The 288,358-nt window shown below is 27.3% G+C and overlaps 13 protein-coding genes and 3 long non-coding RNA genes across 19 annotated transcripts; 7 read left to right on the forward strand and 9 right to left on the reverse strand.

Moving 5' to 3' along the window:
* Window positions 1-7,555: 7,555 nt before the first annotated feature.
* Window positions 7,556-8,329, reverse strand: LOC135928620 (uncharacterized). The gene has a single exon (XM_065465076.1). It carries the CDS (start codon window positions 8,327-8,329, stop codon window positions 7,556-7,558), a length of 774 nt encoding a protein of 257 aa, XP_065321148.1.
* A 5,796-nt stretch (window positions 8,330-14,125) lies between these two features.
* LOC135928621 (leucine-rich repeat-containing G-protein coupled receptor 5-like) lies at window positions 14,126-15,382 on the forward strand (the record flags this gene model as incomplete). The annotated part of the gene is made up of 1 exon (XM_065465077.1): window positions 14,126-15,382. A coding segment is annotated over exon 1 (1,257 nt), but the record flags the coding sequence as incomplete, so codon positions are not given.
* Window positions 15,383-20,063: 4,681 nt separating this feature from the next.
* Window positions 20,064-24,804, reverse strand: LOC135927807 (uncharacterized). The gene is made up of 3 exons (XR_010572185.1): window positions 24,689-24,804; window positions 24,198-24,435; window positions 20,064-20,157 (listed from the first exon to the last, which is right to left on the reverse strand). It is a non-coding gene; the product is annotated as an uncharacterized LOC135927807 (long non-coding RNA).
* A 15-nt stretch (window positions 24,805-24,819) lies between these two features.
* Window positions 24,820-44,420, reverse strand: LOC135928622 (pre-mRNA splicing regulator USH1G-like). The gene is made up of 4 exons (XM_065465078.1): window positions 44,322-44,420; window positions 25,863-26,046; window positions 24,915-25,770; window positions 24,820-24,831 (listed from the first exon to the last, which is right to left on the reverse strand). Exons 2-4 carry the CDS (start codon window positions 26,033-26,035, stop codon window positions 24,820-24,822), a joined length of 1,041 nt encoding a protein of 346 aa, XP_065321150.1. The 5' UTR covers window positions 26,036-26,046; window positions 44,322-44,420.
* Window positions 44,421-54,400: 9,980 nt separating this feature from the next.
* On the reverse strand, window positions 54,401-109,703 carry LOC135928623 (uncharacterized). Its single transcript, XM_065465079.1, has 30 exons — window positions 108,752-109,703; window positions 107,115-107,210; window positions 104,720-105,848; window positions 103,556-104,559; window positions 86,462-86,569; window positions 86,281-86,418; window positions 86,134-86,242; window positions 81,996-82,170; window positions 81,588-81,696; window positions 81,196-81,300; window positions 74,619-74,764; window positions 74,052-74,124; window positions 73,895-73,994; window positions 73,356-73,495; window positions 72,500-72,707; window positions 71,932-72,072; window positions 71,520-71,575; window positions 71,235-71,293; window positions 70,929-71,189; window positions 70,304-70,726; window positions 67,715-67,811; window positions 60,562-60,695; window positions 60,022-60,160; window positions 59,351-59,821; window positions 57,007-57,185; window positions 56,663-56,857; window positions 56,172-56,288; window positions 55,625-55,891; window positions 54,965-55,123; window positions 54,401-54,644 (listed from the first exon to the last, which is right to left on the reverse strand). The coding sequence occupies exons 1-30, from the start codon at window positions 109,701-109,703 to the stop codon at window positions 54,501-54,503; spliced, it is 7,434 nt and encodes a 2,477-aa protein (XP_065321151.1). The 3' UTR covers window positions 54,401-54,500.
* Window positions 109,704-111,336: 1,633 nt separating this feature from the next.
* On the forward strand, window positions 111,337-113,043 carry LOC135928624 (piggyBac transposable element-derived protein 3-like). The gene has a single exon (XM_065465080.1). The coding sequence runs from the start codon at window positions 111,337-111,339 to the stop codon at window positions 113,041-113,043; it is 1,707 nt and encodes a 568-aa protein (XP_065321152.1).
* Window positions 113,044-116,613: 3,570 nt separating this feature from the next.
* On the reverse strand, window positions 116,614-135,914 carry LOC135927890 (nuclear migration protein nudC-like). The gene is made up of 4 exons (XM_065464134.1): window positions 135,584-135,914; window positions 135,394-135,541; window positions 117,479-117,744; window positions 116,614-117,323 (listed from the first exon to the last, which is right to left on the reverse strand). The coding sequence occupies exons 1-4, from the start codon at window positions 135,896-135,898 to the stop codon at window positions 117,051-117,053; spliced, it is 1,002 nt and encodes a 333-aa protein (XP_065320206.1). The 5' UTR covers window positions 135,899-135,914; the 3' UTR covers window positions 116,614-117,050.
* A 546-nt stretch (window positions 135,915-136,460) lies between these two features.
* Window positions 136,461-163,001, forward strand: LOC135928979 (autophagy-related protein 2 homolog B-like). 3 transcript variants are annotated; one of them, XM_065465449.1, is made up of 41 exons: window positions 136,461-136,643; window positions 136,683-136,848; window positions 136,897-137,043; window positions 137,089-137,194; window positions 137,238-137,409; window positions 137,448-137,588; window positions 137,637-137,736; window positions 137,876-137,938; window positions 138,317-138,370; window positions 139,688-140,051; window positions 140,383-140,881; window positions 145,197-145,324; window positions 145,891-146,123; window positions 148,925-149,024; window positions 149,114-149,265; window positions 149,883-150,076; window positions 150,455-150,597; window positions 150,840-151,084; window positions 151,268-151,458; window positions 151,701-151,872; window positions 151,984-152,209; window positions 152,470-152,758; window positions 152,856-153,043; window positions 153,185-153,277; window positions 153,468-153,538; window positions 153,724-153,857; window positions 154,091-154,333; window positions 154,455-154,626; window positions 154,967-155,520; window positions 155,788-156,043; window positions 156,327-156,481; window positions 156,968-157,135; window positions 157,252-157,356; window positions 157,812-157,887; window positions 158,074-158,251; window positions 158,435-158,504; window positions 158,553-158,635; window positions 158,700-158,821; window positions 159,134-159,288; window positions 161,524-161,718; window positions 161,836-163,001. In XM_065465449.1, exons 1-41 carry the CDS (start codon window positions 136,476-136,478, stop codon window positions 162,076-162,078), a joined length of 7,314 nt encoding a protein of 2,437 aa, XP_065321521.1. In that variant the 5' UTR covers window positions 136,461-136,475; the 3' UTR covers window positions 162,079-163,001. The 3 variants fall into 3 exon arrangements, with proteins under 3 accessions (XP_065321521.1, XP_065321522.1, XP_065321523.1); XM_065465450.1 differs by having other exon boundaries at window positions 137,460-137,588; XM_065465451.1 differs by lacking the exon at window positions 137,089-137,194 and having other exon boundaries at window positions 137,225-137,409.
* Window positions 163,002-166,252: 3,251 nt separating this feature from the next.
* On the forward strand, window positions 166,253-168,226 carry LOC135928625 (homeobox protein 2-like). The gene is made up of 4 exons (XM_065465081.1): window positions 166,253-166,652; window positions 166,715-166,959; window positions 167,024-167,108; window positions 167,157-168,226. The coding sequence occupies exons 1-4, from the start codon at window positions 166,253-166,255 to the stop codon at window positions 168,224-168,226; spliced, it is 1,800 nt and encodes a 599-aa protein (XP_065321153.1).
* Window positions 168,227-186,208: 17,982 nt separating this feature from the next.
* LOC135928009 (serrate RNA effector molecule homolog A-like) lies at window positions 186,209-209,944 on the reverse strand. 2 transcript variants are annotated; one of them, XM_065464321.1, is made up of 21 exons: window positions 209,795-209,944; window positions 209,620-209,754; window positions 209,437-209,577; window positions 209,226-209,393; window positions 205,630-205,799; window positions 204,215-204,503; window positions 202,848-202,881; window positions 202,742-202,789; window positions 199,929-200,070; window positions 190,359-190,457; window positions 190,035-190,138; window positions 189,589-189,732; window positions 189,233-189,430; window positions 188,785-189,019; window positions 188,425-188,672; window positions 187,918-188,071; window positions 187,545-187,653; window positions 187,283-187,436; window positions 186,903-187,101; window positions 186,706-186,799; window positions 186,211-186,583 (listed from the first exon to the last, which is right to left on the reverse strand). In XM_065464321.1, exons 1-21 carry the CDS (start codon window positions 209,908-209,910, stop codon window positions 186,508-186,510), a joined length of 3,057 nt encoding a protein of 1,018 aa, XP_065320393.1. In that variant the 5' UTR covers window positions 209,911-209,944; the 3' UTR covers window positions 186,211-186,507. The 2 variants fall into 2 exon arrangements, with proteins under 2 accessions (XP_065320394.1, XP_065320393.1); XM_065464322.1 differs by lacking the exons at window positions 209,226-209,393; window positions 209,437-209,577; window positions 209,620-209,754; window positions 209,795-209,944 and adding an exon at window positions 208,973-209,107 and having other exon boundaries at window positions 186,209-186,583.
* Window positions 209,945-234,728: 24,784 nt separating this feature from the next.
* Window positions 234,729-235,295, reverse strand: LOC135928626 (uncharacterized). Its single transcript, XM_065465082.1, has one exon. The coding sequence runs from the start codon at window positions 235,293-235,295 to the stop codon at window positions 234,729-234,731; it is 567 nt and encodes a 188-aa protein (XP_065321154.1).
* Window positions 235,296-237,854: 2,559 nt separating this feature from the next.
* Window positions 237,855-238,130, forward strand: LOC135928627 (DNA-binding protein HEXBP-like). The gene has a single exon (XM_065465083.1). The coding sequence runs from the start codon at window positions 237,855-237,857 to the stop codon at window positions 238,128-238,130; it is 276 nt and encodes a 91-aa protein (XP_065321155.1).
* Window positions 238,131-240,062: 1,932 nt separating this feature from the next.
* On the reverse strand, window positions 240,063-240,418 carry LOC135929029 (uncharacterized). Its single transcript, XR_010572453.1, has 3 exons — window positions 240,277-240,418; window positions 240,187-240,241; window positions 240,063-240,145 (listed from the first exon to the last, which is right to left on the reverse strand). It is a non-coding gene; the product is annotated as an uncharacterized LOC135929029 (long non-coding RNA).
* A 14,925-nt stretch (window positions 240,419-255,343) lies between these two features.
* LOC135928127 (uncharacterized) lies at window positions 255,344-255,619 on the forward strand. Its single transcript, XR_010572244.1, has 3 exons — window positions 255,344-255,411; window positions 255,455-255,487; window positions 255,551-255,619. It is a non-coding gene; the product is annotated as an uncharacterized LOC135928127 (long non-coding RNA).
* An 8,427-nt stretch (window positions 255,620-264,046) lies between these two features.
* LOC135928119 (AP-2 complex subunit sigma) lies at window positions 264,047-264,893 on the forward strand. Its single transcript, XM_065464477.1, has 4 exons — window positions 264,047-264,168; window positions 264,214-264,363; window positions 264,407-264,580; window positions 264,620-264,893. Exons 1-4 carry the CDS (start codon window positions 264,166-264,168, stop codon window positions 264,719-264,721), a joined length of 429 nt encoding a protein of 142 aa, XP_065320549.1. The 5' UTR covers window positions 264,047-264,165; the 3' UTR covers window positions 264,722-264,893.
* Window positions 264,894-274,579: 9,686 nt separating this feature from the next.
* Window positions 274,580-286,227, reverse strand: LOC135927816 (polypeptide N-acetylgalactosaminyltransferase 1-like). The gene is made up of 12 exons (XM_065464013.1): window positions 286,068-286,227; window positions 285,016-285,124; window positions 284,439-284,619; window positions 283,605-283,771; window positions 282,389-282,596; window positions 281,712-281,867; window positions 277,065-277,182; window positions 276,807-276,987; window positions 276,458-276,600; window positions 276,281-276,388; window positions 275,773-275,937; window positions 274,580-274,794 (listed from the first exon to the last, which is right to left on the reverse strand). The coding sequence occupies exons 1-12, from the start codon at window positions 286,185-286,187 to the stop codon at window positions 274,642-274,644; spliced, it is 1,809 nt and encodes a 602-aa protein (XP_065320085.1). The 5' UTR covers window positions 286,188-286,227; the 3' UTR covers window positions 274,580-274,641.
* Window positions 286,228-288,358: the final 2,131 nt, after the last annotated feature.

A 288,358-nucleotide genomic window follows, 5' to 3' on the forward strand; every position in this document is an offset into this window, starting at 1 on the left:
AGCCTTGATAATGCGTCGGCGATTACATTTTTATTACCAGGTCTATATTCTATTGTAAAATCATAAGAAGCCATCTTCCAGGCCCAACGTGTCAAACGATTATTAGAAATTTTAGGTAAATCGCGTTTCTCCCCAAATAATCGCTCTAATGGTTTATGATCAGTTCGAAGTAAAAATTTTTTACCATAAATAAATGAATGAAATTTTTCAATACCAAATAAAAGTGCTCGAGCTTCTTTATCAATCGGAGCGTAGTGTTTCTCTGATTCTAATAAAGTACGTGACGCGAACGAAATAGGTTTTGTCCTTCCGTCTACTAATTGATGTAACAACACAGCCCCTAATCCTGAATCAGATGCGTCGCATTCCAAAATTATAGGCAACTGCGCGTTATAAGGAATTAACGTTTCCTCGGATGACAATAATTTTTTAACCTCATCGAAGGAATTTTGTTCATCTTTCGACCACTGCCAAGGTACTTTCACGCTCGTTAATCTATGTAATACGCTTTAGAATGTAGATTGCGAATAAAACGTTCATGATAATTAACTAGTCCTAGAAAAGATCTAAGTTGTTGTATATTTTTAGGTTTTGGTGCATTTCGGATAGCTTTCACCTTTTTAGGGTTAGGATGTATACCGAATTTATCAATTATCACCCCTAAAAATGAAACCGATTTTTGTAAAAATCTCACTTTTGTTAATTTCGCCTTAAGACCTGCTGCATGTAATCTGTCTAATACTATTTGCAAATTATTTAAGTGCTCCTCATCATTTCGACCAGAAATAATTACGTCATCTAAATAGACACCAGTCATTTGGCAATCTTTTAGTAACTCATCCATATATCTTTGAAATATAGTTGGTGCACTTGCCAATTCAAAGGGCAATCGTCGGTAACGGAAATAGCCCTTATGAGTCACTATCGTTAGTAGTTCCTGGGATTCCGATTCTACTTCTATCTGTAAATACGCATCTTTCAGATCTATCACGGTAAATTTATCACCACCTTGGATTTTCTCTAACAAATCGTCTAAGGTAGGAATAACACGATGGTCATATAATAAACACGGATTGAGTGTAACTTTGAAATCAGCACAAATTCGAATATCGCCATTACTTTTGCGTACATTTACGGTTGTCGTTAACCACTGTACCCTGGTTATAGTCGAATCAATCTTTTCGATAATTCCTGCAGCTACTAATCGGTCTAATTCCATTTCAATTGCTTTGCGAAGTGGAAATGGTACCCTACGGGCTGGAAACGATCTTGGTACAGCGGTACCTTTAAATGTATTTGCACTGCAAAATCACGTATATGTCCCATCTTATCATCAAAAATTTCTTGATATTTATCAATCAAATCTCGAATTCTAGAATCTAGTGTTATGCAACATTTTTCTTTTTCAATATTGTTGACCAAATTGCGTACTTGTTTAATCATAACCTGACGAGGCATTTCTAAATTGAATGCTATAATCCATGGTAATCCGAAGAGAGGCACCCCAGTTGTATTCATTATTACCACTGGTAAGGTCCTTATCTGTTATCCAATCCTAACATTGACTTGGGTCTCGCCCTTAACGTCTAACGGATGAACACCATATGCAGTCAATGGACTGGTTGGCTTAATTTTTGGTCGCCCAATACTTGTCCATATATCAATTCCTATCAATGACGCTTGTGCACCAGTGTCAAAATCAAATTCAACATCTAACCCATTTATCTCTGCAGTTAGTTTTGCTCGATTCTCTCGATTGAATCTTCCAAATTGTAGTATTTCTCTCCCTTATTAACACTTTTTAATAAAAAAAAACGATCAACTCTTTCAACACAATTTTCTTATTTCAAACTATTTGTTTCAACTCCTTAAAATTTAATTAATTTCCACACTTAACTTTTGATAATAATTTTCTTATTTAAAAAAAAACTTACGTCAACTCCTCTTTTTTTTTAACAACTCCCTTTTTTTTATCTTTTATTAATTTTATTTTTCAAAAATTTAATCAAAAAAATATAATGAATTTAAAACAAAAATTTTCTCTTTTCAACAACAATAATAATAATAATAATAATTTCAATATTATAATTTTTTTTAAAATAAAATCAATAAAATGTAATTAATTTACGATAATTATAATACGCAATCAATAAAATGTAAAATGTAATTTAAGATAATTATAATAAGCAATCAATAAAATGTAAAATGTAATTTAAGATAATTATAATAAGCAATCAATAAAATGTAAAATGTAATTTAAGATAATTATAATACGCCGCCGCCAACAGAAGACCATCTCTTCATTCCCCCCTCAGGAAGGCGTCCAATTCTAAATCTGTCATCTCTAAATCCACTATATCGGGTGCTTCCACCAGTCCATTGCTTGTAGTCTCAACTGCTTCCGCTACCGTAGGTGCCACCCTTGACACAGGTACCTCCTGTATTACTGGTCCCGTCTGGATATCCCGGGTTGGCTGTCTTTCTAGTTGTCGTCTCGGTCTCTGCGGACACCGATCTTGTAGGTGGTCTCGGGATTGGCAGAGATAACAAGTCTGTGGAGGATTCCGTCCTCTTCGTATCGGGCTGGATTGAACCGCCGGCGTAGGGAATTCGGATAATCGCTCCTCAGTATTTTGCGTAAACACGCTTATTCTGATGATCATCCCGGGTAAATATATAAACTTATGTACTCGCATTTTTAAATTTTAAAAATTCTTCTTTAAAAAAAAATGTTAATTTTCAAAAAAAAATATTTTAATTATAAAGAAAATAATTTTCAAAAATACTTTAATTATATAAAAAAAATTATGATATAAACGCCAATTTCTTTTATTCAAAACATCGTGACACCCCATAATTATTCTGCCAACACTTGCCACGCTCGTAAATTTTAACATCTCTTGTAATTTTTTCTCCACAAACATCCCAAATTTTACATTTTTTTCCTTGTGTTCAATTATAAACAACCCCCTTTTTTTTACAACGACCTTGTTCACAACTCTTTTTACTCCACAAATTGATTAATTAATTATAAAAATTAATTTCAAAAAAAAATTTTAAATAAATTAAACAACCCGTAATAAGAAAACATCCCATAATTAAATAAATTAGACAACTCGTAATAAGAAACATCCCTTAATAAGATATAAATACTGTTATTGACCACAGCGATATATCTTAATTAACTCCTTCTGTATTTAATCCAAATGATATATTTAAATCAACTCCGGTAATTAGACAACCCGTAATAATATATAAATACTGTTGTCAACCAACGCAATATATTTTGGTCAACTCCCTTAATTACACATCCCTTAAGAAGAAAACCCTACGCATTAAGATATATATATCTATATCGAATAAGATTATCTAACTCTTTGTCCTTGGACATTAACAATTTCCCAAGAGATAACTCTTGTTTTACCTCCCCCTTTTTTCTTTAAATATATTACCACCTTTTAGTCAGGCTTGCAACTCCTTGTCCTTAGATATTACAAATTCACAAAGATAGAACTCTTGTTTCACCCCCTCTTTTTATATATTACAACTCTTTAGTCCCGATATTTCACTTGGTCAATCAGGGTTTGCATCTCCTTGTCCTTATATATTATAAATTCACCAAGACATAACTCTTGGTTTCACCCCTTTTCTTTTATACATTACACTCTTTATTCCAGATATTTCACTTCTCTCTCAACACTTTACCTCCCAATCTCAACCGTACAACTCTTTATTCCTGATATTTCACTTCCCGATATTTCACTTGGTCAATCAGGTTTTGCATCTCCTTGTCCTTATATATTACAAATTCACCAAGACATAACTCTTGGTTTCACCCCCTTTCTTTTATACATTACACTCTTTATTCCAGATATTTCACTTCTCTCTCAACACTTTACCTCCCGATCTCAACCGTACAACTCTTTATTCCTGATATTTCACTTCTCCCTCAACACTTCACCTCCCGATCTCAACCGCCCCGGTTCAATTCCCCTCCGTATTTGATCGGAATGTCTTATACCATCTCTTCCATCCCCAAACCTGACTTTATATAATCTGCTCCCCAATTTCTCCATTATTATTCCCAACTCCCATTTCCTTGAACCTCCATAATTTCTGATCCACACATTTTGACCTATCACAAATCCGCAGGTCTTATTCACCACTTGCTCATCATTGACCGTTGTCATTTGCAACTCATCAGGCGCGGGCTTCAATAAATCCAATAGCATACGAGTCCGACGCCCCAAATATTTCTCCGCTGGAGACCTTTCCTCCCCTTTTTTGCTATTGTTGTAATACGCTACCGCTATCCAAATCTCGCCCCCTCCATATTTAGATTTTCTTAACCAACTCTTTACTACCGCCACCATTCGTTCCGCCTGACCATTGGAACTCGGATGATAAGGTGGAGCTAATATATGTTTTGCACCCGTTTCAGCACAGAAGGTTTCAAAATTCCTACTTACAAACGCTGGCCCACCATCCGAAACAATTATTTTTGCAACCCCAAACCTGGCCCACAGATTTTTTAATGTTTTTATCACCATTTGCGTCGTTAAACCTCTCACCTCCTCATATTCTACCCACTTTGAATAAGCATCCACCACAAGTATATAGATCTTGTTCTCAAAATCAAAAAAGTCGATGTGAACCCTGTCCCACGCCTGAGTAGCTTTCGGCCAAACACTTTCTTTATCTCTACGAGGCATACTGGCCCAAGAGTTACACATCACGCAACCCCGGCTTATATTTATAATCTCCTCATTCATTCCGGGCCACCACACATATTCTCTTCCCCATTGTTTCATTCGTTCAACCCCTTGATGCCCAGCATGAATCATGTTCAACACGGCTTCCCTTAATTTCCTCGGAACTACTCCACGATTTCCTCGCACCACACATTCATCCATTATTGTCAACTCTTTTTCTACATTTTTGAACCTCTTGTCCTCAATTCTCCATGGTTTTCTACCCGCTATACACGCCTTAATTCGTGTCAACTCTCGATCCTTCAATGTAGCACTTTTCAGCCCTTCCCATGTTACGGGTCCTCCTCTAGATATTGCCGCTACCGTTCGAATCAACCCTTGCTCATTCTCTTCCTCATCCCCTTTTCTTTCATCACAAATTTCTCCTGCTCCACATCTGGATAAAATATCCGGTAAATAATTCTCTCTCCCACGCCGATATTTGACTTGAACATCAAAACTACCCACCAATAATAACCATCTCTGTAATCTTGGCGATAACATCAACTCTTTATTATCCTTCTTAAAAAGATGCACTAAAGGTTTGTGATCTGTATATATAAAAAACTTCCGCCCAATTAAATATTCCCTACACTTGGTCAACCCAAATATTACCGCCAACGCCTCTTTTTCAATAACCGAGTACCTCGTCTCCGGTGACTTAAAGATCCGGGAGAAAAATACAACCGGTCTTTCCAACCCATCTATATAATGTAATAAGGCTCCACCAACCCCTTTATTGGATGCATCCACTGCCAACACAACCTCCAAATCATTGTTATAACACACAAGCACTGGTTCCTTTCCAATCTTACATTTCAACGCTTTAAACGCCTCCTCCTGCTCGTTCTTCCACTCAAAACGTGCTCCTTTTTTCAACAATTCATATAATGGTGCCGCTATTTGCGCAAAATCCTCCACAAATCGATGATAATAGTTGACCATCCCTAAAAATGATTGTATCTCCACTTTATTACTTGGCCTACACATATTTGTTATTTCAAACATATTTTTATCTATGGGTCTCACCTCCTTTCCTGTAATTCTGTGTCCCAAATACACAACTTCTGTGACCCCCAACACACTTTTTTCAGCACTTGTTCGCAAACCCTTTTCCTGAATTCTCCTAAACACCTCTCCCAACCTCTGTTCATGTTGTTCAGGCGTTACTCCCGTCACCAGCACATCATCCATATAATAGTAAACCCCCTTCAACCCCTGAAAAATAGCCGCCATGGTCCGCTGAAAAATTGGAGCCGATACGCTAAGTCCAAACGGCAATCTACAAAATGCATACAACCCTTGCGGAGTAGTAATTGTTAACAAATTTCTCACCTCTGGCCTCACTCGCAGTTGTAAATACGCATTGGAAAAATCCACTTGGGAAAATATAAACTCCCCTTTAAATTGGCCAATATCTCCTCAATCCGTGGCAACGGATATTTTACTTCTACAACCCACGGGTTTAAAGTTACCCGGAAATCTGCGCACAATCGAAGCTTCCCATTTGCTTTCTTCACAGGCACTAAGGGCGTTGCCCACTCACTATATTCCACTGGACATACTATGACCCTTCTCACCCATTGATTCAACTCTATTTCCACCTCCTTTCGCCATTCAAACGGTATTCTTCGCAACGCACAAAATTTTGGTACACTATTTTCCTTTAATTTAATATCTACTTCGTAATCCCTTAAGCATCCCAACCCTTCGTCAAAAATCTCCTTATATTTGTTAATTAATTTCTCAACTCCTTCCCGCACTCGCGCCATTCCTAACTCCATATCTTTTTCACTTCTCAATTTTTCCGTCTCCAGCTCTTCTCCTCGCAACTCAATTTCTCTTTTTTGCAACCCATTGCATGACATTTCGCGATCCTCCCCCAAGTCCCCCTTTTAAAATTCTCCCCTATTTCCCCCTTAAAAGTCTCCCCTATTTCCTCCCTAAAATTTTCCCTTATTTCCCCCCTAAAATTATCACCTATTTCCCCCTTAAAAGTCTCCCTTATTTCCCCCTTAAAATTTTCTCTTTTTCCCCCCTAAAATTATCACCTATTTCCCCCCTAAAATTATCACCTATTTCCCCCCTAAAAGTCTCCCTTATTTCCCCCTTAAAATTTTCTCTTATTTCCCCCCTAAAATTCTCACCTATTTCCCCCTTAAAATTTTCCCTTATTTCAAACCTTCCCTCCCCTTCTCCTATCTCCTTTTTATTAAATGTAGTCTCAACCCCTGGCAACCTTTGATTACCCGAATATATCATACTTTAATTTTCATCATCACCTACAATGGGCAAAAATATACCACACCATGCAAATACACCCTAAAAACTATACCATGGACCAATGCGTACAATCCATTCCCATCCCAAAACCGTTTCAACTCTTTTATCAATGATCCAAAAATCCAACACTACTATTCTGCTCTCTATCATCAACTCAATCTCGACTCTTCCCATTGCCATCTCTGATCCATCGAATTGTCGAACCTTTATTTCTTCTCTTTTTATTCTTCCATCTGGCCAAACACTTTGATATGTATCATATCCCATCACTGTAATCGCCGCCCCTGTATCAAATAACATTGGCACAAAATTTCCATTAAAATTTAACAACACTCTGGGACAAATATCATACGCCCTCCCTTCTTGTAACATTTTTATATCTTTTTTTCTTCTATTTTACTATTGTAATACAAATTTTTCAACCCTTTTTCTTTCCTTTTTCCAATTACATCCTTGGATTTTATATTTTTCAACTCTTTTTCCTGCCCTCTTTTAATTATATTATCCACACTATCATATAGTCAACAATTTAAACAATCTCTAGCCACATGCCCTTCCTTCCGACATTTAAAACACATCGCATTCAACGCCTTTCTTTCCTCAGTATGTTTCGACACAATTATTCCTTCGCTCCTCTTATTTTCTATAGTTCGTACCATGGGAGTATTTTGTTGATCCATTCCCGGGAAACCACCCCTTGTATTATATCTATCTAAATTACAATCCTCTTTATTATGACCAAATCTCCCGCACCCGGCGCCTCTCAATCTTTCTTGTTTCTGCGGACAAAAGGGTGCTATATGACCACGTTTGCCGCATCCAAAACACTTTGTTTCTTGACAATCCCTAACTATATGTCCTTGTCCACCACAATTATAACAAGTTATGTCTCCTCTCCCTCGAGAATTAAATCTCGGTCTCATCTCCGTTCTATTTTTCACCAGATTTTCTCTGTCTCCATATGGCCTCAACACTTGACTTTTATACCCATATTTTCCAAATACATCACCTTCAGCACGTCTATTTATTAAATTATTTTCTGACAAACCTAATACCTCACTATCAGTCCAACCCTTTATTAATTCCTGCACTGGCAACCATGTTACTTTTCCCATCACATCCTCCTCTCCATTATTTCCTTCTATCGTTAAAGTCTGCCCTTTGATTCTAAAACTTCGATTGCGCCTAGTCCTCCTTCCTAGGATTAAACTACACATCCATATATCCAACACCAGCAACGCTCCAATAATATTATATTGAACTTCCCAGTATTTTATAAATTTAAAACTTTTCATCTCACAAAAAATTGACAATCATCTTTAGAATAAATATTTTAATAATTTGTAGTGTTAATAAATAAGACAGTATTAATAACGTAAATACTCCAAATATACACTTATACATATATTCAACTCAAACTTTTTCTTCGTTAAATTCGTTTCGAACTTCTCCTGTAATTTTATTTAATACCAATTTAACAACAATTTCTATTAAATCAAATCCGTTAATACAATTACAATATAATTTTTCAACCCACTTGTATATTCTGTTTAACTTCAACTCTTTAAAATTTATTCAATAATTTACAACACTTGTATATTTTGTTCAAATACAACTCTTTAAAATTTATTCAACAATTCACAACACTTGGATTTTGGTCACGGCACCAATGTAGTATTTCTCTCCCTTATTAACACTTTTTAATAAAAAAAACGATCAACTCTTTCAACACAATTTTCTTATTTCAAACTATTTGTTTCAACTCCTTAAAATTTAATTAATTTCCACACTTAACTTTTGATAATAATTTTCTTATTTAAAAAAAAACTTACGTCAACTCCTCTTTTTTTTTAACAACTCCCTTTTTTTTATCTTTTATTAATTTTATTTTTCAAAAATTTAATCAAAAAAATATAATGAATTTAAAACAAAAATTTTCTCTTTTCAACAACAATAATAATAATAATAATAATAATTTCAATATTATAATTTTTTTTAAAATAAAATCAATAAAATGTAATTAATTTACGATAATTATAATACGCAATCAATAAAATGTAAAATGTAATTTAAGATAATTATAATACGCAATCAATAAAATGTAAAATGCAATTTAAGATAATTATAATACAATTATTATGAATAGAATCACTTGATGACACTTTTATATAATTTAAATTCTTTGATTTACAGCAAAATCATTGAGCTGGACATCTCACTTCTCGGTTATGAATAAAACCACATTTATAACATTAAAGTTTATTATAATCTTTATCATAATTATATTTGTATTTATTATCAAATGTAGTCGTCGTTTTAATTAGATGTTTATAATTATTATCATTATCATTTCTTTTTTTATTATCATTTATCTTATTAATAACAGGCATATTTTTATTTGCCATTTCTTTATCTGCTCGCTCAGAAGCTAATGCCAGATCATGAATAAATTGAAAAGTCAGTACATTATTATCTCTATCAAGACCGTCGGGATATAGAGCTCTAAGATCTCTTTCCAATCACGGTATTTCCATGCCAGCCATAAACTAATCACGTAAACGCTCGTCAATATCATTAAGATAATGACAACGCTTGCCAATTGTTCTAATTTTATCTGCAAATTCAGTTATGGTTTCAGTTGTTCTCCGTAATCTAACGAAATCAAATCTAGAAGCAAAAGCTGTTGACGTCGGTTTAAATAGTTTGAAACATATTGACTTAATTTCCTTAAAAGATAAAGTTTCGATCGAATCAGGATAACAAAAACGGTCCACCAACTTAATATTCTTATTGCCAAAAAATGTTAAAAATATATCTTTATATTGACATTCAGATGGGCTTACGTTTTTTAACCGAAAACTGGCTTCTCATTGAGAAAAATATCTATGGATTGAAGTGTCCAACTCAAATTTATCAATTATCCGCTATTTTTTTTGAATCTCCATTTAAGGAATTATTTTCTCCATTTAAGGAATTATTATCTCCATTTAAGGAATTATTTTCTCCATTTATCGTCGCCATTTGTAGTAATACCGACTACTAATTATAAACAATACGACTACTAATTTATATTTCAATTTATTTCTATCATCAAATTTTTATTAATTAATTTTCGAATATTCTATTCTATTTTTATATATAATATCTATAAATAATATTTTACTAATTTATTACAGTTATCTTAATCAAATTTTTTAAATATTCTTTTCGAAATTAATATTTATTCTTTTCAATATACGTCATACGTCATAATAAGCGCAATCGCCCTTTATCGCTATATGAAACAGCAGAGCTACGCTTGGAATATCTCTTCCCATCTAATTGGGTTAAGAAATTTGGGGGTAGCATATGAGATGAGCCCATCCACAATTCTTGGGCAGGCTGCAGTTGAGGCGAAACCACTTGATTAAACGCCTACGGGAGATAAGAAGAGAGAGAAAAGCCCGATAAATAGTATTACAAAGAATAAATGCTTCATTAATTTTGAAAGTGTCTTTTAAATTAGGGCTTCAATTAAAATTTTAAAAATTTGTTAAAAATTTAGTTGGCGCATTAAAGCTCTAGCTTAATATTGTCCTGCTAAAAAAAATATATAAATCCTATTTTTCAAAAAGAATTCGATTTTGGCTAGATTGGGTTGGGCCAAATATTTTTAAAAAAAATTGGGTTTGACAGGTAACTTAAATTTGGAAATATAGTATTTTAATTTTGTGAAAAAATATACAATTATTTGATTTAGATAAATTTGAACAGAAAATATTTAATATTTTAACCATCAACATTAAATAGGAAACTGATGTATTTAAATCGAATTAAATTGACTGCTATTCATTGTCTAAGGTAGAAACCTTCTTCATTTGAGTTTTTGGTTTTTAATATAATGCGAACCGAAAGAATATAGCGTTGTAACAATTATTAGTATGAATAGGAGGTAAAAGAGAAGAATATTTTGCAGATTCACTTTGTTCTGCGTCGACAATAGCATCATGGTTTGAGTTTGAGGACTAGAGTGGGTCTACACAAGAAAAATCCGAACCTACCACTCTTCGATGGAAGCTTGGGTAAAACATCAGGTAATAGCGTCCTGTGGGTGAGGGCATGTAGGGACTCGAGCCCCCTAAAAAATTTAAAAATCCCCTTTTCTTTTATACCAAATGTAATTTTGATAATGTTAGCTTAAAAAATAAGGTATGTTAGTTAAAAAAAAAAGAAAAAGGCAATATCGGATAATGTTAGCCAAAAAAAGTAATTTTAGATAATGTTAGATAAAAAAAGGGTAATTTTGCATAATATTAGTTTTAAGAAAATTTAATTTGAAAATAGTTTTTAAAAATTTTTTTGGGCCCCCTGAGATCATAAAGGCTAGTGTCCCTGCCATCAGGATGTTTACCATCAGTGGCGTTGCTAGGAGGGGGTGGCAAGGGGCTCGAGCCCCCTGAAAAATTTGAATAGCCCCTGAAGCAAAAAATTTTTTTTTAAAATTAAATAATTTTTTATAATTGCTCCTTAATATCCACTTGAACTAAAAATAAATTTTTTTAATTGCCCCTTCAACGATTTTTTTTATAATTCTATTGAGTAATATATAGATTTAATTTTATTATTTAAAAATTAATAAAACTATCTAAATTTTTATTAAAAGAATACTATTTTAATTATTAGATTAGATTATACATATAAATTATATGTTCACTCTGTCAGCTTGCAATCAAATTATGTTTTAAAAATATATCAATATCACTCACTAAATATTAATTTAGCATTAACAGTCGACTTTTATTATTTATATTATTATATAACCTTAATTAAATAAATATAATCATTTTTTAATTGATAATTACAAATTTAATATTGTAATTAGCCGAGTTCAAAATCACTAATCAACTACATTTTGATTTTTAAATTATCATGTCTCTTCCTACAATTATTTTCAAGGTCCAAATCCAAATGAGTATAAGATATTTATTTATAAAAAGTAAGTAAATAAATAGTTTATAATCCTTTATAATATATAATTATTTATAAAATATTAGGTAAAATGCCACTTTTACATATATATTTGACATTTATATAATATATTACAGTTAATAATTTTAAAATTTTAATAATAATGCTTTTGATAATAAATATAAGTATCAATTTGCATTCAATTATTTAGCGCCATCTATTTATTAAATATATTATTAAAATTAAACTTATTATTCATCCCACAATGGATGTAATAAATTTTATATCTTTTCTTCTCTTTTTTACGTGTTTTTAGGAAAGCTATTTTTCTTCTTCTTTGAAAAACAGTTTTGAATTAAATTTTTAATACGAATATATTTTTGATATTATTACAATATATTATTGTTTTAAGATATAATAAACCAACTAGAGGTGGTGCGACAATAATATCATAGCACTCTGGTTTTTATTTTATAGTTAAAAATTTCTAATACAGCATCCTTGGGGTGTAAATAACTCAAAACTTCAATATATTTGTATAATTTCTTCTAAAGATTTTTACTGTTTTGCTTTATCAGTTTATCTAACATAATAAATTCTGATATGGGTTACCATCGTGAGTGTCATGACCTTTTGTCAATGTAACTTGCTAGAATTATATAGCCTTATGTGGTTTTTATTATCAATTGAGGGGCATATGTATGAATTAATTAACCTTTTTTAACACTTGTACTTATTTACGCAAAATTTTTTTATGTCAGCAATCGAAAATATTTTATACTGTAATAAATAGATTTTATATTAAAAAATATTATTTTTAGAAATTTATTGTATTATTTTAATTATTTATATGCTAGTTTATTTTGTATGCAAAATATTATAAATGACAAAATAATTCAGAATAATTGTCTAGAGTTAGCATATTTTAAAAATGTATAATATATTAATATAAACCCGGCCGAATGCAGGGCAAAAGCGGGCCAATACCCGCAAATTAGGGATTATGAAGGGCGAAGCCCTCCATAATTTTTTTTTAGCGACGCCCCTGTTTACCATTAACGTTAGAAAGTCTAATCGGCTCAAGGGTTGAAGGAATTGTAGCACATTTAAAGGCCGAGATATAATATAGTGCCATTAATTTTGTATGTCTTCGAAATTTACTACTACATTGTTTGAAATGTAGGGAATGGCGACCTTTCGATCAATAAGAGTCTGAAAAAGTGAACATGAGTATGTTATTGATATATTGTTAACTCTGTACGATGGCATGCCTTAGCTCATCGATTGGGAGAATCAATTATATTATTTAATAATTAAAAAAAGAATATTATGTATACAATTTTTTTTTAAATTAAAACATAAAGAACGGATCCTAATTTTTTTTTCCTATCAAATCAAAACATATTTCATTATATATATATATATATATATACTATATTCTAATCATAAACTATAACATAGTAAAAATAAAAATAAAAAGACGCTCATTCAATAAAAAATTGAAACTATAAGTTCCCAAATCACAAATAATGAAATAAAAATAGAAAGAAAAAAAAAGAAATACAGATAGTAAGAAAGAAAATAATTTAAATTATTTTTTTTAATGATAAAAATAATTGAGTTCTGATGTAAGGGTTTTTATTTTACCGCCTATACTTCAAAGAAAATTTAAGTTCCGCTTGACATATGTCCAAGGCAAGAGATAACGATTGGTATAAACATAATTTGTTTATTTAGAATATTATAGAAAGTAACTTAAGGGATATTTTCACCAGTATCATTGATCGGGTGAGATAGTAAATTTGAAAATGGGTTATAATAGCATTAGTGTATTTATCTTCTTTTCTAAATTGAGGCAAGAACGTGATGCTCTTCGGTAAATGTAAGGAGTGTATTTCTATAAAATTATTGGATATATTGGCAATATGCTTTATTTATAAAGTTATACCTTTATTTTAAATAATTTAAATTTCTAATATTAATTTACTAAATAATTTTTAATTTAAATTAGCGGCAATATTTTAATGAGGAAATACATATGAAGGAGCAATATCAAGGATAAACGTTTAAAAATGCAATAGTTAAGCATTCCAGTTATTTCAAAACTTATTTTCCATTTAATCAAACAGTTTACAATTCCACAAATGGGAAAATATATTATAATAATATTCTTTATAACATTAGACATATTTTTTGCAGATGAATTATGTCCAAATAATTCTGTTAAAACATTATGTAAATGCATTCCCGAGAAAAATACTACGAAAGTCATTTGTTATAACAAGAAATATATACAATTATACGACGATCTCAGATTATTTGAATATTTTAACATATCCAATTTATATTTAAAACTAAATTATTTGCCAATCGTTAAAAATGATATGTTTAAAGGTCTAAAAATTAAAAAATTAATTTTTGTCAAAAATCATATCGAAGATTTCGAGCCATATGCATTTCGTGGTTTAGACATTGACACCCTCAAAATATCCGAGGAGTTATTTGAAACAGACAATAAAACTTTGGCTAATATTCCTGTTGAGGCATTGAAACATTTGACAAATTTGAAAGATCTTCTAATCCTTGGATCTAATGTAAAAGAGATACCCGAGTTTGCATTTCAAAATTCAACAAATTTGAAAGAATTATACTTTCTTACATTTTACCTTAACAAAATTTATACGAATTCATTTGCAGGTTTAAATAATTTGAAAAAATTGTATATAGCATCGTTAAAACTGGAAGAAATTTCGTCAGCCATATTTGCACCATTAGAAAATTTGCAATATTTGTTTTTATCCCTGAAGTCTATGAAAACCCTTAAAAGAGAACAATTTAGCACCCTCAAAAATTTGACCAGTCTTAACCTAGATCATTCGGATGTAGAAAATATTGAATTTCAATGTTTTGAAAATTTTAATCATTCTCTTATCCTGTTATCAATGATAGGCAACCGACTGCACGACATAGGGGCAGTATTTAATTATTTGTCGGCGTTGAAAGATCTAATTCTCTCCTTTAATAAAATTATCAAGATTAATAGTGACAGCCTTCAAAATTTGACAATGTTAGAAAGCTTAGATTTGAGTTACAATAAAATAAAATTTATTGGGGACAATGTTTTGACAAGGAGTAAAAACTTGAATGATATCGACATTAGATCTAACCATTTAGTAGATATACCTACAAATATGCTCGGGCAATTTATGGAATTAAAAAAATTTGATATATCGAAAAATTTTATCTTTCGAGTAGAAGATTATTCTTTCTACAATAATTACAAACTAAAAAACCTCGATATGTCTGACAATATAATAACTTCTTTGTATGCCGATTCTTTCGCGTCATTATATAACTTAGAATACCTTGATTTATCAGACAATTACTTGACGGATATTCCCTTCAAATCTTTCGAAATTTTTCAAAATTTAAAATATTTAAATATGAGTAAAAATAACTTATCAACATTTGACATCGATTCTATATCTAAAACTGATAGTACTTTAAAGTTTATAGGATTGGCGGGTAAATTTTTATTTTTTAAATGACCAATATATTATATATATATATATAAAGAAAATCCCTGGAATTGCAATTGTCAAATGAAGAAGTTGCTTCGATGGTATAACCTATGGTCTTACGAATTATCCCTCAATGAAAGATACTCACAAGAAGAAAACTTAAAATTAGCCAAATGTCAGTATCCTTATTTCTTAAAGGGGATGCCTATATTAGAAGTTTCGATAAACCATATAAATTGTTCCTATATTGATGCGACTTCTAACGAATGGAATAAATGGAATCGTTCCTATGTAAACTCTTTAAGTATCGATAAAAATCATTTGCCTTCCAAATATATGAAGAGTAATTTTGATGAATTGGCCCACACCCATCACATAGAAACCTTTATGAACAATCGTAAAGAAAATAAATTTTCTATTGCCGCTTTAATAATATCGTGTATGACTTTCTTATTTGTTTTGTTTCTGATTTTTAAAAGAGATGATACTAAACCAAATTGTGGAAGGTTTTCGAAGTATTTGACACCATCAATATTTGTAATGTCATCCAAAGGATTAAGCAAAGTGCTCAAAACTACAAAAGTTGAAGATAAACAAAGGATTACTCAGAATGAATACATCACAGATGGGCATACATCAATCAATCATGATTTTTAGGGAGGAATTAATTTAATTAAAACTCATATAATATTATAATTTCAATAATCGGTGGATTCGTTGTAATAAAATTCTCTGAAGCAAATTATAAGGTGCTAAAGTTCTTATGAATTAAAGTTATAAAATTTTATTGGAATATTTAGAATTAGAAAATGTGTATTCACAATAAATCACTGACAAAGCGTCAAATTACTATTAGATAAGCAATTAATTTTTATTAGCCAAAATAATAGGATTTATAAATAAGCTGAAATTCTACAATAACAGTTATTGTTAGATTTTAATTTTTTGGCAGGGAGTGGATACTATTTTAATTTTTTGGCAGGGAGTGGGTAATTTCAGTAAAAAATGATATATTTTTTATATCATAAAAGAGCATTTTTCCATCTTTTTCTTAAGATGAATCTAGGTTTGAACATAAGGTTTAATTTAATGCATTAAGATGGAATCTCCATTTTAATATTGAAACACATCTTTTAGTTGATATATGAACATTGATAAATTTATTATGGCCGATCATTCTCAAAAAATTGAAATCCTATCAGAATTCGATGTATGCCGCCAGATAAAATATCAATGAACAATATCCTGATACTTGCTAAATTTGAATTTGGTGAATTATTTTTCTTTCTATATTTTTTTTAAAAATAATAAATAATAGAAAGCTTGATTTGGATATATAATAAAGGTGAATTTTAGATTTTAAAACCTTAATAAAACCTCAAGTGGTAAACCTATTCTAGATGTATCCTAATCATTAATTGACGTAATCCTTATTTTTATTATATATAAATATAAAGACAGTTAGTTCTAAACTTAATTATAGTATTAAATGCTTTCAATGATTCCCGGGGCCTTTAAGAATTATTTATAATTTAGCGAGTAGGATGAGGAGGATTGGCTTTCTTAGCCTCGCTTCAATACATCGTTGATCTTCCAGGGGAAGTAATTCTTAAAATTCCTTGTTATGCTAGATAAGAGTAATGTCAATGCAGAATCTTATTTAGCCTTTTACTTTACTATTTACACCACATCAACCCCTTGACATACATTTTCTGACTTCACATCTTTGATAAGTCTTATATAGGCATTCGCTTTAAATTATTATATCTTAGTATCTATTAAAATAGTTTACGGGGAACTTCACCGATGACATTTTCCAAGTTTATAAAGCAAATTATATTTCGTTTTTCCCAATAATTTTCTATAGATTTCCTTATCGCATGTAAATTCCCCATATTATAAATGTGTGACTTATCTCTACAATGCTCTAGTCATTCAATTTCAACATCCCTATAAAAAACATTTGCTCCATGTGAATTTTAGTCTTGAATCTTTTCTATTCTAATTTTACCTGGACCAAACATTTACCTATCTTCCTCTTTCACACGGTAACTTTATATTAAATATTTATACATTCATTTAAACCCCCAGCAATTGATAGCACTCTTTATTTCATATAACTTTCTTGCAAACTCTTTTATTCACATCATCTTTCTAATGGGTTTTATGTTAATACCTTTATTTGACTTTTGACTTCTCCTGACAATATCTCATATTGCTTTTGTCACTCTCCTCCTAACTTTTTTCATAGCCTTGACATAAGCATATTTACTTGACTTGTCTCGCTTTATACAATCCTTTTTTTCTCTTTCACATAGATATGAACATTTTTTTATTTCATTACAATGTTTTATTTTCATGTGTTTAAAGAGTTTATACTTAGAGCTTTTTATAGTTTCTTAAATTCATTTATCAAATTTACTTTATATTTAGAGTTATTTACCAAATTTGGAAAGGTCGAATATTACCTTTCTTAATTTCCAGGCGTATAGCTAGGAAATTTCTACGTGTGGGGTAGTTTTTTTATATTAAGATAATTTTTTTAGAATATTAAAAATTTATTAGAATCATTATATAAAATTTATTAGAACCAATCATATTTACTATATAATTTCGAACATAAATAATAAAATATTGGAAAATACAAATTATTTAAGAGCGAATATAATATGTTTAAAAAAATATAGCTTATAACCTGGTATGTAATTCACAATAAAATATAGAATTAAACATTTATATGATGATTTATAAAGTTAATCAAAATATAAACTGGAATAATCTTCTTTGCGATTGCGCTAATTTTTTAATAATTTATTTTGTAATTAAGAATTAAATCTCTATTTATATTAAGTAAAGTTAGTTCATTCAACCAATTTCCGGATGTCGTACTTCTGAGATAGGTTTTTATGCTCTGTAATGAAGGAAAGGTGTCTTTTCATTTATTGTTTGTTGCCAAAATAACAGTAATTTGTATACAATGCTTCCCTGGCGTTTCTTGGAAGATTATTTATTATAATAAATCTTTCTTACCAAGATTTAAATTCTGAAATTAACTAGCCATCAAATACATTATATTCTCTGAATAAAATTGAGCGAAATGCTTAATTATTTAATTGCAATATCAAGATTTAATATATCCCAAGACGGATTTCTAGGTAATAGTAATTTTAAATTGGATAGAGCCATTTGACGAATCACAAATCGGAAATTAATTTGAGTCAGAAATGTATCCAAAAGGGGAATACAAACGGCTATCCTATAGTATTTCTCAATTGAGTCCACGATAATATCGGAATGATTGTTTCCTAGGTGCAAGTCGAGGCTTGCGAATTAAAAATCTTATAATTTCGCTTTCAACATTCACATATAGATCTCACGAAGTTATTGGTAGATGTTATTTCTTAATTTTATAAGTTGTAATATAATAATATTCGCGTAACCATATCCAAATATATTTTTTGAAAAAATTGCATAAAATTGTTGTGTTAATAAATAATATATTAATACATTCTATTGCGAAGAAAAAATCGACTATCCTATGAATCAAATAATGCATCAGAGTCAAAAATATCTGATTCAAGCCATTCTGATATTTCTCCAAAGACCATCAAAATAGGCTCTTCTAAATCCAAAAATGCTGTATAATTATTCTTCTCAGCTAATTTTATATTTCATGTATCTGGAGTTCCAACTCTTGCCTCTTTCTAAATATCCATCCTACTTGTAGGGCTTAGACACAGACAACTATCAAGAGATTATTTTTCCACAATGACCTATTTGTCATTATTTTGTCATAATCCTCAGAATAACATTATAACACAATCAACATTTCTAAATTTTCATTAAATTATAATACAATATGTAGTCATTTCTTTTTTTAAGTTGAAGTAACGTCAGTAGCATCTCATATTTATCCTATCATATGTGTAATAAAAAATGAGGTGAAAGGGGCCTTACTAATCGGTTAAAGTATATCAATATTAAAATCCAAATTGCATTCCAGAAAACACTATTGCATATTTAGCAATTTGAGCTGATACTATCTAAATTACTGTTTTGGTTCATCAACATTAAATACTGTCGAAGGGATTAATGGATGAATTATAACACCGTATTTAGGCTTATTATCACTGAAGACGCAATTTTAAATAGAAATTTATAAATTCTATCAAAAAACGGTTATTGACGTTTAAAAAAATTGGTTTTGAACCGAATACCCCAGTGGTAAGTAAAACATAGTGAGGATAAATCAGCGGGATTGAATAACGTAATCGGCTGTATAAAAATAGAAAATCTAATTTTGAGACATATCATTGGATCAAATATATAATTTTTAAATTCAATTCATTTTAAATTTAACCAATAAAACGTGTGTTAATATTTAATGATAGATAAATATATAATATAAGTGTGGCCAAAAATATAGTTTTTTACAAATCTTTAAATGAATATTATTTTTCGCTATACAAAGCTAATAATATAATACAATTTTTATAAGTAGATGAGAGCATAACAATTCCTAAATAATATCTTTCATTCCCCTTGAATAATCGGCTTATAACTTTGTACAAAATAAATATGAGTTAGTCATGTTAATAGGCTTTGATGAATTAAAGTTAACTGATGAGTAAGATGGAGAATTTTGTTTCTGATACCTAAAATAATAAATAAATAATTTTATCTATTAATTGTATTTTTTGGTTGATTAGAAAGGTTGTTTTCACATAAGTAGAAGCACTTTTTCATGTACAAAGCAGGGCCTCAAATAAACAGATTCAAAAACTTAACTTGAATAAACGGATTGAACAAGAAAGCGACAGGCAATACTTGTGGAATATTTCAAAATATTAAAGAAAAGGTTAGAAAAAGGTTCGAAACGATATAAAAAATTTTATGAAACCCAAGTCATATTTTTCTTTTATTTCCATTCAACCAAGTCAACAAGCATGGATGATTTATTAAGCGTATTAAATTTATAATAAATCCGACTCTAAGTATTAATATATTATCTAAATTAAAATGTGTATATTTTTAATAATTGTAAATAGGAGTATATTAGTGATGAGGCGTGAAATTTATTATTAGGAATTTATTTGTAATACCATTGAAAATATTAAGATTTAAAAATGACTGAATTTATCTTGGTTTTTTTTGAGTAAAATGCTCAAGTACCAAATTGTAAAACTAAAGCTATTGTTTTGTTAAGAGACATTTCCAATTCAAATGATAGTCTGGATAATCAATTATTATTTATTACCCATCCTGTGTCTACAATAAGTTTTTAATCTTCTTAAAGGTGAAAATCTTCGGTCAACATTTATGGTTGTTGTCAAAGTTTGAAATAGTTTTAATTTTTTTAATCAATTAATTAGTGTTGTTGGTATTACTTTTACTATAATGATTTCTTTCTTACAAAAATTTATTGAGCTAAAGGTATTCTTAAATATATTTTTAACAACACAATTTATTTAAAATTAATTATTGCTTTTTCCTTAAAAATTTGTTTTCAAAAATGATTACAATATTAGCGCTTATTTTTTATTCTTAGTTTATTTTTTAAAAGAACAATTTTATATTTGGTTCTTCAGTATTTTCTTAAGATAATATAAAAATTATATCAACATATGTATTGTATTGGCATTAGTGTTACATAATCGATTAAAAATCTCGCTTAAGCCTTATTGGGCTTAGTTTAAGAATCGGCTAAAACTAATTAATCAAGAATTAGGCATCGGCTAAAGAGCTCGGCTAATCTTTCGTCAGCGTTACGTAAGATAAGCTTAGTCTTAATTATTATTTATTCATATTTATTAAAATGATTTATTTGCTATTATTTTATTTGTATTTATTAGGTAACACTGAAGGACGAATGCCCCATCTCCTTGGCCGATGCCTAAATTTTAACAAATTAGTTTTCTCCGATTTTTTCACATAAAAACTAGGTTAGGCCCTTTTGGAGCCGGCTAAAATTAGTTGATTATGCAACTAATTAGCATGATTTTTCTTATATTTTTTTTTTAAAAAGAAGTAATTTTCAATTTCAGCAGAATGTATATATTTTTTAACGTAGTATAAAAATAGAATTAATTATTTTAACGTAGTAAAAATAGTATTGATTAGTCAAATATTAATAATTTATAATATTCATTTAATTCTTTAATAAAAATGGAAAAACAATGCTTCCCTTGTCAAAAACAATGCTATAATTTATATATTACTATAACGAACAAATATAAACAACAATCTTTTAGAAATTATATAAATATTTTGATAATGTGATAAAACCAATTTTAGATCGGAATAGGAACGTCAGAATAGAAAGTTAAAAATTACCATGTAAATCCTATAATAATATAATATATTTTAATTTAAATAATAATATAATGAATGTAAGGAGAGTGCTTGCATCATTTTGGCTTTAATTATAAAGTCTCTCCCACAATCCTACTTCTGTTTCTCTTTTTGACAAGTGATAGCGTATCCGCAAGGATAATATTAATTAAAAAAATTCCTTATAATTTTTGATATATAAGGATCATCGTTTTCTCCAAATGGAGGTTTGTGTCAGGAAGAACATAATGGTATATATTTGATTCAAATTATAAACACCTTTTATAAATACAAACATATAGAGATGGGGTACAGTTTAAAAACCTTAGGATTTTATTTATTTATTTGCGACACTTATAGAAAGCCTGCAGACTATGAAACAAAGAAGATAATTGTTAATCCGGAACGGTCAAATAATAATGTATACGGATTGTAACATTAAATAAGAGTAGCATGATGAGAGAGAAAGCGGTGGGAAGAAAGAGAGTGGTTGTATGCTGCATGCAAAAAAACTAGATGAGATGCAATTATGACCACGCTGGTGATAGTGTAATTTGTTGCCTAGTAATGGGTCAACTATTGGATTCAAAAAGATTCGACAAGCATTGTAATTATTATCAATATGGTAATTGATAACCGAATATAAGGTAATTTTGACGAGTGTCTTACAGGTTGACAGAAATGATGATAAGAAAGATATACTTTGATAGATGAGGTCGTGTTAGAAATTACGAAGAGCAGCGACTTGAATATTACATGCCGTAATTTATATTTAAAGTTCTGAGGGAGTCCTTGCGATCTTTAACTTTGACATAAGAATAATAAGTAGAGATATACTTCAATTTTGGGTTGTAGTGAAAATATTTATTTATATGTAACACGTTTTTAAGTAAGATAAAAAGAATTTGGTGATATATTAATTTTGAGGTGCAGGGAGTTCGGTATTGTCTTTTTAGTGAGGTGACGAAGTATAGTAAAATATTAAAAAATATTGGGAAAAGTGTTTCTCGAAATTTCCAATTATAGGAGATCTCGTGGTCATAGGTATGAGAAAAATCTAAGGAAACATGTGCTATTGCTCAGGGTCTAAGATCTAAATAGTGTGGGAGGAGAGTGTTTATTAAGGTTCTAATTTAATGGGGCTGATAATAGCTAGGCATTGGATGTTAATGCTAAGTGGGAGGCAATATGATTTCTTAGTTGATAACCACGATAGAAGTATGAAGTTGAACAAAAAAGATTACAATACAAACACAAGAAGACCTAGGGGTCTAATGCTTATGCCACGGCAGAAGAAATAATCTTATAATATTGAAGTTTTAAATCCATTGTAGACCTTTGGTTATTTTATATTTTTTAAAAATTTGGTTTTTTACTTTTGGAAACTTTGAATTATAGTGGTATTTTATAAAATATTTACTTATTTTTCTTTCAAATGATTGTTTATGGTGATATATTAGATGAACTGTGGGGAGAGGGGTATTGGTTTGAACTGATATTTACGAAAACAGACAAATTTCCGATGGGAGGGGGATTTTCTCACTTTCCCACCCCTATTTACGCGTATATTATAAGGAATTGGAAAAACAAAGAGCCAAGACATCAATATTTTATAAAGAAAGAGAGCGAATTGTAGGAAAATAGTGGCGAAGACGCAAAAGGGCTTGTTTTTAAATTTATTGAAGAGCAGGGAAGTGAAAATAAATATGATGAAAAAGAGAAAATATGAATTAGTTGGTTAATTTTTAAAAAAATCGTAAAGGAATAAAGGATACTCAAAAGAGGTATAAAGAAATGTTGTCAAATGATTCGAATAAATTGGATAAGAATATTTACTGTCAATAGGCCTTGTTAATCTGGAAAATAAGAACTTAAGAAAGGGTAAATAAGAATTTTAAAAAAGGGAAGTAGCAAACCAGAAGGTAAATATATAAGGTTCATGAAGATAAATTGAATGTCTCATTGACCTATGCAATTAGATTCTTCGTGAAAAGACAATACCGAAGTATTGGAGAAGAAATGTGGTCATCCCTGTTAACAAGACAAAAACTGAGATCTACTCTTCTCTCTTATGTTGAATGATTAACTTTTTGAATCTGGAATTGAATTTTCCAAAATGCTTTTGTCTAACAATATTTAAAAGTCTAAATTTTATTATAAAAATGATCACCTTTTTTCCCCCCTTTAATACATAGATTAAATTAATAAAATTTGATATAAGCAAGGAATTATTAAAAAATATAATAATTTTTCAAATTTAGTCTTATTTCATTTCACTAGAACTGATTTCTTCAAATTTTTAATATAATCAATTTATTATCATTCCATAGATTTTGATAGCTATACTCATCTAAAATATTTTTACCTATTGAGATGATTTTGCGAAAAAGATTTTTTGACCGAAAGGGATTCGAACATTTGGTCGATTTCGTTATTATTGTCAAAAAAATTGTCTTCCTCGAAGTTTCTAACAGTCGCTTTATTTATTTTAGTATCATATATGCCATCTATATTTAGCATTGATAGTCTAGTGGCCTTAGTATTTAGCGTGCTATATAAAAATGGTGTAGTACCTTTACTCCTCCGACCTATAGTGAAGATATCTTAAAAGAGATCATAAAAAATTAAATTATATTAAATCTTTTTTATATCATAGCCTATAAAAATAGTATACTATAGATATTTAATTTTATTATGTAATTTTTATTTAACAATACGAGAAGTAAGAAAATAGAGATGCTAAGCTTATACCACTAAAATTCTAAAATTTACTTAAAAATGCAACTTATTAATATAATAATTCCAATTACCAGTCCTTACACTCATCATGAACAGAAAAAATATTATTATACTAACTAAATAAGGAAGGTTTAAAAGCTGGGTTAAATTTATGATTGCTCGTTAAATGGTTGTATTGATTGAAAACTGATATGTCACCATCGTTGGGATTAATATATTGGTTTAAATTCGAGAATATATCATCGATTTCAACATCTTGACTGTAAATAGAAGTTGATAAAGGAGATCCACATAAATCAGAAGAATATAGATTATTAGCATTTTTTATTTTGTTACGGGTAACGTTTTGAATATCCGATTTTCTCGAGGTAAAAGGTTCTGTATCGTCATTTACCGAGAATTTATTTGTAAATATCTTTTTGATAGATCTTGGAGTTAATGTCTGTTCGATATTATTGGATCCACCATTAAAACCTTTTTCATCCGAATTATTAAAATTTGGAAAATATCTGGTAAATGGATTGTGGATCTTTGGTGAAGTTTGACGATAATTATCCCTGTGACCCATAATTTTATCTTGACTTTTAGAAACAAATGTATCAAATTGATCCCCATTGATGAAACTTGAAAAATGCTTATGTGGTGTATTGGATGAGGCATAATTATCCTCTTTAACAGATTTATTCAATGTCGATTTAATTGTGCTTAATGAATTCATATTTAATTTCTTAAATAGTTTTTCGATTAAAGGATTTTGTGCTGACACTGTACGAGAATCTAACGATGACTTATTACCATTAAAGTTAGGGACTGAGTAAGTATCACTTTTAAGAGTGTAATTAATATTGTCAAAATTTGGTTGATAATTTCTGACAAACGAAGTATTTATGCTTTTATTACTATGCAAGTATTTGCTTGATTTTATTCGTTTTGATGCCTCTTTTAAACTCTTGGCTTTTAATCTGGTGACCTTTGAACCATCTATGCCAATTCTTTGCGATATTTTTGTGTCCAAATATTTGACGATTATGTAGTGATCTCTTAGGGCTGCTAAATCCAGAGCTGTTTTATATTCATTGTTTAACGCCCATAAGTTTGCACTGAAAGATACTAAAAATGATACGCAATTTAAATGCCCATTCATTGAGGCATAATGCATAGCCGTGTTTCCGATTTTGTCCGGTTTTTCTATATCACCGCTATAAAAAAAAAGATGTTTAGTTTATTTAAATATTATTAAACATAGTATATAAAATTGAGAAATTCATCTTATCTTGTAGATAATTTTGACCTTTTTCCGGCTATAATTCTTAAGGAATCAATGTTTCCATAAAATGCTGCCCAGTGGGTGGGCGTCATCCCGTTATGATCAGGTGAATTGAGATCTTTTGTGTTCGATCTTTTTAATAAATCCAGACAATCTTCCTTTGCAGCTCTATGATATAATGTGTCAACGAATTTCATAGCTTAATGAACTTATAGAAATTTATATTGGTTTACTGAATGGTAAGAAAATATTAATATTAAATTATTAATAAATAGTCCACAAGTTATTAAAATTCAAATGGCATAGAAATATATAACTGATTATCTGTTTTACACTATTCTTAAAATAATTTTTAAAAATTTTGGTTCAAATAATATTTCAAAAATTATATAATAGTTGCAGGGGATGTTTGTGTAGAATGATGGTATTTTGTTTATTTATCACAAAATCTTTAAATAGAAGCAAATCACAGCAAACTGTAGATTAATGTGTAGTTCACTCTAGAGGTCTGCATTAGGCGCGTATTTAGTCCGCCCGGGTGGGAGGTTGAGCGGATTAAAAAAGAACGGGCGGGCCGGTGGACAGGTTTCGAAAAATATTTAAGCAATGGGTGGGCGATGGGTTAAAAAATTTAGAACTTTTATTTGTTATTTAAAATCATTTAAGTAACCATTAAAATAATATGCTCCCTGAAATTTCAACATTTGTAGTACCAAAGGACCGATAACTGAATATTCTTTCGTCTGAAGAAATTAATTAGGTAAAACAAAATTTATAAAATATGTTGGATTTGATTTATATGGAAGAATATACATCGATGTTGATGAAAATCTGATTTTACCCGTTTCCCCAAAGGCAAAATGCCATATTTGAAATAGATAACATCCATATCAAAATTAACAGATGGGAAGATGTAGTTGTAACAGAGGAGAGCATTACCTAATGACATAACAAAATATTTAAATCTTAAAGTAACAAGTTTTTGTATAATTTAGTAAGATTTTAAGCTACTTAGTTTAAATTTACATTACTCCTCTATTTATTTATTATTAATAGTTTTACTTTTTATTTAAATATCTCACTTGAGTAGGAGTCTATTTTGATGGAAACGACAAGAAAAGCTAATTAGCTAGAAAAATATTGGCAATTCCAGCAACCAGTGAATGAGAAATTAGTATTGCTGTAAGTTTTATCAATAATCATTTTATATTACTAAATAAATATTTAATTAGATCGAATCAGAGTTGTTAAACGCTACTTTTAAAAGTAGCACGCTACCGCTATCGCTATTTGTCAATAAAAGTAGCGCGCTACCGCTATCGCTATTTGTCAAAAAAAGTAGCTTTATAAAAAAAATTTACAAACAAATTTTTTATTTTTTGCTTATAATGTTATTTATTGTATAGTAAATATATAAAAATCAACACTTATAAATATTAAAATATAGTTAGTTTTGATTATAAAAAAATTTATGTAATAAAAATAAATATTTATGGTAATTTGTTGCATTTTAATTATAAAAACATTTCAATTTTATCATCCCCAAGTCTAGAGTGACGATCAGAAAGTATAAGTTTTACCTTACTAAATAATCTCTCGACACTAGCACTTGAGGGTAAGGGCGTATTTAATCTTATATACATATTTTTAATATAAGATAGATTATCAATAATTTTATTTGAAAGTACATCGTATGTCTGGCATCCTATTATCATTTTGAGGATTAATGCCACAGATCTTCTTTTTAAAGTCCTAGGGTCTAGCCAATGGCCTGTGATACCCAAATAAGCTCAAAAATATTTATTCAGATCAATTTATAAATATAAATAAGTTTTTACCGTCTGTTATGTGTCCAACTATCTGCCGTGATACATATATATGATATCTCTGATAACTCTACTATTAGAGCATCTTTCATTATTTTAAAGTTATCTGCTATTTTTGCATTAGTATCTGGCGGCATAAAATTGTTGTACTAGGGGATAAAGTTTAATCATCATGGTAAATGATGGATTATCAACCAAGGGCATTGGCTGAACTGTATAAATTATAAAATCAACAATAACTTTATCAGCCAATTTCTGAGAAATATTGTCATTTGCATTATTAATCAATTTGGTTTGAATTGAATTAGTCTTTTTGGATGTAAGTCGCCTATACCAAAATTATTTAGATGTTTCTCCATTTCCTTAAAACTCATGAATAGTCTTATAAAATAAATATTATAAGAATGTAAAAATGACAATTTACCTTAGGTGATACTTGAGGTTATAGCTACTGGATTAATTTGAGGAAATATTTTTTTTTACATTTTAAATAAATAAATTTGAAGCCAGTTTTGGATTATATATTTATTTTAAAAAATTTTTATATCTAGGGAATGAGAAATTTGTATTATAGCTATTAAGAACATTTCCTTCCCTGGTATCTTCCATTTCATTAATATATTGTCTGAATCACTTTCAACGATTTAAATATCCATAGGCGATGACATTTTAAATTATTAACACGTGATTTAGGTTTATTATACAAGTGAAAATATAAATTACTAATTGAAAATATATTTCAATTTCAAAATTAAATAATAAATCATAAAAATTATAATTAATTATGATATTATATTTAAATTTTCATGTTTATACTTACCTTCATTATATTTTTTAAAAGACTTTCAAAAAAAGTAGCGCGCTAAAAAATTAAAAAAATACAAAAAAGTAGCCGCTATTAGCTATAGCTACGAAAAAAGTTAGCGCGCTACTTTAACAACTCTGGATCGAATGAATTCCTTATTCATAATTTAAATTGAATATTTATTTATTCTAAATATAGCAATTTCCTATATTATAGAACTTTTGTAGGGGTGCAGCGCTGAAACTGAATCATTGCTTAAATAAATATAATGAATGAGCCTATTTAAATTTTATATGGGCGGCGTGAGTTAAAAATTTTTTATAAATAATGGGCAGAAGAATAAAAAAAATTTAAACTAATGGACAGACGGATAAAGAGTTATCCACTAAATAGCAGGCGAGCGGGTATATTTTTTAAAAACTATGGGCGAGTTAAATTTTTTAAATATTTGACGGGCGGGCTTCTGGTCTACAAACTCGTCCTTGCAGACCTCTTCTTCAATCCCTAACCTATAAAATCAAAAGAGTGTAGCTCTCTACTTATTAAAATGTAAGAGCTATAATTATTTATATAATCTTATATTTTCGTCATTTTACCCCTTATCTAGGGTAAGCTAAGAACCACAATGAAATATTTTAAAATAAATATGAATACAACTCTATTGTTCTATTGAACAAAATATAAGCCATTTTGGCATTCATTTATTACTCTTAATTATTAATAATAAATACAATAAGGTAATATAAGAAAATCTTATTAGCATATTTTAAGTAGTATTTTTTAAAAAGTTTATTCCATATAACACTTAAGCTATTAGTTAATATTTTTTTTGCTCAAAAATTTAGCAAAATATAAACAGAAACATTTGCCAAATTACTAAGAAACTATATATAAAAAACATACATCTTCATACCAAATTTGAGATCTTTATGTTTAAGGTTTGAAAAGTTATTTATAGCAAATTTAGCCCCGTATCGGTCAATTCAGCAAAACTTTTATCGCGAAACACTTTTTCGCGAAACTTTTATCGCGAATGTCGTTTATCGCGAAGAAATTTTATAGCGAAGGTAATATCGCGAAACCAATTCCGCGATTTTTTTTCCGCGAAACATTTATAGCGAAGACAATATCGCGAACTTATTATCGCGAATTTATTTCCGCGAAACCTTAACCGCGAATACTTTATAGCGAATACATTCTAGCGAAACTTTGATCGCGAACTCGTTATAGCGAATTTATTTCAGCGAAACTTTAACCGCGAATACTTTATAGCGAATACATTTTGGCGAAACTTTGATCGCGAACTCATTATAGCGAATTTATTTCCGCGAAACCTAAACCGCGAATACTTTAGAGCGAATATATTTTAGCGAAACTTCGATCGCGAACTCGTTATAGCGAAACTTTAATCGCGAACCATTTCTAGCGAATTTTCTACCGCGAATGTATTTGCGGGAAATTATTATAGCTAGCGCATGACCGCTAAAATTGCGAATTCATTTTAAGTGAAATTGATATATTCAATATCAATTTACCAACCGAAGTTTCTTAAATCGTAAACGCGAATGTTTTAAGAATATTTTATTACGTATTGTTTTTAATAAGCATGTAAACCCTATCTGATGTGATGTGATAGAAAATATATTAGTCTTTCTTGTCTCACTCACTCATGGTTGTAAGTATGGAGGGGACATTTTGGGTTAAATTTTTACGAGAATATTTTAACCCCCCCCCCTCCACATAAAATTTTAAAGTGTGCTTTATGTCATTTAAATGAAATACTTATTTTCCAATCTAGATAAAAAAATATACTGAAAGCTAAGAATTTTTTATTGATTTTCTCAGATTATTTTTAAAAATTATAGAAGATTTTACTGATAATTAATGCCTCCTAATTACAATTTTTAGATAATGCACATCTATATAAATTTCTGATATAATAGTAACTAATTCATTTGAATATTTTGATTCCTTTTTCTTCTTTTCGCATTTTAATAAATAGAAATAACTGCAAAGTTATGATTAATCAAAAGAAAATTTCAAAATATTCTATTGGATTACATAAATTTGTAATATTTATGAAGAATAAATTATGGATATAAATCATTAGATCTTCAGTTATTTTAGTTTTTATTTTTGCTGATTTCACAAGTCTAACTAAACAATATAAAAATTAAAAAACGTAAAATAGTTTTCATCATTTTTTAAAATAATACCAGTTCAATTTAAATCACAGCGTTTTTATGAAAACACCGCTAAACGCTTCTACTCAATTTGTAAGCCCTTTTACTTATTATTTTTTCTAATAAAATGGAATTAAAAAAAATCAGGATTTTTTGAAAATAAATAGAAAATGTTCCAAATCAAGAAAATAAAGACATTCCAATATCGGGAAACCAGGGCAAAATGGAGTGTTTATTTATTTACTCTTACATATTTTACCACGACAAGGATGAAGGGGGAGGGGTGGTTTGTTAGAAACATTTTCTAAATTTTGAAAAAAATATATAAATGAATGATAATAAAAAATAAATGTGGCTATATTTTAATTGATTAAATAGGTGTCTGTCTGTGTCTTATTCAATTTTCTCATTTTATAGATTGCAAATTTTTTTAGTGAGCTATTGTTTAATAAAAAAAATTACATTATTTTTAATGACGTAAAAAAAATAAAAATAATTTTTAAAAAAATATAACCAAAAAAAAATGATGTATTTTAATTTTATTTTTATTATTCATGACATGACATGAAGCCACCCAAGCTCAATTACATTGTTATCAAATCAAATGAGAATATAGTATATTTTAAAAAAGTTAACCAAATGCCAATATTTAAATAATTAATAACCTTAAGAAATTTTAGAGCTATAATATAACAAAATTAATTCAACCAATTTTTTTCCAAATTTTTATAGCAAGGTCAATATCGTAACTTGAACTGCGAACTCATTGGAGGAGCATCATGGAAATTAGAGGGGGGATAGTTAGTTATGAAATAATTATCATTATTTGAATAAAATTGGAAAGGGATGAATGGTATTTTCTTTTTTTAATTATTTATATTTAGTAGGAAATTAAAAGTTTTGAGAGGATTGATATCATTTATAGATGGGTATACAAGCCACTGTTAAAGTGAATACATTATATTCTCCACAGTCCTTTCCTTAAGTTAAAATAGGAAATGGTATAGCAAGTATTATCTTATTTTAATAGATCCCTTTAGGTCATATTTTTTTATATCTAATTTACATAGAATAGATATCCTTACAAAATAAATTTCATTATAAAAGCTTTTTTAAAAAATGATTTTTTTATTTATTGAATATGTGAAGGAAAAAGTAGAGCATTGCCATATGATATCGTCTAAACCAATAGTTCGTTTGTTAAATATATATAACTGAAATGTAAAATTTTAAAAGAATCAAACAAAGACTGGTTAAAAATAACCATGGAAAAAAAATCTGACAAAAACACCCCGATATAAATTTATATGCTTTAATAAATAAAAGGAAAATGTAATCCTCGTTTTAAACTTTGCCCTTTGGTGTAATACTTGAGTATTATTTTATAATAATATTTTACTAATAATGTTGCTCATCAAAAGTGATCATACTTATAAGGGAACAACTATATGACTCAAGGGCTAGGAATATAAATTTTAAAATAATTTTATAATGCATGACGAAAGGTAGTTATTTCTAAAATATTAATCGTGGGATTGATGTGGTAGAGAAAGAATGCGTCACATAAAGAATTTGTAAATACCCTCATAAAATCTGTATCTTCAAACCCAACATATATTGGCACCACCATATCATCCTAGTTCTAATGGACAAGCTGAAAGGATGGTGGCTATTGTTAAGGGTTGGTTAAAGAAAGCCAAATATGAAAGGGGTGAAGTGTGGATTGCACAATTATATTATAATAATTCCAAAAACAGTGGAGGTTTTACTCCAACTGAAAGATTTTTGGGAAGAAGGACGAAAGTATTATTAGATCTTATAAAACCAAAATGTGATATAGATGTTTTATCAAATAAGACCAATGGTACATTATATCCTATGGGTCAAATAGTATGGGCTAGATGCTATAACAATAAGGATAAATTAAGGGAAAGAGGGATAGTAATGGAAAATTTAGGAAAAAAAATTGAATCGTATAAAATTTGAAAATGGGACGGAGGGTATTCGTCACCATGATCAAACGAAAATTAGAATAGAATAATTTATATATATATAGAGCTGGGAGGGGGAAGGTATATATATTTATTTTTGCATTTTTGAAAGATTTGATGGCAAAGGTTACATACTTGCATTTTAAGACACACATCATGAAGAATGTGATATTACCCATGAATTATTATCCGTTATCGATGAAGTGGGAGGATAGATGGAGACATCAAATGAAAGGAAACACGAGGATAACGTGGGAGAAATTGCTGGAAGATGAAAGAGAAGAAGAATGTATGTTGTCGAACAGATGTGATATAAGACGGACTCGTCAATGTTTTCGTTGTAGAAGGTGGGGACATGTAAAGATTCAGTGTCAAGGAAAGAGATTCAGGAATAGAAAGAAAAGAATACAAGGATGTAAAATAGATTCTAGAAAGTTTCAATTTGAAAAGTATCCTTTAGGTGTCAAGGATATATGTACAGAAATTGTCAATAGAGTGAATATAAGATCAGAGAAAGGAACATTAGCGAGTATGACTAAAGATAAAGATATACGGATACAGAAGGAAGAAGAGGAATTATTGGGTGGAATGAGAGGTGAATGGGAGATGGGGTATGTCATGAGTCATTTAGAAGAAATGACATTGTTGGAAGAAGAAGATGAAGATTATATACACTAAGCCTTAATAGGGTGGACGTGTTGTAATATTAAATGATTATTTATAATTGTATTAAAAGTGTTGTAATATTAAATGATTATTTATAATTGTATTAAAAAGATTAAATTAATTATTATAATATATATATATTATGAACCTGTTGTTAGCCATGTATTTTGTTGATTTTTGTGAAAAGAAATACAGTGGCAACAAAGGAAAAGGATTTTTATTCATTAATTGGTTTTTGTAAGAAAAAAATTTTTACGATTGGAAAAATTATTGAAGATACGGAAAAAATATTTAATCAATAAAGAGACCAAGAAATTATATAATTAATGGAAATTCTTAAATTATAAAATAGATTAAGAAAATATTTAGTTAACAAAGAATATACCAAGAAAACATTTAATTAATAAAGGTAAGAAGATTTTCAATTTAATTTATTTTCAATTTAATTTATTTTCAATTTAATTTTAATTTTGATATTAAATAACTTTTTATTAATTAATTTATTTTCAATTTAATTCTAATTTTCATATTAATTACCTATCATTTAATTTTCATATTAATTAACTATCATTTAATTTTAATATTAATTAACTTTCTTATTAATGGTGCCGTGTAATTTTCATTTGACATAGGGGTTTAGTGGACACAAGCATATTTTTTTTAGGGGGAACATAGGATTTTATTCAGAATTAATTTTAGATTTTAAAAGTAATAAATTAAATAAAGGGGTTAAAGTTAAAAACGTTAAAGATTTTAAAGGAAGGATTAAGTTTATCTTAAAAGGAAATAAGGTTTAGAATTTATTTTGTTAAAATAGCATATGATCTTATTCAATTAGAATAAATTTTTAGATTTTAAAGGTAATATATTAAATAAGGTAATTAAGGTGAAAGACGTTTAGAATTTATGACGGAAATTATAAGTTTATTTTAAATTAAATAAGGTTTAAAATTTAAATTATATAAATGAAAATATGTTATTGTTTTATAATAATAATTATAAGCATTCTTATATTAATAGCATGTCGGATGTTAAGAGTATACTTTTTGAAATATTTAATAAATTTATTAATAGGTATGATTTAATTAATAATTTTATATTTATTGTTTTGATAATTTTGATAATAATATATTTTATTATATTAATAATTAAGGAGATTAATAAAAAGGGAATTAAAGGACATTTTTCAGAAGTAAAAACAGAGAAGGAAAAATCAGATAAAATAAATAATTCTTTAAGTATTAAGACACAAAATGAAAATAATCTTTTACATTTAGTATTACAAGAGATACAAAATAAAAATAGAAATAATATAGTTGAGGAAAATGATAAAATAATTAATCCGATAATAGCAGAAAATAATTTAACATTTAAGGAAGTAGAAATATCGGGTCAGAATATTTTACATTCAATTCTTAAGGAATTGCAAAATGATAAATTACATATGGGACAATCATTTTCGGACAATGGAAAATGTAATCATATAGATAAATCTTTAGACAAGAAGATAAGGTCAGGGGAGATTATAGATCGAGACAACACAACAAATATTTTACAATTAATTTTAAGTGAATTACGTGATAATAAGACAATGACGCAGGAGAAAAGTATAAGGGAGGTAGATAATAAGGTACTCGATACAGGAGATAGCATACAGGATATTAAATTTACATCAAATACTTTAAATATAATTGTAAAAGAATTAAAGACACAAAGGGACTTAATAAAGGATATGTCACGTGATTTAAATAAGTTAGTAAATAATTGCAGAATATGTGATCGTAGGGGTCATAAGGAACAAGATTTTTTTTATAATAGAATAAGGTATTGGAGGGTATGAGATGTAATAAGTGTGGTTATAAGGGACATACCGAGGATAAATGTAATGTTAATGAAAAAAATTTTTGTGAGGGTTTTCCAATTAGAAATTCTAAAAATTTTAAATCTGCAATTTGTAATATAAGGGAAATAGACAATACATTAAATGAGAATTTAAACAAGATTAATGTTAAGGAACGTCGTTGTTTTAAGTGCAAGGAAAATGGACATTTAGCCATTAATTGCCTTAATTGACTATATGAATCTAAGAAGTATAAGGAGGTCGAGAGACCAAATAATCATGTTAATAATAATAAATTATATCATAGTTTTAATAATAAATTTTATAATATGTTTTATAATAAATTGAATATTTATAATAGTAGAGGGTATTATGTTTATGATAAATGTAAAGTAGTTAGGGAATATGGGAAGGATCAAGCGATATACACGAGGGTAAATTACAAACACAATACGTACAAGTATAACGGAGGTATCAAGATGGTAAATTCAAACAGAATTAAATTAAATAAAGATTTGATTAAAAATATAAATAGAAAGGAAGATTTTTTTAAATGGGAAAAATATAAAAGACCTAACAATAATAATAATATGTTAATAATGAGGGGCAATAAAGAACAATTTTCATGTCCTCGGGTTAACATTAAAATATATAATAAGGACATTGAGATGTTTTTCGATACGGGAGCTGTAATTTCCATTATGTCTTATAAGACATATCGCGAAATCTGGCCTCAAAGAATCCTCGAAAAGGGGAATATATACGTCAAACAATTTGATGGAACTGAGATCAAGGTTTTGGGTAAATCCAGGGTTAGAGTAATAGTGGGTAACAGAAAAATATGTCTTAATTTATGGGTGGTTGAGAAGGAGGTTGAGACCATAATGGGTTGGGACTGGATCAATAAGATAGGTTCACAATACAATTATTGGAATATTTTTACAGAAAGGGATAACATTTGTACTATAAAAGATAATGAAGTACATAATGATTTCAATACAAATAATATAAGGAATAAGGTAAGAGAATTAGAGGAGTCCAAATTAAGTAATAAGGATTCGAAATTTTTTAATAATCAAGACTTTTAGGTTGAGATAAAATCAAAGAATAATGTTTCAGGGCGGAATAGTCCTGAAATTGATATACAAAATAATAAAAATATATTACATGATAATGATATAGGAGATAAGAGTAATATACAAGATAATATTAAGACAACATTTGTTCAAATATCAATAATTGAGCCAGAAGATTATGAATTAAATAAGGTTCATGAAGCTATAGATTTATTAATTAAAAAATATAAAATAATATTTGAAGACACTTTAGGATGTCTTAAGGACTACAAAGTGGACGTTAAACTCAAGGAAGGTGTTACGCCTATTTTTTTAGGATGCCGCCGAGTACCTTTTGAATGGGGAAAGGAGGTTGAAATCGAATTAGACCGGTGGTTAAAGGATGGTATAATTGTTCCCATTGATTATAGTGAGTGGGCCACGCCTTTGGTTCCAATCAGAAAATCAAATCGAAAGTTAAGGCTTTGCGCCGACTTTCGGGTCACTCTCAATCCGTGGGTAGTGGAGGTTAAGTATCCATTACCTCGAATTGAAGAAATTTTAGCTAATTTAAAGGGAAGTAAATATTTCTCTAAAATTGATTTTTCCACAGCATATTTACAATTACCTCTTAGGGAAGATATACGTAAATTATTTACAATTACCACATCTAAGGGTTCATTTGCGTTTTGTCGATTGCCTTTTGGTCTCAGCGTATCTGCTCCAATATTTCAACGCACAATGGCATCCGTTTTTCAAGGTTTAGAAGGGGTTTTCTATTATATGGATGATGTATTGATTACGGGGGTAACACCAGAACAACATAATCAGAGGTTAGAAGAGGTTTTTAAGAGAATATTTGAGAAGGGTTTAAAGGCCAGTAGAGAGAAAAGTGTCTTAGGAGTAAAGGAAGTAGTTTATTTGGGGCATACCATAAAGGGGTTGGAAGTAAGACCTCTAGATAAAAATTTAAAGAATATAGCTAATTTACAACAACCCAAAAATAAGTCCGAAGTTCAATCATTCCTGGGTATGGTAAATTATTACCATAGGTTTATAGGAGAATTTGCTAGTATAGCTGCTCCATTGTATTATTTATTAAAGAAGGGTATTCATTTTGAATGGAAGGAATCTCAACAAATGGCCTTTGAATTATTGAAACAAAAGATTAGTGAAGAGCCAATTTTAAGTTGTTTTAATAATGATTTACCCATAATATTGGCGGTGGATGCATCTAATAAGGGTGTGGGGGGGGGTGCTTTATTACATGTAATAAATGATATGGAGAGACCTATTCTTTTTTTTCAAGAGTTTTTCATGATGCAGAAACCAGATATTCAGTGATTGAGCAAGAGGCATTAGCGGTAATTTTTGGTTTAATTAAGTGTAGGGAATATTTAATTGGCAAAAGATTTACAGTATATACCAACCATAAGCCGTTAATTCATTTGTTCAAGAAAAATAACAAAGAATTAATGCTATCACCTAGGCTTCAAAGGTGGTTATTATTGGTTGGTAGTTTCAATTTGGAGCTTAAATATCGAAGAGGTAGGGAAAATCATCTACCTGATATTTTATCCAGATTGGGATCGAACACTGAAATTTTTAAAATAAATAATATAGAATCTTCACAAGAAGATGAAACAATAATCCGTAATTTATCTCACATATTAAAAGGGGGTCCTACTACGTGGGATGAACTCAGGAAACATAGTATAAGGGATAAGGAATTAAGACAGGTTAGATTATGTTTAATAGGGATCATAAAGTGGAAGAATAATCTTAATAATTATAAAAGGATACAAGCAGAATTATCTATAGTGGATGATTGTGTTATTAGAATAAATCGAGCAGTAATTCCTAAAAAATTAAGAAATAAGTTGTTAATAATTTCAAGGCATTGAAAGAATGAAACAATGGGCTAGGGAATATATATGGTGGCCGGGTATGAATGAGGAAATTGAATATATTACAAAAAGATGTGTGCCTTGTAATACTTTTGCCAACATGTCACATAGGGAAGTAGGTAATATTTGGCCAAAAACAAGTCGACCGTGGGAACGAATACACGTCGATTTTTTTGATTTAAATAAAAAATCATATTTTTTAGTAGTAGACTCATATTCAAAATGGATTAATTATGAGGAGGTACATGGTTTAACTACTAATATTGTAATTAAAAAATTAAAAAATTTATGGGCAAAATTCGGGATTCCCTAAGTCATTGTTTCTGATGGCGGTCCAGCTTTCATTAGCGAAAGTTTTAAACAATTTTGTGCTAACACACAAACCCAACATATTTTGGCACCACCATATCATCCTAGTTCTAATGAACAAGCTGAAAGGATGGTGGCTATTGTTAAGGGTTGGTTAAAGAAAGCCAAATATGAAAGGGGTGAAGTGTGGATTGCACAATTATATTACAATAATTCTAAAAACAGTGGAGGTTTTACTCCAACTGAAAAAAACAAATAAAATTTGTATTATTGTAGATAAGAATTTTAAAAAATTAAACATTCAATGTTATATTAATAGCGATTCCTTTAAGATAATCTAATCTTGATCGATTTTCGAAGTCAGAAACAATTGTTACTATTCTCGCATGTAGATTTCGATATTTTTTTCTCGTGGTAGAGGGTGTTTCACCAGAATTATATTGAACAATTTTTAACTCTGTCAACCCTTGTTGTTTTTTAAGCCTAGAATATAAATTATATAGTTTATTAGTATATCTTTATACTTTTTAAATCATTTTAAAATAATAGATATATAGATAACTAAATTTCCACATGTTTGGATGGTAACTTGTTAGGAGGGAACTAAAGCATATATGCCACCCTTCAACCGCGTTGTTGGTTTTCGCTTCCCCATTCAGAGTTGATTGTTAACAATTCCATAGTTCAATATTAAACAAAGCAGGTAGTCTGCCTCTTCCAAACGTTTTACCAACGTAAGCTTTTTCAAAAGTTTCAATTAGAGGCTGAAGTAACAATTGATTATTAGAATAAAATTCTGAGTTTATTAGTAATTCAAATGTTTCAACTACATTTAAGGGTGGCACAAATGCCAAGCAAACCATCATTCTAAGTTGTATATTAAATTCCACATCTGTTTTATATTTCTGGATATTTTTGAATGTTTCGCCAAAAGGATTGGCCAAAATGGTAATGGCAACATTTGTGTTGCGAACTGGGAAACACTTCATTGAAAGCTTTTACACTGGCCATTTCAAAATCCGTCCAATTTTTTTTGGAGTTGATATTAAGTTGTCACCTATAACAGTAAATATTCTTTTATATGTTTCATAATCCTTTCTATTGGTCAATATATATATATATATATATGAGAGGTAAAACATTTTTATTTTTAATCCCATGAATTGTATAAATTTGCGTAAATAAAGGTGGCAACGATTTAAATGTACCATCAGAAAACCAATGTTCGCATGAAGCTAAGAAGTTATGAAATCCTCATACTTATCTGTAATTGAATATTCATGCGGAATTACCAGCTTAATAAGGCTGCTAGGATTCGGAGGTGCAAAACTGTTTGAACTCCGCGTTCGGTGAATTACACGTTTCATAAGATTCGGTGATGGTAGTGCCATTGATAAGGAATCACTTAATTGAGATACGTGTTTCGCCACAATAAAGTTGGAGTTTCCACAGTATTATTCAAAGCTTCATTCTTAATTGAATTGATTATTTTCTTGGTTTCCATTTCGATTGGATTTTCTGGATGATTGTGTATTTCTTTATTATCTTTTATCTTACCATTTTTTTTTGTAAGTCGTACGAGACATTTAAATATATCTATCTATAATAATTAGTATCTGAGACTACTTTATCCAGGCGGAACAAAATTTTTTAAGTTTAAGATCTCCTGCTTGATAACATATTTTATATCGCTATTATGGATTCGCGATAAAAGTTTCTCTATAAAATCCATTCGCGATAAACGACATTCGCGATAAAAGTTTCGCTGAATTGACATGGAACCTTTAGCCTGTGGGTGCTTTAACCAGTATAGTAACCAGCAAGAAATAATATATTAGTAACAAAATTTTGGCCAAACTTGTGATTAAAAAGCCAATGAAAGCATTTATAAGTTTTATCAATGTTTATTCTTTTGCATATTATTTAAATTAGTATGGTAGATAGTATAAATAAGAAAAAAGGTTATTAGCAAAATAAGAAAAAAATGCCATCATTGTTATCATACCAGAATGGAAAATATAGAAGAAATAAATATCTAGTTTGCTCTAATATTTAAAGCCTGATTAGTATTTATTAATTCCTCAATTTTCCCAACCATAAAAAGGAAATCAAATTATAAAAATGAAAACTATTTAAGTGTGAAAGAAGTCAATCGTCTAGAAACATAAATTTTGAAGTTTACACTAACCCATTAAGTAGTATTGTTTTAATCTGTTCAGTAGCATAGTCAAAATTTCCGGGAGTGGGGGTTAAATTGGGGGATGGCACCCCCCCCCCCACCCCCATTTTTTGAACACTCAATTCTGCTATCTTAGGCTATGTTAAAATATTTTAAATATTTCATGTAACAAAATTTTAGAAAGTATTTCATTATAGATTTTATTTATTATATAAAAATACTTTAGCATAAATAACATTCTTTTATTCAATCTTTATTTTTAAATTAAAATAAATTTGTAGATATTTTATACAGATTATAATATTAAAAATTTTATTGTATAAAACTTTATTTAAAAAATTCTTATGCAAATAATGGTATTTGAAAAATATGAAGATATTATCAAATATGAATAATACACAAACTTTGATTAAAAATAGTATTAATTGCATTATTTTTAAGAGTTAATGCAAAAATTACCCCCCCCCCCCCTCCATCTGCTACGTACGCGCCTAAATATAAACAAAATATTGTTTTTATTATATATTAAAACTAATATAATCATATTGCAATTTTTTGATTTGAATGTATAAAGAGTGGTCTATTTTTCTCTGAGAATTTGTTAGGTCTAATCCATTTAAACGTTTTTGGTGGTATTTCTTAAATAGGTTTTTAACCTTTTTAAAGTTGAAAAATTGGCAAGGTAGCTAAAATAATTAATAATGTTTTGATATTAGGTAGGAAATATAAAGTACAGAGCATTTTTTGGTTTAGAATCTCTATTCTGTCAAGATTTTTATACCAAAATACGATATCGCAAAGTAACTTATCATATGAGCCTACTAAATCGGCGTAAAACTCTGAGATTTTCTTAATATCCTCTCGTGTTTCAAGTGTAATCAACAGTTAAGACTCAGCCGGCAAAAGAAAATAAAGGCTTTTTAAAATTATTGTTTTTTCATATTGACAAATATATATTTTTATAAAATGGAATATGACAAACTAGACAAGTTATATGCAATGGAAAATAATTTAAAATTTATTTTAAAAAATAATCAAATACTGTATCAATTATTATTTATAATAAATTAAAAACATAAAAATAGTTGTTTTTTAAATTTCAAGCATTTATTATCAATTTAGTAAATTAAAATAAAAAAATTTAAAAAAAAATAAATAATAATTGAATATAGAAATTCGAAATATCTACTTTGCATTAATATTTATGACCGCATTTATTTATTCTATAATCATTTTTGCCATTCCACAAAAAAGTAACCGAATTATAAGCCAAATAGAAACTGTGAAATCAAAACTTTTATTATGAAATCCGCAAAACTTCTGGAAACAAATTCTAAAACATGTATTCATAATTAGTATTTTAATGCTTCAATTCATTTGGTAGATGGAAGAAAAATGCATTTTTGATAAAATAAGGAACATACTAGACGAAAATTATAAATTGAAAATCTGGGCTGAGCCAAATTTATGCCTGATTAGTACTTTATTTACTAATAAATCAATCAGTTTTCATTCAATATATTAAAATACTTTTTAATTTTATGTTTTTACGATCTTTTTTTATCAAATAGGTTATATAGATTCCAATTATGTTGGATTATAGCCGGATGCTCACATTTTTTCAAAATTTTTTCTTAATCATAAATTATAATAAAGTATTTAGTATAAAAAAAATTTGATTATTAAAAAATGCCTTTTATTAACACTCAAAAAACTCCAAGTATAATTTTGTAAATTAAAAATGTTATCAAAAAAATACATGCTGATATAATTATCCTACTGAAAGAGATTGAAATTCACCTAGTGTGAATTCTGAATTCCCTGCGAAAAGATGGATTATTCACGCAAGTCTGCGCGATTTAAAACGACTTCGAAATAGGATTTATATTCCAAAAACAAGACCCATGTTAGAGACATTAGTTTTTTAGAAGTGGCTACGATCTTTTAAGATAAATTCTCGTACTATGGTTTTTAAGTTTGCATGAAAATGCAAGTTCACGTGTGATCGTGGAAGATAAGAATGTTATATGGTATACTAGATAAAGAAGGATCGATTCATATTTTGTTAATAATTTTTATGTATTTTGAACTATATGATTGTTTTTTGCATTATAAAGTATGATTGGATAAATATTATGAAATAAATGATAGCCTGGCTATAGTACAGCACAGTAGGAATCTGTCTAACTCTTTTGTGAAAAAAAAAGGAATTGAAGTTATTTTTTGTTAAATTTTAGTATTTATTTCATTTCAATCTTCTAAAACACCACTCATCCAAATTCTAAATAATTTTGAGGATATTGAATGATATTTTCTTCTTGCCTATGGTGAGATTAAGCTAGTAGGACTTTAAATAATATAAAAATTTATAAAAACGAATGATGCTTTTTATGGTTATAAAGATTTCAAAATCAGGTTTTTTTAGCCATCCGGTAGAAGTTATATAGTTAAAATCTCATTATATTTTTAAAGATTTGATATTAATCTGAATCTCATATTGAGGCACACATCAGCCCTAGGCCTAAGTTTGGCAAACTTTTGAAAGAACTTAGACTGATACTTAATTAAACATTTTAGTTTAATGAAAAATATTTTTAGTAAAATTTGCATCAAATAGAAAAAATTAACCCTTTATCTATTTAAAATATAGGACTGTCTTGGCTGTAGCTCTGATGCTTTTAATTATTTTAACGTTATCATAAAAAGGCAGTCCAATAGACTTGTGGATTTAAAAAATCAAAAGATGTTGGTTACGGTTAAATTGAAACCAATTACAATAGATCACTTTTTTACCTTCAAACAGTAGGGTTTAACCACAGTGTAAAATAATGTTAAATGACTTTTACAGTTAGGAAAAGAAAAGGTAGAACTTCGGATCCATACTAATCATAGCGTTTTTGGGTAAAGTTATCCGTTTTCAATTTTTTTAAATAATTTATAACAAAAAATATTTATTAAGGAAAATTTTATTAAAAAATTAAATATGCGTACCATCGTTTGAGAAATAAGTTAGGATTTTTTTCTCCCCACCTTTTTAAGTAAAAAAAAGAAAATTCTAAGAGGATTTTATAAAAATATACAAAGAAAAATAAAAAGGAGATTTTATTAATTTGATAGAAATAAAAGCAAATTTTTGTCTAGATATCAATATAAAAGTATTATAAAAAAAACTATTTCCCATCATATTCCATGGGGGAGGAGGGGATCTCATCCCCCAAATCCTCCTTGTCTGAGCCAGTGTGTGATGTCTAATAATATTTTAAATTAAAGCACATTGGCTTAATAGAATTTAAATATCATTATTTACATTACACTTTTGAATTTAAAAAATTAGATTTACCTCTAATTGCGCTAAGATATTTGATTAAAAACTTTCAACTTTCTATTAAAAATTATTTAAGAATAAAGATCAGGCATACCCAACCTGTACCAATTTTAATATTTTTATGCAGATTGTTCCCGATCCGTTAGAAATTTTGTATTAGTTTCCCAGTTCGTAAAAATTTCTGAGGAATGGTCTAGACTGGGCAGATCTTTAGTAAGGATAGAATTATTAGTAATATAAAAGTGTTAATTTAAAATTATATTATTAATAACAGTGAAATTTTTTTATAGTATATGTTTATAGTATAACTTGAATTTATTAACATTCTACATATTATATACCTTGTCCTTTGAGAAAATTTATATGGGTTACAGTGTATTAAGTAATGTTTATTTACCTTATCCAAGAATAGAAGTTAGATATCATTCTATAAGTATAAACTTAGATTAGTATAAAAAGGATATATACAATTTTTTTATTATAAAATAAAATCGATAAATTAATAGCTACGAGATTGCATTGGATAAAGCTTTCCTTTTTTTTCTACCTGAGTTTGAGTTAATTTTTATTTATTTTTATCCATCGATTTATAATAAAAAATATTTAAAAAAATAATAATGGTATTTTATATTATATACAATTGTATTCCGGAGTGGTGGCGTGAATCGCCGGTATTATATAATACACTAAATTATTACTATAATTTAATATTCCATAAATAAAAAAGTGTTACATAAATCACGCAACAGGCCGCATTTAATTATTTTATTTTAAATGGTATAATTTAAGCTAGGTTTAATATAATGTTGAACTATTATTATTTTATATAAATATCTTATAATGAATTTCTATTATGTCAAACTTATTATAAATATCACAATAAAATGCACACTTAAGAAAATTTAAAACTAGACATCTTATAAATTATTACTACCTCACCCCAAACCAAACCTTTCCATATATAATTTCGGTAAAACTATTTAGTGTTCAATTTAGAACAAGTATATTTTTAGGTTATAATATATTTCGTTTAACTGTAACCTTTTATCAAATCCAAATTTGAAAGAACATATGATATAGCCAAAAAATAATAATTAAATATGAAAATTCCCTAGTAATATATAAATTAAACGCTTATCCCTTCACGGTTCTTTACCATTATATTATTTGTATTTTTTTAAATTTTATTTATATTTTTAATCTTTACGATTTTATAGACTTTTAATCATTTTTAAAATTTTTGTTATATAATTTACATATTTCTATTTTTTTATACATGCTCTTTTTTTGGTAATTATAATTTTATAATGTTTTGACTCTTTGAATGAATAAAATATAATATACTAAAAGATAAATAAATAATTTAAAAATATTAATAGTCATCCTCCTCATGTGAATATTTTGTTTGATAGAAAAAACCCTCGAAAAATCTTGTTTTAACTTTTAATGCTCTTTTGGCTAATAAGTTTGATTAGGGATTTCTCCTTTTCCTATTGAGCAAATTATTGAAACCACAATGGGTAAAGTAATGTGTTATGTACTAATATTTTTAGGATTTTCCTTTCTAAGCAATTTCTTGTGCATAATTGCTATTGAAGGAGGCAAAAATGTCTATTCATATTACAATTATTTATATGGATAGACATTCAATACATTGCATAATTTCCAGGTAGTTAAAGTATGTCCATCTGGCTACGAATTATTTATAACTGAAGTGTTTTATGGTTCTAGATGTGAATGAACATTGTCTTTAAATAATAAATTTTTGATGATTATTGTTAATTTTTTATACTTGATATATTTTTTCTGTTAATAAGACAATAAAGTATTAGTTCTAGAATCCAACCTTACCCTGAATCTTTTAAGAGCCTAATAGATATAGTATATTCGATTAAATTCTTTGTTTGCAAGAAGATATTTATTTACAAAGTTTCTACCCATTCAAAGCCTGATTTATTCATAATAAATAAATGAAGGTTGGTACATTGCTGGATAGCAGTGACTAAGTGGAAAATCAACATAGCATGCGAGTATACAAGGGAAAAATGATCTTTTATATTGCGGGTTTTACAGAGCTATTAAACTCTTGGAACATGCAATGAAAGTATTTAAGAGAGTGTTAGAGAAGCGGATAAGGAAACAAACTAAAATTGATGAAATGCAGTTTTACATAGTGGAAAGGCACGACAGATGCAATTTTTATGGTAAGACAAATACAAAAGACGTATCTTGCGAAGAAAATTGAAAATCAGATGTGGAAGAATGGTTGGTTATGGCAGTATATGTTGGAGCACAAACAGCTGTACGGACGGATGATGGAGATAGTGAAAGTTTTGAAGTGAAGGTAGGGTCTCATCAAGGATCCGTGCTGAGTTCATTATTATTTATCTTAGTAATGGATGTGGTGGCTAGAGAAATGCTTGGAAGACTTTCATAGGAGCTATTATATGCAGATGACCTTGTATTAATGGCAAACAGTTAGGAGGAATTGAGGGATAAAATTAGAAGATGGAAGATGGCTATGAAAGCTAAGGGCTTGAAAATGAATGCAGCTAAGACAAAGGTGATGACTGGTGGATAATCTAAAGATGGAGGAATCCGGCAACTGGCCTTGTGATGTAGAAAAAGAGTTGCTAGAAATTCAATCCAATGTACCAAATGCCAGAAATGGGTGCATAATAGATAAACGGGAAAAAGGAAGTCTGATATTAGCAAGAATGACCTTTATTTGTAGAAGATGCATAAAAGGGGTACATAATACTGATAAAGTAGAAAATAGTGGTTTAGATATTGGCAATGGGTTAACCCTGGAAAAAGTGGATAAGTTTTGTTAGTTAGGTGATATTTTAAACGAGATGGTGGAGCAGATTTTGCTGTTAAAGGATCAGAGAAGCATGGAAGAAGTTTAGAAAGATGTCGTCTATTCTAACAAATAAAAAAAATCTCCCCGAAGTTAAAGAGGAAAGTTTACATAAGCTATGTGAGGAGTTGTTTAGTTTATGGCGGCGAAACATGGGAGCGACCCACGAAACAAATTAGAAAAAACAGAGATGAGTATGATTAGATGGAAATGTAAGGTATATCTGAGAGATAGAAAAACTAGCAAGGAATTGCTAGCAAGATTAAGTATAGAAATGATTAGAATGGTAATACGAAGAAATAGGCTAAGATGTTTTGGGCATGTGGAACGTAAGACAAACGGACTGGGTAAAGAGATGTACTTTAATGGAAGTAGGAGGATCAAGACTTAGAGGATGGACCAAGATCGTGAATAAATACGGCGGATATGAGAAAAATGAACAAATATTGATGCTCAAGACCGTCAAAAATGCAAAAGAAAAATCAGAGGGAAAACTATCCAACCTAAAATTCTGGAAATAGCCATTAAACGGAGAAAAAGAAGAAGAAAATGCGACATGATAGAACTACTCCAATCCTTTTATAAACTGGAAAGCAGATAAATTGTACGGCCTGATGTGCTATCAGTCCATAGTCAGAGCAAATTTATTATTAAAAGTACCCATTCAAATTTTATTAAATTAAGTCAATTTTTAGTGTTATTAATAAACCTGATTTGGGTCCATTTTCAAAACGACCCAATTAAGATTTTAGCCAAAATAATATTTTGTAAGTCTTGAGATTTTCCTCATAGTTGGGAGAAAGATTATTTGAAATATCTCGAGGATTGCAAGATATTATTTTGGCTAAAATCTTAATCGAGCCGTTTTTTGAATAGGGACTTTTAACAGCTTTACCAATTTTTGATCATTAAATTTCAGAATCATATGTTCTGTATTATTTCAAATGTATACATTTAAGTTTATCAATGATGGTATTGTATCCCAAAAGTATGTTTTATTTCCACCCAATTTGGTGCTCAGGCCTGCTCTGAGCACACTCGGAGCACACCCGGGGTTCAGACCCATGGTTTAAATTCTGGTTTCAGATGAACAATGTTATTCCAAATAGTTCAAATAAAAATAATTTACCAAAAGTATAGAAACAGTAAAAGCAATGGCATTTTCTGGGGTTAGATAGTAAAGCCCGGCAGGCAACTCAGTATAGGGTTAAAAAAATTAAACGGAACCACCTAGGCTTAGAAATACCAAAAAATTAGGATTAAAATGAGTTATTATGTTGGTTAGCCGAGCCATTATTTCCAGCTATACCTTCCTAGTTCAGAATTAGATACGAACTTTCTGGCCGGTTTTTTTTGATTTCATACCTATTTTTAAATATTGATTTTTTTCTAATTTTAGAATTGTATCTTAGACAAGTACATTTGATAACACTAGTTCTTAAATTCGGCAAGATTGAGCTTGAATGGGATATTTAGAATACTTTTGAATCGTTTTTATTTATGGGAGTGAGGGGGGGATTATAAACAAACGAATTTTTGTCCTGCCTATTCTGAAGTCTAAATATATAAAATCTTCATTTTACACTTTTTATATAGTTATTGTTATTGCTATAATTGGGTAATGAAATACAGGCTAACTCAACTCTTCAGAAGCTTGCCGAAGAAATTCCGTTAACAATAAGGCGTTTTAATTTATATTAATTTCTCCCAAATTTGAGTCTCTATCTTTTTAAGAATAACCCCGAAAAGCTAGAGTGATAGTTTTTGATTTAAAAACTTGGACTAGCCGATTTTTTAGCCGACTAAAAGTGTATTTTGCTAGAATAAGTTTAAAATTAAAATTGTCATAAAATTAAAAAATAATTATAAGAAGTATTAATTTAAGTTAAATTTTTTAAAAAAATAATAATGTTATTCTCAACATTTTCTTTTAAGTATTTAAAGGTAAATTTGTTATTTTAATTATTTTTGTAAACATAATATTTTTATCTGAATGGGTTTTATTTTTAATTTAATATTCAATATGTTTCATTAAATCATCACTACACTGAAAAATAATAATTAATAAACTTAAAAAATATAAAAAAAACGGAAATTTTATTTTTAATAATTCATTTTAAAAATTATAGAGAAAGTTTAATTTAATAAATATTTATTTTTTAAAAAAAAATTTCTATATTAATAGTTTTTGAAGCGTTCGTGAGCGAAGTTCTTTTTTGAAAAAAATGGTGAACGGCGTTCCTTTTATTTTTGACAAACTTTGAGCGTGAACGCGTTCCTTTTTTATGACGAACGCGTTCGAATTTAACGTTCGTTCAATTTTAAAAACACCTTTTATTTTTATTTATTTGAAAAATTTAATATTAATCCAAATTTTTAAGAAAAATGTCTTATATTTTATAATCAACTGTTTTTCCTTTTCACATTTCAATTTTTTTTAACACACCATTATTATAGTTAATTAATTTGAATATTATTGTTTATTTTAAATTTAATAGATTTGCGCATGGAATTATAATTTCATCATCATTATCTGATTCTGAAAATTCAAAATCAAATGAATTATCATTACCATGGCCCAAATATGATAAATATTTTACAGTAACATCCTATATTGAAGCAACTAATTCAATACTAACCAAATGTAAAATGTGCCCAAAAAGTATTATATACTTTCAAAATCTTCAAGTTCCAATTTAAAACGATATTTATTGTAATATTAATTATTTTATTTTATATAATATAAGTAAATCATTAAATTTGAAATAAAAATGTATTTAGGTTATTTGACCCCAACAATAACGATAGTTATTTTAAAATTAAAAAAAATTTGTGGTCTAAATTATGGTCAACTATTGATAGACGCATTATTAAATGGGATTAATATAAATATTAAACCTATTACTATCAAATTAATTAGATAAATTTTATTTTTTTTAAAGATTTGAGCATATATATGAAGATCAATATGTTTTTTTGCAATTATACATTTAATATTTAAGCTTCAATGGCTATAGATAAAACTTCCTCAGAACGAACCTATAAAAAATAAACTTTTAGCGATATTGGTGAAAAAATGCATTGAAAACCATAGAAATGAGAATGCACGAACTGTTAATTTCGAGATATACTTTTTTGACGAGTAAGGAAAAGATGGATTGGAGGATAACTTATCTCAATTTTTTGAAGCAAGGACAAAACAATAAATGTTTTTAATAAATTCCCTATGTTAAAAGAGTTGTTTATTAAGTATTATACTGTAATCTCCTCATCTGCCCCTGGAGCACGTTTTTAGTATATTTGAAAGTGAATGCGAACGTGAATACGTTCGATTTTTGTCTATGAACGTTGAAAGCGAACGCTTTTGATTTTTTAGAAATGTTTATAGCACTATATATATAAATAACTAAAAAATAATAATTAATAATCAACTTCAAAAATATTAAAAAAACATGATGATTGTTGAGGATTATTATGGCAAAGTTAAAAAATAATGTGTTCAAAAGATAATTGTCGATATTATAACTAAGAAATTTTGTATGTAGTAGATATCCTATTAATCCAAAAAAAAACTAATAATTATATAAATTTAACGTAGTCTGGAAGAGAAAAAATGGCTAAGTCAATAACTCCAATCAAAAGCACCCCTTTAAACAAATATTTAAATGGTTAGAAAATGAGATTAATGTAGAATAAAATAATAAACAAAGCTTTAATTTATAATTAGAATGTATAATAAGATTTAAGATTAGTAAATGAGATTTATTTTTTCTTGGTTTTCGTTTATCTGAACTCTAGATCTAAACCCCGGGTCTGTGCTCTGGGTTCGTGATCAGAGCTGGTTTAGTCGATTTTTATACCCAAACCCCGGGTCTGGGTTTTACACAACCAACCAATTAATTTTAGTGAATAAATCTTATGTCTTCTCTCCAAATTTTCATTACTTCTTGATATTCAAATAGTAGGTAAATTAGACTATTCGAAAAATAAATATTTCCTTTAAAACAGGGATCAATTTATCATATCAAAAGACGAGTTTTGTTTATAATGTTTGGTTAAACTAATTAATTAATTGGCAAAATTTTTAACTGTGAAGTTAAGACGAGGTATAAATAAATAAAATTTTATATTGTTTTTTGAAAGAATTTTTTTTTAATATCCCATATCTAGTTTAGATAAAATCAGTTTGTCCTATCCAATCCTAGAATTATTTTTAAAAGATCCGAGTACGATCAGGAATTTTATTTTAGAAATAGGTCCATCCGATCCGATTTTTTAAAAAAATGCTGAATGGTTGAAAAGTACGATATTTCAACTAAATAAATATAAGCTTGGAAGTAAAATGTAATATTTCTGTCATATTTTTGAAAAAGAATATTTATAAAAACAATATCAACATAAAATAATTTAAAATTGTGTCGAGATCCGGTCTGGGCATAATTAAAATAAATGTCCACCGAATGCGAGAAAATAATTTTTTGTCCGAACGACTTCAACCATAGTTCGGTTTTTAATTTTCAAATTGGTCTAATTCATCTAAACTAAAATTGGGGTAATAGAATTGACTCACTTAATAGGGCCTGGTAATTTTTGTTAAATAAGCCCCCCCCATCCGACCCCACCCATTTTAAAATAGTAAAGATTAATTATATGCGGACCTAGCCTAAAATATACCCGATATAGAACGAGCGGTAAAATTAAAATAGTATTTTTTTTAAAAAATCTGAATCGGAAAAAATATAATAAATTGAAAACCTGGTCCAAGTTTAATTTCATTTTACAAAACCTGGTTTTAATGATTATGCATATTTTTAATAGAAAAAAATCATATCACTGATCAGGTTTCGATCAGTTTTTAAATCGCGCTACATTGCTCTTATACTATTTATTCTTCATTTATATTTATTAAAACTTATACAGTATTTTTTTTAAATTTATATTTTTCAATACTTTTATCAATATAAAAACTAGAATCTAAAAGGTGCTTATAAAAATGAAATATAATATTTTCCGTCAAAAATCAAAATTGTTAAATATATTTTTATTTAATTAAATTGAATTTCAATCTAATATTTATTACCTTAATAGAAGAAGAAAATCTAAACATTGAATATGATACTATTAAATTGTTATTTTTTGAAATTCTCCAAAATAAATTTTCGCATTTACTTTATTATCATAAAATTACCTGGAGGATAATTATTATTTATGAAGAAAAAAATATTTAAAAAAAAGAAAAAAATAATTATTTTGATTACATATTTTCATTCCCATATTTGTTGTTTGTTTTTACGAACTATCAAAAATTGCTTTAAAAAACTTAAATTATCTTCCGGAAGAATAAATCTAAAAATTTTAAAGACGTTTCTAAGATTATGAAGTTTATTCTAGTTTGTTTGATTTTTTTTAAATAAATGTATATACTCTATTATCATATATATATCATATCTAGTACTTCATTATGAAGCACATAAAATATCAAATAAATGATGGTTTCTATAAGATCTTAAAACAATATGTTTATTTTTCATAAAATAACATTTATCAGCTTATTAAAATTGTAAACATTTAGAGATTCGAGAATTTTTTTAAATATATTTGGTCTGAAAAATAAATAATTCTTTTCTTTGTCAATTATTTGGATTAAAATAGATGAGATATGAAATAATCGTTAAAATAAAATCCTCACCATCTGTTAATTTTAAAATAATGATTCCTTAGTTTGAAAGTAATTATATTAAATAAATAGTTAATAGAATAAAACATCAAAAAATATTTCAATATTCCAGAATAATTTTTTTTTAGAATCTGGCAATATAAAAAAGTTTTAATCCCGTTGCTATCCCCACTTTAAATTTCAAAAAACTTATAGGGATAAAATCTCAAACTAAAAATAATTAATTCATTATCTATATTAAAGTTATGCAATAAATTTAAATATTCAGCATTCACTGATAATTTAATGTTTATTATATTTATTACAAAATATGATGTGAAAATAAATAGTAAATATTTCATACCACCATAGGCTTTTCTTATTTTGAAAATTAATTTAATATTTCTGATAATCAATCACAAAAATGGATATAACAATAATATTTTACCGACCATGGGTCGAGCCTATATTTTATTGATGATGCTACCGCTGGCCCGATCTTACAAGACAAGACTAAAATGGGGGAGGCAGAACTAGAGGACTCTGATGTTAGATAGAAATTGAGGGAGGATATTGGTGAAATAGCGAGATTTGATGATTGAGACTAGAACCAGATGCTTAAAGGGAAATGAATAGAAAAGAATGAATTTAGGTGACAATTTTTTTTTTGACAATTCTGAGAATTTAAAAAAAAATAATGGATATAACCAATTCTCATAAGATGATCTCATATTGGATTTGATTTGGAGGATCTTATATTTAATCTTTTTTCCACATTTGACTGGTATTTTTTTTACATATTTATTTGTTGTTGTATTTTATTTATTTTCTATAAAAATTCCTGATTTGTATTATGTTTTCGATGTTTAGGAAAAATCAGAACCGAGAAGTGTCGTTATTCAAAGAGAACAATCAAATTATTCGCAAAATCAGAAATTAAAATATTAATCACATCTATAATTAAATTAGTCATGTACGGTTTATCTAATTACATTCACCCTATAACTCTCATGTGAGACCCTTTAATATATTTTGTCAACATTTTAATTTTGTTCGCTTTCAAAGGAAATGAATTGGGTTTATAGTTTTGGTCTGGGTAAATGAAAAGGGTAACATAAGATATGTAAAGAATGGGAGTAAATTGCAAAATAAAGAGAATATGTAAAAATTACTTTATATCTAGGTAAATGAATCGAAGGATAAATTAAAAATAAAACCTTTTTCTTTTATTGTTAGCTCGTCTCATTATAGGTTATAGCTTATCTATATGAGTTTTAAAAAAATACTTAATCATTTTTTACAATTTGAAATGAAAAATCGGTAGATTTTTCTCTTTTTTAAAATTGAATTTAATTCGTTAAAGATTTCAAGAATTACTTCTTCTTCGAATGATGTAAAAGGGACACTGAATTTTATTCCTGATACAAATATTTTTTTTATAGTCAGTCAAAAACAAAGAGATGTTTTCTATCTTAAACATAGGCACAAATTATAAAAGATAGTTTTTGAAATTACTATTAATGTTTAAAAATGACATGTAACTTTCGGTCAGATATTTTTTCAGGAACTAGGTTGTGTTCTTATTCTATGGTTATTCGAGGTTTCTGTTATCAAACTAATTTAGTATAAAATAAATTGGCTTAAAAAATTATATTTTAACTTCCATCTTATTTTTTTTATAAATAAATTTTTATAGATTTATATTTTTCGGAAAATTATATTTACCTAAATTAAATTGCTATGGATTAACTAACATTATATACCAGTTATTTAAAAAAAATATATATTAATGATATGATAATTATAATAATATAGAATAGAATAGATTGATTAAAATAAAATATCCTAACATTATAACTTTAAATTATTGGAAAGATTTTAAATAAATCGTTCTTGACAATGTAAACAAGTAGAATGATATACTTTAGATAAAAGTATAACTTTCTTTAAGTAAAATGAATTATTGAATTTGGTATATTAAAACAAAAAAATATATACATTTTTTAAAATAAATATATCATATGGTCCCATAAATATTTATATGAAAAAAAACAAAATATTTAAAAGATTTGAATTAATCTAGAGGCCATTTGACTAGAGCTATGTCCTTCTGGTAATATTTCAATTATCTTTCGCAACATAACTATTATATCTTGCAATGTTGATGGATTAAAATCTTCAATATCTTCGTAAGTTGGATCAAGCTTTCAAAAAATAAATTTAAAATAATTATTATATTAATATGGTGTGATAAAATAAAAATAACTACATTCAGCATTAAGCTTTTATTTGAATTCATATTCCTCGTCTTAAAAGTATATATATTACACATTTTCTTTTTGTAATAAACGTGGGGTTAACACTAAAAAGCGGAAATAATGTCAAAAATACTATCGGGCTCGAGAGACGTTTGCCTCTTGCCATGATTCTTTTAATAAATTAGTACAATTTCTTAAATTTCAGTTTCGTTTTTTTAAATTCACAATCATAATTCTCTATTAAATATATAATAATAAAACAATACCGATTCAAGCCACATTTGAATTTGTAAACTAAATTTATTAGTCAAAGCGTTATAAGTAGCGTCATCGATATCTTCTAAATAATTTATTACGCGAATTCCTACTATGTTCATCATGTGACACGTAATGAGTTGATCGTTTGCCGAAAATATTTTCAAAATCTTTATAATTAAAAAAAAAATTACATAAAAAATTTGATTTATAGTGGCGACACTTGAGAAAATGTTAGCATCACGCCCAAGTAATTTTGAGTATTCCTAAAATATATATTTCATAGTTGGAAAACGTTCGAATAAATAAAGAAGGATTTATTTTTTAGCATGTCTAATAAGATCTAGCAATGTTACCAAATAAATATTTCGCTAATGAACTATGAAATAGGTAATAACCATTGGATTATTAAAGATTAATTAAGAGAATAATAACCAACTGGAGACACGCTGCACAGTGTACCGATTAATGGTCATCCTATTAAAGCAAATGAGATGGTCAGAATTAAAATATAGAAGCAAGTTTTTTAATTAGTTTTAAATAGTCTGGAAAAATGAATAATCAGTTTAGTGACATAATATTACAATTACTTTATAGCTTTATTGTGATTACTTTAGAGATCAACTTCATATAAAAAATAAAAACCATTTTAATAAATATATATTTAATACTTGATCTATTACAAAATCCTGGTTTTTAGCGTAAACATAGGACACCAAATAAAGGATCATTTTCTGGGAATTTATGAAGGGAGACCAATCTTGGCACCATACATTGTTAAAGACTAGGAGCCAGTGATGGAAAGACCATTCGAAATCTTTCAGGAATAATTCAACCAATGATGTACTTCTAGTTAAGTAATCGTATTCCTCATTGTGAGTAGAGGAAGGTGGTTTTATTAGTGGTATCAAATGTTTTATGAACTGTCTTATGAACTGCTTGCATAATAAGAGAGAAAAAATTGAAAAGTTAATATTTTAATCATAAAAATATATTTGTTATAATTATTCTAGCTAAATCTTTACCATGTAAAAGATTTTTCGGAATTTAAGGCATAAATATAATCTTTTAAATTTAATAAAGATCTTTTCGGAGGGAGGGGGGTATTTTTTATCTTGATTCTGCTGTTATTTATATAATATATTACTAGAACTAAGTAATTATTTTTTGCTAACTAAAAATAGTATATAAAATAATGCAGTTTTGAATGTATACTACTTTATTAATGTTAGATGCTAAATCATCGTTATCTTGAGTCAAAGGCAGATCATCTGTATATATTGTTTTCTTCCCGTCAGAAAAATCGATCTTTTTCATGTTTAAAAGTTGATACATCTTAAAATAATTTAGTTTCAAATAAAAATTATAAACAAAATAATGTCATAATTTAAAATAATTTATTCACGGAAAATTTTTTTTCGTATTAATCGACATTCGAGAAAAATTTTTGTGATAATGACATGTAAAGAACTCCATAAAGAAAGAAAGAAAGAATAACGGATGATTCTGAAATATGGTGACTAATTTTAAATTATCTTGAACATATATATATTCCCAATTAATTTTAATTATTTATCTTCAAATAAATTAGAACCCGGGAAAATAAATAATTTGCCTATTAACTTTGGATTGAATCAAAATCCTTTTTTAATTAGGGCAGGGCTAGAAAATCAGACCCCTGGATACTATAAATATAAAACACGCATTACTTTAGAAGGAAATAAATATTTTGGTTGAATAAGCTCCATATCAAAATAAGACAAGGCTTGTATAACGAAACTTAGATTCCTGTAAAACTTGATTCGTACAGAATCGATATCCATTTCGATTTTAAGACCAATGGCAGTTAATATTGATACCGTTTCTACTTGTTTATCATTAATTTCTATATGGTCTTCACATGACTGTCAGTCAATGAATAAATATTTTTTTCAAAAATAATATAATGAGTAATTCATAAACATCATTTTTTAAATATAAATGATTAAAAAAAATGACAGAAAATTTTGAGTATAAATAAATTTATCAAAATAAATAATGAAAATGACACAACTTGGCATATGGTATGTAACATTATTCCTATTATTCCAAAGATAGTAGACGATTCTTTCCTATTAAACCCGACAGAATTAAGACAAAATTTGTCGTCTAATATATTAACATTGTCAAGAGATGTGATAAATGTAAAATGTAATCGAGACAAATGAGATTTCCATAATTCTGTTAATATATCTGTTTTAATATTTTTTTTTAAAATATTTTTCAACATTATTTATATTCAGTTTTTGGCGTGTGGTTGATAGGTGTGTATTCTGATTATAAAATATGGTCATTAGTCGTAAAATCAATAAACCACATCAGTTCCTTTGATTGGTTTAATTTTTGCCACTAAATTGATATCTATTTTTATTATTTACAGTAAATGTCGAACTCGCTTGATTCCAAAACTAAGTTTTAGAAATTTATCTGTACAAAACCATGACCCAGCTATATTAACCTAAAAAAATATTCTTGAATTATGCATGTAATTCATAAAAATACATTTGAAAAGGGCGATCTGATAAAGACAACTTTAAAAAAATGTTCATTCAATGTTTGTCTAAGTTTGCGTAAATTGGTAAGAAGAGAAAAAGAAGGGAGGGTGGGAAGAAATCTCTCAAGCGAAATATTGGATATTTTGAGCATTTATCAATTATTTATATTTTTGTATTTATTACCTAATTTATATTTTATTGTAGTTGATTACCTAACCTAAAAACCCATTTATAACATAAAAATTTAGCAATTAGTTATAACTTATATACAAAATATAAAAAAATGAGCAATCTTGTTAATCGATCCCGATCAAAATCTTTTTTAAAAAAGGGGATTGAAATCCAGGATCGACCTTTTTTTAAAAAAAGGATCGCTATCACGATCCTTTTCTTATTTTATAAATTTCTGAAGAAAATTTATGCTCTATGCAAAATTAACTAATATAAAAATAAATTTAATATAGTGTAAATATATTTATTTATAATCAAAATTAGCCTTTAAGTAATAAGAAAAATTCGAAATCATTATCATTCAAATATCTATGTTTTTCATTAAGAACATACTTAGCCTTCCACAGGTGCGCTTGATTGTAAAGGTGTTATATATTTTTTTTATATCAGTATAAATATTAATTGAATCATCATTTGAATAAAAGTAAAATTATTAAAAGAAAGCGCATTTTGCGAAGAAAGAAAGTATCTGTTTTATCTATACAATCATTTGAATAAGCATCTGCATGTGGTTAATCCTGCAGATTTTCCAAATGGATACTTGACTTTTTACCAACAGATTTTGCGGCAGATTGATATACGGCCAATTAAGCTTAAATTTTGGGTGAATTATTGAAATATGCTATTGTCCTTACACAGTGAGAGAAATCTCTATCTTAAGAAATTAACATTATACGGTACGGAGCCAGGGGAAAAGGTTCTTATTTATACCTATCACTTCAATAACTGTATGTGCATTTTCTTCTATATCTATAATAGACATTAAATACCTAAAATATTTTATTTTTAATTCAATAAATAAAACGTGTAGGTTGTAATTTCGTAAATGTATTTACAATAAAATTTATGAAAAAATATAAACTTTTTAAGTAAAAAATAAATTTTAAAAGGATTGAAGGATCTAATATTTAAGAAAATAATCTTGATCACGATCCTCAATTTAATAGAAAATTATAAATCTGGTAAAATGCGTTTTATTTGAAAACAAAAAATAATAATTAATACAAAATCAAAAAGCGAATTTATTTAAATCATAATCTTGATTTTTATCAAAATAAATCATCAATTAAATCGATTTGGCTTAATCATGCCTAGGCCTACCCCAATTTATATTTATCATCTGCTATAATCATTTTAAGTAAACCCCTTTGAACGCTTTTTAAACTTTTAACACTGCATAGATGCAATATTAGCTTATAATTAAATTGCCTATTCGGATTGCCTTTTATCTAACTTATAGGATTTGACGAAATTAATGTTTTTTTAAAATTTACACACTTTTCTATATACTTTATTGAATAAAGCTTACTTTTTTAATCAACCGGGTTCAATATTATATGTAGGTTGCGTCCAAAACTTTAAAAAAAAATATTTACAAATTTTATGTGAGATATTGTAAGCTTTCAGATAATCTTTGAAAAAAATGTTTTGGACATGTTTTTATTTTTCGATAGAAAACGTTTTAAACATTTATTTTTATAAAAATTAGCTCTTTTTTAAAAAAAATAGAACATAGCCTTTAATAAAAATGATTTTCAATTTGGTAACAAAAATTGGCCAATCAGAGAAGCATGGTCTAGTATAGTTTAACCATATTACACTTTCATATATAAAAAATGAGATTAAATTTACTTATGCACAGAATTGGATATTCAACTATGGACATGTGGCATACCAAACATCTTATTAAATAAGAAAGTTTAGTATCGTGCTTCTCATCAAAATCGAAGGACAGGTTTAGTGGAATGGGCAAGTTTTCCGATTCTCCGTCATTTAACCACATCAAAAAATAATTTCTGCCAATATAATATAACATAATTTCCCTTATTATACAAGCTAGGAATTCGTTGTCTTTATGGCTGTAGAATGGTAACGTCGATTTACAAGCATAAACCAATAGATTGGAATAGACAAGAACTGGATCCGGACGTTTAACTTTTTTGACAGACAAAGTTTTGAGCGGCAAAAATAAACGGTTCGCTGAGCCAAAATCAAAGGGTAACCCTAAAGATAGGTTAACGAGTTTTGAGGGGTGTATATGATAAATTGCTAGCCATCGCGACAGTTTGGTCACAACAAACGCTAAAGAGTTTCTGCAACTTTCTAAAAAAATTAAAACTAAATTCAAGGATAGATTTTAATTTTACAAATATAAATTATTTTCAATGGACCAGAAATTTAAAACGTTAAAAAAACTAAAAAGTAATGTATAAATTATAAGATATCTGGAATAACCCACAATAAAAGCTAAAAAGTGATTGGCAAGCAAATATTTTTTTTAAAAAAACAATATTTTTCTTTACCTAAATTTTTTATAGTTAATTTGGAATCGATTTCTTCGATTTTGTTACTTTGATCGTCGCCTTTGTTGTTGGTGAAGATATAGATTTGTAGGTATTGTAAATATATTAACAATAAATATTTTTCTACTAAACGTTTGACCTAAAAAAATTCATTATAATATTTAATTATTATAATTGTATTGTATAGTTGTTAAATGGCTCCCAATATATTAGCCAAAAAATATTACGCTAGTCTGGACATTTTGGCAGAAAGGTATTGAACATCTATTAACGAAATCTCAAGGCTTGAGTAATATTATTTTGGCTAAAATCTTAATTTAAAATCGACTGAATAGAGCCGTTTAACAATAACAACATAAATAATATATTATAAATAATATCATCAATGACGTGTTTTAGAGAAGAGCAAATGCATATCTAAATGTTATTTTTAAAGTTATGGACAAGAGCTAGTATCTTACTGCTATCGTAATCATATATGCAAAAATATATTTATAAGAGCGAAAATGTAATTAAAAAATAAATTGCTTTTTTATAAACTTCGTTGACATTAATCTTAGAATTGTATTTGTCAAAATCCTCGATTAACAAAATAGCAAATATGAATCCGTTCATCAAGAGAGAGGTTTTTCGCAATTGACTGAATAAATATTTATATTCGATTTCAGTTATTTCTAAAATAAAATAAAAATATTATAATAAAATTTCTGATATTCTTTTCATTTAATAAAATAATATAGTAAAAGTGCATCTTGTCTTATAGAAAAAAATTTGAATTTCGCGGAAGAAGCCTTTAAATTTATTCTGAGCAGAAACAATATAGTGAAAATAGTATAAATGCGCTGAAGAACTCGGACATAAAATAATCTTTGGATACTATTCAGTACCCTCTTAATTGAAGGGGGAGTATGATGCAATAACTTTATTGGAATCGTATGGGGGTGGGGTCTTATGCTTATGATTCTATAGTATCATTACCATCTTTTATTTATGAAAATAATAAAATTTAATGAATTAAAAGGTTATTATATTCCCCCCTGTTATATTATTTTCAATTTCCCTTATTAATAGTTATGATAATGTGATGCCGACAAGCAAATTCATGTCAGATAAGCGAATATCTGAGCAAAATTCTTCGCAGATAAATAGATTAAAACAAATCGTCGGCTGAGTAATAGTGCTCTATATGTAACTTTGGAAAATGAGCTTTTTGATAAATCAATTCTTCAGTACCATAATATTCCCACCATATCAACAATAAAAATATTAAATATAATTTTTTATTTGATTCTCCTAAAAAAATTTAAAAAATTAATATAGAACACTATAAAACTCAGCCGATCATATATTAAATACATGTATGAAGCTATAGCTGTTAAAAACCGAGAAGAGTCATAGGCTAAGGTTAGATCTGCAATATGTCCCGCTCAGTAATCTATTGCTTAAAAAAATTTCAAGGGGTTACATTTTTTTTAAAAATATTATCAAAAAATATGAGATATATAAAATTGGATCTTTTATTACTAATATGATAAATTCTTTATTTATATTTTTAAATATAGTCTTAATACCACCTATATCTATACAAATTAAAATATATATTAATATTAATTGTAAAAAAATCCATAAATCTTTCATATCTGTTCCTTTGGTATGTATTCTTTTTGAAAAGATTTCATTAGCCCCGCTATATGATTCCTTTCCATATTTTGGTCTATGGATCTGGAATCCACTTCGGTATCGAAGGTTCATTAATACTTATGTTATGAATGTTAAATTTCTCAAATTATTAACTCCTTAATTTGCACGATTATCTACCATGAACGAATTCATACGATAAAAGCTTCTTTCATACTCGGTAGTACAGCATGATAAATTATCAACACAGAATAAATTTTTCATTAGGAATATCTTCATCAATATATTATCAAAGACCAGCAATCGTTTCATATTCGTTTTATTTGAATCTTTAGCAGATTGTTTTTTATTTGCTTCTCAACAAATCGCGCATTTAATTCTTAGGAAACTTTCTAATTAGATTTTTTCAATGATATATTTTCAAATAAAAGCTTAATTTCTGAATCGAGAGACACCTCTAAATATTAACCTACAAGATATTAAAGTATTACCTGTCAAGTTCATGATTCAATTTTTCTTAAATATCAGTTTATCAATAAAAAAATGGTTCATTCATTGGCAAAAGAACATAGAAGAACCTGGAAAAAAAATATTCCAAATTATTATTAATTTCAAAGTAGATTGATGAATCCTAACAACCAACAACCTACCTATTTAAAAATTTCAAATTACTATTTAAAAATTTTAAAGATTTTGTTAAAACTGGATTATTTCCTGCCAGTTTATTAAATAGGCTCAATCCTAACAGACAAAAAAAACTAACTAAACCTTGAGGCAAAATCTTTTACGTTTAAATCTCAATTGAGGCTAAGATGATAGTTTTCGCTTAAAAATTCGTTTTAGCCTTTTTAGAATCGGCTCTAAAACCCACTAAAAATGGAGTGATCGATCACCACTTGATGGTATTGAATCTCATTCTATATTTTAAATAAATCAGAAAAACTTGTAAAAATTCCGAGGGTTATAAAAAAATTTGATGTTAAAAATTGGGTGAATATTAAATAAAAAATAATATGGAATTTAAATTTAACACTTTTGAAAAAATATGAATAATTTTTAAACAAGGGGCTCAGTTTCTCTTCAAAATTTGGAAAGGGGGCTAAAAATAGCAAATGGCTTAGCCTCCGTAGTCAACTCGCAATACACCACTAGTCCTCTTTAGGTTTCACCGGGAATATTTGTACCACGGGAAATAAACGTGACTTAATTTCTAAACAATATCTTGCCAAATGATTAAAATCCTTAACCCTGCAAAAAAAATTATAAATTATAAAATGTTTTAAATTTTATTTTTATACATTATAAAAAATAAGAAAGTTGCAAATATCGTTTATATTTAAACTAATTTCTGTTATTTCGTTTTGCACTATTTTATAAAAGCAAAAGAATTAACATTGATTATGAAGCTTCAAAACATATTGAAAATATTCTAATCAAATTTTTGACCAAAGTTAAACATAGTCATATGAATATTGTGGCTTATTGTTGTATTGTGCAGATAATGCCAAGTGTTAATTTTGGTAAAAATCAAGGTATAATAACGAAATTTCATCAAATTAATTTGACAGCTGTATAATGCAGGTTAAAAAAGGGGGCAAAATATTTCATTGTGTTAAATATAGAATCATAAAACTATAAAGTGCCACAAATAAATTCAACAGATTAATAATTAAAGTAAAGGAGCTTTAAAAATTAGATATTATGACATTGAATGGACAGACATTGTAAAGAGCGTACCCTTATTTATTTACTTTTGTTAAACCCAGAGTTTGAAAGAGCTCCGTTTCTGAATATTTTTATAAAAAAAGGGTTCGGATTTTAAACTCTGTAAAACATCCACAAAACATTCATTAAGGATGATTTAGAAGAGCATATCTTGGCTTGATCTTAATTCTATATGGCCGTTTAAATTATATGAATAAAAAAAAGCTTGAATCAATGATAATTTGCTTATTATCAGTAACGGATAGATATAGTGAACATAATAAAGCCTCAATATGAATATATAAATTTATGGTAAATAGTAAAAATGAAAAATAAGTGGTCTGATCTGACATTGTTAAAATTAAAGCATATGTATAAAAAAAATAGCAGAATATTTTCTCCAAACTATTATATATAATATATATTGAATAATTGTACAACTTTGATGACAATAGGTATGCATTATCTAAACTATTATAAAAAAGGAATATGTTTAATTAGAATAAATATAAATGACTCAAGTCAAAAATAACGATTTCATTTCATATAAAAAATAGATAATTTTTTGAATTAAAATATGACCTGTGCGCCGACAGCCTTATCGGCGGCGGCGTTTGTTTTTTAACGATCGGCTATCGGTGATAAATCTTAGACGCCACCACAAAAATCGGCGGGGGCGTCAAATATTTTTCTAACTTAAATTTTTTTAAATTAAAATTAATTGGAAGCACTTTTAAAATAAAATTATGCTTTATTATGTTTATAACTATAATTTAATGATTTTATTAAGTTATAATTATCATGTATAAATATTTTTTATTTAAATTTATAAGACATAATGATGATCCTTTGAAGTTCAGAGTGAACCCAGCTATGAAAAATACACGCTCGTTGGGTGTGCAAGTAGCTGGAACACATAGGACCTTTCTATCCAATATTGAAAGTTTAGAAAAATCTAATGCTTTGTTCATTTAAAAATCTAAGACATCCTTTTCTTGTTGTTCCAGATTATGAATTGATGAATGTTTGTTAGCTAATGTCTTAAGATAATCGAAATCTGAAGCAACTTCTGTGGTTTCACATTTGGTTAATTCGTCCGTGTAAGGTAACAGAGAGGTAGCGTGTTGACATAAATATTACACCAGAGTAATATTTCTTTCCCTTTAAATATTCATTTACTGTGTTTATAGATTGAAAGAGAGAATCCAAAAGTGCTCCTAATACCTAATTAAAGAAATAAAACAAAGAGAAATAATATTAAAAAAACAAATTTTTGTATTTTATAATACTACCTGAAGATCGGTTAATGGAAATCTATGATCAAATTTAGTAAGTAAATTTGTTTAAGGGATTCTATGGGCGGACTCATATTCTTATACAATTGATTTATAATTTCAGTATGAAATAATAATGAAAATTTATATTACAAGTCCTAATGTTAGTTAAATAATTTGAGATCCGGTTTCTCCATTCTATTTAATAGAATATTTATAGAATTTTTCTTATTGCCACAGTATTATTAAAATACTATAGTGTAGGCACATTAAATTTCAAGATTTTATATTTTTTCTCATATGATTTTTGATTTGCACTATCATTATCAAACCCAAAACTATCTAAAATATCATTATCACCTAAATCTAAAATATCTTATATAAAATGATATAGATTCAAAACATTTCCTATTTCTCCAATATAACTTATAACTTTATACAGAACATAGACTATAATAACCTTTTTAAAACTTATCTTAAATAAATCTTTTGAGGAATAATGAAGAGATACGATCAATTAAAATAATAAAATTTTTAATATTATTTTAATACCTTTCTGTAAATTATTAGCCTAATAATAACATATCATCTTGTTATAAATCAAATGTTTTTATAGCAAATAATATTTATTGATTTAAAAAATAAAATCACATTTATTAATAATTTAAAATATATTTAATATTATTTTTTAATTATAATTCATAAATAATATAAAAAATAAATATTATTTTTAATAATAAAAATATGTACCACGCCGCATGCCGTCAAATTTTTACATCGACGGCGGCGTGAGCGTCGACATTTTTTTGGCGGGACATATTTGATCGGCGCTCAGGTCTAAATATTCCCAAACCTTAAACTAAAAAAATATGAATATTTCATTCATGATGCCTGAACTTATTTTTAAATTAAAGAATAATATTTTAAATGATTATAAAGTTTATTTATTTTTATGATGGAATTGCAATCATTTCCTCAGTTATTTTAATGGACAAAAGAATAAATTATCAATGTTGATGATATATTGTATGATAGTGATAATGCTTTTATGTATTTTTTATAGATGCTCAAGCTGTACAAAATATTTAACATTTGGCTATTTAGGGTGGGGGGGGGCATTTGCATGATAGGGTACCCCCTTCTCCTTTTCTATCAGGGTCTCTGCACAATTGTCTGATGGGGGATAGGGAACATTCATACTATTTATCACCAACTACCTAATGGTAAGCGCGTACGTAGGAAATTGCTGTGGGGGGGGGAATAATTAAATAATATTTTTAAGATAAAATTATTGTTATTTAAAAATATTAAGCTTAAATTTATTAGGACTAATAACTATTTCTAATATACAATTTTAAATTAATGTGAATTATAAAATATTAAATATATAAACCAAGTATAAAAAATTTAATGGAAATATAAATTAATACACAAGTTTCTTGGGAATAATTGTATTTTATATGTAATAACTTATAAAGTATTCATGAAAAATAATATATAATACATTAAAAAATAAATGTGCACAAATAATATTATTAAGAAGCCTATTATATTTATAATGTATAATCCAATCTTCGTTGGGATTAAGCTAATTTTTCAATTTTCTCATCAATTGGCGTCAAATGCCTATGAATATTCAAAAAGGCCAAACCATTCAATCTACTTTCAAAAGTTGTACTTTTTAGGTATGTTTTTATTCTTCTTAAAGAAGAAAATGTTCTCTCATCAGTTGCGTACTAATGGGAAGAGTTGCTAATATATATAATAATTTTAATACATTGGGAAAATAATCCAAAAGATATTGAAATGATGCAAAGCATCCATAGCATTTTTGGGACTATATCAACCATAGTTAATCTTTTATACAATAGTTGGCAATCAGCTAATAAGACTCTTTCAGGCCATTGTGATATTTCAGAAAGAGCATTAATGATCGGCTCTTCTAACTCCATAAAAGCTGTTATTGTTTGATGGCGAAGACTCCATATCGTTGGACAAGCTTTTTGCAATTTCTTTCTACTTGTTGGACAAGAATCAGAAATAATTCTGTTTAAAATATTTTGTCGTTTGGCGTATTCCATTAATGCAGAATCCCCTAAAGCTTTAAATTTTACAAGACCACGAAAATTACCTTTAATATCATTATTATTCAAACTTCCTGGATCCAATTGGCCACGTAATGCTAGGCCCTGCAATCCACAATATAGAATGGCCTCTACAGTTAGTTTGATCTTACATTTATTCTCTTTTGCTATTTTAATTCTATTTTTGTCAATATGCGATGAAATGGGAATCATATCCCCACTTTGAATTAATTTCAAGAAATCATCAGTTCACAGCTTTCGTGATAATTTGTTTTTTGATGATTGTCAAAGATTTCTCCAGCATCTTTGTATTTGTTGAATGGAGTCTTAACAAGTCAGTTAAGCCTAACTAAATTCTTCTATCACATATCTTGGGCCAAACAAGATACATATCTTGCAATAAGCTCCAATGTCTCGGATAAGTATGTTAGCTATAACCATCTAGTAAAATATCTGTTTTGAAATTTTACCTTTCGACTCATAAAGTTTGTGTATATTGAAAATTAAGGGATGGAATATAAATCTATTATTAAATAAAATATTTATCATAGGTATCTAATATCTTTTTTAGAAGGATATGCCTTTCTTCTAAACTAATTATAAAATGTTATAAAATCATTTGTACTTTTTTGCTTTTTTGTAAGATGACTAGGATTTTCATCATCATCAATATGTTTAAAAAAATTCTTATGTCCATAATTATTATTTGACTAGAAATTTGAAAATGATAAATAAATATTACCCGAAATTTGAAAACAATAGATAAATATTATGCCAAGGAAAATTTGAAATCGAAATGTGATTAATTAAATATATATTCAAAAAGAAAGAGATAGGAATAAATATTATAAAATATAAATTTATATAAACAATAATATTTTTGAAAAATATATCCGGCATCTAAATTTTTTTGGCTTTTAGGGGGGGGGGTATGCCCCCAGCCCCTCCCCCTCTGCGTACGCATTAGTTTCATACACTCATAAATGAATATACCTTGAAGTGAAAAGTAATTTTTAATCCATGATGATAACACATCCATTGAGTCCATAGGTTGATTAACACAATAAATCCAATACAATATTACGACTCTCTGTTATCAAAAAAATCAAATATCATCTTAATTTTAGGAATTATATATTTTTTAAAATGAAGTCAAATACACTTTTAATCCCTCATTGGTATCACGGGATTTATAAAACCCCAATTATTTTGTATAAATAATCATTTTAATGCCTTTTATTCACTAGTTTATTTGGCAAAATTTTGAAAAAACACTACCTTCTGAGATCTATACTCTTTGGGTTTCTGCAACCCCACGATACAAAATAATAAAACATTTTTGTAAAATAAAAAAATTGACTTGATTTGATAAAATGCATAATAAATAATCTTGCGATAATAAAATTTTTAAAAAAGGTTGTAACAACTTTAAAAAAAAAATTTTCAGCAAAATTTTTGATTTCATGATTTTTAAACCATTAATCCATATACTAGCATATTTATTATAAATAACTTTCTGTCACCAAGGTGGTGTTGATCTTGTGAATCGACGCATCAATAATTCTAATGTTAATGATTATAATGTACTGTTCTTTGAAATATATCAGATCCAATATCCTAGTCTACGAGCCGTAACCATGGATTGATGCATTTGTCCCTCCCCCTTCCGTGAAAATCCCTTTTGCTGATTTCGCGTTTTCGACTTTTTTATACACTTATAGTTAATGCTAATATGCATAAATAATGCTTAATATTACATAATTATTGTTAATAAATACCTAAATTAGTGATTTACTTATTATTTATATTTTGCTATGATACATTACATATTTTTGTTTGCCATCTAATTCATATTATACTTATTCGTCAAAAAATGAAAGTAATAAAAAATATGCAAAAATCCCAGTTGAATCAGATCGATGCGCATATGCTACATAATTTGGCTCAAATTTTCTACCGACCTTGTCAGCCTAATAAGCAAAATAATAAATAAAGTTATGTTTACATTTAAACCTAGAGCAATTGATAATATAATCCTTTTCCAAATAATTGATAAAATCAGCAACATAGACACAGCACATGATTGTGCATACTTAATACTTTTGAACTTTCACTTTCACAATGTAATCAACGTTTATAATATTATCCTAAATTTTTAAACATCTTTTATACTGTGATCAAAATGAAAACCACAAATGGCTTTTTATAAAACTAAAGTTATTGCAAAAATTGTAATCTTATACGAATGCGTAGATTTACCCATATTTATACAATTTATTCAGATTGTGTTAATTAAATTTTAATTGTTTTATATTTATTTTTAAAAAACTCCCATATTTGTGGAATGATTTGTGAGTGATTTAAAAACAACATTATATCTACTTGAAAAATATCAAATAATATTTTTAAAAATTTAATATGGTAATTTTATTTTGTAACAAGGTTGTTTTCATTTTCATGATGTTTGAGTATTTCTGGAAAATTTCCCATAAAGTCAAATTTATTTGTGAGATAATAGTGGTTACAGCTTAAGATAATCGTTTAACATTTACAATATACAAACCAAATTATAAAACATTAATATTTAGCTAATATATAACAATTAAAAAATTGGGGTTTTAAAAACTACATGAGCTGATTTTTTGTGCAGCATACCAACGTAAGGTTAATTATGGGTTTGCCTAAACTGGAAATGCCTAGGTAAACTACAAATGCTTAAGTAAAGTTTTTTTATATACTCTATTAGTTGATATGAGATTCATTTTCTTATGATGTAAACAAGTTATAAAAATTAAATGACTATATTCAATAATAAAGGAATATAAATTAATAATTATATTCCATTTAATCTATTAATATATGTCTTAATATATAATTATATTTAAAAAAAATTATATTATAATAAAATATATAATTAAATTCATATTTTTAAATTGTACCAAAACAAAAAAAACATTCATTCTAGCCTTTTCTTACGGATAATGATATATAACATTGAACATTATTAATTTATTTATCTGTTTTATTATAATCTTAATTTATAATTGACTTTTATAAGTAGATATTACTTTATTTAATCGTTTCGATTTTAAAATGTTTATGTTGCAAAAGGGGAAGCTTGTACTAACGTTGGGGTTTGAGTCGATAATAATATGAGATATATGGGATCGGTTTTGGATATATAATTGATGGTGACATAATAATTGTATCTATTCAAAAATTTCCTTTTTATATATATTATTTACTTTTAAAACTTAACTTTTAAACTTAAAATAAACATAATAACATATCCAATTACAAGTCACAATACAATATAAAATACAGCCTTAAACATTAAAATATAAATAATATATTATTTTACAAAATTTGCAATCATGTAACAGTTTAAATGAAATATAATTATTAATTTATATCACTTTATTATTGAATATATGTAGTAATTTATTTTTTATAACAAGAAAAAGAATCTCATATCAATTAATAAAGTATATAGAAATCATTTTTACCTAAGCATTTGCAGTTTAGTGTTAATTAAAATTTAAATGTACAAAATCATAATCCTAAAAACTAAAGAAATAATACCTTTTTCCATATGGGTAATTCTTCGAGGTCAAGATTATGTCCTAGTAAAAAACTTCTCAGAGTTTCCTCATTTGTTTGATTGCTAAAATCTTTTTTATCATGAGCGAAATTTGTCATAAAAAATTTCCCCAGAATATTTAAAGCTAGATTTTCAGTTAAAGATATGAATGCACTTCCGTGGTTATCAAAATCAAATGGATCGGTCAAGTTTACGTGCGTGTTCGATAAATTATCGTAGTGTGCAGTAGGAGATAGCGCAAGGTAATGCGATAAGTTATTCAAGTCCCTTATAGAACGAGTAAAGTCTCGGTCTAATTTTTTAAGGCTCTGTTTAATAATCATCTTAGGGTGCATTGTTTGTAAAAATGACACAATGTCTACAATTTCGTCCCTATCAGTCAGATCAAGAGTTTTGAGTAGCGTCTAAAAATAAATTTTATTTGAGGTCTTTCTTTCAATCATAAAATTCGTTCATAACGATATATTGTTACCGCTTTATAACGGTAATTAATCAAGTAGCTAAAAAATTTAAAATACTAAAGAGGGGAAAAGATTTATAAAAATAAAAGGCTAATATAAGATGTGTATTTTTTATGATTATAATATTTTAAAAAATTAAAAGTACTTTCATTGCCATTCGGTCGAATTTAATTTTGGGCGATGATATGCTGCTAATGATAACTGATTTCTCATTTAAAACGCGTTTCATTATAAGATATAAACCGAAATATCGAGAGACATCTTGGTTAAAACTCTCGAATTCTTCACTTTTTTCACTATTGCCTTTTAACGTTTTAATCTTAGTCAACAAGATAGAAAACACCTTTTCTAACATGGCATCATCGGGCATAACATAGGAACAGTTTTGCATCAAACAAAAAAATATCTATATATTATAAAGTTATAAAAATTTTAAAAAAATTTATAAAACTTGCTTTAAACTTTCGATATTGGAAAAAGAATTTAGAAAGTTAACCATTTCGGCTATATCTAAAACAATAAAATAAATATGGAAATTATATAGCCCTTTAATTACAGTGCCCTTAAAGCTAACTTATGTGGCTAAATATATAAAATTGTATAAAAAATTGTTAATTTTGTAATATGATTGACACATGGGTCGATACCGACCCCTGAACCCGAAACTTATTAATCGGATCTGTATCCGGTGAATTCAGAATATTTATTTATAATGATTTAAAATTGTTAATTATACTTTTCGCTTTTAACGTTGCGATTAACTTTGAACTCAACCCAGTCACGTGATTATTCCTAGATTGTTTAGATATAACAAAATCAAATGAATAAAGGATTATTATAATTCAACTAATTTATATATGATAAAAAAGTATACTTTTATGACATTAAGATAATGTTTATTTATAGTAAAAAAATTACATAATCAAAACTAATTTTTTTTTATTTTTGTTTAGTTCAATATAATTACAAATACAATATATTTCAACAAGACTAAACAACTTTATATTTAGTGAATTAGACTCTATTTCTGTGAAAATTATAATAAGGAATCGTTTGGGTCTAAATCAAAAATATGGCTGAATTTAGGAAATGTTGTGATAAAAACCAATAACAAATTTATTTTATATATAAAATTTCACGATTTCAACTTTAATAAGCTTGCGGGATCGACGTTGATAGATTTAAGACTTCCGTCAGGTTCTATGAGAACGCATTCTAAGTAATGATTCTTAAGGCCGTTATTATCCTTATTTTCCATCCCGAGTTGAAAATTATGCATCTTTATCAATCTATCATAAAAATAAATTTTAAGAAAAATAATTTATTGTAAAGGATGAAGGAATTAAAATTTATAATGTTTATGCAAAAAAAAATAACTTTAATTTTTCCTTCTCTACTAAAAATTCTCGGCTTGAAAAAAAAAGATTAAGAAAATTGTTCCAGTACAATTCAAATAAAAATTTAACTAAATAATATAATATCTCGTTAAATTAAACTAGCAAAATTTAAAAAAACCGATATATAGAAGGCAAACCGATCAAAATCAACCAATCCGGTATCATCTAAATTTTGTTTTAAATTAATATAACACTTTGTGGGCAATTTTGGCTGATCTGGCCAATTAAAAAATATCGACAAATACATAGGTTTAAATAAATAATAAGAATCTGTATAAATGTAAATCCCTCACTTAAAAATTATAAAAGAATAATTTACTGGCCATTTTTGCAAACATTTAAAGCCTCAACTCTGTGTATGAAAATAGAATCAACGTGCCAAATTTCGATTAAACCGCGTCTGGGTGCGTATAGAACTAAAAAATATTTTTCGATATTAGTGTTGGCTGGATATATTTTAATGTCGCGTTGTGTAACATTTTTATCTTTTCGGCAATGACACCAACTACAAAACGCCTCTCTGTAGCCTATCCAAGAATGTAAAAAATTTCGAAAATTAAATACAACTCTAATAGTTTTATACAATGATATAATATCTATATAAGCAATGAGTGTGCCATCTAGGGCTCAAATAGTGAAAATAAACATCGTTCAAGACATATAACTAGTTTATATAACCCTAATTTATCATCAGTTTCTAATTTACTAATAAGCTCCGCCTCTAATCAATCTTTCTCAATGAAAAAAAATCAAATTTATTAATGAATTCAGAAATCCTAGAAATCTTTTATATAAACTTAACCCTAGCAAATCAGACTTAAACCTGAACAGCGGTTTAGTAAAATAAAGCATATTCTTAGGCCTTCATCCTAGTCTGCATCCCTACGTTATTTGAATTTATCAAAGGGAACTACCGTGTGTAATCGTATTGAAAAAAAATGTTATGTTAATAAATATAATAGTTTTTATATATAGAATATTGATTGTCGTTATCTTTCTTTAGGTATAGCAAATTTTTCAATCTTATTTTTTTTATAAGATATTAATTTTTTCAACAATAAATGATTTTAGCATGTCTAATTATAATAATTTTGGAAAAGATTAGGGGTCTCATAAAAATTTGTCAACCTTATATTTTAAAATAATGTATAAAAAAATTGTTGTTTATAATTTACCCTTCAACATATAAATGATGTGAGATAAGCGTACGTCGAGAATCGATATTCTGCCTAAATTATCACATATGGCAATGTATTTAAGGTCCGGGCTGATGTACAATCTAGTACCTTTCCTAGACACGTCCATCAATCCAAATCTTCCATTTTTGTAAATATGATATTTAAATCTAATTAGACGATGAAACATTTATTATTAAATTTTTTTTCGTTAAAACAACTTTAAAAATGACTATTGTAGAAATGCAATAATTAGAGCTATAAAGATGAAAGTGCAATGAAAAAATGATATATAACCTACTTTTAAAATGAATATACCATTTAATAAAAAAATTTAACATTATGGAAATAAGACTTTTGACCGGATTTTGAAATTTGGTTCAAGTAGCGAGATTTTGTTTTAGTAAATATAGAAATGAGAACTAAAAAATGACGTAAAATTAACCATAACCGCAAGAACTATATATTTAAAAAATTACTTAACACTGGCCCGTGTAGCAATCTATCAATTATATAAAAAAATTAAAATGAATTTAAACCTCAAATAAATATTTCCGAGCGTCAAACGAGATATCACTTTATTGGTCGCTTCACTCAGGGTGTTGGCAAGCTTTGATGTATTCGCCACCAATTTACCGCCTTTTATAAATCCGGGCAAATTGGCCATTAAAACATTTTTCGATGAATTTAAGGTACCTTTGATCTTTGACTTGGCTAGAACTATTTGGTTGGAGATGTTTTTGTTTAATATCTGATTTCCGGTCTCATCCTTTGGGCGGATATTAAATAGGATTAAAGAATATATTTTTTTGATATTGATCATTTCAAAAAAAATAATCACTCCTTACAAAAATCGTATTAAATAAGGTTATTCAGCATTGAGTTTTAGACGTACGCATAGTGCTGAAATTACTTTGAAAAGAAAATCTCAGAGGACTAGTGAAGGTAAAAGGTGATGTAAACCGAATAGACCGATATTCAAACCCGTTTTCGGTCCAGTTATAAAATGTGTCTTTGATTTTAACTATTTTTTATCCAAGTAAACAGTTTATATTTATAAAATTAAATTTAAACATTTGATAATTCATAAAATCGGCTAAATTTTGAAAAAATCGATTTAGGCTTATGCTAAAAAAAATTAAATCCTCCCTCCCCTTAGTGGTGAGACTACACTCTTGATTAAATGATAAAATATTACGTTGTGCTATATTATATTTTATGGTATTTAGTATATATTATATATAATTTTTAAAAAAACTAAACTTCTTCAAGGTAGTAAAATCCTAGATAAGGTTTCTCTCCGCTGATAACGTATAAATTAAAATTACCACTTGGGGGTACTACGGATCGAAATGCTTCGTAAGAGGATATCAATCGCAATTGATCGAAAGTTGATAATAAGTTCCGACCTTAAAATAATCATGATTCTATTTAAAAATAAAAACTAGGTCTGTTATTGAATTAATATTATAAATATACGATATTTTTACTAAGATTGCCCAACTTGGTTTTTAAAATTTTCAATTAGCAGAGACTTCAAGAGGGGAGGGACAAATGGGCGCACTTGTCCTCCCTTGAAAAAAGATTACACGTGTTATTTTTATATATTGCATTTTAGGATATATATGTTATTTGAAAATTTTGCCTCTTTATGGAAATTAAATTTAAAGAGTTTTTTATTTTTTTTAGAATTTTTATGTTATTTGAAAATTTTGCCTCTTTATGGAAATTAAATTTAAAGAGTATTATATTTATTTTTCAAATTTTCAGTATTATTTTAAGATTTTTATTTATTTGAAGGTTTTACTATTCCCTGGTTAGTATTAGAAATTTATATAAATCTTATCTCTCTATCCTTGAGTTTGTATTTTATCACATCTTTTTTATATATATCATTTCATTTCCAAATTTAAACAATGGATTATTAGTCGGTCAAACATATTATGGGTGTTCTGTGATGGTTAGTAAAGCGCAAGTGCACAACCTTATTTTAGAGATGGTTCTCAAAGAAGCATCTCGTTTAAAATATTTTCTGTTTATGTAAACTCGGTAGATGGAGAAATATAAAATCATAGGAAATTTTGCAACCTACTATATTATAATAGTCGAAGAACTCAGATTTGAGTTTAAAACAAGGCATAAGGCATAAAGACTTCCAATCACAATAACCATACCAACTTTTATAAAATGTGGTTGGTTAGTTATTATAGAAAATATATTCGAGTCTCCTGGAACTATTTGAGGTACTAATGTGAATATATATTTTAAAAATTGTATTGAAAAACAACACGAATCGATAGTATCTTTATTGAATTGCACAAAGAAAGCTAGTCGCAGATGAGATATAGAAGGAAACGAAAATTCAACATCCGAGGCTACAAAAAATAGATCACTCAGCTCCTCCTGAAAAGGAATATTATAGATGAATTTCTATCCCATATTTAGAGATACATCATTCGAATTACGAATCTTCGAAAATATAACAAACCATGGATTTTTATTATTTAATCGCAACCCAATCAAATGTAAAGATATTAGGGAATGAGCTTTGTAAAATGGTAGCGAAATTATCTGATTTTTATAATATAGACAATTTCGAAGATGGTATAAAATTTGGAAAAGTGAGAAAATAAAGGACACTAATTTTCTAATTTTAATTAAATTTATAATTCCAAGTTACTAAAAGATAACACATATTTAAAATCAGAGACCTGCAGGCACGGTCCTAAGACCAGCCCGGCCTTTTAATTTTTAAAATAAAACCGGGCCGGAACTCTCCCAAAATCCTAACTTCAGCCTCATCGTGGCGGGGGAGTGGCAACGTCTTTTGGCGGCTAATGGAGGTCTAAAAGATTCCCTGTGATCGTCGATGTATTGCACAGAAGGCATATAGTTGTGCGCTGCATACAGGAGACTAGATGGAAAGGAAATGGGACCAGAATGAGGCAAGACTAGCGAAAAGTATAAATTCTTTTGGCAAGGAGGTAATGATGGTAAGGCTGGAGTTGGGGTATTGGTTGCGGAGAAATTGGTAGACAAAGTAGTTGAAGTGAGAAGGCTAGACAACCAGATAATGGTTATCAAGATGATTTTTGGTAGAAAGCTATATAATATTATCTCGGCATATGTTCCTCAGGTTGGAAGAAGTGAAAGATATATTTTGGGACAGTCTATTGGGGGTGACATCGAGACTGGCAAATGAAGAGGGAATTATCCTGTCTGGTGATCTGAATGGACATGTGGGAGCGAGTAGTGAGGGTTATGAAGGAGTACATGGAGGGTTCAGTTACGGCATGAGAAATTTGGAAGGAGAGAGGATTTTAGATTTTAGTGATGCTATGAATATGATTGTCTGTAATACAATGTTTAAGAAAGAATCAGAGAAACTTGTTACTTATAAGTCGGGTAGTACCAAAAGTGCAGTGGATTACTTGTTATTAAGGAGATGTGATCGATGTATAGTCAAAAATGTGAAAGTGATACCGGGAGAGGAATGTATAAATCAGCATCGACTAGTTGTAGGAGATCTCATTCTTAAAGGTGCCAGGGTCACTAAAAGAAAGTTTGTCCCAAGGCTGAAGGTTTGGAAATTGAAGGAGAGTGCTAGACGTCAATTCAATATGGCATTATCGATTAGGGAGGCGGAGGTGGCACAAGCATCTGGGGTAAATGACAAGTGGGAAGCCATGAAGAAAGCCTGGGTAATGACAACTGAGGAGGTATGTGGATGGACAAAAGGGCCGCCTAGACATAAGGAGACTTGGTGGAACCTGGAGGTAGCGAAAGCCGTGGATGAGAAACGGAGGTGTTTTAAAGTATGGTCTAATAGCAAAGAAAATAGTGATAATGATATTTACAAGATGGCTAAAAGAAATTCTAAGAAATTAATAGCGAAGGCTCAAGAAGAAAAAAGACACGAGTTTGCTAAAGAAATGGAATGCGCTGATGGAATTGGAAATATGGTTCGAATGGCAAAACAGATGTCAAAAAAGAGGCAGGATGTGATAGGTGTAAAGTGTTTGAAAAATATGGAAGGAAAAATGACGCTTGGTGGTAGTGGTATTAAGAACACCTGAAAGATTTACATGAAAGGACTTTTGAATGAAGAAAATGAATGGGATAATAATATTATTTGTGCAAAGATAGAAAGTCCAGGGTGTAAATTTAGCAAGACGAGATAAAGAGAGTAGTGGAAAAGATGAAGAAAGGGAAGGCATCGGGTTTAACGATGGTGGTATCAGAGATGTTTAAAGGTTCTGATGATTTAGGGATTGAATGGTTAATGAATTTAGCCAATCAAATTGTCACAGAAGGTACTATTCCCGAGGACTGGCGAAGAAGTATAATTATCCCAGTATACAAGAGGAAAGGTGATCCATTAGATTGTGGGTCTTACAGAGCTATTAAACTCTTGGAACATGCAATGAAAGTATTTGAGAGAGTGTTAGAGAAGCGGTTAAGGAAACAAATTAAAATTGATGAAATGCAGTTGGTTTTACATTGGGAAAAGGCACGACAGATGCAATTTTTATGTTGAGACAAATTCAGGAGAAGTATCTTGCGAAGGAAAAGAAGCTCTATTATGCGTTTGTTGATTTGGAGAAAGCATTTGATAGGGTGCCGCGTGAGATTACTAAATGGGCCTTGAGAAAATCAGGTGTGGAGGAATGGTTGGTTACCACAGTGATGGCAATGTATGTTGGAGCACAAACAGCAGTACGGACGGATTATGGTGATAGTGACAGCTTTGAGGTAAAGGTAGGACTTCATCAAAGATCCGTGCTGAGTCCATTATTATTTATCTTAGTAATGGATGTGGTGGCTAGAGAAATGCGTGAAGGACTTCCCTAGGAGATATTATATGCAGATGACCTTGTATTAATGGCAAACAGTGAGGGAGAAATGAGGGATAAAGTTAGTAAATGGAAGATGACTATGGAAGCAAAGGGCCTGAAAATGAATGCATCAAAAACAAAGGTGATGATTGGTGGGGAAAATCTAAAGATGGAAAAATCCGGTAAGTGGCCTTGTGGTGTATGTGGGAAAGGAGTTGCTAGAAATTCTATCCAATGCACCAGATGCCAGAAATAGGTACATAAAAGATGTAGCAGGAAAAAAGGCAGTTTGATGTTAGAAAGAATGACCTTTATTTGTAAAACATGCATGAAAGGGATACATAATAATAACCTAAAAAATGGTGGTCTGGATATTGGCAATGGGTTAACCCTAGAAAAAGTGGATAAGGGTGATATGCTAAACGCAGATGGTGGTGTAGATTCTGCCGTTGTTGCAAGGATCAGACAAGCTTGGAAGAAGTTCAGAGAAATGTCGTCTATTCTTACAAATAAAAAAGTTTCTCTGAAGTTAAAGGGGAAAGTGTACGTTAGCTGTGTGAGGAGTTGTTTAGTTTATAGCGGTGAAACATGGGCAATGAAAGCGACTCACGAAGCCAAATTAGAAAGAACAGAGATGAGGGTGGTTAGATGGATGTGTGGGGATCTCTGAGAGAGAGAGAAACTAGCAAGGAATTGCGAGCAAGATTAGGTATAGAAATGATTGGTATGGTATTGCGACGAAATAGACTAAGATGGTTTGGGCATGTGGAACGTATGACAAGAGATGACTGGGTAAAGAGATGCACAATGATGGAAGTAGGAGGATCAAGACCTAGAGGAAGACCCAAGATGACGTGGACAAATGTGATAGCGGCGGATATGAGAAGCATGAATCTTACAAGTATTGATGCTCAGGACCGTCAAAAATGGAAAAGAAAAATCAGAGGGAAAACTGGCCTACCCGGGTAAACCTGGAAATCGCCATAAAATGGATAAGAAGAAGAAGAAACCGGGCCGGAACTGAAAAATATACAATTACATAATATAATTATAGTTTTCCTGCCATGGAATAAATACGCAAAGGATAATAGGTAATAAATACATTATTATATAATATATGTTATATTTTTTTAATTAAAATATCAGTTTTATTTTTTTTTTATAAATACAATTAATAGTATATTGTCAAAATATTATTTACACAAATTTTTTATAGTAACAATTTGTATTACACTAAATATCTGTTTAGAATACATAAAAAATAATAGTGTTGTTAAACGGCTAGTTTTGAGCCGATTTTTATAAACGGCTAACTCAGTATTTTATCCAAAAAAATATTACGCAAGCCTGAAAATTTTGTTCATAGAAGGAGCAAAGGTCTAGACAAATAATATCGAAATTTCAAGGCTTTTAGTCAATATTTTTCTGGCTAAAATATTGAGTTAGCCGTTTTTAAAAATCGGCTCAAAACGAGCCGTTTAACAACATTAGCTAATATGCTTGCTTATAATGTTAATACTCGCCGAAAAATATGATAAAATACCAAATAGGTGAATTTTTTGTATATACCAGGTCGAATATAATTTTAAAAAATTCCAAGCCGTGCCTAAAAAAATTTTTTTTAATATCCGGGCTGGGCCTAAAATTTTTAAACCCGGGCCTGGGCCGAGCCGTAAAAAATTTTTGAAAAAAAAATCTGGGCCGGGCCGTGCAAATGGTAATTCTGAAGGTCTCTATTTAAAATCAAATAAACTGGTACCCTGTACCAGAGATGGGCATAATTACTCAAAAAATATTTAATTCCTAATTACAATTACTTAGAAAAATTTTGTATTAATTATAATTACTAATTTCTTTTGTAAAAACGGTAATTATTACATGTAATCGTGATTTTATAAAGTAATTATTAATACATAATTATACTACCTTTTTAATTTAATTATCTTTATAAAAAAATAGAGTAGGATTTCAAATCATAAAAAATGTGACAAATTAATTAAATGGTATATATGATGTCCAAGATTTCTTCAAAGCATTCCCCACAAAAATGCGCTTAATTTTGGGGGATCCTCAGTAAGGTTTTTACCTACTTCAACGAATTTTAATTAACTCACATAGTATATCAATCCACGGTACATAAAGAAACCTTCTCACATTTTTTTGAACATATTTTTTATTATCAAATTTTATATATTTTTTAATATATTCTTAAGAAGTTTTGATAGTATGAAAAGAGTCTAAAACTAGGTCAAAAATATGATGATATGCTTGCTTCATTATGCATGTTGTATCATCATTGCTATCGAATTACAAAGATAATTTTGTTCATATATTATATCCATATTTCACAAAAGTAAAGGAAAATACAACTAGCATTTAATCTAATATCAACTTTCATTCCCTAATTATATTTTATTTTTAGAATGACAAAGATTTATGATTTAAAAGTTTTATCCGTGGAGTATTCCCTAAAAATCGATATTTAGTCAACTTGTGGCTTAAAGTTTAGCCCAAGTTTTTCATATGTTTTAAATATAATTATATATGTAATATTTTCGATTGACCTTGTAATGTATATACATTATTTTAATAAATACTATAATTTTAATAAAAGCAATAGGTCTAGCAATTTTGTGAACAAATTCTATTTTCTCAAGCCAGAATTCTAATCTAAATTATCATTTGGAACCCATATATTTTTCTCAAATTACTGAGCGGGGACTCTAGTCAACAAGTGTTCAAATTAACACTTGCATTGTAGTATTATAAATTTTACAGCTGATGTTCATTATCTAATAATATTCCTTTCCTTATATGATTAACGAATTTTATCTTAAATCTTCCTCTCCCATTTCCATCTACTGGATGAATGGTGGCTTACTTAATTTTAATCAGCCAAGGCAACAAAAGTAAATTAAACTATCTCTTAAATAAATATGTTTAAAAAATATCCAATCTTAAAATGGCTTCCAAAATTTAGCAATAATTATAACCGCTATTTTTACCACATATAGCTATGTCGTCGATGTTTTGTTGATTTCCTTTTAGCCATAATTTTCTATGTGGTATTTCGTCATTTGCCAGTTCTGTTAAAAACATAGTCAACTCGCCTAAGGAATTATTTTTTATTTAATTAAAATTTAAAAAATCTGATAACGAATCAATTTGAATTATTATTGTTAAAAAAAATACTTTATCACATAATTTTTAAGCCTATGAAAACCCGAACTCTAATTTATTCAGAGTCAAGTGAGAAGTGACGCAAGCAAATATAATTTAAATTTACATAAGAGCTCAATTTAAAGTAAATTTAATATAAATAGTAATAAATTACAATATAACTCAAAATAATTCATATAGCCATTTGATCATTCAATTCAATTATTTTAAAAAAAACCTTTGTTGGAACGAGATTTTGCCAATTGCAAAGTTTGGTAGAGGTGATAGTCTTCGATAGTAATGATACAATTTTGGTGTAAAATCAACAGTTGCGATTGTGAAGAAATCTGATATATATTTATTATATAAATTCATTGATACAATTTAATATTTATTAATTAGTTTTATAATATTTCTTTAATTTTTTTTTAAACATAACCCAAAGTTTTAAGTAGTTTGGGTTCAGTGGTATTTCTGGCTTGTAGCTATATAGTTACCTTATGGTTATGGTTCATTTTCAATAATGGGCTAAAAAAATCCGTCGTCAAAACTTACTCCTATTTTGATAAGTTTTTCAGCTTTCTAGTCCCTTCACAATTTTTTAAAATTTCATTTATAAAAATAAAATTGATCTTTCTCAATAAACCTTGTTTTCTACTGGTTGCGAATGTATATCGTTGTTAAAACGCGTGTTAATTTTGATATTAACGATTGGCATCTCATCGAATTTCAACATAAATAGATCATTTCCATCATCTTTTATAACCTTTAAGTAACCACTAGCGAAACCCACAAAAATAGCAGTCCAATGATTTCCGTCGCTAAATTTAAAACATATATTTATTATGATAATTTATTTTAATGGTGATCAATTTTTTTCATTTAATTGCTTTAGCATGAATAACGTGGCAAACGTTTCATGGAACTTCCTATATTTTTTATGATTGAGAAAGTGTGAATTAAGTAAATTAACTACTAGCAATGATAATTATAACAATAAGAATAAGATATCCTTTTAGAAACTTTTGTATTTTATATGAAATCAAGAAGTTTTATTTAAAATTCCCTATATCAGTTTTACTTTCACGAAAAAAAGAAACATGCTTTCTAATAGTATGCACTAGAGGTCTGCATTGGGCGGATTTCTAGGCCATAAGCCCGCCACCCAATGTTTTAAATTTTTTAACCCGCCCGCTCAGCCCGCCCATAGTTTTCAAAAAAATAACCCGCCCGCCCATTAGTCTAAAAATTTTTACCCGCCCGTCCATTATTTATAAAAAAAAATTTAATCCAAGCCCGCTTTTATAAAATTTAATTATGGACATTCTTTCAATTTTTTAAGCTCCTAATAAAAAAAATTTCAGCATTACACCTCTACAAATAGTTTTATAATTTCGGAAATTACTATATCAATTTAAATTATGGATAATTTATTTGATCAAATAAAATATTTATGAAAAAAATTTAAATAAAATTGATATTATATGTAATTATAATGCAAAAAATAATGATGAATCTACATTTTCTGGATTCAAACACTTTCTTTTTTGTTCTAAAAACCTTCCAGATGTTATATCGTCGTTGACTAGATTCAGGAATTGCCAAAATTTTTCTTTCTAATCTTGATAGCTTTGGCAAATCTTTTTCTTGTCGTTTTCACCAAAGTAGGATATCCGTTTGAAGTATATCCTCTTCCTCAAGTGAGATCTTTAAATAAAAGTGAAACTAATAATAATAAATTTTAAAAAGTAATTTAAAATTTAAATTAATTGTAATACAGCTTAAAATTTTGCTAAATTGTACATATTAAAACTGATTACTTTAAGATTTAAATATTTTGTTATGTCATTAGGTAAGGTACTCTCCTCTGTAACAACCTCATCCTCCCATCTGTTGTGGTTTCATTTTGACGCGAATGCTATTTATTTCAAACATTGCATTTAATAAGTAGCTAAGCGAATTTTACAATCTATTAATACCCTTTAATTGGATTCTATTTGCTTTTGAGGAAACGGGTAAAATCAGATTTTCATCCACATCGATGTTATTTTCTTCTATGCAAATCAAATCTAACATGTTTTCAATATGTTTTTTTTACTTCATTAATTTCTTCCGACGATAATATCCTCACTTGTCGAAACTTTGGAATTAAAAATGTTGAATTTTATGGAACTTATAGATTTCAAATTTTTCAATTATAAAATTTTTAGCTCTTTTCTTTATTATTTTTTCGGAATTTGTTATTCTCGGCATTATATCCATATATATAAATCCCAAATATTAATTTCTCACCATATAAGAACGTTCTGTAGTGTAGGCATGCAGTCGCCCTCAAAAGCATTGGTTGCATCTTTATATGGCTCCAAATAATCTATCAGTGTTTTTAAATCTTCCTTTCCCATAGCTCCCATTTTTTCAGTCATATCACGAGATTGTAAAAACAAAAAAATCTCATCATACATCATCATATAAATGCTTTGTAGCATTTTTGCTTTGTATTCCATCTTATATATCAATATGTTGTAACGTCTTGCTCAGATTTTTTTGCCTTGCCACTTTGTTTGAAATAAGTGGTCAACAATTTTGCAGTTGACAAAATATTATTAATCTTGGGAACATTTTTCAAAATAAAAGTTGGCGTGAATGCATTACGAAGTATTGTATTCAACATATGTGCTGAACAGTTTAGTTTATTAAATCTAATATTTGAAAAAATAAACGGAAAATATAGTTCCTAAATATGAATGTTTTTTATTTTAATGTATACAGAATTTTTCAAAAATTATAATATCTACCTAATAGATAGATTTTATAAAATTAATAAAAAATTTACCCCTCCAGCGCCTTTTTAATATTTGCTCCTTGGTCCGTTACAAAGACGAGCTTGGAAAAATATTCTCGAGGAACACCAAGTTTTAAAAATTTTTTTAATAATTCTTTAAGAATATTCTCTCCTTTTTTTTTCCTTCTTGAAATTGCGAAATAAAAAGAAATTGTTTTTTAATTTCCAATTTTGTATATAATGGATTGATAAGAGATATGTAATCATCTTAAGTAAAATCCTCACACCATATATCGTACATGAGTAAGTGGAATTTTTTATCATTTTTCCAATTTTAGGAAATAATATTTCCTTAAGATCCTCAGTAACTTTAGCTATGTGCCTTCTAACTGTTGTCGGGCATGGAATAATTTTTTCGACATCCAATTTTCCATATATGGCTCTTAAATTGACACATCTTTGTAAAAGATTTACAAATCCATGTCCTTGAATGGCTTGAAATGACATAAAAAATATTAAAGAATAATAAAAATTAAAATACCTAATGTCTTTAGCGCAGTATTCTACAAAAGTGGACCCAATTTTATCATTTGTTTAATTGAGAATTGTCTTTTTTGAAATATCCAGTTATTTTTTTATCATCTATCAAATCTTCATAATTTGTATATGAACATTGATACAGAAGGAAGAAGGATGTATCACTTTTTTTATTATATTTATAGATGGATTAGCAATCATTGCAGCGAATCCAATCTAGCTTGTCATTTTCATCGAAAATGATTTTAAATTGTTTCCACATTGAAGATTTGAGATTATTATTATCTGATTCATTTTCTTTTAAATTGTAAAAATTATTTTTATTTTTTTTAGATATATATTCTTTATTCATGATATAATTTAAAAATAAAAATTAAATAAAAAAATATTTTTTTGTTAAAAATTATGTTATAAAAAATATAATTTATATATTATATAAGAAAATGAAAAGGGCAAATATAAAGATAAACAAATCATTACTAAAATAAAACAATACAATGTAGAAATATTCATTATTCTCAAAAAAGGAAATTTTAATTATCAATATCCAAAAAAGTTTATTTATTTTAAGAAAAAAGTTTTATTACATTACCATAAAATGAAATTTTAATTTTTAAGTTTATTTATTTTAAGAAAAAAGTTTTATAATATCCAAAAAGTTCATAAGAACAATTTTTTATTAATATTTACTTAAATGATTTCAAATAACAAAAATTTTAAAAATTTTTAACCTGCCCATTCTTTAAAATTTTTTTTGGACATGCTTGCAGGCCAAAAACCTGCCCAATGCAAACCTCTAGTATGTACCCCATTAATTCCTTTTGATTTAATTCCAATCACCTCTATGAACAAGGATATTAGTATTTATTATATTTTAAATAAATCATCAGTAATCAATTTTATTCTTGAATGGCTTGATTTAGGCCGATTTTTAAAAATGATTAACTCAATATTTTCGGCAGAAAAATATTGCCTAAACTGAGATTTTGCTAATATATATTCAAAACTTTGTGCCATCTATCAGAAGAATCTTCAGGCTTACATAATATTTTTTCTGGATAAAATATTTAGTTGGTCATTTTTAAAAAATCATTCATCACTAATCATTGTTTCATCATATATATGTGATTTTAATTATAAGCCCAACTTCAATTGGGTGTAAAGCATAACTAAAAAATTTAAGATCTGCAATCTGGATTGGGTTTTTAAGTGGTCAACACCAGACTTGTCTTTGAGTTCTAACTTTGATTTTCATTATATTATGCTGATGACCATCCAGATAAGTCATATTTATTTCATTTTTTAAAATATTATAAAAAAGTCCATGATTTTTATTTTAATAAATTTTATGCATTATGAAACTAAACTATTATCATTTATAATATAAAAATAGATGCAATACTTGGGCAATTTTTAATTAAAAAATGATAATTAATCAAATAATATTATCTGTTATAAAAATAACCTTTTATATATTGGTAAAGCTAATAGTGAAGTAATAAATCCAAGTTCTCTCTCAAAACTTCTTTGATAAGTAAATTCGTAAGTATGTTTTGTAGATTTTGATAAATTTACTACATAAAAATAACTTTAAGAAAAATATAAGGTTTACTTTTAAAAATTATTAATACATATTTTTTTGCAAATGATAATATATCATTTTCTAAAAAACTTATAAAGAAATGTTTGAAATAAATTTGAAAATCTATAGGCATTGAAGCTTTTTCAATATTATATTCATCTTCAAAAACTACTAAATATATAATAGATCGTATAATATATGTTTAGAATACCATCATTTTCATACGATATCAGCTTTTTGTTTTCATCATTTATATTTGAATATAAGCCAGTGAGGTTTAACTTTCCAATTTTTTGTAACGCAGAAAACATATGTGAAACTAATCGAGGGGGAGAAAATAAGGATAATGATAGGCATTACCAAGTCAACGTATAGCAATTTTCTAAATACCCGTATCGTACCGCCTTTACTATTTTTTAGCTATAAATATGTATTTTGTCGGTAAACTTTTCGGTAAATTTCGGATAAGCTTAAAATTTATATGCTCAAATTTCTTTAAGCTTTTTGCATGTTCAAATATCTTAAGCTTACTGTAATTTACAGAATTTTATAAGTATCATATTGCAGCTGTTTATTATCAATTAAGCTATATAACAATAAAAGTATATTAATTTTGTGTTTAAATATCTTATATTGCAGCTCTTTATTATTGCTCAATTTACAAGCTATTATAAATATCAAATTGCAGCTCTTTCTTATCAATTAGGCTAAATAACTGTAAAAGTATATTTACTATATGTTTAAAAATCTTATTATAGGAAATAATATTAACGATATTAAAAAAATTAATATCGATAGATGCAGCTCTTTATTATCAATTAAGCAAAGTTACAGTAAAAGTATATTTATTTTATATTTAAATATCTTATATTGCAGCTCTTTATTATTGCTCAATTTACAAGCTTTTATAAATATCATATTGCAGCTCTTTATTATTAATTAGGCTAAATAACTGTAAAAGTATATTTACTATATGTTTAAAAATCTTATTTTGCAGCTCTTTATTATCAATTAAGCTATATTACAGTAAAAGTGTATTTATTTTATGTTTAAATATCTTATTTTGCAGCTCTTTATTGCTCAATTTACAAGCTTTTATAAATATCATATTGCAGCTCTTTATTGTTCAATTTACAAGCTTTTATAAATATCATCAGCTCTTTATTATCAATTAAGCTATATTACAATAAAATTATATTTATTTTATGTTTAAATATCTTATTTTGCAGCTCTTTATTGCTCAATTTACAAGCTTTTATAAATATCATATTGCAGCTCTTTATTGCTCAATTAAGCTAAATAACAGTAAAAGTATATTTACTATATGTTTAAAAATCTTATTATATTGCACTTTATTATCAATTAAGCAAAATTACAGTAAAAGTATATTTATTTTATATTTAAATATCTTATATTGCAGCTCTTTATTATCAATTAAGCAAAATTACAGTAAAAGTATATTTATTTTATATTTAAATATCTTATATTGCAGCTCTTTATTATCAATTAAGCAAAATTACAGTAAAAGTATATTTATTTTATATATAAATATCTTATTTTGCAGCTCTTTATTGCTCAATTTACAAGCTTTTAAAAATATCATATTGCAGCACTTATCAATGTTAAATTGCTGGGTCGGGTCGGCTTGGCCGAAAACCCATCAAGGTTTGAGCCGAAAAAAACGACCTTAAACCCGAGCCAACCTATTTAGCCATATATCAGACCCGACCCGACCCAATGGGCCACATGAGCCGACCCGATGAGTCGGCTTGTTGGGTCGGATTGTTGGGTCGGCTTGCTGGGTTGCTTGTTGGGTCGGCTTGATGGGTCGGCTTGATGGGTTGGCTTGATGGGTCTGCTTGATGGGTCGGCTTGATGGGTCGGCTTGATGGGTGGGCTTGATGGGTCGGCTTGATGGGTCGGCTTGCTGGGTCGGCTTGTTGGGTCGGCTTGCGTTAAAATTTGTCATAATCGTCATCTTTAGGTTTTTTCGAATTTCTTGAAGCAAATAGGTAAAAATATATGTTGTGAACATGTTAAATTAAATTTTTAGTGAATATGTACCTTAGAAAAGTGACAATTGTCATAATCTTCATTTTTAAGTTTTTTCGAATTTTTTTGAAGCAAATAGGTAAAATATATGTTGTGAACATGTTAAATTAAATTTTCAGTGAATATGTACCTTAGAAAAGTGACAATTGTCATAATCGTCCTTTTTAAGTTTTTTCGAATTTTTTTGAAGCAAATAGGTAAAAATATATATTGCAAACATGTTTAATTAAATTTTCAGTGAATATGTACCTTAGAAAAGTGACAATTGTCATAATCGTCATTTTTAAGTTTTGTCGAATTTCTTTGAAGCAAATAGGTAAAAATATATATTGCAAACATGTTTAATTAAATTTTCAGTGAATATGTACCTTAGAAAAGTGACAATTGTCATAATCGTCATTTTTAAGTTTTGTCGAATTTCTTTGAAGCAAATAGGTAAAAATATATATATTAACATGTTAAATTAAATTTTCAGTGAATATGTACCTTAGAAAAGTGACAATTGTCATAATCGTCATTTTTAAGTTTTTTCGAATTTCTTTGAAGCAAATAGGTAAAAATATATATATTAACATGTTATATTAAATTTTCAGTGAATATGTACCTTAGAAAAGTGACAATTGTCATAATCGTCATTTTTAAGTTTTTTCGAATTTCTTTGAAGCAAATAGGAAAAAATATATATATTAACATGTTATATTAAATTTTCAGTGAATATGTACCTTAGAAAAGTGACAATTGTCATAATCGTCCTTTTTAAGTTTTTTCGAATTTTTTTGAAGCAAATAGGTAAAAATATATATTGCAAACATGTTTAATTAAATTTTCAGTGAATATGTACCTTAGAAAAGTGACAATTGTCATAATCGTCATTTTTAAGTTTTGTCGAATTTTTTTGAAGCAAATAGGTAAAAATATATATTGTAAACATGTTAAATTAAATTTTCAGTTAATATGTACCTTAGAAAAGTGACAATTGTCATAATCGTCATCTTTAAGTTTTTTTAAGCTTTCTTTTAATCTTAGTGGTTTTTAATATTATAAAGTTCAAAAATTATATTTTTATAAAGATATTTCTATTGCCATTTTTTTTAACACCACGCTTGAAATGTAAAAATTAAAAAAACATTTTATTTATGTTTAAAGCCTGACACCAGTGTTTTTAAAGTAGCACGCTGTTCTTTAGTGAGCTACTTTTTAAAAAAAAATTAGCGATAGCGGTAGCGGTAGCTTGCCACTAATTTAGAAAGCGAATTAGCATTTATAATTCTAAAATCAATCTTCTTATATTTTATTTAATTTTGAAATTTATATTTAAAAATCTGCGTTAAAGTTTTCAAAATAATTTAAAATGACGATAGACTAATATTATAAATAATTTTAGTACAGATCATATCGACAGTAATTTCCCTATAAAATGTTGAGAATATTGAATTTCTTTTTCCTGAATTTGCAAATACTTTAATCTCGATAAAAATAATTAACACAGAGTAAAAATTAATTGAGGTTTTATTATCAAGCAAGACTAGTAGCTTCAACGAGGAAACATTTAAAGGTAATAAATCAAACAAATTTAATATCAATGTGTAGCCCAATCCTAAATCTTTAAAATAAAAATTGAATCAAAGCTGTATCTGTAATAAATTTTGGATAATATTTTATAAATTATTTTAATGTTATGCATACTTAATTAACCACTCAAATTTTATCAAAACATGCTAAAATATACATATTTCAATCCTTTCACATTTTAGCCAAAAGTGTGGTGACCTGGCTTGTTGGCAAACATGGCCATCCACTTATCGCCTACATAATTTTTATTCTAACTATTACTATTATAATTTAGATTGACATCAGCCAGATCAAAAACGCCACCTACTATAAATTATACTACTATTGAAACTCCTCTAGATACATTTTTGTAAATCTAAAAATACTCAAATGAATTTTTTGACGATTTTTATATAAAAAAAATGTATATTAAAAATACTACATTGCGCGCTAGAATTGAACGATTATTTAATCATAGCTTATACTTTCTAATTGTAGGACTAGACTTGAGGAAGACAGTATGGAAATGTTATTATTATTGAGATGCAATAAAAAAATAAATAAATTGTATATATATTTGAAATTTTAATATTTTTGATTTGTGGAAATAGAGATGCTTAGAAAATATTTTGTAAAAAATTATAAAGTAACGTAAAAAGTAGATAATAGCACGCTACTTTTTTGAAAATGTTAGCGGTAGCGATAGCGCGCTACTTTTAAAGTATGTATCTAAAATTATCAAAATTATACGTTCATTTTTATTATTTTGGATATAGAATTATCATTTAACTGCTAAGATATTAAAATTATTCTGTAATTATATCAATCTTAAGAAATAAAAATGACATTTTTTTCCGTTATATGTCAGAAAATGTAATGGTTTTGGAAGCACCATATCCAAGGTGAGGGGGGATGGGTGTCAAAATTCTTGGAGAAAATTAAAATTGACAAAAAAATAAATAAATGTGACAATGCTCACAAATTTAATAAAATATATTTGTAAGTATTTAATATTTATCAATATATAGCAGTTCCCAAGATATAAAAAGACCGAAATTATAGATGATTTTTTTAAATTAAAAATTGATTTGTCTAGCCCCGGTCTCCCCAACACGCTCTGTAAATTTTAGACATACACTGAAATACATCACACACATAAATTAGAAATCATCTCTAGTAAATGATATAAAAGGGGACCTTATGAATTCCTTATCCAAATACGACATATATAATTTCCTATGAATTATGGGTTAAATATAAAAAATCCCAAGATAAAGCAACAAATTTTAGAACAGGGGTTCTATTATTTTTGCCGAGGGGTGTATATCATAATTATCTAAAGAAGTATTAAATTTAAAATCTCCTCTTCAATCAATTTCAAAATTAATGGAATTGGTTTCATAGGTCTCTTGACGCCTGTCTTCTCTATATATAGTAATTATAATAGTAAATAAAAAAATATATACAATGATGCATTTTTTTTTAAAGAAACATACTGTAATGTCTAAGATTTTATTATAAAGTGATTAGTTAGTCATATTTCAGAAAAGTATTTTTTAAGAAATAATTGAATATTCTAAATATTAATGTATAATGATAAAATAAAAGACATATTGAACAAAACGCCGGACAGTAATACTCTAATTTTTACGAAAATATTTATCTGTCAATTTCAATTTTTCTGCAATTTGGAATTTTCGTCCTCCGAAATTTAATTTATTTCAATATCGATTTTAGTGACATTTATTTATTTTTTTCCATATATATTTAATATATTATCATAGTAGTGTTACAATAATATTAATTGTTAATTTTTTTTCAAATAATGCCTTTTTACAATTTTTATACTCCTTTGATTATTAGTTACTTGCTTTTTTTTAAACATATTTTTTTAAATTTAATTCGAGCCGTGCATGTGTTTGTTTTGTTGTGAGATTACATATAAATTTGATTGTCTTTTTTTTATTTTTTTTTAAAAATATGAAATGAGCCTTTGACTTTGTATTAATTAAAATTTATAATGAAAATAAACAATTCATCAATCTGGATGATTAATATAGTATAATTAAAAAAAAATAATAAATTAATAATTTATTGTGATTTTATTTTTAGTTTATTTTTAGTTTATCAAAGATTAACTGTCAATGCAGGGTAAAAGAAACCCCCATTTTTCTCAAAAAAAAAGAAGATATATATATAGAATAATACCACATTACAATTGGCCAAACTACCCCTTCTACCATATATTTTCTTTTAAATTTCTAAAAATCTACTACCACACATTTTTTAAAAAGACAGAAAAAAATGGCTAATTTGTTAGTGAAAAAAAATATCAGATTTTACTTCGATTTTTATTTATTAATGTTGATCTTGATCTTTGTATTTATAGATCAATAATTACATCTAAACTTCCTTAAAGATATTCTCTAAAGACTATCATTTATATGTGTGAAGCGGTATTAATAATGTCTAAAAATTAGAAATGACTTATACTCTCATTTTTTATATTTAAATTAGACAGGTTTAAGGTTTTATTTCTTTAAACAAACAATCGTTGCCAAATATACGTATTTCCTGATGACAACCCCCCCCCCCCCCACATGTATAATATATCTATTAGAGATCTGAAAAGTTAGGCCCAGCCCGTACCGGGCTCGAGTCAGGCCCGAACGGGCTTCGGTCAGGGCTCGGGCCTAATTCTATTTAAAATAATCGGGTTCGGGCCGAGCCTAATATTTTAAAAAAATTTTGGGAGGTCGGGTCGGACCTTGCAAATTTTATTAAATATATCTAAATTTATCAATTTTATATTGAAAATTTTTGATTTAATTTATTGAAACTAAAGCTTTTATTTTAAGTAATTATAAAAATTAATTTCTATATTTGAATAAATTCGGGCCAGGTCGGTCCGCTTTTTTTTAATAAAATTTTCAGGCCCGGTCCGGCCTTTTTAAAAAAATTTTTAGGCCCGACTTGGCTTTTTTGTAAAAATTTTTAGGCCCGGTCCGGCTTTTTTTTAAATAAAATTTTCAGGCCCGGCCCGGCTTTTTTAAAAATAAAATTTTCAGGCCCAGCCAAGATTTTTTTAAAATAAATTATATTTATTTTTGATTTTTATAGCGAATATTAACGATTTCAAATATAGGCTGTTCTAAAAAATACAGCCCGGCTTGGGTGTTTTTTTAAAAATTTTCGGGCCCTGGTCGGGTATATTTAAAAAAATCAGGTCTCCGAAAAATATACCAAGAAGTACAACATCTGAAAGTAGATTTAAAGGTTTGATCTTTTGAATATTCATAGGCATTTGACAACAAGCAAGAATGAGATAATTGAAAAATTAGCTCAATCACAACGAAGATTGGATTTTACATTGTAAATATATAACATACAAAATGCAATTATTCCTAAGAAACTTTTTGTGTAAAGGCTCAAAAAATTCAAATTTCTATTTTGGGTCATTTAAGTGATTTTTTACATATAATTTTTTTATAAATCACATTAATTTAAAATTATGTATTAGAAATAGTTATTAGTCCTGATAAATTTATGCTTGATATTTTTAAAAAACCAATAATATTTCTTCAAAAATTTTATTATCCCCCCCCAGACCGAATTCCCGCGTACGCGCCTGAGTCGATATATTTGGTATAATATGGGATTCAAATCATATTACTTATATTTAAAGAGCAATAACTATTGTTCTAGTAATCGTCAGTTTAAGATTCTAAAAATATTAGCTATAGGGTTGTTAAACGGCTCGATTTGATCCGATTTTTATCACATCCAATATTTTAAGAAAAATATTGTCTAAACCTCTAGATTTTTCTGATAGTTGTTTAAATTAAAGGTCAGCAACAGGCGAGTTATCTCATGCCAGCCTATGCCCGGCTATAAAAAATTATTTGAAATATTTTAACATCCTTACAATATATTTTTTTATCTTATTTAATTGCTTATGAAAAAATTTCAGAGAAAAAACTTAAAAATGACGAATTATGACAATTGTCACTTTTCTAAGGTACATATTCACTGAAAATTTAATTTAACATGTTTACAATATTTATTTTTATCTATTTGCTTCAAAAAAATTCGAAAAAACTTAAAGATGACGATTATGACAATTGTCACTTTTTAAGGTACATATTCACTGAAAATTTAATTTAACATGTTTACAATATTTATTTTTACCTATTTGCTTCAAAAAAATATGAAAAAATTTAAAGATGACCATTATGACAAATTTTAACGCAAGCCGACCCAGCAAGCCGACCCATCAAGCCGACCCAGCAAGCCGACCCATCAAGCCGACCCAGCAAGCCGACCCATCAAGCCGACCCAGCAAGCCGACCTAGCAAGCCGACCTATCAAGCCGACCTAGCAAGCCGACCCGGCAAGCCGACCCAGCAAGCCAACCCAGCAAGCCGACCCAACAAGCCGACCCAACAAGCCGACCCAACAAGCCGACCCAGCAAGCCGACCCAGTAAGCCGACCCAGTAAGCCGACCCAGCAAGCCGACCAAATGGGTCGGCTCAACAGGCCCATTGGGTCGGGTTGGGTCGTGGTCGATTTTTCAACCCTGGCTCAGGGTTGAGCAGATTTCTACGACTTCGGCTCGGGTTGTGGGTCGTAAAAAACCAACCATAGGCTAAATTAATGTAAAAGTATATTTACTAGATGTTTAAAAATTTTATTATATTGCAGCTCTTTATATCAATTAAGATAAATTACAGTAAAAGTATATTTATTTTATATTTAAATATCTTATATTGCAGCTCTTTATTGCTCAATTTACAAACTTTTATAAATATCATATTGCAGCTCTTTATTATCAATTAAGCTAAATAACTGTAAAAGTATATTATCTATATTTTTAAAAATCTTATAATATTGCAGCTCTTTATTATTCAATTCTTCAATTCAAAATTATCATCTTTCATATTGTACGTTTATATTATTGTTTCGCGCACTATTATAAAATTATTTTTTTTATTCCTGATATATATATGTAATTAAATTCTTATAAAATATATTTTTAATATTGTCTACACATCAATTATCATTGCTACACATGCAAGAATAAATAAAATTATATTCGCGAATTTTCAGAAAAATTTCATAATCAATAAGAATTTAATGTTTTATGTTGTCAAATTATGCTCTTGAAATAAAAAGAAATATTCATTTGTAGCCATAATTATATTATATAAATATTTACGATAAAAATTTTAATAAAGGAGTTCTTAGTAAGAAAAAAAATAAACGATCCCATATTAGAAATAACAAAAAAATTTGAGTAAATAAGATATTTGAAGGAATAATAAGTATAAATACCTACTATAAAAATTTTATTTATAGAGTTCCAATAAAAAAAAATTAACGATCCCATTAATTATTAGAAATCTCAAGAGAAATTTGAGTAAATAAGATATTTGAAGGAATAATAAGTATAAATACCTATTATAAAAATTTTATTTATAGAGTTCCAATAAAAAAAATTAACGAAATCATTAATTATTAGAAATCTCAAGAAAAATTTGAGTAAATAAGATATTTGAAGGAATTAAAAATTTTACTTATAGAGTTCCTAGCAAAAAAAATTAACGATCCCATTAATCAATAGAAATAACGAAAAAAATTAAAATATATGAGTAAATGTGATATTTATAGAAATAATAAATATCTGTTACCCCTTTACCCTAAAATTTATTTTTATTTTCTACCCATCTACATGTCTCATGAAATTATATTCAGAAAACGACGCAAGTAAATGGCTACTAGTTTTACCATTCTTGGTTATTTTTTTAGAATAAATATTACAAAAAAATAATCTATAGTTCTATTATTAAATAGATAAGTCTAGAAAATTGTTTTAATATCATCTAAAATAAATTATTTTAAAAAATATATATAATATTGAATAAATTAATTATATTAAATATATCTATAATATTAAAATACGCTATATATATTATAAGTAATAAATTAAAATTATGTAAATAATATTAATTATTATATTATAATAAAATCCTATATTCTTACAATTTAATACATTTATTAATTTACATAATTTTCTTTATATCTAATTTAATATTAAATATATTAAAATTTAAAATTATATTATACTATGTATTTATTAATATATAAATTTTTTATAATATTATATTATATTATTAATTTATATAACTAATTAATATTAGAATTATATATTTTCTAATATTTATATTAATAAATTTTTATTTATATTAAATTAATTTCATATTAAATAATTTACTTTAAATAGTAAAATCTGTCATAGGGGCCATTTTGACACTCATTTTAGCTTATTTGATTTTTTTAACATTTTTTAATAATAGTAATTGCGGACTGTGACCCTAAATACCAAAAATAACAACCAAATTTGCTAAATAACGACCAAAATTTATTAAAATTTAATAAGAGCCTTATTTTATTTTTATTTTTTTTCTCTTTAGCTTTCACCTTTTCTGGTGGTAAGCTCCTTCAACATCTCTCTCCACTTTATGTTATTCATACAATCTCTTTTATCTATTTTATACTTCTTTATATTGGCTCTAACTTTATGGCCCCATTGAAGTTTTGGCCTTCCTCTTTTACGTTTCCCCATCACTTCCAAACTTTCAACTTTATTTCCTATGTAGTTCATAGGCCTTCTCATTGTGTGCCCATACCACCTAAGTCTGTTTACCATTAACTTAGTCTTAATGGGCACTACCTTTAAACTATTTAGTATTCTTGTACTGCGCACCTTATCCTTTCTTGTTACCCCAGCAATCATCCTCAGCATTCTCATCTCCATAGTTTGTAGACTTCTCTCGTCTGATTCTTTGGTTGGCCATGTTTCCAAACTATATAGAATAGTTGGTTGTACTATGGAACTGTAAATTTTTCCCTTTAATTTGTGTGGGATTCTTTTGTCAAATAGCACTCCAGATAAAGACCTCCACATTAACCACCCTTGATTAATCTTACTCTTTATCTCTTTTTCTATTGTGCCGTTTGTTTGTATAGTGGAGCCCAAATATTTGCAGTTTTCAATTGCGGATATCTGCCATTCATTTATATCAATACTCTCTGTTTCATCTCCTCCTATCACCATATACTCCTTCTTTTCTCTATTTACTTTTAATCCGTGCGTTTCTAGGTTATTTATCCAACTCACTAACCTTTCTTTCATTTCATCCTTGGATTCGGCAAGTATCACAATATCATCTGCAAATATCATATTCCACGGGACTGTTTGAGGTATAGACTGTGCTAATACATCTATTACTGTAATGAAGAGAAGTGGGCTGAGAGCCGACCCTTGATAAACTCCTTCGACTATTGTGAAGCCTGCTGGAGTACATGTTGTGCTACGTACCATTGTTGTATGTCCCATATACATATCCTGTATTATTCTTATATATTTTTCGGGAACTTTTTTGTGGCGTAGCGCCCACCAGATAAGTTTTCTTGGGATTCTATCGAAGGCCTTTTCTAGATCGAAAAAGACCATGTGTAGCTTTTTGTTCTTTTCCCTGTATTTTTAACTCATTTGCCTAATTGCGTGGATAGCATCGGTTGTTGATCTTCCAGGCATAAAGCCAAACTGAGTCTCTCCTATTTCGATTATATCTCTTAATCTTTTTTCTATTATTTTTTCGTATAGTTTTAGACAGTGTGACATTAGTTTTATGCCCCTGTAATTTTGACAATTGTGTGGATCCCCTTTATTTTTGAAGATAGGAACTAGATAGCTCTGCCTCCATTTTTGGGGAACCTCTTCATTTCCAAGTATCTTATTGTATAGATTTGTGAGGAGATTTATTCCATCATCTCCAAGTGCTTTAAGGCTTTCTATTGGAATATCGTCTGGACCCCTAGCTTTGTTGTTTTTCATATGCTTGAGGCATGTGATTATTTCTTGTTAGAGCCTTATTATTTAACATAAATTATAAAGCAATTACATGATCAAGTACGGGCTCCTATATATCACCCCCCCCCCAAGGACGGAAACAGCAAGGATCATTGCTGTGATTTGAACCCATAACCATAGTATTGGTAAGCGACGCTCTTGCCGACTAGAGAGAAAAATCACAATTTTTCAAAATATATTATAAATAAATTTGGTAATGCCTATCCAAATGAAAAATATAAATGTACAAATTTGATAGATATTACCTTATTGTAGTGATATCATTAACCCCGTTTCGAATTATCTTTATTATTATTATACGTTTTGTCGCCTTACGAAAAGGTGAAAAAGGTGATTATCATTTACAGCTTAAAAACGAATTTTTTTATAACGAAATTATAATCTTCTAACTTAAACTGTTTCAAATGGCTTTGCCTAATCATTTTTAAACGTATAAATCTATAATATTAATGGTTAAAAAATTCTTTTCAATATCTATACAAACATATGAGCCTATTCATCCGTTACCTATGCAACTGTAGAATGCCAAAGTAAAACCTTAAATATTCTATTAATTTATCTTTACAAAATTTTACAAATCATTTTAATTATTCCTTTGTATAACAATTGCCTTTACAATTTCCCCTGTTCTTTTCCTTATCTTTACCTTTTCATTACCCTTTCTCCTTAATTTCCTTTCCATATACCTTTTTCTTTCTATTTTCCTTACTTTCCCTTTCAATTTCTCTCTTATTATCTTTCCCTTTCTTCTCTTTTCCTTTCCTTTCTATTTCCAATTCCATTTCTTTTTTCCTTTTTCTTTCTCTTTACCTTTTTTCTTTTCATTTTCCCTTTCTAAACCTTTTACTTTTCTCGTTTCCTTTACATATTCTTTCCCTTTACCCTCTTCCCTTTCTAATTTCTTTTCCATATTCCCTTTTCTTTCTCTTTTCTCTTTTCCCTTTTAATTTCTCTTATTATCTTCCTCTTTCTTCTCTTTTCCTTTCCCTTTCATTAATCTTTTTCTTTTCATTTCTTTCCCTTTCCCCTCTTCCCTGTTTTATTTCCTTTCAATATTCTTATTTCTTTCTCTTTTTCTTCCTTTTATTTCTCTTATTACCTCCGCCTTTATTCTTTTTTCCTTTCCTTTCATTTTTCCATTCTACCCATTTTATTTTCATCCTTTCCCTTTCTTTGCTCTTTGCTCTTTCCTCTATTCCCTCTTTTCCCTCTTTTCCTTTTAATTTCCTTTCTATATTCCTGTTACTTTCTCTTTTATATCTATTCCTATTTACTTTCTCTTATCTCCTTCCATTTTCTTCTCTTTTCCTTTCCCTTCTCTTTTCCTTTCATTTTTCCTTTCTCTTTTTCCTTTTTAATGTCTTTTTCATACTTACTTTTCTTCTTTTTTCCTTTGTTTACCTTCCTTCCCCTTTCTTCTCTTTCCATTTCTATTTCCCTTTTCTTAACCTTTACCTTTTTTTCATTTCATTTACATATTCCTTTTCCTTTCAATTTTTTATTTCGCTTCTCCTTTAACTATTCTTTCCCTTTTTCTTTCTCTTTTTCCTTTTTTCTTACCCTTAAAAATTGTAAAAAATAGCTTATATCTTCTAAAAATTATAAAGTCAATAAAAAATAATATTAAGAGATGCTAGGAAATAAACACTCATATTCAAAATGTATACTTACTTCCCTCTTTTTTAGCGATATTTTTAAAAACTCATTTAAATACAAGAATTTACATTTACTTAAAAAAATTTCTAGGGCAAGATTCTCTAGCAGTAGAACGAAATCCTTTCCTTCTTTTCTTTCACTTTTTCTTTTCCTTGCTCTTTTTCTTTCCCTTCTCCTTTCCAGTTTTTTCTTTTACCTTTTCCTTCAGTTCCCTTTTTCTTTTCTTATCTTCCTTTCCCCATAACTTTATTTTCAATATTTAAATAAAATTATATTTATATTCTTAAGGATCCTACCTTTTTAAAACTTACTATTTTGTCGCACCTACCATTAGTTCCTTTTATTCCTACTGCTTATTTCGTATTAATTAGTAAAAAAAAACAATACGTGGTTTGCTAATTTATATGACCATATTTATATATATATGATATTTTAATATTTTAAATAAGATTTTATATCTATTCGCAAATACCCTAGCTTTTTTTAAAGTTTAACTCGTCTTCCCAAACAATATTCCTCTCTATCCATGCCTATTATTTTGTACAATTTTATAAAAAACTATATATTTTCTTTGTCATTTTATTATAATCAAATCGAGATAACAATACATAGTATTATATTTTTATAATTTAAATAAAATTATATATATTCTGAATCCTACCTTTTTTATTCTGACCATTTCGTCGTTTCTAACATTATTCCTCTTCATTCCTGTTGATCAGCTCCATACCTATATTATATTTTTATTTAGGAATTTCTAATTCCACGCCATTTGTCATTCCCAGGATACACTTCTCTCGGCCCAAGCCCAGAATAGGGGGTAGATTTTTATTATAAAGCTCTGATATTTGTCTCACTATTTTTTTTCATTTTATTTTCATGATTATTAGATGTTATATTTTTTTTTCTCATACTATAAAAGAAGTTCTTTAAGTACAGATGTGATGAGGATGATAAAAACGCCTCATCATATTCACCATCATAGGAAATTTCTTATCTTATGCTCATACCCTCTTAGACAGCATTTTATAAAAAAATTTAAGTTCACTTAAGTCTGATTTAAAAAAAATACTATGGACCCTAATTCTCCATAAAATATACTACTCTCTCTTTGTATTATTTAAAATGAATTTGATACCGGGCCTAAAAATTTATAGAACTCTTCCAAATAAGTAATTATATCATCTAAAGTTCAACTAAAACAAATAATTTTAAATATGATTTATATTTGAGCATTGAAATCCTACAAACATTACTTGATGTATTATTTAAAATCTCCGTAGTGGATGCATCCAAAAGTCTTTCAGTTTGATATTGCAAAAATACTCTCATCAGTTTTCATTAGTTTCATAAAATCTTTTAATATGTCATTCTTCGCATAATCTTTGTTATGATACTTAAATTTTTAAAAACATTCAGTAAATGACTTGACAAAATTGGGGACATTATTTATAACTGTAGCTTATCTAAAACCCAAAACTCTCTGTGAACTTCTTCCAATAACAGCTAAATTATCATAAGAATGCGTTCCAGTCATTTTCCTAAATGCTAAGACTTTTGATTATCTTTCAAAGTATTCTCTTATAATCTGTGAAATTGGAAACAAACATAATTCTTCCTATTAATAATGGATTTAAATATAATTTTTATTCTAATGATATGATAAAAGAGAAGGTCCCATTAATTCAAATAACAAATATCAGAGCAAAAGTATAAATACTGTTAAATATAATTATATCTTTAAATAATAAATAATTTAAATTACCTTAATATGTTTAACAAGCTAATTAGACAAGTTTGTTTAATAATCCTATAGACTTATTTTGCATGTACAGGCAAGGCATTAAGGGGTTACTTTATATTTTTCTACATTAATAATCTTTAAAAGATTTCCATCTAAAAGATTAAATTACTTTAATATCTTTTACAGATAGTAGTTTAACTGTTACTTTCAATTTTTCTCTGATAATTTAAAAAAAATATCCATCGAAAAATTTAAGATTACGATTTGATTCAGGAGGAACCTATTTACATAATATTAGTTTCCCTATCTTCTTCTTCACTACCATGAGTGTCAATTATCCGATTTTATATCGATTAAAGTTTAAAAACAATAATGAATTTTTTTGTATTTATATACTTTATATAATTATCAAATTTAACTTCTAATAATATGCAATTTGATTAACCTCGATAATATAATATTAAATATAGGAAAGTTATAATATTGTATTACAAATATAATATTCAAATTATAACCTTTTAAAATATATAAGATATTAAGATATAACATCCTATACATTAGAAAATTTTATATAATAGTGCTATTCTTTTCATCTACATATAAAATGTATACTATACTCATTTTGTTTTGCTTTTGTTATTTATCTATCTTGATGTAAATTTTCTAATATTTTTTTTTAAAATATGACGACAAGAAAGAAAAATAAAATTAATACAAGAGACTAGTGGTGCAAAGTCGCTCCACTCAAGCCGACTCAGTCTCGGTTCGACCTTGGAGCAGCCGAAAAAATTATCGGTTCAGTCTTGGAACTCAAGCCGACTTAGCCTCGGTTCGACCTTGGACCAACCGAAAATTATCGGTTCCACCTTGTAGCTCAAGCCGAAAAAATCTGCTCAGCCTTGTGGCGAGCCGAAAAAATTGGCCCAACCTTGAACTCGAAATGTATTTCCGTTGGAACTTAATAAATAATATACTTTTATATTATATTTGACTAAATAGGATGGGTATAGTGTTGCTTTTATTTTATATTTCTATGGAAAATATCTACCCTGTATATATAATTTTACGTTTTTATAAATTTGTTCTATTTTTTGTTTCGTTTTAAATTCCCATAGAAATTACCTATCCTTTTAAACATATTTTTTACGAAATTTTGTAAATTAATTGTATATACAATTTCAAAATCAAAATTTTCAATCACCTCTTTCTATTTGATTTCATGTTCTTAGATCTGTTATGTTTTAAAAATAAAAAGTTCAGGATATGAGCTTTCATATTATATTAGCTAATTTGGAAATAAATTATAAAATGATAAAAGCAATCATAATCAAAAATAAAATGTGTTTCCGTTGACATCTTCATTTATGATTTTAAGTTGAAAAGGAGGAAATGAAATAAAATTACCATCCCAATGTTACAATGAAATAGGGGTAAATAAAGTAAGACTTTATTTTAATTTAACACATGTTAAATTTAATTTTCGGGACAAATTAAAATAAATTTCGTTCAGGATCAGACCATATATATTAAGTTCCTGAGCGATTTAGATTTTGAGCTCAAGACTGAGCCGATTTTTTTGGCTCGCGCTCCAAGGTTGAGCCAAATTTTTTGGCCCGCCTCCAGGTTGAGCATTCGTCTCGCGCTCCAAAGTTGAGCCAATATTTTCGGCTTAAGTTTCAAGGCTGAGCTGTTTTTTTTAGCTTGCGCTCCTATGCTGAGATAATTTCTTTGCTATAAACTCGGTTAAGCCGTTTTAGAGTCAGCTTGAGTGAAGCTATTTTGCATCACTACAAGAGACCACAAAAAGATTGTATGATTATAAAATTTTTTACAGAAAATATTGTGTGATATCAAAATATATGTAAATGATATAGACAGTGTTTAGTTTTTGCTCGTATATTATATATAATTTACATATAGAATTTATTTTTGGTTTATAATTTTTTTTTTATTAATTTGAAAATTTTTACGTAGAAAAAAGCGAAAGAGTATGTTAATTTTAAAGAAAATTTTAATATTTTATTATGATTTTATATTTTAATATTTGTATCTCCACCTTTTAATTTTTGGAAAAGCATTTTTTTTATTTTTTAATTTTGAATATTTTTATATTTTACTTTTAACACTATATAAAAACCTTTATTTTTCATCATCCAAAACAAACAAAGAAATCAATTTTTTATAAAACAAAAATATATTATTATAATATATAATAATACTATAAAAAAAAAGAATGGAGATGGTGTGGCGCAGGGAAACAAAAATGAAAAAGGGACGTAGGATAGCTCTTTAGCTAGAAGACTACCATTGAAACTGATATAATTAGCTTTGAGAATCGCTATGGATAGTCGTTGACGAAGAAAAAAACCCTCTCGAGGTTCTTCTGAGAGTTTGCTGATTTGTGATCCTAAGTTTTTGAAAAATGCTAAGGCGAGTTTGCCGAAGGTGCCAAGAGTGGTTGATATGATTGGGATGAAGCAATGATCGTTCATTATTTCTGTGTATTTAGAAGTTTTAAGTTGTTCCTTCTGGTCAAGGATGTTGATGGCATGGTTGGATGGGGCCAAGGGGTCAATACAGGAATAGTCCCATACCAAAAGTTGGCCTCTCCTCCATGGGATTTGAGAGATCCCGTCAGGACGTTTACCGTCAGATCTAAAAAGACCCTGTGGTTCTAAAGTGGAAGGAATTTGGGCGGATTTCAGAGCATGTTGGATGATTGTATTACATTGCTTGTGTCTGATGAATCGTCCATTGCAGGAGCGACAATGTAAACTATGTCTACCCTTCGAGTTAACTGGCGAGTTGCACCCTGAGCAGATGTGAGGGTGAGTGATGGAACAATCTAGACGAATGCCGATGGCGTGGGTAAATTCATTGTTGGATAGTTGAAGCTGAAGATTGGTAGATGGGATGGCCTCAAGAAACTCATGTCCTGTACCATTGAGCAGGGAAGAGAATAGGGTGCAGTCGGTAGATTGCATGCTAGATAAGAGAGTTTCAACGCAGCGAGCAACCACTGGTGCATCCCAGTCTTTCTGTCTATGGGTTGTGGGGGGATGAGAATCAGCATTGATCCTTGTTTTCCAAATATCCATAGCCACGATTAAGGAAAGGTCTTCTTTAGAATTATGGGCGGTGGTTATTGGCTTTGTCAAGAGACTACTCGATATGAAAGTAGTTATTGCTAAGTCATGTGGAGATCTGATTCCGAGACCACCAAATTTGGTTGGAAGAGTTGCTTGGGCCCAAGCGGTTTCATTGAATCTGATATTTACTATTTTTTCGGTTAAGTCCTTTATTCCTTTTTCGTAAGTTTGGAGAGGAATAGGATATTTGAAAATTGGTGTTAACCAAAGTGCGTAAAGAATCCTTGGTATAAAAAAGAAATTTTTTAGCAAAAAAAGGACTTGTGTGATGGAAGAAGTGTAAAGATGTCCTCCAGTTTAAGGAGTATGTCAAGTGTGGAATGAAGAAAGGTGCTTATTGCCTCGTGTCCTCCTACAGGCGATCCTAGATGTGTTAATTCAACGCTTGTTGTGAATTTGAAATCGTGAGTGTTGGAAGCATAGAATTTAAATGTGAGAATTCAGATTTGCTCTGGTTAAGCGAAAGTCCAATGGCTGTGCCCATTTCTTTAATTATGTTGACTGCTTTGGTAATTTCACTACAGGGACCACTCAAGATTCCATCATCAATATACCAAGCGTGGAGCGATAGAGTACATAAAGAGTTTATTGATTTTATCATGTCATTGATTCCAAAAGTAAAGAGAAGGGATCCGAGAGGGTCACCCTGTTGGATACCCTCGACAGAAAGTATCTTTTCTTTGTTGAATTGTAAGATTGTTGGTGATTGGTAGCAAGAGAAAAGAAATTTGGTGTAATCGGGGAAATGGAAGCAAGTTGAATGTAGGAACGTGTTGTGCGAAAGAGTGTTGTAGGCGTTAGAGAAGTCAATTTTTACTAGGGATTCGTTTTTTGGGTTATTTTCAAGGTGAATTCTTGTTAAGTGCACAGCAGCTTCACACCCACCAGGTATCCCTACACCAAGTTGGTAGGGGCTTAGAATGTGTGCGGCATCGTGTTTGATTCTAGATGCGATTAATTTAGCGACCAATCTACGGTATGTTGAACCAATGGCGATGGGCCGAATGTCCTTGTTTGGTTTTTGGAGTGCGATGAGTCTGGCACCGAAGATTAAGGGGGTAATAAAGCTGGGTACCTCTCCATTTAGGATTTTGTTGACTAAGTTTGTGATTTTAGTGAGAATTGAAACCTGTGTACAGATCACAGGAGAGGTAATGTCCTGTAAAAAAATTGGTCTAATCCCATCTAGACCATGAACCGAATCCCGATGAAAAGATAGGATTGCTTTCCTTACTTCTTCCTGTGTGAAGTCTGCTGCACAATGGGAGTAGGGTTGGGGCAATATTGGCATAAATGTTGTTGTGGGATGCTTTGATCGAAGCATAATTAAGGTATCTAAATTGGATTCCGCCAGAGTGTCATTGGTTGAAATGAGTTTGAGGGCCCCTTTGATATTAAGACTGTCAATTTTCTTTGAGGCTTTTTGTTCAAGTGGGGTTATTTTTTTTTTGTTTTTGGGATGTCTGGAGATTTGGGACTCATGAAGATGAATGTTGATGTTTAAACAGGCATCTTTTATTTGTTGAGTTAAGGATTTTTGGAGTGATATGTCAAGTATTTTAAAAGTATTGTACCCGAAATTTAGAAATTTTAACCATTCTTCTTCTTTGTTAAATTTTGCAAAAGAGAAGATATGCAGTTGCCGAGAGATTTAGCTACTTGTATTCTCGCTCCTTTGGGTATTCTCGTTATGATACTTGGTTTTGTGGAGTTAAGAAAAATATCTGAGAATGAGGCACCAATTTCTTGGTTTAGGGGGGGGGATCTATGAGAGGGAGGGGAAGCGAGTAAGTGATCTGAGAAAGAGGCGTGTGTTTTGAATGCGGACACCTGTTAGAGATTGGTCCATGAACAAAAAATTCTCCATCATTTGTTAAATGTATTGGTTTCAGGCAGGATGGGCAGATTTTGCGTTCATGGGGGATGGCCATAGGTATAAAAAAAATGCAGCCAATAATAAAGCAAAAGCGCCTGTGAGAGGTCTGTTGATTGATGAGCAAAAATAGCGAAGGAATGATGAATATGTATGTCAGAAAAATCGAGCAACGAGTGAGAAAGATGCTCAATATGAGAGGTTTCAAATAAAAAAAAGGATTAATTATTAAAATAATATATTTAGAAAAACAATTAATTTTTTTTAAAGTTCAAGTTTTTAGTTCTCCATTGTTTTTTAATTTTCTACTTCAATTTTTTTATTATTATATAATTTTGAATATGTTATTAAAAATATATATAAAAACATGTGTATGACAACTTAAAATTAAAGGATTAGTAAATTAAGATTTATATATCTTTTAATGTTTATGACAACAAACCTTTAAAATTTATATATACATTTTTCTTCTTTACAAAGGTTACTCTAATCTGCTTTTACAAATAGAAAAATATATCTATATCTTTGGTCAACTGTCAAGAAAATGAAGAAGATACAAAATTCTTTTAAATTAATTTATTTTCTATAAGAAACAACTATCTTATTTAAAATGTCAAAAATATTGTATCTTCGATACAAGTATTCGCAGTACTACCCATAGTTGTTCATTTTCCTCCACGAAATATCATAATCCGTTACTAATATATTACGGAATTTTTTTGTAATATAAATTTAAAAAATATCAATCTTGATAATTAAATAGCATCCATTTAAAATGCAATTTTTATGTAAAATATCATCTGCTTGGAAAAATATATGTTTTAGGCTGCTGTATTAATATCGGATTTAGAATCGCGATTCAAAAATCAATTGCATTTCAATAATCTTTCATCATACTATTTTACGTGTAATTGCTTTTTGAGTCGCTATCCAAACTTCGATATCAAAATACAGTCTTAAGTATCTATTTTCTAACGGATTGGAAAACCGTTTGTTACCGCCTTTTATCAGAAATATAGATTGTATTTTTTTTATCGGAAGAGTTAGTATGGGGATCTATCCCATTCTAGGTATCGTGTTTTGCGGACGTGTCTGATTTTATTAACTTGGCAGTAATGAAAAACATAAAGAAGATACTGATTTGATGACTCTGTAGCAGAGTAATAATAAAATATTTAAGCTAGAATTAGTAAAAATATTATCTATCAAAAACGAAAATAATGAATTCTATGTAATCGATTCCTTAAATAAATTAAACAATTTATAATAAAATCACCTCTACTTTAAAGCAATCTAAAATTTGTCCTTTAAATTAACCCCTTGAAGTTTCGATCAATTAAAAAAGAATTAAATAAATTTTGGTTCGTCTCTAAATATTTTTCCAAATTAAATATTTATGGGAAAGAATTCAATTTATAAGAAATATCTTCATATTAGTTTTTTTTCTTTCAAAAAATATTTATTTTTACAATTTTAGGGATGTGTCCTAGGTCGGCTTAATTTGGATATTTAATTGCTTTCTAGTATAGCTTAGAAAGCATTTGATCGAGGACACCCTATTTTAAGTATTTGGTGGAATTGCTATTTTTCGTATTTTCTTCTCATTTTTTAAAAATTTTTTGCTTTTTTGATTATTTAGCCGATACTTAAAAGAAGGCTAAATTTTCGGGTAGTAAGTATTAAGCCGACTTAGGACATAGCCTTAAAGATTTTTAGAACCTAGTTTTTTTAAAAAAAAAATTGTTAATCTTTTTAGAAATATATATCAAATTGGGATTTTAGTTGAGGATTTTCACATGGCATACGAACATTTATTCAATCAGCTGGAAAATAATAAGGATTAGCTTTACATAAATTTACTCCTCATATTCTCAATTCTCGTTTCAAAAAATAGTTATCCTTATAATTTTTTATCTGAGCAAAAATAATCTATTGTAATAAGTTTCATTTTCATCGCAAACACAATTTTATTTTTGTCATATTTTCTTTCCAGTGTCAAAAACATATTTTTATGCTATCGCTGATAAATTATATAAGTATCAAAGTGACCACAAGATTTATCGAATCTCATATTTAAATCAGGGTTGTGCATTTGACCGGTCAAATACAATTCGGTCAATTAACCGATATTTGACCGGTCAAATATGGTCAAATATGGTCAAATTCAAATAAATGTTTTTTACACCAATATTAACTTTATTTTGCATTTATATAATATTATAATAAATCTATGTATAATAATAAATATCATAATATTTTTTAATTCATTCTATAGTCAATGTTTCACCCTCCGTTGCAGAGTCTTGTTCCGATTCATATTCAATATCATTATTTTCTTTAATATTTTTAATCAATCTTAAATTATGATACACTCTTATTAATTTTCCTGCTGTAGAAACCTTTAATCTATTTCTGTTTTTCGTGTGAATATTGCCCTAAACCGACCAATTTCTTTCAGAAGAAGAAGTCGAACTAGGAAATGTTAGTAAAATATTAGCGACTTCTCTTAATGGGCAAGGTGGGCAAAATGCATTCCACCAACTTGAGGCCGAAATTTGATTGTTTCTTATGGAAGTTACAACTTTCCACATATTATGGCTATTAAATATACCGCTTTTCCTTCTGAAATTTACTATATTACTCAAAATATTTTGATTATCACCACCTTGTAAAATACCCAATTCTTGTATTATATTACATGCTTCATCAAATTCAGTATTAGTAAGATGCTCCCCTTGATATTGGGGGTCCAATAAATAAGCAGCATTGTGAGCACATGTATTTAGATCAGTTTTTCTCTTTTCAAACATAACCTTAATTTTTTTTTCTTGAGATGGAGAAAATATAGAATCATGGCATGATTGTATTATGTGTTTTTCCAAATTAAGCATCTCGTTTTTTACTTGGGCCAAAGTACATTTATCCCCTTGCACTTTCAACATTGAGGTAGCTAAAGGCGTCCAAAATTCTTCGTTTAATATATTATTGGTAATTTCTATGGGACAAATATCACAAACAGCTTCTTCAACAACTGATGCTTTTAGAGCTTTCTTGCATATTTGAATTTGTTCCATACATTTTATTGACGATGCCCATCTTGTTTGGCTAATTGTACTTAATGTAGATGGTATGCCATGAAGATTATTATTACGGGAAAATACTGCAGCTGGTATGTGTTTATTCTTGAAAAATTTAACAATTTTTTTAATTATTGAAATATGGTCACTGAAGGCGTTCAATCGTTCAAAATCGTGAAAGAATAACTGCAATGTATGCGCTGCAAAACCATAACATTGTATATGATTATAAATAGATTCAGATTTTAGAATTCTCCAGGCTGCTTTCATGTTAGCGGCATTATCAGTAACTAAAGAATATACTTTTACCGGATTCAATTCATGAATTACATTTTTAAATTCCTGGGCAATATAATCTGCCGTATGGCGATTTTCCTCAGTATTTAGAAATTTGTAGAACACTGGAACAGGCGTCATCACCATAAAATTATTAATACTCTCGTTTCTAATGTTGCTTCAGCCATCTGATACAATTGATAAGTAAGGAGCTTTATCTATTATATCTGCAACTCTCACCTCCATATCACCTGACGCTTTGTCTAAAAGATATCCAGCCAGCTGCCTTCTCCTGGGTAATGTGTAAATAGGACGTATTTTTTTAAAAAATTCTTGGATGTAGGGATTTTCAGTGATGTGGAAAGGTAAATTGCTCGCATATACAGCCTTTGCAAACTATTGATCCAGCTCATTTTTTTCTTTGGGATTAATTCTATCTATGAAACCGGTTATACAAGATTGAGATTTATATTTAATCGCCTTGCTTGTAGATTGATTAGAAATAATGGAATCAAATTCTCCTGAGTCATAAGACAAAATATTGTTCATTTGATAATCATTCTCACTAATTTCACCCAATTCTTCATTAGAGTTAACTTAGAAGTATTACAAATTACATTTGTGATATTTTTTGTAGAGGTTGATATTTTGGAATTTGAATAAAATTTTTCCTTAATTATAACAGGGCACATAGTACAGCTGCTTAATAAATGTTTGACCATTATCAACGTGAGTGATATAGGACATCTTGCAAAACTTGCACACCGCTTTAACTGATTTACCATCGCGTACTTCTTGAAAATGTTTCCAAACATGATGCTTTGGTTTGACCATAATCCCTAATATATTAAAATTTAACAAAAAATGATTTTGATTATTGTAAAGTTAATCAATCTTAACTATTTTATAATTATCGACCAATTATTCCAATAATTTCACCCGTTACTGGTTAACGGTGCATACATGATTTTAACATAGTAGTTTTTTTTTAAAAAATAATAAAAAAGATTTTTATATAGTTCAGACATTGTACTTCAAAACTGGAAAAGAAAAATATGAAAAAAATATTTTTTTATGCCCCTAAGAAACCCTCAAACTTTGCGAATTTATGAGGTCTAAAATGCAAAATTTTCTAAGTGATCTCACGAGCATATTATAAAATTATTTCGATGAAAACTAGTCTTTATATATTCTTTATAGATATATCAATATTTATCAATCATTTTTGAATTTTTAAATAATTAATATTTTAGTAGGTAACCACATAAAGTTGACTGGTGCATATATGCACCGTTAACCATCTAGCAGTATATATTATTTAAAAAAATTCAAACAAATGAAATTTAACATAATGAATTATAATTTTTTATATTATACTTAAAACCACTACCGTCACTAAGGGTGGGAAGGGGAGGGGTGGGTGGCTCGAGCCCCTTAAGAATTTTTAAAAAAAATTTTATACCCAAAAAAGACCTTTTGAAAATAATTTAAAAAAATTTTTCTCCCCTGAGATTAAATCGAATAATATATTGTTCCTATTATAATTTTTTATCCCGATCAAATTGTATGAAATTATTAGGTTCATAAATATTCAAAAGTTTAAAATTATTTTTAGCCTCTTCCTTTCTGAAGATTTTATTTTATTTATATAAAATATTATGCACCTGTTTTGTCAATTCAATCAAAATTATCAAAATAATAGATGACTAATAAAAAAATCAAGATTCTACGAAAATAATTTGTCTAGATATTTAATTTTTAATAAATTTTTTTAATGAAACGTTTTCTAACAATTGAACAAGCGCTTGCTCAACTTTTTGAAGAGGAACCAATTGAAGAAAGAGATATGGTTATAATTCCGCCAAACCCCTCTGCAGTTAGTGATGAAGAAGATTTCGATGAAAATGACTTAACAAATGTCGGAGTTTTGCCTTCAGATACAGCTGGAGAATTGGAGATTCATAATTCAGTTGATGACGACCTTCCAGAACCATATTCTACAAGAAGCTATTCTCGAATTTCTCACAATTTAAAATGGAGAAAAACGGATGCAATATATTCTTCAAGCCCTTTCAATGGAGAAAAGGAAGATGTAATAAAACTTGAAAATGATTTACATGGTAAAAGTCCATCAGATATATTTTGTTTAATTTTCGACGAAGACTTATATTCCCTAATTGTAGAACAAAGTAATATTTATGCTAAACAAATGAATAGACCTAACATATGCATAACCATCCAAGATATTCAGAGATTTATTGGAATTCTATTATTTACTGGATATCATTCTCTCCCACAAGAAAGAATGTACTGGTCTAATGACAGCGATATTTCTATTCCAATAATCCGGGATACAATGACCCAATTACAATTTCGAAATTTGAAATATAATATCCATTTGGCAGACAATACTAAAATAGATATACATGATAGATTTTATAAAGTTAGGCCTTACATTAATATATTGAATAATAAATTTCAGCAATTCGGAATTTTTAAACATCATTTATCAATAGATGAACAGATGATACCATATCGAGGAAGACATTCTTGCAAAATGTTCATAAAAGGAAAACCAATTAGATTCGAATACAAGTCTTGGATATTGGCCTCTTCCGACGGTTACGTATTCTCATTTGATATATATCAAGGAAAAAGCGAAAATAAATATGAATATGGATTAGGTGGAAATGTAATCATAAAATTATTAAAGGCATTGCAAAAACCAAATTATCATAAAATATATTTTGATAATTTCTTTACATCATACTTAAAACAAATGGGATATTTTGCAACTGGAACTGTGAGGGACAATAGAATAGAGCATTGCCCAGTTGAATCTATAAAGGTTGTAGCAAAAAAAGAAAGAGGATATTATGATTATAGGTTTGAAAAATTAAACGAAATATTTGTAGTTCGTTGGAATGATAATTCGGTGGTGACCGTTGCATCGACATGCCACACTATCTCTTTGCTTTCTAATGTTTCAAGGTATTCTAAGAAAATATCTTCTAAAATAAAAATTCTTCAGCCAAATATGGTAACTGCTTATAACAAACACATGGGTGGAGTTGATCTATGTGATAATCTAATATCTACATATAGAATAAAAATAAGAGGAAAAAAATGGTGGTGGCCAATATTCACCAATTTTATTGATGTAGCTTTGGTAAATTCATGGAAAATCTGGAAATTCGTGAATCGAGATGACAAGAAGAGTTTGCTTGCATTTAGACGAGAAGTTACTAACTACCTCCTTCGAACGCCAGTAAAAATTGAAAAAAATTCAAGTACAGGTCACGCCAGCCAGTTTGCATTACAGTGTGAAAACCCTATTGATTCATCTGGACATTATTTATCCAAAATTATAGATGGAAAAAGACGAAGATGCAGATATTGCCATACGCACTCAAGATATATGTGCCAAACATGTCAAATCGCACTCCATATTAAATGTTTCAAGGATTTTCATAATATATAAACATTTTCTCGTTTTTATTATAAATTACAAAAAAAGAATAAAGATATTTGTTGTTTTTTTGATCTTATAGTATTTTATATAATTTTTATCTTTTTTAACCTCTTAATGGTTAACGGTGCATATATGCACCAGGCTAGATTTTCTATTTAGGATTATTTTTTTTGGCTGATTTTTTTAGAATATCATATTTGAGCATTAATCAATATAATTTGAAAAAATTGAGTATTTTTATCCACTAGAAAAATCTTGACCATTAATGGGTTATTATAAATATAATATAATATATATAACTTTTTACCAGAATTGAATAATATTCCGTAAATCTGACCAGAACAATTAAAATGAAAATTAATTTTAAAAACCAAATATAGCAAGTGTAAGTAAAACAAATGAGAATTAATATAATTTATACTCGGCTAAATATTAAATAAAATTTAAATTTATTAAAAAATAAGAATGAAAAAATTATATTATGATTATAATAAATCGGGTATTTTTATTTTTTTAAGAAAAATGAATTGAAAAAAATGAAGAAGGCGAGAAACGGCAATGATTAGGCAAAAAAATAACTAAAAATATTACTATATTTAGGAAAATTACATATTTATATTTTAACAATAAAAAAATTCTTTTGTTTTTAACAATTCATGATACAAATAATTTTTTAAATAATTGTAACCTAATAAGATTGATAAACATGCTTTTAATGCATACTAGTTAATTATATCAAAATATTTATTCGCCATTAATATTTTAGAGTATTTGACCGTATTTGACGGGTCAAATATTCCTCGCGGTCAATTGACCGACATGCCAACCCTGATTTAAATATATGCCTAAAATATATTATTTGTTATTCTAAATTCGATTCGTATTTTATGAATACGAATAGCACAAGATTCAAAATTATTCATATATTCGAAATTATTCGTATTATTTGAAATTATTCGTATTATTCGAAATTATTTATTTATAAATATTAGTAATTTTTCGTAAATATTTTATTTTTTCATTAATATTCGTAAATCGTAAGTAAATAATAAAAAAAAAGTAATTAAATTTTCCTAGTGGATATCATTTCGTTTTATTTTATTTCCTATTTTTTATATATTCATAAATCAAATCATAAGTTATATTTTCTGATAAGGAGTTTAATGGAAAGGGAAATGCCCCAGCAAAGTAAACTAATAAATATAATTATTTTATTTTTATGGTTAGATTTAAAAATTCCAGCTAAATAAAGAATTCCCAATAATGACTTTAATTCTGTTACATCAACTTTTTTAATAGAACTTTCATATTGGTCAGTATAGTTTTTACTTATAATTTTAATTTTTTCAATGGTATGAAAAATAATCTCTTCAATCATTTTTGGTGTTATGAACAACTCAAAACATTTTTCTGGAGTGTTTGCTTCTTTCCCATATTCTTTTAATCCTAGTAGATGAATAACTAAATTTTATTGACGAGTTCTTATTCTTTGATTAGGAAAATCATTTTTCCATTTAGTAACATTTTTAGCTAATTTTAAAGAGAAATATATTATGATAAATGATCACATATTTACCGGAATAATATTTAAGTCTATATTCTTTTACTCCTGGCAGATGAATAACTAAATTTTGTTGACGAGTTCTTATTCTTTGATTAGGAAAATCCTTTTTCCATTTAGTAACCTTATTTTTAGCCAATTTTAAAGAGAATTATACTATGATAAATTATCACATATTTACCGATATAATATTTAAGTCTATTGTCTATTTCAACCAACATATCTTCTTCATCTAATTCAGATTGTGTATCATGATTACTATCATATATAAAATCTTCATTCTCACTATAATTTACATTGACATAATCAACTCTAATAAATTATATTATATTTTAAATTATTTTATAATCAATTTTAAATCATATGGTCTATAATTTACTATAAAATTAATATAAAATTGTCAAAATAAGAAAGGATTGATTTAAAAGAATTAATTCTGAAGGTTTAATTAATAACTGTTTCTTAAGTTGTTTTAAATTTTAAATATTTTTTCTTTCAGTTACTAATGTATCATTTATCTTGAATTTCAGGAAGGTTAAACTTAGATAAAATATATTCAAAGATCGATTTGAAAATCTTGATGGAGAAATAGGTGGTGATGGACAAAGCCATCAACTAGTTCTAGATCTACATCTATCCATCAAGAACCTGTTAACGCAATGCGAAAAAATTCTTTAATATGGAATCTTTATCTACATGATTCTAAAACAGAAACTGCCAAATGTAAAATATGTAAGGTAGAAATAATGTGTAAGAAAAAAACCACCTCTGCACTAATTAATCACAATAAAAGATTTCATCAAAAGATATAAAATAATAATACAATAGAGAGCTATTTAAATAATTTCTCCAAAACAAATATTGATGATATTAAACATTATTTATTAAAATTTTTGCTCAAGTCAACTATACCATTTAAAATTCTTGTCACAAATAAATTTAAATCATTTGTCAGAGCTTTAAATCCTAACGCAAAAATTTGTTCAATACCATCAATTAAACTATATATGAGTGAAATTAATAATAAATAATTCAATTAAGTTAAAATAATTATAAATGATTTAAAGTGCCTCGCGTCAATATATTAATATTTTTCGCAAAATAGTCTTCGTGATTTGGGTTTCGCCTTCGTTATTATATTCACGATAAAAGTTTTGCCGTAAAGTATTCTCTTGAAAGAGTTCTCACCACTAAGGGTTTATTAAGAGTTTCTCTATAAAATCAATTCGATTTAATAAACATTAGCGATAAGGTGTTTTGAGATAAGTTTCGTCGTCATAATAATTTATTAAATTTAAAACTGATTGAATTTAAAAAAATTGTAGTTTCACCGTAAAAGATTTTTTTTATACATAGATTTTGCAATAGGTAAAATTTGATCAGATATCGATCATTTTTAAATTAAGATTTTCTCTTTTTGGAAATTAAAATTTTGTTTCAATTATTTTATGACCAAGGTATCCATTGCACTTTTTTAATATTTTTAAAAAGAAAAAGACCCTCTGTCAAAAATGCAATCCCCCACTTCCATTTTTGTTTTTTTATTGCAAATCCTAATATACAAAAATGATGTTTATTAATAATTTTTAAATATATATTCGCTTTTATTGGCGACGAGGTTGTTTTAGACATTTAAAAAATATATTTAGGAGAAAATTTTTCCCAATTTATATTTTTAAAATCTAAAGAGGAATATATTTCTGGTAATTATTTTCTGTTTTTCCAGGGAACTAACTTACATGGTAATTTTTTTCAGAGGAATTATTTTCGGGTTTTTTTCCAGGGGAATCATTTTGAGCATATCAATTTTTTTAAATTTCAAAAACACTGAAAATGTAATTCAACATGGAGAATACCCACTCTTTGATTTAGAAAATGTTTACATAAACCTTTGAAACACTTTTAATTAGTTTATATTTATTTCTTCATAGATTTTTTATATAAGCAATTCAAATATTAAAAGAAAAATTTTTTGAGATACACAGAGTAATTATTTTAGAAATGGGAAAACACCTTTCAGATAAAAAGAAATCGAAAATTTTTTAACGTGCTCAAAAAATGATTATAAATAGTAACATATTGACGTTAAAATATACATTCATTTTAAACAATATAATTACACCAATTAGTATTTGATCAGTGAAATACCAACCCTGATTGAAACTGAAGCCCATTATTTTAAATTCAATCTTATACTTTCTAAATAAGAAATTACAATTAAATTTTATTAACATGATTAAAGTAGATGATTAGAAATAGAAATACATTGTACAAAAATATAAAGGAAAATATTTGAAAAAAACGAATATACAAGTCATGATTTATAAAAAAAATGTCGGCCAATTCACTTTTTCCATCATTGTAAAAAAATGTTTAACAAAGTGAAAATTATATAACATTTATATAAATTGACAAGGCTTTCCTAATCATAAAAAAAATTCAAATCTACATCAAATTAACTAATTTTGGCTTTAGAAAAATCCATTTCAGGGTGCTGTGTCATAAACTTTTTAAGCATATCCATCTTCTTGCCTTCTTCTGATGTTGGTAGACCCATTTCTTTCTGTCTCTGATCATACATCATTTTTTCCACCATACTTCGTGTTTCACCATCCAAATCTGAAAGTTTAGAGTTTTCTGGAACAACTTTTTTTGTGTCTATTTCTTCAGGATCTATATCTAACAACTTGGACCACCATTCCATTTTGTTAATTTTCTCCAATGTCAACTTCACAGGATAAAGATATTAATAAAATTAATGTAGAATAAATTTGGCCTATGTGGATAAACCAAATTAAGATTGTTTAACATTACAATGTGGCAATATAATTAAATTAATTAAATGGTAATATTTTAATTAAGTGATCATTTATTATTATTTACATGTATAGTATTTCCATCTACCAAAAGCCATGTTGATTCTTCAACCTTAATTCGATGTTGAAAATTGCCGGACACTACTGGATCAACAGCACCTTTTATACTGACATTTAATTTGTCCTGCGTGATATCCACTTTAACATCTTTACTCTTGAGCTTAATATTAGGAGTTTTACTGAGCATAACTTTAATATCTAATTCTGATAAAGTTTGAGTCCATCGATACTTTGGAAAATCGGCACCATTACCTGAGTTCGGTTTAATTTTTCCTATACAAAATAAAATAATTTACATTTTATATTTTCAAAATATCTTACAACATAATATATAATATTATCACTTATAGGATATAGAAATTAAGCCAAAACATACAAATAAATAATGTTGGTAATAGATAAGGTTTTTAAAAGCCCGATTTTTAAAAACGACCCGATTAAGATTTTCACCAAAATAATCTTATGTAAGCTTCAAGATTTGGAAAATAGATGTACAAATTACAATCTATGAGCAAAACTCTATGCTTATATTACATTATTTTGGTCAAAATCTTAATCGGGTCATTTTAAAAATCGACCCGAATCAGACTTTTTAACAACCCTAGTAATCGAATATAGCAAGATTGGCCCAAGCTTGTAGTCTGAACGGCCATAATATGGTCCAGCCTGAGGCCCAAAATTGTTATTTATATTTACCTATAATCCAATAATAATAAATTAGGCAAAAATTCATTTGGTTATAAAGGGTCATTTCATGAAAAATCGAACAAAAAGGACCATTTAGTGGATCTCTTTCAAATCGAATAAAACTTTGCATAATGATTAAATATGCTGTAAGGATCTATGTAATTTAATTTTTTAAGCTCTACCCCATTTAGTTGAAGATATATAGCGGGTCAAAGCTAAAAAATAGTGTCCCTCCTAATTCAGTAAAACCTATAAAAATAAAGATTACTCAAAGAATATAAATGATAGTGACCTATATTTTGTATCATTAGATAGCCCTTAAATTCATTACTTAAAAATATAAATTTTTACTATTAAAACCATAAGTGTTTTTTATTTCCGGAAAAGGTAAAGATTGATTTTCCTTAATATTATTTAAGCTTAAAATTTTCTAAAAATTGGTATATATGCTTATTAAATCAATATAAATTTATATTGAAAATTAGGTTTTTAAAAAAAATATATAATTTAAAAAACAATATTTACTTAATTTTGAAATAAAAGATTATTTAGTAGTGTTGTAACGAAGTTCATTTTTTTGAAAAAAATGATGAACGGCGTTCCTTTTATTTTTGACGAACTTTGAACGTGAACGCGTTCCTTTTTCATGACGAACGCGTTCGAATTTAACGTTCGTTCAATCAAAATACTTTTTATTTTTATTTATGAAAAATTTAATATTTCCGAATTTTTTTTAAAAAAGTATTATTTATATTTTTTAATCGGCTGTGTATTTCCTTTTCACATTTCAATTTTTTAACACGCCATTATTATAGTTTATTAATTTGAATATTATTGTTTATATTTTAATTTAATAGATTAGCATAAGCCTGGATATTATTATTTAATCTTCATCATCTGATTCTGAAAATCCAAAATCAGATGAATTATCATTACCATGGCCAAATATGATAAATGTTTTACAGTAACATCCTATATTGAAGGAACTAATTCAATGCTTACCAAGTGTAAAATGTGCCCAAAAAGTATTAAATTAGTGTCAAAATCTTCAGGTTCCAATTTAAAACGACATTTGATTATAATATAAATATATAACTAAGTAAATCATTAAATTTGAAAAAAAATGCATTTAGTTAATTTTACCCCAACAATAACGATAGTTATTTTAAAATTAAGAAAAATTAGTGGCCTCAAATATGGTCAATCATTGATAGACGCCGTATTAAATGGTATTAATAAAAGGCATTACTATCACTCTCAATTAATTACATATATTTTATTTTTTTAAAAGATTTGAACATATATATGAAGATCAATATGTTCTTTCTGCAATTATACATCAAGTATTCAAGCTTCAGATCATGGATAAAACTACTACAGAATGAACCTATTAAAAATAAACTTATAGCGTTATTGAAAAAAATGCTTTGAAAACCCTAAAAATGATAATGCAAGAACTGTTAATTTCGAGATATCCTTTTTTTGTCGAGTAAGTAGAGAATGGATTTGAGGAGGATACTTATCTCAATTTTTTGAAGCAAATAACAAAACAATAAATGTTTTTAATAAATTCCCCACGTTAAAAGAGTTATTTATTTACCCTTGAACACATTTTTAGTATAGCTAATGCCGTATTAATGCCAAGCGTTTCTATCTATCAAATGAAAATTTTGAAAAATATTGTTATTAAAAATTAATAAGAAAAATTTTTTATAAATAAAAATATCTATTTATTTGATATGTTATATTGAATTTATAATTATATTATCAAAATAAAACTATATTATTTTTTAACATTGTGTTAATAAATATGACATTTATTTATATTAGATTAAATTTAAAAAAAAAATTATCATAAAATTTTGAACGGTTCATGAACGTGAACGAGTTCCTTTTTTTTTGAAAGTGAACTTGAACGTGTTCGATTTTTGTCAATGAACGTTGAACGCGTTCGATTTTTTTAAAAATGTTTACAGCACTATTATTGTCATTGATTTCAATTTTGTTGTGATTTTTCAGTCTGTGTGTATAAGTGTGCAAGTACATCCCTGTTGCTGTCTAAACTATAACTCTTCTATAAAATGCTCAAAATTATTTCACCAAAAAATGAACTCCGATATACTAATTGATTATTGGAACATTTAAAAAATCATATAATTAATTATTTTTGTAATTTTGATATATATAATATATGTTAAATATTTTTATATATTTTTAATAAAATTATTGGGATTGTAAATCTTCAAACAGCAACAGGGTGTATTTACACACTTATATCCACAGACGTTTTAAAAACCACAATAAAATGGAACAATGACTAAATAATGATATTTTATTTCAAAATTAAGTAAATGTTATTTTTTTAATTATATTTAATATATTAAAAAAATAAGAATTTGGATTTTTTTTAGCACATTGCATGCATGTAAAAAAATAGTTATCCCAACTATTATGTATTAAATTGTTTATTTTATTATTTTTATAAATTATTTTTATTATTTTGGCATCTTGTGAATTTGCATACATAAAAATAATGGAATTTTATGATAAAATAATAAAAGAAACATATTATATGGCTAAATTACTACTAATATAGTTAACGGTAATACAAAAATATCTGTTGAAAATGTTACAAATATGAACTAAATATACCTTAAAAATGGCGCGGTCGATAAAAAGTCTAACGGATTCAAACCTATGTTTTAAAGATTGGTACGACTTATTTAAAGAATTTAAAAATACACAACCAAAGATAACATCATCACAAGAAAAATCATTGTTATTAACAACAATAAGTGGTGATACTTACAAAATAATAGTAAATTTATGTGCACCTGATAGTCCAGGAAACAAAGAGGTATTAGAAAAAAATAATATTTTAATCAAATTTTTTTATCCCAAACCTAATATAATTTTTTATAATAAAAAAAAAATAGATTATATATATAGAATCTTCGAAAATTATCAATGACTTGTTAATTTGGAGAATATTTGAATACTGCTTTAAGAGATTAATTCCTTTTTGGACTAAAAAATCCTAAAATATTACAGATTATTATCCGAGGATGATTTAGATATAAATAAGGCTATTCAAATAGCTTAGTTACTTAGAAACGGCTATAAAGAACGCAAAATTAATATAAAAATATGAAACTACAATTGATCTGTTAGAAGATGAACATAATAATATAAATATAATTTAAAAAGTTAATAATGATAATAATAAACAATCAAAACAATATAATAACTGATTCGCTATAAAAAAACCAAATCCCTGCCACTCCTGTGGCGGAAACATAGAAGGGAAAATTGTTGCCACTTGTTATGAATGTAACAAAGGACAATTGCTCGTGTCTATAGAAAAGAAATAGTGAATTTTATTGATAATACAAATGAATATCATCTAGAATTTTGGGTGGATATCAATATATAAACAACAGCGATATCAGAATAGAATTAGATATAAGAGCTGGGGTAAGCATAATGAAAAAATAAACTTAATCGCCCTGGATTAACATATTGCAGTTACCAATATACAACAACTAGGTCAGACTATAATAAAAATACAATATAAAGAATGAACATTAAAACTCCCTCTCATAATTACAAAAATTATATAAAAAATCTAAATATAACTAAATTTCCAAAGATGACTGAAATACCTGAAAGGGCCATACAAATAAATAACATTCATGATGGATTTCCTTGATTATTTACTAAGAAATTGGGCTGTTTGAAAGATTTTAAGGCACAAATATATATGAAAAACGAGAAACTAAATTTCTGTAAATCACGTCCCGTAGCATACGCGTTAAAATAAAAGGTTGAAGAAGATTTAGATAGATTTTTAAAAATAGGAGTAATAGAAAAAATTAATCATTCACTTTATGCATCACCCTAGTAATTGTTAAAAAGAAAGATAAACCATTATGAATTTGTGGGGATTTTAAAAGAACTATAAATCAAAATATTAGTAATGATTTATACCCAATATCAAGAATACAAGATTTATTAACAAGTTTGTGAGAAAGAGAGGAATTTTCAATATTGGACCTCTCAGATGTCTATTTTCAAATTAATGTGGAGGAAGAGTCATAAAAATATCTAGAGGATTATTTAAATATACAAGACTATAGTATATCGTCTTCTCCATCATTATTTCAACGGGCCATCGATAATTTATTAAAAGGTTTTGAAGGATTAGATTGTTATTTATATATTATAATAACCGGAAAATATAGAGAGAACATGAAACAAATTTAAAAACGGTACTAGCTAAACAAAAATGGTATCAAACTAAAGATAGAGAAGTGTAAATTGTTCAAACAAAAATGTCGAGTACTTAAGACACAATATATCAAAAAACGGGATTATAACTACAGAAAAAATATTAACGGAGTAAAAATATTAACGGAGTAAAAAAAGCACCGAACCAACAAACTTAAAACAAATAGTCATTTCTAGAATCAGCAACATAATATTCAAATTATTTTTCAAATTTTGCAGACAAAGCCAAACCATTATATAAATTATTAGAAAAAGAAGTAGTTTGGAGGTGGACAAATGAATGCAAAGGCGCGTATAAAAAAATAAAGCAAGAAATAAGTAGTAATCCAATATTACATTATTATCCGAAATTACCCATTATACTAGCATCAGATGTATCGGCCATAGGAATTGGGGCAGTAATATCACATATAGAAAGGAGAAATAAGAGGCCAATTGCATTCGCCTCAAGAACGTTAAATGCAGCCAAGAAAAATTAAAGCCAAATAGAAAGAGAAGCTCTTTCCATCATATATACATAATTCAAAGAATTTATATATGGAAAAAAGTTCGCGTTGCAAACAGACCATAAGCCATTAATGAGTTTATTTCATCCAAGAAAAGATATACCCACAACATCCACAGCTAGAATACAAAGATGGGCTTTATTATTAGTAGGTTACCAATATGAATTAGAATTCAAAATTATTCGACAAATAACCAATGCTGATATGCTATCTCGATTACCTATACAGGGAACCATAATATCAAAAGAAGAAACATTAGATCAAATACAGGTGGTACACCTTTGAATGCAAACGAAAAAAAAACCATGCAAGATGGGGTACTCTCTACAATATACAGGTATACAATAGACGGATGGCCAATAAACTACGATACATACTTAAAGGAGTATAGTCAAAGAAGAGAGGAAATCACAACAAAGAGGTTGTTTACTGTGGAGAACTAAGATGAAAATACCACAATACCGAAGCAACATGTTAGATATGATACAACGTGTGGTGGACTAATATAAACCAAGATATAGAAATATGGGTCTAAAAATGTAGAGAATGCCACTAACAACACGATATGCCTCATAAGACATCAATTCAAAATTGGCCAAAACTACCAAAAGCATGGCACCGAGAACATATTGATTATGCTGGACCATTTAAAAATCATTATTGGTTGGTAGTGATAGATGCTTGCATTTGCTGGCCAGAAACAGTTCCCATGACTAGTACAACCACCAAAAGCACGATAAAAATATTAAGAGATATCATTGCCAGATTCAGATTTCCTAATGTAATCGTGTCTTCACACGGGCCACAATTTAGCAATAAAGAATTCAATGATTTTCGCGAATAATAGGAAAACAGTGCACGAAAGTCCCTACCATCCTCAGACTAATGGCATGGCCGAACGTTTAATTCGAACTTTTAAATAGAGCACAAATAAAAGAAACGAGTGAGATTTAGAAACCAGTTTAGCTCTTTTTCTCTTTTACCGAAATACACTGGAAGCAGGAAATGAACAAGGTCACACAGAAACACTACTAAAAATTATACCTAGAGGATTGTTAGAACAAATATTCGAACACTCAAAAATTCGAGATAAATGGAAAAGTGTGGTGGTTACAATGATAAGGAAAAAAATGGGAAAAAGCCATTATTAAAAACATATTCGGATCATTACGCTATGAAGCAAGTATAGAGGGCAAAACGATTATACGTCATACTGATCAATTAAGGAAAAGAACCAAAAATATATTAATCGAAGAATACAAAGTAGCAGAGAGAACCTAGAAGAGGGAACCGAACAGATAGTAAATAAAGAGGACGTAGTAAACAATAATGAAATGAACCTAAAGGAGAGGGAGGAAAATGATATAAGTCAAGAGGCTGAAGGAAGTATTATACAAAAGGTAGAAACTACAACAGTCAAGATTGATATCCTAAAAGAATACGGACGAAACCAATTAGATTGGGGAAAAATGTTATCGTATTAAATTGTTTATTTATTATTTTTGTAAAATGCTAATTTTTATTATTTTGACAATATCTTGTGAATTTGCATCCATAAAAATAATGGGATTTTATAATAAAATTAGTGTTGTAAACGAACGCGTTCAACGAAGTCCGTTTTTTTGAAAAAAATGGTGAACGGCGTTCCTTTTATTTTTGACGAACTTTAAACGTGAACGCGTTCCTTTTTTATGACGAACGCGTTCGAATCTAACGTTCGTTCAATTTTAAAAACACCTTTTATTTTTATTTATTTGAAAAATTTAATATTAATCCAAATTTTTTAAAAAATGTCTTATATTTTATAATCAACACATTTCAATTTTTTTAAAATCCTTATTATATTTAATTAATTTGGATATTATTGTTTACTAGCTAAAAACCCGTCAAGAATGACGGGGTTGAGGGGCAATTAGTTAGTTGTGTATATGGTATTAAATAGGGCTGTGCCGATATTAAATATCGGATCGGATCGGTGCCGATATTTAGCCTTTTCCGAAAATATCGGTTCGGGCCGATATCTGTAAAAAACCGATCCGATCTTTTTACTTTTCTTTTTTTTTTGTTATTTCATTTTATGTTATGTGTATTTATTTTACATTATTATAATATTTTCTAAATAATTTTTTTAAATTTTATTTCTTTTTTAAAATAGATTTATAGTATTTTAAAATTTTTTTTATAAAAATAGAAAGGAACACCCAAAGTTTTATTTATTTTAAAACTTTTTAAATAACGCCAATTTTTTTATTTATACTTTAAATAAAAGAATTTTTTTAAATATGATATCTGAATTATGGAAATATTTTACAAAATGCTATATCTGCGGAATCATCTGAGTCTGCCTTCAGTACGGCAGGAGATATTGATAGTCCATATCGTAGAAGCTTATTTCCAGAAAATCTAGAGGCTCTCATATTTATTAAAAAAATCTAATATATTATAATTTTATATATTAAATATTACAATTTTATAATTCCAACATATAATGGATATATATTATTAAATATATATTTTTTTTATTATAGTCTTAATTGTAGAAATAAAAAAATTAAATTATTCATAATTCGATTTTTTGCATAAAAAATATTGATTTCTTAATTACATTTGGTTCAAACGGGGGTGATTAAAAATCAGTAAAAATTTCGGATCGGTTTTGAAGCAATATCTGAAAATATCGGATCGATGAAAAATATGTGGATCGGCACAGCCCTAGTACTAAATATGCTTTATATTAAAATTTAGGAGAAAAAGAGATAAAATTGTTGCAATGTAAATCGAGAGCATTAAGGGTTAGAAATATCAAAATTTAAATTTGTGATAGAAATCATATTGTGTAAAATTAAAAATAGATGCTTCAAAATTTTTGAATAAATTTTGTTTTGCAGACTCAACTAGGTCTGATCAAAACCTAATGTAGTATATTGGTTCCTGTATAACTTTTAAGTTTTAGCATGCAATTTGTTAATTCAGGATGATTAAGTTTATTTTTCCAATCTATTTCGTTAATTATACTGACTCCAGCTCCAGTATCCAATTCCATTTTTATATCGCTGTTGTTTATTTTGACATCCACCCAAAATTCTAGATTATATTCGTTTGTTTTATTATTAATAAAATTCACTATTTCTTTTCTACAGACTAGAGCAATGTGCCCAATTTTGTTGCATTTATAACAAGTGGCATTCTTGAAAAAACAATTTTACCAGTATTTTGTACGTATCACACCCTATTGTTGTTAATAACAGAGATTTTTCTTGTGATAATGTTAACCTTGGTTGTGTGTTTTTAAATTCTTGAAATAAGTTGTACCAATCTTTGTAACACAGGTTTGAATCCGTTAGACTTTTTATAGACTGCGCCATTTATGTAATGTATTTTAATAGTAAACGAGTTTTTCTTATTCTTTTATTTTGTAATGTAAAAAATCAAAATCAGCCTTTATTATTCAAATTAATCTTAAAATATATAATAATAATAAAAATAAACATTTTGCAAAAAAAACAAAAATTTAATACACATCAATCAGCTATTAATCAATATATATAATTAATATTTTAAATTTAATTATATTCAAGTTGGTGAATGCTTAAAACATACTTTGAAACGGGAGGTTTGTGGTTCAACTCTCGTAGAGAGCAAAAAAATATCAATACACTATATAGTCTCCTTAAATTTTAAATATATTAGGAAGATACGAAAACGATCATGTTTTGATTATGGAGATTATATATATTAGATATTTTAATTTAATAGATTTGCATAAGCATGGAATTATTATTTCATCCTCATTTGAAAATTCAAAATCAGATGAATTAATATTACCATAGCCCAAATATGATAAATATTTTACAGTAACATCCTATTTTGAAGGAACTAATTCAATACTAACCAAATGTAAAATGTGCCCAAAATGTATTATATAGTTTCAAAATCTTCAAGTTCCAATTTAAAACGACATTTGATTGTAATATTAATAATTTTATTTTATATAATATAACTAAGTAAATCATTAAATTTGAAAAAAATGCATTTAGGTAATTTAACCACAACAATAACGATAGTTATTTTAAAATTAAAAAAAATTAGTGGCCTAAATTATGATCAACTATTGATAGACGCATTATTAAATGGGATTAATAAAATTATTAAACCTATTACTATCAAATTAATTATTTTATTTTTTTTAAAGATTTGAACATATATTGAAGATCAATATGTTCTTTCTCCAATTATACATCCAATATTCAAACTTCCTCAGAACGAACCTGTCAAAAATTAACTTATAGCTTTATTGATGAAAAATGCATTGAAAACCCTAGAAATGATAATGCAAGAACTGTTAATTTCGAGATATCCTTTTTTTTTGTCGAGGAAGTAGAGAATAAATTGGAGGAGGATACTTATCTCAATTTTTTGAATCAAGGACAAAACAATAAATGTTTTAATAAATTCCTCACGTTAAAAGAGTTGTTTATTAAGTATTATATTTGTTGAGACGTCCTGATTGATTTTTTTAATATTTATTTTTCGCTATCTATTAACTCAATATTAACTAAGATTGATTTTTTTTATTCTTTAGTATTAACCTCACGGAGTCATTTTATAACATTAACTCAATAGTTTAATATAAATTATTTAATAGATTTTTTTTATATAAATTGATATTATAAACTATATAAAGAGAAAAATTATATTGAATTTTTAGTTAAATATTTTTTAAATAATTTTAATAAAAAAAAATTTTAAAATTACTTTGTTAATCTTTGTCTAACTCCCTTCCAACCTTAACAATACTGTAATCCCCTCATCTACCCCTGGAGCGTGTTTTTAGTATAGCTAATGTCGTAACAATTGTTATTAAAATTTAATAAGAAAAATTTTTTATAAATAAAAATATATTTATATTCACTATATTATATTACATTAATAATTATATTATCAAAATAAAACTATATCATTTTTTAACATGGCTAATATATTGTGTTAAAATATATAAGACATTTATTTAATTTAATTTAAAAAAAAAATTATTATAAAATTTTGAACGAACGTGAACGCGTTTCTTTTTTTGTAAGTGAACGCGAACGTGTTCGATTTTTGCCTATGAACGTTGAACGCTTTCGATTTTTTTAGAAATGTTTACAGCACTAGATAAAATACAATATACGAACCATATTATTTGGCTAAATTACTACTAATATATGTTAACGGTAATACAAAAATATCTGTCGAAAATACTATAAATATGAACTAAATATACTTTACCAACCTAATTATTTCAAAATAAATTTATATTGATTTAATAAATATATATACAAATTTTTAAGCTCAAGTACATAGTAAAAAATTAACCCTTAACTTTTCTGGAGTAAGTTTAAGGGCTATGGCTATCTAAACCAAATATAAATCTCTATCATTTATATTTTTGAGTAATCTTTATTTTTATCGGTTTTCCCAAATGAAGGACAGCATTTTTTTAGCTTTGACCCGCCATATCTTTGGAACTAATTGAATTAGAGCATAAAAGATTAATAAATATAATCATCATGTAAAGTTTCATTCAATTTGGAAAAGGTGAACAAAGCCTGATAGAATAACTCAGAGAAATCATGATAACAAGCTTTCCAAACAAAATATATAAAAATGTTTTGTTTGTTTAAGAGAATATCAGATGAGAATCATAGTATTCATCTACTTTTAACAATGTCTTTTTTTGATAAATCGATTCAGTTATTATAATATATTTGATATAAACAATAAAAATATGAAAATAATACTTATTTTTAGTGAAATGTTCTATATATTAATCATAATAAAATTATATTAAAATAGCTTTTCAAATAATTTAATCGTTCATTTTGTTTATTATAACATTCTTATGATTTGATTTAATAAAAATATTTATCGTTCTTCTATTATTAACTACCATTGCATTATGATTTGTAAATTTATTGTTGCAATGTTTAAAAAAGTAAAAAATATTATCATTGAACACCACTTTTAAATCCTAAAGCAGGAGTATGAACTACAAAGTTTATCAATTCATCAACTGCACTTTTGGAGATTATACAATATCAGGAAACTTTTTGGCTTGAAGTTGGATTTATATTTTTGACATAATTATGAGAATTAAATTTTTTTACCTTTATCAGTATAAGAATTATTGTTTTATTTCTTAAAATCCAAAAATTGTGCTAACAATTTCTGTTTTTTGATGTATCGTCAATACAACCTTTATCAGTATAAGAATTATTGTTTATTTCTTAAAATCCAAAAATTGTTCTAACAATTTCTGTTTTTTGATGTATCGTCAATACACCACCACAGGTAATTTATCAACACTCAACATGCCACAACAGATGTAAAAATATGGTGGTGTGATTACTTATTATTAAAAATGATATATATATAATTTATGAATTATAATTAGAAGAAAAATATTATTAAATATATTTTAAATTATTAAAAAATGAGATTTTATTTTTTAAATTAATAAATATTATTTGCTATAAAAAAAATTGATTAGCAACAAGATTTGTTATTAAATTAATAATTTACAAAAAAGGTATTGAAATATTATTTATATTTTAATTATTATTATTCCTGGTTAATCCTAAAAAGATTTATTTTAGATAAGTTTTAAAAAAGTTAGAATTTATAATCTGTATTCTTATATACTATAAATATATCCTAATTATTTTGTAATGAAATTAAAAATCCTTTATTCGTAAAAGAATATGATAGTCCTCCCATAGCATCACAAAATAAGATTTCCAAAAACCGATCTTAAGGTAATATTTTAAAATACACATATTAGTTATTATAATCATTCCTCTTTGTTTTATTTTCTTACTTAGATTCTAGGAGCACTTTTGGATCCTTGTTTACAATCTACAAACATAATAAATGAATATTTAAAGGGGGAAAATATTACTCTGATGCAATTTTTATCTAATCTCTGTTGCCTTACGGGTCATTCCATGTCAAATGAGCAAAAAAATCAAGATTTTCGGCCGACCCCTTTCAATTTTGATAAAAAGTTGTAGACTGGTTATATATGTTTCCATTAGATTATAAACAAAATTTTAGCGCATTAGCAACTATATTAGCGGAGATAATCGGGGTTAAAGGTCCAAAAAACGCCTTTTTTTCCTTTTTACTGATGTTAAATAATTAGTTTTTAATTTAAAACTAATTATGATCAAATATTGAATTTAATATCAATAGCTAAGTTAATAATTGATAATTATGGCGAAAACATCAAAAATAATTTTTTTTAAAATATGGGTCATCTTATGGTCAGTTGAAAACTTGAAATTAATATTTCGAAATGTATATGATCTCCGATTTTTAATTTTTTTAAGAAATATTATCCGTTTACTATTTTTTTAATAATTTCTTTAACAATTAGCATGGCTGGATATTTATTTAAAAAAATATTGCGATTTTTATACTTTAAAAAAAATAGATGGCGCTTTATATAATAGTTTTAATATGTTAAAATTCATTTTTTTTATTGATTAAAAATATTTTAATGTATAATATATCATAAAATTTGATTATATAACTTTGTAAACCTTATTCCCCTGAGATATTCGCAGGATAAAAAATTTTAATAATTTTTTTAATATTTCAATGTAAATTAAAATAATTAAAAAATCGGACTAGCACACGAACAAAAAAGCAGGATTAAAGGGGTGCAGGAAAATTATTAAGGGAAAAATCGAAAATCACATTAATTACCAGGCCTACCCCCAACCCCCTATCCACCCTTTCCCCAGACTAAGTCATACCCATTAAGACCAAGAATGTTATGAAATTGTCATTATCTTACATTATTAAAATAACCAGAGATAAAGAAAATTTCAAAGATTTTGAAAAATTTTTTAAGCAATAAAAATAACAAAATTATAGTTCTGATGAAATAAGCCGACTCATGCCTGGAATAAAAGATTGTGTATCTGTTAAATGCGAGAAAGAATTAGCAAAGATTTATATTAAATAATCTTAAAGAAATATTCAAGATGTTTAAGGAAGAATACCCAAGTATATCAATTGGATTCCCTAAATTTGCCGAACTTAGACCAAAAAACTGAATTTTAGTTGGATGGCACACACACTGTTTGTGTCTGCGCCATTCATCAGAATGTGAAATTAATGACAAATGTAATAGCTGAAATTACAGCAGGAGAAGATTACTGTATAAATTCTTATAACAATCTTTTGGCGCAAATTATTTATAATCCATCTCAGCCAAAATGTTATTTAACAAATTGTGATCAATGCCCTGGTATAGAATCTCTTATGGGCCAATTATACGAATTGTTTCAGAGAAATCGTATAGAATATGTCACGTTTAAACAATGGATCACGGTGGATAGAGCAAATCTTGAAACTATTATAAAGTCCATTGATGGTTTCATCGAATATCTATTATAAAAAGTTCAAATTTTAATGCGTCACTCGTTTATAGCTAAACACAAAGTTTATTTTTGAAGAATTCCAAAAAAAATTTAAAAGATGAGGAATTTTTAACAATTCTAGATTATTCTGAAAATTATTCCTTCATTTTACAAGATGAAGTTCAGGGATTTCATTGGAACAATGTGCAGGCCACTACATCCATTTGTAGCATATTATAAATCTGGAGAAGAATTAAAAAATATAAATTTTGTTATTTTGTCCGAATCATTAAGCCATAATACTAGTGCAGTCCACCTTTATCAAAAAAAATTCATTAAATTCTTAACAGCCAAATTTAATTCTAAACCAGAAAAAAAAATATATTTTTCGGAAAAGCCGCGTCTCAATACAAGAATCGCAAAAATTTTCCCTTCATAAATACGATTTTAATATTCCTACCGAATGGCATTTCTTTGTCACTGCTCACGGCAAAAATGCATGTGACGGTATCGGAGGAACTGTCTAAAGATTAGTTGCCAGAGCTAGTCTTCAAAGGCCAAATAAAAATCAAACCTAACCCCATTAGAATTTATAATTATGCTAAAGAAAATATTAATATTCATTTTGAATATGTATCCAATCAAGAATATATCGAAGAGGAATTAACCCTTCGTAAAAGATTTTCTGCACTGCCCATACATGGGACCCAAAAAATTCACGGGATTATTCCCATTGATCAAAATAAACTAAAAACCAAAATATATTCTAATTCCAAAAAATATATTATAAAACAAGTTCCGTTTTTAAATGAGAAAATTATATTTTAAAATATTAATGAATATATAACATGTGTATATGATGATAAATGGTGGTTAGCAGAGTTGTTAAAGTATCTAGATATAAAAATGTAGTATCTGTATCTAGATAGATTTTTTAGAAAGGTATCTGTATCTAGATATTTTTTTAGAGGTATCTGTATCTGTTTTTAGATACTTTTTAAGATACATTTTATATACCTCTTTTTTAATTATAAATAAAAATATTTGACTGTAAAATTTATTTTATTTCATATAAGCTTATGAAATAAATAAATAAATATATATATATTATATATTAATATTTATTAATACTATAATAAAGAATTATATATACATAAAATATTAAAACTATATATAAATATTCATTAATTTAAATATTATGTGCGAGTTTATCAATAAACCATACAAATTTTAATATTACAATATGAAAATGGTTAAATTAAAAATATTATAATTCTAGGTTTATTGTGACCTTATTTGAAGATGATAATATTATAGCAACCATGCTCCACCCTTTTTTTAAACTTGATTGGACATGGTTGCAAATGGAAGAAAAGCTTAATAAAAGAAAACAATTGATGCAAAGATTAGCTGGTGAATTATCAAAGTCATCAACTGACTGCAAGCAAATAACCTGCCAAAAAAAACAAATAATTTAATTTCAGATTTTTTTAAGTACCCTACAGCATAAATAATTTCTAATAATGATTTAAATTTTGATAATCAACAAATTTTAAATAATTTTTTCAAAAATGAATGTAGAGATTTTAGCATTTTTAAAGAATACCCTGATATAAAATTGTTATTTATTAAATATAACACTACAATTCCTTCAAGCGCCCCTGTGGAAAGACTATTTAGTGTTGCTAAAAATGTCTTTAAAGATAAACGAGGATACCTAAATGATCAAAATTTTGAAAATATTTTATTACTGAAATCTAATAATTATTTATAATTATTTAATCATATATTTTCATATATTATATTAAAATCATTATTTTAGTTATATTCTGATAAATGTTATATCGCGTCAATAAATTTTTTAGCTCATTTGAATTTTCACAATATAATATTAATTTAGGTTTATGCAAACCTATAAGAGCATAATTTAAAAATTGTATCTGTATCTTGATAACTTTTTAGACGATGTATCTGTATCTAGATATCTTTTGAGACTATGTATCTGTAATTGTATCTAGATCCATTTAAAAAGTATCTTTTAACAACTCTGGTGGTTAGGATATATAATCGATAAAAGTTATACAAATGAAGAAGTAAAAATCCGATTTTTACACCCTTGTGGACCTTCAGCCTCATTTAAATTTCCTCTGAAAGATAATATTTTAGTGTTGCCTAAATCTCATATTCTCTCGCTGGTCAATCCTTCTACTCCCACCAGTCGAACATATATATTATCTCCTGAAGAATCTTACAAGCTAGCCATTTGTATTCCTTTAGATGAAGTAAGATTTAATTAATTTATAAACTATCTTAATTAGGCAAAATTTGTGAAGATTTTAAAAATTTATGATCTGAATTACAAATAATATATATAATGCACATTGTAATCGATTTAGTATGATATATATATTAAAATATTTTTAATCAATAAAAAAAATGAATTTTAACATATTAAAACTATTATATATAGCGCCATCTATTTTTTTTAAAGTATAAAAATCGCAATATTTTTTTAAATAAATATCCAGCCATGCTAATTGTTAAAGAAATTATTAAAAAATAGTAAACGGATAATATTTCTTAAAAAAATTAAAAATCGGAGATCATATACATTTCGAAATATTAATTTCAAGTTTTCAACTGACCATAAGATGACACATATTTTAAAAAAAATTATTTTTGATGTTTTCGCCATAATTATCAATTATTAACTTAGCTATTGATATTAAATTCAATATTTGATCATAATTAGTTTTAAATTCAAAAATTAATGGCAGTGTCAAATGTCAAATATTTTTCTAATTTAGATTTTTTAATTACAATTATAAATTTATTTGATTCCTAGGCTGGTTATATATAATTATTTAACATCAGTAAAAAGGAAAAAAAAACGTTTTTTGGACCTTTAACCCCGAATATCTCCGCTAATATAGTTTCTAATGCGCTAAAATTTTGTTTATAATCTAATGGGAACATATATAACCAGCCTACGAATTTTTATCGAAATCGAAAGGGGTCGGCCGAAAAGTGATTGATTTGACATGGAATGACCCTTACATGGACGAATTAACCAAATGTGAAACTGCAGAAATTGCTTCAGAATACGATTATTTTAGGATATTAGCTACCAAACATTCACCAAAAAAATCTGGAATAAAAAGACTACTTAACTAGTCTAGAAAAAGAGTGTTATTGATTAGCCTTATAATTTAGAGATAAAAGAAGTCTTAAATTTTTGTCCTAAACTTCAAGCACACCAAGCAAGTGTGTATTTTTCATAGCTGGGCTCACTCTGAACTTCATATGATAATTATTAAGTCCTATAAATCTAAATAAAAAAATATTTATACATGATAATTCTAACGTAATAAAATAGGTGAATTATAGTTATAATTTAATTCAAAATTTGCTTAATAAAGCATAAATTTAATTTTAAAAGTGTTTCAAATAAATTTATAATTGTAATTAAAAAATCTAAATTAGAAAAATATTTGACATTTGACACTGCCATTAATTTTTGTGACAAGATATAAGGTACACTGCCACCAGTCGATTGTTTTAAAAAAAAGAAACACCACCTATAAAGCTCTTTTTATTGATTGTCAAAACATTTCAAATAAATTACTTGCTAATTCAAAACTAGTAAACCATTTCTTTTTTATTTATATATGTAATATTAATCCTTCCCACCAAATCACAAAGCTTATTGCTCAGCTTAAATGACCTTAGTATATCACATTCAGATGTTAAGCCACTAAAAGCAGGTACATAGCATAAATAAGATTTTTAAGAAGAGTTATTTTACATATTTGGTTGTTTATAAATAATAAAACAGTGAAATTTTAATTTAATGCTTATGTTTTTACTTATAAAAAGAATTTTTAATAAATAAATAGAGTAAGAAAAATTTTAATATTATTATTTTAGAATATGAGTGTTGTTTACAATGTTTGACAAATGTGTCTTTCTAATTTTTTAGAATTTTCATTAAAAAAAATTCTTTCTTTGAATAAAGTTGTGCATATGAGTATATTTACCCTTTTCAATATCATCATCATCCTCATTAACATTATCATTCTTGATAACTGCTTGTTTATCACCTATCTCAATACCATTTGTAATTAGTTTATTTTTTTCTTTTGCAATTTCATTTTCCAATTCTTTAGCTTCTTCCTCGCTTAATTCCTAAGATATTTATAGAAAAATTTAATATACTATAAAAATTACTTTAATTTTTGCCTCATTTTTTGATTTATCAGATTTTTTAAGTTTGTTATCAATAACATTTTCAGATAATTGAGTCTTCTTATACTCCTCAATAGCAATATCTTCCCACTTTTTGAAAGCTGATAAAATGAGTTGCTTTGGTTTATTAATTTTTTCTCCCGATTTTATTGAAGTAATGGATGGAGAGAAAAAATCAGTTTTGCGATATAAAAAGCTAAAAAACACATTTAATAATCCGTCAATTCCATTTTCTTCTGTCTCTGCTATGTGCAATAACAAACCATCGAACTTAGCTTGATTTTCTTTAACTTCCATAAAATATTTTTCGTAATTTTACTAATGATATAAAATATGACAAGTGACGGTTGTCAAATTTTTATTAAAAATAAATTATACGTATATAAATTATAATTACAACCTTCAGAATTATGTTCATGTAGATCTTAAGTTAATTTATATTGTATTGTAATTTTTACAATTAAGAGTTAGGTTAATTTAAGGTTAAACATAATGCAACCAAACTTTAATACGATCGGGCGAGATAATAAAAATATTCCTTTTTTGGGTATTTTTCTTTAACAAAACGAATCCGAAATACTCACTTATATAAAATACGAATAAATTTTTATAATTTTTTTTAGGATAAACTTAAACAACTATTTTTTCCATAATATTTAACTATTTTGATCTGTATGTAGTTAATATTATCTTTAAAAATTAGTTATTAACTAGTATACTAAACTTCATTTTATATTTTAAATCTATGATAAAATATAAACAAATTATGAAAATGATTCCTGTATAATTAATATATATCAATCATATGGTTTATAAAATCCTCACCCATCCTAATAAAGCTTGGAAGGTCTATATTTTTGAATAAAGAGAGATTATGCCTTGGTATTTTCCATGGTCTGACTCAATTGTGTTAAAAGCTTATAGATATCTTTTAAATAGATATTTAGGCTATTATATATCAGAAAAGTTACTCTTGGATCAATTAGATATTAATTTAAGCCTTGGTACTAGTTCAATTAAAGATGTTAATTTAAACTCAGAAGTATTAAAAATGCTTAATTTTATTAAAAACCAATCTTAGAATATTAATAATGTCCTTATGGACAATGCCATACCTTTTGTTTTAATTGATGGATACATAAAAAGTATCAATTTTGCCATCCCATGGTCAACAATTATTTATGAACCATCTGAAATAGAAATAAAAGATTTTGATATATTTATTAAACCTAAATTTTTAAATAGAGGTAACCTAACCATATCAAAATTTAACATTTAATTTACTAATTTTTTAGGATTATTAAACATTTCAAATTCTTTGACGATGTCTGATAGTCTTAGGTTAGTGCAGGAATATTTAGAAAGTGATATTAATTCAAGCGAATTATTGCACCAAAGTAATTTTGAAGGATTAGAACTATTTGCCAAAACATTAGAGTCAAGTATTGATTATTTATTTTTAAATTCTAATTTATTAAATGTATTAGTTTTAACTCGTATAAAATTAAAAATTACGAATCTAAATATTTATTTATGTTATTCATCATGCGATAATGAAATTTTTAATAAACAATATAAAATATCAATATCAAAGTAAAACTAATTAATTAATTTTTGTAAAAGTTAAAAATTTTAGTTTACAATTTTATGATTCCCATATTTTGCAAGTACCACAAAATATAAATACAAAAACAAATGGTCTACATGACATTCAAGACACACCTATTGACCATTTTTATAAAAAAATTATCAAATTTTCACCTGTGGAAATACTTGTGGATAATTTAGCTTGTAATGAGAAAAGAAAAGTATTAATTTTAAAAAAAATTTAATATTATATACTAAGACAAATTTTAAGGACTCAAACTCTACTATGTATCAAGATACTATAAAAAATAAAAACTTTTTGCCTATATTATATTGTCTTTTTGAAAGTCAATTATCATTGACAAGTAAAACAGATGAAAAGAATATTAAAGACCCCAATGTATTTATTTTTATTATAAATTTATTAACTATTATATTTTATTTTCAGTTTGAAATTGATTGTCAAATAAGTCCATTTGTAATGTTGGTAGCACCATCTACTGTGGTTGATATAATCAAAATATTAAGAATGTTTAATAATCCTACAGGTTTACTTAATTATATACATATATATTCTTGATTTGAAAAAAAATTAAATGTAAGCAATTACAATAAGCATATTTTTATTTTTAACCTATAATGCTACTATAATACTAAATTCAATTTTATTAAAATACATTATTTTAGATCTTATCAATGTTCAAAATGAATCCTCTGAAAGAAGCATGATTCCTAATAAAATCAATAATAGTAATTTAATATTTATTATATAAGATTTTTATCACAGACTATTTAAAAACTTTGTTTTTGTTCTTATAGTGGAGATTAAAAATGATGATTATAATTTTATTTTAAATAGCTATATGTTGTATTTTTTGGGACCTATGGCAAGAAGTTGATTTGATAAAGAATTTTGGCAAAATCATGATTTCAACAATTAGGGTTGTTAATTGACTATTAGTAGCCTTTATTTTAAAACAGATGCCAAAAAATCTTATAAGTTTTAATTCTCCAAATTTTGCCCCCCCCCTCCCAGCGCCATTTTTATTTTACAAATTTTAAAGACTGATAATATTCAACTAATTATATTCACTCAAAAAAAATTTTCATTTATTATATTTATACTAGATCACAGAAGTTTAAATGATCAATTTTCTTCAATTACTCTCTCCCCACAAAAAGGTTATTAATAATATTATTTTTTTATATTAAAATAAAACCTTCATAAAGTGACAATTTGAAATCGATTATTTTTTACCTAACCTGAATTAATTGTGAAACCTCAACTAACCATTTTTATTTTCTGAAGTATAGACATTAGTAATTATTTGAACATGGAATCCCAGTCTTTTTATGTATGAAAGGCTGGTGTGTGATGGCTGGCCGTTTTTATCCCAGATGTCGTAGGGCGTCATCTTGAAGGATTGGTTGAAGATTGGGGAATTAATAGGAGAAAAGATTCGATAATATGAAAGTCGATATAGATAAATACCAAATTTACATGGCAAAGTGGCTTATATCCAGGTGAAAGTTGAGAGCTTTATGAAACGATTCCATTGAGTTTTTTATTATAGTTTGATAGATAATCATTTGACCAGGAGATTAAAGAGTTAGGTAAAGCAAGAATCGTTGGTAGAGCTGGCGTTGAAATTTTATGGAAATTGATCAGACTTTAGGGAAGTGGATATATTGGGATTGTGATTGGTTTTTGGGAGTTGGGCATTAGAAATCTCGGGGACCATTAATATTAAATTAGCCTTCTATAGTTATTGTAATTGTTCTGTTGCACAAGGGACAAATTTGAATGGACATATATTATATTATCAATCAAGAAAATTTTAAATTTATTATTGAGTGTCTCACTTTATCATTTGATTTAATTAATTTTAAACACGGGAATTTTTATTGTACTTCAATTTAGACCAGCGGTGAAATTAGAATGGACGACTGTAATTTTATAAGAATAGCCTAGGTTTATAATTAATCCAAATTAATATCATAGAAAAAGACCTTTGAAGTTCTAAGATGTCAGTATGTAATATAGGATGTTTTAAGAAAATTTAATAAATTGATAATGTTTCCTTCATTTGAAAACCATATATATTTTAATATACCAGCTGTAAGATTTAAATAAATACAATTTATAAAAACCGAACTGGTTTACGGGTCGACAGTTATTTATAATGTTTCGGTTCTCCTTTCAAAATATTCTTATAACGGTTCGATTACGGGTCGAAAATTTATATTGGTTTCGAACTTCGGTTCCGTTACAGGATTATAATTTCTGGTAAAAATTCAAACACTGTTATTATCGTTTAAATGAATACATGACTATTAAAAGTAATCTTTATCATATAATACGCTCTATATTTCAGTTAAATTTAGATGTATTTATTTTTAATTTTTTTTATCGTTATTCTCGCTTATTCCACTTGATTGTTTTAGTTTGTGTATTCATGGAAAAAAATCACAATTACATAATTTACCTTTTTTTACTAGGCATAGACTCATCTTTTATGTCTCGATACTCCAATAATCCGCCCCTCTCCTGCGAAGAGCAGTCTTCGACCGACCCATCAATTCTAACCAACAAAAGCAGATCAAAAAGTGAAATGGAGGACCAGGCAAACAATTTAACCTCTTTCAACTTGCTAATACCCGAATTTAAGTGCATATTGCTCTATGAAGATTTTGGTTGTGCCAAATCAGGCCAAGAGATTAACGCGGTTTTGTCTTTGGAAATTGAAACATTTTTTGGCCGCTTGAGAGCTACTTATCATGGTGGCGATATGAATAGTGGGGATAAATTATATAGGGAGGCGATAAATATGGATTTGTTAGCCTTGGGGCGAGATCATTTATGGTGAGTAGAGTCAGCTCGATATTACCGTTAATATGAGTGGTTAGACTTCATTGAAAAAATTAAATAATCAGTTTTCAATAAAATCTGGTAAACGAGAGGATATTCGCAAAATAAAGATTTGATTTGATGTATTACCTTAGAAATTACTCTGATTTGTATGAGAAATATAATCTGTTTATAACCTTACTTAATCCATGAAAAAAAATTTTTTTATTTATTTAGCCGTAATATAATTTTAAAACCTTTGAATTGTTTCAAAATTTGATGTCCTAAGAACCAAAAAATATTTAAAAATTAATTAATACATTCTTTTTTAAAAATTAAATAACAGCCTAGAAACCTCTGGATTACACTTTCACTTTGAGCGTAATCAATTCGCCAATGATACGATCTTATCCCAAATACTGGTTACTGCTCTATCTTTAGAACTAAACGAATCCCTTTACAATCAAGGTTGGGACGCTCAAAATTTTCGCAAAACTGAAGATACAAATGACACAAATTCGCATAAAATTCGTACTTATCCTGTGCTAAAATTATTATCAACCGTGGAAGAGATGAACCCTCATTTAAAAAATGAGGAATGCCTCAGGTTCGATTTTACTCAATTTATTAGTAATTCCGCCAGAAAAGATGCCAAGCAACGACTAGACGACAATCAAGACATAATGAGACCTTTTAAGATCGCTAGATCCAACGGTGGAGTAAACAAAAAAAATTTGGACATAAAAATCAAGGCCATTATATACGAGTGCGATATAACTCTTTACGAACGAGTTCAGATACTATTGTACGTTCTGAAAACGTTCTCTAGCTCGTTGGCAGCTAAGGTATTTATTAGTCAAGGCATGTATACTTAAAAAAAATATTAACCATTTTTGACAGTGTTTTTCTTCGTTTTCGAACAGAAACTCTTATTATGATAACACAAAATATTCAATTTTTACTTTTCATTCAATTTCAAGAACATCATGGATAAAAAAAAGTCAATATTCCTATTTTTACCGTTCTTTCGAATCAAGTCAATTGTAAAATGAATATTTTTTATCTAAATTTAATTTTTATTTTTTTTTGCAGAGAGAATATCTACTTTAATTTAATTGAATAAAAAGACTTGGTACTTCCCAATGTTTTTTAACTATTTAGCTTTGTATTATAGAAAAATATAGCGCAACTTTGTTTTATGAGTATGACCTAATGATTTTAAAGAGAAAGACAATTACAATAAATAATTCTTTTAAACACCTACCTTCAGAATTCATTTCATATTTTATTTAAAATTTACATGAAGAATGCATAATTTTATAAAGCCATCAAAAAAATTTTGATAGTAGGATTTTGATTTTTTAAATTAAAGGGAAAGAAAGGATTATCTAAAATACAAAGAGGGGGAGAGATTTATAGAAAATTAAGTGTTTTTAAGATCTTAAGTAAATTGCGCCATCAAGATTTTTTTTTAGGGATTCCGGGCAATATTTTGATAATAAAAAAAAAAGATTGGCCGTGCCAGGCCATTCTATTTGTTCTTTATTAATTTATATATATCTATACTTTCATGACAAAGGACGATGAATACAATTATCATTGTAATAGGTATAATGTATAAACAAGAGCGATATTCGACAATTGTACAAAATGGCGAACTACGTGGGAATTCACGAGTGTATGTCCCAAAGGGTAATCACGCTTGGTTATTTAATTTCAAAATTTGATAAAATTAATTATAATAACCTTGTGCTGCCTATTTATAGGCATAGGCCATTCTTTCTCCCTTAGGGGGAGGCGTTAGCTCGGGGGCGGGACCCTTAATGTATTTCCGACCACCGGAGTGACTAGAGGGCTGCTATCGCAACCTCTCATTTCCAGCTGGATCTATCGATCCATAATAGACTATCGTATTTAACAACTATTTATTAATAGCGTATAATATGTAATACAAAAACAAGTAATTATAAAGCGATATAATATTTTTATGTATAAATGCTATTGTGGGGGGGCAGGGGGCGTTCCTGTGGGCTAAAATGTCTTCGAGGTGATCGTATCTCCGTCCTGCGTGAGCTTTAGTGTTTCATCGAAAACGGCTGGATCAAATTCTTTGAAAAGCTCCTCCATCCTTGAGATGTTAGGTGCATCGGGTTCTTCCGGGACTTGGATAGGGGTTGAGGCTCTAATCCACGGAAGGGCACGGTCGATTGGGGAGCCCTCCACATCGATGTCATGTAATACGTTGTGAGCCGATTTATCTGGCATCCATTCCCTGCTTGGTTGATCCGCTTGATTGCTTTCCAAAGCGATCCAAGTTAGGTTCCTGGCTAGTTGAACGTATTGATGGAAACGGATGGACAGCATGATTTTGGTCACTAGGATTTCGCAGGCTGGTGAGCGCGATCCCCCTTTTTCACTATCGTGTATGCGATCTGGCTGTCCGTGACGATGGAAGATATCGAATTGTACTTATTGAGACCATATTTGCACCCTACCCATATAGCGAGCAGTTCCTTTTGGTTTATGTGAGAGGAGGCATACTCAGGGATGCCCAGGGAAAGCTTGGCTTCCTCGAAAGTGAAGGATGCCTTCTCCAGTCCTTCTGCTATGCCTTGGTGAGTGTCGGAGGTGTCAACATGAATGATGGCGTTTACCGGGAAGGTGAACGGAAAGGGTTTCATGAGCGCCGCTATGGCTGTTACGGGGAATATGCTCTGATATAATCGATAGGCGAGGTCTCCTCTGTATCCAACATCGTATGGTAGTAGGGTGTGAATACTCTTTATAGCTCGGTAATCGAATATGTATAGTGGTTTAGTATGCCTAAACCTCCAAGGTAATATCCCTTTCGAAAGACATGGCCTGCAGGGTTAGTTTATACAATATAAGCTGACAAACTTTAGTTTTTTCTTATTTTCCGCATCCACCATTGCCGTTTTGCTTAAGTCAATATCAATGTCCATGTATCGAATCTTCCCCGTTGAGATAGTGACGGATTTAGTGTGGTTCACTGTTAATCCCCATAGAGGCGCTACCTTGAAGAAAGCGATGGTGTCTTCGAAGACGATATGTTCGTCTGCGTGGAAGATGATAACGTCATCCAGGTATACTGAGAAATTAGCTTTCTTTACCGCTTTGTTACATATAGAACAATATTCTGCAAGGCATAAGGTGAGAACCCCGCTCCCATGGGTAATGTTTTATATCGATAATGTGTAGTGGACGTAGTAGCGAAACCAAAGAATCTGCGTCGCTGCGCCAGGGGGATTAAGTAAAAGGCTGACTATATGTATATGGAAAATACTAGTAAGCATTATTTATTGGATTTTAAAAAAATTACATGGTTTATTTTAATTATTGTGTTTAAATTTTAGACATAATGTATAAAATAATTTTATAATTCAAATCTCAATATAGTAAGAAATTATTTAATATTCTAAACATAAAACCTAATAAACTTAACATTTAAAATTTTTTTATTATGTTTTTAATTTAGTGATATCTGTTTTTCTTAACGATAAAAAATATAATTAGTTTGTTAAAATAATTAACAATTACAAGTATTATTCATGTTCTCAATATTGGTATTTGAATTCAAATATCTAAAAGAAAACTAGTTTTTCTAAACGATTCCTAAATTTGGATACCCTCCAAATGATGAAAACACTCTACTAAAGCTGTTGTATGTTTTACTCTGATTTTATCTTGAATTAAATGGTCTTACATCATTTAATTTCTTTAATTTTATTTATTATTTCACCTGAATACATAATTAAATGGGTCAGATGCAACTTAGAATTTTACCATAATAGATAAGAGGTGAATGTTAAGATATAAAATTAGCCATCTATTGTCACTTCGGTCTCATTGTTTGTTAAATTTGAAATATATTTCAGGGGTTAGAAGATAGGATAAGAAATGTGTCGGTTATAGTATTATAATAATGTAGATTTTCAGAGGTGGGTTACTAAATCTTTTTTTAAATTTTATCAAATAACCAAACATTTTAAAAATTATTATATGCTTATTTGATTTTTATAATATTTTATTATTAACAATTGATTTATCCTCATAAAAAAGGTTAATTAAAACATTTATCATAATATTAACTCTAATAAAAAAAGGGAGAGTTCTAAAAATGTTTGATTTTTAAGACAAAACAAATGACATAAAACTATATTCAAGATTATTTTAAATTAGGGGTATTAACGAATGAATGAATATTACCATAGCATTATAAATTGGGCAAATGCATCAGGGTACCCAATTGGGAAATAAAATTAACCATTATTTATTAGTCAAAAATATAACACTTTAAATATGGTATAACATTTTTATTTGAGTACATTCATAATAATATTCGTTTTAGAAAATATTGGGCGAATTTCTTTCCGACTCCTGATTTCAACTAGTTATACTATTTTAAACAGTATGCACATTAGTACCTTGCCCAACCCTTATCCAATTTTTTATTAGGTAGCTCATCCCGGTTTTTTTAAATACAAGGCCTAACCCGATATATATAGTTGATTTATAATATTGGTGAGGTTAAATTAAAAACACTACACTATTGATTATCGCTTCTATCAAATATCAGAATTCATCAGTAATTTAGCCCAATAATTTTTTTGGATCCAAATGAATTTTTTTCAGACATTACTTGGCCTGAGCATTGCAGACCTCTAATGAGCATATCATCAAATTTTTGATTGACAGTTCACTTATTATTTGACAAAATATCATATTAGCTCAGAACTTATCAATATATATTTTTTTTCAACAATAAAAAAATATATTATGATGTATAGTATCTCTGATTAAAATATTAGTATTTAATTTTAATTCAAAAAAATTGGTTTATTTTTATTTTTCAAAAAAATACAAATTTTGTTAACCCTAATAGAGAGGTATACAAACTTTCTTTTTATTGAATAATATAGATTTATATTTTTAAAAATGCTTATTTTTAGAATACACTTTGTTCGAAAGAATGGCAAAAAGAGCGGGTGTTGCTTTTTTTTCCTATTATTTTTATCTATGATGTTCGAATTGAAAACGGTATAAAATATAAAAAAAATGTTAATTACATATTTTGTGCTCTTTCTGTTTGAAAACGATGGGAAATTCCCTTATATATAATTATTTTATATCCTAATAAAGAAACACCTTTACGATGACTTTTTACAATGTAACAGTTCTCAAACCTTCGGCCTTTTTAATTCGACTTGTGGTAAATCAAATTCAATGGATATCAAAATGAACTTTTCAAACTTGATCATCAAAATAAGGTGCTTTTTAAATTATAATAAATTGTATTTCATAAATGATAAAAATTTCGTAAATTATTAAATTGTTAGAGCTGGAACACTATTTTTATAGGGAAATAAATTCCTATATTTATCGAATTATTAAAATATTATTAGCAAATATATTTCAGATTATTTAAGAATTTTTATGTTTTTGTTTTTTACACCTTTTTAATCTTGTTTTTATATTTAAAAAAATCGAATTTTTAATTTTAATCTCAAAGATTTTTTTAAATGTACTAATGTAAAATCGTTTCACCTGGAATTCTTTAGTTTCTCAATATGAAAAAAAGAGTCTTGCACGGAGAATAAGTGTAATATAACGATGGTGAATGGTAATAGAATATAGTGAAGGCGATAATATTTTTATAAACTTTATTCATACTCATACATACCTATGCTGGTTCACCCAGAATGCTTGTATAAATATTATTAGAAAAATATGGGTATTTCAATTCGCTAAAAAAATTACAACCATTAGTGCATTAAGAAAAATCATGGAATATCTTATTAATTTTCAAACAAATAAAAAAAATTTATTTATTTAGATTTCCTTATTGTAACAATCGGAAGGGTAAAATTGCTCAGCAAAATTATGTGTCCAATAATAATTTTATATGGTGGAAAAGGCAGCTTAAACCTCAATCGCTCACGCTTCACGCTAAAAATGTAGGCTTGGTCACTGTTTTAACTATAGCTAGGCCTTACAGACCTAATGCACAAAATTTTGACTATAATATTGTTCCTCAAAAGATTGACATAGACTTTTGTGGACTGGACGGTATTATTTCTGCTTTGATTTGATATTTACCTAATTCTGAAAGTCTTCCAATTTATTATTCGTCTTTTATTTTATAAAAAGACTCTTAGATATTAGTAGAATAGATTCTAAATCCATTTTTCATTTTTTTTAGAAATCTTTTTTTAATTTAAAATTTTTTTTTATTGAATGGGAAAAAATTGTAATAGTAGCTATTATACACACTAACATTTCTATTTACATTAAAATCAATTATTTTTTTAATTTCCAACCTAACCTATATTTGCATTATTTATTCATAGTGATTTGTTAATTATTTACTGAGACCGATTTTTTCATTTAAAATCTGATTTGTGTATATGTATACAAGCAGGTGTAGAGTACCTACCCTTCGAATTTAAGACAATTTCATCATTAATTGTTGAATATTTTTTTATATTTTCTATGAAAAATTAATATAAATTAAGTGTAGTTCAAAAGTAAAGTTGAGGGGATTCAGTTATAGATAAAGTCGTCTGAGGGTCATTAAATGATAGGTCGTATGAGTGTCCTCTAACCCTTGTGATCTAGTAAAGTCATGACTAACTAAATATTTTAAGAATCTTTTGGTTAACCAGAATATTTAATAAACCACAAACAAATTTTTATTGACTATTTATGAAATAATAGATGATTTATATATAAAAATTAAACGTATGAAAAATATATGCCTTCGTAAACACAAAAGTTGGTTCCTTTTATAGGGAAAATAAAAGACACAATAAATATAATTTGTTATGGCGCAATCATTAAAAAAGATCACTTTTCAAATGTCTATTTATGCAAGTTCTATCTTATATAATTGGGAATACAACTAAACCCCCCTATACTTCTCGTGATTCTACTTATGGCCCAAGATTCAGGGCGATCTTATGGACCTAAATAGTTTATAATTTATGAAATACCTTGGTAAATAATCAAAAAGTATTAAAAACTCGCGATTAAAAGAAAAAACAAAAAGCCACATGTTTTTTCCTTTTTTCCCTCTAAAAACTGAACAACAGAGGGACATAAAAAACGGGCATACAATAAAATAGAGAAAAATAACCCTAAGGGCAAAAATGTAAATAAAAATAATATTTAACACTAGTCCACAACAAAAGTGTCTGAAATTCACAGTGTGGGTACTCTATAAATGCGAGAATATATTTTCGATCAAATCATACTTTTAAAATTAAAAAATCGCCCTCAGTGAAAAATGTAATTGATAGTCCAAATCCCATTGGATATCTGGAATTGTCGGAATTCCAAATCCCTCAAAAATATTTTTTCCATTTTTTCTTTAAAAAAAATGGTTAGGAGCCATTTCATAAATATATTATTTATTAATATAGATCAAACCGTAAGCTTCATAAAATGTTTAATCTGAGCGAGAAATTGAATTTTTCAGCTGATTAAAAGCTATTATATTTATGAGATTGGAGAATTTACCTCAATCGCAATCATTTATTGTCATTGTTTATTTTTCGCATTAATACTCAATGGAATCATTAAACAATATTATAAATGAATCCTAAAATTTGATCGGTTTTATTAAGATTTACCGATTAGATATTCTTTAAGATCAATATTGGCCTCGATCCACTCTTTTCTTCAAAATATTTATAAATTTCGAATTTTTTTAGGCCCGTAAAGTTTGCCCCGCAGTTTTGGATTTTTGATGGTTTATTTATTGAATAGATCTGTTCCCAATTTATATTATCACCGTTTTTGAGATGTTCAAGAAATAATAGTAGGGGGCCAACTTCAAAACAATTCCACAATATTTAAATTTTCAGATAAAAAGTATTTAAGTCGATAGAGAATGTTTTGTACCGTTTTCAATTCGATTTGTGTGATTACCGTTTTCCAGGTATTAATCATTTAAATTTTGGCGCCAAAAACAAAAAATTCTTAAAATGGGGTTTTTAAAAAAAAAAATTTTTAAAGAAAGCGATAGAGAACCTTTTCTCCTTCCTAATGGTGCTTTAAAATGATTTTTATCTTCATTGGGTATTTATAAAATTAAACTTTGAATTTTTTAATATAGCGTGAACGTGAAATGAGCCCCTCAATTTAACACTTCAAATTTTTTAAAACAGGATTGATTTGTACCAATTAATGAATATCAAATAAATTTATTTGGTTCATTCAACTTTGAGCAATTTAATGTAGAGTATTTTTAAAAGTTTAAAAAGAAATACCCACATCAAAAATTTTTTATAAATAAAAATTTATTTTTTCTAAAATCTTTCCATTTTAGTTCCTTTTCAGTGGTGTTGTTAAACGGCTTAATAGGACATCTATTAACTTAATCTCAAGGTTTGCATTATATTTTTTGGCTAAAATATTGGATTAGCCTTTTTTAATAATCGAGCCTTTTAACAACACTACTCTTCCGTTTATTTTAAATTATGAAATTATTAATCGTTTTCATAAATTTAATGCAAAATATTATTAAAATTTAGAAAATATTTTAATATTAAATTGTAAGATTTTAACTGAGGTTTTTCGCAATTGCTTTGAAAAATTGAAGGTTTAGATTTATATCCATTTAACCTTATATCTCTGTTTCAATTTTGGCAATACCAACCTTTTTATCATAATGACTCGCTTAACATTAATTTACTATTCTCTCTGTTAATATAAAAAAATATTATGAAATGGCTTCAGACTGACCATATAAAAGACCGAATACAACGCAAAGATTCATTATCTTGAATCTTTACGTTAGGATTTCGAATTCCATATGCAAATCCGACATATAATATATATGTACTTATAATGTGATGTTATCTTTGCAGTTAAGTATAATCAAAATGAAGAAAATAAAAACGAGTCAACCTCCATCCTATTATTAACGATAGATTCCCTGAAATCCGACAATATGATTTACAGACCAAAGTAACATTATTCATCACATTTATTACATTATTTTATCATAAATATATTTAAAAAATATTTAAAGGGTTTTATTTTTATAAATATAAAAGTATACACTTCGAAAAGAATAGCGCATGCACCGACACCACTAAATCCGATCTTATGTACTTCAGTGCCTTATCTTCATCGACACCATTATTTCAAAATCAGTCTTCATTTACCGCTTCCTTTGGGGTTAATGCTGACAGATATCGCCTTAAAGGTTCTCATCATAGTTTTTTTTATAAATTAAGCAAATAACTTTATTAATTTTGAGAGTTAAATATTTATGAATTGCTTAGTAAATATTTTTGCATTCAAACTTTTATTGACGTTCTAAGTTAATAATTTGTCTCAAATACTGTAGATAGAAATCCCTGTTTCCCAACCTTATAGGATTTTTCATCATAAGCTTATCATTCTTTAGGTATTTTACACATACTGGAATACATTTAAGGGAGAATCAGATTTTTTTTCAATTTAAATAAATGGTTCAAGTTAGAAGCAACCATTTATTCAGCGCGTATTTTAAATTGAACATATCTGTATTTTGCCGGAAATATTTTTCAATGCGTTTAGAATACCTATTCTAAAAATTTTAAACAATTTAACAACTTTTGACTCATTTTTTATTTATATAAATAAATGCAATCCAAGTATTTCCAATGTTGCCTGTACTAGTGTATAGTCAACACAATTTAAAATGTTTCGTATATCTAAAATAATTATTAATTTTATTAGTCTAAAATAAATTATCTAATCATATAAAAATAATTAGATATGATTAACAATCAATTTAAACTGTTTTCACCCTTTAAAAACATAATTTTTCTCTTAAAGATCATGTGAATCCTTTTGATGACGAATATTTTTACAATTCGCTCCTTTTCAACATGAACATGGATCCATCTTTTGATTCTTATAACAATGACGCTACTTGTAACATAAACGACGAAGGGAAAAATTATAAGGAGGAAAATATCAATACGCCTTCACCCTTTACCAAAAAACGAATAATTTATGAAAATAAACCGGTTTATTTATGAATTTTTTCTATATGTACCCTATAGCCCGTTTATAATATTTTTTTTGCTTTTAAAAATATTAATTTTAGGTTCATCCCTTTACCATGTTTCTCCATTTTGACATCATGCCTTTGAACATTTTTAAAAATTTTGGTTATAATCTAGTTGTATGTTATTTTATTTATTTATGATACTGATAATTAATTCAAGATTGATTTTTAGATGTCTTCCATAAAAATATAATAGATATTAATAATATGATATCGGGATGGGGAGGGGGGGGGTAGAAAGAAAGACTTATTAGTGAGAAAAGATAACTAATTTCTACCACTATTATTATGCATTTTACAATTTAAATGTTTTTTTCCAAAAAATTATTTATTTAAGTTGATTTTACCTGGATCGCAGGAAGAAATGAGGAATTTTATCCGACATCATGTAGCACAGTGCCTATTTTCGATTGATATTTACATACCTACTTTAGAACTTCTCATGCCTTCCAAGAATTTATACGAATTGTTGTACAACAAGTAATATTAGCCTATTTTAAAAAGACTTTATATTTTTTTATATATATATGTTTATTAAATAACCCAAAAACTAGTTACATTTAACATTGAAAAAATTTATAAAATATATGATTCATATGTCATATCAATCGACTCTTATAACTTAAAACTATTTTACTGGCATAATAATCTGAAACCGATTCCATTGCCGTCATTGATGAAATAATTATAATTATATATAAAATTTATTTTGTTCGTTTCAGAATATACAATGACTTGCTATTGTGGATTCCGACTACTCCCTTTTACGATCTCAACAATCAATACTTTAATTGTAACAATAGTCAACATCATCTTGATAGTCAGCAGAACAATATCGATGGAGTCACGGCGAATCAAACCTACGATAATAAAGAGGGAAGTCCTGATTTGATGAGCAATTATACCACTTTTTCGGATATTATCTTTGAGAATTTCGGTCTTAATTCTCATCCTGCCAATTTGACTAGTTTTATTTTAAAGACTTGATTTATTTTTTGATGGACATTGCGTTACTAACACGGAAATTTTTAAGCCTGCTTAAATTTTATTTAGCTGCTCTGAGGGCTGTTTATTTCTTGCGACACTACTGATAAATTTATTTTAAAATTATATTGTCATATATATTATATTATTATTTAATTTTTTAAAGTTGATAATTCTATCGAAGAAATCAATTTGGCCAAACGTAGCCACATACGCGAAAATTCTATATCTAACGACAGTTATAGCGGGAAAACGAATTTCAATCTTTTGCCCCCTATTCTTCGGTCTCATTTTTGTTTGCTAACCCAAATCGATAAGGCTCATATATTGCTCAATTCCTTGGATCATGGAGAACCCGTAAATTTAAAAAAATAAGAGTTATAATATTGTTTTGCCTGTCAAAAATAAGATGTTTTAAATTTTATGGGGCTATGATAATATTTAATCTTTTATTGCTTTACTTAGTTTTTTTTTGCAAATGTTGCTTTTCAGCATCCTTATCTAGGGTTATATTTATATAAGACTCTCATTTCCTTAATAAAAATAATGTTTTATTTTTATGCTTTGACACGAAATAAAATATTAAAAAATTGTTCAAGGTGACCAAAAAAGTGGAAGAAAATCTAGATGATGATGGTGACTTACATTACAAGTTTTATTTCGATATTGAGGATTGTTTCATCTTCACCACGCATTCTCGGATCGATAAACAACATTGTAATCCGCAAGACATACTCGCCAGGATCAAAGATTTAAAAGTCAATTTTTCAAGTTAGTTTTAAAATTTTATTTTGTAAAAAAAAATCAGGTTAAAGTATTTTTGAGATTATTTCTTTTTATTTATTTATAACTGGTACCTCTTATCATATTGTCTAAATCCAGATCTATGCCAGGAAAGTTATGTCAAAAGCGATTTATCCTCTAAACAACCTTTTGATAACCCATTGTTTATTTATCGAAATCCCATACCATCTTTTCAATTATTCGCTCCAAAGAAAGTAGGAAAAGCCATTTCGCATAATGATTCTCAAACTACTCCACTCCTTTGCCACCATACATCACAATCGACTAACCTTTTAGATGATATAAACGATATTAATGACTATAAGTTTTAAAATATACTTCAATTTATAGGAAAGTGATTTTAAATACATTTTATCTGGTCAACTTTATCAAAATTATTTTTATTTACATAAAAAACTAACATTTATATTGTAACGAAGTGGAAGGAGCTAATTTTCACATACTTAATATTTTGATGTTAACTCTAATTTGATCAAAAGTAGAGTTAGAACCCTATAATAATCAATTCATTTAGTACATTTATTCATACATTTAACCTTTCTTGTTATATTAATATGATTATAGGTTTGATACACCTTCGGACGGTCATTCGACGAATGTATACCATTGCGTCGAATTGAATTTGGATGGCGATATTATCGAAGAGCCAGAAATGATGAATCAAACAAAACATCCCGATCTTTTTAAGCTCATGCGACATAGAGCCGTTGTCGACTTGTCCAATAATAAGAACTCTCGTTTTGGTGACGATTGTAAGGGAATGAAAATTGAATCTGACTCAGATAAAATGCGCGAGGAGGATATGTTGGCCCTAGCTTCCAAATCTAGATTCAATCGGGCCCCTGGGATCAAGGTGTTTTATCACCGCCGATTTATATTTGATAAATGTTTCGCAAATTTTTGTTGAATAATTTTTTTTTATTTTATTAAATCTTATTTGATACGGAAAGGAAACCATATTAACAGTTGCCGTTCACAACTCTATCATGAATCACGAAATGTCTCACAAGGGAAGGCATTGGTATAATTGTATTCACGATTTTTTTAGCCTAAATAATTACGCGGATTACAAAATCGCTCCGCTGCATAGGCTCAATCAATTACATTTGCAATTCTTTGATTGCGGCATTGTTTACAGGTTTATATATTTTTTTAAATATAAAGTTATTACTTTGTCCAAACAAGGCGCTATCATAAGTGACATTTTATAAAAAGGGGAAAGAAAAGGGAAAAAAAATGAATTACTCTTATAATATTTTTAAAAACCCCTAATATTTAGACCGATACACATACCCTACAAAGTTTATATAGAATTAGGATCGCTCATTTTTTCGAATAGCGCCCTCGTTATTCTCAAAGCATCTGAACTCAAGTAATGAATATATTATTAAAATGTTTATCTAACTATTTATTTTATATTTAATGCATTTTTTGCATAAAATATATTTAATTCATAATTGAACTCTATAATAATTATGTGACGCCATCTTATTTAGGACGTAGGAATACTCTTATATTATATCACTTTCTTGATAAATAACATAAATATATATTTTACATAGGTTAATAATAGAAGATTCTTCGTTATACATATCCAACAAAATCGACCATGAATTAATTGACTTGATAAATGGTAACATTTTGTTATATTATTTTTCAAAATTTTTTTTTATATTATATTATATTAAATCTTATTGGTTTTTTTTCTTCTTCTTTTTACAGGTGAAATAATTTACTATATTATAAAATAAATGAATGGTAATTTGTAGCGCAGAGTTATAACAGTTAATGGTTTATATAAAATAAACTTAAATATAGATTACATAAAAGTTGCTATGGTTGGCCTCTTCGAGATTACTATCAAGAAAAATAACTTTTGCGCTTCCGGCAATACGCCCAATGATGAGGATTCCAAAACCCAGCCTAAGATCTCTAAAAGCATACTAAAAAAAGTTTTTTTAAATCACAAATTTTTATTATTTATATGTAATGATATTTTTAAATTTTGTTTTCGTTCATCCTTATAAATAAAAATTTAATTTTTAATTTGGCACGTTTGTGATAAAATCTAACGATGCTACTGTTAACCTTATGTTCTCTAACCTTATCCAAACATTTTAATTTAATAAAAGACTTACATTTGTGAAAACTATAAAATAAAAATTATATACACATTATATTAAAGCAACCTTCTCAAAAATCATCTTTGAAAACCGATAGCCCGTTCAACAAAATCAATAAATCCCACAAGGATTATAAAAACAATAAAAATGAATATAGCAATTCATCTTCGCATATCCAACCACCCAATTTCGAAATGAGGGCCATCAATGATAAGCTCATAATATCGACCTGTTATGATAGTTGCATAGCCTTGCAAAAGATTTTGACTTACTACTCCTCTGACGGGGACCTTATAACAAACATTGTTTTTAAATTTAATACATTTTTTTTAAATGTAACTTTCTGAAATTTAAACGTATATTTGTATTCATTTATCTATTATATATGTGATGTTTCTCAATCATATTTTCAAAATGAATTATTAGAGCTTAAGTTCCACCAGTGTGAACCCCGTTATTCCTGAGAACCTCTTTGAATTTAACCATATTGAATGCAACGAAACTTCGACAGCTTTTATGACACCCATGGACAGCAAAAACAATATTAATAACGAATGCAAAAGTATCAAATTTCGAAACCGGCTAAAAGATTGTCATGGTAATTAATTAAATAATTTTTAAATATTATTATGATCTTTTTGTTGTTTCTCTTTCGGTGTGTTATTTTTATATGGAAAATTTATTTAATCATATCAATGAGATAGTTGCAGATTTTATTATTGGTGATGGAGCAATATTTTATAGCTTGATCATCTTTCTCTGCTAACTCCTTAGTTTGTCATATACAACTTGCACGAAAATGGTGATTTAATTCTATCTCTAGATCACAACCGTTTTGTTGTTTTTTGAATCGTTATTTTTTAGTACTTAAGACAGGTTAAAAAACAGAATATTTGGGCGATATAGTTAATTAAACATATTAACATCTAAATTACTAGGAAACCGTAACCCCAATGCTGAAACCAAGCATTCCTTACGTTCTCAAATTACGGATCTTATGGCTGATGCGATGATGGAAGATGACATGCATTCCCCACTTAAACATAATAATTTAACAGAATCGCTATGCAAATACCCCACTAAGATAATCGACTCCTCTAATTCCCACCAAGTTAATGATATGGCTTCTAATACCAATAATCAACCCGTTTTAAATCACTCTTCTTACATCGTAACTTCTGAATACAGCTCTAAAGAACAAAGTTCCCAGCGGCCAAGAACCAAAGATACTATTCGACAAAAAATTTCTCATAATAACAATTTGTATCTACTCAGCGATAGTGTTAAAAGTGACCGAGATCCATGCGATACTGGTGGATGCAATAACTTCCGGACTAAATACAATCACAAAGAGTGCAAAGTTACCCTCAATCATCCTTGCCAAAGACCTTGCGATACCAACAACCGGGGCAGGATTGGACGAAAATTTTTTAATTTAAATATCGAAGATAATTTTGTCATGATCGATAATGAGGAAAGTTTTATGACCGAGGTTGCTTAATTAAGATGTCATAATTTAATATTCATTATTTTTTGGAAATATGGTTAAAATAAGATTACTTAATTTTAATTTTTTTTATAATGTAATAAAATATAGTTCTCATAATATTAACAAGATGACATTTTTTTTAAAGTAAGTTGTCTAAAGTGAAGTTAGAACATTATAAGAATAATAAGGCAACACTTTATTATGTTATAACTCGCTTTTTATTTACACTCATTTTATCATAAAACAAACAAAAAAATATATATACTCAAGCAATTTATATCCAAGCCCGAGATGAAAATTATATCTCATCTTAACTGCCAAGAAATCTCTCCGAATAAGCTTCTAGTCGAAAATTATTTTGTTAAACCGACTTTCTCGAAATTTGATCATTTGAAAACACCCAGCAGCTTTCCCACACCCATAGATAGGTATCTTTTCGGGGATATTTCCGTGAAATGGGAATTGTTTGGCGGAAGGGATTTTGATATGGAAACAAATCTTTCGTCAGACGATATTTCTACTAAAGGTTTTTTTAAATAAATTATCTAGGAGAAAAGAGCAGTATCACTTAAAATTAATATATAGTTGAGCCCTACACCTTGAACGGACCTGTCAAAATTTGACTTCACCCAGCTGGATCAGACAAGGACATTTTATTTAGACTCGATCGTACCGCATTTTGATTTAAACCTTTTAATTTAAAGCCAGACTTTTAGACTTCGGCTAAAAAATATTATTTTTTTTTTCCTACGTGCTTTTTTTTCTTAGAATACTTATGATTTAATCCTATTAAATTTTCGAATATCAAGTTGATATAAACATCCCTCAAAACTTTGTCAACTACAAATCTTCCCTGTCATCTCCACGTCATTTTAGAACATCTTCAACCTTATCTTCTTCGCCAAAGATGGTTTCCAAAAAATGTAGGAACAAAAATGTGCTGATGGAGATTCACTTAAATAAGGTTAAATTATAATAAAAAAAATTATTGCTTTAAAAATGTTACCTGGTTCATCACGTTACACCATCGTGGGGCATTTAGAGGCCTCCCTAGAAAATTTTCTGGCCATCTAAATAACATTTTGCAAAATTGTTTTTTTTATGTTTTATGCCCTGAGGAGTGATATAATATTTAAAAAGTAATATTTTAATTGTGCTTAATATTACCTAATTCACTCATTTATTACCATTTTTTATTTCTTAATCTCATTTTATAAATGACGATGGTATTTTAACGTTTGAGACAAAAATAACAGAAGAAAATAATATGATTGGTATACTCAATATTTGTTTTCCCCCAATTCCTCGCCCGCTAAAGTACTAGCTACGGTGTCATGCTAGAATTTTCTTATTAATGTTTAGATATATTTTTTTATAAATGTATTTTTATCTTATAATCAAAAGTGCTTTAGAATACTAAAATTAAATATTTTGAATATTGGAAATTTAGATACGATTTCAATACGAAAAATTTCCTCCTCACGCCACGCAAGTTAGTCGGCAAGTTTTATCTATTCAAGAATTTCAAATTTTGGACAAATTAACATCGTCTCATTACAACAAATTTTTGTATCTCTACGTGTCCGATATCTATCCCAAAAAATCAAACGCCCCAATGGTAATATTTTAGTGTAGATGAGTATAATAAATGACCAATAAGCTGATAAATATTGCTTCTTTTTTATAAAATTTTAAAATATCTTATAATTTTGAAAAATAAATCGAATCGAACAGTTATTAATCAAAGCCCTCCATACGAAACCAGAAATTAATTTGCCCACGCAACAAGAATGCATTTTAAAAGTGTCCCTTCAACCCATTCGTTTAAATATGGATCAAGTTTTAAACTATCATTTTTTTTAAACTAATATAAAGAAAATCTCTAAAAATAATATACATATACGTATGGCGATATTTGTATTGTAGGATGATATATCAAAATTTATTTATCATAGTTCATAAACTTTGTTATAGTTTACATCGAGATCAGGAGGAGGAGGGGGGGGGGGGTAAAAGGTACTAAGCACTCCCGAAAATATAAATTGACACTTTAAAAAAAAAAATTTTGAGCACTTTCTCATCCTTTTCTTCAAGTAAAAAAAAAGATAGCTCCTCTCATATATTGTATTTTAAATAACTTATAGTGATTTTTTTATATCAAATTCTCTATGATTTCTAATCAAAATATAGTTCAATCTTATAATATTCATAATATTCCCTGTCGAAGAGTATAATATAAATAATATCTCGAGACATTTAAATTAAATAATATTATACATTTTATAAAAAAATAGGAAGCCTTGATATTTTTAAAGGACTTTTTCCAGCTGGTGACCGCTCCTTTATATCCTCAAGATACCGAAGAATTCCGTAATAAATGAATATTTATTTAATCATTAAAAAATACAGTGAGAAATCAAACGCTTATAAAATGAATCACAGGAAATTTTTTAAACAATATAACACATGAATTTTTCTTTTAGAAACCTGTTCAGGTTTTTTGAAGTTTTAAAATTTGTTGCCTATAAACTTCACCTTATTTATTTTTTAATTTAGCAATAAATTCAAGTAATTCCTGCTCAACACCCCCCATAATGAAAGTTAATTCCGTCGAAAATTTAGAAGGGCTCTTTAGCAACATTAACGAAGTTTCCAACTTAAACGAATTAAATAATCGTTTAGAAGGCCTGGAAGGGGAATTATCTAGTAAGGCGACCTCTCCCATATTTTTCAGGTAATTTTTTATTCGCAAAATTTAAAATTCTATCTTACGATTTTAATATTTGTGCTATGATAATTTTTAATATAGTAATTACCAATTTTTTAGAAGAATACTATATTTTAAAAATTTTTGGAAAACATAAATAATTTATAATATAAATACGTTCTGTAAATTATAATTCATTAATCAATAAAGACCGTTTATATTTTCACCTGATGTCCCTATCAAAATTGATTACAGAGGGAAATTTATTGACTTAGGACAAGTAAGTTCATATCTACTTAGTACCTTTTTTAAATTAAATCGTTTACAGGGCACATTCATAGGATTATTGATGGCATTAGCTCAATTAAATTGTTCTGAAATTAAGTTGAAAAAATTATACAACTCTTCTGGGTATATTATTTATTTTTTTTAAATGATACATTGTTTAATTTTTTTTATTTTTATACAAATATAGAATTTTGAGCATTGAAAAGTTATTAAACTATATCATTAAAGAATGGCTGACTGATATTAAAAATAACCAATTAAAAGGGATTTTAAGCGGTATAGGTCCAATGCATTCCTTTGTCCAATTAGGTTTGATTACAATACAAAACTATCAATTTATGAATGAAATTTTATTTTCTCAAAGTTAATATAGTAGTATGTGATTTAAATTTATAGGTATAGGTATATTATTTGAATCTGTATATTATCATATTTGTATTTTATTAATGCATTCTTTGTCCAATTAGGTTTAATTACAATACAAAACTATCAATTTATGGATGAAATTTTATTTTAGTAATATGTAATTTAAATTATAGGTATATTATTAGAATCTGTATATATTATCATATTTGTATTTTATTATATCATAGCATAAATATTTTCCAATTTTTTTATTAGCTCAAGGAGTCAAAGATTTGGTGTACCTTCCTATCCAGCAATACAGGAAAGATAGGAGGATAATCAAAGGATTAAAAAGAGGAGCTTCATCTTTCACGTCTCTCTCCGCCATCTCCACTATAGAATTATCATACAAATTTGTAGAGTTTTTGAAAGTATTACTTCATTATTAAATGATGATTATCGTGCAGGAATATAGTTTTTTGCCGTATAATTTTTAAATGATAATGAAAATCTTTAGTTTTTTATAATATAATAATTGGTTGTTCTGAATTTGCTGAGATGTAAGAATCAGTTTATTTAGGATGGTGTAAAATTTAGTTGCTGAAATAATTGAGAAAAGGGTGTTTCATTTTATGTATTAAGAATAAATTCTGCTATTTTTTGTATAATGAATATTGATGAATTAACTAAATGCTGAATTCGTGTTAATAATTGTGATCTAAAATAGTTTTCTGTATTTTATTCATTAGCGAATAATGGGACTTAAGAAGTAATCAATAATCATAGGCGCATAAGTAGTAATCCAAAATAAACGAAATAAGTATAATACATGATATCATTCATATAATGCACAATACTTAATCTCTGAAGTTTAACAAAAATGTTCTTTATATATCTATTTAAAAAAATAATAATCAATTATTAAGTTACGCAAGACAAAAGATAAAATGTTCTTCGTTTAAAATTGAATTTAACTTAAGTGATAAAATAATAAAGAAATGTAAATTGTAAAGATAAAATAAAACGATGATATAAGATGATTTTTTAAGTTAACCGTTAGGTATAAAATAAATATCTTTGAAATAAAACCAAAACTTATATCTAACATTCCACCCTCCAAAGCCCGCCTAGGTTCTCCTTTAAAAAAATGTTCTTCGTTTAATATTGAATTTAACTTGAGTAATAAAATAATAAAAAAATGTAAATTGTAACGATTAAACTAATTTTTTAAGTTATTAAACAAAAATATTTTTTGTTATTGCCGTTAGTTATAAAATAAATATCTTTGAAATAAAACGAAAACTTATATCTAACACTTTAAATAATTTTGAGAGCTGTGTTTCTTAATATATTTTATATGAGTAAAAGAGGCCAGAAAATTAAAATTATTTCCATTATACTTCAATTAAAATATTCTCATTTTGGCTTTGATTATTCTTAATAACTTAATCTCAATTTCAATCACTAATATTAATTCTTTTCTTCTTTCCGCATTAATATTCGTGCTATTAAAACCGGTGCTGGTAAATCATACTGAAAAATTATTTTTAGTGTTTAAATAAAAGGAATTTACATTTAGGCCAAACCTGGACTAGACTAGGGGGATAAGAATAGATATGGACCGGCCTGATATTGTCCACTGTTTTGCTCCATGCTAAATTTCACAATTTTTAAATTCGTAATAGAAATTTTTTTTTATTAGATTAGTGTTTAGATTTTTTTTTAAATTGGTTTGTCTATTTTGCCTAAAATATTTTTTTAGAATGGAGCTATCTACCGTTCTAGTTGCCAATAGAAGTCTTCATAACCGTTTTGTATTTTCCGAAATAAACCACATTCAATCCTCTATTCTATGATCGTTTCTTATGTTTAAATATTTTTATTTTAATAATAAAATGGCTAGAAAATAATCACAAGCATTTTAGTGCCTAACTTTCAGAAGTAAAACCAGATTTAATTCTCCCAATTACATTTAAATTAATTAAAATAGGAAACATATATGAATATATTATTAATTGAATATGTGATAAAGCATATAATAAATATTATTTAAACATATAATATATTTGTTGTACTGGGACATTCGAGTCCAGCCATCGGGGAGGGAGAGAGATCGACGAAGTTCTAGGGTCCGGGATTGTCGATAAAGAGGACAGGGGGATCGGTCTTGGCTGGCATTTTAGTCATAGAATCAAAACGGGAATTTTACCATAACGAATTTTTATTTTGCTCAATAGGTAATCAAAAAAAATATCAATATAATATTAATTTAATCCACAATAAAAATAGCCAAGAAACAAAACGACGTTAAATTATAGATCCTAATTCATTTTTCGGGGGTCCTTATATAGTCCAAATATTTTACAATCAATCAACAATAAGAAAAATCGACATATTGTTATAATATTAAGTTTATGTAATCGCCATTCTCCAAAACTGGCTAGAACCAGTTTTGACGATATCAAAACAAGCTCGGTATAAGCGAATATCGTACAAACAAAGAAAATATAAAATGTAGTACCATTAAAAAAACACATCACTTATAAACGAATATTGTGCAAACAAAAGAAAATATAAATTATAAAACAATTAAAAACACAACAAATGATATGTAAAAAAGTATAACACTTAAATAATAATTAAATTTTTATTGGCACTCTCTTAAGACCGCTGCCGAAACAACCTACATTATGTTATCACCCGAAAACGAAAGAAATTCCTTGGTCAGCTATTCTAATTACTCCTCTAGGTTCGAAGGATCGAATGAAATTTATTTTAGACCCTCCAAAAATTTAATGCTCGATATCAGACCCCTGGATATACGGGACGGCGTGTCTTCGGCTTATCATCTGGTTAAAGAGGTTTTAAATTAAACTTTTCTAAAATAATTATAGTAACCCTCTTTTGAATGTAAATATTTTTCTACATCAATAATCTAATCATTATATGAACATTTTTTCATATATTCATTCCATCAGGGTTTTAGTCAGACCGCCCTAGATATGATAAAACGAGCCGCCCTTCAACACGAGATAGACGGATTGACTGGTGTGGCCGGTAGTTTAATAAGGGACATACCCAGGGGTATAATGAGACCTGCCCTAGCAACCGCTAAAGCAACTTCCACATTACTAGACGGCGTTAAGCATTCTTTCGTGCCCCAGGCTAGAAAGGATAGCTTAGACAAATGGAAAAAATACCCACATTTCATATCTCTATGAACCAATGAATAAAATATACCATAACATTTTATAAATAGATTCATTCTTTGGGTCTTATTGAAAATTTTTTACTCTTTGGTGTTTTATTAATAATAATTTTGCGCAAATTTATGTTTGATGAATAAGAATTTTAATAATTTAATATTGTGATTTTTAAATAACTATTTAAACGAAATTTTATTATAGAAAAAATCTTTTCTTTACTTTTTTTCAAACAAATATATATATAAAAAAATGGCCAAAATTTTTTCTACCCAAAATTTTTATGAAATTCCAAATTTTTTGCATTCACTGCTTTTGAGTATTTTCATAATGTAATAAGCCCCTTTGTCATCTATTTTTTTAAATTGTGATGTATTAAATTACTTTGAAAATTATTATACTTATGCATATTCATTTTTGGATTTTTAAATTATTATACATATTTATTTTTTTGAAGTATTAATATAGAATTTTATACAACCCCTCTCAATTATTCCAGTGTAATATATTATTCAAACCTCTTATATTATTTATAACGATCTATCCAAAGGATCAAACAATTATTTCTTTTAATTTAATATTTTTTTTTGCCTTATGAATTTACATTTTTGTAAACATTGTTTGTCATTATAATTGCACATTTTTTTTCTTCTTTTCGCTAAAACAATAAAGTGGCGTCGCGGGGGAGAGAGCAAGAGCTTGCTCCACTCATCTAAAATGAATGCATTTTTTTTGAGCACACTTATAAATAAATTTAGCATCCTCTGTGTTTGTAAACTATCGACGTCAATTGAAACAATTTATTAAATAGTTATAAATATCCTATGATTTATTTATTTTCATTTTTTTTAAATACAATATGCAAAAAATTTTTATCTAAATACACATTAATATTTTATTTTATCTAAAGAAATATGCTATTCAGTTTTACAATATTTATCCGAATAAATATTTTAAAATCAGATTATTCTTCTTTAACGTTTATTGGCGCATATCCGGGTAAGCCGTTCTTAGTTTTTGGGGATTATTAAATATACATTTTTTTACATGTTAGAGAGAAGAGACTGAACTTTTTAACCTTCTGAAATTTGGAAAAAGTTTGCCAGAGTACAACCAACCCAAGTTCAATCGGATTGGATTCGGATTTGACTGTGCAAGGTTCTAGCGTAAATTTATAAAATAACTTTATCATCCTGTGCATAATGTTCCATGTTTAAAAAAACGACGAAATATATTTTTATAATTCTTTTTTACCCTATGGTCATTATTTTATGGAGTCCACCTATGTTGATATATTGTAAGAAAACTGCTTTTGGCATAATATAGTTACAATTTTTCTCATCGATTAGTCACTTCTTTATACTAAATAATATTGACGAAATATTATAATTTCCTTTAGGCTCATTGTATTATTTTATATTAGCAGTGATCAGATCATTGGGCTCATATACTAATTACCGATCAAATTTTATTAAATCTTTTTTTTTATTCATTGATACCAGGGTTAGGTAGTAAGCTAATACCTATATTTAAAATACTAAATACAGATACTTTTTTATATTTAGCATTTATTTAAATATTTTAGAAAGTATTTATAGTTTAAAAAAAATAATAAATATTTGATATTTATTACGATTCTAGACAAATACAATTTTTTATTTTTCAAAATTGAATTCTATAGTGTAAATCCACATATATTTATTTAAGTATTAAATTTGTGACCCGAATTATCGAAAAAATTAACATCTTCCTATTAAGTAAGTATTACTGAAAATGAAGATACAACTTTTTTTGTAGATACGAAAGGTATAGGAAATGAAGAAATATATTAAGCGATTTCATTTATAAGATATTTTTCAGAGATTCTGCGGCAACTTCAACATCCTCTAAATGTAATTTGACAATTTAGTATGGGAATCAATAATATATTGAAAGCTAAATGCAACTAATAAAAAAATCTATATTTACAATTATTATATCATTTATATGATATGCTACTGCTGAAACAATAAATATACTATTTTGTTTTACTAAGATAAAATATAATTGGAACATTTTTGATATGATAACAATTTATATAATATTGATAGTGGTACATAAAAATCGACTTGCAAAAAGTATTCATCAAGTTAATATTTATGCAGAAGGTTTCAAAGTTTTGTATTTAAATACTTAATGAAATTTTTGGTTGGTATTTAGTATTATATTTAAAATACATTTATTTGAAATATATTTGTAACAATTTTCAAATGCTTTTTTTGGAAGGGTATTTGTATTTATATTCGAATCCGTTTTTTTTGAAAATTTGACTAACCATTACTCACTATCTGGCTTAACCTTAACCCTAACTTATTCTAAAGTTGAGTATATAAAAAAACTCGTTCCGACGAGAATTGAACCACGGACTTGTTAAATTTCATTCTCTCTAACCCTCTTAACTATTGCGATTCATTCTTTTAAATAAGTATCAATACAAATCAGTTGGTGACTCGCCATTTTACTTAACCTTATAAATAATTTACGTTAAAATTTTATGAAAACTTTAAAAAAAAATTTAGAGTTTCAATTATTTATGAAAGTCTTTATATGAGAAGCCAAAATGGCGTATCATCAGCTGATTTAAATAAAATGAAACTTCAAAATGCTTTTTAATGAATGAGTTGTCAGTCGTAGTTTAAATGTAATTGAGATGAATAAAATGCGACAGAAATAATATGTAAAAATAGTGGTTTAAATTATATAAAGCCTTTTTTTCGACAAATCAGGACTAAAAAAATATTTTTTTTGATATAAAAATGAAGCCATTGCATCTACCTGCATGACCAAAATATATTCGTCCGGTTAACATTTTTTTCTGAATATAGTAGAAATTAATTTGTGATTCCTTCATACAAGCTGGACCCGGACAGGATTAGAACCTAAGCAAATTTTCATTTCTAGGAGAAAAAATTCTAATTTTCCTGGGGCTTTTATAATTTTCGAATGTTATCGAACCTCCTTATTTTTAAATTCGATCAGGTCAATTTGTAAAAATAACAGTTCCGGACATATACTGGTAAGAAATAGGATAAAAGGGCAGCAAGATGATAAGCTCGTATGGTATGAAGAAGACATTTTCTGACTGTTAAAATTTACATATTATAAGTTCTATCTCTTTATAAATAGAAATTAAATATTATTCCATCTTTCTATCTAAAATAAACAAACAAACTGATTACATGAATGCCTTGATTATTTTTATATTTCCCATTAATTAAACTAAATATTTGCTTCTATCAAATATATTATTTTGATATCGCTGTCTAACATTATTTTTATTCTCTTTTATATGTTTATGTTAATTTCATTATATTATCTGGATGAAGTTTAAAGTACTTTAAAATGGGACTTAAGCAATAAAATTAGCATTTTTTCAGAACGGAGCACATGCTCACTTGACCATGCCGTGGGCACAACAAGTATTACACAAATGTATACCGTATAGAATTAATTCAACAGTCTATTAAAGTGTCTTGATTTATTGTTTTACATAATCATATTAAGATTAATATTATTTATATATAGAAAAACCTAATATCCTGGCAAAATTAAATTAATTTATATCCGCGTAAAGACACTGCTTTAGAACTTTATGATTAAAATGACAAATTTTCATCATAATAATAAATTGGTAAATTTAATCATAATAAAAATCGTTATTTTAATTTAATTGCTAAAAAATCTAACACTTCCTTAATACATTTTCTTGAATATTACAGATGACGCCTATTGCTTTAGATGTCGGGAAAAAAAATTTCACTTACAATTCAAACAAAATTATAATTATATAATAAAAAAATATTTTAAAAAAATTAGATTAAAATTTTAAAATCGCATGATTATTTTTGAATTAGAAATTTAAATATAAAATTAAAAAGGCCGTAAAATTAATTAAATGACACATGAATATTCAAATTATAAGATATAGTACAATTTGTCCAAATTTTGTTGACATTAACCTTGGAGCTGAAAATTATTCAAAAGAAATACAACTTTTTTTTTGTTTTGAAAAAAATAATAAAAATTGTTATTTTGTTTTATCATTTAAAAGAAGGTAACATTATTATATAATTAAAATGTGTTATATATATACAATTGGCTATTCATTGAATAAACATTACTATATATATATACCTCTAATATACTAAATATAATGGAAGATTACGCACCTGTACCTAATAAAAGTCAACATGTGAGGCTCAGTATTAAAAATGAAGACGGGCTCAAAAACGTTTGCGAACAAGAAAATAATTTGTTTAATAATTGCAAAGAGAATCACCTAGTAGACAATCATTTCTTGTCTGACGCCTTGTCGAATCCGCTAAAACGTAACCCTACACTAACGTCAAAAATAAATTGTCAATATATAAACGACAATAGTAATTCGTTGAAACAATTCTCTAAACTTATCAACACCAACAGAAATGTCAACAAAGCTTTAAACTTCAAGCAAGAGTTATTTATATTGAGCGATAATATTGGGTATGATAATAAAATCGGACTCAATCACTATAAATATGAAAAGAACAATTTTTTAAATGAATCGACCATAAGTAATTTCAAAATTTTTTACATGTCTTTTTTTAAAAAATATATTTTTTTATTATTATTACAGTGAGTATGAATTGCTTGGATTATAAATCAACAACCAAAACCCAATTAGAAGATTATGATGACAAACAAGCAAATAACATTATAAGTGTTTACAATATAACTCAGAGTAAACAGAGGAAGCGTACTCATTACACTCAGGAACAATTGAGTAATTTGGAAGAGTTATTTCAGAAAAATCATTATCCAAATTCGGAGGAGAAAAAAAAGTTATCGTATCGTATTGATATTGAGGAAGCTAAAATTCATGTAAAATAATATTTCTTTGAAAATAATTCTCAAAAAAAATAACTCCTTTTTTAAAAAAAAATAGGTTTGGTTCCAGAACAGAAGATCAAGGGAAAATAAAATGAAGAGATTCATCAGCAAAAAACCTAAATTAACAACGATTCATTCTGGTACATAGTATAATATTAACCATATAAAAAAATCTTATTTTTTTAAAGATTCTAATCTGAATGCCTTGAGTTCTCAAGAAAAGGGTCAACAAGCTTTGTTTGAATCGCATCATGCAAGGTGTCAAGAAAAGAGAAGCAACTTCTCCACGTCTAATATTAAAGAACATTTGTATCGTGATAATAATTTTGACTCGAAATCTTCTGACGAACTTCAAAATTTTAAGGAATACAAGAACGAGAATCTCAGTAGAATATACGGGTCATTATGGTCCAACATGCTAGGAACGTTGCCACCTCAAACGACTCACTACACTTATCAAATGAGTGGCTTCAAATCCTCCAACATTAATATCAAACCCTATCCATCTCTCATCAATAACAACATCTATAGCGAGCATAATTATAAAACCCTAAATCAGCAGCCCTTTAACAAGTCAGAGACTTGCAAAATAGACACTGAAAATTTTTCTTCGAATGTCAATAACAAATATGATAATACCCAAGATCACAACACACTCTGGTATTTTTCTAAGGCAACGGATGATAGTAGCAATATAGACAGCGGGGTGGGATCCGAAATGCTTTATGATTTTAACAATGATAACACCTGCTATGCTTCTTCTTGCAAAAATAACAATGGCGCAGAAAAAGATCTGGTTGATGACTTATCCACGCCTAACGTTTTCTCTTTACAAATGCCGGCATTGAAAATGAAACAAACCATCAATATCAGGTTACCTTCACCGCCATTACTTCCATTCGGTTCTGAAACTCCGTTGACAATTAACTCCGAAGAATCTATGAACAATTTATACTATACAAATGAAGGAAAATCTCCATCATCAAATTGTTATGATAATCTTGATACTATTTCCACCTTTCGACCTACCTTTTATACATCTTCCCCGAGTTATCATATAAATCGAGCAAGAATCGACTCATTCTCTAGCCTCAACGATATATTACAAAATCCATTGTTCGGAGTGGACTCAAAAAATACAAATCACGAAGATTTCGAGATATCTGACATTTTGCAAGAATCATTTTTCGATTCGCCATTTTTTGTGTTAGGTGATGATCCTCTGTGCAGGGGATATCAATCAACCGATTTTGATTAATTTTATTTTTTGGCTTGGTAAAGTTTTACCAAAAAAAATAGTCACTTTTATTTTCAAACCAGGGTAATTTAAATCCTATCGATCTCTTTTATATAAATAATCTGTGATAATTTATTTTAAAAAAAATTAATAGTGAATTCGAATTTGGTCATGCATTTATTTTATGACCCTATTCCCATTACTCCTAATTGTTATATCTTAAAATAATCATGTTCTTTGGTGAATGTTATATTCTTTTTATTATTAACCACCAAAATAAATTTTGTTACCATATAATTAATATCGCAAGTGGAGGGGCCCTGATGATTAGAGACTCTTACAAGGAGGGGGGGGAGGGGGTTTGATATAAACTTAATTAGAAAATTTATATATTTGATTTTAATTATCTGCCCGCCCATATATTTCAAAAATTTGTTTAGTTCTCTCGCCTAATATTTAAAAATTATTTTATTGGTTGGTTTAAACTCACTATTTGTTTTATTTTAATAAATTTCTTTGCCCAAAAATATTTTCAATTAAAAACCCACCCGTTGGTTTAAAAATATTTTAACTTTCCCTATGCAGACCTCTCAGTTTACAACTTGATAAATTTATATTTTTCGGCTAAACTTAAAATTTTAATATTTTTTTAGTTCAGTCATTTTAAATTTAAAAAATAAGGAATCGCCTATTTGTGAAGATGATAAAATAAAATATTGACGAAATAAGACTTTAATATTTCTTTTTAGGTATAAAAATAAATATCACATTTAATTATTTTATAAAAAAATTAATATATTTATATTTAATAAGCAATAATATTGAATGTTTATAATATATTTCTTTGAAGCTTCATTTATTTATTCTTATCAGTTAAAAATTACATAAAAAGAAAAGATATATTATACAATTATTGTTAATGTTTCCAAAAAGGAACTATAAAAATTTATGTTAATTTTGCGTAATATTAAAAAAATTTATTGGCCTCGTAAGCTGCTCATTTTATTGCCTTGGGTTTTTAAAAAATTTAAAGTAATGGACCAAAAGTGGCTCTTTTTTAAGTGATATTATCCCTTTTTAATCATATCAAGGCAATAACTAATTTTTCGCATTGAAGAGGCACATTTTAAAAAAAGAATTATGTTATTTTGATCATATTCTTTCTATTATCTTTTTCTCCTAATAATACTAGTTATTTTTTAATAGAGTTTGGAAAAGAAAACGCAATACAACTGCAAAATTTTTGTGGAGGTATGAAATTGCTACCCCCATGCCCTTCCTTTGTTACGGCCCTAAACTATAGACTCAGTATTTATTTTTAATTTCATTAATTGAGGAATTGGTGGCTGGCTAAGGTGAAATAGAATAGGTGGTAGTGATCTGCATCAGGCCTTATTTTTCAAGTCCAGCCCGGCTCGGATTTTTTTTAAAATTTGTTTTGCCCGGCTCGATCCCGAACAAATTTTTTTTTATTTGTCCTAAAAAGCCTGACCCGAAATATAAATAATTATTTATCCGCCTGGCCCGGCCAGGATTTATTTAAATATAAAAAAAAATTATTTTAATATATATTGAAAAAATATTAGCGCCTTGTTTATTACAAGAATTTTAAAATATATGAATTTATTTGATAAAACGTAATGATATCATATTTAAAATTTTAAACCCGACCCAGCCAGGCCCGAAATCTTTAAAAAATATTAGGTCAGACCCAGCCCGAATTTTTAAAAATAGACACGGCCCGACCCGAAGGTCTTGATTTCAGATCTCTAATAGGTAGTTACTTAATTTTATCCTGACATTGATCCTCTAGTTGATATAAGTGTATGAGAGAGAATACTTTCAATTAACACCAGCACATAATTAATAACTTTGGCGCAATACGAAAAGTGTCACCAATTTCATATTTTTTGAGGATCAAATTTAATTATGAAGGCCATGTAATGTAGGTCATCAGAGGTAGATATTATGCAGATTTTATAAAACAAAATTACGTTAAAATTTTTAAAAATCAAAACATATTTATCCACATATGCATATCACGATTTGCATGTTAAAATTTATGAATATTAATTTTTGCAATGTACGAAGATCGTTAGGTTGCAGTTGGCGTAAATGTTTGATGTATCATTATTGGCTAGGAAATTGTCAATGGCCCATATGTGCGTTACCAAAGGTGAGGGGGGGGGGGAATGGGAACCTCTCCCCCTTAGCAATTTCTTGCTCTCGTAAATATCATTTTAAGCTAATAAAAATTTCCCCTCCACCCCCTTCTCCCCAAAAAAATGTATACGATATATTAATACAAGGAAGAATTTGAAAGAAAAATTAGTAAAATTAATAATCTTTTAAAATAACGACTATAATCAAAATTTTTAGAAAAAGTTATATAATAGGGATAGGCAAATTTGAATATATTGCCGTTCATTTTATTTTTTTTTAAAAATGAAAACCCAAAATTATTTTTATAAATATCTAATATAGCCAAAATCCTATTATAGGTGGAAGATACAATAAAATATATAGGGAAAAAATTTACCTAATAGTACCCACCCCCCTTGGCAAAATCCTGGATATGCCTACGCGGTTCCATAATTATAACTTTTATGTGCCGGGCATTACAAATTACAATCATCTGTATGAATAGTTAGTCATTCAATGTGAATAGATTTTATTTGCTTAAACAAATAAGAAATAACCCATGCTTTAAATTATTAACAACTTTTGCCTTTTTTTAATATACTTTTAAAATGGTAAGTAGAAATCATTAAAAATATATTTATAACTATAAGTCGATACTATTATGTTGTCTATATCATTAAACCGAACTATCAGAAAATGTTGATTTTTTCTGTTCCGGTGGTCTTCGGGGTCTCTGTTCCTGCGTTATTAATTTTGCAATTTTATAATTTTACAAAAAATATTTGTTATATGTTTTTATTTTTTTTACAAAATCTTCCACTTTGCCTAAACTAAATTATGATATTTTTAATTTTCCTAAATAAATATATTATGTAAATCTTTACAATTAATTTTAATTTACCTCATCCAAGTTCGATATATTGGGAAGCGAAAAACGAAAAATATCATCGGTTCCTGTATAAGTTTCAGGAAGAAAGGTAATTGAAGTAGGTTGCGAAATTTGGAAAGGAGATGAATCTGTCTTAGGTGACCCAGGAATTTCTTTCTCCCCAATAACTTTCAATCTTTCTCCTTCTCGGATGGTTTCCATAAGTTTTTGAGTTGCTGCGTCGGGTCTATGAGTTTCCTGCTTACCGCTCACCAAAGACACAGTTTCTACTGAACTTATTTTATTGAGGGTTTGGTTAGAAGAGGGTTTGCTCTTAAACCCAGAAATACCGTAAGATTTGGGAAACAAAGCTGAGCCTATTTTTTTGACTAAGCTGTTTTTGCGAGTCGTCATTCCTCCCCTGTAGGAATCGATGGACATCAATGATCCTGTAACAGAATTTCTCTCCTTACCCCTAATAGGTAGAGGTTTGGTCATCAGCCTCTTTAAGAGGGGTTGTTTGGTCTCCTCGCCTAAGCTAGTACCAAGAATATAATTCTCGAGATCTACTATATTTTCTTCCTGTATTTTTTCTAGTGGTAGAAAATGTGAATCTTCAGGAACAATTTTGACGTCCACAGCCGAACCTTTGGGTCCCTCTTTCTCTGATTGAGCAGATGCGGTAGTGTAAGGTAATTTGACCTCTTTTAGATCCCAGAAAGAATCTTTCAGTAATTCAGGATGCTCATTGTACATTTCATCTACTAAAACATACCCAATCTATATTTTCATTAATGTAATAAGTTTTTGCAAGATTAGTTATAATACACTGTAGGTTTATAAATATCAAATAATTTATATATATTACAATAGCCGGATAAGCCTAACCATTACCATTATCATAAAACAATGTATAAATTAAATTCACTCTAGTTAGATTATATTGATGCATTGTGATTTTATTTTAATATCGATGTTAAAAGTGGCAATATAAAATTGATTTCTAATTTTAATTTGATTAAAACACCTCATTTAATCTAAAGTAAAAGATACAGCACATTATTAGGTTAATTATACCCTAAGATGCCTATCAATCAGATAATTAATTTCAAAATCATCATCATCTTCTCCAAACGGATTGAAAATTGTAGCAGCTATTTTGATCCAGCCCATGTAAAAAAGAAATTGAAATAAGAAAAATATAGTGGAGAGCCAGCTAAATTCAGAATCTATTGATCCCTTAGCTATTTTTTTCAAATCAATATCAACAAATTGCTTGCCCATAAGATTCGTCAAAAAATACGAATATACTGAGATTATTACGACTTGCGTGTAGATTAAAGGAATGCAAACCCAATCGTAGTCGAATGTTCTCCTACAGTTCTCGTTGAACGAACTGATCTCTTCAATTAGTTTACACAAAGCAAACTCGTCTTTAATTCTTCCTTCCTTTTTACATATCGAAATGAGAGTATTGCACCAAGCCAAAGGGATCCACCATTTAGGGTAAATACACTTGACATTTTCATAGGCTTCTTTTTCGACTAAAGACAAAACCCCGCTATCCACCAAATGATTGAGGGTAGGAAATCTTTTCTTAGCAGGTGTCGATATCTGCCTCATTAGTAAAATGTATGATATGTTCACGTAACGTATAATTGTTCTTCTAAGAAGCCTCCCCCTTTCATCTAGTCCTAGAATGAAAGATGAAATACTAAATCCTAATGTGTCGGGCCATGGTAGAGAATCGTAACGATCCCAAAATCTATTCACGACGATAGTAATGTAAAAACCTAAAATAAAAGCTAATGGAATTCCGTCGGCAATTTTTTGACACGTAAAAACAGCTGTTTGAAACATTCGTCTTTTTTCTGGATCATTCTTAAATTTATACCTATACCCAATTATAAACATACTATACATATAAATAATATTATGATTTACCTATATGTCATGTTTATGGTTAAATACATGCAAATAAATATCACGAATTCTTTCCATAAAATTTTATAAACGGTTCCTTTCCAGCGAATTAATATTTTAAAAAATACCGAAAAAGATTCGGTGGCAACATCTGCCGAATATGATACTGTCATTTATTAAGATAAACAATTACATATCAATATATATTTTTTATAGTTATAATGAGGGAAAAATAACATTTTTTATATAAAATGATTGTTTATACCGTGTATATATAATATGTTATATAAAAATGATTCTTAAGAATTTTTGTAAAAAAAATTATGATATCATACTTAAATGAAGTTATAGTTTGAAATATTCATAATTAAAGAATGAATAAGATCAAATATAAATATGTTGAAATGAAATAATATGTGACTTCTGGCATGTCGGATCTGCAATTTATAAACTATCTATATTAAGACCTTTTTTTAAACAATTTATTCCCCCCCCCCTTTTTTACCTAGAAACAAAAACAAATATTTTTCTAATAAAAATATCGATGAAGTTTTAACTGTGCTATAGGCAGGGTTGGGCAGTATCGCGGATATTTGTATCTAAGATACATATTATTTAAAAGTATTTGTATCTTAACCAACTTTGTATTCAAAAAGATACAGATACTTTAAAAAAAATTATATTGGTTAATTTAAATAGTATTAAAATTTAAAATGATATTGTTTTAAGATTTAAATGAAAAATTTAATCAAAATTTAGATATTTTAAGAAAATTTTTGATATATGACGTTGGTCGTCATATAGCAATTTGCTAACAATTAGAACTACCATATTTGAATCGTTTTATATCTGTCTATTTTAAAATTATGGAAGAAGAAAATAGAATAATATGTTTATCTTCGTCTTCAGATGATTCTTCAACCAAAAATTATAACAATAAATTTAAACTAAGCATACTTAATGGCAAATTTTTTGAAGTACTTTAAGATGATCATAATAAAGAAATTCATCGTGACTTTGGTATTGACGAAAAAGTTATAGCAACTGTTACAGATAACGGCTCTAACTTTAAGAAATCTTTCAAGGAGTTTGGATATTCTATGGAAGCTGTAGAGAATGACTTTGACATCAATGATGATGAATGTATAGAATTCGAAGTCACTGAAAGTATTATTTAATAAAAGATTTTATTCTAAAGTTATTTATTTGTTTATATTTAAGGGTCTAAAAAAGAATCAATATAATTGCCTCAGCACATTCTTGTCTATGCCATACGATAAGCCTTATTGCCAGAACAGATGCCGAGAAAACTAAGGATTTTTCTGCCATTTCTAGAATTCATCATCCCACACTAGCCAAATCTACTAAGCTATGGAATGCAAATAATAGGCCTAACACTGCAGAACTTATCAAAGCAGTTTTAGGAAAACAATTAGTTACACCTTGTTACACTAGATGGAATAGTTTGTATGATAGTCTTCATAGTTTATTAAAATTTAAAGGCGAACTTCCTAAATTAAAAAATTAGAATTTCCTAAATTAAGAGATATTGAAATTCAATATTTAGAAGAATATTGCAATATAATGGCCCCATTGGCTATAGCGATTGACAAAATACAGAGGGAAATCAACTGCTATTATGGAGAATCAGCTCCAATTTTAAATGTCGTTAAAAAAAATTACAAATTTAATTCAAACCAATCTACAATTTACAAACCATTAGCTATTGCCATAGAAAATTATTTAAATAAAAGATTTAAAAATATATATGATTTTGATAACAATTTTAAAGTGCATTTTTGGCAACTATTTCTCATCCCTATTTTAAAAATCGTTGGATTGATGATGAAAAAGAAAAAAAATACCTTCAGGATTTGTTATTACATGAAGTTTTAATTGTTTTTAAAAATAATATTGAAATTTCAACAAAATCTTCAATTGATGAAGATGATGATTACTTTTGCCTTAAAAGTACCACATCAAATTCTAATAATTCAATAGATGATGTTGAAATAGAGGTCCTAAATTATATGAAAGATGACAGGCGGAGTATAAATATGTTATAGTTATAAATATATAAAAGAAATATTTATTAAATATAACACAATGTTACCCTCCTCACCCCCCGTTGAAAGATATTTAGCTTTGCTAATATGGTTAATAGACCAAATCGTCAAATATTGAACGATAAATCATTTGAAAAATTAATAATATTAAAAAATAATGCTGATATATGATGCTGATTTATTATTATTTACTAATTATATAATTATTAAATGGAATATCGCTTTATCTTTTATAATAAATTTGTTATTTTCTACAATTTATTTTAAATATTTTTTTATAAATTTATATTATAGATAAGAAAATAAAGCTTTAAACATTTTGATTTTGACTATTTAAAGTTTTTAAAAAAAGTATCTTGTATCTTAGATACTTTTTTTAAAAAAAAATACAAGTATCTTGTATCTTATTGAAATTTTTTAAGTATCTAGTATCTTGTATCTTAAATACAAAATTTCATAAAGTATCTGTATCCGAATACAATTTTCTGAAAATTTGCCCAACCCTGGCTATAGACATATATTTTTGTTGGGTTTAAAATATGTAATATACTCATTAGAGATCTGCAAAGTTAGGCCCGGCCCGTACCCGGCCCGAACGGGCTTCGGGCCGGGCTCGGGCCTAATTCTATTTAAAATAATCGGGTTCGGGCCGGGCCTAATATTTTTTAAAAAATTTCGGGCCGGGTCGGGTCTGACTTTGGAAATTTTATTAAATATATCTAAATTTATCAATTTTATATTGAATTTTTTATGTAAAATAAAAATTTTTGATTTAATTTATTGAAACTATATGCTATATAACATATGTCTTTTATTTTAAATAATTATAAAAATTAATTTCTATATTTAAATAAATTCGGGCCTGGCACGGTAAATTTTTTAAAATAAATTTCGGGCCGGGCCTGGCTTAAAAATTAGGCCCGATGCAGATCACTAACTCATTTTAATACGTATCATAGCTTATATTTTACCACATTATTGTCTATTAAATGGGGTGATATAAATTTTTCGTTCACTATTGAGTATATAAATGATAGATTTGATAATTACAGAGACATTTAGTTTCATCACAATAATAAAACATGTTAAAATATTAAGTAAACAAGTTTAACAATTAAAGGTCACTATATCCTATTTATTGACCAGTGTATATTAAATGTAGAATCGAATATTCAATCGTTTTGAATAATTAGAATCAGATTGACTGGTAACGAATAAGAATAGTTAATTATTCGCTATATTCGAATATGAATAAAGAATTCGTTTATTCGACAATTTATTCTAACAATTTTTTATTCGAATTAAATTTTTCGAATATTTTGAAAGAATATTTGGATTGTTCGGAATAATTAATATATGTTTTTAATAAAATTTCATAATTTGCCATTTTTATTTATTACTTTACCTATCAATCTGATAGATGATGTGATTAACAAGGTATACATCAACTGTTTGTGAAAGGCGTTGTTCTTAGTTGAAACTAATTTGCTGTCAAAGTGTCATAGAAAAAATAATAATAAAAATTCTTACCTTAAAAATAGGCTTGGCATTAATGATCTGCATAGTGCCTAATTTTTGAAATCATACCTGGCTTAAATTTTTTAAAGAAAATTCGTCCTGCCCGGCTCGAACAGGAACAATTTTTTTTACTTGTTCCGAAAAGTCATCCGAAATAAAAATACAAATTATTTGTCCACCTGACCCGGCCCAAATTTATTTAAATATAGAAAAATTTAATTTTTTTCTATACTTATATGCTTTTATTCATCATAAAACAACTTTTAAAAAAATGTAAAATTAAATACACAAATACTAACAATATTAAATTAAAAATATATTCTTTAAAAAATATATTATATCAAAAATTTTATATATAAAATATTATAAAAGGAACTAAAAAAAATTTAAAAAAGGTAGATATCACCCTAGAAAAAAGAGAATGCTTAAAAAATTGGATCTGCAGATTTGGAGAGAAATCTGCTGACGAAGGTAAAATCCTTCAGTGGTCCCCAGAGATCTATCTCATTTTTTTCCCTATGGTTTTAATGAAATTGAGGGTCTCACTTCCGAACATGCCTAAGGTATTGGTTAACGATTGGTATGAACACAGGTTGGTGAGGCCAGCATATTTGGTTTTTAAGGATTTCTTTCGATGGCATAAAATGAAAAGTTAAACTTGCTGCAAAATCGACACAATTATTATAGTCCCAGGTCAGCGGGAGACCGTTAGTCCAGGGAATGAGGGATAAACCTTCGGGGCGAATGGCATTTTAATTTGAGATGGGCTTTCGATTCGATTGGCAAGCCACAATAGATGCAAATGGAGGGTACTACTGAATTACAGCCAAGGCGAAAGGCTATCGATATACGTAACTGTTTGCCAGTCATGAGGATAAGATTGGAACTAGGGATGGATTTTAACCATTCATCGCCTGAGTTTGCATTTAATATTATGTTATTGGGATTTACCTCAAAGCGCCTTTTCAAAATGAGGTATTCAACGGAAAAGACGATCAAATGAGCATCCCAGTCTTTTGAAGGCTGAAGGCAGGACGACAGAGGGTAGACAAGCTGTTGCTGTCTCAAATGTTAAGGGCATGGGATAAGTCAGGATTAGGAGTGGATTCATTATTGATAATAATTTGAGCAGTACGAGATGTGATAAAAACTGAAAGAGAAAGCTGTAGCGGGGGTCGGATGCCAATAGCACCTGACTTGCTGAGGAGGGTGTCCTGAAGCCAGGATGAATAGGAAAATTCTATATTCAATATATTTTAGAGGAGACCCTTGATTTGGACTTCATGAGAAACTAACAATTCCCTGCATTTAAAGATCGGTAAGTATCTCAGGGCGTAGAGGATTTTGGATATATTAAAGTAGTTTTTGAAAAAAAAATTGATGAGCAGGGAGTTAATTAAATAATATTTTTAATTTAGACAAATTGTTAAGGGATTTGTTTTAAAAAGTTTCGATGACCTCTTCCCTCCTTATAGGTGATCAAAAATGTGTCATCTCATCCCTATTAATAACATGGTATGTGATGCCTTAAAAAATAGATGTAGGATTTAGGTAGCAAATCTCATATTTGAAGAGATTGAATGATAGCCCTGTAATATATGAGAGATCCTCGATAATGGGTGGGATTGACAGTTGTGGAAAGGTTGCCCGCAACAATGCCTTCATCAAGATACTAGGATTTTAAGATAAGGATGGATTTGGATTGAGGATTATTTTGTGAATCCCAATGCAAAGGTTGGCAGGGCCTAAGGGGTCTCCCTGTTGAATCCCTCTTAAGATTTGATTATGTTATTATTGTATTTTAGAAATGTAGGCTTGAATACCTGTGAAGAATATATGCTGAGTATTCAAGATATTTGTTGCAAAACAAAGGAACGAAGTGTTGACGTTTTATTGTATTGAAGGCATTATTGAAATCAAGTTTTAAAACAACGTCATCAAGAATACTATTGGCGATAGTTATACGGGTCAGATGACCAGAAATTTCTGCGCCTCTAGGAACGCCACTTTAATTGGAGTAGCGACAGGAATGAGGAAAGAGATTCCTTGATTCGTGAAGTAATGATGTTGGTAACAGCTCTTCGGAAAAAAGTCCATACTGCGATTGGGTGAATATTTCCATCCTTTTTTAAGAGCTATTAGACGTGCACCAAAAAGAATAGGAATGATGGGTGCTGAAAGAGGCCCATTGAGGATTATATATAATAACCTGGGAAAGTTCTGTAGAAGAGCTATACATGGAACGTTGGGTTTTAAAATATCTTGTATGAAGATAGCATGAATGTCATCAAAACCTCCAGAAGAGTTTTTTTCAAAAGTTTTTTAATTGTCTCGTTAATGTTAATTTCGGGAGGAATATGATTGTTTTGGTTAAATAAACAACTGATTAATGTATGGGGTGTTTTTGTAACAAAGCTTTTAGGGTGGACTCATTGTTGGGAACTAAGAGTCTTCAGAAGTCATAACATGAAGAGCTGAGTTTATGCTAAGGCCTTATATTTTATTTGAAACTATTTTAGCCCTACGGGCAATAGAGAATGAATTAGATTGTTAAGTGGGGTGTGTGGAGGCTGATACGATATCTTGTTTTCAGAGGGATATTGAAGTTTTAATCTGTTTGGATAATAAGATATTTTTATTGTTAGGTATTTTAAGAATTAAATTGGTAAAGCTTAGTAAATTTTTCCAATTTGAAAGGTTGTCAGGATTGTTTACAGATAATGGATTAATTTCTTGAAGGATTCTGCGAAAGAATTATGTGTTTCTGAGGTATACAGGATATAGTGGAATAGTTAGGTAGTGATAAAAATTCACTGACCCATGAACAGGTTAGCTGCTTGTTGAGTTGTAGGTGTGTCAGTAGCAATAGTTGAGGAGGGAGTGCTTACTAGATTTACTAGACTGAATGGAGGAGGATCTATAGGTGTTATGCTTGGTAGCCCTGAATCTCGGCATCTAGAGGATGGATGTCCGTGAATTTGAAGCTTCCTGACTTTGGTTACATTTATGGATTTATTACATATAAGACAAATTTCATACATTTGAATCACCAAATATTTTCTTAACAATTTAGTTACAAATATAACTAGCCTTGCTGTGTATATATTTCGACATGATATTATTTATTAGATGATATATTTATGTCCTCTCTGGTGTTTTAGCAAATTTGTGTCTATTAAAACTGTTACATGTTAGTAACTATATATTCTTTTTAACGATATATTCGTATTGTATTAATATACTTTTTCATTTTAGAAAATGAAGGTTTAAGGCGATCGTTTGATATATTATATGTTGTAAATTGGATAACGTTATTTTATATGATATACATTTTTAGATAATTGATTTACCTTGTATATAAAAAAAAAATCTTACATTATAAAATTAATCAGTTAATTCTATTTATAAAAAGATTAAATAAAAGACGTTATTCTAAAATATTAATTCTCTCAAGACCGTTTATTGACAATACCAATCCCCACTTGTCAACAAAAATGAAGGAAGGTGAAATGTTTAAGACATTGTGGGCATCTTTTTGAAAGCTTAAGATTATAATTAATAGTTTTTAAAAGTTGTATATCAATGGTTGGGGAATTACTATGATTCAAAATTTGATTTTTCATAATTCGTAACAAATCATTAAATAATTATACAAATAAAAAATACTAGCGCCTAGTTTCTTGCAAGAATTTAAAATATATCAATTTATTTGATAAAATGTAATGATTTCATATTTAAAAATTTTAATCCGACCCAGCCCGAACCGTAATTATTTTTTTAAAATAGACCTGACCCTGCCCCCGAAACCCGTTTGGACCGGATCGGGTAATTTGCAGATCTCTACTTGACATTATAATAAATTAATATGCATTTTAATTATTTAATAACTTTGTCGTATGTTCTTTGCCATCGGATTATTATGATATTAGATAAAAAAATCTATCACAAAATATATTCGTATGAATTATTTTATAATATATTTTTAGAAACAAATATTCAAATAACTCAAATCAAATAGTAAATTTTATTATTCGTATGAATACGAAGGCAAATTGTTCGATTCGTTTATCCGAATTGAATACAAATAATGCAATTATTCTATCATTTTTTAAAATACCCTGGCCTACATTTTAAAATCGAATATTTTAAATCGCAATTATTAACTATAAAAATTAAAAATCGATGTAATATATTTTTAAAAAATTTTTTAAAAGAAAAATCCGGGCTGCGTCAGGTTCTGAAAATATAAAAGCCGGGCTGGCGAGACAAGAAAATTTTAAAAAAAAATTATGCATAAGTCAATACCAACTATCATTTATAACTTTTCAAATTCAGCATAAAAAAACCGTATATTCTAAATAAAACATTTAGAGAATTTATAGATGATACTGATTAAATATTAATATCGACCGATGAAAGTTGTGAGAATGAACTTAAAAGATTCATCTTTTATAAAACAAATAAGTTTTGGAAGCACGAAAATTCATTTCCTTTTTTAAAATTATGTTGTAAAATTTTGTCAGCCCCAGCAAGTTCGGGATCTAGTGAAAGGTTATTTTCTATAGCCAATCGCTTACACTGTGTGACAAATTTCAGCTTGATTTTTTGGGAGAAAATAAAATAAACATGTTTTAAGACCATTTTTTATGCATATTCTAAATCCGCTGTCAATTTTTTTCTAGCACGTCAGGTTTTTTATTTATTTTAGGTTAAAGTGACCAAAAATGTCATTTTTGAAGGTTTATAACTTCGGTTCTAATGATCCCTACAACTTAAATAATATCTTAATTTTTGCAGCTTTTTATAAAATCCTTACTCAATTTTTAAACAACCTATATTTTTTAAATTTACCTTTATTTATAAAATCTTTTTTAATATAGTTTACATTTAATATATTTATTTATTGTGGCTTTCGTTCTCTTCGCTACACTGCACACGGTACGATTCCCAAACAATTTATTTTAAATGAAATAGTTACATTTCTCATATTTAAATAAATATATTATGCTAAGCTAACCTATCTCATATTTTACTTTTAATAAACCTTTTATCGGTCCGTTGTCTCACCCCCTCCTTCATTATTATATAGGATTTATCGCTACACTGCACAAGGTACGATTCCCAAACAATTTATTTTAAATGAAATAGTTACATTTCTCATATTTAAATAAATATATTATGCTAAGCTAACCTATCTCATATTTTACTTTTAATAAATCTTTTATCGGTCCGTTGTCCACCCCCTCCTTCATTATTATATAGGATTTAACTTGTAATATACAATAAAATTATTGAATTTGAAACAAATTAAACAATAACATAAAATTTATCGAATTTAAAAACATTTATTGGTAAATCTAAATATATTTCCGCAAATATGAAGTTGATGATTTATCTTCAAAAAAGATACTCCAGCAGTAGTCCGCCAACATATTATTATGATTCTTGCCGTGATAAAACTTTTCGAGATTTTCTATCTGTTGATGGAACCGCTCCCCCATTTCTTCTGACACAGCACCTAAGTTTTCAGGAAAAAAATCTTTATGGGAATGAAGAAAATGGATTTTGAGGGACATTCGGCATCCCATTTCCTTATAATTTGTTAATAGGTCATCAATTTTCTCACGATAGTCGGCTGATTTATGATTGCCAAGGAACGTTATGCATATCCATTTAAAAGATTCCCATGCTTTTAATTCAATGGGTAACAATTCATCTTCCAAAAAACTGTCCTTCATGAGTTTTCTTATTTGGGGGCCCACTAAAATCCCCTCTTTTATTTTTGCTTGGGATAGCTTGGGAAAAAAATTTCTAAGGTATATCGTGGGGCCCTCGGACAATTTTTTGATAAAATTTTTGATTAGTCCTAATTTTATGTGCAACGGAGGCAACAAAATCTTATTTTTAGAAACAAGCGGGATATTTACGCGATTTTTTTTAAGAACGTTGAAACGATCCTCCCATTCAGATAGTGTATAATGTTTTAGAGTTTCTCTGGAATTTAAGAGACAAAGAAAACACGAATGCTTGGTGTAGCCTAACTGAAGGCCCGTCATGATTGCGATCATTTTGAGATAGCAGCATATCTTAAATTCGTAAATGGAATAATTTATTTTTCACAATAAATTTCATATTTTCATATGATTCATTTAACTGTTTGGAATAGGCGATGGGAATTGATGGCTTAGAATTTCCGTTATGAAGCAAAACTGCTTTCAAGCTGTTTTTGCTTGAATCGATGAACAAGCGCCATTCATCGGGCACCAATTCAATATTATGTAAAAAAACTTGACCTAGATTGTTGGAATAGTATAAAAAAATTTTGTAAGAGAATAAATTTTTAAACGATGCTCCATGGAATCGGTATGAAGTTCGAACTCCATTTTTTAAAATTTTAAAATCATTAAGCCCTGAGGCTAAAAATTCGGACTTTCTTTTTGAAAGTTGTAAATTTCTGGTTATGTCATTTAGTTGCTCTTGTGACATAAATGGCGAATCCTCTTCGGGATGATACTCAAGATCAATATTGTCATTGTCCTGGCAACGTAATTCTTCCAGCTGTGAACTATTAAAAAAAGGAACTGTTGTATGCATATTATATTTTACCGGGTAAACAACCGACGAAATTTATGGATAACGAATTTTCTTCTTATTTTTTTTGTTAAACCCAAATGTACTAATCGAGCAAAAATAACAATCCCATGAATGATTTCTTGCTACGTGCCAAAATGCAGGTTTCGAATAAGGCAAATATGACCGTTTTCCATTTACCCACGAATTAAAAGAGTTATAACATGTTTTACATATGTAATTAGGGGCAAATGGTTTATCCAAATCACAGAGTGAAATATTGTAATAAATTTAATAAATCCTTTGAATGATTAAAGAAATTGGGCATTTTTGTGCGGGCAATATATAGCCCGCACAGATGTAACAAAATTTAGAGACACACTTTAAACAAGGGAACCTAGGCATTAATTTTTTGTAGAATATTATATTAGGAGGGAATTTGAATAATATTTAAAATCCAATTTTAAAAAAAAATTAATGAAAGAAATTTAATGTTTATAAAAAATTAAGCGCGAAAAAAAATAATTCTCCTCCTTTCTTCCTACTCGTTATTTGGCATTATTATTTATTGCCCATACTACGGGTTCAAGAATCAAGATACTCCATTGGAAAATCATATTTGATATAAATTGATTAAAAAAACAATTCATAAATACATCTAAAAAAGATAAATATTAATAAAAAATATGAAAAAATTACCAATTATTGCATTTTAAATGAATTTTGTTTCAAAAATGCTCAATTTAAAAAGAGTACAAATTAAAAAAGTAGGTACAGATATATGATTTTGGTATAAATTGATCATAAATGCATAAAATATTACTATATACAACTAAAAAAGATAAATATTACCTTAATTTTGCTTTATGCAGAGAAAATTCAATAAAAGTGTACAAATTAAAAAGTTCGAAAATATTACCTACTTTTTTAATTTATAGATTTTGGTTGAATTTTCATGGCATAGAGTACTTTTGAAACATAATTAGAATTAATATATAATATTGAGCATATATGAAGCAAAATTATATAAAATTTATCAGACCCCCAAAACGAAATTCTTTACCATTTTTCTCAAAAACCAATCGATAAAAAATTAGTAAATTTATAAAGAAATATAAGTTTAACACCATCAACAATTTTCAGGGATTTTTATTCGATACTTTTTAAAATATATCCGTATAAAGACCTAAATTTTACCATTTTTGAGATTTCGAAAAGTTGTCTTTATACGGTAATATTTTTAAAACTTGAGGTGTAGGGAAAATTTGGAAAACGGATTCGAACTCAGCGTCAAATTCTGCACCAAAACTTGTTTTTATTTTCTTCTCCCATTTTTCTTGTCACAGTGTTATTAGAGTAAAGGCGAACACAATTGAAATAAAAAAACATGGACATTTTTCTTATCTATATAAAAGATTTATAAATTATAATTTTATGTTATATGGAATTAGAGAAATAAAAGCTATGATAGAACAAATTCCAAAAAGTGTAAAAGTATAGCAATAGTTAAAAAAATTTAAAACACCATGAATTTTGAACGTGATCAAAATATTCTCCTTCGTGAGAGGACGGATCGCGTCTAAAGTTTTTAGCAGTAAGCGTGAAAGGGCGTGAATCATTTTTATTGCTACCGTGAATGGACAGGCTGTGAATAAAAAATTAGGCCCCAGCCCACCTCTATTTGGAAGCATTACCAAGTCGTAACCTCTTATCAGATGAACAATTAAGAGTTGCCATAGGCCATCGAATTGTGTGCACTACCCATCCATGCATAAAATGTACAATATAAGTTGATTTAAAAGGGAAACATGGTCTTAATTGTATATAGTAAAGACAGACATGCAACGATTAATTCAGGTATTGGCTGTTCTCTTGCGAGGGCCTGAATACCAAACATCCTGTAGTCAGCTAATTTTTTAAGATGATGGTCTAAGGCCAGATTGTTTAATTTCTGTAAATTGGTCTTTAGGTAAATCCTTAATTTGGGGCTTCACATGTCGCTTTATTTCCAAAAAATGTAAATTCTAATCCAATTAATATAGCCAAGAAAAAAATATTCTAAATTAACAAATTGTTTTTTTACCAATCATTATCTCTCCCCTTGTATATATTTCGCAGAGCTGTATTTTTTTTAAATATAGGAGGCAAAATAGGAGCCCTTACATCAGAACCCAAGGAATATTATTTCTCAAAACAAAAAATTTAAATTACTATTTTAAAATATAATTATTCGTGTTCTTGATAACTTGTAATCCTAATTTTGTTCTTATAGAAAGAGCGTTTTTATTTTAATGTTATTTTTTTAAAAAAATTTTTTAATTGTGAAAATTGATTAATTATTATAGAATATACCAATTTTAAAAAAATATAATAGGCTAAAAATATTTTTACAGATAAACGTGGATGCCTTAATGATAAAAATTTTGAGAATGTTTTATTAAAATCAACAATTATTACTTTCTTATCAATTCAATATTTTTTTCACTTTATATAATTATAATAAATATACTTAGATATATTTATAAAAATTGTATCTGTATTCAGATACATTTCCTAAATTTCAAAACGATGCATCTGTACCTAGATATATTTGAAAGTATCTTTTAATAACTGTTTTAATTAACAAATATTTATTTTTCTTTCAAAATTAACTCTATTAAAAACTAATAATAAAACAAATACGAAAATAATAATTTTATTCAAGCAACATTACATTATTAAAAAACAATTAAAAATAATTTTTTAAAATACTATCTTGACAGTATAAACAACCAATCTGCAGTTTGAAGTGAATATATGAAATTTAAGCAAGTTAATTGATAATTTCCAGGAAACACATCAAAGCATAATTTTGTCAAATTGTTTTTATCTGCTTATTTTATTTTATCGATAAAATATTATGAAGCATTAAATAATATTTAAATGTCTCGCACCATTTTTAATCTTAACTTTATGAATATATTTTAAAAAATTATGACGCAATGTATAGTATGCAAAAACAGTGGTAAGCTTGGTGGCACTTCGAAATTAGTGGGGTTATAGGTGATGGCATATGGATTTAGCTATATTTGATATTTTAATCAATCGCAACAATATTTATTGTTTTAGGTAAAAAGTTAAATCTTACAATCTTACATATATTATTGTGTTGATAGGGTATAGATTAGTATAAATTGTATAATTAAAAAATTGGTATAAAAAAGTATTCAATGAGATTAATATAAGGTTTCATTATCTTCTGGGGCATCCAAATCGCGATATTGTATAATTTCTCGTTGCATTCCAGGACCCCTTTTATATATTTTGTAAAGATAAAATTTATTATCAACCAAAAATAATATAAATAAAATAAAAAGGACAAATTATGTTTAGAATTTAATTTTAATATCTACATATTTTAAATTTAATCTAACTTTCTCTTCATGAATTGATTCCTTTCGAATGAATCGATACCTGGTCTTGCAGAATATGGAGGTGGTGGGTAATAGTAGTTTTTTCCAGGATAATCTGATAATTAAAAATATTTAACAGACATGCTGAATCAGAACCCGGATTAAAGCATATAATATTAACAATTTTTACAATATATATCAGAAATTCGTTAACTCACCCTGATATATGTGGGGTTGATTGGGAGGGTAAGGATGAAAATTATTGAAAGGTTTGGTAGGCAATTTAGCATTAACATTATTAGTTGTAGAGTTGGCAGAATTATTAGCTATGATTGCATTGGAGCTCGATACATAACCCAGGATATCGATGTTGTGAGGTCTTTTAGGATCCAATAGATAATTGTTAAAAAAGTCAACCTTGTTTAAATAAAATTTTTAGGGTTATTTAAACATTTTTTAGCAAAAATAATGTAAGCCTGAAAATTTGTTATAATCGATTTTTAAATTACGAGATATTTCCCCGAGGGAGTATATGGCCATTTATTGTCATGACTATCGAGATTTTTATAAAAATGGCAATATTTAAAAAAAACCAAACCTCTTTTTTAACTTGTTCGACTTTATCGTGGTGCTTATTGAATATGTGTTTTCTCACAAAATCCGGACCCTTAAACTTTTTGCCACTCAAAGGACACAACCATTTATCTTTAGATAATTCTTGTGTGTTCTCTTGGACAAATTTTTCCACCTCAGTTTAGTTGTAGAAAAGTAAATATAACAGAGTTAAGGATAATAAAATAACACATTTAAATAATAATGATAGTTATTTTAAATAAAATAATTAAATTAAAAAAGGATATGTTTCATAATCTTTGAATCCAAGTAGACTAGCCTCTTCTTTAGTCACGTGATTATTAGAGGAAAGAAACGTTTGAATTTTATTTTCGAAATTCTTCAGCCAGTCTTGAACTACAAATAACATTTTAATTTGAGAAATGCAAAAGCAATTGTTTTATTTTATAAACATGGAGGATTGTTTAAAAAAAATTTTTTAATGGTTAAAAATGTTGTAAAAAATAAAGCGTAAATCAGAATCCATAATGTAATATAATATCCAAAGATGATATAAAAAAAATAAAGCCTAAATCAGAATCCATTATTGTAATTTATTAGCCAAAGATGATATGAAAAAAATAAGTGCAAAATTGGATTATATACATTGTTTTCACTTACTATCTTTGGATAAAATTTTTGTTTGGCTCAAAGACCCTCTGCAATGTATGATACCACATTTGTTAGGCATATCATCTTCATTTGGGTATTCACTTACACTGTAATAGTCTAAAGAGTGAACCACCCTGAGGTATAAGATGAGTTTGTCTAATAACTAAAAAGAATATATTTTATGTTAATTATTAAAATTAGAGTTACTTTCGAAATATAAATAATATTAAAAAGTTTTAGATTTTTGGTAATAAATTAATCGTTCTAATGAACTCACGGTCCGGCCTTACTATCTCCTTCTAAATTCAATTATTTACTAGGATATTTGGAGTTATAATTAAAAAAAGTTGCACGATTAAAATATTTAATTCAGCCGTCATAGTGTTTAACCAAGAGATGACATGGTGTTTTATAGTTGATATGGAATAATATTTTTTAAATCTATTCATAAATTCTCATGATGGATGACTTAACCCATTTAAAAAAATAGATGTGATGGTCAAATGAAAAAGGAACCTTATTTATATTTTCGTCTTTTTCTACTAATGTAACAATCTTTTCTACACTATTGACATTGGTTTCAATTTCATTGTCTTTGCCAGTTTTATCTTCCTTATTTTTATCGCATTCAAGAGTTTCTTTATTTTTATCGCATTCAGTATGATCTTGATCAAAATCATTGTTAGGTGTAGCATCTTTGTGATCTACAGATCTGATCACATCATTGATTGGGAGGGTCTTAATGACAGAATCATCGTTTATTTCTTGAAAATACATTTTAATTCATAAATCGTAATTTCATATTTATGCTTTTATTTTAAATCAACCAAAAAAGTCGATTTAATCCTTCCTATTTTTTTATAAAGGTTTATTTACCATTTTTATCGTCAACCAATGGTATTTCGTCAACTGGCACTAGCGAAATTTTCATAAGCTCTTCCACTATACTTTTGATGATAGGATTTTTTACTTTCATAATAATCTTTTTCAAAACTTCAGGTTGTTCCAATAAGGACTTGTCCATCATATTCATTATATCGGCCAGCTCTTCATCAATTTCAAATGGGTCCGAGCTGATGCTATTTGCAATATTTAGGTCATTTTGAGGTTCCTAATAGGTTTAAATAATTATGAGTGTTAATCAAATCATTTAAAATAATCGTAGACAATTCAAGCATTAATAAACCAAAATATAGTACTGTATATTCATTCAAATCGGGAACTAGCTAAATGATAATACTCATATTTTATATCAGTTAAATAAAATTAATATCAATAAAATTAGTGAATCCTTAAGCCCTTCTCAGAAATTTTTTTATCAAACCTTCTCCAAAGAAGTCTCCTTATTTGTTGTTTCTTCGTTGTTCCATAAATTGTATTTTTTATCGAGTGATACAACTATTTTAAGAGATAGCCTAACGTCACTCTTAGCTAAAGGCTTATGAACTACTATTCCATTAACTAATCTAACCCTCCTTGTTATATCACGATTAACAATAGGACCCATTTCACAGTCTCTGATCTGTAAAAAATATATAGCATATTTTTTATAATTCGCTCAATCAACATTTATAAACTTAATTTTAAAATAAATTTAAATTGAACTGATAAAACGAAATTTTAAAAAGTCATAATATAAGAAAATTATGAGCATTTTCACTGAAGAAAAAATGTACGTACTTTAATAGTAGCAAGTGTTGAACAAATTTCTTTAACATTAGCATCCTTATTATTGAAGGTAACCCAACCTCGCCTGTAAAATTTTCTTTCTGGTAACGGGTCTGCTAATGCTACTCTCAAATAACCGTTGTAACTTTTGCAAAGCTGATATGTAAAAAAATGTTTTATGTATTATTTATAATAATCTAAAAAAAATACAATTGGAAATACTTCGAGGTAAGTACATCTGTTTTCGTAATACATTTTATCTGCTAGTTATTCTATTCAAATTAGTCTTATGTTGTACTCGTATTATTGTGTAACATGAATCAAGTAAAACAATTATTAAAAAAATATATTTGTCTGAATGAATTAAATCATACAACTGATAAATCAAGTACAAATATTCACGATAAATTAAGTTAAAATTATTTTAAAAAACAACTTCTTTTATAATGATAAATTACATTTTCGATTTCAGTCTTGGTAATGTTGGGTGGTAAATTTCTCAAAAATATGGAAGTCGTTTTGTGAAATGGCTTAGGCGAAGATTCATCTGTAATGTTAGGGACTTTGGAAATAAGATAAATAATAAAATTATGTGATTAAAAAGTTTTAAAAAAAGAACTAAATTTTAAGGTATCAATATAAATACATTTTAATTTAATTCTTTATAGGAAGGAAAAATTAAACCAGAAATTTGGATATATAATATAGTAGTATTTACGATTTTGTTTTATATAAACTCAAATCATTTAAAATGGTATTAAAGTTAGTCTTATTTAATCTACCCATAATTTTTTTATCTTCGTCATCATCCTTAGCTTCGCCTTCTTCGATGGGACTTTTATTAACGCCTTCAGTAGCTATGGCTTTTTCGCTAAGTTTTTCTATTGAAAAAAATTTATTTAGATAAAGGAAATTGTTTATGAAATGAGAGCCGTCCATTCCATGTCAAATCAATCACTTTACAACCCGACCATCTCAGATTTTCTTAAAATTTGGTATTTAAGTTAATAAAGTATTGTAAATGACGAATCCAAAATATTAGCCTCTTAACTCTTAGAACTGGAAATATAGGGTTCAAAGTGGCTCAGTATGGTCATTTTTCGAAAAAAATGATTTTTTAAAATTGGGATAATTTTTATATTAGATGCACTTTGTATATCTATTATGGTTCATTTTATAGCCCTAAGTAAACTCTTGAACGTATGTTAAATAAAATTAATTTTTTAAATGTTAGACTAAGTTTTTTTTTCCAAATTTTAGATATTTTGTAAAGAGTACCAAGAACTGTTTATATAAAAAATTTTAGAGTGGAGCCAAAAAATTAATTTTAAAAAATCTCATTTTAAACAAATCCGCTAGATGGCGCAAGTAGTTTAAACTATTAATTTTAACCAGGGTTTTACAAAAATCTTCAAATAAAAATTTGAAGATTTTTTTCGCCTAAAATTTTGAGGAAAAAATCTTTGAAGATCAATTTTTTGCGAAGATTTTTTCGCTAAAAAAAATTTTGAGCTTGCTCAAAGAAGATTTTTGAGCAAAATAAAAAATATTTTTTGTAAAAAAATCTTCTATAATTTTGAGAAAATATTTTGAGAATTTTATAATAAAATAAAATCTTTTGTAAGGAAATCTTTATTAAAATATTTTTGAAATTTTGATCTTAAAATTTTTGGTAAATTCTTTAAAAATAAAATTTTTGATATATATTTTTTTTTATTTTATTATGTTATGTTAATGAAAATATTTTTTTTGAATAGGTTGTAAATGTGAGAATTGGTCATAATACCGACTGCATTTTTTTTAATATTTGGAATAAGTAATAATGATTATTTTAAAAATGTAATGTCATAATTTTAATGTTTTATATTTAGTGTAAACTATAAAAGTGACAATTGCCATAATACTCATCTCAGAACCTTTAAAAATAATTATAATTAAAAAAGGCTAGTTGAGCATGTTTTGAGATGGTTTCAGTGATTGTAAAGCATATAAAGGTGACAATTGTCATAATACTTATTTCACATATGTTTTAATTGGAAATAGAGAAAAATGATTATTTCAAACATGAATTAATATAATGTGTAAACTATAAAAGTGACAATTGTCATAATATTCATAACAGAACCTTTAAAAATAATTTTATTTTTAGGTATTAAATAGGCGAGAAAAAATTTTTTGAGCATGTTTCGAGGTGGTTTTAATGATTGTAAAAATTGTCACAATCGTTATTTTTGAACTTTTTTAAAGCAAGTAGATAAAAATTTATTAAATATAAAATTAAATGTGGATGTACCATAGAGCAGTGACAATTGTCATAATCGTTATTTTTGAACTTTTTTGAAGCAACAGAGTAAAATAATAAATTGTAAACATGTTAAATTGAAATTTAAATGTGGATGTACCATAGAAAAGTGACAATTGTCATAATCGTTATTTTTAATCTTTTTTGAAGCAAAAGGGTAAAATTATATATTGTAAACATGTTAAATAAAAATTTCAGTGAAGATGTACCATAGAAATGTGACAATTATCATAATTGTTATCTTTGAACTTTTTTGAATTTTTTTAAAGCAAATAGGTAAAAATATATATTGTAAACCTGTTAAATTAAAATTTCAGTGAATATGTACCATAGAAAAGTGACAATTGTCATAATCGTTATTTTTAATCTTTTTTGATTTTTTTTGAAGAAATTATATATTGTAAACTTATTAAATTAAAATTTCACTGAAGATCTACCATAGAAAAGTAAAATTGTCTTAATCGTCATTTTTAATCTTTTTTAAATTTTTTTGAACTTACAGGGTAAAATAATAAATTGTAAACTTGTTAAATTTAAATGTGGATGTACCATAGATAAGTGACAATTGTCATAATGGCCATTTTTAATCTTTTTGGAATTTTTTTGAAGCAAAAGTGTAAAATAATAAATTATAAACATGTAAAATTAAAATGAGGATGTACTATAGAAATGTGACAATTGTCATAAACGTTTATTTTAATCTTTTTTGAATTTTTTTTAAGCTAAAGGGTAAAATTATATATTGTAAACATGTTAAATTAAAATTTCAGTGGAGATGACAATTGTCATAATCGTTATTTTTAATCTTTTTTGAATTATTTTGAAGCAAAAATATAAAATTATATATTGTAAACATGTTAAATTAAAATTTAAATGAGGATGTACCATAGAAAAATGATAATTGTCATAATCATTATGATCATTTTAGAATTTATTTGCTGAAACGAGCAGGTTTTTAGCTGAAGCCCGTCCATGGGCGGCCTAGCTTAATAATTTTAAAAAGTGCGAGCGAATCGGTTACAAAATTTTAACAATTAGCGGGTTAAAAAATTTTAACTTTAGTTTATTATTTAAAATCTATTAGGTAAACATTAAAAAGAATCTGTGAATATAATTCCCAGGAAATAAAATTCCCATTTTTTAAGATATTAAAAATTACAAAATTAGTAAAATAGTCACTATCTCCAGGTCTCTTAAATCTTTCTACATCTACATGTTGGTACCAATTAACATTATATTGTTTATTAAATATAATCTTTTAGATTTTTCCTCACAGGAAGAACCATCTTATTCTCAAAAGATTTCAAATTCAGTTTTATTTGGTATAACAAATAATTCTTAACCCAATCAAATAAATTTTTCTACAATAAACTCTGATACCTATCATAAACCACAAAAGAAATATAGCAATTGGAGTCAGGAAAAAATTGCAATAGCCATAAACAGAATAAGAGGCCATCCGTCACTCCCTCCTTCAAGGGGGAAAACGTATCGGTTTTGGGTACCATTACAGCAATGAAAATTAAAAAAAAATTTGAATTCAATTTTATAAAAAAAAATTATATAATACTTTTTTTCAATCTGGTGCCGCCTCGCTGGCACCAGCAAATTTCATTTTTTTGAGATTTTTATTTTCTTTAATTCATAAGGCAAAACATTAAATAAAAATAAATAAAGGAGGGAGAGAGAGAGACAATGGGAAAAACGAAAAGAAAAGAAAATGCATTTTTTATATCTTCATTTAACATTTGATTTTTTATAAATATAAATAAAAAAAACATTAAATAAATGTATCCCATCCAAATTTATAAATGGGGGTTTTATTTGGCCTCAATAAAACAATTATTTTATTCATTTTTTTATTTTATATAACATTAATTCCTGATTTTTTATTTCAAAATATAATAAACAAGTGAAAATAAAAATAAAAGGAAAAAACAAGAAAGTTAAAATTAAAAATTACAAAATTTTTTTTTATATATAATGCAAAATAAAAAAAATCTCAAAGATATTCTAAAGGAGCATTTTTTAATCGATTCTTCTGAAAATTTAGCGACGTGCAGCATGTGTGACAAAAAGATGAAGTAATACCATGTAAAATAAATTATTTAATGTATTTTTCAATATATTTTTCTAGCAAATCTTAAAAGACACATTAATGAAAGCAGATGAATCTAATAGTGATTCGTCCTTCAATGCTAGAAATACAGCAAAAGAAAAATTCCCAAAAATTAAGATCGATAAATCTAAAGTAATTAATATTTAAATAAAGAATAAATAATTATTTTTTAGGTTTTTGAATGTATAGTATGGTTGATTACAGTCCATAATTTACCCATAAATTTAGTAAATTATGAGGGTTTCCGTATTTTACTAGACCCTATATGTCATTCTCTTCAAATGAAAATAAATACTCGGTCAGTGGTCGACAAAATAAAATATACCGCATCCGAAATTAGACTTCAAATTATACATGAATTAAAAAACAAGCTAATTTCTTTAAAAATTGATACAGCTACTAGATATAATAAATCAATATTAGGTATTAATGTTCAGTATATAAAAAATGGCCAGATACAAGTATGAACACTAGGAATGATAGTACTAATAAAAATTCATACAGGTGTAAACCTAAAAGAAGAAATCCAAACAATTTTAAAAAAATACCAGATAGATTTAAAAATATATAGCATTACTGTGGATAACGGCGCCAATATGCTTAAAATGGTTGACACTATGGCTAGAGATCAATTAAATAATGATAATGATCTATCTAATTCTAATGAAAACAATTTAAGCCAGATATTATTTAATACAAGTGTAAGTTATCAGGAAAATGTATGTATTGATGATGAAAATGTCTCCGTTTATTCTGATGAAGAAACACCAGAGGGTATTGACGAGGAAAATATATCAGATGATATAAGCAAAAGCTTTGGCTTAAGTTGCATTAGATGTTCTGCACATACTATACAACTTGCTGTAAACATGTTTATCAAAAAATATTTAAAACTAGACTTAGAGAAAATTCGTGTTATAATTAAATTGATAAAATCTCACAAATATAAAAGATTATTTATAATGGACAAAGTTTCGAAACCCACGCTAGATACTGTTACTAGGTGGAATAGTACTTATCTAATGATGAAAAATCTAATGGATAATAAAACCTTTTATACTAAAATGGGTGAATTATACCCAGAAACTTTTATTAGTTTCGATTTATGGGATATTATCCTATTAGGTACATGTAATCAGTCCTTTTCCCATTATACAAATTCACAATGAAATTACAAAAAAGTAATATTGTAATAGGTGATTTTTTTGCTTCATGGCTAGAATGCAAAATGGAGCTGGAGGAAATGGATAATAATTTATCTAAAAGTATGTTGGAATGTTTAAACATTAGAGAAAGCTATCTTTTTCAAAATGACGCATTTCGTAGTGCGATATATATGGATCCTAGATTCCATTATGAAAATGGAAAATATCCTTTGGAAGAAGATAAAATATTGGCCAGGGTAAATTAATAAATTTATAATATACATCTTTTTATTTTAGGAACATATATTTGCAACTTGGAAACAATTGCAAGCTATTGACCCTCATGAAGAAAATACAACTCTAGTTATGCCTTCCACTAGTGATTATAAAAAAACAAAACTTGACCTTTACATTGAGCGTGATTGCAAGAAGGGACCTATATTTTATGAATTATGTAATAGCGATATCAAGCTAAAAATAAAATCGTTATTATACAACAAAAGATTGCCATCCTCACAAGATATTTTGCAATATTGGGTTTAAAGAAAACACCAAGATGCAGAATTATTTAAATTATCTCAAATAATTCTTGCTGCTCCTTGCACCCAGGTCTCAGCTGAGAGAGCATTTAGTGCATTGGCACTAACTGTAACCTCTCTAAGGACAAGATTAGACAAAGAAAAACTTGATGATATTTTAATTATAAAGCTTAATCGTACATTGTTAAATAATGTGATATTTTAAATAATTATTTATATAACCTATTTCATTATAAAGTTATTGTTTACATTGAAATTTTAATAAATAAAAATTCATATATATGACTGATTTAGATTTTTTGTATGAATAGTATAATCAGAGGGGGGCGTATTTTACTAGATATATCCAAATAGTAGTTTCTAAGATCTAAAATTGATTTAAAAGATTATAGAAAAAATATTTTTAAATTTGTTGTTCCCAAAAATATCATGTTTATATTGATGCATCTTTCTAGTTCAACTCCGTTCCGGTTGGCTCTAAAAATTTAACATATATGATACTATTATCATCTGCCCAGAGGTTTAAGTGTTTCCCAACAAGATCATATTAACCTAATTTAAAAATAATGGATATGACTATGAGTAATGTGATAATTTCAAAATATATATATTAAAATAATTTCAAAAGGGAGTTGAGAATTAGATATGTCACTTATCTATGGTACATATTCACTGAAATTTTAATTTAACATGTGTACAATTTATTATTTTACCCTTTAAGTTCAAAAAAATTAAATAAAATATGATAATTGTCACTTTTCTATGGTAGATCTCCACTGAAATTTTAATTTAACATGTTTACAATATATAATTTTACCCTTTGGCTTAAAAAAAATTCAAAAAAGATTAAAAATAACGATTATGACAATTGTCACTTTTCTATGGTACATCCACATTTAAATTTCAATTTAACATGTTTACAATTTATTATTTTACTCTGTTGCTTCAAAAAAGTTCAAAAATAACGATTATGACAATTGTCACTGCTCTATGGTACATCCACATTTAATTTTATATTTAATAAATTTTTATCTACTTGCTTTAAAAAAGTTCAAAAATAACGATTGTGACAATTTTTACAATCATTAAAACCATCTCGAAACATGCTCAAAAAATTTTTTCTCGCCTATTTAATACCTAAAAATAAAATTATTTTTATAGGTTCTGTTATGAATATTATGACAATTGTCACTTTTATAGTTTACACATTATATTAATTCATGTTTGAAATAATCATTTTTCTCTATTTCCAATTAAAACATATGTGAAATAAGTATTATGACAATTGTCACCTTTATATGCTTTACAATCACTGAAACCATCTCAAAACATGCTCAACTAGCCTTTTTTAATTATAATTATTTTTAAAGGTTCTGAGATGAGTATTATGAGAATTGTCACTTTTATAGTTTACATTAAATATAAAACATTAAAATTATGACATTACATTTTTAAAATAATCATTATTACTTATTCCAAATATTAAAAAAAATGCAGTCGGTATTATGACCAATTCTCACATTTACAACCTATTCAAAAAAAATATTTTCATTAACATAATAAAATAAAAAAAAATATATATCAAAAATTTTATTTTTAAAGAATTTACCAAAAAATTTTAAGATCAAAATTTCAAAAATATTTTAATAAAGATTTCCTTAAAGAATTTATTTTATTATAAAATTCTCAAAATATTTTCTCAAAATTATAGAAGATTTTTTTACAAAAAATATTTTTTATTTTGCTCAAAAATCTTCTTTGAGCAAGCTCAAAATTTTTTTTAGCGAAAAAATCTTCACATTTTTTGATCTTCAAAAGAGCAACGATCTGTGAAGATTTTTGAATTTTGAGCAAATGTTAAACCCTGATTTTAACAATATAAGTCAATCTAAGAAATTTTTTTTATTCCATAATAAAATATTTATCGAATTATTAATAGTGAGCATAATATTTAAAATAATTTTAATTAAATTTCCTTGAATTTAATTTATAGATAATAAAATTTATTAAGTAAGCAATTAATAAATTATCGATTTTTCGAATAATTTTTTCCAATATAAATTTTTATATATGTTACTTCCTAAAATTTGTAATTTTTAAAATTAATTAATTTATTAATATATTTTATACAAATCCATTGAATCTTCCAAATCACTATTCCAAAAAAGGTTTAAGAAAAGTGACGATTTAGATAACAATCATAATATTAACAAAGGAGAATATATTTGTCCTAAGTGTCGCAAATTTTTATATAAAAAGAAGAATAGTATTACAATTTTAGAGGATAGCAACATCCCTACAACTTCAAATAATTTCTTAAACCTCCACCGATATAGAAAATGATTATCCAATTAATAACGACAATGTGTAACTCCCTACAATTTTTTTAGAATCCTTAAATTCTACTTTAAATTAAATAAGACATTCTCCAATAAAAAAAGAGACTAAGAGAAAAGGGATATCTCAAGAAAAAGCTCAGCAGACTTTCAAAAGCTTTTGGCAAAATTCTTCAACCAAAGATGAATACAAATGGCAGCAACGATTTGATAATTTATATAAAAAATAATTATCCATTATTGTCTAAAACCAAAAATATCAATTATTAACGACATTACCTCCAAATTGAAGCATTCACAAAATTAAAAAACAATTTAACGCTTCGTTTTATATGATCCGTAATTCAAAATTCCTTCTTGGTCAAAAGGAGGTTCTTTCAACTTCTAATCCCAAGGCAGGTTAAAACCATAAATCAGAGCATAGTTGACGTTAAGTTTCTATTTAAACGATGAATATAGTAGATTACTGCCCGGAAAAATATTGCCTTTCTATAATTGAAAATGATGAAAGGAATAATGTTCAAAAACGGTTAATTCTGAATAATTTAAAAGAAATCTATATAAATTTTAAAGCTATCTACTCTTCTCTTAAAATCGGGTTTTTAAAATTGGCCTCATTGCACTCTAAAAATTGCATAATACCAGGTTCAAGTGACACTCACTTGGTTTGTGTCTGCTAATCCATCAGAATGTTAAGTTGCTAAAAATAGATAGCAATCTAGCAACTTTAACAAAAAATATGGATTTTGAGATAGACTTACAAGGACATAATTCCAGCAATCCTCCCCTGCCAGCCTGTTATTTTAGCGAATGTCATGAATGTCCTGGGAACTAAGCATAAGATAAATTAGAAAATTTATTAATTGCACATGATATATACAGGATAACGTTCAAGCAATGGATATCTATAGATAGAACAGTCTAGAGACTCTTACATAAACAGCTGACGAATTTCTTAATTACTTATTTCAAAAAATATTTATTTTGATTCGCAGTGGTTTTATTACTGAACAGCTAAATAGATTCCATCAGAATCTTAAAAACAATTTAGAATATGATCATTATTTATTTGGTTATCTGATGATTTTTCTGAACTCTTTTATACTTCAAGATGAAGTCCAAGGTTATCACTGGGCCTTTTCCCAGGTTACCTACATCCATTTGGTATATATTATAAAGTAAATAATGTAATAAATCATATAAGTTATGTTGCCATATCCACAGGAAGAACTTATACTTTAACTAATGATGAATCTAAAATGGCAATATAGAAATTTAATTAAAATTATTTTAAATATTAAGCTTACTATTAATTATTCAATAATATTTTATTATGGAATAAAAAAATTTCTTAGATTAACTTATATTGATAAAATTAATATTTTAAACTACTTACGCCATCTAGCGGATTTAAATGAGATTTTTCCTAATTAATTTTTATGGCCTTATTCTGAAATTTTTTATATGAACAGTTCTTGGTACTCTTTACAAAATATCTGAAATTTGTAAAAAAAATTAGTCTAACATTTTGAAAAATTAATTACAAATTTTTAACCGCAATTTTAAAAAAATATATAAATTAAAAAATAATTTTATTTAACATATGTTCAAGAGTTTACTTAGGGCTATAAAATGAGCTATAATAGATATATATAGTACATCTAATATAAAAGTTATCCTAATTTTAAAAAATCATTTTTTTCGAAAAATGACCAAGCTGAGCCACTTTGAAGCCCTATATCTCCGGTTCTGATAGAGTTAAGAATCTAATATTTTGGATTCGTCAATTACAATACTTTATTAACTTAAATATAAATTTTAACAAAATCTGAGATGGTCGGGTTGTAAAGTGATTGATTTGACATGGAAATGACCCAGATACATATATGATTTCTAATAAAGATTTAAAACTTTTGGAATTGGCACTTGAATGGCCACTGGAAGAGCTAGATCCTGACCGGGAGGAAGAGCCTGAAGATGATCCACTTCTGGAAGACCTAGAGGATCCAGAACAGCATGAAGAACTTCTAGAGATAGAGGAGCAGCAGGATTTCTAAAGAAATTTTTTGAAAAATAATAATGGGTAAAGAGCAAATTGTTTGAAGAACAAGATTTTCTTGCTCAATCAATTTTAAGCTTTAGATATTAATTCAATTATTGACTTAATAGATTTTTGATTCTTTCCCACAGATATTTTAGGTTATCTTGCTCATTCCGACCAAGTTTTTGGGGGGAGGTAATAAATTTCCAAATTGGTTATTTTTTGGGTAGTATTTCACGATATCCCGTATAATAGTCTTTAACTTTTAGATAACTACTTATCACACCCAACTGATAGTGGTCCCTGTAATCCCTAAGCTACTGACCCGAAATAATTCCAGACCTCAATAACATATAATTTTGAAAATCGCCTCTCCCAGTCCTCAAATGATTTTCGCTTTGTTTCTTATTAAATTTTTGCCTTCCTTTACCACCTCCCTCTCCAAACGAATTCCATAAAAGATGGTTTAACTACTTTTTAAAATTGCACAATAAAATATACCTCTACAATATTCGTGGATTATATAAATTGCTGATATAAGATGAAATATATTTTCATAAGATTATAAATTGGTAATATTAAAATATGGGAAAAATATAAACTTTTTAAAATTGCCTCCTCTATTTCTCTGAATGATGATGTAATGAATCAAAACCTGGAACAAAATAAAAAATATCTACTACTATTTTTCTGGCATAGTAATGTGTCTGAACTTTACCTTTGTAGTAGTTAACTACAAGCTAGGCTAATTTAAAAACGAATCGAATAATAAATTATCCGTAATCGATACTTAAAAATGAATAGAATAAATACCGATTTTACTTATAGTTTTCATTTTATCCTTATCTTAATTATTTTGCATGAATAGAGGTAAAAAAATAATAAATAAAAAAAGGTTAATATAGAGTTTACGAGAACCTCAGCTCTTAGATATTAGTCATTTTATTTTTTTTAACATTTTTGACAATTCATCATAAACATTAGGTATTATCACCTCTGAGAAATATCTTCGACTTGGTAGATACAGCTGCTATATTTTGCTCATTAAGCGTCTAGCTTGGACTACAGAAAACTGTTGATTTATAATACTTTCGGAAATATATTTCAAATAATTTTTCAAGTTTAGTTTTTAATAAATAAGTTTGTTAAATGTCCATTGTTTGAAATTTTTAAATATCTTGTAACAAAAAAATTAAATCATGCCACTACAACTTTATCTTTGAGCCTTTATTTCATCACATTTAGACGTTCGATATATCCTCAACCGTCTCGCCACTTTTATAGATCCTCACCTATATCCGGCCCTTACCTTTTGGAATAGCTATCCAGCCTCTAGCATTCAAAATAAATTGGGATGCTCCTTTGATGGTCAGTTTCGTTGAATACCTCATTTAGAATGAGCACTTAGAGGAAAACCTAAATAACATAACACTAAATGCATGCTAGGGGTTGAAAGCCATCCCTAGTTCCAATCTCGGCCTCCTCATATGGACAACTACACATATCAATAGCATTTCGTCTTGGTTGCAATGTAATGTACCCTCCATTTGTGTCGATTGTGGCCAGCAAATCGAATCGAAGGCCTCCCATCCTTTGCACTGCAAGTTCTTCCTCAGACGTAAACCATGTCATAAATCCATTAAAAGATTATTCTAGCTGCTCTCAAAAAGATTCATATCTTTACGTCGCATATGCCATATCCCCTAGATAAACGGTCTCCTACTGATCTGGGATTATATGTGCATTAATTTTGCTGTGAATTTTCTCTCATTTCCTGCCATCGAAAGTAGTTTAAAAAATATATGCTGGCCTCACGAACAGTTTTTGCCAATAGTCACTAACATCCTATGTATTCAGAAAGGAGGCTATCAATCTTATCAAGGCCATAGGCAAAAAAGGAGACTTATTTCAGGTGACCCCAAATAATTCTACTTGTTGGCCAACAGATTTCTCTCGAAATGTGCTGAATTTCAAAAAGCATTCACTCCTTTCTAGGACTTGTTCCTATTTTTAAATGTTTTTATATACAATTTTTTTTTCATATATTTTCAATATTTTTTTTATTATATAAATTTTAATAGTTTTTTTTAAATTATGGGATTATGTGAAATTGAAAATTTAATAAATGAATAAGCTTTAAAAAAAATATACAATCATTAAATAACCAAATAATATTATTATTGTATCGGTTTTTTTTAAAATATCGAATCCTATATTTTTTGAAACGTAGGTGCCGATTACATATTTAATATCGGCACAGCCCTAATTTATAATAAAATTTAGCAAATAATTAAAACGTTTATCCAAAATATCGCAAATTGAGGTAAATTATTGAACTTAAAACAAAAAAAATATATTTAAATCTTGATTTTTATTTTAAGAAAATCAGAAATTTAATCACGACAAAGCTATATAATTAAGTAAAATTATATAAAATCATATTTTTTTTAAATCGGGATGATTTAAAACAATTAGATTTACTGCCAACCCTAAAAAATAGTAAGTTGAACTTAAATATATTTATATTATAAATTATGTTTTTATATCTATTTTTTGCAAAATAAATTCATTATTTCTTCTGAATTAAGTTGAATAAAATATTTCTAGCTCTCAACTACTAACTAAAATTTTTCTCTTCAACAAACTAGAAATACAAATTTATTTTATATATATAGTAATGTACCTTTGTCTTATTTTTGTGAGATTTAGTACCCTTTCCATGTACCTTTTCCTATGCAATATTAAGTTGTCATTTTATAATACAATTAAATAAATATGTATAATATTACCTTATCCATATCATTTTTGCTTGTAACATCATTTCTAAAATTTAATATTAAAGAAAGTTAAAATAATTTATATAAATTTTTTTGCGATTTTAAGCAAAATTGCAAAACCTTGATGGTTCAAAGAATAATATAAATGGTATAGTTGGCTATTATAAACAGATTTTTGAAAAATTTGGTCACTGAACAAAAACTACAAAAAATTGATTAAAAAATGAGTTAATTAGTAGAAACCACTTTGTCAAGTTTAAAATTATCTAGTTAATTTGGATTATATTTTATTGATTTTCCAATTTTATGAGCTCTTTTTTTGACTTTGTATATAGTAAGCTTAAAAACATGATAGGAACTGCAAAAGCCATAAAATTAAAATCTTCATAAATTAGAAATAAAATATTAATCAAGAATTTAAAATTTGTTTATAATGATATAAAACTTGCTTAAAATAGTGTAGTTAGTGTTGTTAAGAACCCAGATTGAAATCCAATTAAAAAAATTAACAAAAATCGTATTTAGTCCTTATATATTAAATAAAATGGCCGGAAATTGGGAAAAAAAATTTTTTTATCTAAAAGTAGAATCTTTGTACATAATTTTGATATTAAATTTGTTATTTACAATTATGTAGTTTTTAAGATAGGCTTAATTGAAAAGGCAGATAATGGTAAAAATAAGTCATTTTTGCCACTTTGAACCCTAATATCTCTAAGAATATAAATGTTACAAGGCTAAAATTTTGGCTATTTCTTAAATACACTAACCTTTCTTTCCTTACCAAATTTTAAAAAAATCGAAGGGGGTCGGCCGAAAATCTCATTTTTTGCTCATTTGACATGGAATTACCTATATCAAATATTTATAGGGCTGTGCCAATATTTTTACCAATATTAAAATGACCTGTTTATAAATGTGTATATCTTAGAATTAGCATGGTAGCTAATTTTTTATGCATAAACAGCTTGGAATATTGATATAACATTAAAACTTGCTATAAACAAAAGTATTATAAGAAGGCATCAGAATTGGCTGATCAACAATTTGTTTTGGATTGGATTGGCAAAAAATTGTTAAAAACCGATCCACAACATAGGTTCATTTCATTTTCCGATGCTGACTTTTCTTAAAATATTTTTGTTTGATAAATTATTTTAAAGTTTTACTAACATTACAAGATTTATACATTAAAAATTTATTGCTTATCTTGTAGCAATTCCGAGATACGCACATTTATGACCATATCATTTTAATATTGGCAAAAATATAGGCACAGCCCTAATTATTGCTTAGTAAAGCTAACATATACAAGTATCCCTGTGTTTTATTGTATACAAATATTTTTAGATTTACTAACACATAAAATTAAATGTAACCTTTTATCATTCCCAGTCTTAACCACCACCCCTTCACCTAGTGGTTGCTGCTCGCCTTCAATTTCAAAATCTAGCCTGTCAATATCTTCCATATCATCATCCCCAATATCATTACACCCATTTATAGTTAAATTAGATATATGATTATTTGTTGAATTGTTTGCAAGTTGTTTAGAATTCAAATTATGATCTAAAATATTGATTTCCTCTGGTAACACAATGGCTGATGCATATTCTTCCTCAAGATATTTAAGATCTGAATCTGTTCCTCCTTCTAGTTTTATGATTACTTGATTGATTTTATTTTAAAGGGGATATTAATAAAATTCAAAAAAAGGTCTATATAATTGTTGACCAAGAGCTATGACACAAATGAAAGGCTTGAAGATTATGAAGGAAGGATATCAAATAAATGAAGATTTGGAGATTATGAAAATGAAACGAATATACGAAATTTTATTTAGGGATAATGGAACACGTGGCCTATGAAGGGTGGGCGTGTTGTAGTTTTGTATTATTATGATATATATTTATATATATATATTATAAAATGTCAATCAAAAAGAATATATTTTATTTATTAGTTATTTTATCGAGAATTGATATTCAAACACTTGGTATTTTTTTGTTTACTTTTTTACTTTTGACTTTTGATAAATATATTATACGAGATTAATTTTGATGGTTTTATAAAAAAAATGAAAAAAAACTTTATGAGATGAAAATAATTTAATTTGATGTTTGACTTTGGAAATTTTAAGATTTGAATAGAAATAAAGAAATAGAAATTAAAAATAAAAAAAATTATACGAGATTAATTTTGATGGTTTTATAAAAAAAATATAATTTAATTTGATGTTTGACTTTGGAAATTTTGTGATTTGAATAGAAATAAAGAAATATAAATTAAAAAAAAAAATCAAACATCAAATTAAATTATTTTCATCTCATAAAGTTTTTTTTCATTTTTTTATAAAACCATCAAAATTAATCTCGTATAATATATTTATCAAAAGTCAAAAGTAAAAAAGTAAACAAAAAAATACCAAGTGTTTGAATATCAATTCTCGATAAAATAACTAATAAATAAAATATATTCTTTTTGATTGACATTTTATAATATATATATATAAATATATATCATAATAATACAAAACTACAACAATAATAACAAGGGTAATCTTGTATTTATTGTTTTTAATATATAAGATATATTCAAATAAATTTTGAATATTATAAAATATTGTTTTAAATACGATATATTTAATGATAAGATTTCTTTACCTATACATATCAATTGTCAACAATAAAAATTGGACCCCTTCCCCTGCCAAAAATATAGAAATTATATTTTTACAAAAAAATACATCAAAATTTCAATAATTAAATTTATTTTTATTTAAAATGATTGTTACCTGCATCCATAAATTTAATTATTTCTTTTAGTTGACTTTGATTTAAAGATATCTTATCAACCCATCCATTTTCATAAAATTCCATAAAAATTTTAAGTCTATTTTTCACTTTTTCTTCTTTGTCTTGCTTAACATTTATTTTATCTTCAGGGTGATATTTATTTTTAAACCTTTTATTTTTGTAAAATAAATAATTAATTTTATTTCCTACCTCATGATATTAATACATATATTCTATTGGGAAAATAAATAAAAACATATTTCTAAAAGATAACAATCACATATTCAATGAAGTTTATTCATATATACTTGTTTTCCTCACAATAAAAGAACTTTCACAATTTATTGAGATAAAATATATTGTCACTTGAGTATTTGTTTTGTACCAATAATTAATTATTATAAATGAAGTTGGATAAACTTTATTTAATAATAATTAAATTTGGTAAAATTAGTAAATAATCTCAGTTATTAGAATCTGTAAAAAAATATTCATATTTTTTTTATAAAAGGAAGAGGGTAGAGGGTGAATACCAAATACAATGTTAATATCTAACTCTGTTAAGAAGTCATTTGATAACAAATCAAACACCATATAACTTATCTTTTTCATATTCAATAAAAAATTTGGAAACTTGCATGTGTTTTAGTTAGATAAAAAACAAAATTTTAACTTGTTAGAAATTAGGCCTAATCAAAACGAATTTGAATCGAATAGTGCTTTATTCATATTTAATTCGTTTAAATGAATCGAATAATTTACTATTCATATTTGTACGAATAATAAAATCTACTATTTGTATTCGATTTGAGTTATTCGAATAATTGATATGAATTTTCTTAATAAAATATATCATACACAAGTATATTGACAAATTTTTTTATTGCTAATTTGATTTCAAACAGAAAAAATTATTAATAATCTGATAATAAAAAATATGTAATTAATAACCTGATGATAAAAAATATGTACAAGTTATAAACAAAATTAAAATGTATATTATTAATAATCTGATAATAAAAAATATGTAATTAATAACCTGATGATAAAAAATATGTACAAGTTATAAACAAAATTAAAATGTATATTATTAATTTAATTCATGATTCTAAGCCAATTTTTAAGGCAGAGTTTTTCTTATATTTTCTTCCTTATATGGCATGCAATTTTTTGACAACAAATTAGTTCCAACTAGAAGTTGATGTTCCTTTTATAGATAGGTAATCCCTAGGGGTGAATGAAACCAAACCTATCATAATGATAAATAATAGGAGATGTTGTTTTGCCTTTACATTTTATAATGCTCTTGCAATGATTCATCCTGTTAATTGATTTGATATTGATCCCATATAGTCACTCTTTTTGTGGAAAATTTTGTCAATTTCAACATCAAGCATAACTATTTTATCAGAAGCATTCTCCTCTAACATAATTAATCTACTAATCATAATTTATTGTAAGATTATTATATTTTTATATAACTTTGGTTTGTGTAATTTTTTAATATAATTTATTATGAGATTCAAAAAATAAACTTCTCAGATTCAAAAACAAATAAAAATTTAAATATTGCTTCAACACTCTCTTCAGATTTTTTAAATTTGTGCTAGTCTTTTTATAAACACCACCTGTCAGATTTGAAGGTCATAAAATAGAAATGACAAACATTCGATTTATTAAAAGGTTTATTAAATATTCCGAATAATTCATTTTATTCGGATCGAATAAATAATTATTCGCATTTGATTTCATAATTATTCAATTTGAATTGAATCGAATATTCAAATCTTTTTGAATAGGCCTATTAGCAATTAGATTATTTGAGATAATGGGGATTAAAGGTATAAAATTTGACCTTTTTAACTTTGTTGCAAAAACTAAATCAATAAGTAACTCAATGATTGATAATTAGGAAAATAAACAAAAATGAATTATATATGGTTGCCTTATGTCCAGTTTAAAATAAAATTGACTAGGTGCTCCATTTTTTTTCCTACTACTATTTTCAATGAACTAAAATTTTGTTATAAAAATTTAACTAGATATATGATATGCCCACAAATTTTTAACAAGTATGGGGTTAGTTAAAAATATCAATTTTTTTACCTATTTGGTATGGAATGACCCTAATATAAAATTCTGCATTTTAAGCATAAAATAAAATTAGTTGGTATTATAAATATTTTTTATAAACTATAATAATTAATAATGAAAATATATTTATCATGAAGTATATTTTTTAAATATTAATTAAGAAATATATGAACATAGAGAATTTTTGTTAGAAAAAAAGCTTAATAAATAATTATAAAATTGCTTATCAAATTCGTTTTATATAAAAAAATTGGAAAATTGAATAAGTTTTATTTATTTTAAAGAAGTTAGAAAGCAAATTAAAAGTAGTATTCAGGGTTGAGAATTTCAAAAAGAATATAAATGAAATTCCCAATTTTCTAATATTGATCAATTTTGAAAAAACATTGTAAAGAATTTTTAAGATTATGTAAATATATCCTGTTGGTTTCAATAATCATATATGTGCAAGCCTTCATTTTTAGGTTAAAAGGAATAAAAAACCTTAGGATAGAAATATGTCAGAATAATTCACTTTTATCTTATCCATATGTATTTTATAATTTTAAAGAAATATAAAAATTATAAGGTTAGGTAATCATATTGCTAAAATATAAATTTATTTAGTGCAAACAAACTTATAAAATAATTAGTAGGCCTAAGAGGTCAGTTCCACTCTAATATATAATAGAATTTTATATACAAATCAGAAATGTGTAAACTCAGCCCAAAAATGGTATGATCTAAAAAATTAAGACTGGGCCTAAAAAATTTGAAAATTTAAAAACCAAGACCAGCTTATTTATTTATTTTTTAAATTATATCAATTAATCATTTGGAAAATCATAAAAGAGCATTTAAAATTCAGTTACTGCTCATATTTACAATTCTTTTTTGAAACAATTTGTACAGTCAAAACTCTTTTCAAAAAAAAAAGAAAACAAGTTTACATTTTTATTAATTGTGATCAATTTGCACAATACCATTGCATTGTTTGTGTTCACTCAAAGGTCACACTATTAAGCCAAAAAAATGTTCAAAAATCATGGCAAGGCCAAAAAAAATTGGGCTGAGCTAGAAATTTTTTTTTCAAATCGAGTGAAATTTTTGCCACTGCAGGTCTCTGATATAAATATAATATATTAAAAGTTATTACTAACAAGCTTTAAAAATTGTGGCATAACAAATAAATGCTCATGCAACAATATATTTAGCATACTATTAGTATATTCAAATTATATTTTTTATATAATTACAATTTTTTCTTACCATATTTATTGAAGAATGATTTATATAAAATAATCAAATTATTATTTTTTAATATACTCTGCCTCTATAATAAAGAGGAAAGAGCATTAAATAATAACAATATTATATAACAAACAAAAATGTAAAATAATTAAATGTTCTGGTAATTTTTTTAGAAAACTGAGGGACCATGATTTTATCACCTGGTGAAGTATTTAAAAATATAAATATATTCCACCATATCTTATAAAAAACATAAATTTAATGTAATTACCACTCTTCTAATTTGTGTGCATTAAAAAATTCATTAATAGCATGTTTTTGAAATTCAATTTTATATTCTTTATATTTTTTAACAGCTTCTTCAACATCAATTGTATCTTCCTGTTGTAATAAAAATTGCTTAAAATTTAATAAAGATGCTCCACTTTCATTTGCTTCCCTATTTTTCATGATATATACAATTAAAAATTTATATAATATACCTGTGGACCATAGCTGTGGGAATAGGCATGGGAGGAAGTGTTGGGGGCAACTGATAATCATGCCAATTAGAATAAGGTGGATGATTACCAGGGTGATGGTAATTAATATTAGGTCCAGTGTTTGGATAATATGTATCATCCCTTTTAATTAAATTTATTTTTTTACAATTTCAAAGTAATTACCAGTCTCTTCGAACTCTTTTCATTTGTGCTGGACCATGAGGCGAATATTCTCTATCGCCATAACGTTTTCTTCTTTCATAATCACCTCTATTTGATTCCTTCCTTATTCTTCCACCTCTCCAATTTTCACGAGGCCTGTTAAAAATTTGATGAGAAAAAATAGTAATATAATCACCTTTCTTCCCATTCTTCTCCTCGATTTCTGGGTTCTCTTCTATCCTGATAATCATTTCTTTCTCTACGAAATTTATCTCTTCGTCTTCGTTCAAATTCTTCTTCTGAATCAGCCATGTTTTTAAAATAATATATTTTATCTCGCGGAAAACATAATTAATTATCATTATTCAATCGAATTTGTAAAAAAAAATATTAATCAAAGAGTAAATGGTGATGAATTAAAGATAAAATTATTCGTATATAAAAATTATACAAGTTTAAGAAGAAATTAATTATTTATTGCAATGAATGATTTTTATTCTACTTTGTTTAACATGATGCCTATATTTGTTAACACATTGTTATTTTTATTTTAAACCTTCTTAAATTATAGAGTAAATTTGTTTTAGCCTTAGGAAAATTTAATTTTAACTTAACATTAACTTTAAAATTTATTATTATGTAATTTTAATATAAACCTTATATGATGTTGTGTTATTTAAAAATCCATAATAGAATAATTTTACATTGAAAATGATATTGAAAGAAAGAAAGAAAATTATTTATGATTGAAACGACTTAGTTTTAAAATAAAAAAAATATATACTTAAAATTGTTTTATTTTAAATTAAATGTTTAACCATTAGCTGCGATATATATTTTAAGTTAAATAAAGAAATAACGTTAAGAGTTATTTATTTTTTGAATATTGTACCACGCAATGGCAAAATCGCTCCATTACTCAATCCTGAGTCAAAAGAATTGGCTCAACTTTGAAGAGCGAGTCAAAAAATTATCTAAACCTTAGAGTGCGAGCCGATAATTTGGCTCAGTCGAGAGCGTGAGCAGGAGAACGGCTCAATATTTGAACGCGAGCCAATTTTAGGAAAATAGGCATAGGTTTTTGAGGGGAGTTTCCATCCAGTAAAAATTCTGTCATATAGACCCTTGGTAGAGAAGAGCATTGTACCTAATGATTTAACAAAATATTAAAATCTTAAAGTAACGAGTTTGAATTTTATAATTTAACAAGATTTCAGTGTACTTAGTATAGTTTACAATTTATAAACAATAAATTTATAATTTAAATTGCTTTTTATTATTTATTATTAATGGAATTATTTTTTTTATTTAAAATTCTCATTTGAGGAAAAGGTTATATTTCAAACGGATATCCTACTTTGTTATCAACGTTATCCAGATTAGCTAAAAAAAATATTGGAAATTATTGGAACTAATATATCTTCTTAAAGGAGATTTCGCATTGGTGGAAAGTTTTTAGAACAAAGAACGTGTATAAATCCAGAAAATGTGGATTTATTTTTGCATTATAACTGCAGATAATATCAATAAACATTAATTTTATATTTATATTGTTTTATTATATATCTTATTTAAATAAATTCCTTATCCGTAATTTAAATTGAATATTTTAATTTATGCTTATCATGGTAATACTAAATTGGGTGTAACGCTGAAACTAATTCATTTTTTTTATTAGATGCTTAAAAAAATTTAAAGAATGGGCGTATTTGTATTTTATATGGAATGGCGTGGGTTAAAAATATTTTATAAATTATGGGGAAAGGGATAGACTAATGGGTGACCGGGAGGGTAAATAATTTTTGATTAACTTTCGGAAGGGCTGGTATATATTTTAAATTATAGGCGGATTGTGCGGGAGAGTTAGTTTTTGTAAAACATTGGAAGGGCCCGACCTCTAGTTAGTAGGCCCAAATTAAACTCTCAATAATTATATAATTTGTACAGATTAATTTAATAAACCTTTGCCAATAATATCAACATATATCTTTGAATAAAAGACAATCTGAAGTAAACTTAAACCCAAGATAACAAACCCCCCTCATCGGTATGACTAAATACTGTCTTGTTAAACTGTCTTGCCAAACTGTCTTGCTAAAAAGCAATTAATCATAATCAATCATAATTTGATGTTATAATATCTTTTAAAAAAAAATTTTTCAAAAACATTTTTTTTTATTTTACATAAATCAATTTTTAATTAATTATAAAATTGATATTAAATATCAAATAATTTAAAATTCTATTTTTAATTAATTTTATGGGAAAAAAAATATATTTATTAGCTTATTACAACTTATATTTTATTTTTCAATTACAAAATTTAACAAATTTATATCCATAAGAGGGCGTTAAATACATAAATATGAAAATATATTCTTAGGTAACCAGAATAAATATTGGATAGCGCTTTTTTTGTATTTGGGTGTAAATACATGTGAAAAACCTAAAAAAAATTTTAAAAATAGAGGTTTCTTTGAGAATTAATTAATGAGTAGGTTTAGAAGCGAAAAATAGTAGAAAGTTTGTAAGGAACATATTGCTGGCGTTATAGATCAAAATCTCTTCATTTTTGGTTTATACTTGTATATTTAGGTGTTAAACATTATCCTAAAAAATTTTTGAAAATATTATGATTTGACCGAATGGCGAGCTCAAAACCGACCACTTACTAAATATTCGATCTACCAAATTTGGTAGTAATATTATTTGGAAAATAATCATTTTTGATTTATTTATCTATAAATACGTGCAAATCATTATCCCAAAAAATATTTTAAAAATATCGTGATTTGACAGAAAACCGATTTGAAACCGAAATACTGTCTTGCTGGCGTTATACATAGAAAATCTCTTCATTTTTGGTTTATAGGTGTATATTTAGGTGTTAAACATTATCCTAAAAAATATTTTGAAAATATTATGATTTGACCGAATGGCGAGCTCAAAACCGACCACTTACTAAATATTCGATCTACCAAATTTGGTAGTAATATTATATGGAAAATAATCATTTTTGGTTTATTTATCTATAAATATGTGCAAATCATTATCCCAAAAAATATTTTAAAAATATCGTGATTTGACAGAAAACCGATTTGAAACCGAAATACTGTCTTGCTGGCGTTATATATAGAAAATTCTTTATCTTAATAAATATTTTATTTTTTATCTATTATATAATATCATATTAATCCAAAAAATAAAATATAATTTTATTAAATTAATGTCGATATAAGACATTTGATACAATAATTATACCAAAAACAAAAGCGAAAAATAAATATAATTAAACGAGGATCAGATATCCCTAGTATTTTCATCTATATATATCATCATTTCCTCATATATTTTAAAAAATATTTAACAAAATAGAAATTATGAATAATCAATTAAATTATGCGATGTAAAAAAAAAATATTTTAAAAAAATTTGGTATTTGTGATGAGATGAATAAAAATTAAAAAAAATTAATATTTGTATGCGATGTCAATAAAAAAAAATTTTTTAAATTTGGTATTTGTGACGATATGAATGAATATAAGTTACAAAAATATATTTAAAAAATTTGGTATTTGTGATGATATGAATAAAAATTAAAAATAATTAATATTTGTATGCGATGTCAATAAAAAATTTTAAAAAAATTTGGTATTTGTGACGATATGAATGAATAAAAGTTACAAAAAATTAATATTTAAAAAATTTGATATTTGTGACGATATGAATAAAAATTAAAAAAAAAATTAATACTTGCATGCGATGTGAATAAATTTTTTTTAAAAACTATGATTAGGATAAAGCATTGTTTCGATACAAAAATCTATTGTAAAATTAAAAATTGATTTGATATATATGAAAAAGAGTACGAAGTTTAGGGCCTTATTATTTTTCAATTTTAATTTTTTTATTGATACTGTTCTATTTTTTTTTATTCTAATTTTTTGACATGGTTTTTTAGAATTTTTAGGCTTTAAAAGTATTAATTCCCCGCATGATGACATGACATTTTTTCTTTCCCGTTTTTTACTTCCTTTTATTAAATTTTCTACCTCTTTTTTTTTATCTTCCTCACTAAATTTCTCCCAAATTGATAAATCTATCTGAAATGACTTATACCCCTCAGCCAAATAAAATTCTCCTCTTCCTATTAAAGCTCTTTCGAGATCTTTTTCTTGTATTTGTACTTTATTATATATTATATCAATTAAATTAATTAAATTACTTGATTGCCAATTTGTATAACTTTTAAATACATGATTCATGGACTCACAATTGTTGTTAGTCCATAAATCACTTATAATTTTATTTTTTATTGGGATAAACACATGATTGTACAAATTATTTTCTAAATAAATGTTAGAATATTCTATAAAAAAATATTAGTGATTATTTTCGCAAAATTTTCGTAAATTATTAAGTTTATCAAAAAAAATCTCATCAGAATTGGAAAATATCAAGCCATTGTTACCAAAAATTAAAAATATTATTTTATTTCTTATAACTTCGGGAACCCCCTCTTTATCTCTCAAATAATTTTTAATATTTTCTTTTATATGTCTTGTGCATAATAATCGCACAGAATTCGGAAAATTTTGTTTTATGGAGGTATGTAGAGCTTTTTCATCATCTGTCCCAAAAATTATATTGTTTTTATTAATTAGATTTTTTTTAAAAATTCCCTCTAAATCTGAAAAGAAATGATTATAAGTTTGATAATCTGCATTCCCATGCAAATAAACTGGGCCGAGAAAAATTGGATAGTCATTAGTAGACCCAAGTTTGATAGACTTATGCTTAAAAACTGAAGCCGTAAAATCGGTTTTATGTCAAATCACGATATTTTTAAAATATTTTTTGGGATAATGATTTGCACGTATTTATAGATATATTAACCAAAAATGAACATTTTCCAAATAATATTACTACCAAATTTGGTAGATCGAATATTTAGTAAGTGGTCGGTTTTGAGCTCGCCATTCGGTCAAATCATAATATTTTCAAAATATTTTTTAGAATAATGTTTAACACCTAAATATACACCTATAAACCTCAAATGAAGAGATTTTCTACGTATAACGCCAGCAAGACAGTATTTTGGTTTCAAATCGTTTATCGGTCAAATCACGATATTTTTAAAATATTTTTTGGGATAATGATTTGCACGTATTTATAGATATATTAACCAAAAATGAACATTTTCCAAATAATATTACTACCAAATTTGGTAGATCGAATATTTAGTAAGTGGTCGGTTTTGAGCTCGCCATTCGGTCAAATCAAAATATTTTCAAAATATTTTTTAGGATAATGTTTAACATCTAAATATACACCTATAAACCAAAAATGAAGAGATTTTCTATGTATAACGCCAGCAAGACAGTATTTTGGTTTCAAATCGGTTATCGGTCAAATCACGATATTTTTAAAATATTTTTTGGGATAATGATTTGCACGTATTTATAGATATATTAACCAAAAATGAACATTTTCCAAATAATATTACTACCAAATTTGGTAGATCGAATATTTAGTAAGTGGTCGGTTTTGAGCTCGCCATTCGGTCAAATCAAAATATTTTCAAAATATTTTTTAGGATAATGTTTAACATCTAAATATACACCTATAAACCAAAAATGAAGAGATTTTCTATGTATAACGCCAGCAAGACAGTATTTTGGTTTCAAATCGGTTATCGGTCAAATAACGATATTTTTAAAATATTTTTTGGGATAATGATTTGCACGTATTTATAGATATATTAACCAAAAATGAACATTTTCCAAATAATATTACTACCAAATTTGGTAGATCGAATATTTAGTAAGTGGTCGGTTTTGAGCTCGCCATTCGGTCAAATCATAATATTTTCAAAATATTTTATAGGATAATGTTTAACACCTAAATATACACCTATAAACCAAAATTGAAGAGATTTTCTATGTATAACGCCAGCAAGACAGTATTTCGGTTTCAAATCGGTTATCGGTCAAATCACGATATTTTTAAAATATTTTTTGGGATAATGATTTGCACGTATTTATAGATATATTAACCAAAAATGAACATTTTCCAAATAATATTACTACCAAATTTGGTAGATCGAATATTTAGTAAGTGGTCGGTTTTGAGCTCGCCATTCGGTCAAATCATATTATTTTCAAAAAATTAATTAGGATAATGCTTAACACGTTATTGATCACGAATAAACCAAAAATAAAGAATTTTCCATGTATAACGCCAGCAAGACAGTATTTAGTCATTGGGCCGGTTTCAAGTCGATTTTCTGTCAAATCACGATATTTTTAAAATATTTTTTGGGATAATGATTTGCACGTATTTATAGATATATTAACCAAAAATGAAAATTTTCCAAATAATATTACTACCAAATTTGGTAGATCAAATATTTAGTAAGTGGTCGGTTTTGAGCTCGCCATTCGGTAAAATCATATTATTTTCAAAATATTTTTTAGGATAATGTTTAACACCTAAATATACACCTATAAACCAAAAATAAAGAGATTTTCTATGTATAACGCCAGCAAGACAGTATTTCGGTTTCAAATCGGTTATCGGTCAAATCACGATATTTTTAAAATATTTTTTGGGATAATGATTTGCACGTATTTATAGATATATTAACCAAAAATGAACATTTTCCAAATAATATTACTACCAAATTTGGTAGATCGAATATTTAGTAAGTGGTCGGTTTTGAGCTCGCTATTCGGTCAAATCATAATATTTTCAAAAAATTAATTAGGATAATGCTTAAGACGTTATTGTTTACGTATGAACCAAAAATAAAGAATTTTCCATGTATAACGCCAACAAGACAGTATTTAGTCATTGGGCCGGTTTCAAATCGGTTTTCTGTCAAATCACGATATTTTTAAAATATTTTTTGGGATAATGATTTGCACGTATTTATAGATATATTAACCAAAAATGAACATTTTCCAAATAATATTACTACCAAATTTGGTAGATCGAATATTTAGTAAGTGGTCGGGTTTGAGCTCGCCATTCGGTCAAATCATAATATTTTCAAAATATTTTTTAGGATAATGTTTAACACCTAAATATACACCTATAAACCACAAATGAAGAGATTTTCTATGTATAACGCCAGCAAGACAGTATTTCGGTTTCAAATCGTTTATCGGTCAAATCACGATATTTTTAAAATATTTTTTGGGATAATGATTTGCACGTATTTATAGATATATTAACCAAAAATGAACATTTTCCAAATAATATTACTACCAAATTTGGTAGATCGAATATTTAGTAAGTGGTCGGTTTTGAGCTCGCCATTCGGTCAAATCATAATATTTTCAAAATATTTTTTAGGATAATGTTTAACACCTAAATATACACCTATAAACCAAAAATGAAGAGATTTTCTATGTATAACGCCAGCAAGACAGTATTTTGGTTTCAAATCGGTTATCGGTCAAATCACGATATTTTTAAAATATTTTTTGGGATAATGATTTGCACGTATTTATAGATATATTAACCAAAAATGAACATTTTCCAAATAATATTACTACCAAATTTGGTAGATCGAATATTTAGTAAGTGGTCGGTTTTGAGCTCGCCATTCGGTCAAATCATAATATTTTCAAAATATTTTTTAGGATAATGTTTAACACCTAAATATACACCTATAAACCAAAAATGAAGAGATTTTCTATGTATAACGCCAGCAAGACAGTATTTCGGTTTCAAATCGGTTATCGGTCAAATCACGATATTTTTAAAATATTTTTTGGGATAATGATTTGCACGTATTTATAGATATATTAACCAAAAATGAACATTTTCCAAATAATATTACTACCAAATTTGGTAGATCGAATATTTAGTAAGTGGTCGGTTTTGAGCTCGCCATTCGGTCAAATCATAATATTTTCAAAATATTTTTTAGGATAATGTTTAACATCTAAATATACACCTATAAACCAAAAATGAAGAGATTTTCTATGTATAACGCCAGCAAGACAGTATTTTGGTTTCAAATCGGTTATCGGTCAAATCACGATATTTTTAAAATATTTTTTGGGATAATGATTTGCACGTATTTATAGATATATTAACCAAAAATGAACATTTTCCAAATAATATTACTACCAAATTTGGTAGATCGAATATTTAGTAAGTGGTCGGTTTTGAGCTCGCCATTCGGTCAAATCATAATATTTTCAAAATATTTTATAGGATAATGTTTAACACCTAAATATACACCTATAAACCAAAAATGAAGAGATTTTCTATGTATAACGCCAGCAAGACAGTATTTCGGTTTCAAATCGGTTATCGGTCAAATCACGATATTTTTAAAATATTTTTTGGGATAATGATTTGCACGTATTTATAGATATATTAACCAAAAATGAACATTTTCCAAATAATATTACTACCAAATTTGGTAGATCGAATATTTAGTAAGTGGTCGGTTTTGAGCTCGCCATTCGGTCAAATCATATTATTTTCAAAAAATTAATTAGGATAATGCTTAACACGTTATTGATCACGAATAAACCAAAAATAAAGAATTTTCCATGTATAACGCCAGCAAGACAGTATTTAGTCATTGGGCCGGTTTCAAGTCGATTTTCTGTCAAATCACGATATTTTTAAAATATTTTTTGGGATAATGATTTGCACGTATTTATAGATATATTAACCAAAAATGAAAATTTTCCAAATAATATTACTACCAAATTTGGTAGATCAAATATTTAGTAAGTGGTCGGTTTTGAGCTCGCCATTCGGTAAAATCATATTATTTTCAAAATATTTTTTAGGATAATGTTTAACACCTAAATATACACCTATAAACCAAAAATGAAGAGATTTTCTATGTATAACGCCAGCAAGACAGTATTTCGGTTTCAAATCGGTTATCGGTCAAATCACGATATTTTTAAAATATTTTTTGGGATAATGATTTGCACGTATTTATAGATATATTAACCAAAAATGAACATTTTCCAAATAATATTACTACCAAATTTGGTAGATCGAATATTTAGTAAGTGGTCGGTTTTGAGCTCGCTATTCGGTCAAATCATAATATTTTCAAAAAATTAATTAGGATAATGCTTAAGACGTTATTGTTTACGTATGAACCAAAAATAAAGAATTTTCCATGTATAACGCCAACAAGACAGTATTTAGTCATTGGGCCGGTTTCAAATCGGTTTTCTGTCAAATCACGATATTTTTAAAATATTTTTTGGGATAATGATTTGCACGTATTTATAGATATATTAACCAAAAATGAACATTTTCCAAATAATATTACTACCAAATTTGGTAGATCGAATATTTAGTAAGTGGTCGGGTTTGAGCTCGCCATTCGGTCAAATCATAATATTTTCAAAATATTTTTTAGGATAATGCATAACACCTAAATATACACCTATAAACCAAAAATGAAGAGATTTTCTATGTATAACGCCAGCAAGACAGTATTTCGGTTTCAAATCGTTTATCGGTCAAATCACGATATTTTTAAAATATTTTTTGGGATAATGATTTGCACGTATTTATAGATATATTAACCAAAAATGAACATTTTCCAAATAATATTACTACCAAATTTGGTAGATCGAATATTTAGTAAGTGGTCGGTTTTGAGCTGACCTTTCGGTCAAATTATAATATTTTCAAAAAATTAATTAGGATAATGCTTAACACGTTATTGTTCACGTATAAACCAAAAATAAAGAATTTTCCATGTATAACGCCAGCAAGACAGTATTTAGTCATTGGGCTGGTTTCAAATCGGTTTTCTGTCAAATCACGATATTTTTAAAATATTTTTTGGGATAATGATTTGCACGTATTTATAGATAAATAAACCAAAAATGAACATTTTTCAAATAATATTAACACCAAATTTGGTCGATCAAATATTTAGTAATTCGTCGGTTTTAAGCCCGGCATTCGGTCAAATCATAATATTTTCAAAAATTTTTTAGGATAATGTTTAACACCTAAATATACAAGTATAAACCAAAAATGAAGAGATTTTGATCAATAACGCCAGCAATATGTTCCTTACAAACTTTCTACTATTTTTCGCTTCTAAACCTACTCATTAATTAATTCTCAAAGAAACCTCTATTTTTAAAATTTTTTTTAGGTTTTTCACATGTATTTACACCCAAATACAAAAAAAGCGCTATCCAATATTTATTCTGGTTACCTAAGAATATATTTTCATATTTATGTATTTAACGCCCTCTTATAGATATAAATTTGTTAAATTTTGTAATTGAAAATTAAAATATAAGTTGTAATAAGCTAGTAAATATATTTTTTTTCCAATAATATTAAGTAAAAATAGAATTTTAAATTATTTTATATTTAATATCAATTTTTTAATTAATTAAAAATTGATTTATGTAAAATAAAAAAAATGTTTTTGAAAAAATTTTTTTAAAAGATATTATATCATCAAATTATGATTGATTATGATTAATTGCTTTTTAGCAAGACAGTTTAGCAAGACAGTATTCAGTCATACCCCCCCCCCATTCCTCCAAATACAAACTAATGATAAACAAAATAATTTCTAACTCTACGGATTTAATCACTTTACTTTGTACAAGTACTAAATCTGCCAGATACCTTTTGAACCAATTTACTCTCATAATATTATCCATAAAAATATAATTAAGGCAATAATTTAAAAATGTAAATCGATCTGTGGGTAAATAATATATGATTTCCTGTTAGCAATTTTCAAAGATAAATAAAATATTGATCATTTAGGTTTTATTGGTTTTGAGAACATAATCTTAAGTGGAAGAATAGGGGAATAATGTTTCAAGATTCAAGACCCCAATATTTGAGATATAATCAATTATAAAAGAAGATTTTTAATGTACGCATGTACGGTTATTGAAAATGATTGTATTTATTATTCTTGAAAAGAACACATTGGAAAACAAACAACACCTATAAAATGCTTTTGTAGAATCGTCACCTGAGAATTAGGTTATTCTATCTCCATTTTTTGTCAAAATTGATTTTTTTTTATAGTACGATTATTTAAGAATATTAGTAGAAAGCCCGTCAAAAATGACTGGGGATGAGAATTTTATTCTTACGATAGATGTTACCTTTTATTTAAAAATCATATCCAATTTATATTCTTTATAACTCCCCCCCCCCTTCAGGTCAAGTCCAACTCATTGGATCTAAAAGTGAAAACTATTTTTTGAGTCAAAATATATTTAAATAAGCTTTTTCCCATATCAAAATTATTTGTAAAAATATTACTACATAAGACTAACATTTAACATTAAAAAATTTCAAGCCAGGTCCAAGCTCACAATATTTGGAAAAAATTTCCAAGCCTCCAAGACCTTATAATTCTAAAAAATTTTCTCAAGCCCAGCTCAACCCATAATAATTTTTAAAATTTTTTCCTAGCCCGGCCCAGCGGCTACATAAACAGGGGGAGGTGTAGGAGCAGATTGCATTTTTTTTGGGGGGGGGGGGGGGTAGGTGGCGTTAATGGAGGTAGGATACTTTTTTGGGTGTTTATCTATTAAATTTTGAGATCAAATAGGACAAAATTTATTGCTGTAAAAATTAATACTTTTATTTTAGACCTATTAATACAATTCATCAATCAAATCTTTATATTGCAAACAATCATAGACATTATTTTCCAAATAAAACTTTCTGCTATCCTACCAAATATAATTTAAAAGGTTTAGACATTTTCAGCAAGCTCATAATGCTATAATAATGAATTCATTGTAAATGATGGGGTTTTAATTGAACTTATTATCTAAGAAATAACTCCTTTATTTCCACAAAATATCGATAGTTGGTAGTAGCGAATAAAATAATTCAAGTTATTCTTCTTAAATTTTCTGATAGAGTATCATTATAATTAAAATGGTGAAATTAAAATTAGAGAAACATCGACGCCGGAGGCGGTTAATTTTTTAGGAGGGTAGGCATAGGTTTTTGAAGGGGTTTTGCATCCAGTAAAAATCCTGTCATGTAGACGCTGGCCCGGCCTATAATAATTTGTAAAAGATATTCCCAATTCAGGTGCAAGCCAATATTAATTTTGAAGAATATTTTCTAAGCCCAGTCCAGCACATAATAATTTTGAAAATTTTTTCTCAAGCCCGGAGATAGTTAAATTTCAAATTAATTAATCATCCATTGAGGGGGAAATCTCCGATTTACCAATAAGTCTACGGGTTAACTCTCAGTTATATATGAAAAAAAACACTTGAATTCCGTAATAAGGGAAACTGGGAAAGTCTAGACAAACCATCTATTAGAGAATCATGACAAAATCAGGTCTACTCTAATTATGGATAAAAATATGGATTGAGCTTATGTCCACTGCAACAATTCTAACAAAATTTATTTTTTATAATGATTAATGTTTGTTTCATTATTTGTTATCCATGAAATAAATAAAAATAAATTTCTTATACTTTTTTGGACTATGATCAAGGTTATAATTATAATTATATTTTGATTTTATAAATTTATAAATTTATAAAATGCTTTTATAAAAAAAAAAATGTTGAAATTTAAATGACGATTGATCTATTTAAAAATAAATAAAATTAAATAAGAAAATTAATTTTGAATATTGTAATATAATCGATATAATGGAAATATTATGTATTATATTGTATTTTACATTTATAATTATTTTCACTAGTAGAAGCTTCTTGAGTAAAAATTGTTTTGCCTGTTGGTATTTTTTTGAAATGTAATTTTTTTTAATGGATGGTAGCTTTATAAAATATTAATGATAATATGAATAATTTGTAATATTTTGTAAATAAGATATATTTAATGTATTAATTTGATATCCAATACTTGCTCAGGTTGTAAAATTTTGTAAAGATAAATTAAAATGCATAGTTAACTGAAGTTAAAGGCTCATCTGTTTGTATAGATATTGAAAAAAAAAAAAAAATAAATCAACAAATAAAAAAAATAAATAAATACGTACCGATGACATGACGTAGCGATGACATGCGTCACGATGACATAGTGAGGACATCGGAAATTATAATATAGATATTAATCTATTTACATAAAAAAATCTTAGTAACATAAAATTAAAGCCAGTATTAAATAATTCTATCTCCCTATTTCTTCTTATTTTTAAAATAATATTATTCCATTTACAAAAAAAAATATCAATCCATCCAGCATATGATTCTTTTAAAACACTATACTGGGGGCAGACAACTGTTAGAACTATGTCGTAAGCTTGACCTGCGAGTAGCAAGTACTTTCTTTGAACACCCGGACATCAGAGCTATTTTTACATATTATAGTCCATCATATAACACACGATCGCAAATGGACTATTTCATTAGTTCCAGGTCAACTATTGGTTGGATTAAAAATATTAAAGTTCTACATCATGTAATGTTTAATTCAGATCACAAACCCTTGTTTCTTATATAGAGATTGATCCGAAAATTTGGTATAAGTGGAAAATAATTCTGTGAAGACTAGTAGTAAACAGTCCAAATTAGATATAGAGTTCCTTAGCGAAACACAAAGGATAATTTCATTAAATACATCAGTTAAAAGTTTCTAAGTTAGAGAGATTTTCTTTGCTGCGCTACCCTCTGATTTACTATGGGAAAATACTCGTGATATTTCCATTGATGCGGCGGCCTTTTATTTACCAAAAAAAGGAGGTTAACCAGATTGCATCTCAACAGAATTGAGAAATCTGATAGTCAATTTAGGTAAAGGTCATTTTTAGAGTAACATAGCGAAATATATACTAGAAGATATAAGCTATAAACTTAGAAGATATAAGAGGAAATTCGAAAATTGTGCTTTTGAAATTAGTAACTCGTTTAGTACAGACGACACATATAAAGCCTTTGAGATCCTTTACGTCAGACAAGAAGGACCAATTATTTAATATCTGGCACAAGAACAGAATGATTACAGATCCCGAAGCTCAAATGAAAATCTAGTTTTCTCATTATACTAGTTTCTACGGTGAAAATGATATTTTCTTTACAAATTAATTAACAACTAGCTCAGCCTCGTCGTCTTCCACGATTAGATAAACTCAGATTTCTCACTATCCCCTTCATTATGATCAATGTCCCACTACCTTGAAGGTTTGGTCTTCAATATCAACTAATATCCGTAATAACGTCAACCCAACTTATGATCAACGTCCCACTACCTCTAAGGTTTTGCTTTCTATATCAACTAATATCCATAATAACGTCGACCCAACTCAGCTATCTTATCAGTTTCTCTTTATGACAAATTCCCAACTACCTCAAAGTTACGGCCTCTCATATCATCTCAAACATTTATTTATTCACCCTTGCAGTAAAGTGTCCCATTCAGTGTTATACACTCAACCATCATACAGTACACTGTCCCAATCTGCGTCATACGTATAACCATCATCCACTGCACAGAGTTTAAACGATGTTAGGCTACCCCCGCCATTTAAAAGTGAACTATCTAGTAAAATAAATAAACTGAAAAGCCATAAAGCTGCTACACAGTGACTTGAAGACAGATCCTACGTTATGCGTGCGGAGATTCTCCTCCCAATCATAATTAGAGTATGGAATAAAGGGACTTGTCCTATTGATTGGTTTACAGCCATCCTAGTCAATTTCCCTAAAACAAAGAACCTTAAATTTCTCGAAGACTGGAGGGGAATCTCACTAAATTCGGTAGTATATAAGGTATCTGTGAATGTTATCTTAAATATACTTTAGTGGCGTCGCTAGGGGGGGGGGCAGGGGCTCGAGCCCCCTGGAAAATTTGAATAGCCTTCTGAAGCAAAAAAAATTTTTAAATGGAATCTTACCTTGAACTAAAAATAAATTTTTTTGATTGCCCCCTGAATTTATAATTCTATTAAGTAAAATATAGATTTAATTTATTATTTAAAAATTAATAAGACTATCTAAATATTTATTAAATGAATACTATTTTAAATATTAGATTAAATTAATACATATAAATTATATTTTCACTATGTCAGCTAGCATGCAATCAAATTTTGTGTTAAAAATAGAATATCAATATCACTCACTAAATATTAATTTAGCATTAACAGTTGAAGCTTAATTGACTATTATCATCTATATTATAATTTTCCGATGTCCTCACTACGTCATTGTGACGTCATGTCATCGCTACGTCATGTCATCGCTACGTATTTATTTATTTTTATTTATTTTTTATAAAAGCAAGACTCATATAAGAAGCAACTATTATATCCTGGTAAATAATATTTATAATTTATAAAAAATTTTATTTATTTACTTTTTTTATAGGTGAAATATTTTGAGAAGAAAATCCAAGAAAGCAAGTCTCAAATAAAAAAGCAATTATAATCCTGGTAAATAATATTTTTAATTATGATATCAAAAATTAAATTCAATTATTAATTCAACCCATATTTATTTTGAGAAGAAAGGGTAAATAATATTTTTTATTTATAAAAATGAGTTTTTACAAATAATCATACACCCTTATTTTCCAAAAAATGAGTTTTTACAAGGGCTAATATCAAAAAATAAATATCATTCAATTCTTTCAAGTAAATTATGCTTAATTTTTTTTACATTTCGAATACATCAATTTTAGCTTCTGATGATATTCCCACTCTTTCTAGAGAGTTGAACCTAAATTGATTCCTCTTTAGGTTTAATACATTAATATTTTTAAAATTATTATTAAGTTTTTATTTTAGATAACAATAAAATTATTCTTATGTTTTTATTTTAGATAACAAGCCCTGTCTCTGGTAAATTATTATTTTTTATTTATTAAAATGAGTTTTTACAAGGGTTGATATCAAAAAATAAATATCATTCAATTATTAATTCAGCCCATATTTATTTTGAAAAGAAAAGCAAAGTAAGGGTAAATAATATTTTTAATTTATAAAAATGAGCTTTTACAAATCAAACAATCATCATACAGATACACCCTTAATTTACAAAAAGTATAACATCAATAATTTAAACTTTCCCATTCCAGCTACACACATTCGAAATTATTATAAATATTTATGAAAATAGTTTCAAAACACAAAAGATTAACCCTACCTTTTTTAAAACAAAAATGTGGTTTAAAATAAGGATGTGCCACCCCCCATTTTCAATCTACTAGTGACATCACAAATACAAGTACAAAATGTAGACTGGCTATGCTACGCCGACAACATATATATCATTATTGAAGATGTCACTATTTTAACAATAGTCTTAAATAATATGTGAAAAATCAGCCTGATAAAAAATTTAAAAAAACTATTCTATTTTCCTTTCCTTTCCTACCCTTTTAATTTCTTTTATTATCTTCACCTTTCTCAAACTTTTTAATTTCCTATTTCTTTCTCCTTAGCTTCCTTTCCCTTAATTTCCCTATTTTCTTTCCATTTACAATACTTAGTATGATATTTTTTATAATTTAAATAAATTTATATATCTATTTTAAGTATCCTACGTATTTTTAAAGCTATTCATTTTGATTATAGCTCCCCCCCCCCAACTACTAGAAATATACTTAATATTGACTCCTCAACAGGTTTACAGTATATTAATGTTTGTTTAATTTCAACAATAGTTTATTTATATTTGTGGCTGATTTCTTTATTTGTCTAGGCTAACCCAATCTTAATCCCTCACATTGTTACAAAACATGATGAATCTATTATTAAAGATAAGCAAAGAAAAAAATGTCAATTCAACAAACGCCTTACCCGTTCTAGAGTCTGGTGGCCAAGATAATAAGGAACTGTGAACTCCTCTGGAGGTTTATTTTGTTTTTTATCTAATGTTTTAAATCAATATGTTTATTTTATATTCACCCAATTGCCTCCAAATGATATTTCTATCACCACTACCACAATCCCTATGCCACCTCTGCCTAATTTTTAACAAATATAAGCATTTAATTTCACTATCATTTACCTCACTAGGAGTTAATATAAATAATATTTTATCCGATTCCCTGAGGAACTTTCATGAATATTTAGAGGGATGTTCAAACGTGAATGTGTAGTGCGGCCAATTTCATCAACATTATTAATGGGAAAATATGCGGTAGTTTTGTCGTGGCCTTTATAACAATACTTACTACCGTTTATGGTAAAGTTGACAATGTCGTTCATGATTCTATTTTAGAGGGGGATACCAAAACTGACACTTTGGCAGAAATATCAATTTGCGTTCTTCTTTTACCAGTAGCCCAATGCCTCAGCTTTATCAGGACGAAATGGGTGTTGTACACTGCTTTGATTCATTACTTTCACCTACAACCCTAAATGGGATGATATTATACATTAATTATTTTTCTGCAGACGACTGCCCAGATTTATTTTGTCACTTTTTCCATCAAAAATTAAAATGTCATAAATGATTTGCTCTTAATTTTATCAGACACACAAAATAATAATTAATCCTCATCTTTTTTTAAAAAAATTACGTAAAAAAAATGGCAAGAAAAACAAATTTCTTAAAAAATATATAAATAAATTGCATATAAGTTTCATTAGTATTGAATGGCATTTTTGTAATTTAAATAGATAGCATTTTTTTTGTACTTAACATAAAGATATAGATAGCCCTTATCAAATTTTTTGATAAAAGGAGTTAACCCACTAATTGGTAAATCCGAGATTTCCCCTTCATGTGATGATAAATTATTTAGAAATTTAACTATCTCCGGGTTTGGGAAAAAGTTTTGAAAATTAATATGGGTTGGACTGGGCTTGGAAAATATTCCTCAAGATTAATATTTGCTTGCACCTGACTTGGGAATAACTTTTACAAATTATTATGGGCCGGGCTAGGAAAAAATATTCAAAATTATTATGGGTTGAGCTAGACTTGAGTTTTTTTTAAAAATTATAATGTCTTGGACTCTTGGAAATTTTTTCCAAATATTACGAGCTTGGACCTGGCTTGAAATTTTTTAATGTTAAATGTTAGTCTTATGTAATCAGTAATATATTTACAAAGAATTTTGATATTGGGTAAAAGCTCATTTAAATATATTTTAACTCAAAAAATAGTTTCCACTCTTAGTCCTAATGGGTTGAACTCAATGACTTTAGTTGGACTTGACCTAAATGGGGAGGGTGGGGTTTAAAAATAATATAAATTGGATATATATTTCAAATAAAAGGTAACATCTCTTTTAAAAAAACGAATAAAATTCTCATTCTCCGTCATTTTTGACGGGCTATCGATTAGTTTAAATTATTTTATAACCCTAATTAAATAAATATAATCATTTATTAATTGAAAACTAAAAAATTTAATATTGTAATTAGCAGAGTTCAAAATGACTAATCAACTGTATATTTATTTTTAAATTTTATTTTCATACCTATTCCTAAAAATATTTTCAAGGTTCAAATAAGATAAAAAGTAAGTAAGTATACATATAGTTTATAATCCTCTATTATATACAGTTGTTTATAAAATATTAGATAAAATGCCACTTTTATAGATGTATTGTATGTGACAGTTATAATATAATATAGTTAATATGATAATGAATTTTACTAATAAATGCTTTTGATAATAATTATAGTGACAATTTCCTTTCAAGTATTTAACGCCATCTATTTAGTTACAAATAATTTTAAAAATTAATCATTTTATTATTTATCCTACATTATAGATGTAATAAATTTGATTTCTTTTCTTTTTTACGTTAGGAAAGCTATTTTTTTCTTTTTCAAAAAACAGTTTTGAGTTAATTTTAATACAAGTATATTTTGGATAATTTTACAAACTACTATTATTTTAAGATATAATATACCAACTAGAGGGGGTGCGACAATATATAAAATCTTAATTGTTTCATCATATTATTCTGGTCCTTATTTTATAGTTCCAAAATGTTTCATTTCTAAAATGGCATCCTTGCCGTGTAAATAACTCAAGGCTTCAATATATTTGCACAATTATTTCTTCCAAAGATTTTTAGTGTTTTTATTTTATCAATTTATTCAACATAATAAATTCTGATACTAGTTTACATCGTGCGTGAGTGTCATGGCTATTACTGCAAATTAACCAGCATCTATTATTTGTGTTGCTATGTAATTTAAGATTATTACTACAACGGTTGAGAGCATATGATTGCATATTTTAGATAAACATTAATGGTCAACTGTGTAGTCGTTTATATATTATAAATAATTTAAAATGGATGATAATCTTTTAGAAATTTAATATCTCACAATAATTTTCTCGATTATTTATCTAACTACCATCATGTCATCTAAAATGAAGCTATAACCACTTAATAGTTTTATGATTTGGATTGGTCGTTTATACTCTCTTCTTCAAGAATTGTTGATTTGGTTTAGGCCTATAAATTTTGAGGCATTTGTATGAATTAATTAACTTTTTTATCACTTGTAATTCTTTAGACGCAAATTTTTTTATATCAGCAATCAAAAATATTTATACCGTAATAAATAGATTTTGTATTAAAAAATAATATTTTTAAAAATGTCTTATATTGTTTAAATTACTTATATGTTAGTTTATTTTGTATGCATAATATGATAAATTTTTTTTGAGAAAATTAAAATTCAGAATAATTGTTCAGAGTTAACAAATTTAAAAAGAGTATAATATATAAATATAAAACCCGGCCGAAGGCCGGGCAAAAGCGAGCCGAAGGCCTGCAAATTAGAGTATGGGGGGCGAAGCCCTACTTAATTTTTTTTTAGTTGAGCCCCCTGAGATTGTAAATGCTAGCGACGCCCCTGATATACTAAGGTCGTTAGTGGAACCGCTGTTTGTCGATTTATTAATTTTCTTTCAGGAAGGATTAAAACGCACTTGAAGCAATTCTTGCACTTGAAATTCATATTGAGAGAGCTGTCATACTGAGAAGTCAATTGATTATTGTTACACTAGATTTAAAGAAAGCTTTCGATTCCATAATACACGTTAAGTTATAGAGCGCCTTAGAGGAAGAGCTTTGAACATGATAAAAACTATCTATAAAGACTATTCGATTCAAATAATCCACGCTGGCTTAAATCTCCTAAAATCCCGGTTAAAATTGGTTTAAAACAAGGATGTGTTTTATCACCTCTATTATTTAATTTTGTCACTAATTATAACATAATGAAAGTTAAAGCTACAAACTTGGTTCTAAGGACAATTGGCAAGCTTAATATTCTAGCTTTTGCAGACGATTTATGCCTGATAGGTGAATCTGTGTCGGATCTTCAATCAGTAATTGATAGTATCATCATTGAGGCTGAATATTTTGATTTAAAAACATAAAAAAACTAAATTGATGACCTCATTCTACACCTCGGTGTTTTACTAGATAGGAAAGGGAACACTAAACAAGATCTGATAGATAAGTTAAATAAAACTAGGGTAAAATACAGATCCTTCATGAAAATTTGGCCATCACACTAATTATCAATTTCTTTAAAGATAAGACACTTCAAAGTTTTAATAATTGCATACCTGTATTATGGTATGAAAACTTGGAAGGATAACAATTATAAAAAGACGCAAACGTTTGTAAATAAATGCATCAGATATATTACTAGAACATTTTACCCTATAAATACAAAAAATTATACCCTATGGATGTGATATACTTCCTCTCTATAAAATGATAGAATATAGGAAAATCGAATTGGTTGGTCATATTTTAAGACATGCTCCTAACAACTTTATCTATCAAGCACTTGTAAACATTACCCCGAATGCGTCAGTTCCAAAGCACTTCCTATAAAAGTAGCTGGTTTGGCAGAATAACAAGATCTTTGGGGGAGTTGCTAGGAATTTTTAAAGAGAGCTTCTATGGATAAGAAAACTTTCAAGATCATTCTGAGGTTTATATATGAGCATATGACAAATAACTAAGTGTGGTAAAAAATAGTAAATAATTTTCATTATTAAGAAATTTTTTAAATTCCTAAGACAGTGAGTTATAAAACTATAAAAGGAGGTTTTTTTTAACGAAAGTTCCCCTACACTCTACATGGAAATGTTCTTTTAATTCTTAGACTATTATTAACTACTAGTAATATCGGTTTTACGAACGCTCACCTTTATAGTTAATTTGTTTTCAATTACACTTTTATGGTTATTTTCTCTAATTACTTTTATTTTCTAGTCTTAGCGTTTCTCCTTTAGTCCAAATTCCAGTTCTACGTATTTTTTTTGAAACCTAGTTCCACTTGTAGGGAAGTTACACTTGTCGGATCTTATGTATACTTCTCATTGCTAAGTAAAATTAATTAGGAGTATGACATCCTCTTATGTCATTGTAGCATTTTCCTAATAAATAATAAAATTGAATTTTAGCACATAATAATTTAATAAGAATCATATCATTGCTAAGTGAAATTAAATATAAGTATGATATCCTATATTTTATGTCATCGTAATCTTTTAATTAGTAAATAAATTATTAAATAGAATTTTTGACACCTAATAATTCAACATGAATCACCTAATTACTAAGTGTAATAAATTAAGTATGATATCCTATTTTTGGGTCATTGTAGTTTTACTAATAATTAGTAAATAAATTATCAAATTCAATTTAAACACCAAACTCAACAAGAAATAAATAATAACTCCTTACTAATAAATATTCTAATAAAACTTATAGTACCTAATAGAATTTAAGCATCATTAAATTCAATTTGATAAATAATAATAAAACACTTAACATTATAAGTTTTACTTAAAGTTTACAAAATTTAGAAAATTAATTTAATAAAAGACAATTGTATTTGGAATTAAACGGTATTTTCTTATATATTACCTTCTTGCCTCCTTCTATTTTACTCTCTACTATGTCAAACTGTACAAAAACAGAATGGGTAAGTTCCACTTACTTTGTTAAATTTCAACTGGGTACAAGGTTTATTGATATCCTTGAGAAAAAAATCGGCATAATAATATGAAGGGTGTAGGCCTTCATACAATTCCCTTTTGCTCATTTTGGGCAGGTCTATGACCAACGTGATAGATAAGATAAGATTACCTATGTTTGGTTTTATAAAAAGATCCTGATATTACTGATCCAAAAAATAAAAAATAATAATTTTTATCATTAAAGAAAAATAATATGCATTTTTATCCAATCCATTAAAATATTATATTAAAATTTTAAAAATAAATTGCATCTGTTGTCTTGTTTACATTAGTAATTATTATTATTCAATAATATTTTTGGATTTATAGAGAAATTGTTTGGAGATAGAATAATATTTTTCAAAGTAATATAAATAAAATTTGCTATTTATTCTATCTCCAGTTTAGGAATAATAATAAAAACTATTTTTTAAAAAATATATCATGGTATTTTATATAATTAAGGGATGAGGAACTATTAAATATATATATCCTTAAATTAAAAATAATAAATTTCTAATATTCAAAATACAGATAAGGTATTTATAAAATTGCTCTCCTGTACAGTTAGAAAAAGTGGAAATAGAATAATATAATTCTCAGGCGACGATATTATGTTTTTCTCCTTTTAATAGATTTTATCTATATATTATTAATTAACTTGATCTTAAAGGAATTCGTAAGAAAGTAGAATCATATAAAAGAACAAATATTACAAAATTATTAGCATATTTTGGTGATAATAAAATTTAAGAGAATCTGATAATCAATCAATGATTGTTTGTAATATTAATATAATAAAGAGATTTATTTGTTGATTTGGTAACACTTATAAACTTATTTAAATAAATAGCTAATCATGTAAAATTCTATTAAAACCAATTTCAATATTTTCTATATATTCCTAAATCAAATCAATTTTTTACTTCTATTGCTATCAGACATATGATTGCTATATAAGCAACCAAAGAAGAGATTTATATTATATATACTAGTTGATAACCCGTCAAAAATGACGGGGATGAGAATTTTATTCGTTCTTTTACGATAATTCTTTTTACCCCTCCCCCTCCCCCTTCAGGCCAATTCCAACCCATTAAGACTAAGAGTGATGAATTGTCTTTTTTATTCGATGATTTATGAATAATATATTTTACCTTTATTTGATGATGGATGAATCAGAAATTTTCCTATTTTATGAGATGTGATTTCGAAATTTATATTTTAAATTACAAAAATGAAAAAAATATATCATATTAGCATCACACTGATCACCCGTCAAGAATGACGGGGAATTATAATTTGAGATGTGATTAAGAAATTTATATTTAAAATTACAAAAATAAAACAATATCTCTTATTAGCACCCTAAATACTAACATTATTTACCAGAGCTCCTGTTAGTCAGAATTGCTGTTCACTCCCCACCGCGTAAAGGTAGGAGATGGATTTTAATGGAGCAAAGAAATGAAAAAAAGAATGGAAAAAAGAAGGAAGAAATAGAAAAAAAGAGACAAAGATATGAATTATAAGAAAATATAATAAATATTTATACTTCAAGAGTTGATGATTATCGGGTTACAACACATATGCATTTGTAGCCATATAAAAAATATAATATAATAAATTTTATAACATAGAAAATTTTACCTAAAAAAGGAGATTTAAAATATTTTCAAAATTGAGAGGGATGTAAGAATTTTAAGCATTAGTCGGGTATATCACCGTATCTTGACTTTTATTTGTTAATGTTTTGCCATGGCTCGTAGTTTGCCGTAAATATCCTGAAATAAAACGTGTAAATTGAAATTATAAAGTAGAATTTACTGTTGTTGGTGAGGAAGATGGTTTAACGATGGTGAAGAAGTTTTCTTTTCTTTGCTCAATGTGGTTTCGTTTTTGAAGATGATGTTGTAATTTCCTTGCTCGTAGTTTGCCGTAAATAACCTGAAAAAAAACGTGTAAATTGAAATTATAAAATAGAATTTACTGTTGTTGGTGAGGAAGATGGTTTAGCGATGGTGAAGAAGTTCTCTTTTCTTTGCTCAATGTGGTTTCGTTTTTGAAGATGATGTTGTAATTTCCTTGCTCGTAGTTTGCCGTAAATAACCTGAAATAAAACGTGTAAATAATTACAAAATAGAATTTACTGTTGTTGGTGAGGAAGATGGTTTAGCGATGGTGAAGAAGTTCTCTTTTCTTTGCTCAATGTGGTTTCGTTTTTGAAGATGATGTTGTAATTTCCTTGCTCGTAGTTTGCCGTAAATAACCTGAAATAAAACGTGTAAATTGAAATTCTAAAATCAAATGTATTATTTTAAAATGACTCCATAAATCTGAACTTTTTATACAGGACTCTATAATATCGACTTTGGGGCCTTTAGGCACTACTGATAAAGTCTGTCTAAAATTACCACCTAATAAAATAACTTTTCCTAATGGGTGGGAATTTTTCATAATGTCTTTAAGTAATCGGTCAATGCATCGCAAAGCGTGTTTAGTCATCATTGTAGCCTCATCAATAATAATCAATTTGCTATTTTTAATATCTAGAGCTAGCAAACTATGTAAATTCATATGGGATGTAGAAGTTTCAAAGATAGGCACAGGTAATTTAAATCCGCTATGAATGGTTCTTCCCCCCTTTAAAAGAATAGAGGATATGCCGGTGGTTGCAAAAGGCAATACAATTTGATTTTTTGCTCTTATATAACACATTAAGGTATTGTAAAGATACGTTTTACCTGAACCTCCAGGGCCATCCACGAAGAAATATCTTTCTGAAATATTTTCTAATTCAATCGCTTGTATAATTAAATCAAAAGCATATTTTTGTAATCGGTTTAATTTAGATATACGCTCGATTGAATCGGCAGCTTCAACATAGGCATCATAATGTTGTTTTGGGGGGATTTTTGTAGGTGAAGGAAGATCAAAACTTTGACAGCATAAACCATGATCAAGAAAAACGTTTTCAATGTCCATTAAAGCCATGTTTATTGCAATTACTTCTGAATATTGACGCAAATAATCTTCAATCATCATAAATCTGAACGTATTCCATAGATATGCAGGATTTTCAGGCTGACAAAAAATGCAGATAAAGGCAAAAGTACTCCGAAGTTGTGACGGCATTTGATATTTTGATCCCTCTTCTAAGCGATAACAAATTTCTTTTAATATCTGCCTCTTTAAAAGTACTCAATCTCTTTCATGTCCAGCAGTGAAATATACTCTCTGTTGTAAAGGTAAATGAATTCCTAAGCAAATAACAGCGTGCGAGCGGTCATGCATATTATTTTCTAATAATCTCCACATTGATTCACATGCACTCACATATCGCGCATTTAAATGTGATTTAATTTCGTCATGAATATTTATATTTGAAGCAACATTAATGTCAACATTAGTACAGTCATAGCCCTTATAAATATACTTAAAGATATATTTTATCGATTTAATAGATGTACAAATTTCCACCTTAATATGAGCATTGAATTTTAACATTAGATATCGATGATATGGAATAACATAACGATTATCCGTAGGTTTACCGGAAAGAATTGTAATACCATTATCTCGCCTTTTATAATATGGATACCCATCAATATTTGGTCTTGTTTCCATTTGAAAATCCTTAGGAAATTTTTTGGTACATATGCCATTTTCCATGCAAGGCGATTTAGGGTTAAATATCCCACAAGGACCATGTATCATAAAATGAGTAACAATCTGAAAAAGTTTAGGTTCGAGAATTTTATCTAGCATTTCGGCACAAACAAATTAATCTATAGCTTGAGATGTTTCAATTTTGCTATCATCGTTTAAAATAATAAGTATATGGGCATGAGGCAAACCTCTTTTTTGGAACTCGATTGTATATATAAAAGCCATAGATTTACCAAATAAATTTTTTTTATTTATATCGAACAATAATTCATTTAATTTCAATTTAAAAACACGGGCTATTAAATCTGGTCTATCTTTAGGACTTTGCCCGGGAAATAGATTTTCATTAATTTCACGCCAATTAGGATTGCATGTAAAAGTAATAAACAAATCAGGTTTGCCAAATTTGAGCACAATGGCCATTGCATCGTGATAGTGTTCTCGCATATTTCTTTGAGAACCTTGAAAAGATGATGATAATATATATTACTGCTTTACCATTTATATTTATCAGATCACTACCATCAACTCGAGGATAGACCTTGATATCCCGTTTAAATGGGGGTTCACCATCATCATTTGTAAAAATCATAGCTACTTCATCTTATGAGTAAATTTATACCCTAATTTTGCGTAACATATTAATTTACTATGTTATTTATATATTTTTTAAATTATCTATATTATTTTATATAGATAAGCAATATACCTAGGAATCCAATCTTATTTTCTATTTATTTTAGGATAAGTCCATTTCAATTAAATCTAACAGAGACAGAGAAAGGATCAAATTTAAAAATATAATTTACATCTATACAAACAAAATGATTATATTATTCATTTGCCTCCAACTATTCTCATTTCTAAAAAGGTTTTATATTTTGTTTAATTATTATTTATTGCTATTTAAAATATTAATTTTTTTAAATTTAACTTTTTTGTTTAATTATTATTTATTGCTATTTAAAATATTAATTTTTTTAAATTTAACTTTTTACAAAAGAATAGTTGAAAGCAACTTGTCATAATTGGGAGACTTTGATTTGTAAAATTTGATTTTTGGTAAAGTCAGTCTCAGTATGTATTGCGTTTGATGAGTCATTTTTATTTTTATAATTTTATGTTTTAGTTAAATTGGTGAGTCATTGTTATTTTTATAATTTTATGTTTTAGTTTAATCGCGTTATCATTTTATTTTTAGATTTATAAAAGTTAATTATTGTAAAGTCATTATGATGATAGGATTTAATTATTTATTTGTGATGATTATTGCTTCTATAGAAGGGAAGCGAAAATTGTAAATAATCAATTCATTTCTTTTTTTAATTCATTTTTTTTTAATTAATTTTTTTTTAACAGTTAATTTTTTCGTTTTAATTATTATAAAATTATTGTTTTTTTGGTTTTTGATTATAAATTTATTTTTATTGGATTGAAATAAAGTTGGGATTACTCGAAATCATTGTGGTGGAAAATTTTAACAATCGAATAAGAAAAACTTTACACGGTCACAACGTAATAGTTGGTGCCGTGACTAAATAGCTAAGGTAAAAACAATTATTTTTATAAATTATTTTTGGGAAAATATTTTTGTGGAGCGGTGTGGTGGATAAGACCGTCAATTTGTGAGAACAAGTACCGTCAAGAGCAAGTACCGTCAGGAACAAGTACCGTCAACGTCAAGAGCAAGTACCGTCAAGGACAAGTACCGTCAAGGACAAGTACTGTGTGTAATAAGGGACCGTCAAGAACAAGTACCGTCAAAAGAGGTGACCGTCAAGTGAAAATTTTCAAGACGACGTAGAGTACACAGAAGTGCTGCCAAAATTTTTGCCTATATAAATCTATTAGACGAAAATCCGAAAATTTACTAAAAAGGTAGAGTAAACGGAAGTGCTGCCCAAATTTTTGCCTATATAAATCTATTAGAAGAAAATCCGAAAAAGTTTATTAGAAGGCAAGTTACACGGAAGTGCTGCCGATTTTTTTCAAAAGACGTCAATACACGGAAGATTTTAAAGATTCGCGGAAAGTATTGATTTTTTTTTTGAAATTGATAAATGTATATGTGTATTATTGGAGTTTTTACCTTATTGATTTTATCTTATTGTCTGACGTTACAAGTAGTTAAGATATTTTTGGTGAAATTAATTATTAATTTTTTGTGAATATTTTATAAAATATAGTATTGCTAGATTGAGTTACTTGGGAAATAGTTTAGGAAAAATTTAAATACATAAATATTTTAATGAAGAGTTTTAAAATTACGAAGTATGTGGAGTTGCAATATAATGTACTGGGAGCGGTGGTAGTGTTGATGATATGGTTCTGTAGTTTATATTTTGGAAGGAGAATGCGAAGAGAAAGGAGTATTAGGATTCGTGGGCAATCGTTGTTGGTAGAAGGGCACAATGGAGAGGATGATAGATTGGGGAGAATTACGTGGTTACCGCTTCAAAAAATAATGAAGGGTTCGGACAATAATGAAGAAATAGACCGGTTAAAGAACGAGAGGATAGATGACAGACATTTGGACGTATACCGTGGACGTCAAGACATGCCGAGGCCGTTCAGCAGTGGGGGACAGAGAGGTCGGAATGGTAGATGTTATAAATGTGGGGAGATGGGTCATATTGCGGTGAATTGTAGAGATGTCAAATGTTTGCGTGTGGGGAGATGGGACATATTTCGACATATTGTCCGGGCAGAGCAGAGAGAATACGTTGCGCAGGTTGTGAAAGATTTGGACATGTGTTAAAGGATTGCCGAGTGGGAAAGGTATGTTTTCCACAGAGAGGAGAGACTTCGGGGGCCGTGAATATGAGGAGTATGACGGAGATAGCTGGAAAAGGAGGAAAGGATATTGAAGAGGAGATGACGTGTTTCAAGTGCCGAGAAAGAGGACATTGGGCCAGAGATTGTGATAAAGATTGACTATATGATGGGAAGGAGAGTAAAATGTTGACCGTGGCGTTAGGAGGGGGCAAGAAAGAGTTGAGAGTTAAAATGTTGCAGCAGGAGGTTCAAAGGGAGTTAACGTATCTGCCGAGTCCGAGGGTATGGTTCGATATCAACGGGAAGATGGTATCTATGTTATTTGATATCGTAGCAGCTATTTCGGTGATAGAATATGAGGATTTTAGAAGACTTTGGCCGGGTAGTAAAATAATTAGAGACGTTATGCAAGTGAGGCAGTTTGATGGATCGGAGATGGAGATGATGGGAAGAGTGCATATTGGGGATGTAGGGAGAGGAGGATGTAAAGTGTTGGACTTATGGATAATAAACCGAGACGTTGAGCCGGTGATGGGATGGGATTGGATTACAAGTGTGGGGTCGAGTATGGATTTTGGAGAGTATTTGCGCGATGGGGAGTATTTGTGGCGATCGAAGAAGATATTCGGGAAGACTTGATAAATATGGTCCGAGAGAATTAGGAGGAGAGAATGTCGGGAAGAAATTTGGAATGGATGGAGGGCCGAGATAATATTGAAGTAGACGAGGGAAGATCTATGTTTTGGGGGGAAAGCGAAGAGAATGCGAGGGAAGATATGTTGGGGAGAGGTCCGATATATGTAGATGGAGAAATAGGAAATGTCCAAGACAGTAGACATGGAGTATTGAGGCCGCTGGTTAGTGAGAAGGGTGAGAATTTTGTAGAACAGGGAGTTGCGAAAAATTTGTGGGAGTGTGGAGAGGGAATAAAGGATGTCCGAAAGGAGGTGGAGAAGTTAGTGGAGAGGTATGGAGAAATATTTGGGGAAGAGTTGGGTTGTTTGAAGGGTTATGAAGTAGAGATTCGGATGAAGGATGGATGTGTGCCGAAGTATTGTGCTGTACGTCGTGTACCTTTTGAATGGAGGCGGGAGGTAGAGCAAGAGTTGGATAGATGGGTAAAGGAGGATATTGTATGTCTGGTCGAATATAGCGAGTGGGCGACACCTTTAGTACCGGTGAAAAGGGCTAATGGGAAGTTGAGATTATGTGCAGATTTCCGAGTAACATTAAATCCGTGGGTAGTTGAAGTAAAGTATCCGTTACCGAGGATAGAGGAAATATTGGCGAATTTGAAGGGGAGTTTGAAAATATATAACTGAGTCATGAAAATTTTTGTATTGGTTAAGGGTTCAATGATAGGTTTGTTAGTGCTTAATAGAACAAATTATTACATATCCTTTATTGGTTCAATTTTAAAAAAAATGAATATTAAATTAAAAAGAATATGGAAAATAAGGTTACCTCTTTTATTGAAAGGATAGGATTATTAGGTGAAAGAGATTGTATTTTTTATTGTTATTCATCTATATAGTTAAAATTTACCTATAAAAATTAAAAATTTAAATAGTCAGATAAAAGGAAGAATCCATACTTATGACTCATAGATTCTTGAACTTGGTTAAGAGTCAATAGTAGGTTAGGCAGTGCTAATTATATTTAGCCCATCATTAGTAATTTTAATTTATGTGCACAATAAAAAATCATTTGAACGAAATTTTTATTCATTTATTTGCAATTTTAGAAAAATTTTATAATAACCCCTGATCTTAATAAATATAAATTTCTGAATAAGATCCCATTAAATAGGAAAATTTCTAATTATCCATCATTGAATAAAGGAGAAAATTATTCCCCATTAATCTTGATGGGCTATCAGCTAGTTTAATATATAATGATATCAAATGTTAAATTTATACATAAATTCAAGAATTAAAATAGTCTTTAAATAAATATCTTATTCCTCTTGAATTTTTCATAATCAATAATATATTTTACAGGCATTTTCAACTGAACACTTTATAGATTTAGAATTAATGGCAAACTTATCAGTAGTTATGCCAAATGTGCATTCAATCACTACTTAAATTATAATGTTTTGCTTCTGGACTGGTATTTTTCATAGGATAAGGTTTCATAGTTTTTTAAGGTGTTTGATATTGGTTTTTCTAACTCTAAAATAATTAAAAATTATTTATTAATATTAAAAATTTACTTTGATATAAAGTGCTTACCATCTAATGAGCCAGGTCAAAATATTTTTGTGCAATCTAAAAATATATTAATATATCTAAATTTACAATACCTTCTCCCAATGTTCTCTAGTTGGAACTGGCATATGAATATCTTTTAAAGTTTTCCATATAGCATCACATACCTCTGGAATGATGGTAACAATGCATTTTGCTTATTCTGCTTTTTAACTTGGTTTGTTTTTTCTTATATTGGTAGTTGGGTTTTATTGAAAAATCTAATAAAAATAATATAATTATATATAAGAACTGAAAAAATTATACTTGGTTGTTGGATACCATTGCTTTGATATGTGAAGTGAATGAAATGGTAAGTGTATGAATGCTGAGCTTGGTAAGGTGATTACTATTGGACCGATTAAGCTATAATCATTTTTATTGGACAAATATGTTTTAAAAGAAAACTATTGGCTAAATTTGATTGAAGTTTTTTGAGGATTATATATATAGATAAAATAACTGAAGAAATGTAAAAATATTATTTTTCAATCTGTTTATTTTCTCTTTTTCTTATCGTTTATATAATATTTTTACAAACTAAAATTAGAATATAATATTAAAAAGGTTAACTATAAAATAAAAAGTAAAACTAAAATAAAAATAAAAATAAAAAAATATTTTGAATAATACGCGTTAAAAAATACAATTCATATTATTCAACATTCTCCTTCTTCTAAAAGAAGTCTTCCCATAGCTTCTAAGCTGTCATAGAGAGTTTGTTGTCCAAGTGGTTTATCGTTTTAAGTCATCAAGTTGTTTCATAAGTCATCGTAATCGTTGGCTTGTCCAAGTCGTTTATTGTGTTTGTACGTTGGTTTGTTTAAATCGTAAGCTTGATATCCTTTATCGTAAATTGTCTTTATAAATCATGATTTTGTCATGTAGCTTGCTTGGTAATACTCAGTTGTTATTATTATCATTTTTCAAAATTGTTATTATCAACAATAAGTTACGAATAATTAGAAATATAATTCATCTGGATATAAGAGTAAGTGAAGAATGATAAATCAATAAGATTGTTATATAATATTTTTAGCGTTTTCATTTTTCCGTTTTAGTGTAAGCGTTTTGGTATTTAATTTACTTTATGCGTTTTAATATTTATTATTTTTATATTTTAAGTTATGTAGTCTTTTAAATAAGCAGGTTTTTGTTTAATTCGCATAGGTCTAGAAATCGGTGTTACATTTTTATCAGTAATTTTTATATTTTTGTCCACACATCCCTCCTTAAAAGAATCCTTAGAAATAGAGTCATAATTAATAAGTGTGTTAAAACAATTTCTTATTCTTAATTGATCTAAGTGTCTTCTCAAAATACCTTTATATGTCTTAATTTAGAACATCATGTTACTTTCTTTGTGTGTGACCATGCCTTTACACCATTTGTCATCACCTTGTACTTTGTACCAAACAAAATCTCCTACGTTAAAGGTTCTATTTCGTGGTAAAGTAACGTTGATTTTGTTCTCCTTCTCTTCCAACGGTTTTAATAAGTCCCATTTAACTCTAATATCTCGATTGAACATTCTCTTGGAAGGTGTAACTCCTGTAGTATCATTACGCGTGTTTCTATAATTAAATAAAAATTTGTCAAGTGCGATGTCAAAGTCACTTTTGATATTCCTTTTCATATGTGTTTTGAACGTTCTCACCATGCGTTCTACCTGGCCATTGGATTGCTGGTGATAGCAGATGGCACATGTTTGATACCATAATCATTGCAAAATTTTTCAAAATCATTACTTATGAAGTTAGTGCCGTTATCAGTAACTATAGTTTCAGGTATTCCATATAGCGAATTAGTTTTGAAAATTTCTTTAAAAGTAACATCGGTCGTAATATTTTTCAGGAACAATAATTGGGAATTTACTGTAGGCATCGACTATTATCAACCAATTTTTTGTGAAAAACGGACCCGCATAATCTATGCAAACGGTTTGGTTACCGAAACCCATGGTTTTTGTATCTTTATAGGATTATCATGATATATGTTACAATCGTCACAACTTTTCACTTCCATTACTATGTCATTGTTTATACCAGGCCACCACATGTAATCTTTGGCTAAGGATTTGATTTTTTCTGCTCCCAAGTGACCTTCATGTAATGACTGTAGTAGATTTTTTCTCATAGAAGACGGAATTATGATTCTGTTGCTTTTGTAAAGACAATCCTTAATTATACTCAATTCTAAATCAATGTTTTTATAAATATTATTCATTATAGGCCTGTTGTTCTTAATATCGTTTATGACTTGTTTTAGTTCAATATCTTTCAAAGTTTCATCACGAATTTGATTAAAATTAATAGGTAAATCCCCATATTCATTTATTATAGTGATATTTTCAACAGCTTCATCATGACATTCTTGTGGTAATCTCGAGAGATAATCAGGAACAACATTATATTTACCGACTTTGTACTTTATATTAAAATAATATCCTCCTAATGTTATATTCCACTTCTGAGCGCTCAATATTGGTATAGTTCATTTCGGATTTTAATAAAGTTCTTGTCGCGAAAGCTATAAGTTTTTCTTTACCATCTTTTTCAGTATGAAATAATACAGCTCCTAAGCCACATTTAGATGCGTCAGTGGCTATCCTTATAGGTAATTCAGGGTTAAAATATGTCAAAGCCGTAGGAAGACTAATCAACTTCTTAAGATCATTAAAACTTCTAGAGTGTTCTAAGTTCCAAGCCCATTTTTCCTTGTTGACGATTTTATATAGAGGATCGGCTATTTCTGCAATGTTCAAAAATTTTCTATAGTGGCCAGCCATTCCCAGAAATGTTGATAATTCAGCAGTTGATTTTGGTTCTGGCATTTTGGGCTTCATCGTTTTTCCCAGTTATATCATTATAAAATATGACGTCTTCCATATCACCGAAGATTTGGTCCATGATCTGTTGGAAAATTGCAGATGAGATCTTTTGCCCAAAATGAAGTCTAGTAAATCGGTAATAATTCTTGTGCGTAGATATAGTTAAACTGCAACTTTTATCAATCGGGACCTGTAAGAAAGCATTTTTAAAGTCAATCTTCGTAAATTTCTTTCCTTCTGAAAGTTTAGCTATTAGATCATTAATTCGTGGTAGTGGGTATTTGAAATCTTCTAGAGCTGGGTTTACGGTATCCTTAAAATCAGCGCAAAGCCTAATGCTCCCATCATCTTTGTAGACGGTGGCAATAGGACTTGCCTATCGAACATCATTCACCGGCTCAATAATTTTATCATGTATCCAATTTTTTAAGTTCATTGCTCACAAGATCAATTTTTGAATAAGGAATACGTCTAGGTGGTATAATTTTAGGTTGGGCATCTCTTTTAAAATCTAACTTGACACTTGCTTTGTTGATTGGCCCGTTAGTCAATTTGGATTCGCACTCTTTAATCAATTTTTTTATTTCATCTTCGTAATTTGTGTCATTATTTGCTATAAATTTATTTAAAATATTTTTGAAAGCGTTAATCCATGTACGTCCCAACAAGGCATTTTTCCTAGACTCAACGACCACCGCTTGTAAATATTTTGAGATACCTTCATAAGTCATTTTAACTTGTGTAATGCCGATGATTTTAATTAAATTTCCGTCATAAGCGGTAAGTTGTAACTCGATCTTTTAATATATCTAATACCAAGTTTTTTAACCAGACCATGAGGTATGATGGTGTGTTTGGATCGTGTGTCGACTTGCATAGTTGTAATAATATCATTCATTTTTAAAGTAGTCATAAATGCCTTATCTTCATTATTAAGCATGTCCCCAGATAAATTGTTTATGTTAAAATCTTTATCATCTTTGTTCTTTGTGTCGACTTTCTCTTCAACAATTTCTTCAATATTCATATTATGGTCATTGTTGTTATATTGTATTTGCTTCCTCCGATTGTTGTCGCTACCTCTATAATTATTTGAATTGTTATTATAGGATTGGTAATTTTACGATTTCCGTCACCATATTGGATCTGTTTTCTTTGGTTATTATCATGCCATGTATCACTTCTACCATAATTAGATTGATTATTATTGTTGTAGCGATAGTTGTTGTAGTTATAGTTATTATAATCATCGTGGTATCTAGAATTATTATTACCGTAATTCCTATCATAGTATCTAAAATTATTATTGTCGTAATTCCTATTTTTATTCCTATTATAATTATTATCTCTATTATCATAATTTTGTCTAAAATTATTTCTAAAATTATTATTAGGTCTAAAATGTCATTTCTGTTTCTAATGTTAAAGTTTTTATCTTTGTCAGAGCTTTTATCGTGATTTACATGACTTATATTATCAATATCTGGTTTATCATTAATGCTATCTAATCTACTTTCTATCTCCACCATTTCGTTTAAGGTTAAATTAGTATTTTTACTAAATTAATATTTTATTTTATCATTTAAGGTAGACGTTCTTAATTTTTCTTTAATCCTACTATCATCTGAAAAATCCCATTTTTTATTTTTTAAGATACTCTAATGTACCATTGCATAAAGTTTTCACTAGAATTTTGGCAAGATAAGTTAAATTTGTTGATTAAAATATTTTTATCCTGTATTGGTAAAAGGTATCATAATTTCTTAATCACTATCTTAAGATCTAAAATCTCAGTATTTGAACAAATTGATTTAATATTATCAAACATATCATCAGATAAATTATTAATTAAAGTATTTATTTTAACGGAGTCCGATAATGTGCTGGTCGAAAAGTAACTTAACACCCTATCTAAGTAAATCTCACTCAGTGGTCCAATAAGTTTTGGGAACTTGTAAGGTGTAAAATCAGGTAATTTTATGTCCATTTATTAATAACTTTTATAAAATATCACATAAGTATAATATGTCATGAACAAAAATGTTAATTGCTTTCTTCTTCTTTTTTACTTTTTTTAAAAAATAAAAATAACGATGTTTATATTTTTGTAATGTGCATTGCAGTTGTATAAATTCAGATTCATTGTAAGCAAAGAATTTTCCGTCCAATGCCTCATAGCAACGTAGCATTTCTTTTAAACTAAAGAATTCAAAGGAGATCTCTCCATTGGCAGGTCCTCGAGTGTATTGGACATCACATAAGTGAGTTCTCATAATATATCGTATAGACCTCATGTGGAACATTGGATATTTTAAAAGAAAACATCGAAAATTGTATAATAAAATATAGTTGAAAGTTTTTTCTAGGAGAATTACGGGGGAAAAAAAATAACTTTTTTTATTTAATGTTTTTGTATGTTAAATATAAAATCTCACCATTAAAAAAAATGGAAGAGAAAAATTTCAAAAAAATAAAATATAACACATTATGGCGAGTTTTTTTTGCCACATCACCCGGGATACCATGAAGAAATGTAAAAATATTATTTTTTAATCTGTTTATTTTCTCTTTTTCTTATCGTTTATATAACATTTTTACAAACTAAAATTAGAATATAATATTAAAAAGGTTAACTGTAAAATAATAAGTAAAAATAAAATAAAAATATATTTTGAATAATACGCGTTAAAAAATACAATTCATATTATTCAACAATAACAAATTGTAATATGCAAATAATATAATATCTAATTCCACATATTTAGAATAATTGACTCCCAGCAATTAAAGCATAGACACATCACCAATGTGATGAGGTTAAATCTATTCCTTTTTTTATTACTGTGTCCCATATAAGGGAAAAGACCCGTTCGTAGGAACGGATGAATGTTGAGTAGATAAATAATCACAGGCAATTTTTGAAAATAAATGGATCATAAAGGGTAATTTATTTCATAGCAGTAATTCTTTATTTTTAAAATACTTAAAAAAATGGCAAAATATAAATTTGTTGTTTGTTGGATTAGTTCCAATATTCCAAAATATCAGCATCACCTTTTAACGGCTCTGATAAATAATTAAAAATTTTGTCGGTCGAATATTGAATGGCAGTAGACCTAAAAATAAATAACATTGCCTACACTATTTAATACAAATACGTCATAACATTCTTTTTTAATACTATATAGAGATTCGCTAATGGATATTGAAAGAAGCCGAATAAAAATATCTCATTTTTAATTCTGGGATCCAAAACAGTATAAACATATGAAGAAAATTTATTCGATTTTGCTATGCACTAATTTTTCTTCATTGTGGCTAATGGTGTTGTTAAACGGCACGATTTAAGCATATTTTTATTTATGTCCAACTCAGTATTTTAGCCAGAAAAATATTGTCGAAGCCTCGGAATTTTCTAATGGATTTTATAACCTTTGTTCCATCTATGACCATATTCTTATTGCTTGCGGAATATTTTTCTGGATCAAATATTAGCTGTTTTAAAAAATGGGCTAAAATTATACGTTTAATATCACTAATGGCTAATATTATGCACTGAATATCTTGTAACTTTCATACTAATTCCAATATTGGATGTTCTGTTCGGAACTAATCTAAGAAGGCGATAAAAAAATGAAAACTATTTATAAATAATAAAAAGACCTCACAAATTAGAAAATAAAAATGAGATAAAAAAATTTCAAATAATTATAAATTATTTATTTGTCCACTATCTTAACATTAAGCACTCTTCTGTTAATTATTTTGCAATGTTTGATTCCTATAAATAAATATTATTAGCATATCATATCATAAATATTATAGCATTGTTAGCTTTTTGAAACATAAGAAATTTAGAATTTCATTTTGTTATACCAGATAATGGAATTGCCACATCTTTATTCGTCATTGTCCTACATTCATTTTGCATTTTATGAGTTTGTAATTTATTGACAATTTTTTCAATTTGTATTAGGTTTGGTGCTAAATGTTTAATTGCATCAGTCACAATTAGATTAACTTATGGGCTACCTAATACTATTTAACAGAGTTGTTAAAGGATGCTTCTTAAATGGATCTAAAAACAGATAAAGATACATTGTCTAGAAACGCATCTAGATAAAGGTGCGATTTTAAAAATGTATATAGATATAGATTTTCTTATACTTATATACAGGGTACGCCGTTGTTCTCGAACAGAAACTTATATAATGAGAGCACAAAATATGTAATCTTTTTATATTTTGTTCTCATTAAATTCGAACATCATATAAAAAAATGCCAATACCCCTATTTTTATCGTTTTTTTGGGAAAATTTTTTTTAAACGGGTCATTATCTTTTTAAAAAGATTTTTTTACATTAAACTTATGAATAATTTATTAAAAATTAGTGGAATTACAATATTATTTTAAAAAAATTCTAAATAAATTTATTTGCTTAAAAAATTTTGTGCATCAATGGTATTGTTTTAATAATTAGTGGGGGTCATGGCTAAGCAAGGATTTATATATTCCTTTACGTGATTAAAATATCCTTAACAATCTTGAACTGATATCTAAAGATTTAAATAGAAAAAAAAATATTTAATGAATATTTATATATTTTTTATATATAAGTTTTAATATTATATATATATTTTATATATAAGTTTTAATATTTTATATATATTTTTATAATATTATTCGAAATATTTTTTAATATATTTATTTATTTAAATTGTTTGCTTATATGAGATAAAATGAATTTTGCTTTCAAATATTATTTTTTAGATAATAACCGTTAAATAAAAGTATGTAAAATGTATCTTAAAAAGATCTAGATACCTACAAAAGTGTATCTAGATATTTGAACATCTGCCATTTAAGAGTAATGATGCTGAATTATGATCCTTATAATTCTTAATTGCGTTATTATCAAGGCTGATAAAAAGGGCTCTATCGATAAAAATTAATATGAGACATCAGAAGCTTAACAAGGTTGTAGTATGACTACCAGTTTAGATATCAGGTGTGTAAGATATATTATTTAGTGTCTATATTCAAAATATTTTATTTTGTCTTGAAATGTATCAAATAATAATACCATTTTATTTTTAGACGCCCCCCTGCATCAGATTTTAATAGTATTCATTTTATGTATTAATCTTTTGAATTTTTGGAATCAAATAATTTAATGCGCAAATTTTATTGTTTAATCCAGGGATTCGAACCGAACCCGAACCCCATTTATAAAATTTTCAAAACCCCGAACCGAACCCAAGAATTTTATTTGAACCCGGGTTCAACCGGGTTCAGTGTATTATTTAAAATCATATATTAATTTATGTAAATACAAATATTATATTTTCAAATTTCCAATTAAATGAAGTGTTAATAAATTTTAAACAACTTAATTCATTTATGCCATTTTTAAATTTATTCTCGATTCCTATTGGAGTGTTAAAAAATTTTAAACAATTGAATTAATTTACGCCATTTATTTTTAAATTTTTATCTTATTATTCTTAAAGATTATTAATTAGAAGAAAATGGTTTACAAATCAAAGGAAAAATTATTATATTGTTAATTTAAAAAATTCTAAACATCTAACTTAAAAATTGTTAAATGTAGGGCAGTTTTTGTGAACTTATTAAAATGATTTTAAAATTTATATATGCTAATCATTTATTTTTGTTTCAGATTAATTTTTACAAGATATTAATGAAGTGCATATTATAAATGAAATTAAATTTATAAATATCTCTTTTTTAATTCTGAAATCATTGCTATTTAAAAAAATTGTTCTCTTTTTATAGATTTAAGATTAAAGATAAAGTCATATTTGATAAGCAATTTACCCTTAATACAATAGAAAAAAAATCAATATGTTCATATTGCAAAGTAAAAATGTCTGGTAATCACTTATCAAATTTAGAAAGACACCTGGAAAGAAATCACAACAATGAATATTTAAATTATTTAAATGAAAAAACCAAATATCAGGAATTGTTATTGGCAAAAAAACCTAAAATTAATATAGAAACCTTTTTTCCAAAAAAGCATATAAGTATAAATATATCATTGTTACTGTAAATGGCCGGCCTTTATCAATTATTGAAGATTCGGGATTTCAAAGAATTATAAATCCACTCCTATCTGGGCTCAATTTAGTTATAAACTAAGAAAATTTATCCAGAACTATTAATAAAACAGCCCAATCAATTAGAGACAAAATATCGAGAGAGGTAGAAGGAAAATTAATAAGTTTAAAAGTTGATGCAGTTCAACGACTAGATAGGTCAATTCTTGGTGTAAATATTCAATTTATATCAAAGTCCAATAAAAATTTGAGGACTCTTGGAATTGTAGAGCTGAAAGAGAGATGTACAGGAGAATATATAAAAGAAAAACTTTACTAAAATTTAAAATTAATATTGAACAAATATACACAATTACTTCTGATAATGGTTGTAATTTTTTAAGAGCTATAAAGCTCCTGCAACCTGAAACTGATTATTATATAAGGAGTGAATCAGCAGATGAGGAAAATATGGATGTAAATGTATATAAATATGATATTGATGATATACAAAATACTTTTTTATCAACTATTATATCCTATCCGATTTATAGTGTACGGTGTGCAGCTCACACACTTCAGCTGGCACTTCAAGATGCTATAAAATTATCACCTATTGTGGAAACCATTGCAAAAGCTAGGAGCCTAAATTTAAAATTAAGACATCCCACTTACCAAAAGTTATTAAAAAAATATGAAACTCCCTAAGCCTGTGTTAGATTGCCACAGATGGCATTCAACCCATGATATGTTAGAAAGGCTGATTTTACTAAAACCCAATATCGAAGATTTTTTTTCAGAGCAATCTGATTATTTATTGACTGAAGATTGGAAAGAGATAATAACGATTGTTGAAATTTTAAAACCGCTAAAAATCGCAACCAAACAATTCCAATATGAACGTTAACACTGACAGATTTTTATGCAGCATGGTTAAGATGCTGCATTGAACTGGAAAAAAATCCAAACCATTTTGCTCAATTACTATATTCTTGTCTTAAGAACAGAGAAGAAAGGTTTATAAAGAACGAAATTCTCTTAGCTGTCATATACCTGGACCCAAGATACAAGGTTAATTAAAAGCTTAGTAAATTAATTATTTTAGATTTATATTAAAATTGTTATTTTATGGAATATTTAAATATAAACAATATAAATCCTTAAATATTACAGGTATTACTTAGTGATGATGATAAGATTTGTGCGAAAAGGCATCTTGTCAATTTATGGAGACGAATTAAAAGCTTAACAACGCCGATTTTATCTGATGATATTAGTTCCGATGAAGTTATTGAACAAGAAGATGATTTAGAGAAATTGATACAACTTAAAGAAAGGCAGGAGAAAATACTTAAAAGAGGGCCAACGATTGCTGAGAAAAGTATTGGAACAATAATTACTGGATTTAGCGATTATAAAAGATTAGATAAGAAGGAAAATATTTTGCATTTTTGGGAGTCTGCTAAGCTGGAACACCCTGAATTATATATTTTATCTAAAATCTTATTTGCTGTTCCTGAAACCCAAGTAAATTTATCATATTTTCACATATAAATACATTTAACATAGGTTAGCGTTGAAAGATCTTTTTCACATTTGAAATTCATTCTTTCACCACATAGATCGAGGATGAGTGAACAACTCTTGGAAGATATTATGCTAATACGTCTAAATAAAATTTTAAAATTGATACATGACTATATGCTTTGTATTTTTAACTATATTTGCATATAAATAAAATAAAAAATTTATTTTTTATATCAAATTTATGTCTAGTTTTTTATTATGATTTAAATATAGAATTTGTTTTATCAACTCAAAAATTCTTGAACCCGAACCAAACCCGGGTTCAAAAATATTTCCCTGAACCGAACCCGAACCGAACCCATCTTTTTTTTATACCCCGAACCGAACCCGAACCGGGGCAAAAATTTTGTCGAGTTCGCATCTAATCATTTTAAAGGGATTGTAGTATTAATAGAAATATTATTACTGGATTTACATTTTTGATAAAATTAATTTAATAGGTTATGTGTTATAATTCGCAATCAATTTTGATGCTTACTAATAATGTATCTTCTTAGATTACCTAAAATACATAATTATTTATATATATTATTATAATTATATAGTATTTGCATGGAATTACTGGATTTAAGTTTGGAGTAATGTTAAATATAAAAAAACAATTAATTCTTTTATTATAAATTAATTTTCATTTTATAATATAAAATTTAAAAAGCAAGTGTAATTCTATAAATATATGTTTAGTCAATAAAATATAGAACATCAAAATATTTATTTACTGTTGGTAGTTTTTATGATTAGACATTAAGATATATAACAACAAAATATTTTTTACTGAAGAAAGAAAGAAACAAACAAACATATTTTTTTGAATATAAACTAGGCTACATTCTGGAGCCGGCTTGAGTAAAGCGATTTTGCATCACAAGTACCGCGAACGAAGGATCGAATTTTTAGGGCGGATGTAAAAATATCGCAATTTTATAATCACTATATTATCACTATTATAAAATTATCACTCTTAGGGGTGCAGTATGATGTAACTTACGATCACAAGAGTGTAGAAGAAGTCACTATGTTAGCTAAATATATTATTTAGAATAAATTAAATTTACCTGAGAAATTATTCCAAGAATAATATTTATTTTTCTGAAATTTGCCTTCTATTATCAAAATCATTCAAATGAAAATTGTATTGCTATCCAAATGTATAAATTATTATATCAAATTTGGAATATAAAGAAGTGGATGGTAAAATAAAATTAATTTCAAAATTTGAAATTACTCTATTATCAAATTGTCAGGTTATTATTATAATGTTTTATATCCACTTTTTACAGATGTTCAGGAGAGCGGTTTAAAAATAATATCGTCTATTTTTAGAAAATAAAAGAGTGGGAACTTTTTTCCATATCTGATGGATAATGCTTAGAAATATATATATATAACTTATCAGAGCATAGCTTACCCTAAAATAATATTATCAGAGAATTTATTTAAATCCATTTTAAAAAATGGGTATAGAACAAAAAATTAACTCTATCTTTTATAATTTAAGTAAAAATATTCCATGTCGAAAAATAGCATTACATAATATAGATTTTTACTTAAAAATATTTTTAATATTTAATTACTTGATTATATATATCTTGTATATACTGAAATATTTTACACCAAATAAAATTCATTTTTGGAGTTTAATTTATTTATTTTTGAGTACAACATATTAATGTTATAAAAAGCATATTAATGTTTTAAAAAAAGCATATTAATGTTTTTAAAAAAGCATATTAATGTTTTAAAAAAGCTTAATTAAGGTTAAACAATGCCAGATTTTTTTTATCCTTTTCTTTTCCAATAGTTTTTTTTATGTCAATTCAGAACAATTTTAATTGTAATATTAATACTATAATTTATTGAATTATCTTATTAATATAAAACAAAATGATAAAAATCACAGAGATTGAAAAATTAATTCATTATTATTATCGTTCATTAAATAAATTTATAATTGGCATTTGATACTGGAAAGTAGTATTTGAGCAATGTTTTGAGATTATCGATCTTAATTTTTTTTATAAAGCAGCTTTTGCAAGGGGTAATAATGGGAATATCATCAGATAAAATACAAATTATTGTGTTCACTTTTTTCTCCTGATGTTTTCAATAAATCCTTGCTAATTATATATCTAATAAATTCCAAAAGGTTATGTTCAATTTTATAAAAAAAATAGTCATTGGGTGGGATTTTTGGTACTGCTAGATAGAAGCATATTAAATCTTAACATTGAATTATAATAAAATCAGTATTACTGATTGCATAAGAGTGTATTCTAAAATAATAATAATAATATAATTTCATATATTTCTGTCAAAGAATAATTTTCATTAAGATAAATGTAAGTTTTTATCCAAATTCAAAATGATATAATTAAATATTTTTATAAAATTCTATATTATATTACGCAAGCCTCGATATTTCTTTATTAAAGGTTCAAACTAGTGTTATTAAACGGCTAAGCCAAGTCGTCTTAGCTACAACTCGAGCCTAGTTTCTAGTCGATAAAACGACTCCAACTCGAGTCGACTCGCTTAGTCTGCTCAATTTTTTTATTTATAAGTAAATTATATTTTTATAAACGCTTAACTCAAATGTGTGGTAACTAAATTGTTAAATTTGAACAAAAATTATAATAAGAATATTTATGTCGTATCTAATAATGGTTATGGACCCGAATTCGGCTTCATGGATTTTAGACTTAATTTGGTGGAAATTTTGATAACATGAACTTATTAAGCCAGATCAGGAGTTGGTTCAAGTCGGGTTAGGAATTAGCTCAAGTCATAACTGCGGGGCCAAGTCAGCTTAGTCCTAAACTTAACCAGTTTTTGAGTAAAATTGATTGAGGCTCAAGCCAGTTAATAAGAGCTGAAATTTATTTGTATGTGATTGAGACATTTTATGAATATAATTATGTAGAATTTTATTTATTTATTTTTAGTAAAATAATTTATTTTATTAATGTTAATATTTTATTATTATAAACGAAAAAATTTTTTTTTTTTTATATTATGAAATATATTTACATTACAAAAATGGATTTATTTATTTGATTTTTTTAAAAAAAAAATATGATATGCCACTATTGTAATATTATTAAGGTTACAATTTATTAGTGATTTTCATGCCTAAAATTTTAAGCACGAAATATTTTTTAAAGTTCAAAAAGATTTTTGAACATATTTTTATTTGTTAATAATTTAAATCTTCTTTGTAAATAAATCTTTTTTTGAGGAATTATTTTGTGAATTTTATTATTAATAAACAATCTTTTAGGTGTGTCTTTTATATTTTTTTTAATCATTTTTGTAAAATTATCTATTTTTTAAGTATATTAAAAGAGGTAGTTTTTCTTAATAACTTTTAAATATTTATAATTTATATTAAACCTATTTAATATTTTAATTATCCGAGTTCAAAATCACTATTTAAACTTTAAAATGCATGTGAAAAATTCAGAGTTGTTAAAAGATACTTTTTAAATGGATCTAGATACAGATACATAGTCTCAAAAGTTATCTAGATACAGATACAGCGTCTAAAAAGTTATCAAGATACAGATACAATTATTAAATGTATCTGTATACATATACATTTTTTATTATGCTCTTATAGGTTTGCATAAACCTAAATTAATATTATATTGTGAAAAGGTCATGGTAAAGCAATAGAACTTGTTGTTGCTTCCTCTTCTTCGTCGATATAGATCTAAATAAATATATAAACTTAAAAATTTAGTTATAAAATAAAATTTACCATTTCCATATTGTAATATTAAAATTTGTATGGTTTATTGATAAACTCGGACATAATATTTAAATTAATGAATATTTATATATATTTTTTGTATATAAGTTTTTTTTAATATTTTATGTATATATAATTCTTTATTATAGTATTAATAAATATTAATATATATATATATTTATTTATTTCATAAGCTCATATGAAATAAGATAAATTTTACAGTCAAATATTTTTATTTATAATAAAAAAAGGGGTATATAAAATGTATCTTAAAAAGTATCTAAAAACAGATACAGATACCTCTAAAAAAATAACTAGATACAGATACCTTTCTAAAAAATCTATCTAGATACAGATACTACATTTTTATATCTAGATACTTTAACAACCCTGGAAAAATTCATCTATCAAAATTTTTTTAAAAAACAAATATGTGGTGAGTAATTTAATACCGTTTTTTAATTTCAAACTATACCTTAGATAATGAAAGACGATTAATTGTGGTTCAAAAAATATAAATTGTGAAAACAAAAAGGTTAAAAGAAAGACAGGTAAATTAATTAATATATAATCTAAGATATTTTATTTATAAAATAATAAAAGATAAACCTGTAGGTCAATCTGTCGATATATGTGAGATCCAATGTATAGATATCTCAGGATGTATTAATTTTTTAAATATAATTAAATATCAAATTTTATATAGGCATGGAATCTGATATCAGTAATCCATATAAAGGTATGAGTTGTATTAGAACAAATTATTTGATGAAATACATTTTAAAATTAATCTTATTTAGATTGTTTGGTTAATGAAGAAAGAAGGCTTATTGATGAGAGGATAATGTAGGGAATGGGTAAATTAATTTATATTTAATATAAAATATTTTATTTATATAATAGAAGTTAAACCTGTGGGTCAATCTGGTAATATATGTGAGATCCAATGTATAGATATCTCAGGATGTATTAATTTTTTAAATATAATTAAATATAAAATTTTATATAGGCATGGAATCTGATAGCAGTAATCCATATAAAGGTATGAGTTGTATTGGAACAAATTACTTTTGATGAAATACATTTTAAAATTAATCTTATTTAGATTGTTTGGTTAATGAAGAAAGAAGGCTTATTGATGAGAGGACTAATGTAGGGACAGTAGAAAAAAAAATAGGTAAATTAATTTATATTTAATATAAGATATATTTATAAAATAATAAAAGCTATACACATAACTCAATCTAAAAGTGACAACCACACAAGTATTTTTTTCATTATAACAATATTTTTCTTCAAATATATAATATTTGCCATAATTTTCATAAAAAAAATATTATTTTAATTTATATATTAATATTTGTTACATTTTTAGAAGAACTTATACAATTATTATTTTTATTTTAACAATATTTTTCTTCAAATATATATTTGTCATAATTTAAAAGCAATGATATTTTAATTCATATATTAATATTTTTACTTTTTCAGAAGAGCTTGATCTGGGTACTAAAACAACTGGACCTATGCAACCAATATTAGGTGCATATCCTTATACTGGATTGGGGAAAGATAGAAGATGTTTTCAACCTCAGTGGTACAAATCCTTTCCTTGGATAGAATATAGCATTACCAGAAACGCTATTTTTTGTTTTCCTTGTCGTAATTTTTCCACACAACCTCAAAAATATTATCTCTTTGATATAGGTTATCAAATATTTCGTAAGGTAAAAGAATTCTTAACAGCTCACGGAGCAACAAATGGTCATGCAACGATGTGATTCTCTGGAACCATTTTAAACAATCTTTAATGGAAGGGACTATTAAAGAAAAATTTGTAGCTCTAACTAAATCAGCAATAATGGAAAGAGGAGAATATTTGAAACGATTATTCAAAATTATAATACTATGTGGTAAGTTAGAACTTCCCCTTAGAGGACATCATGAAAGTAAGACAAGCAATAATCAAGGGAATTATTGTAAAATATTAAACTGTTTGAAAGAGTATGATTCATTTTTAATGGCATATATGCCACCAGGCAATGCTCATTATTGCTCACCTCCATCATAAAATCATATGCTATCTGCAGAGGGAAACATAATCTTAAAGTACATAGCTTCAGAAATAAGGGAGGCAGGTTATTTTGCTATCATGGCTGATCGTGATGTTAGCTCATATGAACAATTTAGTATATGTGTTAGATATGTTGATAAAACAAAAAAACTAAAGGAATCTTTTATATCTTTTGAAAAAGTTGTAGACTTAGATGCAGAATCATTAACAAAGACATTGATATCAACCTTAAATAACAATTCTATAAATGCGATTTGCGTTGCTCAAGCTTATGATGGTGCCAGTGTTATGAAAGGGCATCTTTCAGGAGTCCAGGAAAGATATCGCAAAAATCATAAAATGGCTTTATATGTGCACTGCTATGCACATAAACTCAATCTTGTATTGATCTCAGCATGCAAATATTTACCTCAGCCTATAAAGTTTTTTAATGTATTAGAATCTATTCATGCTTTTTTCTCAATATCTATTATCCATCATAACAAATTTCTTGATTTACAATTAAGATTAGGGCTAAAATCCAAAAATATTGATGCCTTGAGTTCTTCACGTTGGGGATCCCATATTAGAACAATAGAGGCAGTAAAAAACACTTTCCCTGCAATTATTTCTTGTCTAGAAAATATAGAGCATGGTGATATGGTGAAAGCAAATGGAATTTTATATATTCTTTTACAATATGATACAATTATGTGTATGTTTATATTCCAAAAAGTATTATCTATGTGTTCCAATACTTCTATCTTTTTACAAAAATCAGATTCTGACATATCAACAGCATTGGCTCTTATCGAGTCTCTTATCATTTCTTTGTCAAATTTAAGAAATAATTCTTATTTTTCTTCATTATTTACCGAAGTAAATAAATTCTGTAATTTATATAATATAAAAATAACAAATAAAAGTGTCAAGAATGCGTGATTTGACATTGGAATCAAAACCTAAAATAAAAAGAAATATATACTAAAATTATAGTTGAATCCTTTATTAAAGAATAATCAATATAATTAAATCCAAAGTAAAAAACATAATCAAAAATTAATATAAAAAATAAAAATTAAAACGTAAATTTAATTTAAAAATAATAAATTAATCATCATCTTTCTCATCATAATTTCTCCATTATATATCCTTTTTCTTTAATCAACATTTGCATAGTCTCAATTTGTACCGAGATTTAATTCTTTTTTCTTGAGTAGATTTGAATGTCTTTGGGCTTCGTAATTTTGTTTAAAAGTAATTTGTCTGTCTGGCGTTTTTCTTAATCTAGTAAATTTGCATGTTACCACAATTACAACAAAAAGAACAAATATACCTTCTACCATTTTAAATGATTCTATTCAAATAGATGATATTGTTTCTTCTAATTATTCTGAACAAACAGAAACTTTTTATAAGTGTCATGTCTATTATCCAATTTTGGATATTATGATAAATGAATTAAAAAAGAGATTTAGTCAAGAAAACACAGATATATTAATAGCTATAAGTGCTTTATATCCCTCCTCCCCCTAATTTTTAAATAATGATATCATTAAACCATTTATCTTACATTATAATCTTCCTGATCCAATGGAAGAATACGCAATATTAAAGATTTATATTTTAACCTATAATAAAACACATGAACCTATATGCAAATCGATAATAGATGTGTTAAAAATCGTACCCATCGATATATTCTCTCGTATATATAATTGCCTTAAAATTGCGCTAACTATACCTTTTAATTCGTGTTCATGTGAAAGATCGTTTTCAGCTTTAAAACGGGTGAAAACATATATTCTATCGACAATGGGTCAGGAACGATTAAATTCGTTGGCTCTATTGAGCATTGAAAAAAATGTTATTAATAACATTCCTATAGATCACATTATAAATGAATATGCAACAATGACTAACCGTGGTAGATAACTTATTTTATCAGATAATTTAACCTTATAATTTATATTATAAAACGTAATTTTAGGCATCAGTATAAGCGAGTAAATATATCGTTTAATATTTATTTTATAATTTTTTTTATCATTTCTAAAATTAGCTTAAAGATATGGCACTTATAAAAAATTTCTTTTTGAGATATATATTGACAATACAATAATATATAAGATCTTAATTGCCTTCATCATATCAGTCTTATTTTTTAGCTACTATATAATTCATTTCTAATTTGGCATCCTTACCATGTAAACAACTATAAGCTTCAATATATTTGCTTAATTTCTTCTAAAGATTTTTAGTGTTTTTGTTTTATCAAATCTAACCTTATAAATTCTGATATGAGTTAACATCGTGAGTGTCATGGCTATGACTGTAAATTAACCAGCATCTATAACTTGTGTGGCTATGTAATTTAAGATTATTACTACAGCTGCTGATATGCAATAATGGTCAACTGTGTAGTCATTTATATATCATTAAAAATGGAAGATAATCTTTTAAAAATTTAATATCTCACATTAATTTTCTCGATTACTTATCTAGCTTCCATCATGTCATCTAAAAGGAAGCTCTAACTACCATAAAGTTTTATGATTTGGATTGGTCATTTATATTCTCTTCTTCAACAATTGTTAATTTGGTAAGGCCTATAAATTTTTTCTTATTAGTCCATTCTATAAAACATTGTCTAAAATGGAAACAGAGAGTTATATTAGTTTCATGACCTTTTGTCAATGTAAGTTTTAAGAATTATATAGCTTTATGTGGTTTTTAAAAACCATTATCAATTGAGGCATATTTATTAATCAACCTTTTTTATCAATTGTAATTCTTTAGACGACATATTTTTATATCAGTGAAAATATTTTATACTCTAATAAATAGATTTTGTATTAAAAAATATTATTTTTAGAAATGTCTTGTATTGTTTTATTTATATGCCAGTTTATTTTGTATGCATAATATAATAAATGACAAAATATAAAATTCAGAAGTAATTTTCAGAGAGCTAATTTAAAAAAACTATAATATAGTAATATTAAACCCGGCCGAAGGCCGGGCAAAAGTGGTCTGAAGGCCCGCAAATTATGGGGTATGGGGGGCTTCGTCCCCCATAAAATTTTTTTTAGTTGAGCCCCCTGAGATTGTAAAGACTAGCGACGCCCCTGGTTATTTTTTAAGATTTTTGAAATTTTTTGACGCTTATGGGCAAAAATATAGATTGCTAACATGTTAAATTAAAATTTAGGGTAGATTTACCATAGAAAAGTGACAATAGTCACAATTGTCAGTTTTCTATGGTATATCTTCACTGAAGTTTTTTAAGACATTAGCAATACTTATTTTAGCCCATTTACACCAAAAAAAATTAAAAAATCAAAAATTTATGATAATTGTCATTTCTATGCTAAATCTTCACCAAATTTTTAATTTAACATGAACCCACTTGAGTCAAAAAATATAAAAAAATTTAAAAATAACGCTTATGACAATTGTCACTTTTCCATGGTACATCTTCATAAAATTTTAATTTAACATGTTTAAGACCATTTACGCCAAAAAAATTAAAAAAACTTTAACAATAATGATTATGACAATTGTCACTTATCTAGGGTACATCTTTACTGAAATTTTATTTTCACATGTTAGCAATACTTATTTTAGTCTATAAAAAAATTTAAAAAACATTAAAATAACGATTATGACAATTGTCACTTCTCCGTAGTACACTTCCCTAAATTTTTAATTCAACATGTTAGCAATACTTATATTAGCCCATTAATGTTATAAAAATTTTAAAAACTTTAACAATAACTATTATGTCAATTGTCACTTTTATATGGTACATCATAATTGAAATTTTAATTTAACATGTTAAAGATACATCTTTTTGCTCATTAGCGTCTCAAAAAATCTAATATGTTTAAAAATACCTATTATGATAATTATCATTTTTCCAAGGTACATCTTTATTGAATTTATAATTTAACATCTTTACAATATAAATTATATTTTAACCCTTTTGTGTCAAAAAGATTTTTAAAATCTTAAAAAATAACGAATATGACAATTGTCACATTAAAATATTATCATATAAAAATAGGTTAAAAATATTTAAAAATTATTTAGAAAAACCATCTCTTTTAATATTCTTAAAAAATAGATAATTTTACAAAAATGATAAAAAAAACTATAAAAGATTTCATCTAAAAGATTATTTATTTTAAAATTCACAAAAGAAATCCTCAAAAAAGAGTTTACAAAGAAAATTTAAAATTTTTATCAAATCAAAATATGTTTCAAAAATCTTTTTGAACTTAAAAAAATATTTTTGCTTAAAATTTTGGGCGTGAAAATCACTAATAAATTGTAACCTTAATGATATGATTACTTTAGTAGCTAATCATATTTTTTTTAAAAAAATAATCCTATGTTCAATCATACACCATTGAACTTCTTAACACATCTCGGATCTCCAGTGGGTAAAGACGAGTCCTTTGTCAAGTTCTTCGCCGACACTCTACTAGAGATATCCCTTATGCGCGATACACTATTTCGCCTCCCAGCCCACCAAGCGTTCTTTCTATTAAAGAACTACCTCCTAATCCCAAAAATTCTATATACACTCTGATCGTCACATATCTTCCAATACGACGTCAACCTCGCTGCACATGAGCTAGAGATTAAACACCTCACAGAAGATATACTCAATCTCAAATTCGGAGACCTATCTTGGCTACAAGCTACCTTGCCAACCAAATCCGGCGGCATTGGCATACGATCGCCTTCCCTACTATCTGTTAGTGCGTTCATATCCTCTCGCCTGTCCTGCGAGCCCATTATACACGCACTCACAAAACATCCTGACCCTTTACTTCCCCAGGCAATTGATCTATGGAAATCTCTTTCATTAGTCGTTCCTCCCTCATCGACACTGCAGAAGGACTGGGATAAGCCTCTAGTTGGCAACTCCGTTGCATACCTTAAATCGAGGAGCCAACCCGAGAACCATTCTCTACTCTTCTCCATTTCCGCAGACAGCGGGTATGAATTTCTCGAAGCTTTTCCATCGCGAAATCTTGACCAGCTCCTAAGCAATGATGAGCTACGTCACGCCATCGGTCTAAGACTTAATTGCGATATGATAATACCCTATCACTGCATCCTTTGTCAAACGCCGGCCAACTCCAAAGGCCGTCACTCTTTACACTGCAAGCGCTGTAGAGGCAGATTCATTAGACATTCAAAATGCAATGATACTATTGCCAGGGCCCTAAAATCTGCCGGTATATCATCAACCCTCGAACCTACTGGCCTCTACAATTCTGATGGTAAGCGTCCCGATGGCTCTACCATGATCCCTTGGAAGAGGGGGGAATTCCTAACCTGGGATTTCTCATGCATCGATCCCCTTGCCCCTTCCAATATAAATAGAGATGCTCTAGTAGACGCCGAGACGAATAAACTCGCTAAGTATTCGCCATCGCTTCCGGCCAATTACACATTCCTACCACTAATCGCCACGACTCTAACGTCGTTCGGCTCTCATGCCCTGGCCTTCTTTAAAGAGCTGGGGAAACGGATCTCTACTAGGACCGAAGATCCCAACGAGGGTTACTACCTACGCCAAAGATTAGCCCTCAATATAATAAAATCCAATTACCTCAGCTTCATATTCTCAATGACTGATACCCCCTAATCACAGAATCGGCGATGAGAAGAGCAATTAAGAACAAGAGAGGGATATTCAAATGGAAGTCAACAAAAGAACCAAACCCTAATCACAGAATCGGCGATGAGAAAAGCAATTAAGAACAAGAGAGGAATATTCAGATGGAAGAAGAAAAACTGAAGGGCAAACTATGAAAACTCATAATTCTTTTAAATCATATGCTCAATTTATTATATTAATATACTATATATTTATTTATATTATTTAAATATATTATTATTTATCCTTAAAAGATATACTAACAAATGTGATTATTTTTTAAATTGACATATTAATGAAATTTAATATAATATTGATCGTTATTATATCATACATTTTATATTACGCTTTATATAAATTATAATAAATTAATAATGTATTTAATAAATAAATCTATTTTTGTAATATAAACATATTTCATAATATAAATAAAATATAAAAATTTTTTTTTTTGATAATAATAAAATATTAATATTAACATTAAATATAAATAAAATAAATAAATAAAATTTTACATAATTTATATTCTTAAAATGTCTGAATTACATATAAATAAATTTCAGCTCTAAATTGAACTCGAGCTACCTTCTGAACAGACTTGTGTCAAATTCTGAGCCAACTCCTCACCCGACTCATATGTCTCAATGAACTGGCTTGCGCCTCAATCAATTTTTCAACTCAAAAAACTGGCTAAGTTTAGGACTAAGCTGACTTGGATCAGCAGTTTAAAAACACTAATTACAAATAAAATATTGGCTAAAAAGTCGGCTTAAGCTAATTCCTAAGCCGACTTGAGCAAACTCCTGATCCGGTTTATTAAGTTCATGATATCAAAATTTCCACCAATTTCAGTCTAAAATCCATATAGCCAAATTCGGGTCCAAAACCATTATTAGCTATGACATAAATATTTCAATTATAATTTTTGTTCAAATTTAACAATTTAGTTACTACACATACACATTTGAGTTATCTGTTTATAAAAATATAATTTACTTATAATTAAAAAAATTGAGCAGACCAAGCGAGTCGACTAAACAAGCAGACAAAGAATGCCGACTAAGTGAGCCAACTAAGTGAACTGACTAAGTGAGCTAACTAAGCAGGCCGACTAAGTGAGCAACCGACTAAACGAGTAGGCTCATGCGGCTCCTTGATCGGCTGAGTCGGAGCCGTTTCTTACGACTACGACTCGAGTAGCTAGTCGTAAGAACTCGACTTTTTATCGACACTAGTTCAAACTATTCTGCCATCTATGGGCTAAGTCTTCAGGCTTGCTTAGTATTTTTAGGCTGGGTTAGCCTTTTTTTTAAAATCGAGTCGATACATAAATTATTTAATTACCAATTTTTATTTTATTAAAATGATAAATATTATAGTTACATAATAACATATGTAGTTGCATAAGAATGTATTGTTTTTTTTTTCATTAATATTGAATATAAGTTGTTAGAATTTACAAATTCAAATGATATAATTAAATTTTTTTTTACAAAAAATTCCATTATTAAGTATGTTTCATTAAAATTATCATTATTGTAATTATACAAATACCCTATGTAGTAGTGTTGTTAAATGGCTCATTTTGAGCCGATTTTTAAAAACGGCTAACTCAATATTTTAGACAGAAAAATATTGCCTAGGCCTCGAGATTTCATTAATAGATGTCTAAACCTTTGGGTCATCGATGAGAAAAATCTTTAGGCTTGCATAATATTTTTTCTGAATAAAATATTGAGTTATACGTTTTTAAAAATGAGCTCAAATCGAGCCGTTTAACAACACATATGTAGTTGCATTTAAGAACTTAACGTTAATTAATCTCTTTCATTAATATTGATTAAATAAGAATGGCATTTAAAATAATTGAATAAATAAAATTCCACATTTTGCTGCTAAAGAATAATTTTTAGTAATGTAAGTTTTTTTAATTTTATCATTTTTGGAAAACTCCAGTGCACCCTCAAAATCAGCTGCATTCATTCGTAAAGGCATGGTGAGAAAGAATTGTCACAATATTTTTATTAAAATTTTAAAATAGATTCGTTTTATTTTAATCCAGAATAGAGCTGGCAAAACAAGGTTAGCAAAATGGTTTATGAATTTTGATGATGATGAAAAGCAAAAGCTAATTGAAGAAGTTCATGCTGTGGTCACAGTGCGTGATGCCAAACATACAAATTTTGTGGAAGTTTAATACTAACTTATAAATTTTATATATAGATATAATGTAGTTTCGAAATTTTAAAATTGTATATAGAAGATATGCAGGATTATATTTTTGTATATGTGTTGATATAACTGATAATAGTTTATTCTACCTTGAAGCTATACATAATTTTGTGGAAGTTCTCAATGAGTATTTTCACAATGTTTGTGAACTAGATCTTGTATTTAATTTTTATAAAGTAATGTTTTATAATATATATATAATTCTGAAATTATAGGTCTATACTGTTGTTGATGAAATGTTTATGGCTGGTGAAATAAGAGAGACCAGCCAAACAAAAGTATTAAAACAACTATTGATGCTTAATTCATTGGAATGAAATTTAAATAAATTAATCATATTTTATTATTTTACACAAATATATTTCCTGGCCTACATTCAAAATTATATTTATATTTATCATGTTTTGATAACTAACTTTTAAATTAATTTTTGTAAATGGTTTTATTCAGTGGATTTTATATATTTAAAAAATTTGAAGCTATTGCAAATTATCTATTTGGTGAGTATATTAAAAAGCCTAATTTGAGTTGATTTTTAAAAATTATTAAGATTTTAGTCAAAATAATATTTTATAAGCTTCAAGATTTGCAAATAAGGCCCAAATCATTTCTGCCATCTATGAGAATAATATCCAGACTTAGATATTATTTTGGCCAAAATATTTAAAAATTGGACTTTTTAACTCTAGGTTTAGGTATTGGGTAGTTATTGGGCTATCATCTATAATATAATTTAACCCTAAGATAATCAAAGAAGTTTGCATCACAAAAATTGGGCATGACTAAAATACGCGTCCCCGAAAACTACACGTCCCCGGTCAAAGAGGTTTAATTTATATAATATTAATATAAAATCTTATTAGCTTCATAAAATAAGTTAAAAAATGTTTTTTATAATTTTTAAAAAAAATGATATCTTAGTAAAATTTTAAAAAATTTATTTTTTTTAAAAAAAAACTACGCGTCCCCGGTCAAGATACAATTTTTTTTTAATAGTAAAAGTAGATTCATATTTAGCTCATTAAATGAATATAGAAAATGTTTTTTATGATTTAAATAAAATGTGTTAATTTAGTAAAATTTTTAAAAATTAATTTTTTTAAAAAAAAACTACGCATCCCCGGTTAAGATACAATTTTTTTTAATAATAAAAGTTGATTCATATTTAGCTCATTAAATGAATATAGAAAATGTTTTTTATGATTTAAATAAAATGTGTTAACTTAGTAAAATTTTTAAAAATTTATTTTTTTAAAAAAAAACTACGCGTCCCCGGTCAAGATACAATTTTTTTTAATAATAAAAGTAGATTCATATTTAGCTCATTAAATGAATATAGAAAATGTTTTTTATGATTTAAATAAAATGTGTTAACTTAGTAAAATTTTATAAAAACTAATTTTTTACATGAAAAAACTACGCGTCCCCTATCAAGATACAGTTTTTTTTAGAAAATAAAAGCAGATTCATATTTAGCTCATTAAATGGATACAGAAAATGTTTTTTTTGATTTAAAAAAGAAGTGTTAACTTGGTAAAATTTTGAAAAAACACTCATTTTTTTCATTTTTTGACTAAACTACGCGTCCCCGGTCAAGATAGATTATTTTTATAAAAATAAATATAGAATCGTGTATAGTTTTTCAAGGAGATTCCGAAAATGGTATTAAGAATTATTTTTTTTAAAAAAATTAATTTTCGAAAATTTTTTTTTTGACTAAACTACGCGTCCCCGGTCAAGATACTATTTTTTTAAAAAAATAAAAGCAGGTTCATGTTTAGCTTATTAATTGAATATAGAAAATAATTTTTATCATTTAAAAATAATGTGTTAACTTAGTAAAATTTTTAAAAATTTATTTTTTTAAAAAAAAAACTACGCTCCCTACGCGTCCTTGGTCAAGATACAGTTTTTTTAAAAAAATAAAAACAGATTCATATTTAGCTCATTAAATGGATACAGAAAATGTTTTATTTGATTTTAAAAAAAAGTGGTAACTTAGTAAAATTTTGAAAAAACACTTTTTTTTTTCATTTTTACTTTTTTTTAAAAATAAAATAAAACATTTTCTGTGTCCATTTAATGAGCTAAATATGAATCTGCTTTTATTTTTTTAAAAAAACTGTATCTTGACCGGGGACGCGTAGTTTTTTTTTAAAAAAAAATAAATTTTTAAAAATTTTACTAAGTTAACACATTTTATTTAAATCATAAAAAACATTTTCTATATTCATTAATGAGCTAAATATGAATCTACTTTTATTATTAAAAAAAATTGTATCTTGACCGGGGACGCGTAGTTTTTTTTTTAAAAAAATTAATTTTTTAAAATTTTACTAAGATATCATTTTTTTTTTAAATCATAAAAAACATTTTTTAACTTATTTTATGAAGCTAAATAAGATTTTATATTAATATTATATAAATTAAACCTCTTTGACCGGGGACGCGTAGTTTTCGGGGACGCGTATTTTAGTCACCCCAAAAATTGGTCCCTCAGAGATCAAACAAAAAAAAACATAATGTCTTAATAACTACCCACTTTCCAAATAAATATACATTTAACCTACCTCTCTAAATGCCACCAAATGCACATATATGGTATATAGCTCTTAGATGTTAATTATTTACAAATACCTTAATAAAGGCCTTTTACAGAAATGTGCAGATGATTAATATTGTGACCTAATGCTCACAGTAATAGTCAGTATCAATATATTAGCTAATACTTTCAATCTAAACTGATACCACATTCAATACCCAAAAATGATAATTGTGCTCTCAAATTAAATTGTTTTTAGCCATCATTAAGCCACAAATTGATAAATAAATTTTAATCTACAAATTTCTGAACTGAATATATTATTAAACCCTTCAATACTTTGGTAAGGTATATGAAACCCCAGGCATGCTAGAAATCATATTGCATAAAAACAGTTAAATATTTTTATCTGAATAGCTTCATCAAATATATCTTAGAATCTATATTCCAAATTTCATACATTTCGGTTGAGTAGTTTTTAAAATATAAACATTTTGTGACTGATTGGGGTTTGTGAGACCCCACCAGAGTAAATTTGTATGTTCTATATTTTTTTATATTTGAATGTATTAGTGTAATTTTTTTTTATATTGAAGAATAAAGATCCATGTTATGAATTATCATGATTATATGATATATAAGTTAATTTTTTCATTTAATATTTTAAATTTAAAAAAAGTTAGCTTTTTTTAGAAAATTTTGGGACAAATTATATTACTTCTCATCATTTTTAATTTAATTTAAACTTAAGAAATAAAAATAAATAATTATTTTATCAGGTTTAAGGTTAGTTCTATCTTATTATCCAAATATTAAATCTAAATAATGAATATAACTGGAGATATATGCATTTGAAATTGGGGTCTATTAAACCCCACCCGAGTATTAACTTGATTTTTGTCACCGGATTATTGAAGGGTTAATTATAAATGTTAAAAATAATAATATTAGTGAATTTTTTTTTTCAATAAACAAACACTACATATAATATATTTTATGGGGGTTGATGGTGATCAATGGTATCATTGCATAGAAGTTAGTGGGGGTAGAACTTGCTTGTGGTTTTTTTGATAAGATTTTTGGCTCAGCTCATAAATTTTTTTGTCCAGCCCACCCCATAATAATTTTGTACTAATTGTCTGGCCTACCTATAATTTTTTTATGAAGTAAGAAAGACATAAATACCTAATTCTAGGTTTCTTTTTTTGAGAACTTTAGGCATGCTAAAAAAATTGTCACAAGTTGTCAAGCTGGGTCCAAGAAATTTATTTAAGATCAGGTTACGCTAACCTCTATACTGCACCTCTAACCTTCTAAATTATATAAAAGGTATAATAAGGGAATTTAAAATTCTTTAATCCATATATTATAATGTTTTATTAAATACAGTTTATACATTCAAAGATGATTACAGTACTATAAAAAGTAATTTCCTAAAAATCAATTTAAATTCACTCTTCCTCAGATGAACTATCTGACTCATCCTTTTCCTCATCACCCTTTTTATCAACTTCTAACTTTTCTGCCTGTTTACCCTTAATATCTTTATCAATCTTGAGTAATTCGGCAGGCTTTGGTTTTACCTCAAATTTGACATCACTCTCAGCTGGTTTTATATACGTGGATTTTTTATCATCTTTTGACTCAGCATAATATGTATCTTCATTATCCTTTTCATAATCGACGTAATCGCTTTTACCTAACTTTGAATAATCGAATAAATGAGATGCTGCTCGGGGCAGATTTTCATTCTCTTCATATTCTTGCATGTAATTTTCACTCACTTCTACTTTTTGTGGTACATAGTCTTGTAAATATGCTGAGCTCGATTGAGGTGTTTCCTCATATTGATTTGTGAAATCGAGTACACCAGATTTATTTTCTTTTGTATCACTTCTGCTCTCGGCTTCTAACCTGGACAAAATATTTGGGCCAATGTCCGAATATCTCCTAACCAAAACTGAAAAGGTAGTGTCATCTATCAGTTTATCATCCCTGAGTGCTTGAATTTTTGTTAGGATTCTCTTTCCCAATACCCTATCATAAACTGCTGTAATCACTGGTGCAGCCATGGAAGGTAAATCGTACAATGGTTCTTTACGAATTTCTTCAAAAAATACTTGGAAAGACATACTATGTTCATCGGTATCGAATTCATGAATTATTGCTTTTTTGTTTTTATCAGATTTTATATCGCCACCTTTGTATTCTTGTATCAAATTGAATTTTTTATAGTCGAATTTTGGCGTGTAATCGGGTATTTCTACGGATTTCAATGCTTTTGTCAGAGCCAGTTTTTCATTTTCGTAATTTTTCTCAACTTGTTCCACCTTATCCGTTGTCATTATCATTCTAAGTAACAAATATAGCGTTGTCAGAAATAAGAGTACTATCGACGGTGTACCCAGTCCGATGATTAAATTGAAATACTGAGGTCCAGAATCGATACGAATTTTTTGGCATACGTCTATCACCTTCTCGGTATCCAAAGGAAGAAAAGAAAAGTTTAGAATTTGAGCTTTTAACGTGGTTTCTAATCCTAAAATTAGATCTTTGCTATAGGGATAATGATAGTGAAGTCCATTTTTATAAATGTATATAGATTTCGGACTGCAATACCCATTATCGATTTTTGCTTTATTATCCCTCATCCAATGCATTAACGGTTGTAGATCGCAGTCACACAACCAAGGATTATCGTTCAGGTATAAAAATTGTAAACTCTCCATATTTTGGAATATTTTTGGATTTAAAATTTCGAATTGATTGAAGGAAATATCTAAAATTTCCAACTCTTTTAAATTGACAAATGCGGAATCATCTATCCAATACAAATGGTTATGGGATATGTTTATTATTTTTACTTGGGATATGTTATCGAAGATGTTCTCCTTCAGTACCCTTATATTGTTATGATTTAAGTATAGAGCGTGGATATTTAAATTATTTTCGAATAATATAGCCTTTAATACAGATAGTTTTTGTTCGCTTAAATTCAAATGACTAGAATTTGCCGTAAAATTTCTTATCATCTACAATGTTTAAATAAGTAATCTAGCATTTCACATGCTTCAAGTCAAATGTGATAAGGATATTCCGAATATACTCTTGGAAATAATAGATAAAATTATGTGACTAAGATATAATATTAAGATTTGAAAATTTAGAATTGTCAATTAATTCTAAAATAATAATTACATTAATTTTATTATCAAGCTTATTTTTCTAATTTAATTTTTGTTCTCTTGTAAGAATTGTTCAATTTCTTTTAACGTTTAAAAAAAATCAATCATAAGTTAACCAGAGACGTAACTTGTCCTATTGTAGCTAGAGATGCCATTGAGTAAAGACTGCAGATACAATATGATTAAAATGCCTATATTAATGCAACCATTATTTGCATGCCTTTATATTTATATTATTTGAATAATAGTTTTTTACGTTATAATTTTTTTTAAATATACTTTAATTTTAATTTAATAATATTTTTATTCTATATTATATCAACCAAAAAAACTAGATTCTCAACTCCACCCCCTTTGATTTTTTATCAAATTTATATATTGGTAGTTTATATTAGCGATGTGTTTTTTTTTCCGAAAATGTATTATTTTTTCAACTTTAAATCGTTTTTTGAGCTCCTTTTTTTTTAAATTTTGATTTTACGGGAAATGTATATTCCAGCATGTTTATAATACATATTTTATAAATTGTAGATAATTTTACCTATAACTTTTGAGTCATTTATAATTTATATGGAAAATCAATGGAAAAACTAATATAATTTATATTAAGTTCAAAAGTTCATGACAAAATTATCTGAAATTGATAGGGTGGATATTCCAAAATACATGTCCGGTAAATTAGATTTTTAAATTAAAAAAAACCCCGCTCAAATGATTTAAAGTTGAAAAAGTAACACAATGCCGGAAAAACACATTGACCCCAACATATACATTAATTAAAAAATATGTAAAATTTTACTTTTCAAATCGGCTTACTTCGTGAGATATGGCAATCTTTAGAAACGCTAAACTCGAAATTCCCTAATACACTATATTTAATTTTAAAAATCTCAAAAAGAAGCTAAATAAAACTTTATTAAAATTTTATTAAATAGCTCAATATTAGCCCTTTAATATAAAATAGAAATATAAAACTGGAAATAGCTATAAAGAGAAAATTGCTCTTTTTTTCTTTTAAATTTTTTTTTACAGATAGACATTATACTCTTTAATATTTGTACAAAATCATCTGGGACGAATATTAGACTAAGAGTTATTGCACTTTAAAAATAAGTTATATTGTTTAAATCCTATATTATACCAAATATGTAGTAATTTATTTTTTTTAAAGAGGTCAATATGCAAAAAAAATAAAATTGAAATCCTAAAAAAAACCCCGACTATTTTGCACTTTTTTGAATATTATAAATAACTGAAAAAAAACGTTTACCAAATTGTACTATATTATAAAAACGTATAGCGCCTTAATTTGGACGCATAAATAAAAAATAATAATAATTTTGTAAAGAGTAATAGAGTAACAACTATGATAATAAAACCCCAATAATTTCTTCACCCTATCCAAGGATGGACTCTCGCCCTGAAAAAGAAAAACTCTTTTTATATTACGAATTTTTCTGGCAAATCTGTGAGTAAACGATGTAGTTATTTTTTTGCGAGATAATTAAATTTTTGTGTTCATCAGAAATATATTTTCATTTTAAATATTATTTAGAAAAATACAGTTTATTATAACAAATAAATCTCATATTTAATAAATATCTCTCAAAGTTTATTCTTCTTAAAATAATACAAAAAAATAATTATATGACATAAAGTTATACTGGAAATTCCAAGAGCATTGTTATTGATATATTTTACCATTTATTTACGAAATTAAATCATATATTCATTAGCCAATTTATTTATTAATTTCAACAACTCATAATTTTATAAAATTAATAAACATTTTTTATTTCTTACCAAAATAATTTAAATGTCTACAAAGAGAAAATTTTTTTATTTCAATTCCAGTAATATGCCGCAACCCCTTTTATTTAAAATCACTATTAATAAATTATGATCTTGGGTTATTCCATGGATGATACAAGTTAATTCTAGCTTATCAATTAATCAAAAAATTTGTAGTTCTTGCCTGAAAAATTTCAATAAATTTATACTTTTCTGATGGAGATGCTACCCAGTATAAAAACAAAAAAAACTTTTTAACATCTATAACCATGATAATAATTTTGGGTTCAAAACAGAATGGTATTTTTTTGCAACTTCACATAATAAAACTTCTTGCGATAGTTTAGCATTACTAAGAAGTTAGCTGCTAGAGCAAGCCTGCAGCGTCCTTATGATAATCATATACTAATACCTATGGATTTATGAAATTATGGGTGAATTAATATCCCTGAGATTCATTATATATTTGCCAGCAACTTCGAATATATTAGCATGGAAACTAATTTCGAAAATAGATTTTTAACAATATAACGAATGTCCGGAACACAAAAATTTCATAGATTTATTTCCATAAGAAAAAATGGAAAGACAAATTTTATTCAAATTCATTTAATAATTAACTTTTTCAAGCCCAGTCCGTAATTTCTATAAAAAAAATATGGGCCCCGAAATAAAAATTATTTGTCCCTGTCCCGAATTTATTTAGTTATAAAAATTGTCAATCTAGCGAAGATTCCATGGGAGAATAATGTCTATCTGTAAAAAAAATTTGAAAGAAAAAAAAGAGCGATTTTCTTTTTATAATTATTTCCGGTTTTTGGTAATAGATTTATTTTTGATAATATGAATTTTAATCATATTAATGGGCTATTTTAGAGTTATTTAATAAAATTTAAATTATGTTTTTATAATAACATTTTGAGATATTTAAAATTAAATATAGTGTATTTAGGGATTTTTGTGTTTCTAAAGATGACCATCTTAAGAAGCAAGTTGAGTTGGGAATTAAAATACACCTGATAAATTTTTTTAAAATATATTTTAATGTCTAGCGCTTATATATGTTTTTTTCATATATAAAGGCTGAATTGTTTTTATAGTTTTTAAATATGACATAATAGATTTAGTTAAAGTTCTGTCTCCTTTTAAGGCAACATTTAGCGCTGCTATCAACCTAAATATACTAATATAAGGATACCTCGCTTCAGAGATCTGTATTAAACAAAACATATTTAATACTTAACGATATTTGCTGACAGGGTAACTCGGAGTATATTTTTTAGTCTATAATAATTACAATCATAATGCTTGATAGAAATTTTCAATTGCCAAACAAGAAATTGATGAATCCATACTCATTTGCTTCAAGGCTTAAACATTTGTCGATTAACTGCTCTGACCATTAATTTCACAACGGTTTTATTGAATTTCTCACTAATTTTGATATCACATTCACTTCTCATTGATAACATCGCATTTAAGAAAGCTCTGTAAATGATGACGTGTTCGAATACTCCAGAATAGAGATATCTAGATTTCAGCACTTACACTGAATTATGTACAATTATTATAAACTACAAATGTCTTATAGACCCCTTTAGTAAATGACGCTGATGCTCTCCCTATGACCAAAATAAAATGTTGATCGATTATTGCACCATAATTCAACACGGTTCTTTATATATCTAGATCTGTTAACATCTTACATCGAGATGCTATAAAAAATTCCAAATTATTGATAAGGACATGAGTGGAAATAGTTATAAAGATTGCCGAAATTATTTGTTATTCAAACCTCATTTCAAATGTGGGAAAACGTACCAAAATTCCTTTACACAGATTAATTTCATATACATATAGACGAATATAAAAAGGCGTTGATCGATTGAAACACATACAATTGGGAATTATAAAAAAGTGTGCTATTTTTATTCTGACATTGCCCATAATAAAGATAAATGGTACCGTTAAAATTTGGAGTTTCGACTTGCACATTTTTGTATTTATATTAAAATACATTTATCAATCATTTATCTTGCATGTCGGCGATTGAAAGATATAGAGAATCAATCAGAAACTACAAATAACCATACCATTATGAGTCATTACAATATAGGGTAATATAATTTGAACAAATACTACTTTGAAACCAAAGAATTTTTAAGTTGTATGCTTTGCCCCGCCTCCCAAAATTAGTAAAGCGTATTGGCCTTTTGCAAGCACACAGAGACATTTTCAAATTTTTGCTTATCCTGTGAAACTATATTTTAAATAAAATACTGAAAATTTTATAAAGAGTTTTGAATTATTTTTCGACCAAATTATCCATTAAATTTTTAGAATATTTTTTTAGAAAAATTCTTCCCTCTAAAATCAGCGCTACAAGTGGATCATATTAATGATCGAAAACAAGTCTGTCCAAAAAAACTTTTGAAAATTTTATACAAAATTATCTTTTATAGGAAATTTTTCTGTATTTATATTATTGTTATTTCTTTCTCACCTCCCCCTTTTCCCAAGAAATTATTGTATTCGCGTCTGAATTGATTATATTTTATTATAATAAAATATAGTATAATTAATAACTGATGAATTCGGATTCTTATTATTTTTTTTACAATTTTTTTGCGATAAATTCAATCTTTCATTTTGTTTATAAAATATTATGTTAAATATAATTTAAGAAAGATTTATTAACTAATTTCAAAAATTATTTATGTTAAGTTATCCATGATATATTGGAAAATATCCAACTTTGCTGCGTGGAGCGAGTTACAGAGCATTTTTTCATCTCTAAATTCCATAGCGATGTAAAATTATTTTTCTCCACAGTTAGGCAAAGATTATTCCAGATATTCTTCAATTGATTTGTCTGCATAACATTTAAAAAAAATAATTTTGATAATTGTTTTTATATTTTCATTATAGAACAAAAAATAAAAGTTAACAAATTTTTGTTTTGAATTTACTTCATATTATATTCTACTGATATGTATATTGCCTGATTAATATATTAGGCAATCCTTGTTTACCCATTATATAAATTAAGAATGAAGCAAAAGTTCATGATCAAATTAAAAATTCATATGATAGTACTATTATACATATTTTGGAATACATTTTACTATCCTAATCCTAAAAACCAGAGATTCAAATCGTAACGAATAGGGTCAGATAAAAATAACAAATAAGGTTCGGTTCGTAGAAAATAATATCGGTTAGGTTTGAACCTTTAAAAACTGGTTCAATCATTTTCGCAAGCGTGTTAAAATTATGTAAAATAACAATTTTTTTTTTTAATTTTATCATTTTTCTCTAAAAAATAATACTGAGCCAGAATTAAAATATTTTCAAGATTCTCTTCAGAAGGAAGAATAAATTTTAGGGCTGAGTACACTTCTTTATGATAATTTGGAGCTGGCACCGTCGATATAGAAAAATATCTAAAAAGAATTACTGATACTTTTTAGTCAAAACCGATTATTAATCATCTTTAAAAGAGTTAAAATATCAAAAAGTTCAAACCGGTTAACAGACATTTTTTCTGTAAATAATAGCTGTTAATACCGGTTTATCAGATTCGGTTTAAATTGTTGCTAAAAACAGGTTAAGCAAATATTGTACTATTTTCTAAATTTTAATAATTTATTAACCCTTTCTTGTTTTCTTTTATTTAAATTTTGATTTTGGCGGAAATACATTCCAGTAGGTATAGAATACCTGGCCTATAAATTTCAGATAATTTTTTAAGATTATTATATTATATTTATTGACTAAGGCAATGCACGTAATTGCCTAAATATGCACATTGCTTAAAACGCACATAATATATTATGAAGGCAATTAATACTTTGTAATCATAGGTCCATTTCTCGGATGATTTCGAATAATCGCACAATCTTAAAACGATGCGGTGTTCTAACATAATATTTGGATTTTTCAATTGTAATTCATAACTGTCTAGGCACATGAACTCCTCGGTCATGATCATACCATTTTTCTTGAATATAAATAGCTATTTTTGTGCCAAGCATGATCGAATTGTTATTAATCATTTTTAAAATTAAATATTTATTTGCATATTTTAAAACTTATTATAATTAACTCGGTTAGATAATCGCCAATTTCTTTAAATGAAAGACGATCAAATTATAGGAATTCATAGTCCTAAGTTTAATTTTTATTCATATATAAATAAATGATAATTTATTAAATCGTAAAATTAACTATATTTAGATTTGGGTAACGGTTTTAGCTTAATTGACGGTGTTTCAGCTTTAGTTAAAAAGTACACTTGGCTGCGTTACCACCCAATGGCCCATAGGGCTAGTTATATTAAAAAATTTAAGACTGTATACTTGATTAGTTGACTTTAGTTTATGGCATTCGATTAATGATAATTGAGAATAAAGTCCATTTATACCGACCTTCGCATTCAAACATAAATTAGTATTCTTTTGGATTATCTTATCAAAAAAGCGAATTTAAGGAATAGTTTTAATAAATTCGATTTTATACTAAATTATTTTTTATACCTTTCCAAAATATGTGTAATTATTGGGGAAATAATTTTCGGGATATATATTTTGAAGGTACCAATCGAAATTTTTGCAATGTAATTTGTTTTTTAAATCGATACGGGATGATATGTTAGTCAAATACTTGAAAATTTTGATATCTTGAATAAAATAAGTTAAATTTCTTAAGAACAAAACACTATATTTTTTTATAATTAAATTTTGGCTCAAAGATAAATTAAAGGTAAAACTCAATCCACGTGATAATCAAAATTTATTCTGATTGCCACAATCTTATTAAGAGAACTTTCTATCGTAAAAATAAAGAATTTATAGCAAAACCTTAAAGCTTATTTAAGTAAATTACCCGGAGAAATGAAATAGGCGAAATTTTTGTAGCTATCCAGCCAAACCTCTATCAAGCGGGCCAAATTTCTGTTTAAATTAGGCATGACTCCCCCGGGAAATGTGTATGGGGAATTTTTGCGGAAAACGTGGCCTACATGCGAACACGGATGAATTTCTATCGATCCACCACACTGCCAAACCTTTTATAATTTAATTTTAAAATGTACAATATTCAAGTTTAAGTTATTCATTTTAAAGAGTTAAGACATAAGAAAACCCTAAACGAAAGCTCTAGGTTTTCTCCTCCCCAAATGGTCATTTCATCATCGTAAGTTCCTATAGCTTGAAAATAATCTTTTCGTATAGCAAAAAGTCCACCAGCCATAGTGGGAGTGCTATAAAAATTATATGAATAGATGTTATGTTATAGAGAGTTGTTTAAATAATGCCGTTTTATTGTGGGATGGATATATTTTAAAATGAGCTGCCCCTGTGTCCAACATATAGTCTACAGCGCTCAAATTTTAAATAAAAGTTTACACCATGTTTTATAAACTAGTCTCTAACCATATCTTAGTTTTATTGAGAAGAAAAGGATAAGCTAGACCAGGGTGCCCCTTCCAGAAAAATTTTTTTGGCCCCCAAACCTAGCCCCTAGAAAAAATTTTTGGCAACCAAATTTTGAATAAATTATTAAATATTAATTCACCATCAATAATTAAATCTAAATGAAAATACAACAAAATTTTTAGAAAAATATTATTTAATTTATACAAATTAATAAACAAGTTGTGAAAAACTGAGCATAATTATTCATTATATTTTTTGTGAAGAAATCCAAGAAAATTTAATAGGAATCATTAATTTACAATGTCTTTCTACTGAAAGCATTACTAATATTTTAAAGCAAATGAATGAATTAAATATTAGCCTATTGGTGAAGTATTACTTTACTTTTCTAATAGGGCTCTTAACTCAGAAATTTCCACTCATGATCAGGGTTGCCAGGTCAAAATTTTTAAATTGCGGGAGAAATTATTTTGTGGGAGAAATATGAAAATTGCGGTAGAAATATAAAAATTGCTAAAAAAAAAAATTTCGCTGCCCGAAGGCCCGAAAAGCGCTGGCCTTCGGCCGGGATTTTGAATTGACTTAATTATCCGCCTTTATTTTTTATAAATACAATGTCGGTAACTATTTTTCAATATAAAATAACATCTTGATTTATTAAAATATATTATTTATAAAAAAACCAATGATCCTTTTTAAATATAAAAGATGTAAACAAGATAAAATTTTATAGAAAAAACATTCAATATTAATTTTACAATGTAAAAAATATAAAAACATCCGCAACTGGAAATCTACCTTGTGTGTGTGTATAACATTATAGGGATAGGCGCTTAATTATCACGTATTAAAAACATAATAAGGTAATATTGTACTCATTTCAATGATAATTATTTTATTTATTATTGTTCAATCACATTATTAAAATCAGTGCAAGAGAGTTTATCTACATCCATTGCAAAACAAAAATATTCTCCAAAAATAAAAATAATACAGATGCAACTACAGTTGCGGCAATTGTAATCACTTATCTTGTAGTACAACATTCACAGAGCTACTTATCATTACAATGTGTGTAGAATCTTTCCCCATAATATTTTTTAACGAGTGATAAATGAAAACTTTACTTGTAGAACAAAAATGATCAAGAATATCATCAATGTTTTAGAACCTTGATTCAGGAGGTCAATTCTTGACGATTTGAAAGATGGGCAAACATATGCAATTCTAACAGATGCATCTAATAAGTAAAATATTAAAAAATTTCCCTTGATCCTCCGCTATTTCAACAAAATTAAGGACGTTTCAAGAAAACGATTAAATTTTTTCCCCTTAAATAGTGAAAAATCCAAAGACATAGTTAACCATATAATGGTAAATATAGCAGATTCGGGATTATCAATAAATTGCATGTCAGCTTTCTGATCTGATAAAGCCTATTTGAAAAAACCAAAGTGTATTTACAGAATTAAGTCAGCACAATGTTGGTTGCGATATGTTCCTAATACCCGCCATCGATAGAATCTTAAAATTTTATAAACCTTTAAAAATATATTTCTTAAATAAAGATTATAAAAGCTATCTTAACATTTTGAAAATTTTTTTCAATAATGAATGGCAGAGATATATTTAGGATTGATTTCACATGTAGGCAATCTACTACATGCTGTTAATGTGCAGTTGCAATCAGAAGAATCTTAACAAAGATTCACAAAATTATGCTGCAGATGTGTTCATCTACAGTTAAAAATTGACAATAAATTTTATGGCGCCATTGATAAAACTATATTAAAATGTTCAAATTTAAAAATACCAATAGACATTGATATCTTTTTTGAGGAGATTGTAATGCTCTCTATTTTTGATTTACAATGTAAAAAATATAATTATTTTATAAAATATAAAAAAATATTAAAAATTAAATAGTTATAATGTTAATTATATTTTATTTGAGATTTATATAATGGAACTAAACGTTTACAGTCGTTATTGAGATATATAAAATTCCTGGCATGACATATTATAAATTTGTTTAACCATTAGCCCGGCCTCTAATGTTAAAACAATCCGATTTCTCTCCCTTTTTCAGGCACTCCTCATCAGGCTAAAAATGCGCTCGGATGAGGCATTAGAATGAGGTAAGAAGAAGACATACTCGCATATTTTTACCAAGCATGGGGATTTGTTGTTATTACGAAAAAATTCAACCCATTTCTCCTCTACTTTTAGACCTTCTAACTTTGAGTATTCCTTCTAATTATAAAAAATAGAGAGAATTACAATCTCCTCAAACAAGACATCAATGTTTTTCAGTATTTTTAATATATTTATTAAATTACAAAAACTATCAATTGATGGTTTCTGTTCCAAGGTCATATTTATACATTTGTAAATAGAGTTATTAAAATCAAATTTGTAAATATTTTAAAATTGTCTTAATAAAAATATCTGCTTCATTTAAAAATGTAATAATTAGAGTATTATTTGAACATTTTAATATAATATTTTTAGCAATAGCGCCATAAAATTTATTATCAATTTTTAAATGATATGAACAGAGCTGTAGCATGATCTTGTGAATCTTAATTAACCTCTTAATGGTTAACGGTGCATATATGCACCAGGCTAGATTTTCTATTTAGGATTATTTTTTTTGGCTGATTTTTTTAGAATATCAAATTTGAGCATTAATCAATATAATTTGAAAAAATTGAGCATTTTTATCCGCTAGAAAAATTTTGACCATTAATGGGTTAATAAAGAATATTCTGATTACAACTGAATATTAACTGCATGAAGTAGATTTCCTACATGTGAAACTAATCCCAAATATGCTTCTGCCATTTCATAATCCAAAAAATTTTTCAAAATTTTAGGACAGCTTTTAAAATCTTTATTTAATAAGTATTTTTTTAAGCGTTTGTAAAATTTTAAAATTCTATCGATGGCAGGTATTAATGATAACCACCTGATAGGTATATATCGCAACAACTCACACCATTCCAACAGAGGCATTATCAGCGCAGATAGCTGATATGCAATTCATTGATAACCCTGAATTAGCTATATTTACATTATGTGGTTAACTACATCGTTGGATTTTTCACTATCCGTGGAAAATTTTTTTAACAGTTATATTGAAATGTTCTTATTTTAGTTAAAATAGCTAAGGATCAAGAGAAATGTTTTAATATTTCCCTTATTAGATGCATCTGTTAGAATTGCATATGGATGCCCATCTTTCAAATCGTCTAGAATTGACCTATAGTATTCAGGTACTAAAACACTTGTGATAGCCTTGCTCATTTTTGTTCTGCCACAAGTAAGGTTTGCACTTATATTGGAGTGGTTAAATATCACGAGAAAAAGATTCGACCCACATTATGATGATATAGCTCTGTGAATGTTGAACTACATGATAGATGTATACGATTTCCTCAAATGTAGTTGCATCTGTATTATTTATTATTTGAGAATATTTTTGTATTGCAATCGATGTTGATATACTCCCCTGTACTGACTTATATGAACGAAATGATGTTGATTTATTATTGGATAAAAATAAAATAGGCTAGAATGAAATTTACAAACTAGACATGTTTTTCGAATAAATATTTAAAATTAATTTAAAAATATAAAAATAATCAATTAATGTCTCTCAAAATTATTATTTATATATTAAAAATGTTAAAATACTAAAAAAAAATTGTGGTAGATTTTTGCAGGAGATTTGCAATTGCGGTAGTTTTGCGGGAGAGAAATGTCTGCGTGTAAACTAAAAAATTGCGGGAGTCTCCCGCTGATGTGGGGAGACATGGCAACCCTGATTATGAAATGAAAATAGCAAAAGGATTTAGCTGCAGAAGTTAAAGATACATAATTTTGAAAATATCATATATATTATATATAAAAAAAAATATAATCTTGCATTTAAAAAATTGTATAAATGCTACTCAGCAGATATCATCATGTATCAACGGATTTTTATGAGGCCCCATTCTCTACACTAAAGATAGTTCTATCGAGCACTAGAAAATAGATGATAGATCGACGTAAACAAAATTTAGTATTAATGACTTATGGGAAAAAAATAATAAAGAATTTAATTCATTTATAAAAAATCGTCGATGACAAATTTTTAAAAAAATAGCAAAAAATTTTTATGAGTGCCTAACTATTTGTTCTATTTCAAAAAATATTGGCTCCCCTAAGTAAACAGTTGCACCCTCCCCTTCCAGCCGGAGATTCTTGCCTATGGCCCTGTAATAGACGCATATCCCCCCCCCCCTCTTCTTTGACGGATAATTACATAATAATTTTATATATATTTTACATAGTTATTTTATCTATTTACTCATATGTTAATCGTTTTTTGTTTGTTCTAATCTTACTATTGTACCAACGGAATTGCATTTTCCAGTTAAATCCACCCCAAGTATTTGGAAGTCCTAGGGAATATTCAAATGTATCATCTTTAATCACATCTATCACTGGGCAGATAACAACATTTCTGACATTGAAAAAATGTATATTTTTGTAATTCAATCAATCGTCCTTAAAAGCGTGTAATAAGATAATAACTAAGAATCAGGAGGTGGTAGAATAAAATGTTAATGTACTAAATGTCCGGGATTAATAGTTTTATAAGTTTCTGAACAAAATTAATTTTTTAAAATATGTATACTAATCCAATTCATATAAAAACCTAGCACACATCCAGCCTTACAAAATAGTGTAATAATTCAATGAGATTTTCCAATCACTTTGCTAAAAAATTTTATTTTCAAATTCAAGCAGAGCACATACTTACTTACTTTATGCCATTGTGCAGATTCATCTAATTTGACATGATATCAACCTTAAATGTGTATATTAATTAACGAAGTTTTCTTATCATTAAAAACGTTATCGTCACTAAAAAAACACAAGGCTATCTTCTAAATTTACGATAAAATCCTAAATTAGAAAGATAAAAGGTTTTAATATTTCTAAAATTTTTGTAAAACAAAATATTAAAATTCTATAATATACTTTTTACTGTTAATTCTATCCAGCAAAGGCTCTAACCATCCAGGAGTGCATTCGCAATGTGAATCCAAAAATATTAGTATTTCACTATTAGCTTTTTCGGCCCCTAGTAACCTAGATGCAACTAATCCTGATCTCTGAGGCATTCGATATAATTTAGCCATAATTTCAAGTTCAGCTATGAAAAGTTCTAGTGTCTGTCCTAAAAATTCTAGTTAAAGAAAATAAAAAGTTTTGATCCTTTATTTTTTGAAAATCAAATGAGAAAATTAGATTACTAAATAATACTCATATTAATAATATTAATTAAGTAAAACCGAATACATTCATATATTTTATAGTCTCCTAGAAAAGTATTATAATTTATTTTTATGATTGAAGAATATACAACCAAAATGATCAATTTTAATTTATTAAAGATGTAAATATTTACTAAAGATTAGCCAATATAATTGTAAATATGACGTGGGGTGTCTGGAAAGCCATGTATAGTGCACATTTTTTATTCTTTAAAGACTTGATTTTTCATTGTGCTGCATATAGCATGAGTTTGTATACCTGCCCTATAAATTTAAGACAATTTTATAATGAAGTTTTCGTGTTAACTTTAATTTATACACAAATTTATGGGAATTAAAAATTCATGACAAGGTTGTCTGGTATTCATTGGGTAGGTATACTATACACATAATGGTGAAATACAATTCCGACAAAATCAATTCTTTAAAAATTAAAGAAAATGTGCGTTATAAATGATTTATATGTAAAATATCAGTATATTCACTAAATTCCAGCATATAGTACAACGTATTGTCAGCCATATAAAACCTCGTAAGTGACATTTTTAAAAATACGTTTTTTGTGCGGAGTATTTATTTATAGGTTTCCGTCATCAATGTTTTTTATCATATTGGAGCACATAAAACCACTTCTAAAAATGTCTAAATTTATAATAAAATATATTTTATGAAAAAAGATTATAAGGCCTTACTCATAAGATGTAATAAAGCTTTATATATAATAATTATTAGAAACATGTTTTTTATTACATAATTATTAAATTTTCTTATTAGAATAGTAATTTAAAAAAATTTTTTGTTTCACCCTCCTGATCCTGAACAATCTCAATAAGGTCGTCCATTACTGATTTTGCAATATGGCCTGCTATATAATACTTTACATTTAAAACTTTAATTGTCTAATATTAAATTATATTCACCCCTATCACTGGCGTCATCAACCAATATAATTTCATGTATCAATCGTCGAGGGGATCTATTTATGACACTGCGTATGGTTCTAATCAATGTAGACCAAGCCTCGTTGTGAAATATTATGATAACCGAAGCTTGACTCGAAATTGAATCGTAAATAATGTTTTTGCACCTTTTTTCAGATAATATACGTTTTTGCATAAATTTTAATATTTAAATTTATAACTTGATTTATTTGAAGAGTATTTTTTTTAAATTTAGGATGGAAAAAAATCCAGAAAAAAAATATTAATATAAATAGGATTTTTCTGATTTAAATTATTAATTACTAAGTCTTTTTAATTAAAAATTGTCAAGTTTTGCCAAAGGTAATCTAATTATTTTTTATACTTAAAGTTATATTAGCCTTAAATCTTATTTTAGTTCGATTCAAGAACTTCTATTCTGGTGAGGGGGGAGGGGGGTTATGACGTAAGATCGTCTTAAAATGGAAGGTGATAGGTAGTTATAACGACGTTTTCAATAAAATTGAAGAGAGGTTGGGGATTATTTTGATTTGGAATTTCATCTTTTTTTGCTAGATATGGTATAATGTCAAGGGGAATAAAATCTGGTGGGGGGGAGGGGAGTAGAAGAATAAAATTTAAAACCATCATTGGCTTAGGAGGTGTAGAAGTCCCTGATTGCATTCCTCAGAACTCTTAAATTATATAAAACTTGTAGAAAATTCATTTAAAAAAGCAAGCATTTTGATACTGAATATATAATTTATTATAGTATTCCTATAAGATAATGACAGAAAATTATCAGTATATATAATCAAATCAAAAAAAATTCACTTGTTAGATCTAACATCGCTCAAATTTCTATCCACTGATATAATATCGCTAGCTAATAAATTGAATTGATTAGCTGACCAATATTTGCTAATAATATGTTTGTAATTAAATGGCACATTTACCGGACGACCTAAATCACCTTCTCCTTTGATTGGCGAATAATTATTATGGTTTAATTCGACTGGGTAAAATAAATGAAAAATATTTGATACATATATAAACTTGACGGTAACGACTCAATAAAGGTAATCTTAAAAGTGTCGAATAGAAAGAAAGACAAATATACTTAAATAAAAACACAACGAACAGTAGTAACCTAATTTTATTGTTCTAGTGTCTATTTTACAGATTATAGTTTTTGGCTATCTTCAAAGAGGGTTTCATTTGAAAGACTGAAGTCTCAATCCACAACATATTTGTAACCGATTAAATGAGTTCATGGCAAAAAAATTTTGTATATAAAAGTTGTTAGCTCTAAGGGTTTAACTATACAATATATTTATTTAATATATCCGTCTAGTTTCTTAACTTAAAATATATTTGTATTATATCATGATTATAATATAGTTTTATTTACAAGGTTTTAACTTAACATTATTTTGATAGGAATCGTCTTTTCTAATATATCCCACAATCACTTCCATAGTCGGCATAGATTTTGCAAAATCATAACTTTTATTTGATGACTGATTTTTAAAAAATGGACTATGAAAAGAATTTTATATGTTCCAATATATTTAAAACATATCATCTTCTGAGAATTTTAGTGTTTCATATCCATTTTTTTCCAATTTTACAGGAGTGTATTTTTAATTTTGTTTTCACTATTCAAAGGCAATTTATTTTAAAAAAATTTACTTGTTTACACTATTCAAAGTCATTTTTTTTTCTTTTAAATTATGCTTAAAATGATCATGAATCTAGTTAATATAGTTTTCTTAGAATACTTATATTTATACTTTTTGAGAAATGGAGATGAAACAATAAATTAAGCTTTAAACTTAACTATAAAAATTAAAGTATAACTTTTATCCAAAAATATTTATCCATAACATCAAATATTTTCATAAAATATAATGTTTTGAGATTTTAAAATAATTTTTTATTAGAACCGGTATAATGGCTTAGCGTTTAGCATCGTTTTTTAGTCAATTTTTTTTTATTAAGCAAATTTTTCGTTAAGTTATCTTGAAAAACTCTCCTATATAAATCACGTGACATGATTTTTAGAATCCCAATTATTTTAGGGATGGGAAACTTTATAATATTATTATATTAAAGAAATTGGATATGGAACAAAATAATAATGTAAATAAAATTTTAAACTACTTTTTCACCTTTTTATTATTGTTATATATATATATATATATCAAGTTTACACTGAAGAATTGAATTATCGAAAAAAAATATATTTTGCTAAAAAATGAATATGGAACACTATAATTCTCAGCAGGCGTTATATCTACTTATAAAACATTTAAAATAAAGTATACTATTAAAAAGTAAATTTTTTGATAAATGAAAGAAAAAAACAGAAATCCTACTTTGCTTTACGTTTGTCTAGTCCAGTTTATATGGATTAATGAGGAGATTTAAAATAATTAAATTTTATTAATTTATAAAAAAAACCTGATAATTTTGCCTGATATATCTCTCGTTGTTATGTAATTGATTTTGAATATTGATGTTATTGTTGAAAGAAAAGAAGATTACATTTTCGACTCTTTTCTCGTAATACAACATTACCATAAGTGTAGTGCATACGAAGAATAAACCAACGTAAAATTTCCCAAGCAATTTGTGCAAATTTGACACAAGTTTCGGAAATCGTCTTTTGTTACGTATTATCACTGGAACCATGTAATTATCTTCCTTGTGAGACTCTTAAAATTTAGCCACATCAAAACATTTTTATTACATGCTTATCATATCTATCCGCGAGAATCACAATATCAAGCATTTAATTTTTTTATAGTATAACAGGTTAATTTATATTAAAAAGAATGCGAAACCACTCATTTTTTGTTTACTTGTAACATGAAAAAGGGTATCAAAGTTTATTTATTATAAATGTATTTTGTCCAAAAAAAATCTAAATTGTAATAATAATGCAGAGACTATGCCAAAAGGGTAATTTTTATTAGTTTACAATCTTTGATTAATTGGTCTGTTTATGATATAAGATTACTTAAATTAATTTTATTATAGCATCAAATCAAATAAAAAAATGATTGCATGTTTGATATATTTTTTTAAACTAAAAATTAAGTTATAATATAGATATAATTACCATTTAAACTGGTAGTGTACTATATATAAAAAATTACGACATTTTAAGTACAAAGACTGACCACAATATTTAATGTCACATTTATATAGAGATTCAAAAATATATTCTTTTGAAAAATATAATTAATATCCTAAAAATATTTGTTTATTATTATGTTTTTATATAAGGAATTTACAATTTGACCGAATATCGAAAGATGATATAAGTGAAAAGTGGTCATAAAATAATAATATAAAAAAATTTCTCTTTTTTTTGTTAACGCACATTTAATTAAAAAATTATAATTTAACCCCTATCTTTTTGAATTTCCAAATATTTAATTTATTGTGGTTATGTTAAGCGTTATGAATTTTAAAATTTTGATATAACTATTATTTTGTTTTCAAGAACTTAGTTAAACCGCATCATTACTGCTCAAAATTTACAAAAAGAAATTATTTAAAAATAAGGTTTTATTTAGATCAAGGGCGAAAGCAAATTTAATTATTTGTAACTCGGATTGATTAATTGATACATTTTTATTATAATGTATGGTTTAAGAAAAAAAATGAATCGCTGACAGATGTCTTGGACTACCTCGGGACCCTATTCAAAAAGTATATAGCAATTATGTATAAGGGTTTACTATCAATCCTGTTCTTAGTTAATTAAAATGGTTAAATTTCATTCTGGTTATTTCGGAACAAATTTATTTCGATGTTCATGTTTGGAAATTCATAATTCTTTCGGTTCATTCTAGTTTTCATAAGTTTTGATTTTATAAATTTAATCATAATAAATATTTTTTTGAATTGACACCTAAACCAAACTAATTTTATTATAAAACTTGAATTAATGTTGTTAAACGCCTCGATTTAGCCTATTTTAATTTAAAATTTTAGATAAAATAATATTATGCAAGCCTTGAGATTTCGTTAATAGATCTCCAAACATTACTGCCATCTATGAGAAAAATATTTTTTGGGGAAATATTGGGCCAGCCTTTTTTAAAAATCGAGCTGTCAACAACTATAACAAATTAAGTTACATAACATTAGCACATATAAATCTTGTTTCATAACATTACCACATATAAAATCTTTACTATTCATTTTTAAAATTATAAATTGTACTATTTATTTAAAATTAATTTTTAAAACCGTTATGAACCGATTCATAATTTATAATACTTAAGTTCTTTCCATTTGAGTTTTTATTGCTATAGTTCGGTTATGATTACGGTTCAATATATTATGTTATGGTCTTGTGGTTCGGTTTTGCCCCACACCCTGCTTAATGGAAACGTTGGCTGGGTATATAAAACCATAAAAACAATTTTTCAAGTTTATGTTATATTAAATAGAAATATTTAATAAGTTGTAATAAACAAAATATAGAAGATTGACTAATGAACCGAATTTTTATTTTTACGCTATTAAATTTATATTATTTTTTTACCTTTTTTTCTATATCCCATTAGAAAGTCGAAATTTATGATTTGAGAATTGTTATCCCTTTTATACTTTGTTTAAAAAAATATTACATTATCATGGAATTTTTACAATGGTTGTATCTTTATAAAATTAATATAATATATATCAATACCAACCATAAATATAAACAATAAAGTTTATTTATTGTGTCTTCTGTT

This window comes from Gordionus sp. m RMFG-2023, chromosome 4 (genome assembly GCF_954871325.1).
Source record: "Gordionus sp. m RMFG-2023 chromosome 4, tfGorSpeb1-WG-v2, whole genome shotgun sequence".
Taxonomy (NCBI): domain Eukaryota; kingdom Metazoa; phylum Nematomorpha; class Gordioida; order Chordodea; family Parachordodidae; genus Gordionus; species Gordionus sp. m RMFG-2023.

Coding starts and splice junctions, on each gene's coding strand:
- LOC135928119 (XM_065464477.1), top strand. Junction 264,364..264,406: donor AACATACAAATTTTGTGGAA/GTTTAATACTAA, acceptor GATATAATGTAG/TTTCGAAATTTTAAAATTGT. Junction 264,581..264,619: donor TTGTATTTAATTTTTATAAA/GTAATGTTTTAT, acceptor CTGAAATTATAG/GTCTATACTGTTGTTGATGA.
- LOC135928620 (XM_065465076.1), bottom strand. CDS start 8,329: ATGAAAAGTTTTAAATTTATAAAATACTGGGAAGTTCAATATAATATT.
- LOC135928624 (XM_065465080.1), top strand. CDS start 111,337: ATGAAACGTTTTCTAACAATTGAACAAGCGCTTGCTCAACTTTTTGAA.
- LOC135927816 (XM_065464013.1), bottom strand. CDS start 286,187: ATGGTAATGTTGTATTACGAGAAAAGAGTCGAAAATGTAATCTTCTTT. Junction 282,597..283,604: donor TGATGACGCCAGTGATAGGG/GTGAATATAATT, acceptor TTCTTTAACTAG/AATTTTTAGGACAGACACTA. Junction 276,389..276,457: donor ATTACACATATTTTGGAAAG/GTATAAAAAATA, acceptor TTTTTTGATAAG/ATAATCCAAAAGAATACTAA.
- LOC135928623 (XM_065465079.1), bottom strand. CDS start 109,703: ATGACGCCTGTTCCAGTGTTCTACAAATTTCTAAATACTGAGGAAAAT. Junction 104,560..104,719: donor ATTTCAAATTCACAACAAGC/GTTGAATTAACA, acceptor TTTTATACCAAG/GATTCTTTACGCACTTTGGT. Junction 59,822..60,021: donor ATTAACTATAAAAAATTTAG/GTAAAGAAAAAT, acceptor TAATTTTTTTAG/AAAGTTGCAGAAACTCTTTA.
- LOC135928627 (XM_065465083.1), top strand. CDS start 237,855: ATGTTTGCGTGTGGGGAGATGGGACATATTTCGACATATTGTCCGGGC.
- LOC135928979 (XM_065465449.1), top strand. CDS start 136,476: ATGCCTTGGTATTTTCCATGGTCTGACTCAATTGTGTTAAAAGCTTAT. Junction 137,044..137,088: donor TGCCAAAACATTAGAGTCAA/GTATTGATTATT, acceptor TAAATGTATTAG/TTTTAACTCGTATAAAATTA. Junction 157,357..157,811: donor TTCGTTTAAATATGGATCAA/GTTTTAAACTAT, acceptor ATAAAAAAATAG/GAAGCCTTGATATTTTTAAA.
- LOC135928626 (XM_065465082.1), bottom strand. CDS start 235,295: ATGCTAGATAAAATTCTCGAACCTAAACTTTTTCAGATTGTTACTCAT.
- LOC135928009 (XM_065464321.1), bottom strand. CDS start 209,910: ATGGCTGATTCAGAAGAAGAATTTGAACGAAGACGAAGAGATAAATTT. Junction 209,755..209,794: donor GGAGAAGAATGGGAAGAAAG/GTGATTATATTA, acceptor AATTTTTAACAG/GCCTCGTGAAAATTGGAGAG. Junction 202,790..202,847: donor GCAAAAATGATATGGATAAG/GTAATATTATAC, acceptor AATATTGCATAG/GAAAAGGTACATGGAAAGGG.
- LOC135927890 (XM_065464134.1), bottom strand. CDS start 135,898: ATGGAAGTTAAAGAAAATCAAGCTAAGTTCGATGGTTTGTTATTGCAC. Junction 135,542..135,583: donor AAAATGAGGCAAAAATTAAA/GTAATTTTTATA, acceptor TAAATATCTTAG/GAATTAAGCGAGGAAGAAGC. Junction 117,745..135,393: donor TGATGATGATATTGAAAAGG/GTAAATATACTC, acceptor TATTTTGTATAG/GAAAAATTAAACCGAACTCA.
- LOC135928622 (XM_065465078.1), bottom strand. CDS start 26,035: ATGAAATTCGTTGACACATTATATCATAGAGCTGCAAAGGAAGATTGT. Junction 25,771..25,862: donor AGAATTATAGCCGGAAAAAG/GTCAAAATTATC, acceptor TTTTTTTTATAG/CGGTGATATAGAAAAACCGG.
- LOC135928625 (XM_065465081.1), top strand. CDS start 166,253: ATGGAAGATTACGCACCTGTACCTAATAAAAGTCAACATGTGAGGCTC. Junction 166,960..167,023: donor TTGAGGAAGCTAAAATTCAT/GTAAAATAATAT, acceptor AAAAAAAAATAG/GTTTGGTTCCAGAACAGAAG. Junction 167,109..167,156: donor ATTAACAACGATTCATTCTG/GTACATAGTATA, acceptor ATTTTTTTAAAG/ATTCTAATCTGAATGCCTTG.